General features: G+C 38.3%; 4 protein-coding genes and 1 long non-coding RNA gene across 13 annotated transcripts; 3 read left to right on the forward strand and 2 right to left on the reverse strand.

Annotated features, from left to right (window-relative positions):
- The first annotated feature begins 1,043 nt into the window (after positions 1–1,043).
- LOC127415637 (uncharacterized) lies at positions 1,044–2,739 on the forward strand. Its single transcript, XR_007892967.1, has 3 exons — positions 1,044–1,077; positions 1,531–1,609; positions 2,296–2,739. It is a non-coding gene; the product is annotated as an uncharacterized LOC127415637 (long non-coding RNA).
- Positions 2,740–6,834: 4,095 nt separating this feature from the next.
- On the forward strand, positions 6,835–18,326 carry LOC127415635 (hippocalcin-like protein 1). 2 transcript variants are annotated; one of them, XM_051654403.1, is made up of 5 exons: positions 6,835–7,194; positions 11,914–12,006; positions 13,248–13,690; positions 16,155–16,260; positions 16,423–18,326. In XM_051654403.1, the coding sequence occupies exons 3-5, from the start codon at positions 13,313–13,315 to the stop codon at positions 16,518–16,520; spliced, it is 582 nt and encodes a 193-aa protein (XP_051510363.1). In that variant the 5' UTR covers positions 6,835–7,194; positions 11,914–12,006; positions 13,248–13,312; the 3' UTR covers positions 16,521–18,326. The 2 variants fall into 2 exon arrangements, with proteins under 2 accessions (XP_051510363.1, XP_051510362.1); XM_051654402.1 differs by lacking the exon at positions 11,914–12,006 and having other exon boundaries at positions 6,839–7,194.
- LOC127415631 (protein disulfide-isomerase A6-like) lies at positions 17,712–25,492 on the reverse strand. Its single transcript, XM_051654394.1, has 13 exons — positions 25,357–25,492; positions 24,692–24,836; positions 24,244–24,301; positions 23,939–24,065; positions 22,741–22,847; positions 22,501–22,634; positions 22,194–22,308; positions 21,207–21,347; positions 20,965–21,049; positions 20,146–20,218; positions 19,812–19,970; positions 19,559–19,655; positions 17,712–19,472 (listed from the first exon to the last, which is right to left on the reverse strand). Exons 1-13 carry the CDS (start codon positions 25,370–25,372, stop codon positions 19,404–19,406), a joined length of 1,326 nt encoding a protein of 441 aa, XP_051510354.1. The 5' UTR covers positions 25,373–25,492; the 3' UTR covers positions 17,712–19,403.
- Positions 25,493–28,707: 3,215 nt separating this feature from the next.
- On the reverse strand, positions 28,708–124,223 carry LOC127415628 (otoferlin-like). Of its 7 annotated transcripts, none has more exons than XM_051654390.1 (48): positions 124,046–124,223; positions 117,499–117,557; positions 94,339–94,427; positions 87,170–87,269; positions 83,011–83,207; positions 67,097–67,170; positions 64,608–64,734; positions 63,914–63,968; positions 62,718–62,849; positions 62,349–62,411; positions 62,131–62,215; positions 61,806–61,965; positions 60,960–61,146; positions 60,195–60,381; positions 58,804–59,027; positions 55,356–55,464; positions 55,038–55,227; positions 54,341–54,461; positions 53,931–54,031; positions 53,679–53,769; positions 53,459–53,575; positions 53,218–53,370; positions 52,913–53,099; positions 52,340–52,464; positions 52,084–52,218; positions 48,519–48,680; positions 45,424–45,495; positions 45,035–45,154; positions 44,728–44,889; positions 44,482–44,644; positions 43,750–43,904; positions 43,471–43,500; positions 43,191–43,325; positions 43,028–43,103; positions 40,260–40,399; positions 39,845–39,982; positions 39,585–39,722; positions 39,381–39,508; positions 39,103–39,273; positions 38,824–38,984; positions 37,517–37,659; positions 36,599–36,687; positions 35,731–35,829; positions 33,310–33,551; positions 33,021–33,199; positions 32,800–32,900; positions 30,390–30,582; positions 29,050–29,185 (listed from the first exon to the last, which is right to left on the reverse strand). In XM_051654390.1, the coding sequence occupies exons 1-47, from the start codon at positions 124,122–124,124 to the stop codon at positions 30,402–30,404; spliced, it is 6,132 nt and encodes a 2,043-aa protein (XP_051510350.1). In that variant the 5' UTR covers positions 124,125–124,223; the 3' UTR covers positions 29,050–29,185; positions 30,390–30,401. The 7 variants fall into 7 exon arrangements, with proteins under 7 accessions (XP_051510345.1, XP_051510344.1, XP_051510350.1 ...); XM_051654389.1 differs by lacking the exons at positions 29,050–29,185; positions 35,731–35,829 and adding exons at positions 31,841–32,041; positions 35,465–35,563 and having other exon boundaries at positions 30,444–30,582; XM_051654388.1 differs by lacking the exon at positions 29,050–29,185 and adding an exon at positions 31,841–32,041 and having other exon boundaries at positions 30,444–30,582.
- A 14,503-nt stretch (positions 124,224–138,726) lies between these two features.
- LOC127415629 (fibronectin type III domain-containing protein 1-like) lies at positions 138,727–205,034 on the forward strand. 2 transcript variants are annotated; one of them, XM_051654391.1, is made up of 22 exons: positions 138,727–138,824; positions 145,176–145,370; positions 145,485–145,571; positions 148,067–148,126; positions 154,181–154,390; positions 156,646–156,744; positions 156,843–156,963; positions 157,107–157,294; positions 157,969–158,076; positions 162,926–163,114; positions 163,206–165,467; positions 168,397–168,512; positions 169,110–169,221; positions 169,324–169,695; positions 173,625–173,753; positions 187,258–187,494; positions 189,845–189,953; positions 200,136–200,215; positions 200,349–200,378; positions 200,938–201,099; positions 201,371–201,493; positions 202,784–205,034. In XM_051654391.1, the coding sequence occupies exons 1-22, from the start codon at positions 138,752–138,754 to the stop codon at positions 202,897–202,899; spliced, it is 5,178 nt and encodes a 1,725-aa protein (XP_051510351.1). In that variant the 5' UTR covers positions 138,727–138,751; the 3' UTR covers positions 202,900–205,034. The 2 variants fall into 2 exon arrangements, with proteins under 2 accessions (XP_051510351.1, XP_051510352.1); XM_051654392.1 differs by lacking the exon at positions 145,485–145,571.
- The last annotated feature ends 19,573 nt before the right edge of the window (positions 205,035–224,607 follow it).

A 224,607-nucleotide genomic window follows, 5' to 3' on the forward strand; every position in this document is an offset into this window, starting at 1 on the left:
TATACAGCGCATAGATTTTGAATTGCATAAATCTTGTTATGTTCACATAAATTTCATATTTTTGCTTTGTTTTTTTTTTAAAGGAGGGACAAGTCAAATTGATTTTTTGTGTTAATCAATATTATGCCACAAATTCTGTCGATTGAGCTTAACTTGTATTAAACCCCGAATATTCCTTTAAGGCTTTGATGGCTGAAAACATTCACTCTAAATTCAGCAATTGTAAGATACTTTAGTTTGTTCGAAAGCTGAAGTCCATAAACGATACAGTATGCCTTCTATAAGGCCTTATATAACAGGAGTAGGAAATACTCTACACATTTGCACATGGTGGACATACTAATGCTGTTAAAAAATCATGTACAGTACTTCACCCACACGCTTTGTATGCTCAAAACATGCAATCAACACCCAACCATCACTGCATCACACACACTAATGCCATTACAAACTGAATCTGACATCTGTAAATTCCCTGTACAATATGATGTTTATTAGTTTACAAATGTCAAGCCTTTGATATAAAATAAAAAAGAGCAAAGCAGGTTATTGTTTATTAATTAGCATTCAAATATTTTCCTAGGTAAGGCAGAAATTACAAAAGAAAAGCGCATTAAAAGTGAAGAGATCCTGACACTGATTTGGTCCCCACTTTAATGATAACATTTTCAGTTCAAAAAATTTTTGATCCAACTCTATTTTTATTTCTTCCTATATACAATATACTATATGGCAAACCTAAAAATATTTCATTTGAAATCTAACTTTTCATATCTTCTTCTATCAGAGTAACATTGTGTTCAAATAATGCAAGAGTTTGCCCTTTAAAGCCACTGGAAATTTCTAAAGCATGTGTGACTTTATTGCAATTTGATTGGTGGAAGCAAGATATTGGCAGCACCACTATAATGGTTGGCTGATTTTATGCCAAATAAACAGACACAAATCAATCATGTCAAACCCAAGAATCATCATCTACTGTTTGTTTTAGTTAAAGTTAAAAAAAATCTCATCTCCCCATGGTTTAGCCCCTTAAAAGCTGGGCTAAACCAACATTAAAAAGTAGGACACTGAATGGTAAAACTTTTAAAATATATAAATCTGAATAAAATTCAATTGTTAAAGTGCCATATGAAAAATTAGCTTAATTACAGCTTTATAAAAATGTACTTAGGTGTTATTTATTTATTTAATTATACTGAAAGGTGTTTGATTGTTTTGACTTGTGTTAGAATTAACTAAAAAATCTACTTTTGTTTTCCCTCTCAAATGTTTTAGAAATTAATCAGAATTTACAGCAGTTTTTACACATTGTTACTAATTGGTCATTTGTTATGCGATTTTACAGAGCCTTTTTATATAGCTTTTAATGAACTTGAAAGAATAATACGCATATTTAGCTTCTGGGGTTTGTTTTTATGTTGTTTATCAAATTTTTTTTTTTTTTCTTTTGCACAATTTATGTATACTGCATATTTGTCATATACTGTATAAAGTACACTTTGTGAAAAGGTTTTTTTTTTCCCCCAGAAGTAAAGAGTTGCTGTAAAGATATTTGCGCTCTTAGATGGAGTGACCATAAAAGATCATTGCCCCCTGTGTGTCTGAGGTACATTTATACCTGTCAATATTTGTACATCTGTATGTGCTTTTGAACTCAATCAAATTGTTCACAAGAATCATTTGTAAAAGTGGGAGGTAATTTACAGGTCTGGGGTCCATTCAGCTGTAAATTTATATAAATATTGTACAAATACTTATGTTTCGATTTCTTAAACTCAAAGCTGATTTGTGCACTTATAATACCTTGTTGTTCGAGAACATGAGCAAAGGTCATTTGTACAAACACAGATCAGAGATCATGAGTGTTTTTCTGTTTTGGTGAGGTGGGCCTCCTTTATGTTTTTCAATCATTTTAAATCAGTTTGGATGTCAACAGGACAAAATAAGGTGGAAAGCTTACGAAGAGATAAAAATTACATTGAATAGCCTTTCGAATAATTGGAGCATGATTTTTAGCAGAGTAGCTACATATTGCCTATAGAGACAAACTTCTCAGCAACTTTGTTTTAGACAGTTGGCTAGATGGTTCTATATGGGAATGTACAGTAGGCTTATATTGCAGTAAGCCTACTGTACATCAGTTTTGATGTCATTTGTAGGCAATTTACCATGTTTTACCATATTTACCATGGCTTCTCTTTGGAATTTCTTTTGGGATTTAAAAAAAAAAAAAAAAAATATTATGAGAACAATAGGTTATGTTCTAAATGCTAATTCTCTTCCTGGTTTCAGGACTACAAACTGCTTTTTCCTCAAGCCAGGATGTGTGCTTCATGTGGAATCACAGTGCAACATCTGCTGCCCCCTTGCGGAAATGCTGAAAATATTTAAAGTTGGGAATGTTGAAACTCAGTCTCAAGCCCTTGAGTACACTTTATGCAATTTTGCCACCAGACCGACAGTGCAATGAAGGCCAAAGCAGGAGTAATAATGAGTAATGGAGCAGAGTAATGCCTGGTGCACACAAGACCACAACACAATAATAAGCAACTATGCCTACACAGATTTAAGAACTAGTGACTTTGTTCCAGGACATCATTTAACCTCATGTTTTTCTATTTTTTTTTTCTTCTTCTTCTTCTGTGAAACAAAAATGTAGTCAACTGGCAGAATGTACAAGCTGCTTTTTTCAGGGAAAGTGAATAACTGTATTGTCAAGCTCCAAGCATCATAAAGGTAGTCCATATGACACATCTATTCCAAGTTTTCTAAAGTCATATAATGGATTTGTCTAAGGAACAGGCTGAGGTGGCAAATGTTGACATCCACTGACTAACTGTTTCCTATGAGACATGATGGGCCCTATTTTAAGAGCGCTAGCTCTAAGCGTATGCTATGCCATAAGTCATAAGCGCTAAGTCAGTGGGCATGGCCATGAAGTTTTGATATTTTCATTCAAGCATGCGCTAAACCTAGACGCAAGTGGGTTTGGAGAAATTGCATATGCAACATGCTAATGGGCTGGGTCAAGTGCATTTTAATTCGGAGGTTCTTCTCTGGTTATTGCAGCATCTGCGTCCTATTATATAGTCCATTCCCTCAAGCACCAGTGATATAAACAAAGACAGCACATTCATAAGAACTTGCTAGTGTAAATGGACTGTATGCAATGAATTACAACAGTAGAAATTAGGACTGTGAATAAGGCTGTAACTAATTAATCACACAGTTTTCTATGATTAATCACAATTAATCATGATTAAATTATGATGCATTACAAAAAAAATCATCATAAATATATATACTTTATACTTTGTCTGCAAAAAATTGATTAGTCATAAATATAAAATACACATAAATATAAAATATACTTAAATATGTTAAAATGTTCCCCCTTTTTTTTTTTTTTTTTTTTTTTTTTTTTTTGCAGATAGTTAATTAGACACATTTATACAGGTAGTAATCTGTGATACAAGTATATGTATACATGCCATAAAATCAGCAGTCATGTTGTTATTACGATTTGGGCAAATTCTACTGCCGTTTTCCAGTGGACTTTTTTTAATAATAGGATTAAATGGGCAGATTTAATTCATATCAAACTTTATTGGTAAGAGAAACTTAAGTGTAAATTGCCCATGCATTTATAGAAACTATACATATATTCAGATATAAAACATATTAAATTCTGAAGTTTAATTTGTTGAAGTTTAAAATCTCAAAACTATTATTTTCTCTTTATTAGTCTCTATCGGGCACACACTGGTTCTCTCTTACATGGTTTCGCTTTTGACACTGGTTCAGATGAATGAAATGAAAGTGAATGATCATTTTCGGGCGATGTGAAGAGATATAGCAACTTGCCTGTATTTCTCGCACGCTTGGTACGCCGCTTGTGGGTGAAGTCTCCATTCTCCATACAGTAAATCCGCTCCTGTGTTTATAATGCCAGGGACATGTGTCGCATGTAATGAATGACGTGCGCAAATGTACATTGTGCAAAGGTGCCTGGGTTTGTTCCTGGCAGGCAGCAGATGCCTCACTCCCTGCCAGGAACAACTTGGGACAACTTTCTCCTATCGTGTGAAGTTTCAGGAAGTAAAAATAAATGGATACTGTATTAATTGCGTAATTTTTTTTTAATTTTAGAAATTTATAGAAATGAACGTTTTATATTTCCCAGCCTTAGTAGAAATATGGACATGCTCCTTTCATATGCTTAGAAAATTGTATTCTCATTAGGATTTGGATTTATGTATGCTCTGTTAAATTACAGGGAATGTAAGTATTATTATTGCACTGAAAACAGACCTGCTTTTGAAACTTCTTAACGCAATTACCTATTTCTCAGGAAAATAGCAAATTGTACTTCAAATTGCGGCTCTTCATTAACATACAATACACCCACATTTTGCGCATATACACCCACAGATAGCGCAAACACTCCCACCCACACCCACTTGCGCTGGCATGAAAATTGCACTCACAAATAGCACTCTCATGAAAAATGGATAAGATGTAGCGCACGGTCGTTGCACATAGCGCTGTGCTTTGCACACTCACGAAAATAGAGCCCTTTGTTTTGTTTTTGTTTTGTTTTAGTTTTTTCCTTTAGGGGGGCACGTATTCTGGAAGCCCTGAACCGCAAGGTGGATAAAAAAAATTGCAGTGAAAAAAAAAAATTAAAATGGTGTCTCAGTTCCTTCCTGAGCCTAAGTCTTAATTTTTTTTCTCTCCTCCTAAAACTTTACCGCATGCATTTTTTGGAAGAGAGAAAAAAAAATTTTTTTGAAGAGAAACAAAAAATTTTTTTGAAGAGAAATTTATTTTTTAAATAAGAGTTTTCTCTCTTCAAAAACAACTTTTTTTTTCTCTCTTCAAAAAACAAATTTTTTTTCCACTTCAAAAAAATGCATGCGGTAAAAATTTTTAACAACCTTGGCCACCAAGTGCCACTATCAGTAAACAGACAAAATCAGGTTACATATGTTTTATATGGCATTCGTTGTCGTGTAACAACAGGAGTTATTTTTTTGTTTGAAATTGTTGGTCTTTCTAAACCATCTATGCCGTTTGCTCAGTGTTACATGGTGGAAGCGAAGGAATGTATTGAGGAAAACGGGAAACATGGGGAAATTATTATTATGTCTGTCCTTTTGAAGTGTTGGTACATCTGGTAATGTTAAGGCCGCGGGTGTCATGACCATTTATATGTCGATGGTCGTGACATCGTGTACAAAAGATGTCCGATTTTATTGGCTAGTCACCAAGCTTTAAAACCACTCCTTTGCGCCCTCCCCCTGCCCCGCCTTTCTCTCTCGCCTACACCGAGTTTGCAAGTGCACAAGTTAGTTATGCATCAGATATATCGCGAAAATAGTTTCAAAAGTCAAGGCGCGAAGATTTGAAATTGCAGTGACAGATTTGAGAAGTTGCAAGTGCCTAATTGAGGTTGTACTGCGAATGTGAATGTAAGAATAAGTGCAATTTGTAAAATATCCATGAGGTAATTAAAGATGACTGGAATCTTTTGTAACGAAAAATACTGTAAGGTAAAAGCTGGATGGCTACCATAAGTAAAATATTTTTCAATTGTGTAAATTATAACAGAACGCTAACGTGAAATATGTTTAAAATGCGGTAACTGGTAGCTGCAGGTTGATCCCATTAATACAAACGCCGGGGGACGAAAAATAACATTACACATAACATTCAATGAGGCCTCCCCGGAGAAAAGAAACCCACAAGCATGTAAAACAAATAACCCAACAACAAAATGTACGGCTGGCTTCCTAACCCGCTACCGGACGTGGGATACAGCATTCGTAGAACACATCAACAGCGGCCGCCTAAACCTCGAGTTCAAGATTACCCTGAAGTTGCAAATAACCCCTCCCAATTTACTCACGCAGTTTTCACAACAGCAAGCCCACGTCCCGACACGGCAGCTCCGGCAACAAAAAAAAAAAAAAAAAAAAAAAAAAAAAAAAAACAACAACAAAAAAAAAAACATTTGCAGTACCTTACTGTTTAAGTCATGTTTAGACAGACCAACAATATTTGGATATTTATTTGACATTCTTCATCTGGAACTCTTCACTTCTGCAGCAGACAGTGTGTTTCAAAAGCATAGACAACTTGTTATATTAAAATATATTATTATAATTAAATTCCACCATGAAAGTCTAAACATGACATCCCCGTTCAGTCGCGAGGATTTAATTTATAAATGAACTTTTCGTTTTGAAATTAGATTAATAATAATAATAATAATAATAATAATAATAATAATAATAATAATGATACTGGGAAACTTGAACTTGAAACTTTAAGTACTGCACTGTAAAAATAAAAACTACAATACAGGCAATTAGAATCATCATGGCGCCGCCCAGTGGTTGTTTTTTTATTTTATTTTTTATTTTATTTTTGTGTGTGTTTTATTCCCCCTTCTTTCACGTTATTTATGTATCTGATTTTTTACAGACAAATATTACGTTAAAAAAAAAAAAAAAAAAAAATCCTGAAACAATTTTACGCTCTTTCTCGGTATAGCTACACGAACTGTACTTGATGCAGAAGTTACAGTCTGCTCTACTTCAGACTCGCAGTGTTTGGACGGGTCCATACAGTGGCGTGGGTGTTTTTCCCAGTCTAGAGCGTTGTGGATGTGCAGAAATGACGTATTTGCGGAATTTTTATTCGAGTTTTGACTTCAACCATATCTTATTGGTTCTCACAAAGTGAAATCTGCGTTTATAATGTGAATGTTCTCGAATGTAATATTATCATCCCCTTTTCAACTGTAACATGAGTCTCCCCTAAAGTCGTGGACTCGCCCATCAACAACGAAGCAGGGCTGTGTGTGGTGTCAGGTCTCTCGCTCAATGATGAGGTTTCATGAGGTGCGCCTTTGAGATGTTATGGAGTCTGTAGAATATTCTACAATTTCTTACTTTTCCGATTCCTTGATGTTAAATCAACAGTTCTGTTCTTAAAATCCAAGATCATCCTGTACGTGTAAACATACCTTTTTATATAATTTTAGTTTGTGAATATAGGCTTCTTTAAGTTTTTCCATACAGCGAAAATGTTGAAAGTTGTGTGAGGACACTCCTTCTTCGGGACCCGACGGACCAAGCCAACAGCTGTCAAATTGGGGGACATATCAGCTCTTTCAGTTTCTTTAAGGTAAGTTGAGGTCTTTTTAAAAACCTTTTTATTTATTCCGTGCGTTTAAAAAACTGATAACCAATCATTTATGACGCATTTTCTCTGTGGCACAGTTATTACACTGATTTGCATGATAGCGGTCCATTCTCTCTGGAAATTAATGCACAGTTCTTTATGGGCACGAAAGAATAATCTTCAACTTCAGTCCAAATACTGCTTTAAAGAAAGAGGTCTCTCAAAATAGCAGTCTGTGGGGTTTTGCACGATGGTAGCTGTGGCGATCATTTAGAGTCCAGGTTTAAATAACATTTTGTTTATTAGTTTATGGCCAATTTACCATTGCAGACCATGCATGAACACATGGGGTGACTCTAATGCCTAGATAAACTAACCAAGATCTTACATTGAATAAGACAGCCCCCCCAATGTTAGTCATATACTTTACAATCCATCTTTTATCCGTAAAGTGAACCATATTAAAACGACTTCATTACTTCTATCTATCTATCTATCTATCTATCTATCTATCTATCTATCTATCCATCCATCCATCCATCCATCCATCCATCTGGTTTAGTTAAATCTCTCTCTGTATACAGTATATTGATATAAGTTGAGTCATAGTCATACATATATTTCGCTATGCTTATAATTAGGTATATAGAAGATATTTTTACATTTTGCAGTGCAGCATATTTTCAATACTTAGTATGGAGTCTGAAGACAGTTGTCTGCCAAAACTAGGTTATTCTTGTAATTCTGTTGCTATTTGTATTCTTAATATCCCGTTATGATCACCTCGTGGGTCACAGCATGGGCCTCACAACAGGAGCAGGAGGTCGATTTCTCACTTTTCCAATCAAGTCTCTCTGTGAAGCCTCACAATCAACTGTTTGGCATACCTGCTAAGTTGCAGTCAATGTCAGAACAAACCTATCAGGCAACCTCAACCTCTGTCAACATTCCATTTCCATCTCCAGTTCTCGTCTGGTTCCGGTCAATACAAGCAAGATGTGTAAAATTGTTTCAGTGCATTCCTCCCCTGAACAGATGATGGGAAATGTATTGGATGACCTTTTGACATCATTACATTTAGCAACAAGCTATTCGTGGAAAAATACTCAGAATTCTCAGATGAGGGTACAAACGGATTGTTTGTTTTCCTGTAATTGTATGGTCTGCTGCAGCAGCAGAAAGACTGGGTTTTCTAATTTACTGCTCTTTTGACACCTGTCATGGTTCATTTTAGTTATGTTGTATTGGGGGATAGAAGGCTTAATGAGCCACACACCAGCACACACATACACAGAGAGTTAATGGAGCTGATGTTTTATGCATGAAGGGTCAAAGATGAATACTGTACAACTGCATGTTGAATTGCACTGACGTATACTAAGACAAAGTGGGACCCACTTGTTACAGGTAATGTTTCTTTGGTTATATGTTCACCCAAAATTGTTTTCATTTACTCATCCTCATGTTGTTCCAAACCCATATTCTTGACCCATAAGACTTTCTTTCTTCTGTGGGACGATGTGGGAGTATGTTAGTATGTTTTTTTCTATACAATGAAAGTAAATGCTGGCTGTGGCTTTCATTCTACCTAACATTTTTTGTGTTCCACGAAAGAAAGAACAACATGAGGAATGATGACAAATGATGAAAGAATTTTCATTTTTGGTAACCTATCCCTTTAAGAGAAAACTGTATTTTGATGTGTTGTTAGTAAAGCATATATAAGCTCTGCATTTTGCTTATTTGTAAAATTGAGGGCAAAAGTTGAAGTGTAGTTGAAGCTTTGTAGGTAAGGGGGGAGTCTAGTTTCCCACAGACCTCAGGGAAAAATGTTGTATGAATGTGTGAAATCTGGTGGCAAGGCACAACATTCACAATTGCCAGACTGGCAGGACTGATGCTCAGAAATGGTAATATGGGCTGGTACTCTAATGAGAGGAGGGAGGGTAAAAAAGACAAGTTTGTGCTACCATGGCTACAGGGAGAGAAATTGGAAACTAGGACTTGTGGGGAAATCATAGAGGAATGTTGTTTAGTCATTAGAAGCACTGTAAGAGCTGCTTATTGTGACACAATACTGTATTCCCTTTCAAGACATGGTTTAGACAGATTGGGCAAAGGTTAGAAATACAGTGAGAAATGCAACAGGGAACAATGTAATATAAACTGGCATTTACATTAAACAGCGAAAATACAAGGACAGCTACAATAAATGAAATACCAAATTGAAATACTCTATAATGTTAGTTCACACAAAAATCTGAAAAGTCTGTCATCATTTACTCACCCTTATGTTGTTCCAAACACAAAATGAGATGTTTAAGGAGAATGGGACAGTGTCAGTTACCATTCACTTTCGTTTTATAGACCAAAAATGCAATTATATTGAATGATGACATTGATAGAGAATGATAACATTATTCCTAACATCTCCTTTTGTGTTCCACTGAAGAAAGAATGTCATACAAGTTTGGAAGAAAATTTGGTCAAGTAATGACAAAATTGTCATAATTTTTCATACACATTTTAAGTGAGTATAGGGAACATTGCAACTGCATGTCTAAACTGTACAATTTAACTTTGAGCCTTTTTCCATCACTACATTGATCAACATTTTCAGAACTATTATTACGTCATTCTTTGCGCGTGTTGACATAAGGATCTATATGGTTTTCCCGGTACCTTTATGGTGTGTGAGTGTCACTTGTATCATTTATAGAAAGACACCAGTTGTGAAACCACCTGTAGAGCATTATGGTTTGTGACTTGAGAGGCAGAGGATGCTTCTGAATCATGAGGTACTGGAGCACACAGTAATACACCATCTGCTCTCCACCCACAATTCATCCAAAGAGATGTGTCTCACACATTGGTATGTTCTGATTCAATTTTTACAAAGAGTTTTTAAAGCATTTTGAACATTAAGGCTATGTTTGACTCGTTGCTCCTTTCATCATGTCTTTCATTTTGGCTCCTCTTCAGAGAGAATATGTGGGCCTGAATCTTAGCTCTCTATGTATGTGCCACATGTGATGATGTTATTTCTGCTTGGTCAGGGACTGTGGGGACTCTTCCTTTTTCATAGTTTTTTCCATTTGACAGAAGCACATGTAGCTTACATTTTTTCCTTTAGAATGGAAAGTTCTGGGTTTCTTGTGGCTTGGTGAGTGTCTGAGGGAAAAGGGGGAGGGAGCAGAAAGCTACTACGCCCATGTTTATGTCTGTCTGCCTGTGTGCTGCCTGGCAAGTAGCTTCACCCATGTGACTCCAGCCAAGGGAGGAGCCACTCTTATGATGGCCCTGACAAACTAGCAGATTGAGCAAAACCATTTTTTGGATAGGTGGACACAACATGACTAGAAAAAATCTATAAAGTCTAAAAAGATCTATAAAATGTATTTCTAATAAGTGAAAAGGTACGTAGTAGCTCCTTAAAGGGATAGTTCACCCCAAAATGAAAATCCTGTAATCATTTACTCACACTCATATCATTCCAAACCTGTTTTACTATCTTTCTTTCTTTCATGGAACACAAAAAGAGAAGTTTTGAAGAATATTGATGCTGTGTTTTCCGCACAATGAGAATTAATGGGAACTGAGGCTCGCATCCTGCCTACCAACTCCTTTTGTGTTCCACAAAACAAAGAAAGTCAGACAGGTTTGGAATAACATGAGGGTGAGTTTTTTTCATTTTTGGATGAACAATCCCTTTAAGAAAGTACAGCTTTAACTGATAAAAATGTGCCTTTTTTACATTCATACTATTGGGCTGTCAGTTAATTCAATGATATGCTGATTACTAAATCAAATTTATTGCTTATATAAATATTTGCTGAGAAAGAAAGAAAAATATATATATAATATAATAAAAATAATTAAATATACATCAATATGTATTATATATAAATGTCCAGTGGGGGCGCCAAAAACGAGTGAAATGTTGTTGTAATCAAACAAGGTTTTTAAGGTGAATATTAAATGGAGGTGTTAATGATTAAAACTTACCTCCCTAACCTAAAACTTTAACCTAAGCCTAACCAATAGTGATCTAAAATCAGATGAGAGGTAACACAAAACAGACATCCTTACCCGTAACGAATACCTAAACCTGACCGATAGTGTCCAAAAACAAAATGAGAAATGAAAAGCACATTTTCTCGTGTCGCTTCTATGACACTGTCATTGCACGTGTCAGCTTGCATGCTTGACTGGGCTCGAATTGCGTACTTCAGAGTCCAAAGTCCAACACTCTATCAGGTTAGCAACCGCAGAAGCTCTTCACTTTGGAATATGTGTGTAAATTTAGGTGGATCTGTAATACAAGCATTAAAATATAAAGTTTTTCAAATAATGTGCTATAGTAAAAGTGTTTCGATATCATAACATAGCAGTGTGTGAGTAATAAAATGAAAAATAAGTGTTTAAAAACTTATAATCAGATGTTGCACTCGTAATTTGTGTGAAAGTGAATAACACACAGCTGTTGTAGGGCCTCTAGTTTTTATTTCACCAGAAAACGGCAGCGAAATGTAGAATTCGGCACGTAAAAATCAGTTTGTAAAAATATAGTTATTGTAACCTTCATTCTATGAGATTAGGTTGGTCAAGTTAAATGTGATTTGAAACTTTGAAAAACACGTCTTGAGACCCCTGCATTTTGTTGTGCTGCTGTCTTTGAACAGCTGTTGGTTTGTTGTCTGTAACGCTCCTTGGTCTGTACAGATGTGTGTTGCCTGTACAGCTGGAGCTGCGCTGACTGCCCACTGCAGACTGCGACTCATGAAGGTGGTACTTCAAGCTTGAACTGCTCCGTTGGTAGGAAAATTCCTTATTATGGAATTTACATATGGTCAGGGACATGACTAATTGCATTGTTTTGTTTTTATATATTATTTTTTTACACAATCACACTGAATTAAAACATGAAATCGTCAGCCATAATTCTTACATGAAAATCCAGGCGCCCAACAGATATTTATGGTATGTTTGAAAATGAAGGATTTTTTAGGTCATCCGCTAACTCAGTAACCCATGAGAGAGTTTTTATTTAGCAAAAAATGTAATCAGTCACAGTTTTGCTCTGTGGATGCAGTAAGAGATGGATGGCAGAAGGTATTTTAGTCACAGGAGCACCAATTTATTTTCATGATGAACCATGATCTCATCTACCACCGCCAAGCAGTCTTGAAACCGGGGGATCGTGGACTGAATTACGGCAAAGCAGGGCTTATTGCTCAAAGGAGTGAAAGTTGCCTACATTAAGATCGTCATTTCTTTTATGCTCATCTGTTAAAGTATAATTTAGCAAACAGAAATATATACAGAGTCTTGTTTATCCCATTATGCACTGAGTCAAAAGTTATAGCAAATGTAAACTTACACAAGTCTTATAGTACTAAAATGTAAATAAGACAGAATAGAAACAATATTAGGGACAAACTAAAGAATGGATGGAAAGACAAGTAGAATGTAGAAAGGGAGTGAGAGCATATGGCCATGTAGCAGACTTATGTAACCTAAAATTAAATTTCACCATCCATGCCACCTCATCATTTATAGTATATGGTCTTTCTATGATTTGTTTAAATAAAACTGATGGTGCCTCACACTCTGCCCCCTCTTAATGCCGCAAGCACAGGCTCATGTACAGTAAATGACACCTACCGTTCCAAATTACCCACACACATGCAAAAAAAAAAAAAAAAAAAAAAAAAAATACAAAAAACAAACATCTCTTCTTCATCTCCCTGGTAACCCACACTAACTTGATTGTTGCTAAGGTTGTGTAGTGGCAGTAATGCCTTCATATAAGCATCCCTGTCTGCCCTCCTCCCCCACTGTAAAGGAGTCAATAAATTCTCACCTTAACAAGGTATTAAATGGTTTCCATGGAGACCAGGATCCACTCCCTCGCTTTGGAAGGGTTACACATTTTCCATTATACAGAAACCCACATCTGGCAGAGGAAATGTGAATATCTTTTTTGTTGCTGGCATAGAAGGTATAAAAGAGACTAATTTAGGTTTAAAAATATCTATTTCATTGTACTTGTTTAGGGTGCTAACAGAGAACGCAGAAAATTCAGTGGAGAGGAGCAAGGATTTGGTATTACAGTTTCGTCATGGGTAAACAAAACAGCAAGTTGCGCCCTGAGGTCCTGAATGACTTGCGAGAGAACACGGAGTTCACAGACCACGAGCTGCAGGAATGGTACCGCGGTTTCCTGAAGGACTGCCCTTCCGGCCACTTAACGGTTGAGGAATTCAAGAAGATTTATGCCAATTTCTTTCCATATGGTGATGCTTCAAAGTTCGCAGAACATGTCTTTCGCACCTTTGACACCAATGGTGATGCCACTATTGACTTCCGGGAGTTCATAATTGCACTGAGTGTGACCTCGCGTGGAGGCCTGGAACAGAAGCTCCGTTGGGCCTTTAGCATGTATGACCTGGATGGCAATGGATACATCAGCCGAGCTGAAATGTTGGAGATTGTACAGGTGAGTTCAGAGCACAAGCTGTCTGGCTCTTAACCCTTATGTTCGGTTGGGCTCAGAGAGGCCATTTAAATAGCTTAAATCATATTAAAAAGGATAGTTCAGCCAAAATTGAAAAATCTGTCATCATTTAACCTCCTGAGACCCGAGTGTGACTGCTGTGTGCATTTTCCATTTCCTTTTTTGATTTGTAACTAGTAGCACCTAATAAACAAGCACAAAAAAAGAGCAAATAGTTTTCCTAAAATTTTATTTCTATGTATGTGGACAGTGGGACTAAGTTGTGAAATTTTTAATAATTCCAAACTATAGAAAGTAACTTCAGATAAGTTGATTGGATTTTAGGAGTGAATGAACTTAGCTGCATAGAAATTATAGGATGCTACCTTGCTCCCTATTTAGTGATTGACTTACCCTCCAGTGTGCTGTCTGTCTGCACTAGTCTCAGAACAGTTCAAAATGCTCCTTATTTTCATTCAATCTCCATATAAAGCCTCTGAAAGCAACATTTTTCAGCTTTTGGAAGAACCCATTGATTCTCAATGTGAAAAAGCACTGTAAAAATTGCATTTACTTTTATTATGTTAATGAATAGAACCATATTGTACAGTGATAACAAAATAAAATATAACTACATATATTTTAAAATGAAGCGAAATGACTCACAGATGTGTTAATGTTGAAAGTTATTCAAAATAACTAACATGTTTTTTTAAATTTTGAGGGGATATGGTCCCATTTTCCACAATCGTGGACATCATGTTCAGTGCGCTGACATGTGAAAAAAAAAAAAAAATTTTAAAGTGGCATATCAAATGAAACTAGAGATGCTACTCTTTACAACTAAAGAGGTTTCTTACCAGAGGCACTTTTGTCGGTGCTGCGGCCACAGAAGCGCTTCATGGAAATCAACGTTGTGCTGTTGTGTTACGTGACTCAGTGCGCCAGAAGTTTAGCCCTTAAATGACCATGTAGATTGTTGTGAACAGTATTCAGTCAGGTTAAATCAATTTAAATTATGTTTTGCAAGTAGCAAAGCCAAAATACAAAGTCCACACATGTGGACGCAGGATCGCACGAGGTTAATCACTCTAAAGATGTTAGTTGGTATGTTAGTCTTGTCACCATTCACTTTCATTGCATCTTTTTTCCATAAACTGAATGGTGATTGGGGCTAACATTCTGCCTTACATCTCATTTTGTGTTCCACCGAAGAAAGTAATATGGGTTTGGAACAATGTGAGGATGAGTATATGATGACAGAAATGTAAACTTTGGTGGGAACTATCCTATCTAAAAAGAACTGATTATAAACAAAATTTCAACTTGATAACATGCTTCAGCTGTCCTCCATGAAAAATAGTACATTACTTACATTTGGGTTATCAGAGACCCTTAGTATAAAACAATGAACAGTTGAATACAACGAGGCTAAAATTCTCTGATTAGCCTACAGCATTTATAAATCAATTACATTTAGAGATACACCTCTGCCACTTATTTAATTAGATTTTTTTATTGTGTTGTTCTACAATGTGTTTTTGCTGGGGTCCAATTGACCCCAAACAGAAACAATGCTACCAGTCATTTCTAAAAAGTCTAAACATGTAATAAAACAGAGAGATTAAAGCTTCAATAAAATATGCCTACATGGTTTTGATTAGGTCATAGGAAAAAATAAGAGGTTAATTTCAGGATTACTATTATTATTATTTTAACACGTACATCATTGGAGTCTCTGGTACCCCAAACATAAAAACACTAGAGGCAACATGAGGGTTAAACAGCTGCTGTTTCCTCTTTGTACTGTACAAATGAATTCTTATGTACAGTGTGTATTCTTAGGAAAGCTAAAAGACAAACAAGTCAAGTACTTTTTATTCGTTGTCTTCCTTTTTGTTCATTTCAAGTTCAATTTGCATTTCTGTATTTTGCTTGACGAGCCATTGGTTTCAGAGCAGCTTGTTCCATATCAATATTGGCTCAGTCTAATGTTTGGTGATACGGACATCCTGAATAAACAGATCTCCTCAATCAAGTGTTCCACAGGCCATATGGTCTTGCCACAAATGGTGGCCAAACACAAAGGCGTTGTTCACTACTTCAAAAGGACTGTTGATTCTCAATGTTAATAACGTAGATGGCTCTTTGACACCTGCAAAGAAGAGGCTTGCAATAAAATTTATCTAACAGAGAAACTGTCTGATGGACATCTGAATTGATTAACTTTGTATGACTTCAAAGGTTAATTTATGATGTGGAATTTCATGTGAGGTTTCAAGTCAGTTTTAATTGTCAGTTGTGGCATAATGGGGAAAACAGATTCAGATGGAATAGAGATAAAGGCAGAACTTGAAACAGGTTGTTTAAGACATATGAATGACAGAAAACAGAGAACTGAAAACTTTGAAGTCTTTGGATGTGATGGGAAACATATGTTTTGACACAGTTTCACAAATTTGCGTAGGCAATTTATAAAATGGTGTCATCTGTAATGAAGATGCCTGAGGATGAGTCAACTCCAGAGAAACGCACAGACAAGATATTCCGACAGATGGACACAGACAACGATGGTAAGAATTGCTCCTGAGACCTGACTCCCACTAACTGTTAATATTTTTTAATAGTCTATCATTTATTTATCTATCATTTAATTAACTGCTTGCACAAGCAATGTCTATATCACTTAACTCATGGAAATGGATCATGTAACTTTGGTTTTCTTGATTCTTTAGGCAGACTCTCTCTTGAGGAATTCATCAAAGGTGCCAAGAGCGACCCCTCTATTGTCAGACTACTACAGTCTGACCAAAGCACGTCTCGACAGTTATAAATACAGGTGTTAAAAGCAGCTGACAGGCAACCACTCACATGCGCACTCAAAAGACAGAAATATTAGGAAGTTAGTTGCTTTAGTTGCTGTCTTTAACAATGATAAACTTCTATATACTTTCCTGCTTGTTAGCATTTGTCCTTGTTAAAGGCCGTGTACCCATTTCATCAGTACTCCAGCATGTTGTTATTTTGATGTAATACTGTTTGGACCTGAATGATTTGACAATGTTGAGTTGTCTTCAATATCTAGGCATAATTGTATTTTATATTAAGGGATGACCAAAAAATATGTATAATAATTAAAATTGTTTGCATTCCTCTTAAGGAGATAAATGAACAGGTAGTGCTGCCTTCAAATACCTAGAATGGCTGTTAAGCCATTTGGGTCAAAACAGGATGTTTGTAAACATTCCATGTCTTATTCAATCCAAACATTGCTCTTAAAATAGTAAAAATTTGCCTCGAAATGAAACTGCCTAAATATGAAAGTACGGCACTGCTCATCATAGTACTTTAATTAGTTGTGTTTTGATCGGATGTCCAGCATGGGTTTTGCACTACAGGTGGTCTCGATTAATTTGAAGCACCCTGACTGAAAGTGCTGACCTGCCAATCATGATACATTTTAGGGCATCAAAATGTTTAGTTCTTTATTTAAAAAATTTAAATTACAGAATATACTGAAAATCTCTGTATGCCCACTGTTTGACTGATAGCTGCTTTGATTTACATGCATTTTTTTTTTCTTCCATAGACAGCTTTTAGATTTAATTAGTCCATAGAAATATGCTAATGCATTTCTTTTGGCAGTTTTTGTTCTCAGGAGTTAAGAAAATTATTCAAAATATAATACATTCCGTAATTATATTTTCAAGTGCAATCGAATCAGTGCACATGATTCTATTTCACTGCATTTTAACATCTGATTGAAAACCTGGTTAGCTTCAATTCTAAAGTTCAAGATTACTATGAAGTAACTCATGCGGACAGTCCTAATATATATATATATATATATATATATATATATATATATATATATATATATATATTTTTTTTTTTTTTTTTTTTTTACATCCATGCTGCCTTCAAGGTAAACACCAGCAGCCATCTGCCTTTAGGCTGCTACGGTGCTTGAATCATTAATATTTCAACACTGTTGTCCATTTGGACATATGGAGCAGATAGAATGGCAGAGAGGTGGTTAGTTTCTCCTAGTCCTTTCTCTAGTCCAGTGTCAATATAAATAGTACAGATGCTCTTGTGTATGTAGCTGCATGGAATGTAACTTAGTTTCTCCAAGTTCTTTGTGTTAATGCAGAGAATGAATTTTTTTTTACTATTAACAATCATGCTTATTAGATAATGCTCTAAATTTTCACTGTTGCATGGAAGTATTTTTGTGCTTCAAAAAGCTCTGTGTAAAATGCCTTGTTTTATGATAGTTGAAATGAAATGCCAAACCATACATTTGTACTGGATATATTAGACGAGTCATTTTTAATTTTGTATAGTAGTAATTGTGCTATAAGCAATTTGAGACAGTAATGTTGTCTTTACTGTAGCTGGGAATGGGATGTCCAGACATATCTTTGTGAAGCCAAAGCATCAGTGCAAATCTAAACGTTGGATCTTTACAACTGAACAGCGTACTTGTCTGCATGGATAATAAACCACTGATTCATAAGCCATTTAAGTCACTGGGGTCCACTTGAAAACATATGAATATTGGTAAGAACTGCTCAATAGTGTGGATAAGATTGAGTTGTAAACTGTCACAGGGCTGTAATAAAATCTAGCCAATTTATTACTTTTGTTTTATTTTCATAACAAAAAACATCTTGTTTTTCAAAACAAAGCTGTGTAAGAAAAATCTACACGATGCCCACATTACACCCTGTCCAGCACATCAAATAAATAGGCAAATTTGGATACACGTTGGCTGACTTCAGTAACACATTTAAAAACAAATAGCCAAAAAAAAAATAAAAATAAAAAAAACATTTGTCACATCAGCGGGAGAAATTGTGAAAAAAATAAATAATTCTATGCTTATTTCAACTTGGGTCAAAATGACATTTCTCCGTAGGAAAGGACATGCTGAATTTATGGAAAAGTTACATAAATCGTCACACTGCTTAGAGGTGACCGTTGTAGCCTATATTGCCAGAATCATCAGATTAAACCTAGTCAATATTGTCTATGAAACAGATATTACAGAAAACTGTGTTTCTTAAACAGTTTGCAAAAGCGTCCTATGAAGAACCTCTGTGTGACATCTGCTTTCAGCTGAGTGTGCTTGCAACAAGTGATTGGACAGAGAAAATAATCAGACAATCACATTCTGGCTCAACCTGCTGATTGAAAGATTCAATCAGTCACCAAATCAAATGTTAAAGGTATAGTTCACCTAAAAACTTGAATTCAGTATTTTACACCCCCTCACGTTGCTCCAAACCTGTGGAACACAAAAGGAGATGTTAGGGAGAATGTTAGTCTCAGTCACCATTTACTTTAATTGTATGAAAAAATTGCAATGAAAGTGAATGGTGACTACAGCTAACATTCTCCTTTTGAGTTCCACGGAAGAAAATCATATGGGTTTCGAACAATGTGAGGGCAAGTAAATGATAGAACTCTCATTTTTGGGTGAACTATCCTGAATAGCTCTACTATGATGTATCAACAATGCCTCATTTTTAAACTAATAGGAAGATGTTTTTAAAAAAAGCTGTGCAACCATTTGCTTTATTTGTATCTTTTCTGGAGTCTTAAGGAATTTTGTGTCCCAACCATCCTCTCATCCATGGGAGAGAAGACATGGGTATTGTTTGGGTATTAGTAGTCTAGAGGAGTTTAGACCAGGCTCTCCACGGTATAGGGCTCATAACTCATCCTTCCCGAAATCGTCCAGATCCACATCGCTCAGGTCAATGTCATCCTCCAAAGGCAGCTGAGGAAGGGGGGGGGGGGAACAGGGTAAGAACAGGAAAGGAAAACATCCACCCTCTCCAGCCTAACTCTGTTTTCTGTACTCACCACTCCATCTTTCCCATTCCAGGGCTCTACACTGTTGATCTTAGGCAAAGCTCCTCCTCCCACTGTAGCAGTGGAACCACGGCCAACAGAAAGTTCTCTGGATAAATAAAGACATTAAGAGTTTTAACAACACAAAGCAGGCTGACATTTGGAAGGCTCATTATAAACAACACCTTAAATTTACTGCATGTTAACAGTCTCTGTAGTGTTACTTGTTTCCCAGTAATAAAAACTCGGCGAAGCCTTCTAGTACCGGAGGAATTCATGGATGCCTGTCTCGCTGAAGGAACCCTTCAGCAGAGCGAACTTCATCTTGCGAGCATTAATGGCTGCCATGGCAGGATAGCCAAATCCTCCGATCCCAAGAGAAGCCTCCAGATCCATCTGAGCCCCTGCTTCAGTCCACAACCAACTGCAGAGTGAGAGGAAGACAGAGAGAGAGTGTGATGTGCAGGACTGTATTTCACTTTCTATTCCCTATGGTGTTGTCTTTAGCCCACAAGCTTCAACATGTACTGGTGTTATTTATGGGCAGGCCAATCTTGACTTGTACTCAATCTGAACTGGATGATACTGAAAAAACTGACCCCCACATCTTCTTCTTGTATTTCTCTGCCATTTTCATCATAACCTCTAGGTAACCATTTCTTCCGGACGCACCTGTAAGTATAAAGAAAATACAGGGATTGAGTTAAAAATCTTCCTCAAATTAACCATCCATCATTCGTAACATATAGTACATGGCCAGAAGTATTTGGACATCCAAACATCACACCGATATGTGCTTTTGATTTAATTTTAAATCCATCTGCATTAATAGGGAGTTGGTCCTCCGTTTGCTGCTATAACAGCTTCCAATCTTCTAAGGCCTTCCACAACATGTTGGAACATATTGCACGCATTTGGTCCCATTCAGACACAAGAGCATCAGTTATGTCAGGTGCTCATGTAGGGACTTGGCTCGTAGTTTGTGTTCCAATTCATCCCAAAGGTGTTCAGTGGGGTTCAGGTCTGGGCTTAGTGCAGGCCAGTAAAGTTCTTCCACACCAGACTCAGAAAACCATTTTTACGGACCTCGCTTTATGCACAGGGTATTGATTGTCAAGCTGGAAGAGAACAAGGCCCTATTCTATTGTAAATGTTTGTCTAAGGAGATTTTATGGCTGTACGCTTGATTGTATGCTATGTTATGTTAATAATGGGTGTAGCTGAAATAGTCTGTCCACAGGCAAATTACCAATGCACTGATCCCTTTTCATAATGTCAATTAAAAAAAGGCGGCATCGCTCTTTTTTACGCTTCTCCACAAATTATTATTTTTCATAAAGATCAGCACTTTTCCTAAAACACACAGCAGAGCATAACCAGCAAATTAATCTGGTTTAAAAGTTATGCTTATACTGTACCTGTGTCTAGAATGTGAGGCAGCACAGCTATAATACACAGCTGGTAGTCATCGCAGGTCTTCTTTAAGACATCTTCATTCAAAATCTGAAGAAAACAAAATGACATAAATCCAACTGAACAAATCAAATCAATTTAAAGAGAAATTAAAACACCCTTTATTTTATTCAATTTGTTTAAATAACACTGGTTTCACTACATTTTTTAAATTTTGGAGTGTGAAAATAGAGAGATAATACTTAACCTCCTGAAGATCTGGAGGAGGGACATTGTCAGAGAAGAGGTCCAGGGCACGAGCAATGATGTCAGATCGGGTACGTCCCCCCTGATAGTCCTCTGGATCCTCTCCTTTACGAAAGATCTTGATGGTGGGGAAGCCTCGAATCTACCGAAGTCAAATCAACCAAGACAGCAGAAAAGACAGTAAGTCTAGCCGATTAGTGAACTCAAAGCCCTGGGGGAAACATGGCTCCCAGAACAAGGAATTCTACCATATTGGCACTGTGACAACAGTCTTTGAACGGTCATGCTATTATTCATATATTAAGGGAATGAAAAGAGCTACAGAGTTCACACACTTTTTGGACCATTAATTTCCATCTTCTGATTCAATGAAAAGAATGATTCTCATAAATCAGACATTGTTATGCAAGTTTTATTCTACACAAGAGCAATATCTAACCAATTAAATATTTTAGAACACAGTCTAACTAGAAAAATGGAGGCCTGGAAAACTAAATCAAATTAAGTGTGCATGACATTTCCAGGTTTGTCATGACCACTGGAACCCTGGAGCTAAAATCATTTTAGTGATAGGCCAATTAAACAGACATTTCTTGGCCATTTTGCAATAATCTGCATTAACCAAAAAACATTTTCAATTGGCCGATTAACAGAAGTGTTAATTTTCCTTTGTGTCAGTTCCAAAATCTACCAATAGACCCGTCAATGGACAGTAAACACTTCCAAGGTTATTTTCTTTTCATCTGATTTGCTGTTGTTAAATTGTATTATGTTTATCACATTCACTTTGTCCATCATGTTCACTAAATATCTGTATCCACCATTGGAAAACCCATATTAGTCAACTACTAGTTAATTTAACCTGGAAGTCTTCTGGCATGTGGAACTGAGCTAGGGATAAATTGTAAATACTGGTATTTAATAGGTTTTAATAGACTAATTCTTGTACTAAACACATTAAATGTGAGTGACGATACTCAAAACATACCCCATAGCGGCTTGCCAAGCCCTGGTGGACAGTAGCATCCACAGCACCCAGTTTCACTTTCCCCTTTGTCTGCTCATTGACTTCTGTGGCAGCTGCTGTCCATTCGGGCTCAAGACTGAAAAGAGGAACGAGTCAATATGGGAAAACCCCAGCTGGCAGAGGAATTTTATTGTGTCTTTGAATCCATATGAATAATTGATTCAGCACTTAAGTAATGCATGGCACAGCATGTCAGGTACTATTTCAGTGGAATGACAAATAAACAGGTATTATGAAGTACAGGGACTTACTTCAGAAAATGACTTACTTTTTGCAGTGTCCACACCAGGGAGCAAAGAACTCTACCATCCAGACATCATCGCTGTCCAGCACAGTTCGATCAAAGTTATCATCAGTCAACTCCACCACATCTTTCTTATTGCCAGCGCTACCACCTCCGCTCTAATCGCAACATAACCAAACAGTCAAACAATCACAGACAAACATAATAATATAGTAAAGAGATCAAGCTAGAGAATAACAAAAACGTGATGGTGGGCTTCAATACCTGTCTGCCATAGTCTGAACCTCCAGTCTTCCCACCAAGTCTGTCTTTGACTAGGGAGCGGAGAGCATTCAGAGCTGCATCTACAATAGCCTGACTGCTACGCCCACCTATGACAGAGAGAACAAACCCCACTTAGCATCCCCAAGAAGGGCAAGCCATTCATTTCATTGTAATTTTTTTCAATACTTTCTCCTATCCCAGTTTCAAATGCAGAAAGTACAAGTCAGCCTAGAAGTTGGGCATTTCTAGGTTAATTTCCCTGAACAGTAGCACTATGAAAACATTGCTTAGCCTGAAACAGCAACATTGGCTCAAACACTGGTGTTTGGGACAGGACTGTCTATTTTTCGGCCAAGGGGAGTGTTCAGAAAAACTGCTTGAAAGCATTCAATACGCGTGTTCGACGGATTGCTACGTGGCTTGATGTGATGCATGGCAATTTTATCAGACTTTTGTTGTTGTAACTGCTCTGTCACCATGATGTATGCCACCAAAGTACCACGAAAGCAAGGCAAGACCAGTCACCTGGGTCAGCCACTGCAGTTAGCCCAAAGCAACTGCACAAGCTCCAGTGATGACACAGCTTATACGTAATTGTTCGAACTCTCCAACGATAATGATGATGTGTGTTTCGTGTTTATTCTTACACCTTCAGTTCAGCTAACTCTCGCAAATTTTTATAAATATCTTTCCATGTAATTAATCTTACGTAGCATGCTCTCCTATCACCAAAAACAATTCCTTGTGTATGCAAGAACACTTGGCAATAAAGCTCATTCTGATGTCAATTAAAAATAATTAAAAATGAATAAAAAAACAAAAATGTAATGTTTTACTGGTATTAAAATATAGGATTTTCTTTGACTTCTTGTACACACAGGTACTGTATTAAACAGCACGTAACCTATTCAAATGAATAGCGTTTCTGGTTATCACATGCACAATTCAATCGTCTGTCTACGTGTTTTACATCTAATGTGATCACAATACTGTTGCAAACTACGGAAAGCACAAAGTGTCTAACTTGATGGCTCTCTTTTCAGTTCCTCCCCCTAACTGTAACCAGAAAATCTAGCCAATGGGTTTTTGCAGTTCTGCAGGGAGTCAATAAATAGAGGCCAAGAAATTACTCATTTCACCTTTTAGGAAAACATTTTGTAAGTTTGCCAAGACATTTACTGAAACTGCAGTACTGAACCTTGGTATTCCTCTGGTTTGTGTTTGTTAGCTCCAAAAATTTTGATAGTTGGAAAGCCTTGGACCCCATACTGGCCTCCCAGTGAGTTGTGCTGGTTTGCATCCACAGCACCCACCTTCACAACGCCCTGTGCCATAACACAAATACTATTAGCAATAAATAAAGCACTAGAAGGTACTTTTTTTAAATCTAAATTACATCTATTTTCATTTTTAGATTCATCCAACTTGTTCATTCAAAAGATTTAAATATAACATTTACTAAAATCAAATAAATTGTGGTGTATCCATAAGTTCAGAATTTACCTTCAAAGCTGAGGCAGCTTTCTTCCATTCAGGAGCCAAGTTCTTGCAGTGACCACACCTTATAAGACAGACCATAAGATGTCAGGTATTGCGCAAAAACATTTCAAACATGAAATGCACAGCACAGCCACAGGGGTATAATGGAAATGCTCATGTTTGTATTACGTAACATATGCAAACAAAAACTAATAAGATGCAAATCATAAAGTTCAACTTTAAGAGGTCTATAGCTAAAACACAGCTTTTGGGGTGCACCTACAAAACTGTATGGAAACAGTGGCCAGTCATCATCTGCTTTCAATATTTTACCCTCCTCCCTACTGTTCAACTGCTAGGAGAGCATCAGTTTAGCTTAACATGCAGAACTGGTTCAGCACCATTATTTCAGGTAGGAAAATAACTTGACCTGTGCCTATCCATGTATCACCACCACATTTTTCAAACTTACCAAGGGGCATAAAACTCTACCAGCCAGATGCTGTCGCTCTGTATGACCTCCCTGTTAAAATTGGAGGGGGTGAGTTCAATCACATCATCACTGGCAGAGTAGAGACCATGGACAGAGAGTACAGCCAGGGAACACACCAAAACACCTGAGAGACAAAAAGATAATAGGTGAAGAAAGTGCAAATATTTTGCATCTGTGCTGGAGTACTGCATGTGATTTCATCAGTTTTATTAAAAAAATTAAATAAATAAATAAAAATAAAATCTCATAAGAATTCCCACAAGGCAAACAAGTTTCTGTAATTATAGACTGCTTTAATTCATCACAATAGAATTTGATTATTATAACTGGTGTACTGCAATATGAACGACTGATGAATGAGCTGTACAGGCCATAACCACCATTACTCACTCAACATGTCCATGCTTAACTAAAATATAATGTGTAGAAGAAACGCCTGTTTAAAATGCCCTTCAGCAGGATTACAGTATGATTCTTTTCAATTTGGGCATATTAACCTGTATTCTCCCAGATGGAATTCTACATTCCAAGATGGTGTATTGTACATAACAAAAGTTAAGCTGTATACAATACACACTTTGCTTGCAAACACATTTCAGACAGTAAAACAGTTATCTGCAGCAAAATGCATGCCTTTAACTCACCCAGTGGCGCTCGCATGGTTGTTCTTGATGCCTAATCAATATTTTGGTCAATTCTTCAGGCTGTGCAGTGACCTATACACCTATACGCCTATACTCCACTTCACCCACTCACCAATGCTGCAAGCGCATCACACTGCCGGTGTCCAACCAGCAGTGGAAAAACACAACACACAGTCATACCGTGGCCCGCGCTGATTGGCGCGCCACTACCCGGAGACGAGCTCAGCCAATAGCAGTTCGACGTGTTGTTCTGCGCCTAGGAGAAGTACGGTGACTGGGAGGTAACAACATGGTTTCAAGAAATGAACAAAAGTAACTTTTTTCAAATATGCTCAGCCTCAGACAGAAATATAGCCAACGTAGCCAAAGGTTACAAAAAAGACATCCAAAACAAATAAGGTGTCATTATTGCACAAAAATCTTGACAAATTCACAGTTTTAATAGCTTTTCTGTTAGTACCGATCATTATAGTGTATGTCCATTACTTTTGAAATAACAGAAAAAGAGCATTCTGCTTAGTAAATTTATGTTCACTAGTGTATTTGAAATTTATAATAATAAAATTAGTTATATACTGTGAGTTAACTCATCTTAATGTAAGATAAATGACATCAATTTAACAAGAAATACCTCATATTATGTTTGAGGTATTATTATTATTATTAATAATAATAATAATAATAATTGATGTATTAATAATTATCGGAGTCCAAGCACATATGGCCAGAACATGACCAAAATAATAAAAATGGACAGACTAGATCCTGTGGATGCTGTAGACACAGCTGTTTTTGTGGATAATAATAATAATAATTATCACAGTTGCACAATTAGGATTTCAATAAGGTGTAGCATCCAGCGTCCAACAGAATAATAATAGAGAAAGAAAAAGAAGAAGAAAAAGAAAATGAGAAAAAGAAGAAGAATAGATTTTGGATTGCTGGACCACTTTATTTGAGAAAAAAAAAAATAATGCAAAGTTATTGTAGTTTAATGTGTGTGTTCACGTATATCATGTCTTTTATTTTGTATTCTAGTTCCTGTTTCATGTCATGTGTTCCCTAGTCATGTGATGTCCTGTTTCCCCTCCATGTTCATGTGTCTTGTTTTCATTGGTTCATTGTCTTGTTTTTTTTTATTTTTAATTTTTAAAAAAAATTTTTTATTACAGAACAAGAACACTTACAACAAAATACACATACAAAGGATCACAATGAACTCACTGATACAATCATAGTAGCAGCAAAGAGTAAAAGTAGAAAGAAAGAAAAATCGTATCGTCCGCTAATTGGGAGCATTTTATTTCTTTCTTCAAAAGTTTAATACCGCAAAATGTATCTCTTTTAATATGTATGGCCATAGTTTGTGTTACAAGTAAAAAAAGAAAGAGTGAGATTGGACAGCCCTGTCGTATGCCTTTACTGATTTTAAACCTTGATGTTGTTCCATATGGCAACTTAATTGAACTGTTACAGTCATTATATAATGTTCGAATATCTCATTTAAAGAATTCTCCAAAACCCAAAAAAATGTAGGTCTCCAACATGAAATTATGATCAATAGTATCAAATGCTTTAAAAAAATCAACAAACAAAATAAAACAATTATCTGTAATAAAATCATTGTAATCAATTAAATCCAGAATGAGCCTTATACTGTATTATTACAAATGTGTCGACCTTTCATAAATCCCAACTGACATTCATCAATAATGGGATCAATACAATCCTTTAGTCTTTCAGCAAATATATTTGCAAAATTTTTGGCATCATTATTAATCAGTGTAATCGGGCGCCATTTTTCTAAAAGTAATACATTTTTATTGGGCTTTGGTAATAAAGTTATCAAACCTTGTCTCAATGATCTTGGTAAATAACCAAATTGTATAGCCTCTCTAGTTCATTGTCTTGTTATCTTGTTATCAGTTCTGTCTGTTCATTGGTCATTTTTGTCATGTGGTCTCCCATGTATAGTATTTAAGCCCTCATGTTTCCCCTTGTCAGGTATTGTTGAATGTAACCTTGGTTGTGAATGTAACATTGTCAGTTTATGTCAAGCCATTTGTAATTTTGGATATCACGTTTGTTAATAAAATTGCACTTGGGTTCTTCACGTCATCGTCTCTTCGTCATTGCCAGCAGCCAATTGTTAGTTATGTTGTAAATTCATGGCTGTGTATTTATGTAATGAAAGTGTTATTTATATTTCAACAAATTGCTATGAGATTGATTAACTTTTGTGTATGCATTTGATAGACATTTTTTTTTTTTTTTTTTTTTTATTAGCAGCAATAAATAGGTTAAACAGAATCCAGGATATTTAAATCAGGAAAAACTGAATTTGAGGAAACAGTAAAGCAAATTTCATAGGACCCTTCTGTTGTTACTGATAGTTGTTGTTTCCTGTTTTCTCTTTATTAGAAAATAAATAAATAATAATAATTACAATGCTATGTTGTAAATTCTTTGCTGTATGTATTTAAAGAGTTATATTTTTATGTAATTATAGAATTATATTTTTTAAAAATAGTTATGAAATTGGTCAAATGTTGTGTATGCATTTGAAAGGCACCTTTTTTTAAATTATGAAACTGAGTAAATCGCAGAATCCTGGACAATTAAATCAGGAAAAAAAACTGAATTCGAGAAAAATAAAATAAAACATTTCAAAAGGTTCTACTGTTGTTTGATAGCTGTCATTTTTTTGTCCTGCACAGATATTACATTACAAGAGCAATCATTTAAAGTCAGAAGACTCACAAGGATTTCTTATCTTTGCGCTTCATCTAGTGGTCAGAATCTGTAGTACATCCTTTTTTATTCACAGTTGAAATAAATATTTTCATTTGCTGTTGACAAACAAAAATGTATAAAAAAGTTGCACATATCCACAGACTATTCTGGTGATTATATATTCTAAGTTTTGTCATGTTCGGACCTTGTGCACACAAATAAAGACATATTAGTAGTTATAGTTCAAACCCAAAGAATTAATTTCATTTCGAAACAATGTCATCTACAGGATCTGTAGATGATGTAAACCACATTTCATTCAAATTAGAAAAATGGCCTAGGAGTTATATAGCCTAGGTCTAGGAGTTTGAAAAAAATTATGGGTTCTTGTGGAAATTTAAATCCACATGACCAAATGATTTGGGGGCACTGATGGGTTCAGAATTTGGAGTCACAAGAACACTTTTAGGGCAGAAAAATAATGATAAGGAAAACAAGAAAATCAGTACAAATACAATAGGGTTCCAGCACCTTTGGTGCTTCGACCCCTAAAACAAGACACATGTACAGAAAAATATTTTAATTTCAAACGTTATTTTATTTAGCATTATAGGGAGGAGATTATTCTGTAATTCTGGAACTTAAAAACTAATAACAGTGTAAAAATGTATAAGTTATCAACAGGTAAAAGATGCATTAAGACATTAAGTGCCAAAAAACATGATTGAATAATTTTTATGTAAAATGACCTCATACTTTCAGCTCTGAAAAACTGAATTTGTATCATATAATACTTTTGTAAATGTAAAGGCCTACTCCTTTAAAATGTTTTACATTTATTTTAAATCAATAGTCTGTTTGTGGTCTGTTGTGAACTTTTTATTGTGTGAATAGTGTGGTATCAGGTGATTATCCTGAGATGCTGAAGATCTTCTGGATGACAGCAGAAGGTAGAGAAAAGAACAGGAGGCCCAAAAAGATCAGCCCGGTTATGCTGAGCAGAGTCACCATAGTGGCCAACTTATACTGCCGCCAACCCATGATGCAGATCACCCGTATTGGACTCAACAGCCATGATAGGTTGGTAGTTGGCCAACTGTAGTATGAAAGAAGATAGGATTACAGTACATGCAGCATACACACACATGCACATGCAGTCACTAGCTCAAGCAGGCATCTTGCATAACCACACACAAGAAAAAAGACTTTTTTTTTTTTATTTCAATTAATCCAATTTATTAAGTCTTTATACTGACAAAAATAAATAAATCAGTCAGTCCATATTGCACACATGTAACCAATAATGAAAAATACACCCTTTTTATATAAACAAGCCAAAATCAGTGCAAACAAGTCCATTATCAAATGTACTATTCAATAAATAGAGCAACATTAAATACCAAGCAAACAAAAAACTGCATAAATGTGCACAGCAAGCAAAATCAACTAACAGAAGGAAGTAGGAAACAAACACACCATTGTGTTGTTTAAACTCTAAATGTCAAATTAAAACAGTTTTCTATGCTTGTCTTTGTGTGTTCCTCTAAAGGGTAAACAACATTATCTTACTAGAGTGCTGAAGACTTGTTTCATGGATTGAAAGTGCAAACATCAAGGCAAAGTGTAATCAAATTACATAAAGCTTGCAACCCTATCAGAGTATTTTTCAAACTGTAGCTACTGATGAACAAGTCATCTTTGTAAGACAAAGCTGCATGCTTATTGTGCTTTTACAAGTCTAGACAATTACAATAAAATTCAAGAATCTAAAGCAATGCATTCAGATGAACACCGGAATGAATACTGGAAATACTATTCCAGTTTATTTAATAATTTTGTACCAAAAATAGTTACTTCAGTGCTCTCCTTTTCTACTTCTGACTACTTAGTCTTGCAGAGAAGCATAACAAAAGACAACTAATCTTACCTAATGAAAAGACCAGCATAAAGCATGTTGTGTTTTAGATGCTGGTGTACCTTTGTCATCCAGCTTCAAGCAGAAAGACCATGCTGGTTGACCAGCATTTTTTGATGAGGAACAGCATGGTTACGCTGGTCCTCTAGCTAGACAAGAACCAAACCAGCATAAACTAGCCTGAACCAGCATGGAAATTCATACTGGTCTAAGCTGTGCTTTTCAGCAGGGTTTTCTGGGAAACATGCAAATTAGTACTGAAAAAGACTTAAAACAGGTTATTTGATACGTTATGCTTAGAATACAACTGTGAGGGATGGTAAACTCTTGAGGTGACGTTAAAAATAAAAGTAGCGCTTTAAAAAGGGCAAATCATCATTATCACCTTGCCCCCTCTTTAGGCCCCCAGCAGCTTCTTGACCAGATAGCCTGGCATGCTGTAGAGAAATAGGCCAACCATGATGAACAGCAGTAGAGCCAAGACGATCTTGATGATGAGCCACTTGTAGCGGTTGCATATCAGGTAGCGGATGGCCTTCAGCGGGCTCAAAAACCACAGGAAGGTGGTGTCAGGCCGGCTGTGATTGGAAGTGGTGGAGATGGGTAGGGGTTGAAGGTAAGAAGCGGTGAGTTGAGGTGAAACCATGGATAATGGATGAAGAGAGATAATAGAAATGTTAGTGTTTAGTAAGACATGATCATGATTGAAACATTGTAAATGTATTAAAGGAATAGTTAACTTAATCAAAAATGATGTCACTATTTACAGACCCTCATGCTGTTCCAACCCATATGACTTACTTAAAGGTGCTGTAAGGGATGTTTTCATGGAAAAGTATGCAAAAGAAATGTTCTACTCCCTAAAAGATATTAATGAAATAAGTGTCCTGAGATATCTCACTGGTATCTGGGACAGCTGTAGACTTTGTAAACAGCAAACAAAAATGTGTCCGTGGACCGCGGACATTGACGCTTTTCGCCTGTCAATCAGTTTGATATTTGAGGGCGCTATTGTGCCAATGTTGAATTTGACAGCCACTGTAACAAACAGTGCTGCTCTTTTGCTCGGTTTTGGTCTCAAAATAATCTTTGGAGGGTGGGGTTTTGGAATGAGGGGGCATAGCTAATTCAACAGCTCAGTCACGTGAAAGCTTCGGACAGCACCTTTAATTCCGTGAAACACAAAAGGGTATGTAAGTCAGAATGTTAGGGACTGACAGCCTCAACATTTATCAACATTTCTCTTCTCGCATTCAACAGATGAAATATAGTCATGCAGGTTTAGAACTACAGTATATACTGTATGGGTGAGTAAATTATGACAGAATTAAATTTTTTGGGTGAACAAAACATTTAAAGGCATATTTATTTATTCAAGAGCTGGTTAAAATATTTGCCAAGGACTTCCTCTTGTGTGCATGATATCATAAATCTGAATTGGACAGACACAAAAGGCAAATAAAGATAGTTCAACAAGCACAGTAGCAGACAGTGGACCACAGCTCTCATAAAATACTCAATATAAATATTGCAAGTCTTTGCCCAAATGACAACCACACAGGCCTAAGGTCAATATAGTACACAAATTTACAATAAAATATGGGATAGGAAAGACTAAATGGGAAACTGAAAAAGAGGCTGTTTGTGACTGTTTGTGTGGGCAACAATAAATCACCTACAATCCCTACATCCATGTTGTTGGTCTTGAAAAAAAAAGAATAAGTAACAAAAAGACAGAAATAAACGGTGACAGGCAACATTGAAGGGCTGTGTTGAAAGGTTGCCCAAAGAGAGACACAGAAAGCAGAGAAAACAGAGGCAGTGAGAGTGGGCTACCAGTGGTCTTCCCTCTCTCCTCACGCCCCTAGGAGTTTCTTGACCAGATATCCAGGAATAGAGTAGAGGAAGAGCCCAACGAGGAGGAGGAGGAGCAGCAGGGCCAAAGCCTTCAGGATCAGCCAGCGGTAGTTGTGCCAAACGAAGTATCGTATGGACTTCAGAGGGTTCATGAACCACATTAGACTGGTGTCCGGACGACTTTTTCCAAAACAGGAATGGGATTGGAATGAAGGAAACAAACAGGAAAGGGTAGGCGGAGAAAGGGCAGTAAGAGGAAGGAAGGACGTAAAAGAGGAGGGTGGGGGTATTAGAAAGGGAAGTGAACAGTTTCAGAGGGGCATTCTTCACTGAAGAATGCTTTTGACTTAACCCCATTTTAAGTGTCAGTTTCTGTGCTCTATACCTGTAATTATCGATTGTATTCATACTGTATGAGACCCTTTATGTCTCCTTTTTTCTAGAGATGTATAATTAGCACAGTTTCAACCCTATACCCCAAATACTCGATGTATGCCGTCTACGAAAAATATAGACCGGGACTAGTTGTAACACAGGGAAGTTGTCAAAAGGGCTAAATCTCAGTTACGATTTGGAGTCTCTAGCAGTGGTTTTGTATGTTGGTTTGTATTGTCAATTACAAGATTTGTTGGCCAAAACAATGTTTTGATATTTTATTAATTGTTTTATTAATTGTAATAAAGCCGCTTATTACCAGAGTAGATTCAAAAAGAGGTGTGGATTTTGTTTTGGTGCTGTTGGTGGTGGTGGGGTGGTTGACTTTAAAAAATAAACCTGCCTTGAGAAACATTCATTGAAGTAAAAAATATGACAACTAACCCGGTCTCCATATCGCATATTTATTAATACGTTGAAACTAAGTTTTTTGTCAGATGTGCTAGGCAACATTTGAGTGGAAGTACAGTAAGTGTATATACATGTGCAGCTATATATCTTACTTGGGTTTCTCAAGTGGCTCGGGATCATTCCGCCCAAGGCCAACTGGACTTTTCTCTGCCTCCTCTGCAGTCAATAGATGGAGCTCTGCCTCCACTTTTCCCTGTGAGCAGGACATTAGGATGTTAGTAGGGTAAACATATTCAATCATTTTGTTACAACACCACATACTGGCAAAAAATCTGAAAACTTGAATTGCCTCATTTAAATTGTTTATACTCACTGTGAGCTCAAATTCATCATTCTCATCTCGGGCCACAAAGGGCCACCAGCCCTTCACTCTCTTCTGTTTGAAGATGGAGATGGTTGGAAGCTCATGCTCTTTGAGAACCATGTTGAGAGAGCACTGCTTGGCTGATTTTGCACCACGGGGAAACTTATTTAAATCCAACTCAATTGCACCTGCAGAAGTAAACAAAGACTGCATTATTTCACTGTACACGCAAGTGCGTTAGAACTATCTAATATATAAATAAATAAATAATAAGTGTCCTTTTTTGTCTTTGCCATACCCAGGAAGTCATCTGCAGAAAAGTGGTCAGCATCCCATACTTGTAAGGTGAGTCGAGCAGGAATCTTGTACTCTGTCTCATCCCAGGAAAACATGGATTCCTTCTTGGAGATGACTATCTTCTCCTCAGCCATGAGATAGTCAAAGGGAAAGACAAAGCGCCAGTTGAAGTTTCCCTCCCCAGTCAGAGAGTGATAATGCACGTCTGTGTCCTGCTTATCCTCCTGTTGTCCTTTTAGCCAGCTGAGCAAAAATATGATTGTGGATTGTTAGACGCGATGCAACATTGCATGCCCATGTGCATATTCATTTTAATAATTGGTTTATACAAAAAATAAACAAGCACGAACCATTAAGGTACACATATAGTCATTAATAGATTCTTGTATAAGTGGCATGACAAAAACATGCAAAAATGTTCTGAGCAAAGAAGTGTTTCAAAGTTTTAAAGTGCACTTATATGTTTGTAAAATGTGTGAAATATTGACACAACACCACTGACTAGACAGCATGCATATAATATAACTGATCTATATCACATATCAAGGTGATATGTGAAGACCACCAAACACTGGAAGAGCTATTTATATAGAGGAAAAGGATGAAATAATCTAACCCATGGTCATTGCAGTCGGATGTTCTTAAAATTTTTTTATAAAGTCCAAATATTTATGCTTTTTCATTATAAGTCCAAAGTATTTGTAGATACATATATACTGTGGCCCCAAAAGTATGTTGACACATTTGGACACTTAAAGGAATACTCCAGGTTAAATACAAGTTAAGCTCAATCGACAGCATTTGTGGCATAATGTTGTTTACAACAAAAAAATTTCTTTACCAAAAAGAAAAAATCAAGATAACAGTGAGGGACAGCACAGGTACTTACAATCAAAGTTATTGTTGCAGGGTTTAAAGGCAGAAATGCGATGCTTAGAATTTTATAAAAGCACTTCCATTAATTCTCCTGTTAAAACATTTGTATTATTTGAGCTGTAAAGTTGTTTAAGTTATTGTAAGGTTCACAGGTTTACTGTTATCTTGTCATGGCAACAAAGTTTTAAAATGGCATATAACTTTAGACAGAAAAGGTTAGCGATTTTATTACACTAAAATCATGTTAACACGCATATTGTTTACGTCTTGTGGCTATACTTTTAAAACAGTGAGTATTTTAATGTTTACAGATTGGCACCTAGCTGTTCAAATAATTTTTGGGGCCACTGTATCAGAATCTAAAACCAACAACAGCCTTTTTTGTCTTTCATGACTTGGAAGTGTTATGTGCTTGCTTGTTACTGTTAGATAGTATCACTTTATAGAGATGCTTGAACTAACATCTAGTCATTTATCTACACTAATGTTGTGAAACTTGCATCTGCAGCCTCTGTTGTGGGAGAGATACTTAAGCAAAATGTAAAGCAGGAAACAGTAAATAGTCAACAGTAAAAGTGTCAGAATTTTTTTTTTTTTTGGATGCAAATGCCACGTCATTTTGTAAAAGCAGGTTTTTCCATGCAAACAAACATGTTTTCATGCAGATTTGATAAGACAATCTTTAGGCCCCCAAGACATATTAGGGCTGAAGAAAAACAAAAAAGGGCTCTAGAAACCAAGACCATACCACTTAAAAATATAGAAATGTCACTGTCACAATTTATAAGAAATTTAACTGAAAAGAAAATGTAATTACAGACTGAAATGTTTAAATAATATTACCAAATGAATACAGAGTTGATGCGTAGTTTATTATAAGGATAGTTCACCCAAAAATGAACTCACCCTCATGCCGTTCCAAATCTGTGTGACTTTTTTTCTTCCGTGGAACACAAAAGGAGATGTTAGGAAGAATGTACGAGACTGACACCCTCATTTACCATTCACTTTCATTGCATGTTTGTTCCATACAATGAAAGTAAATGGTGACTGAAGTTACCTAACATCTCCCTTCATGTTTGACGCAACAAAGAAAGTCATAACAACATAAAATAATTTTTCGGTAAACTATCACTTTACATTAGACAGTAGCATCAGTTTGAATGATATGGTCCTGTTTAACTTGCTGGATCTGTATGGAAGGCGGCATTGTTTCATTTGTTGTAAATGGTGAGGCGCAGATGCAGAGCAGTCGAGCCATGCGATCATATTGTCTTTACCCCCTGACATAGATGTCAGACATCTTCTCTCCTGTCATGAAAGCATCGTCCTCTAGAATTACGTCATCAGTGTTCCAAATAATAACACGAAGCTCAAAGCTAGATAACAGCACAGCAATGACATCGGGGCAGGGAGGGATGGACAGAATGACACCAAACGCAACATGACAAACAGACACAAAAACAAAAGGAAACAGAAACAAACAAAGGTAACCCATTAACAACAATGCCACCTGCACACTTTTCACACACCTGCCCATACCTACCCCCTTACAAAAATGTCACTGGACTTTTCCCCTGTGAAGTAATCATCGTCTTCCAGAATTACCTCGTCAGTATTCCATATTATCACCCTTAGTTCATATCTGGGAGATGGAGGTGGAGGGGAAGGAAAAGAATGGATCATCATCTCACAAATATCTCTTTCTGAAATAGGACAGTTTCACTGTACAGGCCTCGCTTAAAATTTGATTGACATGAGGAGGTAAAAGCAGATGAAAGAGATGGAGGCGTGAAACTGAGAGTTTAAGTACGGAGAAGAAGAAAAATAAATAAATCAAACCATCGGAGTGAGAGAGTTTCATCTGTTTTGTGGCACCTTTGAATCTAATCTGAAAATCACAGTAGAATCTCTGTGATGAATTGTAAATAATTAGAAAAAAGACATTTCAAAGTTTTTAACTGATAGATGCACATTTGTTATGTGCCATTCGAAGCCAACCAAAGTATCTACTTCATCCAAAGCGTTCTAATTGCAAAAACAGTCCAGATAATGAAGCAATCTGTTCCTTGCCTAAGGGTGCAATGATCTAAGAACAGAAACATTATCTCAGCATGACTGATTTATTAAAGCTTCCATTTATTTTTTGGCTCATCCTCTAATGATTCTTCAAATATTAAAGCATTAGGATATCTTGTTTCCAGCATCTAGACGTAAGTAAGGGAAAATCTTGAAAATCACATGCAAAATTTTATGTACAAATGAAATTCACACAAAACATTTGAGACTACAAGAATGTGAAAAGTGAAAAGCTACCACTGATGTCTCACTGATGCTGACCTTTTCATGTTCAAAATTGTGTACTCTATTGAGTGAAATTGATCATCCAGAGACTCTCTCTCCAAATCACCTACCTCTTTGGTTTGCGTGGTGATATGTCAATAGCTGGTCCTGGCGCTGGTACATCCATAGGAAACATGTCCACCCACATTTCAATTCTTCCCTGTGGGATTATAAACATTCAGAGGAGCTAAGCAGAGAAAATTGGTAATCACATCACATCATGACTAACTGAAACAAGCTGACATTTTGCCTTCCTCTTTCTTGATGATGATTTGTTTGAATTCCCTTGTTATTCAAGCATACATAAACTGCAAATTGTTGAAAAGTATACAGCTGTTTATTCAGAATTAATCCACCATATCCTCACCATTTTCGTTTTTAATGATGGAAATTCAGCAAGGTAAACTTAGAGCTTAGAACCTGATGTCATAGAAATTACTTGACTATGGCGACATTTATGCAAAATTACATTACGTGGTTCCTTACACGTATTGTGGAAGTTCCGAGGTGAAATGTCCACTGTGTAGCGCTAAAAGCGGATAAAATGTTCGCCAAAACAAATGAGGTTATAAAGGTTCATTCTCTATCAAGTTTTAAATCAGCAAAACCTACCTCCCTACCCTAAACCTTAAACCTAAGCCTAAACCTAACCGATAGTGTCAGTTGCTGAAGAAACCGCATCATTTTGTGGTGGTTCTACGACACTTTTGGCTCACGTGTCGGCCCACATGCTCCTCTGTAATCTGGTTCCTCACATTCCAAGAGTAATGTTCTAGCAGTTAAGCTACCACCCAATCTCAAATAAGCTTGTAAATGTAGTTGGTTACATTATGCAAGCATTAAAATGTATTGACATTGCTGTTTTAGCACTTCTAGTGTTAATTTCACCAAAAACCCGCCACGATACGTACAACGAGCCATGTAAAAATCACTTGGCAAAACTGCAGGTCCAGTAATGTGACTCAAGACCAGGTTGTTTTGTTAGTTACCTGCTCAATGCCTGGCTTGTCAGGGTGGAGAAGTGGCCTGGTTTCCACATGCTCAGGTATGAGTTTGCAACCAACACGTGGGATCTCATCCCAGTGCCTGAGAACAGTAAGAGCCAAGTGTTCTTCTGTCTGCTTCTTTAGACCTGCAAGATATAATGGCATTATAACCAAACTTTTTCCATATACTGTGTGGTATGAGAAACACAATAGCGACTTACATTACAAGATGAAACCTAAGCCCTGGAACATAATCTACGTATGTGAAAGCAAAACCTCAATTTTAGGTGTCACTGAATTCCAAAATGCATAACAAAATGCAAGTATGCATTCTCAGGTGTTCTCGTGTATTCACAAGGAACGCTATAGCAGTCATTAGGGTAAACAGTATTTTCTGACTACAGTCAGGTTTTTCAGTTAAACTAAATATGTTTATATTGTAGCTAGCCACCTGAATAATAACACATCTGGTTTAGCCCATGTGTTTTGTGAGAAAATATGTCAAACAACTTTTCTGTCCAGGTCAAATAAGACCCGGTGGAGTACAGTAGATATCTGGAAAAAGTGCCACCTATAGGTCAGTGGTGGTCATTTTTTTGTACAGTAGATACAGTAAACCAGTCATTATGAAGGAGAAAGCTAATAATTGGAATACTTACACACTGAACCTCTTTGAAGCAAATACAGAATCATGGTTTATATTCGAAAAGATTTTTGTTCCAGAATTTAAATGTCCACTCAACGGTGAAAAATAAGTGAAGACATCCCATAGACTTCCATTAAAAAGGTCCTCACACATCAAGGGATCAGGATGTCATAGAGACTTGGGACTGGTTTCTTTCGACTTTTGATCAGTAAGAAACCATTTTGTAACTATTTATTAATGCTCTAGCAACCACCTAGCAATGCCCTATAAACCACCCCAAAATACCCTGACATTGCATAAATATAAACAAGTATCATAAAAATGTAATACAGTTTTTGTTTAATTATTAATTTATTCATTGTTGAGGAGAATCTAAAGACATTTTGACCAAATACAACTTTAAGATTACTTTTTCACGGTTAATCGAACCAAAAACGACCCAAACATAACAGGACGGTTAATGACAATTACTTTTAAAGGTAACCATTTAACCCCCCTTCAGATTTTTTTTTTTTTTTACCACCACATTAATCAAAGACAGCAAGAATATCAAACGTATGGCAGAAATATACTTTACATCCTAAACATGCAAAGGAAAAAGGAAAAAGACATTTTACAGAAAGACTGAGAAAGCTTTAGAGAAAAAGCTCTGTAAATGTCTCACCACTCTCGTCTTCAATTTCTGTTGGTCCAAGAAATATGCGGTTTGCAACTTTGACTCTGCCACCCGGTCCATAGTGGGGCCCATCCAATTTGCCTTCTTTGCACAACTTAGCAAGGATCTGCGTTGGCTTCTGAGGGTCCCGCCACACATTGTAACCGTGGCTACAAGAAAATGTTTTTTACAACATTCATTTAATATTATTAATATTAAGGTTTCACATATTCAGGCTCAATATGTTCCAATCAATTAGAACAGAACATTGAGGAAGCAAGTACTTACACACTGTAGTTGGATGCAATGCCGCATGTGGCTCTGTGTTTGCTATAGTATCTGTTCTCCAGATCAATCTTAGTCTCACCAATCAGATCATCAGTTCCAAGTAAATCCCAGTCATATACAGCCACTGTCAGCATGGACTCCATGGGAAATGTGGCCTCAATATCAAATGACCTTAAGAAAGGATGGTGTTATACATATCTTGTTCTTTCCAGAAATTAATGTCCTTACTGGAGCTCAAACCAATTCAGCTATTTGTTTGCAACAATCTTATTACTCACTTGCCAAAGACAGGATTAAGCTGCTTGGAAATGTAGTTCTCTTTGTCCTTAACCTCTGACTTTCCCAGTCGGATGACTATGTAAGGATCCGCTTTGCCATTTATGTCAGCAGGGTGCAGGTCGGTGGCCTGAGAAGAGAGCCATAATACTAAAGCAGAAAGAGTGCCATAATAATAACATGCAATTAAAGGGGAGTTCACTTACTCTAATTATATAAATCCTGATGAGAACATTGATAGGGTCATTGTGAGGAATACTTTGGAACATGCCCATGTTAGGGTCAAATCCCGCCTCCCTGGTGACCTCCTCAGACAGTGGTAGCTTATACATCCAGAGGGAGCCCTGGATCATAAGGAGACAGGTTAAAAAGGAATATGCGATACTTCATGTTCATAGTCCAAATTTAAATGTTCTGTTTCATACATGTCATATTTGCAGCTATTGGGAAACAAGGGATCTCTTACCTTGAATCTGCCCACAATCCTGTCATCATCAACCACATTGTGGTCATCATCGTCTCCGGCCTTCCCTCTATACAGGTTGAAGGTGTGGAGCCAGTCTTCAAAGTTATCAAATTCACTTTCCAGCTCTTTATTATACACCTGAGATAAAGGTATTTGCATTTACAACAGGCCACTTTTTGTGGAAACTAGACTACATTGCCAATATCTATAAATAAATATATACACAACCAATCAAAAGTTTGACTCTAGACTGAAATTATGTTTCTTATGATCTTCAAAAACACTTTGATCTAAAGACTTAATCAAATGTTTGATTAACAGTATAAATTGCTTTTAAAATGAAAAGGTCATATAAAACATGAATTAAAAACACTTCTAATTGTAATATTTTCAAGCAAGGTAAAAGAGCACTGACCATGAGTTCATCCACTTTTGGTTTTGGAGGTCGTTTCTCGGTTCCATCCTGATTCTTTTTTTTGTCCTTGGAGCTCTTCTTGTCTTTGCTCTTCTCTTTAGGTTTGGTGCCTTTCATGGGAAAGTCATCAGCTTTGATCTCTGAGATCAGTGGTGAATGGTCGGTATGGATGGAAATGGAAATGGGTGAACACAACACAATGTCAGTTTGACAGGAAGTTTGTCATGAACAATGATGTGGTCAAGCCATGGCAGTTAAGGGGCCAAATAACATATGGATCTTTTAATACAGTATAAATAACTAGATTTTGCATCCCCAAAGCATGAAAAATAAAATGAATCAAATTAATCATTTGTTGAAGCAGTTACAAAAATTTGAAAACATAATTTAAATGATTGCTAAAGGTTTGTCAGAAACATTTACCTGTAAGGTTGCATTCGTTAACATTAGTTAACTGCATTAGTTAACATGAATTAACAATGAAAAACACTTTTTAATCTTGGTACAGACTATTTCTTTTTCCTGCTTTTCTGACTTTCCTTTTCTCTATCTCTTTCTCATACTTCCTGTGGTTCATTGTTAGTTCACAGTAGCAAATGAAATAATGTTAACAAATAGAACCCTATTGTAAAGTGTTAATGGTTTGTCTCTAACTTTCATGACATGAAATAAAGATACAAACAGGGTTTAAACACTTTTAATCACTTAATTTCCATATTTCCATGATTTTTCCAGTCATACAAATTGCTAGGTAAGGATTTAAAAAAATAATTTTATGGAGATTGCACTCACGAAGACCAATTTCTTGCCAATAAAATATTATAGAGCTGAGCATAACCAGAATAAAATAAAAAATAAAAATAAATAAAGAAATTTCCATGACTTTTTTAGATTCAACTAATTGCCTTGACTTTTCCAGGCCTAGAAATCCTATTTTAAAATTCCTATTTAAAACCAATACTCATCCCCCTGCTCCCTTCCTTTATCCCCTCTCTGAGGCTAAAGTCCCCAAACTTCTCCTCTCCAGCCACCCTACTACCTGCTCCCTTGATCCTCCTTCCCATCTCCTACAAGCCATTTCCCCTTTAATCCTACCTGCACTCACACACATAATAAATAACACATCTCTTCTAACTGGTATATTTCCCACAACATTTAAGCAGGCTCGAGTAACCTCACTTAAGGAACCCACACTAAATCCTGCGCTCTAAGAAAATTACAGACCAGTCTCTCTCTTCCTATTCATGGCAAAAACACTTGAACGAGCCGTGTTCAACCAAGTCTCCTCTTTTCTCTCCCAGAATAACCTGCTAGACAGCAACCAGTTTAGAAGTGAACAATTACACCATCAGGACAGTCAGAAATCTTGGGGTTGTATTTGATGATCAGTTGAACTTTACAGACTATATTGCAAGAAAAGCTCAATCATGCAGATTTGCTCTGTATAACATTAGGAAGATCAGACCCTGAGAAGAGAAGACAGATCCTATCTGAGTATGATACACAACTCTTTTCAAAGGTCTTGTAATATCTAGACTGGACTACTGCAATGCTCTTCTGGTAGGACTTCCTGCATGTCGTCAAACCTCTGCAACTGATCTAGAATGCGGCAGGATGACTGGTCTTTAACGAGCCCAAGATAGCACACGTCACGCCTCTCTTCACTGAATTGTACTGGCTGCCAATGGTTGCTCACATCAAGTTCAAGGAATTGATGCTCGCTTACAGAACAACCACCAGATCCTAAGCTTATGATCAGTGGGTGAGAGGCGTCTTGTGGTGCCATCTCACAGAAGCAACTTTCCCAGACTTTCCCTTCAACTCTTTCTCGTTGGTGGAATGACCTGCAAAACTCCACCAGAGCAGCCAAATCTCTTGCCACCTTCAAGAAATATCTTAAGACGCATCTCTTTCAAGAGCTATTGACCCAATCATACTAATGCAATAACTGTCTTCTTTCTTCTTCTTAAAAAAAAAAAAAAATCTCAATCCATTTTTTTTCCCACTGTCTCTCACCTTCCTTTTTATTTGTGCTTCTCTGAGCAATTTGCAACTTTGTATTACAGCACTTCTCTATTTACTACCTCCTTAGGATGAATAGCTTCTGATGTATTCCTCATTTGTAAGTCGCTTGGGATAAAAGCATCTGCTAAATTAATAAATGTAAATATGAAATTCCTTTATTTTTCCAGGTTTTCCATGACTGTGAGAAACCTGTACATACTGCGGACTCTAATTGTTTTATGTCATGATTACAAAAGTGATGGAATGAATATAAAATGACAGTATATTATTTAGGAACAATACACCAGGGGTCATATTACAGAAACTTCCTCTCTTCAGACTAAGCCAGAAACATACTTCACATTAGTATGCGTACGCTGATGCCAACGTGTGGTCCGGTTGAACATGCTTAAAGTTTTTGCTTGCGTTGGCGGCAACAAACCTCACAATAGAAGTGGAAGGTTCACACTAATGTCAGCTATAGCATCTTTTGCAGCAATGCTGAAGATGCAATGCACAATTGCTTTGTGTTTTGAATTATGGTCTGATTCGTTTTTTGGAACGCAACAATGCACAAAATCATGCTTGCGTAGCTAGAAGCGTCTGCGTTCACGTACTTGCATAGAGTATGCTTTTGGCCTTTTAGTTCAGTTCTGACAAGTACATTTTTAGGACCTAAATAGATAAGATAGGATACCAAAGCTGTTTCTACAGTATGGCCCCAGGTGCAAGCTAACACATACAATACAAAGATCTGTGGTTACCTCCACTCTCTGCTGCTATCTCCAAATCTTCTCTTTCCTCTGCCTCTGCCAGAGCTGCCTCCTGGGCTCTGTGATTCTGGATTCATAGAATGTATATAGGTGTAAAACAGTACAGTATGAAACATTTTATTGAAAACGTTTTATTGTAAGACAGTCCCCCAACCTCCATCATAGTCTCTATTGAGGCAAAGTATTTGGACCACCAGTCCAACATGCTCTCATCCGGCTCCTCTTCCTCCACCTCATCTCCTTTCTTTTTCTTCTTCTTCTTTTTGTTTTTCCCTTTCTCATCCTCGTTCTGTTAATACAAAGGATGCTGTGATGCTTATTTGTATTAAATGTAATGTGGTGACATTTTTAATCATGCAGCAATGTAAAAAAAAAAAGAAAAAAAAAGAAAAAGTCTAAAAATGTAAATCTCTCTAAAGCAAACCAAGACTTACCAAGTCAACTTTAACAACAGCATCAGTGGTCTACAAAGACAAGGGATCACACAAAACCAACATAAAATAAAAATGACACCTACAACAGATTGTACAATAACACACTACCAAACACATGAAAACATGTTTTTGGCTGTTTTAAGGGACACAAACATTATTAATAACATTGAAAACAAACTGTAACACAGTAGGTACAAGGCAGGCATAAACAACACATCAAGCAGAGATGACAGTTAATAGTTTTATTGTTCTCACAGCATTCATGATTAATTTACTCACAGCATCAAGCTTGACAACTGTGTCCATCTTCTTGATGTTGGGTTCAGGGTCCATATTGACAACAATGTCACCTGAGGGATGAGAAATGGGGTGGGAATGGGGGCGGGAATGAGACATCCCATTGGTGAAAGCCATGTAGCCATTGGTCAGTCTAGCTGGTGTGGGAAGGGTCATAAGGTTCAGCAACCGATGGCCCAAAACCAGCACCAGGAAAGAGAGGAGAGCACCATCAACAGATCATAGGAAGGATGAGAAAGAGATAGAGAAAAGGAAAGTCAGAAAAGCAGGAAAAAGAAATAGTCTGTACCAAGATTTGAAAATGCACATTAATCGTTTTATAGAGAAATAGTTTTTGAGGAATATCGTTGACATATCAAAGCTCTGATACCAGCCTGCAGCTAACACTGAAGCCTTGATCTAAATATCTTACTACTTTGCACTCATTGAATCCTCAACTTCAAGTGGTTAGGGAGTAATTCGTTTAGAACAGTCCGCCTTAGCAGGAGAGTTTAGGATAGACAAAACACTTACTGCACTACTGCACTCAGTAATTTTTTCATAATTAAAAAGTTTTGCCACTAAAGGAATAGTATTTTTGGAGTCCAATATGACTTCCACGAACAAAAAAACTACTGAGTGTACCTTTAGCAGTGGTAAAACATGACCCCTAGTGACAGACCTGACTAAGATTATTAACAAAAGAAGTACAAGCACTCTGCACATAACAGGTACCTGTGGAAGCCCAGTTGTTAGCAGTCTTGTCTGGGGTGCTGTAGATGAACTTGCGAAGGCTGGTCACAGCATGAGACCCCACCAAAGTGTAGCGTCCGAATGCCCGGCAGTCCACCACCCATATATTCAGTGGTGGATGGAGTAACTCATTTTCTGGCAGATCCTACAATGCAAGGTTACTTAAAGTAACTGTTTTAATCAGAATTGTGGAGGAAGATGTTTTTTAATTTATCCCATTTCACTTACCACTTCAAACCACTTCACTAACGTGCTGAAGTTTGGATTCTTCTTGTAGTTCTGAATGAGGGCTGACTGAACTCCTTTTCCTGCACACTCAATGTCCACACGAGGCCTGTCCACCAGGGTCAGGTTAACTCTTTTAAGGTCTCTTAAGCCCCAGAACAGGACCTGGAGAGACAACAAGCTTTAGCTCAACAACACCAATCAACAGAAAATTAAATGAGCTGCAAATGTACTAAAACAACCATTCTGTTTTGCTAATAATCTTTTTGTTTAATATTGTGGCTAATGATTGCTATGGCTATTCTTTCACCTCTATGCGATATCTGCTCAGAACTGGTCGAATGCCCAATGGTACTGGCAGAATAGGACCACGGTCAGAGTCAGTCGGGCCGTCAATTGGAGGGAGTGCTGCCTGACCTGCTGGACCAATCTGAGGATAAACAGGTATTTATTCATGAAAATACTGTATATCACTCATCTGCTCATAAAAGATTGTCTAGAGGTAAATCAGTACATGGTTAATAGAGAGTAAAAACATGTCCCTCCATTACATCCTCTGAATCTTTTTCAAACCAGTCTTTTGAAACATGAGAAAAGCAAAAGCATAGAAATATGGCAAAGAGGATGGAGTCAGTTACACAGGAATGGAAAGTAAAGAGAACTATTGAAGGGTGGCAAATTTTATTCTGTATATTGCACCTTGATTTGAGGCACTGCAAAGTCATGGACAGCAATGAGAGCCCTCCTGATCTCCTCATCGTCATAGGGAATCTGTCAATGGTGCCGTGAAAAAGTACAGTGGAAATATGGGACAGAGAATTAAGGAATAATGAGATGAGAAATGAGGTAAGAAGAGCAAGAATCAAAGACAAATGACAGGAAAAGAGAAAGAGTGACCCACGCTGTCACTCTTGTGTATGGAAGTGTATGGTTTGTCCTTGGTAGGGTACAACAGGGCTAAAGGCACCCCTTAAGGAAACTTTGCTTTTTTCTGGTCACAGAATGTATCAAGGTAAAAAAAATTAAATAAAAATAAAATGTATTTATTTTTATTGAATATTGATTGAGCAACATAATTTGTTTGAAAAGAAATAATAACGGAAGGTTGTTTCGATTAAAATTCAGTAAAAAAATAAAAGGTGGTGAGGGAGCTTTTACCCCAAGTGTGGGGTAAAAGGCCCCTAGGAGGTTTAAAGTGATGTCGTGTAGATACCGGGGCAATAGTTATAGCGCACAATTTGTCAACTAATGCAAATCATTTTGAGACTGTAAGATGTTTTTTTTGAGTAACAAATTATGATGATGCTTACTCAAAATAACTACTTCAGAAAAAGTCAACCATTTCCTGTTAATTAAAAAAAACATTTGGCATTTTAATACATCTCATGTTTTCTATAAACAAATAAATCTCCATTGTGATTGTTTTTCTTAAGTGGGGGAAAAGATTTGTTATGAAAAATGTTCAAAGTGGGCTCATATTGACTGACCCAATGTGTTTAATAGGGGCCTTTAGCCCCTGCAACAGGGGGACTTTTTACCCAAATGCTATCCTTTCACTTATTGGACAATAATTGAAATTATTTTTATTTTTTAAACAAAAAATGATAAATAAGTTTGGTAAAAATATACAAAACTGAAAATAATAAATACATATTTTGTCTCATCAAAAAAGAAATGTGTTAATTTCAGGGATTTTCATTAGCTACATTAATTTGCAACATTATAACCAAACTGCCTCAAAATCAACCTTTAGACACCACACACAAAGATCTCATGGAACCGGAAAATGTTCCAGTGAATAGTGAGAGATAGGTATTTAGGAAAGTGCTGTGGTAGTTTGTGTTGCTATTTAGTGTTTTGGGAGAAAATATAATCAATAGAGCCTTTTACCCCATGGAGCCTTTAGCCTCGTTTTAGCCAATATTTAACAAACCTTTGGTATATTTAAAGGAATAGTTCACCCAAAAATGAAAATTCTCTCATCATTTACTCACCGTCATGCCATCCCAGATATGTATGACTTTCTGTCTTCTGCAGAACACAAATTATGATTTTTAGAAAAATATTTCAGCTCTGTAGGTCCATACAATGCAAGTGAATGGGTACCAACATTTTGACGCTCATAAAAGCACATAAAGGCATCATAAAAGTAATCCATACGACTCCAGCATTTTAATCCATATTTTCAGAAGTGATATGATAGGTGTGGGTGAGAAACAGACCAATATTTAAGTCATTTTTTGCTTGAAATTCTTCTTCCTGCCCAGTATGAGGCGATATGCATGAACAATGTGAATCACCAAAAACACAAGAAGAAAAATGTAAAAGTAGATATTGATTTAACCACTGGAGTCTTATAGATTACTTTTTTGCTGATTTATATGCATTTTGGAACTTCAAAATGTTGGCACCCATTCACTTGCATTGTATGGACCAAAAGAGCTGAGAAATTCTTCATCTGAGTTCAGCAGATGAAAGAATGTCGGATGGCATGAGGGTGAGTAAATTATGAGAGAATTTTCATTTTTGTGTGTACTATTCTTTTAACTAAAACTATGGTATATTTAACAAATCTTTTGTTGGGGCCTGGGTAGCTCAGTGAATATTGATGCTGACTACCACCCCTGAAGTCACGAGTTCGAATCCAGGGTGTGCTGAGTGACTCCAGCCAAGTCTCCTAAGCAACCAAATTGGCCCGGTTGCTAGGGAGGGTAGAGTCATATGAGGTAACCTCCTCGTGGTCGCGATTAGTTGTTCTCGCTCTCAGTGGGGCGTGTGGTAATTTGTGCGTGGATCGCGGAGAGTAGCATGAGCCTCCACATGCGGAGTCTCTGCGGTGTCATGCACAACAAGCCACGTGATAAGATGCGGATTGACGGTCTCAGAAGCAGAGGCAACTGAGACTTGTCCTCTGCCACCCAGATTGAGGTGAGTAACCGCGCCACCACGAGGACCTACTAAGTAGTGGGAATTGGGCATTCCAAATTGGGGAGAAAAGGGGATAAAAATAAAAAAAATAAAAATAACAAATGTGTTAAGGAGTATTTCAGGTTCAATATAAGTTAACCTCAATCAACAGCATTAATGACATCAATGTTGATTACCACAAAAAATAATTTAGACTCATCCCTTGTGTAACTGTTCCCGCTCCTCTTGAAGCCAGGGGAGTGAGGTTTACACATACCGCACATCTATCACGTACCAGCCAGCTCCCATTACACTCGTTTATAAAAAAATAAAAAAACACAGATTGCGGTGACAGTAAGGCACTTACTATGAAAGTGGGGGCCAGTACATTAACATAAAAAAACCCACACTGTTTCAAAACGATAGCCACAAGACATAAACCTTATATGTGATAACATGATTTTAGTGTGATAAAATCGATTACTAACCTGATCTATGTAAATTCATATCCAAAATAACTATTTTGTTTTCATGACCCTGTTATTTACTTTTTATCTTATAAACGCCTAAACGCCAGAAAATCCTGATTTTATCGCACCAATATACAGTAATATTTACATTTTTAATGTTAAGGCTATGTCAAATGTCTTGTGGCTACACTTTTGAAACAGTGTGTATTTTTACGTTTATAGACGCCCCATTCACTTCCATTGTAAATGCCTTTTTGTAACACTGATTTTTACTTTTTTACGTTTTATTTTTTTATTTTGTGTCATAAATGTTGATGATTAAGCTTAACTTGTATTGAACATGGAACATTTAACAAGCATTGCCTGTGAGTACACTCAAAATTAGAGCATGTACAAGTTTTCACAAACACTGTGTACCTGCAATAGTTCAAAAGCAGCCAGCAGATCTCCTGCAGCACAGTTCCCTCTGTAGATCTGATAGTACTCCAGTTGGGGAGGAAATCGTGGGGGCCCATAGTGTTCATCAACCATCTTAGTTAGTGGCTTTGCAAATGTTCGCCCAATGAACTCAGCCTTCCCCTGACCACACACACACACACACACACACACACACACACACACACACACACACACACACACACACACACACACAAAACAGTTACACTTCCATCCCTAAACACCAGAGGTCAGTCTTACCACATCCCTATGACTTTGTAACATCACTAACACACCATGGCTACTTTATTGCTGGGGCTTTAAGAAATGAGAATCAGTATTTGGTTACGGATCATAAATTATATTTTCTAAATGTTGAACATATAGTTGACATTCACAACAGACAAATTCTGCTTGTATTTGTTTTTATCAAAGTTCAATGATCCTCTAAATCAGGAGTCAGCAACCTATGACGCAGGCATGCCAGCATCGGCGAGGGAGAAGTAGACTATTTTATTCATATGAAATTCCGCACCTGCATTCCAATCTACATCTTGATGTAATCCTTCCTCATGATCACACAGCGTGTTTTCATGAGCTGAATGGGAGGCTAAACAAAAAGTAAAAATGTGATGAGATTGCAATATACCCAACAGACTCGTGCAGTGCGTGCAAGCCATTCGCGCATCACAAGCCGGCAGCGCTTCACTTTCGGTTAAACGCACCCGCTTTGCTTTGGTCAGGCTGCGCGGATGACAGCCTACATTCAGTGTTTCATTTGTTTGATTTTGCTTTCAGAACAACACGTGATGTAATAAGGAAAACACCACTATTAATCCTTGAGATTTTCAAGCCAGCATACAGATACACAGTGGTGTAGCCTATAGGTGGGCAGACTGTGAATTTATGAAAGACCAAACCCCACCAAAAACTAGCAGGGTTGCAATAACATGCAGTATTTTCACAAAGTTGAATTGCGTAAGTTAAATTTAAATGTATATATCCACTATATAAATATTTACGTTTAGCAGGAAAATACATTGACAGTGCACATTTTGTTTACTCCAGAGATGCTTGTGCGTCAAATGCTGGAAATTGTCCCGCCCCTTACTGAAACAGAAAATATGATTGGTTAGCAATATCCAATTGCATCTGAAATGAACGTTCTGATTGGTGGATCAGCTTAGTCGGACTGTCTGTCTTGCCAGTGCCATCAGTTTCACTCCTGCCTTGGATATTGCTAACCAATCATATATATATATATATATATATATATATATATATATATATATATATATATATAAATACACACTGGTGGCCAAAAGTTTGGAATAATGTACAGATTTTGCTGTTTCGGAAGGAAATTGGTACTTTAATTCATCAAAGTGTCTAACTGATCACAAAGTATAGTCAGGACATTACTGATGTAAAAAAACAGCACCATCACTATTTTGAAAAAAGTCATTTTTGATCAAATCTAGACAGGCCCCATTTCCAGCAGCCATCACTCCAACACCTTATCCTTGAGTAATCATGCTAAATTGCTAATTTGGTACTAGAAAATCACTTGCCATTATATCAAACACAGTTGAAAGCTATTTGGTTTGTTAAATGAAGCTTAAAATTGTCTTTGTGTTTGTATTTGAGTTGCCACAGTATGCATTAAACTGGCATGTCTTAAGGTCAATATTAGGTCAAAAATGGCAAAAAAAAAAAAAAAAAAAAAAGAAACAGCTTTCTCTAGAAACTCGTCAGTCAATCATTGTTTTGAAGAATGAAGGCTATACAATGCTTGAAATTGCCAAAAAACTTAAGATTTCATACAAAGTTGTACACTATAGTCTTCAAAGACAAAGGACAACTGTCTCTAACAAGGACAGAAAGAGGATAAACAAGAGGATAAGTACATCAGAGTCTCTAGTTTGAGAAATAGACGCCTCACATGTCCTCAGCTGACAGCTTCATTGAATTCTACATGCTCAACACCAGTTTCATGTACAACAGTAGAGAGAAGACTCAGTGGATGCAGGCCTTATGGGAAGAATTGCAAAGAAACAGACATTGGACAACAGATAATTGGAAAAGAGTGTTACGGATCTTAACCCCATTGAGATTTTGTGGGATCAGCTAGACTGTAAGGTGTGTGAGAAGAGCCCGACAAGACAGCCACATTTATGGCAAGTGCTTCAGGAAGCGTGGGGTGAAATGTCACCTGAGAATCTGGACAACTGACAGCTAGAATGCCAAGGATCTGCAAAGCTGTCATTGCTGCACGTGGAGGATTTTTTGATGAGAACTCTTTGAAGTAGTTTAAGAAGTTCTGAATTTTTTTTCAAATTATAATAGTAATTTTTCATGTTATTAATGTCCTGACTATACATTGTGATCAGTTGATTACCACTTTGGTGAATAAAAATACCAATTTCTTTCCATAAGAGCAAAATCTGTACATTATTCCAAACTTTTGGCCGGCGGTGAATATACATAGTTCAGTCAACGGTGCTGCGGCATCACGTTAGTAGACTGAAAAAGTTCCAGGTCAAAAGACTACTTATTGTTCTGGTGTCCAGACGTATCATCACTTATTTCAGGCATTTGCAAAATCCTAAGAACTGTAGGTGGGCATACGGCGCGTGCCCCAGACTACACTACTACAGGTACACCCTCCTTAAACCATGGTCACAGTCAAAATAACATTGAACGATTAAAAGAGAAAACATAAACCCACATCGTGGGATTAAAAAATATAAATTAATCCTGGAAATAAAGTTTTAGGATTTTACAGGTGTGATTCACCAAAAAGGGTTAATAGTTTATTGGCTTGTGATGTGCGTCAGCACAGTCATTGACCAGGAAAATAAAAAATGGCACTCCATGTCAAAAAGGTTGCCGACCCCTGCTTGAAAAAAGTTTAATGGACACTACATATCAATGAATATCTGACTCTTCGGCCAATATTTCATTTATTAAAAACACTGAAATAAACCACAGCAATGAATACAACAAACTACTGTAGAGACTACAACTACAACAAAAAGCAAAATATTTGTATAAATATTTTTATGTATTTATATTTATTTAGTCACAGTTAAGTGAATGCAAGAGACAGTTAATGACAGAATGTGTTTTTTTATGATGACCAAGTAATTCTTTCAGAGAAAAATTTTGAAAACAAAGATTGGATTTATTTTTTTATTTTTTTCGGGACAGAGCCCCAGGCAATCCCACCTCTTGCATGCCTTGCTAATCTAATCAAACACAGACTGGCCAAAGTGACAAAAGTGTTGAAATTTGAAAGTTTTCACACTCTACTTAGCCAAAACGCCATCCAACAAAAGGTCAGGACCAGAAGATTTTAAACAAGAACAAACATGAAGTCAGGACAACAGGGCACATTTTCACAAACTCTTGTTGCAACACATGCAAATACAGTATATGGAGGATTATGTCAACAGATTTGTGAAATGAACTAGCAAACATTTCAATTAAATTCTGGATATTTAACTTTTATGTGTAGGTATTAATATGTTTTGCAATCTAAACTTACCACAGTGTCCTGGTCGTACAGTTCAATGACAATAATTGGAGGGTCATCACGGAGTTCACTGGCCTCACCATACAGTTCAACATTATCAAATACAAGCAACTGATCCCATGTAGGGCAGAGAGTCTCACTAAGGACCTGAAATATAAACACATACCAGCACACACTGTTTTTGTGAAGCACAGAGATCAAACTATCAAAAAGGGATTCCCTGAATTGCAATTCAGATTCATAACCAAAGACTCATACACACACTCACCTCTGTCACCTGACTGTGGGTGGAGAAGAAGACTCTGGCAAATGGGTCAGACAGACCACTATTGTCAGCAGCAAACAGACTGCGAGCCTGATACATGTGAGCCCTCAGCTGAAACACTTGCTTCACTACAGAATAAAATATTGAGGGTCAGTTATAACATCTATTCTGCATATGCTTTACCATCAGTGTTGGGTAGATTGTTTCTGAAATGTAATATGGCATACTGATTACAAATTGCACAACTAAAATTGTAATCAATTACGTAATATTTTAGATTACACTTTTAGGTAATCTAATTTGATTACTTTTGGATTACTTATTGCATGTCTTGCTAAATCTATTAATTAATTTTAAATGTAATAAGTAAAAATTAAAAGTTACTAATGAAATGTTATCCTTTGTGTGACATTGCTTTGTACAAGGGGGCATATTTCCTTGCTTCCATTCAACTTTTTTCCATTGACTTTTGGACCCCACTGCAAGTATATACAGTACAGTACGCCAAAGCAGAAAAACTGTCAAGTGTTAATTAGAGGAAAATCATTAGTGCATATTTAGTGCATAAAATCTTACTGTTATAAACTAGGCTGATGGGAGGGACAGCTTGTATGCCTATTCCCTTTGCTTTATTTTCTTCAAAGCCACTAGGCAGGCCGCTCAGGAAGTCTTTCCTCTGTTTATTTAACCCCAGCCACAAATACATCTCCAGTTTAGCCTGAACTGTCCAGCCAGCAGGCCCAAAGCCTTTCTTCCCAGGCAGCTATTGTAAACACAAACACATTTGCAGAACATTTACACCAACAGTATACAATAATGCCTTTAATTAACACATTCAGAAAGAGACCAAGATATGCAAATAGATAAAAAGAGGGAGTTACCCGTAGAAAAACAGCTTTCACTTTCTCACAGTCTTTACCCATCTCTTCATCAACAATTGAGTAAAGGATGTCTTTAGAGGGTATGCGTGCATATGCAATGCGTTTGTTGTTGCTAATCATCCATATGAACACATCAGGGATGCTGTGTTGGGGCTTAGTAAATACAAACAAGAAAAAAGTGGAGTCAAGCAATTGAAATGCCAATTGTGAATGGAATTATGGGAGTTGGGATTCTGTTTACCTCATCTGCCAGGAAACGGAGCCTTTGGAGGAAACTGAACACTAGCTTGAGTTTGTCTCGGACCGTGTTTCTCTTCACTTGTGAGCGAATAGTCTTTGCCTGCTGACCCATGCTCTCCTGCAAACAATAAAACCACACAAATTACTTTAAACATCCAATCATTAATTCTTAATGTCCAAGCTGAGACCATAAACAGTTACTGTAGGGTGTGTAGGTGTACCATCTCTCTCATACAGGACTTCAGTCTCTCCTTATCAAGTTTGGTTCTTCCGGCTTGACTCTGATCTTTGTTTGCCAGTGTAACAAAGCGGCTTACATTGTAGAAAATAGGGGGGAAAAAGTCAGTAGATTGTTGATGTGAGAAAGTTGAAAATCAATGACTCAGAGACTCTTGAATTTTGTGCTGCTGGCATTAGTATAGACTTTCACATTGATCGTCTGGATTTAAATGAGCCCTGTTAGGGTCCCTCACCTGCAACTTGTGCTGAGCTCTTCTAATACACCCCTAAGTCTGCGTTCTGGGTATGCCTTTTCTGTTTTTATGATTTCTTGAACATCATTCAGGCCCTCCTCCTGTTTACATAGATATACACACATACATAAACACAAACTGAATAGAGATATTTTTTGCCTTTTAATGACAGAGTTAGTGGAGAGGAGACAGGAAATGACAGGGGAGAAGATTGGGAATGGAATCAGGAGAGCCAGGATTTGAACTTGGGTTACCCACGATGTATCAGCACCACATGTCATGAGCGCAGCCCACTAGGCTACAGCTCTGACTGAATAAAACTGTTTGACTTTACAAGTACTTAGAAGTGCTTAGAAGGAGGTGTCTGTTAAAGGGTTAGTTCACTCAAAAATGCAAATTCTGTAATTTACCAGTTTATCTGCAATTTTGTCCATGATATTGGAATTGTAGAGACGTCTCCTCTGGTCCTGCCACCAGCTCTTGATGTAAATACAAGGTTTCTTCTCAAAGTAAGGCAAGTGGAAGTAATTTCTGTAAATGGAGCAAAATGGAAATTTCAGTTTGTAAGTCAGAGCTCAGCAGTAGCTGGCACCAATCAACAAACGCTGACTTGTGAAGTGCAATTTTGAGAAATTGTTTTGATTTAAATTGCCTGTGATAGGGATATCAGTCTTGGAATAGTTACATATATTAATAGCATAATGCTTTTGCCTGTAGCTACATGTTATAATTGCTGGATGATTATAAATGGGTGTTCACACATGTTATAAAGTTTCTGTATTGTTGGTTACTAGCTAGTTTCTTTATTGCTGCAAGTCACTGCATGTGTATATTTACATTTACATTGCATTTAGTCATTTAGCAGACGATTTTATCCAAAGCGACTTACAAATGAGGAACATAACAAGCAATTTGTCATATAAAAGTCAACAATATCTTCAGTATCGCACTGCCAAGTTCTCAATGGAATAGATGCTAGTGTAGAAGAAAGAGACAGACAACGATTTTTTGTTTTATTATTATTAAATAGTAAGCGCAGTGTATGTGTAAATGCCCCTTGAGAATCCACATTTCATTGAGATTAATCATATTCCTTTAACCTCTGACCTGTCAGTGATAACTGGTTTCATTGGAGGGGTAGACGGCACAGACATCAAATCTTCATCATCCTCTGCCTCTTCATCACTGGAGTTGTGAATGAGCTCAGCCTCCTCCTCCTCACTCTCCCCTCCACCCTCTTTCTTCTTCTTCGCTGATGTAGGCTTGCTCACTCCATCTATCTGGTTACCATAGTTACCTAAGCAGAAAATTATGTCCACATGCTGCTATGATTTGTATTATTATTATTATTATTGATGGAATTTTGAATCCATAAGTGTATTGAAATGTATACTGAGATGTCACAAATCATTGTTTATAGCTCACCGATAGTGACTTCAAAGCTGATGGGCTTATCTCCAATTTTCCTGTCTATCATTGTGGCCTCCAAAAAGGAGCCGAAAAGGAAAAACTCCTCCATGTTCCCTGTTGCGCTCTGAATTTTAAAAATTAAGATGGTGACAAAACCACTTCAAGAAGGCCATCACAGCATATAGTGACACCATTTATTTGATTAAAGGTTATGATAACTGGCTGTTGATGCTGAATTAGACATATACACTAAGGAACGTGTTATATTTTATTTACGTATATACATATTATATTATTAACTCTTTTTTTAAGCTCCCATTTTCCCACATTGCGTCCTCTCACATCTTTTCTACTTTCTGTAACCTGTAAATAGCGGTAGTCTGCAATTGTCATCTTAACGGGATAGTTCACCCCAAAATGAAAATTCTCCTATCATTTACTCACCCTCATGCCATTCTAGATGTCCTTTCTTTCTTCTGCTAAACACAAACAAAAATTCTTTTCAGCTCTGTTGGTCCTCACAATGCAAGTGAATGGGTACCAAAATTTTGAAGCTCCAAAAACATATAAAGGCAGCATAAAAGTAATCTGTACGACTCCAGTGTTTAAATCCATGTCTTCAGAAGTGATAAAAGTGTGGGTGACAAACAGATCAAAATTTTAAGTCATTGTTTTTTTTACTATCAATCTCCACTTTCACTTTCTTCTTCTTGTGTTTTTGGCACTTCACATTCTTCATCCATATCACCACTGGACAGGGAGAAAAATTTATAATAAAAAAGGACTTAAATATTGACCTGTTTCTCACCCACACCTATCATATCGCTTCTGAAGACATGGATTTACCCACTGGAGTACTTTTATGCCACCTTTATGTGCTTTGTGGAGCTTCAACGTTTTGGTACCCATTCACTTGCATTGTGTGGACCAACAGAGCTGAAATATTCTTCTAAAATAATCTTTGTTTGTGTCAGCAGAAGAAAGAAAGTAATACACGTCATATTCATTTTTGGGTGAACTATTCATTTAAGGAGCTTTTTCTACCTGGTCTTACCCTTAAAAGGGTCATGACATTTTCTTTATTTTTAATTTTTATTTTAATATGTTCCTTGACATTTGATATTTTACACAAAAAACAGTCATATAAAACATGACCATTTCCCACTCTCATTGTGACCTGTCAGAAACACTTGATTTTGGTGCTGTTAAGAGGACCAGTGCTTCAACCCTACAGGGGTTTCCTCTGAAGTGATGATCTGTTTGATCAACTAAAACTAGTTGAGACATTTTAAGCCATCCCAATCCCCATCCCACTTTTTTTCTGCTGTCCTTAGCATGAGATAAGAAATGAAATCACTCCCTCACTCCCAGACTTTTTCTGTAGTAACACTAACAGTAGTTAGCAACAGAATTTTGTTCATAAATGTTAATACTAAATAATTTATTAAGGGAGTGAGGGAATCTACAGTACTACAGTACAGTTGTAATAATAGTGTTTAGACCACTATATTTCATAACAAATAGCACAGTACGTTTTATAGAAATAATATTTCCATTAATCTAAACATGGTAATGAGTAATCTGAAAAATTTTACATGTTACAAGGACTTAAAGCTGAAGTTCGTAGGGTACAATAGGGCTAAATAAAATGGGGTCTCTTCAAACACTTTTCAACCAGAAAAAAAAAGCACATTTTCCTTAAGGGGTGCCATTAGCTCCACTGCACCCAAACCCCAAATGTTAAAATACTTTCTCTTATCACAGCTAAATATGTAGAGATAACTATTAGTAAGCCATTTGAAGGCTGATTTACACAAAAACTATAAACACTGTCTAATAACTATAAACCTGCCTAATATTGTTTAAGTCCCCCTCATGCCGCCAAAACAGCACCAACCCATATCTCAGAATAGCATTCTGAGCTGCTATTCTTCTCACCACAATTGTACAGAGTGGTTATCTCAGTTACTGTAGACTTTGTCAGTTCGAACCAGTCTGGCCGTTCTCTGTTGACCTCTCTCATCAACAAGGCGTTTCCATCCACAGAACTGCCGCTCACTGGATGTTTTTTATTTTTGGCACCATTCTGAGTAAATTCTAGAGACTGTTGTGTGTGAAAATCCCAGGAGATCAACAGTTACAGAAATACTCAAACCAGCCCATCTGACACCAACAATCATTCATGCGATTATCTAATCAGCCAATCGTGTGGCAGCAGTGCAGTGTATAAAATCATGCAGATATGGGTCAGGAGCTTCAGTTAATGTTCACATCAACCATCAGAATGGGGAAAAATGTGATCTTAGTGATTTGGACTTTGGCACGATTGTTGGTGCCAGACGGGCTGGTTTTAGTATTTCTCAAACCACCATTCTGAGTAGAATTTACTCAGAATGGTGCCAAAAACAAAAAACTTCCAGTGAGTGGCAGTTCTGAGGATGGAAACGCCTTGTTGATGAGAGAGGTCAACAGAGAATGGCCAGACTGATTCGAACTGAAGTCTACGGTAACTCAGATAACCGCTCTGTACAATTATGGTGAGAAGAACAGAATCTCAGAATGCTATTCTGAGATGTGGGTTGGCACTCTTTTGGCAGCATGAGGGGGACCCACACTATATTAGGCAGGTGATTTTAATGTTGTGGCTGATCGGTGTATGACTTTGTGCAGGTTTGCCTCCAGATCAAGTGTGATAACAAATCCTGCCCTTCAGCAAAATGCATTCTGACAACCAATATATAATGCCCCCAGGGCCAAAGAAAATCACAGACAGCTGAACTTAACTCCCACATCTGTGATGACTATTTGTCTGAAGACACAAAGCTTGGGCTTTAATTTCCCAGTGGGAAGTTGAATATTTCATAAAATGTGGTCTGAGTTGTAATCAATTTGTCTGCAGATATAGTGCAGATATAAAGATGTATGGGGGATCAGAAGGTCACAGATGAGTTATAAAAGACCAGCTGGCTTGAAAATGAATGTGTAATTCCAAGCTGTGTGACAGGTAAATGCAGAAAAATCTATCATTAATAGAGCATTTAATACTGATTTCAAAGGAAATGCCTTAATCCCTCAAGAAGGATAGTTCACCCCAAAATGAAACTTCTCTCATTGTTTACTCACTATCATGTCAAAACCTGTTTGACTTTATTTCCTCCATGGAAGACAAAAGAGGTTATTTAGCAGAATATCCAGCTGCCCTTTTCCACACAATGACCAAGGAAGGGGACCAAGTAAAGCCATGGTCACCATTCACTTTCATTATATGGAAAAGGGCAGCCTGGCCATTCAGCTAGAAAATTCCTTATGTGTTCCATGGAAAAAAGAAAGTCACGCAGGTTTGGAATGATATGAGGGTAAAAAAATTATGACAGAATTTTCATTCTGGGTGAACTAACACAGTATGCCTAACTAACACAGTCTCAAAAAAAAAAAAAAAAAAAAAGGAAATAAGGAATCTCACCTCTGAGATGTTGGACACTGGCTCCATTTGTACCTCAGTAGAGCTCATTATCTCTGTGGAGGTGGTGTCTAAGATCTCCACAGCGATACTAATGAGGAGGCGGGCCCTGAAGGACACACCCTCCCCTAGACCCTCGTTCAGGTCCTGATGCTCATCCATCAGGGTGTAGTTACGGGTGGAACCATACATATTCACCCAGGCCGGACCCATAGTGGGCAGGAACCCTGGGGAGAGATAAAAGAGAAGTAAATTCTCTTGTTCTGTTTACTTATTATCAGGGATGTGCACGGATAGTTGACATTCGGTTAACCGCTCGATGCTCCACTATTCGAATACCAAAATCTCTATCTGGTTATTCTACACGTGCTATACAGGTTTTCAACCTGACCACAATTCAACGAGTTCTGACAAACTGTCGGGCTTGGGTCAGATTTCAAGTATAGGGTGAGTAAGGGGCAGTTCAAACATGCTTTTCTGTGCATCTGTGCTGTTTTTATATGTACTGTTAACACACCCTGGACAGGCGTTTTTGACTGTTGCGCTGAATCTCACCGTTTTCTCTTTCAGCGTCTTGCACAAGATCAGCACATTTTTAGACACCAAGTAAAGTTCAAAATTCAATACGTTTTTTTATAAACGTATCATGAAACACCTGCATTGTTTCATTCGTTGCACTGTGCTGCTTTCTGAAGAAGTTTAGGTTGCAAAGAGTACTTCATGTGACTGTATATACAGTATATATATATATATATATATATATATATATATATATATATATATATATATATATACACACACACACACATGATTCCAGGTTATTTTTCACCAAGGAAAGTTTCAGCGCTTGATAAACGTTAAGAGAGTGTTCTTCCTTTTGCTCTAATGTGCATATTTATGTACAACAGTTAGACAAGTTCAATGGCATTTGATTTTAAATCATTTAAAAATCAAGACATACCGAAGAGGCTATTTAATCGCAGTAGTTTGACTCCATGCACATGACAATAATTGTGTTTGCTGCCTCACGGAAATGTCAGCCCGCCAGGGCAGAGCGCATTTACTATATGCAGTGACGACTTTATTTTTTTATTTAATGTGAGATTTTATCATTTGAAGATCTCTGTATTTTACTATCTAGGCTCATAGCTCACTGTGCACTTTATTTGCTGCTATTCTGAGTAGTGTTTGAGGAAATTTCATTGCAATAAACATTCTTTATTCCCACATCCCGACGAAAAACCAATTAACCATTCATGAAACCTTGTGGTTAACCAAATGTTAAAAGCAGTAACCATGCACATCCCTATTTACGATTTCTACTCAGTTTAATGGATGCACATATTCTACATTCATTAAACTGTTAGCATTGTGTTGGGACAGATCGTTGATACCTTTGTCTCCATCATTCGCAATCTTGCGTAGATCGATAAAATGCGTTCCTATGGCAACATCATTCACCTTGTCTGAATCACGGATCTGAACTTTCAATCGCCTACACAAAGGTGGGAACATCTCTGTGAACACTACTTGCTCATTCCAGATGGGCTCATAGCTGCTCTTCTGAACTGAGGTTTTACCCTGCATACACAAGAAGACAGTTTTTTTTTTTTTTTTTTTTTTTCAGTTAAAACAAGACAAACTTACTGAAATATTGATTTTAAAATAACACAGACAGTAATGTCACCTCATTGTCTTAAGAGTTTGGCTGGTCATATTTAAATTATTATAATTAATATAAATATAATATTCTTATAAATATGAAAGATTCTTATAAATATTAAATATATGTTATTATAATTATTCTAAAACATTCTTATACATATTTTAAATGATACAGCAGTGCCTGATTTTTAGAGAGCTTTTAACAGAGCAACACTGAGCCTGAGACTGTGCATGTTCTTGTAGTGTCATCAGCCAATCAGCATTCTCAGGACATCATTTTCTGACGGATCCAGAGTGATTAGTCACATAACAAATGTTTTCAGATCTGAGTGCCCATGAACAAAGATTCTAGCATGCTGGTTGCATACTTCCTGCCATTGAGAGTGTTACCTGATAGCTTTCTCCAGGTGTTTTAGACCTCCTTGCATTATACAATATAAAACCTGAACAAAATATTGATCTCTTTAATGAGTGTGCTATATAGCGTTTCTTACCTTTTGCCCTGCAAACTGTACCAGGACATAAGGATCCACAAGGTCTCTGTTTTCCCCAATAAAAGCTTTCTTCACATTTGCCATGATGCTGGTGTTCATTTTAGGAAGCCCCTCAGCTCTATAAATCTTAACATAGAACCGGGCCCACTGTCTCTCTGACGGAACACCCTCTGGCAATAAAAGATTCCTGTAATATATCCAACAGACATGAGAAATGGACCAACATGATGCGCACATAAATAAATAAATGCGCTAAATAAATAAAGATTAAGTAGAATGGAAATAATAGCATTATAGTGCTGTTAAGTAGCCTATATCTAAAAACACTGATTAGGCTATTTTTGTCCTTAACAAGCATTTTATAGAGTTCTAATGCATTGTTTACTGCATGACATGTAGATTATTTAATGTCACGTTACATGATGTAGAATGCAGTTTGAATTTCCTTTAATGCCCCTGCTGAAAAGACCAGCATGAATGTCCATGTTCATCCATTCTGGATTAAGATGGTTTAGTGTGGGTTTGATGCTGATATAACCAGTGGACTAGCAAAATATAGCTGGTGAAACTGGTCAACCATAAGGACCTTTCTGGAAAAACTGCTTGACCAGGGAGGTCTTGCTTGTTAAACTAAAAGGCACACCAGTATCCCATTGCTGGTAACCAGCATCTAAATCACATTATAAGTTGGTGACCAGCTAAGCTGGTCTTTTCAGCAGGGTGTATTTTGTATTACATATTTTTTGTATATAAAAATACTCTGAAATATCTAACATCAAAATATTATTTAATGTAACATTACAGGGACTATTATAATTAATCAAAGAAGAGATCTGTGTTTCTAACCCCTCTATGTCATCTTCATCTGTCTCACTGGCCTTGTGGGGAGTCTTGATGTTGTCTCCTTTTCCTACCACTGCAATGTCACACTTAACATAACCTTTGCACCCAGCAGTGATGTCATCAGGGTCAGATAGCATTGCCCACTTGTGATGGAATTGATGTTCTGGTAGAGACATGCATCAATTAATAGACAACCAATTGCTGACATTTTCAGTCTAATAAGTACACCTTTATTCTAATTGACTGCAGATTTGACATCTAAAAAAAAAATAAAAAAAATTACATTTGCAAAACAAAATTGCTTGTTATCATTTCCATGGTTACTAACCAGGTTGTGAGTAAACAGTTCCCACGTCTAGTTTGAAGGTGCCCACCAGGGTGCCACTTCGTAGAAGGTTTTTAGAATGTATTACCTTTTTTGCATGAAAGAAGAACAGAAGTAAAAATTCATTCATCATATAGCTACAGTATGTTTCCAATGGGTTTTCATTGACATTTCTTATGCTAGGCACAATCATATGCTGAAAGAGTGTGTAATCTACTCACTGAGATTTTCAAGATTTTATCAAACATGACATCTGGAGGCACATGGAAGTCAAAGACAAAGTACTGTTGGAAAAGAGAGAAAAATATTGAAATGCAATATTGTTTGAACAAAGTGTTGGTCTGCATAATAATATAAAGATTATTTAACAATGTTGTTGGACTACAGTATTTTCTTAATGTTTTAGGTGGTGATATTAGCAACTATCATGAAAAAAGTACATCTTGCTTTATCTCTCAAAGTAAAATTAGATGATTCTTGCTAGTCTAATCTGATCAGACCCTCTATAAGAAGCTGCCAAGCAGCCTTTTAGACAGCCAAGTGAAAATCCTTTGCTCAGATATTTCTGCAATTGAGGAGGTGAGTATAACCTCATTGTAGTAGGGGCAGTTTGTGGACTCTTTCATGGATGTGTACTTCTTCTCCTCCCCGATTTCCACACACACCACAGGATCCATATTCAAACCAATCAACTGACGAGCCTCAATTACTGTAACACTGATCTGCAAGACATTTTGAATTGGGACATTATCCATAAAATAATATATTTGAGAAAAAAAAAACTAATCTTAGATGCTCAGACTGATGAGGTTGTGTTACCCTGGGAACTAAAGGTGTTATGCCTTTATTAGCATTGAGGACCAATTAGATACATTTGCTTTAAGGAAATCAAATTACAAATGAGCTATTATATTTGATCTTTGAAAAGCAAAGATCTAAGGCTGCATATGGACAAATGCCAAAGCTAAACTTGGTCAACAGAGAAAAAAAATAAAGTCTTGCATTTCTGTTGTGATTTAGCTTGTGTGTACAGCTCTTAAATGCGCTGTGGCATCTAATTCAGATTTACTATTATACAGTTTAAATGAACTACCAAACTGCTCGCTCTCATTTTTGTTGTGTTGGTGATGTCTATATTACACTCCAAAGCTAAATTTCCATGCAACATTTTAAATGTAATATACTTCTCTGCACAAAATAAAAGAAACTGGGTTCCAGAAGAAAGCAGACAATAACAGGGCTTATTGCTGCAGTGATTTATTCTGTAAATGGGTCCCAAAAGTTACTGAATGAAAGAGAAAGCAAAAGGAGTTTCGAGCCTCCAGCAAAAATACGAACGGGCATACATAAAGAAAAAGAAAAACACTTACACAGCACACAGGAGAGATATGCAGTATGGATTTTCTGCATTTATAGTATAAGAATTACTCAGTCCCAGCACTGAAATGAAATTTTATTCAACTGCTCATAACAACAGCCATGCAAAAGACAATTATTTGGTAAACATCAAAGACTTCTCTGAAACACTGAAGCTTAAGGGCTAAGTTGCTTATTTGGGACAGCTCTGTACAATATATTCAGGGCATTGAGCAGAAAACACTACTCAAGGATAAACTCTACTGGTTAACATGCCAGTATGGCAATTCAAGGCAATGCAGTTACTGTCTGTGCGAAAGCTGGAAAGTTATTCAGCTATGTGAGGCTGCATGAAATAACTCCACAAACGGCAACGGAAGTTTGCACAGCACTATCGTCTCTGTCTTTCTCCATCTGCCTCTCTTCATACCTGATAATCCACTGGACGTCCTGAGCTGGGCTCCATCTTAATATCAGGCTTTGATCTAAAAAACATGAATGGAGGATCAAACTCCATGAAACACATTTAAACAGAACACAACAAATAAATTTTTTAATCAGTTTTTTTATTGATTTTATTACTTGAAAACAAGATACATTTACTTGCATAATATAATAAGACTTGTTTTCATAGAAAATATATTACATTTAATTTAATGTATTTTGCTTACTGCATTGGCAAATAGTTTGTTGTTGATCTATGCACACTACTAACAAACTATGGTATATGCTACACCAAGAAAAAACAATGTGCCAAAGGAATAAGGAAAATTATATAAAAGAAAAAAGAAACAAGTCTTAATATCCTATGCAAATTTGCTTCTCAAGTAAGTTTATGTTGTTTTAACAATGTTTAGAATTATTTTTACATTTTTTTACTTGAAAACAATATATATATATATATATATATATATATATATATATATATATATATATATATATATATATATATATATATATATATATATATATTTTTTTTTTTTTTTTCAGGGAAAAGAATCCACAAAAGAACATAAAAAAAAGCTTTCTTCACAGTGACCTTTTCAAAGGACGAAAACAGATAAACTTAGACATGTAAAAGTGTATTGCCTTAAAATGCACCAGGGACACATCAGAAATCTGACCTTTTGTTAGAGACGTTAGTGGTTACTGCAGTAACAGAGGCCAGTGAGATGGCATCAGGGTCCAGTCCACCACCCAGACGCATTGCCTTTCGATCCAGATCTTCTGCATCCAAAATGGCTGGATCATCTGTGCACAAGACTACAGCTGAGTTTAAATGCATGATACCTTCAATCTACAGTACTGACTTTCCCCTTAAGTATCAATAAGTACACCAAACTGTAGTAAAAATGGGTTGCAGGTCTATTTTGTTGGAATTTAAGGCTGCAGGGAAAAAACAATGCTGATTGCAAATAATACATTTATAAAACTAGCCATATAGAGTACTCGTAATTGTGCATAGTTAGGATGGCAAAATAAATTGGAAAATAAATGGAATACATAGACAATAAATGAATGGCAACTAAGGCCTTCCTCAGCCACATAACAAAGGGCACTGCGTCTATGTGTACATCCGTATTTAATTCAGTTTGGACTTACAATTCTTACAATTCGTACAAAATCCTTTAGTTTAAATATTGGACACCAACATCCACTCAGGTCACTATTTTAAACCATTACTTGTATTACACATACAGTTGCAATCAAAATTATTCAACCCCCCCAAGACAGTAAGGATTTACAAAGGCAAGCTTTTCCGATGACCCAGAATTTTTAAACTTTACATTTATATCAGCTGAGTGACATATTCAAAGTCATAGTGTGAATATATAACCTAATATTTGTAAATACCAGGATTTTTTAAAACACAGCCATGTCATAATTATTCACCCCCTATTGCATGTAGCTGTTTCTTAAATATGTAAGGCTACACAAGTAATTGTTTTAAAACAAAATTAAGTCACCAATCTGCAATGGCACTTATTTAAGTTTTAAAATGTAAGTTTAGCGTTGGAAGCAAAAATGTATTTCTATGCAAAAAATTCAATTAAAAATAAGCTGTCTCAAAAGCTAATAGAGGAGATTATTTCATTACTCAAGAAAGGTCATGGCTATAAGTACATTTCCAAGGCACTTCAATTTCCAGTAGACAAAGTTGGCAGCACCATTCATACATTTTTTAAATATGGTACAACAGCAATCTTCTTGGGGTGTGGAAGAAAGCAAAACTTCACCAAGGGAAATGTTGACTTGATTATTCAAGAATTAATAGGAAAGAAGTAGGAAAAACCTGTAGAGTCCTGGAAGAAGGTTTTATAGATGTATGACACTAAACTGAAAATGAATTTTAGACCCATGGGTCAGCAGTACATCTGGAGTAAGATGAAAAGGTGATGACAAGAACGACACCATCCCCACAGTCATGCATGGAGGTGGGTCAGTCCTGTTATGGGGGTGTTTTGCGGCTGCAGGAAACGGCTATCCTGACTATGTGACTGACACCATGGATTCTTTCAGATGTAAATTGAAGCTTGGTGATCACTGGACTTTCCAGCAAGACAATAACACCAAGGATACATCCAAGTTGTCCAAAATCTGGCTCAGGGATAGGTCGTGGAATGTCCTTAAATGGCCCTTTCAGTCCATCATTAAAATCCCATTGCAAACCTTTGTAGGATTTCAAGGAAGCAGTGGCAGCACAGAAACCAAAGAATGTCAATGAGCTGGAAGCTTTTGCTCATGAGAAATGTTTAAAAATTCTAATAGAGAGGTGTCCGAAGCCTGAGAACACTTACCTGAAACATTTATTTGCTGTTATTAAGGATAAAGGACGCTCCACAAATGACTGACTTTGGGGGTTGAATATTTTTGACATGACATTTGTGGAGAGAATTAGTTATCTTTTATTTTAAAATTTCTGTAAACTGAACTCTTTGTTCTCAAAATCACTCAAATGTGTATTAAAAACTTACTTTGACTGTTTACTGAGGTTTTAGTTGATGTGTTTTAATTCACATCACCAGAATGTATTGCTGGTCAGGGGGGTTGAATAATTTTGATTGCAACTGTAGATAACAAATATTGGCATTATATTCACACTGTTTAGCCAGAGGGGAACAAGCTCCCCTGGTGAGCCTGGTTTCCCCCAAGGTTATTTTTCTCCATTAACTAACATTTTATGGAGTTGTGTGATTGTGTTCCTTGCCACAGTCACCTTTGGCTTTCTCACTGGGGGCCTAAAGACAAATATTTTTAAGGTATAATCTACAATCACATTATTCAATAAAACCACACATTTAGGACTTTAAAACATTACAGCTTCTTTTTCTGTAAGTGCATGATTTTCTGTAAAGCTGCTTTGAAGAAAAAGCGCTATACAAATTAAAATGATGATTTATGTCAATGGCTTTGAGTCCAATCAAAACTCTTATGGTTTTTGGTGAAAATTCATCTCTCACTTGGTAATACAAATTCAATGTTAGCCCCAGTCTTTGATCCATTTGTAAGGCTGGTAAATCACACTTTGGCTGCTGTTTATATGTTTACAAAATTGTAAATTTGTATTCCTCTGCTTTGCAAACCCAACTCTCTAATGAGCAACAATATTTACCTCCTTTTTTGTGGTCCTCTTTCGAGCTGCGCACCTTGCCCAGTTTCATGGCTGAAAACACTGCTTTTCCTGCTCTACAATATAAAACAAACATTTAGATGAATGGGAAATGTAGTGATAACATTTGCACTGTGATTCATTGTTCATTCACCTCTACCTCTGGGGATGCCAAACACTGAATAATTTATTGAATAAATAAGTCTGAACTAAGAAATGTGGTAATGTTGCATGGATATAACAAGCAGTGATCTGTCTGGATACATTCCACAATTTCTTAATCTTTCAATGACATAATCTATTAATAATGTACATAAGGGTAGCTCAGCAAGTGAAGACGCTGACTACCACCCCTGGAGTCATGAGTTCGAATCCAGGGCGTGCTGAGTGATTCCAGCCAGGTCTGCTAAGCAACCAAATTGGCCCGGTTGCTAGGGAGGGTAGAGTCACATTAGGTAAACTCCTCGTAGTCGCTATAATGTGGTTCTCGCTCTCGGTGGGGCACATGGTGAGCTGTGCGTGGATGTTACGGAGAATAGTGTGAAGCCTCCACACGCACTATGTCTCCGCGGTAACGCGCTCAACTAGCCACGTGATGAGATGCGCGGATTGATGGTCTCAGATTCGTCCTCTGCCACCTGGATTGAGGCGAGTCACTACACCACCACGAGGACTTAGAGCGCATTGGGAATTGGGCATACCAAATTGGGGAGAAAAGGGGAGAAAAAAATAAAATAATAACGTTCATAAGGATTCCATATGCGTAGCATATCTCAATAGAAATTACTTTCAAATAAATTATCAATGGATAGATATCCAAACAGATTTCGAGTATCAAAATCATTGCCATATACTGTACATATCTTTTATCTTTAATTCACATAAAGAAGTTTTATAGACAGCACACACTGTGAAGATGGTTTATACACTGCTGGAGTACAATCGAATCATCACTACTGGAGCAAGACTGGTGTTCCCATGATGGAAAAGTCCAGTGATATTTATCATTCAGACGAGACGCTTGTTTCAACAGTGGGACCCCACTCACAATAGCTCCAATGGTATCCAATAACTCTGCACTGATATTATGGTGATTAGATATCAGTTCAACTACAAAGGCTTGATGATGTCACAGGCTGGCTGGACAAATGAGGGACCTTAATTATTTAAAAAGATGGGCACAATCCTCCAATTAGCTGTGATCCATGGATATAGATACTTACTCAGGACCAGATGAAAGAAATACAGATAATTTTGTTCTTTCATTTTCTTTGAGCATTTTAAACAGAGTGAAAATGTGTCAAGCGCGCACATAGTTCTCAATTATTTGAATGAATTATATAACCAAATAAGAAGACATTACCTCTTGAGTCAGGACTGATTATGGGAAATAGAGATACATGCAATTTTTAAAACATTATTTTGCAATTAAGTTATTTTAAGTTGCAATTAATTTATTAATACCTTAGCCTAATGGTGGATGTTTCCTTGCTTAAAGGGACAGTTCACCCCAAAATTTTAATTGATCAACAGTCATATTCATCAACAGTCAATTACTTCCTATCATGTTGTTTCACACCTGTTTGACATTATTTTCTCCATGGAATGAGGTATTTAGGCAGAATGTTGGGGATGAACAACCTCAGTCACCATTAGTTTTTCCATTCAATGTAAGTAAATAGTGACTGAGGCATTTAGTTTCCCACCTTCTGCCTAAACATCTCCTTTAGTGTTTCACAGAGGAAAGAAAGTTATACTGATTTGAAACGACATGAATATGAGAAATGTATAACAAGACTTTCATTTTTGGGTGAACTATCCCTTTAACTCTTTGAAGTTATCACAGAGTGACACTGAAGGGAATGTATTCGGAGCTTTAATCCATTAATTGAGAAATTGAATAGAGAACAACTACAAAAAAAAATTCTGAAATCCAAAAGTTCCAATTTTTTTTTTTTTTGTCTGAACCTTCCCTGACTAAAATATCCCTCTAAAAAATGTGCCCAACCCAACACAAATTAACATTTTTGGCTTGATTAAAAGCAGTACATTTTGATGTTACCACATGAAGCACATTTCTACCAGACAAAACACTTTTTATAGTGCCGAAAGACTGATGAACATACAGGGTACTCACCACACGCTGACAACCACCAAAAATTGGCCCAATAGAGAAATGTGTCTACAAAGCCCGCAGGGGCAAAAAGTTATGTATTTCTGACTGTTTGGTGTTCTATATGCCCATTTCCATTGGCTAGTTCAGATCTAAGCAACAAAACCACACAAGCAAAAAGACAATGCTCAAACTAAGTGGGACGTTCACACTAAAGAGAGAACTTGAGATGATGACCAGCTATGAGTGAAAAAGTAACAGGAGAGTAGGTGACCACACACACACACATACTGTAGACATGCACAAACACACACACTCACACACTCACTCTCACTGTTATAAACATGTATGTTGTTTTATAAATAAATGACTTATAATGCTAATTGTGAAACATCTGTGTTAACTACTCATACATACTATAAACCAATATTCAAACATTTTACAGCAATTATTAATCTTAGTTAATATTAAATTATAAATATACTATGCACTATTTATTGTTCGTTCATGATACATTTACTAATGGTAATATATACAGTACAACTTAATGTTAAAAATGTTTTAGTATATGTATACATTAACACTAACCTAACCCTAACCTTATTGGTAAGTGTTACCAGAGTGCTCATCTTGAGGCCATGACTTAATTGAAGATATAGTTCACCCAAAATATATTTAAAACAATCTGGACCACGTTTGGACTTTGACTTGGACATTAAATATAATTAATTTGGATAAAATCCAGTAAAAGAGACTATATTGTATCTAAACAAAATGATGAGGTAACTTGACACTAATTAGATGATTTTCAGAGCGTGATGAAACCAGCGCTGTTTAATTAAATGCTTCACTTCAGCAACCAAGGAGAACAAGCAAATGCCATGACTTAATTAAAAGGATAGTTCACCCCAAAATTAAAATGCCGTCATCATTTACTCACCCTCATGTTGTTCCAAACCCATATCAATTTATCTCTTCCATAGAACACAAAAGGAGATGTTAAACAGGTTTGGAACAATATGAGTAAAGGGTGAGTAAATGAGGAGCATTTAAATTTTTGGGTGAACTATCCCTTTAACAGCACAAGTAACTGCAAAGTTCTTTAGATCTTTGTAATAAACAGACCAGAGGACCTAAATAGGGCAGACTTTCAGCACTATTTTGTTTAGTCTAGAAAGGGCATTCAGGAAACCATCACTCTGACTGACAGTATTGGCACAGAGAACAAAGCCAGCATCTAAGATTGCGCTCTGAGCTGCTCAACTCACCATGCAGCAGACACTATTTTTTAATGTCTAACAGAAGGTCATTTATGCCTATATTCTTAAGAAAACTGGTTCTAAACAGCTCTTGATTAAATGGGTTATTTCACCCAAAAAGGAAAATTCTCTCATCATTTATTCACCCTCATACCATCCCAGATGTGTATGACTTTCTTTGTTCTGCTGAACACAAATGAAGATTTTTAGAAGAATATGTCAGCTCTGTAGGTCCATACAATGCAAGTGGATGTTGATTAGCACTTTAAAGCTCCAAAAAGCTCAGACAGTCATAGTAAAAGCAATCCATATGACTCCAGTGGTTAAATTAATGTCTTCTAAAGCGATTTGAATGATTTGGGTGAGAAATAGATAAATATTGAAGTCCTATTCACTATATTTGTTTACTTCCGGTCGCTCTCCGATGCCTGTCCTCAATGGGACTCGGTTCCCTCAGCCTCTCACGTGACGTAAGTACGTCGGCATGTTCACGTGAGAAATGTAAGCGTAAGTGTAGTTCTAGCAGGAAGATCTCTGGATTCATTCATCAGGCATCACATCCAATCACAGAGCCTGCCAGATGCTTCTCATTGTTTGCATACTTCTGTGTTTTCACTCACGCACATGTGAGTGAAGCATATATCATGTTACACACTATGTTCACAATCCTTTAATCATCTTAAGCTTTATAATGCATCAATATCGCTTTAAGCGGCAATATTAATTTTACTAGAGCATTCGGTTCTCAAAAAACATGTTAGGTGATTGCGTGTTTCGCAGCACGGCGGCCGCACCATTCGGGAATGGGTGCACATTTCGCAAATGTTACCACAGAGTTTGCATGCCTGTGCATTCTCCTTTTGGGGAAGCAGGTTCCAATATTCATGCATGTCCTTACGCACAAGTACTTCAGTGCATAAGGTCCGATCATCCGTCAAGATGATGCTTCTTGCATTGTGTTTTCGCTCCTATCTCACGTCAAATCACGCTGTTTTCATTTCTCATATATCCACATCAGCGTTTCCTTAAAGGGAAAGCATCATCATTGCTATGTGTCCTCTGACACCTAGCGGCAGGAATTGCTCATTACATTTCTGTATTTAATTAACAGCACACTGAAGATTGTGCTCCAATACAAGAAATTATCAAATCAAATAAAATCTAGTTATTATTTCCATATCTAGCTATGTCACATGTTTCATTTTATGAGAGTCATCTGTCGTCGTTACAGTGAAGAGATTTGTATTGCCACGGGTCACTGAAACTATTTATTATTTTATAATATAGAACAATGAAGGTTTCTAAACAAAGGGGCCTCTCTACACTATGGGGCTTTTTTCACTAACGTTTGAATTCTAAGCTTCATTACTCAAAATTCTGCATACAGTTAATTTCTGCATCTGCTGGTCAAAACATAAGCTCCCCACTCAAGCTCTCCACATTAGTTCATCAACATATGTGTTTACTACGTGTGCTCGTGGTCAGGGCAGTAACATACAGTAGCAGGTAAGTAAGGTATCTGTATGACTTTACTGGGATAAAAACAGTGCTTGCAGCGCAAATGTGCCATCCAGGAATGCAACTGAGGCTTTGTGAGGCTGCTGTGCAGAACACAAGGAGTCCCAGGACACCGCAACCATAGTGTGCTTTCTGCTGTTGGCTCAATACATCTAAGCAGCACAAATGTGCTGTCTAGGTGCTGCAACTGCAGCATGTCTCAGGTGTGCTTTTAAGCATCTTATGAAACCGCAAATGCAGTTTATATAAAAGCATTTAAATTCCCTTCACATGGCAAAGCATTGTTTATCTTTACAGGGGTATTGCACAAATAATGCTCGCCCTCATTGTAGGGCTCAAACGCAAAACGTTGTCAAATGCAAAATGTTGCTATTCTTGCAAAGGTATTGCACAAACAACGTCACCCTTATCTAGGGCTCAAACGCAAACATCGTTTGTCCTTTTACTAGGGTATTGCACGAATGACATCACCCTTATCGTAGGGCTCAAACGCAAAACGTTGTTTCGTACATTTGCAGAGGCATTGCACAACCATGCCTGCCTTTTGCAAGGGCCAATCCAAGCAAGGGCTTATTCGCAAGCATTGTTTAGCCTTCTGCAAAGATATTACACAAACAAGGCTCACCCATTCACAGGGGCTCTACATTTCTCATCTAGCCTACCTACCTTCAGGGTATGGCACAATAGTAGCATGTCGTACAGCCTACAGGCTTATGTTTGCGTCATTCATTTATTTATTTTCTTTCAGATATGTCCCTCATCCTCTGAAGACCTGGTTGTTGTCCTGAGTCTAATTATTTGGTTTTGTATTTTATTTTTGGGGCTTAGGTTAAATTAGGACCCAATTCCTTTTGAGGTAAGCTCCGCTCCCCTGCCGTCATCACCTCCGGCAGGATCTAATGGTTCAAGCAGCATCGGAGCGTTGAACCGTAGGATGGGGCTTACGCCTAATGGTAAATATCTTTTCGTTCATATTATTACAATAATCTCAAGTCTTTCTGATAGAACTGACATGATACAATCGGTAGTGCAGCTTGATTTGTTTACAAGAGAACGCTGTTCATAAGCTTCATTGGTTTTGCTTTCATTTAAACATGCCAGCGTGCAGATGACAATAGGGATACAGTTTACAGGATTTATTGACAGTAATTAGAACGCAGCAGGGATGGTGAAGCGTGAGGAACACAGCACCAACTGCAGCAGGATGGTGGTGAGTGTGTTTGTAGATGTGTGTGCATCATGGTCATGTAGAGAGCAGATCCATGAGGAATCCTTCATGAAGAGTGTGTTCGTAGGTGTATATGCATCGTGGTAGTAGGGAGCAGATCCATGAGGAATACTCCGTTGAAGAATCTATGAGCAGAAGGACAAGCGCCGCAGGAAACTGGAAGGTAACCACACTCCAGACACACAGGCAGAGATGGGCAACCAATACAGATACAAGAGACAGGACCAACTGAGGCAGAGAGAGCGAGGTGAGTTACTTTACACACAACAACAATCTAGCAAATATCATGACCCAACAAAGGGTTTAAATAGGCAGAGAATCAATGGAGAACAGGTGCTGTCAGCATGTTAATTAGTGGCATGATCAGCGTTCCCATGGAAACAATCAGTGTTCCCATGGAAATGGCGATCACACATGCCGGCAGCACCTGAGACAAACAGAAAACAAAACAAACAGAACAAACCGCCGAATTAACCGGGACCGTGACACCTTTGCTGAATCGCGTTCTTAATGGAACAGAAACCAGGTCAGATGTCCCAAGACACAAAGTTCTGCTGATCTCGCTTGTTGAGTCCACACCTGTTGTATGTCCTGTATTTCTAGCTACACACCTGCTGTATTTCCTACAGACGCTGTTTTATGAATTACATGGTAAGCAGCTAGTTAACTTCAGGCAGGAAGTGTAGACTAAGTTAGTTGTAGTCGACTATTCTGTGAAACCCCTTAAATATACACAAAAAAGAAATAAGCAAATAAACAATACATGTGTATCCCTAGTGAAATTAATTATTTTGAAGTTAGGAATTTTAAATTAGGTCATGTCATGAATAAGTGGGGGTGAGATCAGGTGACATATTTTATGAATGAAGATGAGAAACTGAGATGGGCAAAAAGTCACTGAATTCAAAAGAGTTATTTATGAACACAACTTTTATACACCTTGCTTAAGAAGAATGACCTGCACCTTTAGAGCATAAATACAACAGCTGTCAATAGAATGTGAAAGGAGAGGATATGACACCTAGGGGAGAGATCATTTGTATTTTCCTGATGCGTTCAGACATAATGAACAAACATAAATATATTCAAACCCTCTAATGTGACAGTACTCCCAAGACAGCAAGTTAGAACAAAAGCATTACATAAACACTGACAACAATTTATCTACTCTATTCTAACTTATCAATATGCTGCTATCAAAAGTCTCAAATCTAAGTGATACATTTTCATGAATATTGGAGAAACATTGTCTTTTGAATATTCTAAAACACACTGAAAACATTGCACACACTGAAATGTGTATGGTAAAACACACTGCCAATTTCTTTGTTAGAGAGGAAAATATATTATATGATTCTTTTGCCCTAACTTCTGCTGAAGGTACTTATTGTAAGAAAACTAAAACACATCGTTGTACTCAACACCACTAACTTTACATACAGTATTTTTTTGTGCTTGGACAAATAACCACTTATTTCTGTCAAATCTTGTTTTAAATGTGAAGTATGTTTGAGTGTGAGTGTTTGTCCTTAAAAACATGAGATTATTTTTTTCAAAAATTGCAATGAGAAAAGGACACGGAGAGTAAAACACTCACATCAATGAAAGGTTCCAGAGTATATCACTGGCCATTCCTCATCCATGGCATGAGCTTAATGCATAACAATACATTCAAACAGAGATAAATGGAATGCAGTATGAAGCACAAAGCACAGCCTAATGAATAATGAATGTATCACTCTGAAGCGGAATTGCATGAGAGACCTTTGTGATGGAAGCAAGTTTCACTGGCCACAAACACTGCGCAAATGACATTTCAACACTTCTGTCTGCAACACGAAACATGACCTCTGTTCTTTACTGTATTAAATGAATGATTAGAACTAATTAAAAGTTGCAGAGTAATGTAGCCTGCTTGAAACACATTGAAATTGGCACTGATTACTGTCGCCTCCATGGGTCACTCTAAAATCCAACATAAATTTGGTTCCTAAACTTCAAACAATTAAACAGCTTAAACAAACATTATTCATCAGATACATTAATACTCTAAAGTGCTTTTGGGTTACAGTAATACGAAAAGTCTCATTTGACTTTTTTACTTTTTATTTTAATTTATGGTGATGTGGAAATGACTATGAATAGGAAGCACAATTCTGTTTCATTAATGTGAAATAAATAAAATCTTAATCTTAAATAAATAAAAATTTTAAATAAAATCATTAAAGTTTGGATTGTTTGGACATTCATTTATTCAAAGGAAGAGCACAAACTCACATGTCAAACTCACACAATACAAACTTTTTTAAACAAGAAAAACTGAAGGGCTGCAAGTGCAATATGTAATTTTACAGTGTAGGGCTTTATTCAAATTCATCCAATGGGAGTGACTCACCGCACGTGCTGTACGTGGAAATGGGATGTGTACGGACTGATACTCGCAACATGATGATGGATCTCTGACTGTCGACGGAGGATATTCTCCTCAAGTTAAAAGAACCTGAAAGTCACTGAAGAATCATATAAATTCAGAGGTATGTTCAACTTTAAGTGTTGTTATAATTGGCATTTTCCTTGTATTTTGTGTATTTGTCCAATTGTTATGTGTTTGTATGTAGTAATTTTTGTTGACCGGCCGTTGGCGTGTTCGCATGCTAACCATATTTGTCTTCCCACCAAAATACTTAATAAATTACACAGGCTTGAGAAAGCCAACATATTGTTTTTCTATTTCGGAATAATTGACGAGGGACCGTTGAATTATTGACAATTATTGGACACCCCTTATTGGTAATCGTGTTGCAGCCGTTACACCTCTGGTTTGCATTCATTTTCAATAATTCGACGTTCGAGACAATATTCCACTTATACCAAAGCTACTACATCTCAAGATGTTTTTGTCATGTTTTCTTCATTTAAACACTTTAGTTTATCAAACTGATTTCTTGAACCACGTATTTAGCATGTAACGATACGTGTCCGCTAGGGCTGGGCGATATGTAAAAAATATTTTAGTGATAATTGCCTAAAAAATATTGCGATATCCGATTACATCATCAACCTACGGAAGCCCTAAACCGCAAGGTGGAAAAAAAAAAAATAGTGTCTCAGTTCCTTCCTGAGCCTAAGTCTTAAATTTTTTTCTCTCTTCCTAAAAATGTTTTTCTCTCTTAAAATTTTTTTTTTCTCTCTTCTAAAAAATGCATGCGGTACCAACCTTGGCCACCAGGTGCCACTATCAGTAAACATGTAATCTTATGATTTTAATGCTTTCTCTGTTGCTATATAGCTGAATAATTCATTTATTATTTATTTAAGGGTTTGCAAACCTTAAGACAAAATCAGGTTACATATGTTTTATATGGCATTCGTTGTCGTGTAACAACCGGAGTTATTTTTTTTGTTTGAAATTGTTGGTCTTTCTAAACCATCTATGCCGTTTGCTCAGTGTTACATGGTGGAAGCGAAGGAATGTATTGAGGAAAACGGGAAACATGGGGAAATTATTATTATGTCTGTCCTTTTGAAGTGTTGGTACATCTGGTAATGTTAAGGCCGCGGGTGTCATGACCATTTATATGTCTATGGTCGTGACATCGTGTACAAAAGAAGTCCGATTTCACTGGCTAGGCACCAACCTACAAAACGACTCCTTTGCGCCCTCCCCCTGCCCCGCCTTTCTCTCTCGCCAACACTGAGTTTGCAAGTGCACAAGTTAGTTATGCATCAGATATATCGCGAAAATAGTTGCAAAGTCAAGGCGCGAAGATTTGAAATTGCAGTGACAGATTTGAGAAGTTGCAAGTGCCTAATTGAGGTTGTACTGCAAATGTGAATGTAAAATATCCATGTATAATATCCATGTGAATGTATAATATGCAATTTGTAAAATATCCATGAGGTAATTAAAGATGACTGGAATCTTTTGTAACGAAAAATACTGTAAGGTAAAAGCTGGATGGCTACCTTAAGTAAAATATTTATCAATTGTGTAAATTCTAACAGAACGCTAACGTGAAATATGTTTAAAATGCGGTAACGCTCACTTCTGGCCGGAGATGCTGTGATGTATGGTTCCGTGGCTCGGCAGATGGAACCCCCGAGCGCAGGGGCTCACCAACAGGTCCTCCACTGGACAATAATATTTATTTGGGCTTCAAATAACCAAGGAAAACACTCAAGTACAGAACTCAGTATACTTAAGTTGTATTTTTATTCAATAATTTAAGTTTAAATTTATTTGGTTTATAGAGCACATTTAAAAACAGCTAGTGGGCTAACCAATGTGCTGAACAGACATAAAAATAAAAAGTATTTTAAGTATTAAAGAATTTAAGCTGCAGGTTGATCCCATTAATACAAGTACAATTATCCTGGCAAACATTTAATATTGCTAACAATCCACAGTAGATTGACTTTGGGACATTTAGAGCATCAACAAACGAGTCTATATATTCATTAGGGGAATTTAAAAATTATTGTACAATACACAAAATTAATTCATATTACCACCCGGTATACACAAACTCCTTAAACAGCAAATCTCTAAAACACATAAATATCCACAGAATACATAATTAAATACCACACATCATAAATACACACCATCAGTGATTAGTCAATACATGCCATTAATACCACTCAAGCTAAATACATAGTCATCGTCAATTACATTACAGAATGCATATGGAGAGATAAACAACCTGCCCTCATACCCCCACTCACACACACGCTCATGATAATAAATGCCGGGGGACGAAAAATAACATTACACATAACATTCAATGAGACCTCCCAGGAGAAAAGAAACCCACAAGCATGTAAAACAAATAACCCAACAACACAATGTACTGCTGGCTTCCTAACCCGCTACCGGACGTGGGATACAGCATTCGTAGAACACATCAACAGCGGCCACCTAAACCTCGAGTTCAAGATTACCCTGAAGTTGCAAATAACCCCTCCCAATTTACTCACGCCGTTTTCACAATAACAGTAAGCCCACGTCCCGACACGGCAACTCCGGCAAAAAAAATTAGCAGTACCAAATCCCCCCCCCCCCCAACAACAGAAATCATTATACTTTTATAGCTTCATGCCCATACTGCTAATACAAAACAGGTGTGTGTAGCCTACTATTCTTCCCCCCGGCGGAACCCGGGGAGCGATACTATAGCTGATTCCTCACCCCTCACCAATTTGTTTGGGATGAGCATTTTATATCGGCGTAACTGTCTAGCTCATGTTTAGACAGACCAACAATATTTGGATATTTATTTGACATTCTTCATCTGGAACTCTTCACTTCTGCAGCAGACAGTGTGTTTCAAAAGCATAGACAACTTGTTATATTAAAATATATTATTATAATTAAATTCCACCATGAAAGTCTAAACATGACATTCCCGTTCAGTCGCGAGGATTGAATTTATAAATGAACTTTTCATTTAGAAATTAGATTATTACAACAATATTAACATTACCAGATGTACCAACACTTCAAAAGGACAGACATAATAATAATTTCCCCATGTTTCCCGTTTTCCTCAATACATTCCTTCGCTTCCACCATGTAACACTGAGCAAACGGCATAGATGGTTTAGAAAGACCAACAATTTCAAACAAAAAAATAACTCCAGTTGTTACACGACAACGAATGCTATATCAAACATATGTAACCTGATTTTGTCCTGATTACGGTTTGCAAACCCTTAAATAAATAATAAATGTATTATTCAACTATATAGCAACAGAGAAATCATTGAAATCATAAGATTACATGTTTACTGATAGTGGCACCTGGTGGCCAAGGTTGGTACTGCATGCATTTTTTTGAAGAGAGAAAAAAAAAAAATTGAAGAGAGAAATTTTTTTGAAGAGAAATATTTTGAAGAGAGAAAAAACATTTAAGACTTAGGCTCAGGAAGGAACCGAGACACTATTTTTTTGTTTTGTTTCACTGTTATTTTTTTTCACCTTGCGGTTCAGGGCTTCCTGCCAAGGGTCGGTGAATTTTTTTTGCTTTATTGATTTTGCTTTAAAAATTTCATTCATTTATTGAAACATGAAAAACATAAACAAAAGACATTTTTAAATTCTAACTGCACTTCAAACTAAACGAAAAAAGTAATAAAATAACACAGTGATCAAAAAATCTTATTTAACCACCTCCCCAAATCCAAACATTTACCGTCTCGAATGGCTCCATTTGCCATCACGCAAGCATCCATCAACAATAACGTGGAAAATTATTAATAGCTAATATTACTAAATAAAGATTAAGAACTAAATACAATTATACATGTAAAGACAATAATAATCAAAATAAATAAGCCTAATAAATTCCCTTGTGTTCCAAAAATAATGCTGCCCAAATGTGTGTTGTTACTGAATTTGTGTTTGTATTTTGTTTTGGTAATACAGTTTATGCTGCCTATAGAAAAGAAAATAAAACTCAATTTTAGGTTCAAGGTGAACATGTCTTGTATTACTTTATGATTTAATCACTTGTCTTTTGTTTCTTTAATACAAAGATATATATTACTGAACCTGCAGAGTTGCGTTCACAATGCATGCCAACCGCGTGGAAATAAAGCAAACGGCACGCGAGCCCCTCAATCTCCATGCAATCTCCAATCTCAGTCTCCACAGCCTGGTCTCGTTCGGCAGTTCTGACGCTGGGGATGATGACTATGTCATGTCTCTTGTTGCATCAGGCAAGTGGTCAGTGGATGATTCAAGGGCAGTCGAAAAGCTCAATATCAGGTATCCAGAGGAACCTACACAATATCGCCTTGATGAATGGTTCCTGCAGTCCGGACACCATCAAGCGATCACATATCGTAGATCTGCCCCGTTCTTCCCTGAAGTTCATAACGGACTGTCAAAATCCTGGCGCGTGCCCTAATCAGCTTGCCAGCGCAGCAATTACACACTCAATGTGGATCATGGGGAACAAAACAGTTGTGCCCAACAAGCAAGATGATTAAATCCACCTCGGCCAGTTACAGTCCCAACTTGGGACCTAACTTTGGTCCTAAAAGCGCTCGCAGTGCCCCCCTTCGAACCTTTGGACTCTGTTGATTTGCGCATGCTCTCCATTAAGACCGCACTACTGCTGGCTCTGGCCTCAGTTAAACGGGTCGGTGACTTACATGCACTATCAATTGACAATTCATGTCTGGAGCTTGGCCCCAGTCTTTCAAAAGCCACTGTCAAACCCAGAAAAGGCTATGCGCCTAAGGTTCTAACCATGCCCTTCAGAACGCAGGTGGTTCACCTTCAAGATTTCTTCCCTCCTGGGGCCTGGGTAGCTCAGTGGTAAAAAGACGCTGGCTATCACCTCTGAAGTTCGCTAGTTCGAATCCCGGGGCGTGCTGAGTGACTCCAGCCAGGTCTCCTAAGCAACCGAATTGGCCCGGTTGCTAGGGAGGGTAGAGTCACATGGGGTAACCTCCTCGTGGTTGCTCTAATGTGGTTCGCTCTCGGTGGGGCGCGTGGTGAGTTGAGTGCGGATGCCGCGGTGGATGGCATGAAGCCTCCACACGTGCTATGTCTCCATGGCAATGCGCTCAACAAGCCACGTGATAAGATGCACGGGTTGATGGTCTTAGACGCGGAGGGAACTGGGATTCGTCCTCCGCCACCCGGATTGAGGCGAGACACTACGTGGCCACGAGGACTTAAAAGCGCACTGGGAATTGGGCATTCCAAATTGGGAGAAAAAAAAATATTTCTTCCCTCCTCCATTTAATTCGGATGAGGAACAATCCTTGCATTTGTTATGCCCTGTGTGGGCGCTACACGCATACGTTGAGCGCACCCACTATTTCAGACTGTCTGATCAGCTCTTTGTGTGCTATGGAGGATGCACGAAAGGAATGTCCATCTCCAAGCAAAGACTTTCTCACTGGATCGTTGATGCGATTGCCCTGGCTTACAAGTCGCAGGGTAAGATCTGCCCAATTGGTGTTAAAGCACACTCAACAATTTTAATTCATACTGTATGACTATAGTTGATATATTAATTCTGAGTGCTCCCTTACTGGCCCAACATGAGGGACACTCACTTGTGGCATACTCATGTCGGTCGCCGTCCTGCTTGACTGCGGTATCATGTTTCCTCCCTGGAAGGTTATGTCATGTAGTGAGGAGTGATGGGATTCTGTTCCCCATATGCGTTAACAAGCAATGTCAAGTATACTGATCTGTAAAGGAACGTCTCAGTTATGTACATAACCTCAGTTCCATGAGACGAAGGGAGCGAGAAATTGTGAACGCTGGCTGCACTACAAGACTCAGAGTTCTCCTGAGGTGTGAACGATGCGCTCCTTGTCCCTCAGTCAAAAAATTCTGAGAATGGTGTTTGTGCACCTGCTTTTATAGTGGACAGCTTCGCACCTAAAAGGGCGGGGCTCAAACACCATGGCCAATATTAGAATATTGCCGTTAATGTAGAGAGGTTTCAGCTAGGTTGTGTGGAAGGACAACTCCCCATATGCGTTAGCACGCAATGTCTCATTCCCTTCGTCTCAGGGAACCGAGGTTACGTACGTAACCGAGACGTTTTCTGTAGTAATATGATCACTTTGATGAATAGAACATAATTTAATTTGTTATTTACTATCAAATTAAAGCAAAGCTTTTTAAAAAAAAATTTTTTATCGTTGCTATAAATATCAAAATCTCTTGTAGCCTACACGAGTACTTTAGGAGAGCACCATTTCCTGCAATAAAAAGGACGCTAATAAAAAAGAACAATACAAGCATAACTTGTCTTGTGTGTGCACCTGAAAGCATGAATGATAAACATTAAACAGGAGAAAAAGTGAGCATTTTTACATGCACGTTCTTATACTGATTATGCTTAATAAGCTGACAACGTGTGGGATTTTGTAAATGCATTAAACGGATTTCACCAATTGATTGCTTTTTGCCCATTACCCTGATTTCATGTTATGTGTAAACACCTACACCGGCGTTCTTATTGGCTTTTCCAATGTACACAAGTGTTGTGGGCATGCCTCTTCACAGTTTGATGTCAAAAGCAGAAAATATTATGATTATTTAAAATCTCATGTAAACACGTTTGTCTTGCATTGTCTTTTTTTTTATTTATTTTTTTTTATAAATAAGCTGATTTTGGTAGTTATTTGCATATTGGTGTGCATGCTCATTAACTTATGGTAAAGTTTACGTTTATTTATACAACAATCTAAAAAAAACTCTCTTGTGGCAGCTCTAATTTTCCTAATCATTACTTCAATTAACTTTTTAACAATTAACAATTTTCTATACCAGCAAACATTCATTAGTATGTAAACACATCCACACAAAAAACTCTAATGGCACCCACGCACAAACTACCATGGATAATGTTGTGTATGTATATGGTTATCATATATGGATCAGATGCCCTATGGAGACTGAAAGGCTTAGTGGAAATCAATACATCCCACACATTATTCAGAGTAAAGTCGCCCTGGCCCCATTACGCAGCAAAAATGCCCTCATAGAGAAAATATTTGGTAATAAATGTGTATCCTTAACAACATGCTATTACCAGTCACTAAATACACTGATATAAGTCTCCCAAGCCTTCAGTATATAACAAAGTAATATTTCTCGGTTCATTTTGAGTTGAACATAACTGAAAATAATGATTTAAACAGTGAGTCAGTCAAGTGCTGATTCAGTAACCATCCACGACTCAGTGAATCACTAGACTGATTCAGAACCAGTTCATAAGGGTAATTTATTTCGTAAATCAAATTTAGATGACCAGAATGGCCCACTCACTTGCGGAACGTGGGAATACCATGGAGTGAGTGTCCAGGTGAGGTTCCTGAGCTCTGGCTGCGTCCAGAGAACAGACTGTCTGTCTCAAACTGAAAAGTTCCATCACAGTCATCTGGAATATCAAGGAATTCCCCATCACTCCACACCTTCACACTACCATCCATGGTCTGATATTTGATCTCAATGGAAATACTTGTCTGAAATAAAAAATAAAAAAAAGACAAAAATGATTTATGTATATTTATGTCAAATTAATGTTCTATAAAAAGAAAAAAGATAAAACTTGAAATAAGGCTATGCTCTATTGTGCAAAATGTATTTAATTTAAATATAATTAATATAAAAAGAGTTTTGTGGCTTTAGTCCATGTCTGTTAGCTTTGAGGCCAGCTATATGCTGGTGTACACTTAATAGTTGACAAAATTAACTTTTTGCAGCTATACATTTCAAATTTACAGTATTTCTCTTCCGGGAAAACAGACCAAAAATATTGCGTACCTTAACCAAACCTTAACTTAAGGCTATTAGCAATTTTTTTTAAAAGAGGGACCCTCTCTCTGTTTGAATAGGAAATATGTCAACACAGGAATTAAAACTGTGTTCTTCAAAGCCATTTCATGTTTTTTTTTTATAAGGATTTACAGTATAATAATGTATGCACAGATAGTAAACTAAGATGCTCCCAGGTTTCAAAAGGAGTAAATAAACTTGTTAGACTGGACAAAATATTTAGCCTGAACAGAGGTTGAATGATAAGGTTTAGGATTAGATGTTAGAGTTAAGCTTAAGTGTTAGGGTTAGGGTCATTCATGAGGCAGTATCAGTCTGTCAGCATCAATTACCATTTCCTCCTCATGTTTACGAACTCATTAAAGGAGGTACAAGAAACAGTTTAGCCTTAGTCCAACTTATCTCTGTCAACTAATCTCTGATGGTCACTTCTCCCAGATGAACATGACGTACAAAAATGGGAACCTGAGCCCTGCTGAAGATTTATCCCCCTGTCTTAATTAACCAAGATGATTCAAGCTATTCTGATGTCTCACCTTAAAAAACACTGCATTTTTATACAATATTAGAAATTACAAGTACAAGGTTGCATGAAAGTATGTATTTTCTTGGTAATAAACAACGTTAAACTATGTTGGTACAGGTAAAATATAGCTCCTCTCATTTTTTAATAAAAAAAAATAAAAAAATGCATTCCAAGGTACTGTATACTTTAAAGACTCAATGAAATCAGGCTTTAGACACATAAAATGAAGTGCAATAATTTTGATCAAATTAACTTTGTATTTGTAAAGCAAGTAACAGAACAGAAGTTATAATTGTATAGCTATAAAGAGTAATTCCTTGCATCACTTCATAACAGGAAAATGTAATCTGATTCTGATTATTGTGATGGTTCACACTCAACACTTAGAGCAGCTCTGTATGTGCTTTGCAGTGCCACTGCATGGATGTCAAAAAAGATAAAAAATATGGATAAATGAGTATAATATTTTGAATAAGATGCATCACTATTCCATTATAATTGTTCTTTGTGAGTGAAATACATATCCTTTATTTACATGTAGGGCCTTCAAAAGCATACCATAGGGCAGAAATTATGATTAAAACTTGCAAAATATTAAGCATACAATATAAAGATTATGCATAGTGGCAATATAGTAGCTTATAGCCATTTTTGTAATTATTACAGAGATGCGGCACGCGACACCTTATTTTTTTCTGCATTTGGCCCCCGACCGAAAAAGTTTGGACACCACTGCTTTAGACCATATGTATTTTTGTAGCTTTGAGGCCAAAATGCTTATGTTCTCTTGAACATTGACAAAAGTCACTTTTAGCAGATATGTACATTTACTGTAAAATGTACAGTCTTTCTCCTCTGGGAAAATGGAGCAAAAATATCGATGACTCATTTTGCACTACACAGAATTTTGTCCACTGCACTTTATAGCACCATCAAGCCCTCTATGCATGCATCAAGCACTAGAAAGTGTAATCGAACTTGAAATCATGATTGTGCCTGAGACTGCAATGACAAGATTTACAGTGAAAAAGGGGTTTTAATTTGGTCTGTTCTCACCCAAAATCAATTAGATCACTTCAGAAGACATGGATTAAATCACCAGAGTCGTATGGATTATTTTTATGCTGCCTTTATGTGCTTTTTGGAGCTTCAAACTTTTGGTTACAATTCACTTGCATTGCATGAACCTACAGGGCTGATATCTTTTTTGAAAAATCTTCTATTGTGTTTTGCAGAAGAAAGAAAGTCACACATCTGGGATGGCATGAGGGTGAGTAAATGATGAGAGAATTTAAAACCACAAGTTCAATCTGACTTTTCTTGGGAAAAAATTCCATCTAACTGGATTTTTACAGGTAAAACATGGCTCCTCTCATTTTGTGGAAAAGTTTTAGTTTTCCTAGGCATACTTTAATTTACACCTTCACCAAATTTAAGGAAGGTTTTACTCAGTATGGAAAAGGTGCACATCTCATTGATGTAGAAATGCTTTTACTTTACATTTGTGCAGACACTTTTATTCAAAGGGAATTGCAGTGCATTCAAGCTAAAAAGTTTACCATTATGCGTATTCCCTGGGAACTAAACTCCTGACCTTGGCATTGTTAGCACCATGCACCATTCTGTAGAATGTTTTGTTTGGAAAATTCAGCAGCATAGGAGAACAAATCTGTAGGAGTCAAAGGAGGCTTAAGGGAGAAAATTTGTTTAAAAGAACAGTTCACCCAAAAATGAAAATTCTTTCAGTATTTATTTACCCTGACCCCATCCCAGTTGTGTATGACTGTCTTTCTTCAGCAGAACACAAATTAAAATTTTTAGAAAAATGTCAAGCTCTGTAGGTCCTTATAATGTAAGTAAATGGGTGCCATCAGGCTGCTGGCTATTTGATGGTCCAAAAGGCATATTTAGGCAGCATAAAAGTAATCCTCACGAATCCAGTCAAACAATTAATGTCTTTTGAAGCAAATCAAAAGGTTGGTGTAAGAAACAATTCGATAATTAAAATGTTTATAACTTTAAATTGCTTCCGGCCAGTGCTGGGATGCTGTTTGAAATGAACTAACTCTCACGTGACGCGAAAGCATGCGACTCTGACTTCTCACGTGAACGCGGCATAGAGCTTACGTCACGGATTCGTCGACTGCTGGCAAGAAGCGATTTTTTTAAAGTTAACAATGTTTTAATTATCTATTTGTTTCTTCCGCAAACCTATCGATTCGATTCAGAAGACATTAATTGATCATCTGGAGTCGTGTGGATTACTTTAATGCTGCCTAAATATGCCTTTTGGACCGACATATAGCCAGCAGCCTGATGGCACCCGTTTACTTACATTATAAGGACCTACAGAGCTTCAACATTTTTCTAAAAATCTTAATTTGAGTTCTTCTGAAGAAAGACAGTCATACATATCTGGGATGGCAACAGGGTAAGTAAATACTGAAAGAATCTTCATTTTTGGGTGAACTATTCATTTAATGCAACAACTCCACTGTTACATTTCCTTTACTATGGAGCTGCTATTTATTATTGTAAAACACAGAGATGAGGGTAAACCATACTGAAATAACACTGCACATGATGGTATATATCAGAAGAGAGAAATAAAAAGGAAGAATTTTAATAGTACCTACAGCCTATGAGTAGACATGTAACCATGACAACAGCAGTTTTTGTGCAAGTTGTGCAAAACTAGACTCTTTGATGAAATACATGAATGGGAGTATTTGTCATGTGTGGGTTGTGTGGTTATTACACACACACAATATGTAAGTACTTTTGCAATTACAGTTGCATACCCTCATGTTGTCCCAGTCTGTATGACTTCCATGGAACCTAAAAGGAGATGTTAGGGAGCATGTTTTTCTCAGTCACCTTTCACTTTTATCTTTTTTCTATACAATGATAGTAAATAGTACTGATGCTGTCATTCCACCTAACATCTCCTTTTGTGTTACTCAGAAAAAAAGAAAGATGTAGGTTTGGAAAAAAGTGGTGGAGGTGGGGTAAATGATAACAGAATTTTCATTTTCATTTACTAAAGAACATTCCTGAAATGACAGACCAGAAACACATATACAGACAAAAGTACACAAACTGCTTGCAATCCATATGTCTCACCAGTATGGCTGTGTTGTTGTCGTCAGTAAGAGTGTCAGACACCTCCAGATGACCCTCCTCTACCACTTTCTGCAGAACCATCCGGAAAGTGCCAATCAACCTGTAAAAAAATAAATAAAATGGCATCAGTGTATATATACTGTATATATATATATATACACACACTATATCTGTCAAACAGTTAATCTGGTGAGTGGTGGTCACAGTGAGGTGGATACACAGTAATAGCTAAAAAGTGAAAAGTGCAGTAAAAATCATGCACACAACCAGGCCCTATATTAGAAGTATATACAATATATGCAAAATGCATGAAAACATAATGTATGCAAAGGTATCACCTAAGAATATCATGGAGTTCTACATGTACAACAAAATCTTTTTAAAGGTGAGCTGTGTCATTTCTCTGCCTCTAGCATCAAAAATAGAATTGCTAAAATTAAATGTGTATATACTGTATAGGCTAAACTTGGAAATTATAGATTATATATATATATTTTTTTTATATTATATTATTATTGCTTAATCACTGCTCTGTATATAAACTCAAGCATTCTGAATACTGCCCTAAGTAATTATACACTATGAATTATTTAGATATTTTCCAATTACCAATAAAAAGAGCAATTCACTCTCTTTATTAAAACAAGATAGATTCAATCATTCCCAGACACACAAAAACATTCTTTTTCATGTAACCATAATGTCTTTCCTGAGTTTAAAAGCACACCAGACACACAAATCAAGAGTATTGTCTCAAATATTCATAAGCTGATCAACAAACATGTAGTAAATAGTGATATGTCTTTGTTCTGTCATTATTGGTTCAACATACAATCCAGATTGTATGAAAAGTCCCTAAATTCTCTGTTTATGCACCTTTTAAACCGCTAACAGATTTAGCACCTGCCTCTAAGCCACATCTTTATCAGGATGTGAAATTACGGACAGAGACTGGATGCAGGTTTCGATAAAGGTAAAGAGGTCTCATTGTGATTGATACAGCCCAATTCTGTGGTGAAATGGTGGCTTTATGACTGACTGCTGACCGGCACAAGGTGTGCATGCTTCCACGGGTGAATAATTCGCTGATCCTGGATCAGGTTCTGGCTCCCGATCAACTTTTCTAAAGACTGTACATATATTATTGATCCTCTGAACAAAAAACAGACAATTGACTTTCATCTGCTCCATAATTTACTGCGGCCTGCCTTGTCAAGTCACTTTTGTTAGGGAGGTCAAAACCTGAGAATTCATGCCCTTTGTCTGAGTGTGTGTATGTTTAGAGAGACAGAGGGAAAGAAAGACATGATGTAGCCCCCTATAAACAAACTTTGGCTAAATCATCTAACCATATGCAGAAGGCTACTGTAACAAATCTCAAGTTTTCTTCTCAAGGAGGAAGCAAGGGCTGGGTAAATATTTAATGCAAGTCTTTTATTTTACACACTTTTCAGTCTAGCACAACAAGGTTTGCTTTCCAGCACAACACAAAAACAAACAGAACAACTCTGATGAATCTCTCCCCACCCCGGTTTGGACTGCCCTTTTATCCCTCTCCAGCTCTCACGGCAACACAAAACAGCTGTTAGAGGTGATTTCCCACAGGTGTCAATCATTACCGCTCTTCCTCTCCTGGCCACACTCTCCACAGACGTCGCTTGACCACGGCCACATCACCACAGTAAACCAGTATAGTAGTAAGAAAACATGTTCTCTATTACCTCATAGTTTGGAAAATTAGTTTCCAACTGAAAGCACTGCAGTCCATATCATCTGACAGAAGAATTTAATGTCAGCTATCCACTAACATGCTTGTCTGTTGTCTTCTTTGCCTATCGGGACACTACCATTGTGTCAGTATCCCAAGAGATACTGTGAAAAAGTTGAGTAGTCATCTACAAGATCACCACCTTGTGGTCAGTTGGTCATGAAACAACAATAGCAATGAATCCACTTTATTTCTGAATTCCATTCCATTCCATTTTACTCCATTCGTGCCAGGATCAAACATGGACATCTGCTGGATGATCTTCCCAGGTATATTCATCTCTAATGTATAAGCTTGTGACACCACATCAGGGTTCGGGTGTGGAAAATAGGAGGCGGGGAGCAGTGATATGCTTCAGGTCAGGCTTTATTCTCGTCTCTTTTGTGTACAGCGTAGGTACTTTTTGCTGCTTTTCATTCAGTCAATAATCACTCTCAACATAAACATAAATTTCTTCAGAACAATCATCAGATCATAGACACTCAGTAGATCACACGGCAACGCTGTTCACTCATTCCCTCTCTTCCTCTCTAGCGTATTTTGGCCGCTTTTGAGGCCTCTCCACGCTATCACCGTAACAAAAACAGCTGTTAGAAATCATGTCGACGAGCCACACCACTCCCTCTCTCCCGCAAACAGACACATGACCACGCCCCCATCACCACAAACCTCAAAAGTTGACATAAAGCAGACACAGGTTTTGAGCTACACATCATTGGTCTGCACAACAACGTGTCTCACACCTGGCGAACAGTTTGCAAACATTAGGATATCAAATGGTGTCTGTTGCTGTGATCAGCTACGTCATGGATATAAATTACATCAGTAACTAACAAACAAATAGTTAATGAGCTGCACGGGTGACATATGTTACAGTGGCATCTCAATTATTCAACAGATACCTCTTTCTACATAGCAGTCTATTCACAGGTGTCAAAAGATGTGTGTGAACTCAATGTCACATACATCGGATCTCTGTTTGGCATAACAAAAAAACAAAGCACCAATCATTGATTGTGCATGGCAATTAAATTACTTGGTTATAAAAAAAAAATTAAAAAAAAGTCAAGGTAGATTTTTCTACTGCTGCTCAACAAAACTGTCTATTTACTTAATCATCCCATATAGTCAGACAAGTTGAACTGGAACTGATTTAGATTAGAAGAGACATCAGACCCATTCTGAAGCGACAGCAACAGAGAATCCTTAAACAGCCATGGCAATCAGAAATCTCGCTCAATTTAAAATTGGACTCATCGTGAAAATGACATGAAGTTAGCCATATATACACAGGCCTACACCCACGCACACTGATGCCTGCGTCGGCAGGCATTTCACACCTTGTCAGGACACAGAACTTACATGTCACTAGAACAGCTGATAATCTTCTAAAAAATGCCCTAAAAAATAACCCAGGTAAAGGTGGCCCACTGCGAATTGACATGCTGGTAAAAGCCAGTGAATTTGTGCTGTCTGTGAGCACTTTAATTATTGTTGTTTCTGAAATTCTCTGTGTCTAAAGTCATTGGTCAAAGACACCAGAAAATGAAAAGACGTGCTTCACATCCTCAAATATGTCAAGATAAACATGCATCAATCCATATACCCAACAGCCAGCGTTAACTATTTAAAGAGAAAGAAAGAATCATATTTTCTTTTGGTTAGGAAACGTTTAGAATTTTTTAATTCAAGAGAGTAATAGAGCATTGCAATCTGTTGTAATTTGTCAAATATTCCAATACATATCTTCCAATAATCCCATTATGCTCAAGTTTAATATTTTCTCCATAATTAATCAGCACAGCTAAGTACATTTCCTCATAGATCAATAATATGAAACGGTAGTGTAAAAGCAGTATACACAGCTATAGAAATTGCTTATCCTGTGCATATTGACAATAAGAGACGTTCGCTATAAAATATCATGAAAACTAATCTAATAATTTTAGCCATAGTTAAATATAATTTTATTATGCATCTTTAATTGCATAATAATTAATTGATATTGTAACGTTTTATGCGCATGCTCTTTTAAATCACCCACAGTGATTGGTAGAACCATAGATACGTAGCTAGATGGATGGATGGATGGATAGATTTTCTAAAGCTCAAATGTCAATATTATAATATGTATAATATTAAAATACATGAACTTAATTGCAATTTAGGCAATACCTTTTTAAAAGGTCAATGCCATAATAATATTCTCATATATTGTTTTTACTGTGGATTCACAACAGCAATAATGCTTGGAATCATTTGTGATTCACTCTTATGGGTTTAGGAGTCCTCAGGATGACTTCTAAGCTGTCATGGTTAGGAGCGACTTTTAGCATTAAAATGCTCCATGAATTACTCTTAGATAAAAAATTTACAAGTCCTACAATTATAAATGAAACGCCCCTGATTTTTAAGAGTTGCTCCTATATTTCCGAGTTAGGAGCTAAGTTTAGCCTTAAGATTTTCTGTGAATACGGGCCCAGGTTGGGAGTAACTGACTAAAAGTAGATACTAACTAACTAAAAGACACTGCTATCTACTCTGCTGTCCATGTGTTAATAGTATAAGATGGGTCATTCTTGGGATTTGGTAATATTTCAGTCCCAAAGACTTTTTAAAGTGGTGGTTCACTAAAATAAAATGTTAAAAGGTTTTTAAAAGATGTTGAAATGTTCATTATAATGAATTAAAAATGTTATTGCATTAAGACCATCTTTATCATGAAAGAATGTCTTCTTTCTATCTTACCAAGCATTTTGTCATGTCCCTGAGGCACTTCGCTGAATTTGTCCCAAGAAAATAATTAGTAATAATTAGTGTGCACTGTCTTTAATTTTTGTCATGAATTAAAAAACTTTATTTCTGTTCCTATGATGAGAAAGATATTTTACCAAAATAAATAAAATAATGCATTATTTTTTTTATCAAAACCAGGCTATTAAATAGTGTCCCTCGGTCTGAACTCAACCCCTTCTCACCAACCATTTTCAGCCCATAACATTTTTGGTTCCACACATATGTGACATTATTAACCAGAAGTGACATAGCTTTCTTCAACAGTGTGGTGCAGAAACAAGTAAGAAATATCATAAATTGTATTCATATTTTGAAATGTATTATAGTCAGATTGGTATGGTCAAGCTCAACAACTCAACCCCATCACATGAAATTAAGATAATAAATCAGTACTTTTCAAAATGATATTTGAACCCATAAATATATATAGAATTTATTAATTTAATGCATGCTATGTGGCCTTTTGTCCCACACCATATGAGGAGCAATGACCATTTTGAGCAAAAAACCACAACTCCAGAGTGGAGGTTGCTAATGGCTGTTCAATAGTCTGATAGCTTGTAGGTAGAAACTGTTTTTTAATCTAGTTGTTCGTGACTGAATACTCCTAAAGCGTCTGCCAGATGGCTGTGTCTCGAACAAATTATGAGCTGGGTGGATGCAGTCCTTGATGATTTTATTGACTTTCTTCAGACAGCGTGAATGGTAAGTGTTCTGTAAAGCTGGGAGTTTGCTGCCTATGATGAGCGCTGCTGTTCTCACCACTCTCTGCAGCGCTTTGCGGTCAAGTGCAGAGCAGCTGCCGTACCAGACCGTGATACAGCTAGTCATGATGCTCTCTATGGTGCAGCGGTAGAATTTTATCAGGGTGTCTGAGGCAATGCCAAACTTCTTTAGCATCTGCAGAAAGGCGTTGACAGGCTGATCTCACTACCTTCTCTGTATAAAAGGACTAGGAGAGGTCATCGGAGATGTGCACGCCGAGAATGTCATAGCTTTTGACCCTTTCAACCTCCGCTCCATTGATGTGAATAGGAGCGTGTGTCCCTCGAGACTTCCTGTAATCCACAATCATCTTCTTTGTTTTGCTGACATTCAGGGAGAGGTTATTGTCGCCACACCATGTTGAAAGTGCTCTGACCTCTTCCCTGTAGGACGTTTCGTCTCCATTGGAGATATGGCCTAAGATGGTCATGTCATCAGCAAACTTGAAGATGATATTAGGGCTGTGTTTTGCAACACAGTACAGAAGGGGACTGAGCACATATCCCTGTGGGGCACCAGTGCTGAGTGTGAGCATAGAGGATGTGCAGCTGCCAATCCTCACCACCTGGGGTCTGCACATCAGAAAGTCCAGAATCCAGTAACACAGGTGGCTGCTAAGCCCCATATCTTTTAGCTTGGCTGCCAGTTTTGTGGGGATGATTGTGTTAAATGCAGAGCTGTAGTCGATAAACAACATCCGCACATAGGTGTCTCTTTTCACCAGGTGTGTAAGGGCAGAGTGCATAGCCATTGCTACGGAGTCATCTGTGGATCTATTAGTCCGGTATGCAAACTGAAAGGGGTCCAAGGTGTTTGGCAGGGAAGAGCAGATATGGGTTTTAACAAGCCGCTCGATGCACTTCATTATAACTGAGGTCAGTGCTACTGGGCAGTAGTCGTTCAGGAATGATGGTGACAGGGATGGGGATGATGGTGGTCTTCTTGAAGCATTTGGGGATCACTGTCAAACTTAGGGAGATTGTTAAGATGTTGGTAAAAACACCCGCTAACTGGTCAGCACAAATCCTCAGGACATGGCCGAGAATGTCATCAGGACCTGGTGCCTTACCACATGTTAAGGGCTAGCACAAAAACGTTGGGGTTTTTGTAAAAAAAAAAATCTGAATTTATTATTTATTATTTTTTAAATAATGAGACAAGAGGCACAATTAGCCTATTTTTAGCTCCATCACAAAAAAAAAAAAAAAAAAAAAAAAAAAACAATTTAAATCTGTAATAAATGTTTTATTTACCAGTACAACAAAAGTTGAAAAAAGTTGAAAATGATAAAATGGCTTTGATGCCTGAGGTGGAAAAATATGATTTGTTGGAGGTTTAATATGTGCCTAATGTTGTGGAGTATTCAGACAATAAATCAAATATAGTAATAATAAAAAATCAAATAAAAAAGTGACTGTTTGCACTAAGTGAAAATAGCATTGCCCATACAGCCAAGCTATTTGCACTCCAATGTGTGTAGCATTGTAATTTCTGATTTATTTTAGCGAATTGGTTCCTTTGTAGAGTTCATGTCAATGACCAGGTACAAAAAACGATTAACAGATTCATTTACCCAATGCAGCATTTTACAGTCCGTATTTAAGCATTATTTATAGACTTGCTTCACTTAATGCCTTGTTGAGATTCATTTAGGACTGTGCATACAATTATCCCCAACTCAGTACTTCAAAGCATATGTACTGAATATTTACAGTAGTTGTTTTTAAACACTCTCTCATAAATATTAAACCGTCTAAAGACAAATACTTCAATAGTTCTCTTTTTGAAGGCGTTTGAAGGCAATTTGAGTTCATGTAGCATATGTATTGATTTCACATACCTGTTAGTGAAGACTTTGCTGTAATTAAATACTTGGATTTCTAGCATCTCGTCACCGTCCACTTGACTCCCGATTGGCCATCGAAACGCCTGGAAAACAAACCAAACGAAGCAAAAATCTATTTGTTCAATTTATTTAAACAGAATTGACAATCTGCAGACCTTTCTAGGCTCATTATTCATGCTACAGTATATCATGCCATGAGCAATATAACAAAACAAGTCTACTGTCATAGACTGTGACTTCATATATCAAACCCAAACAAGCCTGGTACCGGAATAATTATTGATAATCCTATAAACCCCAAATTAGAATCTCTAAAAATAAACAACATTAATGACACAGCTGGAAATGAACACAGATAAAGGCAGCATAAAGAAATCCATACTCTGTCATGCATGGGAATTTACAGTAGCAACAGAATTATTTTTGAGATGTCAGATGATTTTATCATTATTTACACACCATATAAAACAACAGACGCAGCGTTTAGCTGAATTATTATAGTGTTTAACTGTTACTTATTATTAATGTACCTGCTATCTGTATTGTAATCAATGATAGCAGTACAGAGAAATCTAAATACAATACTCTAAGTACATTTACAGATTCATCACTTGCCTTCAACATCCAATTCAATCATTAAATGGTAATTCAGGGGGTAACTTTGGTAGGCATTTCAGTGAAAAGATTATATAGGATACTGAAGGACAACCGTTGTCCATTTACTGTTAAATTAACTGGTGCAATCTAAGAATCTGTGGGAGTCTTTTCTGGTGCTGGGCACCTATCAGTGGGATGATCCATTAGCTTGCTCCTGACCCCAGAACATGGACTACCATCTGGCACACTGATCTATACAGACAAATCGGCTGCCCTCAGGGCTGCTGAGCCATTCTGTTTTTCTCTGATTATAGAGATCAGCGGTACTCCACCACCAGACTATGGGACCACCACAATGTTTCTTGCCAAGTCAATCAGTGCAGAACTGAGACTGGGCAGGATGCTCTGACTAGGGGAATGGGATGGCATATTATGTTGTTGTTTTTTGTTTGAAAGTCACAGAGACACTAGAGAAAAAGTTACAGTGGATTCCCCATGTTTTTCCTCTGTGAAAGGCAAAGTCTGTAGTAACTCTCTAATAAAAACCACTGAGCAGTAAAAAGGAAATAACCACATAATGAGCCACTAAATTCATCAGTATGCTGATATGCTCTGATTAACAGGGGAAGATGGTGAAGAACACATTCTAATACACTCATCGTCTAAAGGGCTGATGTTGAAATTACACCTTATGTCCAGAGACACATAAATGTACATCTACAAGAAGATCAAGTTTTGGCTGGTTAGCCTGGGGTCATTTAGCTCTTGTTGGTAAATGCTGTAATGTATACCATTATGTGGGCAAAAAGCATGTTTCTCTATTGATGGCCATTTAAAAGTAGCCATCAGTTCTGATGAAATCAACAGTAAATTGCTAAATTTCACTATATTACAGTAGATATGTCACCAGTGAACAGTTTCTTTTGGAGGGCTGCAAGGAGTACTAATTTAAGAGGATCAGTCACATGGTATTAATGGCTCTAGTGATTTGCTCAAAAAATTGTCTGTGATTGCTGTTGGATAGATTTCTAGGTATTATAGCCCTATTTGGGGAAAAATAACATACACATACAAACACATACACTGGCAGCCAAAAGTTTGGAATAATGTACAGATTTTGCTTTTATGGAAAGAAGTTGGTACTTTTATTCACCAAAGTGACATTCAACTGATCACAATGTATAGTCAGGACATTAATAACTTGAAAAATTACTATTACAATTTGAAAAAAACAAATCAGAACTTCTTAAACTACTTCAAAGAGTTCTCATCAAAACATCCTCCACATGCAGCAATGACAGCTTTGCAGATCCTTGGCATTCTAGCTGACAGTTTGTCCAGATACTCAGGTGACATTTCACCCCACGCTTCCTGTAGCACTTGCCATAGATGTGGTTGTCTTGTCGGGCACTTCTCACGCACCTTACAGTCTAGCTGATCCCACAAAAGCTCAATGGGTTTAAGATTCATAACACTCTTTTCCAATTATCTGTTGACCAATGTCTGTGTTTCTTTGCCCACTCTAACATTTTCTTTTTGTATTTCTGTTTCAAAAGTGGCCTTTTCTTTGCAATTCTTTCCATAAGGCCTGCACCCCTGAGTCTTCTCTTTACTGTTGTCCGTGAAACTGGTGTTGAGCGGGTAGAATTCAATGAAGCTGTCAGCTGAGGAAATGTGAGTCATCTATTTCTCAAACTAGAGACTCTAAAAAAAAAGTTTTAGCGCATCAAAATAAAGCTGATGGAAACGCAAATTATCCCTAAAATTTCACAAGTGTCGACATAATATTTTTCCGTTTAACTCTAGCGCATAAACTCTATGTCGATACTTCAAATGTCGCGAAAAACCGGTTTGGAAAAAATTTTGTCGAGAAAATTGGCATTAACGCAAAAGTATAGTGTCACAATGACAGAATTTGCCCCAATCGTTAGCCTGTGTGAATCATGATGACAGTATACATCCTTGAAAGCCAATTTATTGTACGTGATTATGGATTGATCTTAACGGCATCTAGATCAAACATGACACTTCTAGGAGTGCCAACACAAATATCTCGTATCATGCACATGGACAAGTGAACGGAGAACAAATTAATGGCCACTGTTTGTGATTAATTTAATAGCGGTAGCCATCCGTTTATTTATTAAAGTTGCTTTTCCACACCATTCAAAATAATAGACGGCAGTCACGGAATTAGCCTACAATACAAAAAACATATAATTTCTGTGCACAAAGATGTTTTAAGTAAAAAATAAATACACATTACTAGGAGAAAAGCATCAGTGTGCTTTTTTGGAACACTAACATACAGCCCAATTCTATAAAATGATTGTTTAGCTTACTTTTGAAAAAATGCCGGCAAATTTCCTGTATTAAATAAAATAAATTACCAAAAGAAAAAAGCATTAAATTAAAAAGATAAATTACCAAATGAAAAAAATTATATTTTTAGACCTACATATACCTTTTCTTTACACAAACTTAAATTAGCTTTACCCTGTTCTGTAGATGAAAAAAATGACATTCTCAGAATGTTCTACACTTTTTTTCAGGACTATAAACTATCAGAACTATTTGTCCAATGCTGAGTTCACTTTCAGAAAACCAGCTTTTGAACGTTTTAAAACGTTTAAATATTTTAAATCTAACCCTCTTTATCTTGGATCGCATTTGCTGAGCTTCTTCAGAAAATGTAAATTGCATTATGACATTAAATAAATTTTAGATGACATTCAAGTTCAGTTGGTCGTTAAAAGTTGCTGGACAACTATGCGGGACATAATGCAGTTGTGATGGCAATGCTTTAGATTAGATGATTGTTCAAAATAGCCTATTGAATATCAGGAATGTATCATATATCTAAACCCTCATATTACACCACATCAGTTTTTCTTTAATAGCTGTGCACACAGCATATACACATCAATGGATGGGCCTTATACTAAAACCGAAAGATCCCCCACTACTTGGTGCAGGTTGCCAGCTTGAACAGGGCCATGATTATTTGCTTTCGGGTCGGAACCGGTGGCAACCTGCAATAGGCGCAACATCAGGACCAATATTACAGTCCTATCAGAAGGGCAACTGCTCCCTTTTGATTGCAATTCCTCGTCTTCTGATTGCATTTATTTGTGAAAATAAAATGACAGTAGCTGTCTAATTTCAATGAATTGTCTCAATACTCTCCCCATTTTACCAAAACTTCAGAGGAAAAAAATTAGGGACATCTGGGAGGCGAATTAGCGATAAACACACATTTCTGTATGGAAATGGCTTAAGGACAGACTTCTTTTGCGCTAAACCAAAACTTATGCGACAAAATATTTTTTTAAGCATGACGTCATCACACACACCATTTTTATCAATAAAAGGCCATTTTTTTTAAAACAAATTTACGCATTTTCACTTTGTCGATAACAAAGTAGCGCGAAAAGTGGATGGAAACTAGGCTAATGAGACTTACAAAAGGAAATAACACATTTAAAGATCTAAGTGAAACTTAATGAAAAAACATTTGTTGATTTTGCGGGTAATGGCATGATGTTATTAACCACACAAACATTCAGCAAACTTCTGTGAACAGCACACCCACGGTCTTTCATTCCAAACACATTAGGATCATTTGTCTATTTGAATGTTATGGGTTCTCTTCACAGTTTGAGCTGTTAATGTGATGAGAGACATGATTTGCACGAGAGAGGGCGAGATGGATGCCAGATGCATGTTTAGGACTAGAGCTGGATATTTTATAAAACTAAAGGGAAAAAAACAGGGACACAGGAGACCCTCAAAAGGAAACAAATGCCATGTATGGAAACTGTGAATTCATGCAGAACACTACAGACTGAAGGGATAAGAGGTTTGGTGCGATTCACCAGTTCTTTTCAATACAATACCAAATACTATAAAGGCCAATTTTACTGATATCGATCTCAATACCAATACCGATACCTATACCTCTATTAAATGGAAACTTTTTGTAATTCCTGGGGATAAAATAAGTAGGTATAATTTAAATAAAATTAAATCATTAACATTTAAATAGGCAGAATTTACAAACTGTCCCAACCCCTTTTTTTTTTTTTACATTAATTAATGACAATTAAAGAACATATATTCTATTTACAGTATATTGATTCTATAGTGCCGTTCTATATGAATTTCTATTCATGTACAGTATAGAAGAGTGGATGGAGAAATTTCCTATCCAACACAACTATTTGCTAACAAGATAATTTTTTTCACATTTGAAGGTTATGATACACATTCATTTTCATGCTAAATACATAATTACATCATAAATATTGCAAAAATGTATAGGCTCAATATTGTTATGTAAGGATTGATCCTCTTGATACAACATCAGTATCGAAAGTATCAATATTTCAAGATCAATCTACACATTCCTAGTGAATGTTTCAAACCCTAAACCCCTCTATTCTTACTGCAACAGCTTCAAAGACTGCAGCAAAACTCTATGTGCTCGATCAACAGCAAAAAGCTATTGTGTGTTTGCATCAATGGAGTACTGTAGGAACTGTGCGGACTTCTCTGCTTCACGGTCTGAACCAAATACCCATGGGGTAAAGTCCAGACAGGCACAGTAAGGATCTTCCCTCAAATCCCTGAGCTCCAGAATCTACGTATATTCACTCCCACAGACAGTGCAGAAAATATGAGGAAGGATAAACAAAAGGAGTTGGAGCAGCTCATTAGAGAGGAAGGAATAACTTGCAGTGGCAGTGAGGGCTTATTATAAACTCGTCTCTACAATCCCCCATGTACGTTTAGTCTTTAATTTGTTTATTACAAAGCTAGGTGAGAGGCAGTGCTGAGAGTATGCACAAGAATTAAAAAGAATATGAAGAGCAGAGACAGCGGTCATCTCCTTAACCGGCTTTATGCTCCCTGTGGATTTTGAAAAAATCTGCTGGCTATTACAGGATGCTATGAGTACCACTCACATTTAGGACTACACTAATGGCTTGGCTACAAGCCAACATGAAATCCAAATGGACCCTTTTTACTTTCTTAATACATGTTTCTGACCTTATTGTGAATGATTAATCGGTGCATGTTATTCCAAAGAAAATTGTCTTCATGATCTTAAATTAAAATGTAATAACTTGCTCTGCCTCTGAAACGACTTTTCTTTTTGGCTGAAGTCAACAAAACCTTTTTTCACGAAAAATGCCTGGTGCAATTTAGATAGCACTATTACCACCAAAGTAAATAGGCAGTAAAATTAATTTTATTTAAAAAAGAGATGTTTGTGAACATTTTTAACCGATTATATCAGCAGTAATTATTCAAATTATCATCAAATGATTATTATCATTATGTTATAACCTGGCATATATCCAGATGAGCGGTGTCGTCAAGCACATGTTCTGCGTGTTTAAGAGATCATCCAGGTGTCTGGATCACATTGATGTTATACAGTTCTGGCAGGGTGTGTCAAATACGGTGGTCTGCGGCATCCTCCAAAATATAGCACCCAGAATCGCACCACAAGATCAGAATTGCGCGTGAAAAATACGTTCAGCAGCGATTTTTGTGGGCACGTTTGCGCCATTGCCTTATCTGAATAATATCATTAGTGAAAAGGGCGCTAAACCAGCGCAGAGATCGTGTGCAAAAAATGGTGCTTTTACCGGCCGCAGTTAATTCTTAGTGAATCTGAAATACAGTCGTAATCATACTTAAAATAAATAAATAAATAAATAAATAAAAATTTAACAATAAAAAAAAAAGCAAGGCATTACACATGTATTAAAGCCACATATTCCAACCTTAAGGGCTTTTGCTGAGAAACTGTGTGTAATCATTGTTTCACAGGGTGTCTTATTGTGTTATTGATTATTGTTAAATATATCAGAATATTGTGTGAAAATGTAATCATCTGTGCATTATTCAGTTTGTTGCCAACAATTACGAACAATATTGTAACAATCAGGACCAGGCTATCAACAGAACAGATTAAATCAAATTAGATTAACTGTGCTCAGAGAGGCAGATGAAATTTGGTAGATCCTTTTAAATGATCTTTGTAGATGATAAAGCTATTGACCAGACCAAGAAAAAACGTATATGCAACCTAAAGATAGTTTTGTAACATAGCATTTGTAAGAAGTCAAAGATGTACTTCGGGGTCACAGTTACTCACCATGACTAATTAACTGATGGAATATAAATTAAATGGACCAAAATAGCATGACATGTGCGCACATAGTCTTGCCATATGTACATAGCAGCAAAAGAAAAAATAAATAAATAAAAATAGAAATTAATCTGAGAATATTTAATGAACTGATGTACAGCAGAATTACAGACATAATTGACAAGCAAGGGAAATTCACAGAAGTCCTTCTACAAATGCAAAGTTCTTCTAAGTGGATACTACAAAGAAATGCCTGTAATGCACAGTCATATTATATCTATATGAAAAATATTAAGGATTTCAGGACAGGTATTTGAAAAATCTTGTGTGAAACATCTGAAAACATCTGTCTGTCAAAAAAAGACTTCTCTCTCCAGTCTAGTGTCAAGAGGTTTAAGCTCAGAAAGCTGCGGCATTACAGATTAATTCAGTGTCTTGTTTGACTTCATCTTATTTCACTGGAGATACAATAACCGCAGAGTGAAATAGAGTTCTTTGTCTTGCTCCTTACTGTGCATTTCTCTCTCTCTCTCTCTCTCTCTCTTTTTTTTTTCTACTGGCATACACACTGATACACTGATGGTTTTTTTTTTCTTCTTATCAACATGTTTTCCATACCCCAATTTGTTTATATAATGCAGTGTTTATATTGTGGATAGAAATCATATTCCACTTTATAAATAATGGTTAAAATGGCAAAATATCTGTCCTTAAAATTACCTCTCCCTTGTAATCTTTCATTCTTTTTCTCTTACACTTACACGCTCACCCTTTCAATTTTACAGCAAACATGGAGTCACAGTATTGAAGATGCATTTTTAACTAATATCCTATACTAACTTTGCAGTTACTGTGTCGCACAAATCTTAAACTGGCACCCTGGTTTACTCACCAAACTCAAAATTAAAAAAATTTTAAACAAAAATTTCAATATTGTTTTTAAAGTTTCCCCAAACACTCCCTCCATCTGCCTTTGTTCAAACAAACAGGTAGCTTCTGTTGTGTCAGGATGCTCAAACATCATGAGGTTTTGCACCTCAGAGTTACCCACTTTTTGAGGGCAGTAAAGCTGCATATTCAGATGGGATAACGGAAAGTATTTTAACAGTGAAGAAATTACACACATCACCTTTAAAATACTTGCATTTTAATTGACTGTTTTATCACTGACAATTCAGCCCCTTCTTAAATGAATAGATGAAAAGCTCTGAATAGATGAGTTCTCTGCTCCAGTTCTGAAGATAACGTGAAGTGATTTTAGGTCAAAACTCCTCTCATCTTTTTCTGAGCTGCAGCTCTAAGACACTAAGAAAAGTCTAAGAGCCTTGCCACCATTTAATTTCATGGAGAGTGAATTATTCAATGGTAAAGGATCACACACTCTGATGTGCCCCGTCTCCCTCCCCCTCTCTTCTTCTTTCCCTGGAGACTTTTCTTTCTTTTTTTTTGTCTTTTTTTTTTGTCTGTGATTCAGATAATGGGAAGATACATGAACACTCAACACGTTCAGAGAAATCAATGGCTCACCATCAGTTACAAAATGTGCACTGATCCTGACATCAAACTGCATGTCTAATCAGCCTGCTCTGCTGAGCCCCCTGGTGATTTTCTTCTCGCTCTCTCTTGCCCCTTCACTTTTCCTTCTCCTCCTCTACCAGTGGCGGATTTAGGCATTGGCGACAAGGGCAGCCACCCAGGGTGGCATCTTACCGGTGGCAGCACGAGGCACCTGCACTGACAAGTGGGTGCCCTGAACTCCACCAGCCATCTCATTTACAATCACCAGTGTGATGCCAACTCTCAGAACATTAAGCTTATTAAGAACAGATTGTTTTGTTTTACCGCAGTAATTTAGGATGATGTAATGTGGCCATTACTTCAGCTCTCTTTCCTCTCCAGACCATATGGCCTCACAGTGTGTAATTTCTCCTGAAGCATCTCAAACATCTCACCCTCAGCAGATCTCTTCTGTAAGTGACCTTGCTAACTTCTGAGTCACAAACGGAATTTCGGGAGTTTATCTAATCCTGCCAATCACAATGTTTTCTTCAATTCTTCATTTCCCCACCACCCCCGTTCCACCTGTATTTCTATTCATTTCTATAATGTAATAAATATTATACAGTATAATAACATAATATTTATATAATAAGTTGCACAAGAAAACTTTACATAAAATGTCTTCTCTCCTCCTCAATCCATTTATATCAGCCTTCACAGGTGTGTTCAAACAGCTCTGAATTGATTGCATTCATAGGCGTGGGAACACAGTTTTTGCAAGGGGTGCTGCAGTTTAGGTGGATGATATACACATCATACACGCACAACGAGGGCATCAGAGAACCACGTGTCTCTCTGGGGATCATTTCTATCACCGTAAACACACACAAAACGCAATGGAACGTTAAGCCAGCCAGTGCATTAGTTACATTCTACCTTCCAGTATTGTATTCAGCCATAGCGAAAGTGTCAAGTGTTGCATCAAACTACTCTTCTTTCTTAATTAAGACAACTGATCACAACAAACGTCATATTATTTAGTAAAAGTATAAAAATGATCTCAGTAATGAGCTCCAATAAGTTTAAATACATACGATATGGGGGGCCTGGGTAACTCAGTGAGTATTGATGCTGATTACCACCCCTTGAGTCATGAGTTCAAATCCAGGGTGTGCTGAGTGACTCCAGCCAGGTCTCCTAAGCAACCAAATTGGCCCGGGTACAGTCACATGGGGTAACCTCCTCGTGGTTGTGATTAGGGGTTCTCGCTCTCAATGGGGTGTGTGGTAAGTTGTGTGTGGATTGCGGAGAGTAGCATGAGCCTCCACGTGCTGGGAGTCTCTGCGGTTTAATGCACAACGAGCCACATGATAAGATGCGTTGATTGACTGTCTCAGAAGCGGAGGTAACTGAGACTTGTCCTCCACCACCCAGATTGAGGTGAGTAACTGCGCCACCACGAGGACCAACTAAGTAGTGGGAATTGGGCATGCCAAATTGGGGAGAAAATGGGATACAATTTTTTTTTTTAAATACATACAATATAAAGCTTGCAGAACGGACCAGCACTGCTGTCCCATTGTGTGCAAAGTGTTTTAGTTACAGTTACATCCAGCGGTTGAACAGGGATTAATATGTGAGGAATACGAAACACAAACAAACACCAGAAGATGAAGTTAGTGAGACAGTCCATTGCTTAGAACACTAGCGCTCATGAGTACACATGAGTAAAGCACAATATTCTTCTGAAGTAAAAAACTTAAGATTGAGGATTGATTAATTTGTTATTCATGTAAACAGTTATATTGCTCTACAATATTTATTATTAAACAACAGTAATTATAAAACAACACAATTTAATCATAATTTATAGTCAAATTACTGTTTAATTGTTAACAATCACTTTTCGCGTGTGTGTGTGTGTGTGTGTGTTTGTGTTTGTGTGTGTGCTTTTGTGCAAATAAAAGGAATAAAAAGGGAGAATAAAAAGTTCACTAGTATCCATCACAAGGGCTCTCTTCAGTTCAGCAGAGCCCTGCCCACAAGCATGACAAATCTCTCTGAAATGGGATGGGATTTTTACAATAAGTTCGCATCTTCGCGAAGGTCGCAGAGGCAGCCCTTGCCCCGCTAAGGGAAGTGGGCATCCGCATCCTCACTATCTTGACGACTGGCTAATTCTAGCTCACTCTCGAGAGTTGCTGTGCGCACACAGGGACCTCGTACTCCGGCACCTCTGCCGACTGGGGCTTCGGGTCAACTGGGAAAAGAGCAGGCTCTCCCCGGTTCAGAGCATCTCTTTTCTCGGTTTGGAGTTGGACTCAGTCTCGATGACAGCGCACCTCACGAACAAGTGCGCACAGTCGGTGCTGAACTGTCTGAAGGCATTCAGACGGAGGACAGTTCTTCCACTGAAACTTTTTCAGAGGCTCCTGGGTCATATGGCATCCTCAGCGGCGGCCACACTGCTCGGGTTGATGCATATGAGACAGCTCCAGCACTGGCTTCAGACTCGAGTCCCGAGATTGGCATGGCACCGTGGGACACATTACGTGGCCATCACGCCGATCTGTCACCGCCTCTTCAGTCCTTGGACCGACCTTGAATTTCTATGGGCAGGGGTTCCCCTAGAGCAGGTCTCCAGGCACATCGTGGTTACAACAGATGCCTCCAAGACGGGCAGGGGCGCCGTATGCAATGGGCACACAGCCACTGGCTCCTGGACTGGCCCGCGGCTGCATTGGCACATCAACTGCCTGGAGTTGTTGGCAGTTGTTGGCAGTTCTGCTCGCCCTGCGGAGGTTTCGGCCGTTGATCCAGGGCAAGCACGTATTGGTCCGGACGGACAACACAGCGACGGTAGCATACATCAACTGTCAAGGCAGTCTACGCTCCCGTTGCATGTCACAACTCGCCCGCCGTCTCCTTCTCTGGAGTCAGCAGCGCCTCAAGTCGCTACGAGCCACTCACATCCCGGGCGACCTCAACACCGCAGCGGATTCGCTGTCACATCAGGTTACCCTCAGGGGAGAGTGGAGACTCCACCTTCAGGTGGTCCAGCTGATTTGGAGTCGATTCGGTCGAGCACAGGTAGACCTGTTTGCTTCCTGGGAATCCTCCCACTGCCCGCTTTGGTACGCCCTGACCGAGGCACCCCTCGGTATAGATGCACTGGCACACAGCTGGCCCCCTGGACTACGCAAATACGCATTTCCCCCAGTGAGCCTACTTGCACAGACCCTGTGCAAGGTCAGGGAGGACGAGGAGCAGATCGTCCTAGTAGCATCGTACTGGCCCACCCAGACATGGTTCTCGGATCTCACGGCACCCACGACCAGTCCTCTGGAATCGCCATGTCTGGCCCTTGGACGGGACGCGGAAGACCTAAGTGGCCTACCACCCGCGGTGGTAGACATGATCACTCAGGCTAGGGCCCCCTCTACGAGGCGCCTGTATGCCTTGAAGTGGCATCTGTTCGCTAAGTGGTGTTCTTCCCGACGCGAAGACCCCCAGAGATGCGCAGTCAGATCGGTGCTTTCCTTCCTGCAGGAGAGGCTGGAGGGGTGGCTGTCCCCCTCCACCTTGAAGATGTATGTAGCCGCTATTTTGGCTCATCACGAAGCAGTAGATGGTAATTACTTGGGGAAGCATGACTTGATCATCAGGTTCCTGAGAGGCGCTAGGAGGTTGAATCCCTCCAGACCGTGCCTCGTCTCCTTGTGGGACCTCTCTGTAGTCCTTCGGGGTCTACAGGGAGCTCCCTTTGAGCCCTTGGAGTCAGCTGAGCTTAAGGCACTCCTGACTGCGCTCACTTCCATCAAAATGGTAAGGGATCTGCAGGCGTTCTCTGTCAGCAAATCGTGCCTGGAGTTCGGTCCGGGTTACTCTCACGTGATCCTGAGGCCCTGACCGGGCTATATGACCAAGGTTCCCACAACCCTTTTTGGGATCAGGTGGTAAACCTGCAAGCGCTGCCCCTGGAGGAGGCAGACCTAGCCTTGGCGTTGCTGTGTCCGGTGCGAGCTTTACGCATCTATTTGGATCACACGCAGAGCTTTAGAAGCTCCGAGCAGCTCTTTGTCTGCTTTGGTGGACAGCGGAAAGGAAGCGCTGTCTCCAAACAGAGGATCGCCCACTGGGTCATTGACGCCATCGCGATAGCATATCAGGCTCAGGACGTGCCATTCCCTGCGGGGTTATGAGCCCACTCTACCAGGAATGTGGCGACCTCCTGGGCCCTGGCCAGTGGCGCCTCTTTGGCAGACATCTGCAGAGCAGCGGGCTGGGCAGCACCCAACACCTTTGCGAGGTTCTACAATCTCCGGGTTGAGCCGGTCTCGTCCCGTGTATTGACAGGCACGAGCAGGTAAGTTCCGGGACAGCTGGTCGGGTGTACCGCTTGCGCATAGCGCCTTTCTCCTCCCTTGAGGCAAAGACGTGCACGCTTGACTCCCAGTCGTGTTCACAGACTGTGATCCCTGGATGACTTTCCTCATTAGCCCTCTGGCAGTTGAGTTTGCGGAGAAACTCGCTGCCAGCCCAGTATGTGCGCTAATGAGACCCTGTACTGAGGTAGGTGCTCCACATGTGCTGGTTCCCCTAAGGCGATCCCATGTGATATCTTCCGCAAAATCGTTTCCCTGTCAGTAAACTGCATCTTCCTTGGGCAGAGGCCCCTCTGCCCCCGGTCGCCATGCTCTGTAGAAACTCCTCCCCCTTCAGTTAGAACCTACCATGGGACCTCTCCACATGAGATACTTCCGACAAGACTCAGTAAGACCATCTGACGTATTCCACCCAAAATACCCCCCCCCCCTTGGGCGGGGTGTGGTCTCCGTGGTGTCTTCCCCTTGGGAGGGACATCCCCCGACGTAGACACTTATGGCTCCCAATCGGTTAACAAATTCCACTCTTTTTGGGGAGAAAAGAGAGGAAAAGAGGCCTCAGCTGGGCTAGCCTGTCCCTATTGTTGGGCAGTCAACTTGTTCCCGTAGGACTATTCAACGCTCATAAGAGTGTTGGGGGAGGTTATGTGACGGCCTGGTGTGCTGGCTACGAGGCACACAGCAGTCTGCCCGTCACACACCGCCAGTTCACGTAACAGTTCAGATAGTTGTGGTGTTTTGTATAGGGACCCCTAGTGTCACTACATCAACACAACATCGAGTGAGTGACAGATAGGGAACATCATGGTTACTTTCGTAACCTCCGTTCCCTGATGGAGGGAATGAGACGTTGTGTCCCTCTTGCCACAATGCTGAACTACCCACTGAAATGACCGGGACTTGGTCTCGGCTCCTCCGCACAAAACCTGAATGAGTGGTTGCATACCAGCTCCTTTTATACCCGTATGTCCGGGGGAGTGGCATGCAAATTCCACTCGCCAATTCTCATTGGCCTTTTTCAAAAAAGCAGAGGTGTTTGGGGCTCCCAAGAGTGACCCCTAGTGTCACTACATCGACACAACATCTCATTCGCTCCATCAGGGAACGGAGGTTACGAAAGTAACCATAACGTTTTGCACCATGACTTTATTACTATTATTGCCATTATTTTTATTGTTATTGCATTGTTTGTGCACTGAAAGCTTCTGTCACAAAGACAAATTCCTTGTATGTGTAAGAATACTTGGCAATAAAGCTTATTCTGATTCTGATTCTGATTCTGATGAGCACCTCGTTTTTACTGTAAGATGTCATATGAAGTTGAAAGTAGGTCAGCGTTGAAAAATGAATTCTGGAAGTCGAAGAAGATTGGAACGAGAGCTCTGACATGACATCGGCTGATGTAATTGCCGAAGAGGAATAGGAGGTGAGATTTTGTGTCTGAGAGAACTGGGAGGAGACCTCTCATGTTGAAGAGGACTGGGAGAAGAGCTCAAAGAAGATTGGGAAGAGAGCTCTGATGTGACGTTGCATGACGTCATCGTCAAAGAAGACTATGAGGAGAGCTCCGACGTCAAAGAGGACTGGGAAAAGAACTCTGATGTGACATCGGCTGATGTCATCGTAAAAGAGAATTCAACACCCACACAGACTTCTACCCACTGTCCGACCATCAAGCCACCATATTCCCAGGAGCTCCAGTAGTTTGCCTCATTGCACAGGGTATCTTGGACCCTGGCCGATTCTGACAATGGAGTGGCCAGTTACCTTCTATGGAAGAAAACCCAGAGAAGATGGATAATGGCTCAAGTGAATGGTCATCATTGTGGGGACTCTGGCTCAAAAACACAGTTGGAACACTTGTGAGCAGCTCCATAATCTGGTCAGTTATTGGGCTATAGGCCCTGACTCTCCTGAAGCGATGAAGGAAAACTGGCTGTGTTCTTGTGCAATGTGTGCAACAGAAAAAAAAAAAAAAAGAAATTGGATGCAGCTGTGCAAATGAAATAAAATTACAAGGTGCAACAAAGTTTGTTTGCAATAAATAAATAAATAAAATGTTACATGAAATTGTTTAAATTAAAGGTGCAATAGTAAAGTTAGCCACTGTGGAAATCCCACCAGACTTAGCTATTGACTTTTTTATTTTATTTTATTTGTTCATAATTTTATTATCTTTAACTTATTTAAATAAATTAGTGTGTTCAATTTCATGTTAGTTTTTGATGTGGTATTGAAATTGGTATGAATCGTGAACTTTTATCGGCACTGGTGCAGTGATGGGCAGTGTCAGCTATGTTGGACCCATCAGCAAATACACAACACACAAGTAATACATATCATGCTAATGTTTCATCTGTTAATGACTGTTTGAAATGTATGGATTATGTGGAGCACACGCTACCTGGGCAAGGATAAAAGGCCTGATACCGATTTATAATCCCTTCACATTTGTAGCTGAGGTGGGTTTGGATTATTTTCACTCTTGTCAGTTTACAATGAATTAACACAACTAAGTCACACTCTTGATGATTAAGGAGAATATGTTTCAAAACACTGACAACTGATTGTGACTTTCAAGCTGAAAAAAGGACACAAAAATTTAATAAAAGTAGTCCATGCAGCTCAATTTGATTAGATTCTGATTCACAAGCTCTCGATTTAGATTTTTTTATTTGTAGTATATTTCAGTTATTATGTCCATTGTGCGGACATATGAAAGACATTCTCAGTTAATGCTGTAAATTTTACAGGGAACACTGGTACATTATGAGAATATTAATTAAAAAAATTAACAACAGGGCCCAAACTATGCAGTTGAATTATTATTTATATATCAGATATAATAATCAACAAAACCCAAGCTGAAATAGACTTTAAAGTAAGATTGATTTTGGGAATTTATTAATCGAGACCAGGATTGTTTACATGAAGATCAATATACAGATAGAATCAATATTTTTACCAAGCCCTATTAATCATATTTAAAGGGAAAATTCGCCCCCCCCAAAAAAAAACTTCAATCATCATTCACTTATCCTCATGTTGTTTCAAACCAATATAATTTTTTTCTTGCGTGGAACACAAAAGTTGCATCTTCTTTTTTTCATACAATGAAAGTGAATGGTGATCGAGGCTAACATTCTTCCCAATATCTCCTTTTGTTTTCTGCATAAGAAAGAAATATTCATACAGGTTTGGAAAGACATGAGGGTGAGCGAATTATGAAATAATTTTTATTTTGGGGTGAATTTTCCTTTTTATTTTAAATATAAAGATGAACTTACTGTTTACAAATGAATGCTCGCCTCCAGAACTTCCGGTTCTCTTAACACTGCAGAAAAGAACTGCTTTCAATGGGCACGTTGCTCGAATTGAGCTGGTAATGTAAGTAAAAATAGTACTGTTTGTGTTTGAAAACCCCATTTCCTTGAGGCTTTTTAATGTAATTACAGTGCCATGTTTTTGTTTTTGTTTTTTTGGGCTAATTTGAACCATAGAGCACCTTAACTTTATTCCCCACTTTTGTAGCACTCTTGTTCAAATTAGTTATGCATATGTTTCACATGATTTTTACATCCATAACATGGCTACTTCATTACACCTGGGCCGGACATTTTTGCTGACCAAGTTATAATGTCTTTGAAGTCTAACTGTACTTCACAGTACTAGAGTACAGTACAGTGGCATAACAACAGGTAGTGCAGGGTGTGCAGCAGCACTGAGGCCCGGGATGAAAAGACGGCCACCTGAAAGGGAATGCTGAAAACAACCATAGTTGTTTGAGTCCTCTTAAGATACCCCAAGATTCATGATTCATTAGGTGATTGAAGAGAATGAAGAGATCAGATGAGATGTTGGTCTTGATATGTCTATTCCCCATCAGAATAATGAGTAGGCAACTCCTATTTCTTAACTGAGTTACTGATGCAGTGTTTGCAGTTTATAGTCATGGCTCACTCAAAAGAACTTTATTTATTTATTTATTTATTTTCAGTTTTAATAGTTGTATTTCGTGTGCACCCTAATTGTGATCCTGTATGTTCTTGATAGAAATATTCCTCTTTAAAATTATATAATCTAATAATTTTCTAAACATATTGCTCCCTTACATACTGTAGCTTCAATGTAGTCAGCCAAGGGTATAGATTTGGCTTGACCATGGGGGGGGGGGGGTTGCAGTGTGAAGAATTTACATGTTTCCATTGATCATGGTATAAATAATGGGGGGGTTGTACTTTCTTGTTTTGATTACTGGGGGGTAACACCCCCCTGGAATCTATGCCCCTGTAGTTAGCTAACTTTTGTTAGTAGCTTGTAGTGTAGTTTCTTTTTTTTTCAAGTATAGCTTTACTGTGTTTAACTACTTCAAATTAAGCTACAGCTTAAAAGTAACTTTCCCAAAATTTGTTCCCACATATGCATCTTTTCATAGATATGCAAGAATTTACAGTATATAGACAGCTGCAATATGTAAATGGTTGGCATGCAGTAATTCCAAATAAACAGTCTTTATGATCTCTTTCCTTGCTGCCACAACTGTAATCAGAAAAGTTTTGAGAAAATGCATATACTTTTTTAAATATAAAAAAATGTCCTTTTTTGGTTATATTATTTTTTCTTATGAAACCACGTCATTTCTCCTGTTTGCACCTTATATAGCAGGGGGGAAAACACCAGGCCACCTCAAGTTTTATATAATATTGCATTTTAAACTGTCCATTAAACTCCCCAAAATTTTTATGTGATTTTTCATTATGTGATTGTACAGCAGAACAGCCTGCTCCAAAGCATTTGGTGTTTTTAAGCAAAGTTGAAAGTTGCTGACATTCGACAGTAATAGTCTGCTATATGACCTGAGCACAACGGGACCCAGGAAAACCTATACAGTTTTTGTGTTCAACTTCAGATTTGTGCAAGGATTGGGTTTGTGCTTAATTAAAAAATCAATTATTAAAATAAAAACTTTTTGTTAGAAAGTAATTTATTTTAATTAATTAAATACAATTAATATTAAGTAATCAATATTTGAATGTTTGGTCCCCCCCAAGGATCATACATTCACATCAGAAGCCATTATCAGCAGAGTTTCTTGCTGGACTCCTACAGATAAAATCAATGTGCGAAAGACAGGTACTCCTGCAGAGCTGATGTAAAGGAAGGCAATTTAGCACATAGCTGCAGCAAGCCTCTGCATTATGTCCATAGCAATCAACATTAGGTTGCAGGCCTAAAGCTGTGTGCAATATCCCTGCAATAATAAGCCCTAATAATAAACTGCAATAATGCAGCAGAATTGAGAGCAGAGGTTGCACTACAAAGAATCATTATCCATCACTTTGATGCACTGGGTTGTACATTTTCTGTTATGCTCTATTTTTATCTGTCAGTATATTATTTAAAATCTTGGTCTTTTCAATGTGATATAAAATGATCACTAAGATCTTTTGTGACGAGCTCTTTCAGTTTTACCAAACTGTGTTGCGGCATTTCATTTTGCTCTTGCGAAATAAAAAGGCAACAGGCAATGCAGTCTTGCACTCTGGTTACATGATTTAATGAACTATATCCCATGAATTACTCCACTTGACTAGACTACATGGAATTTCTCATTTAACTCCTAAAATCTTCACTCTTGTCTCTGTCCTAGTCTATTTTCGTGTGGTGCTTTAAAACTTTATTTTCTCCCCTTAACTTCCCACTTATCTGCATACTTTACTGTGAGAATATTTCTAAGTAGGGAAACACAGTAAACCAGATACCTAATTTTTCATCTGTCAAAATGACAGACAGAATTTGGAATTATCCATCAAAGCTTTTAAGATTCCATAAATGACAGAATATTTCCAGTAAATGCAACCTCTCATTGAGAGTACTTAAATTTAATTTATATTACATAAAATGTGGATGCACATAATCTGTGGAGGCTTTTTAAATGTGTATTTTTTTCCTTAAAAAATACATCATTCTACTATAACAGGTATGTTAAGAGCAGGAACCATTTTAAATGTATCCGGTTAAATTATGTACATGCTTTGTCTATGCTAGCATTTGTGAGCTTGTTGAAGACAAAATAATAATTGCTCATGCATAAACAATTGCTGGGTCCATTCTGATGCAAATGAATAGCTATTTGAGAGTGTGCAATGAGTACAGCTGGTGAAATACATGAAAGGTGTACTCAGCTGCAGTAGGATTAAAGAGCAAGGACAGGGCTGTGTACAGCTGTTTTTAGTTGGTAACACTGATACGCCTGCTATGAGTTAACAAGTAGTGGAATACATCATGATGGAATAATACAATTTAAAGAAGGATTTCTAAAGTTTTAATGGGAAGCTGCAGCAAGCCTCTGCACTGAACATAATATGTCCATAGCAATCAACATTAGGTTGCAGGCTTAAAGCTGTGTGCAATATCCCTGCATTGTGTCACCGCAAACATTTGAAAAATAAAATCTACTTTCATGTTTCTAGCATTCTAATTTTGATGAAACCCCAGGGGACCCCCCAAGTTACATTACTTTGGCCATTTCCTAATGGGAGTCAGAGTGAAGAAAGTGTTGTCTGAACTGTCTTATGTGGTTTGGTGTGAGGTCTGTGATGTAACTGTAAGTAGTGAGTGGGCCAAGTGGATTTGAAGTTTGTACTGACCTTTTAGCCACTAAGCCTGGCTAACTACCAAGTAATGACTAAACAATTACCACAACACTATGAGAGAGGGAAAGAGAGGAAATCAAGAGGCTGGAGATAAACCAGAAGTTTAGAAGAAAGCACAATAAAATGTTGTCAGGTCATCCTGTCAACATGTTTATAACTTTTCTTATTCAAGCAAGAACTACTGTAATTGTGTCACTTCTTGCCAGAAAAGCATGCAGTTAATCTGAAATTTCGTAATTTCGTGTTAACTGCCTTACTGGCGATGCGTCATCCTCACTCTTTCCTTATCTTACTGTACATAGACACACAGCCTTCCTAATTAACTTAGACAAAAGACCACTCAGCGAAAAAGGAAACTGCATTTTGCCTTTAACTGTTCTCAAAAGAGAAATGATTTGATTCTTGCCATTTGCAACACTGAATGATAAACAATCCCCACCAAAGAGAGGCAAGGCTCACACGCTGAGACCAAAACAAAACTGAATTTCATTAATTTCATTACTGCCTACTATTAAGGAAACATGATGATTTTGACATACAGTAGGGTTCATAAGTCTAAAACATTTTTTTAACCTGGATATGTAAACAGAAAGTTTTAGAATAATATATATATATATATATATATATATATATATATATATATATATATATATATATATATATATATATATATACACTACCGGTCAAAAGTTTTGAAACACTTGACTGAAATGTTTCTCATGATCTTAAAAATCTTTTGATCTGAAGGCATATGCTTAAATGTTTGAAAATAGTTTTGTAGACAAAAAATATAATTGTGCCACCATATTAATTTCATTATTAAACTGAAATGTAATTAAAAAAAAAAATTTTTTTTAAATTGATGACCAAATTGATGACCAAATAATAAAGAAAAGCAGCCAATAAGTGCCCAACATAGATGGGAACTCCTTCAATACTGTTTAAAAAGCATCCCAGGGTGATACCTCAAGAAGTTGGTTGAGAAAATGTCAAGAGTACATGTCTGCAAATTCTAGGCAAAGGGTGACTACTTTGAAGATGCTAAAATATAACACAGTTTTGATTTATTTTGGATTTTGTTTAGTCACAACATAATTCCCATAGTTCCATTTATGTTATTCCATAGTTTTGATGACTTTACTATTATTCTAAAATGTGAAAACAATTATAATAAAGAATGAGTAAGTGTTTCAAAATTTTTGACCGGTAGTGTGTATGTATATATATATATATATATATATATATATATATAAATATACAGTATCTCACAGAAGTGAGTACACCCCTCACATTTTAGTAAATATTTTATTATATCTTTTCATGTGACAACACTGAAGAAATGACACTTTGTTACAATGTAAAGTAGTGAGTGTACAGCTTGTATAACAGTGTAAATTTGCTGTCCCCTCAAAATAACTCAACACACAGCCATTAATGTCTAAACCGCTGGCAAAAAAAATGAGTACACCCCTAAGTGAAAATGTCCAAATTGGGCCCAAAGTGTCAATATTTTGTGTGGCCACCATTATTTTCCAGCACTGCCTTAACCCTCTTGGTCATGGAGTTCACCAGAGCTTCACAGGTTGCCACTGGAGTCCTCTTCCACTCCTCCATGACGACATCACAGAGCTGGTGGATGTTAGAGACCTTGCGCTCCTCCACCTTCCATTTGAGGATGCCCCACAGATGCTCAATAGGGTTTAAGTCTGGAGACATGCTTGGCCAGTCCATCACCTTTACCCTCAGCTTCTTTAGCAAGGCAGTTGTCGTCTTGGAGGTGTGTTTGGGGTCGTTATCATGTTGGAATACTGCCCTGCGGCCCAGTCTCCAAAGGGAGGGGATCATGCTCTGCTTCAGTATGTCACAGTACATGTTGGCATTCATGGTTCCCTTAATGAACTGTAGCTCCCCAGTGCCGGCAGCACTCATGCAGCCCCAGACCATGACACTCCCACCACCATGCTTGACTGTAGGCAAGACACACTTGTCTTTGTGCTCCTCACCTGGTTGCCGCCATACATGCTTGACACCATCTGAACCAAATAAGTTATCTTGGTCTCATCAGACCATAGGACATGGTTCCAGTAATCCATGTCCTTAGTCTGCTTGTCTTCAGCAAACTGTTTGCGGGCTTTCTTGTGCATCATCTTTAGAAGAGGCTTCCTTCTGGGATGACAGCCATGCAGACCAATTTGATGCAGTGTGCGGCGTATGGTCTGAGCACTGACAGGCTGACCCCCCACCCCTTCAACCTCTGCAGCAATGCTGGCAGCACTCATACGTCTATTTCCCAAAGACAACCTCTGGATATGACGCTGAGCACGTGCACTCAACTTCTTTGGTTGACCATGGCAAGGCCTGTTCTGAGTGGAACCTGTCCTGTTAAACCGCTGTATGGTCTTGGCCACCGTGCTGCAGCTCAGTTTCAGGGTCTTGGCAATCTTCTTATAGCCTAGGCCATATTTATGTAGAGCAACAATTATTTTCTTCAGATCCTCAGAGAGTTCTTTGCCATGAGGTGCCATGTTGAACTTCCAGTGACCAGTATGAGAGAGTGAGAGTGATAACACCAAATTTAACACACCTGCTCCCCATTCACACCTGAGACCTTGTAACACTAACGAATCACATGACACCGGGGAGGGAAAATGGCTAATTGTGCCCAATTTGGACATTTTCACTTAGGGGTGTACTCACTTTTGTTGCCAGCGGTTTAGACATTAATGGCTGTGTGTTGAGTTATTTTGAGGGGACAGCAAATTTACACTGTTATACAAGCTGTACACTCACTACTTTACATTGTAGCAAAGCGTCATTTCTTCAGTGTTGTCACATGAAAAGATATAATAAAATATTTACTAAAATGAGAGGGGTGTACTCACTTCTGTGAGATACTGTATATATATGTAAAACGCAAAAAAAAAAAAAGAGGCCATATACTCTAAGAGTCTGCACTATTTCTAGGTCACTAAATTAAGCCATTTTGTGGCACTGACCATGTTAACTCCTTTGTTCAAAAGGTCAGATTTCCTTGCTTTCATTGAAGCACACAATATGCTCTTTGGAGATTCTCAACTCATGCTCAGATAGCATGGATCATCAGGCTTTGCATAACCTTGTAGAGTTCATGGCAGCTTGAGTGCATGCGTTCTTTAAAGCAAAGAGGTACACATACTGAGAAACTTTTCACTTAAATTGTTATGCTTATAATATAATTTGTAAATGTAAATTAGAAAAATACAATATTTAAAGTATTTAAACGGGTAGGCAGACGTTTGGACCCCACTGTATATTAAAAAAGAAGAAGAATTTCCGTTATCATCAATGCAACACAGTGTATGGACATTATGTATGGTTGTGGAGATAAAGATTGCACAATATGCTCATGTCCTCAAGTCATTTTATTTATTTTTTTTAGAATGAGAGCTTTTCCTGCAATTCATCTACCACATGCAATGATAAGATGAGGACCAGCATGGATATTTAGGAGTAAAGAGAGAAATCATCCAAAGGGTTATTTGAGTGAGTCTAGTTGTCGGCCAAATTTAGTTGGTTTATTCACAGTCTTATTGCCACTTCATCCTGCTGCGTTGCTTGCCTGAGGCTCACTGCAAATGGCATTAATAGGAATCAGTGGGGCTAAATGTGATGTGTTTGTCCACAGTTGAGCAGTTCAATTCCCCTTATGATTCCTTCACTCCAACCTCTCTTGGGGGAGAGGAATCAAATTGAAAAAAAAATAATAAAATAAATTGTTTTGGTGCTCTAAGGTCCGAAGTGCAAGATAAAGTGTCAGTTCACATTTGAACAAGCTCAAGTAGAGGAAGCTGAAGAGATAGTGAGGAATGCAACTGACCTGCTCAAATCGGGCCTCATCCTCACAGTTTTCCAGCACCCGTGAGAAGAAGGAGAGACCTACAGAGAGAAAAACAAGGTTAAAGATCGAAGTTGTGGTTAAGCAAAATATCAAATTTAGGATTATTGAGCTAATTTTGGTCTTCATATTAATTGTGCCATTTTCATACAGTTACTCCACTGTACCTGTTTTTTTTTTTACAACACAAATAAGACATGAATACCAGGAAAGTAATAAACTTCTAGACTAGTGTCCAAAAATTTGAGACTACATTGAAAATCTGGGATCCAAAATTAAATATAAATCTAGCAATAAACAAATATCATGCTTAGATAACAAGGATCATCAAGTTTTGCACGATGCCATGCCATCTTATCATGTCAGCTATAGTGCATGCTGTTATTACAGCAAAAGTGGGACATTCCAAATACTATGTTCTAAGATGTTCTAAATCGACAGTATTTGTAGCATAATGGTGATTACTACAAAAAGTAATTTTGACTCGTCTCTAATTTATAAAAAAATAAAAAAATTTAAAAAAAGCAAAAAACACAGTTACAGTTAGGCACTTACAATGGAAGTAAAGGGGTCCTGTGCATAAATATTAAAATGCACACTGTTTCAAAAGTATAGCATCAAGACATAAACATTATATATGTTAATATAATTTTAGTGTGATAAAGTTGCTTACAGGGTTTACCAGCAGTGTCCACAAACTAACTTGTAATATTGGATATAACTTTACTCAGATAAAGTTAGTAAGTGATTTTATCCCACTACAAGTATAATGTTTACATCTTGTGGATATACTTTTGAAACAATGTGTATTTTATGCTTATGGACTGGCCCTATTCACTTCCATGGTGAATGCCTGGCTGCAACCACCAAACCATGGATGAGTCACAATTATTTATCAACAGTATGCCACAAATGAAGCTGGAACATTCCTTTAATTTTTCACTTCAACTTTCACTCATATTTTTAAGCTGATAATAAAGTTAAATAGAAGCATTTTTCACTAGCTTAGTGGTTTCAGACTGTATGTTTATAATACAATAATATGAGCTCACCATAGTCAGGTGGCGGTCTGCGTGCACCTAATATCTATATGAAAGATATTAACCAATCAACACAACCAATTCACCACTCATTTATCTAGGCTTAAATATAAAACCCTTTGTGTAAACCAAACTACAATGGTACCGCTGAAATAATTGGTCATTTAAGCTGTCACCAGTAGTGTAAACAAACAGTGTGGACAACGACAGCTAAATTAGGATTATACATAAAAGGATATCAAGCCCACAGGTCAACACAGACCTGTCATATTTTGTCAATCGAGGTTACAGTAAAGCACTTACAATGGAAGTGAATATGGTCAATTTTTGGAGGGTTTAAAGGCAGAATTTGAAGCTTATAATTTTATAAAAGCACTTACATTAATATTGTTTATGTCTTATGACCATACTTTTGAAACACTGAATATTTTAACGTTCAAAAATTGTCCCCCATTCACCTTCATTGAAAGTGCCTCACAGTTACCCAGATTTTTGCTTTTTTTAAAGAAAAGGAGGGATGAGTCAAAATACATTTTTGTGGTAATCAACATTATGACACAAATGCTGTCGATTGAGCTTAACTTGAATTGAATTCAGAATATTCCTTTAATAATAGTGCCTGTGTGCCAAATCACACACACATACATCCTGTATCCTCACAATAAAACATTATACGAACTGATATTTCATTCAGACAATTAATTAATATTTATGACTGAAGCACAGATATCTCGCAATGCTTAAGAAAGGTAAACACATTAATCACTATTAACTCTGGCCTAGACCACTAAAATAAACCCACAGTACAATATAATTGCTGCTTGTACTTTTCCTCTGGTATCTGTAAGGTTCACAAATGTTTATTTTTTTAAATAAAATATGCAAATTAAGCAACAACACACAAGCAAGAGAGCTGCTGTACTGAAAAATAACAGATGATCATATTTAGTACAACAGAATAATTGCAAGCGTGATATTGGTTTTATGTCACAGTTTTATACAATAAGTGAATATTGAGTAACTTATATTTGTACGCAACATAGCCAGTTATTTTGTCTATTTTTGCTACGTTAACTGAAATAGTTCCAAACGAAGCCGAAGCAGGAACAAGTGTTGCGTATCGCCGAGCAACGCACAAACTGACAGCCTGCCATTTACAGGCCTACAATACAGACAAACGGAGTGATATAAACAGTAAAATGTCCCAGTGCTGTTTTATACTTAATTTCAGCACTCTTGGAATGCAGCTTGTCCAATCAGATTAGAGGACAGGAATTAACTGTTGTATAATTGACCACATACAGTGGACAGAAAACCATTTTGTGTTCTTTTGTGCTATTTTCATGCAGTAATCCCATTGTCTACAGTCTTTGAGTTTCCTCGATTCTTTGTAAAACAATGCAGCTGATAAATATCATCTGTTAAAAGCTTTATAAAAGACCAAACTTAGATCCAGATCAATTAAAAACCAGATCAGCTTAAAGGGATATCCCCATTCAATACAAGTTAAGCTCAGTCGACAGCATTTGTGGCATAATTTTGATTACCATTTAAATAAATTTCAACTTTTCCCTCCTCTTTAAAAGAAGCAAATATCTGTGTTCCAGTGAGTCACTTGCAATGGAACTGAATGGGGACAATCCGTAAATGTTAAAATACTCAGTTTCAAAAGTATAGCCACAAGATGTAAAACAATATGTGTGTTAACATGATTTTAGTGTGATAAAATCACTGACTAACCTTTTCTGTGAAAAGTCATATCCAATTTTACAACTTCGTTGCCATGACGACGTAACGCCCTAAACCATAAAACCTTAAAACGACTGTAAAAAAGACAATTTAAACAACTTTACAGCTCAAATAATACAAAAGTTTTTAACAGAAGAATTCATGTAAGTGCTTTTATAAAATTATAAGCATCATAAGCTTCATAAATGTGCCCCATTCACTTCCATTGTAAGTGCCTCACTGTAGCCCAGATTTTGACTTTTTTTTTAAAGAGGAGAGACAAGTTAAAACTATTTTTGTGGTATTCAACAGTATGCCACAAATGCTGTCGATTGAGCTTAATTTGTAATAAACCCAGAATATTCCTTTAAGTTCATTGCTTACTGTAAAGCACTTTTTCCCCAGGTAAACATCTACATCTTTGAACCTCTGCAATAGTTTTAGAATAGTTTTAAACTTCTAAGTTTCATCCCAGGTCAGAGTAGATGAACAAGAATCATAAGACAAAGTAATGTGGTGGGAAAGATTTTGCTAATTGCAAATTTACTTAAGTAACTTAAGTACATTATACTTCAGCCTGATTGAAACTAAACTGCAATACAATGAAAAACAAGTATCACCAAGCTTACAGCCTAGATTTAAAGAATATATTGCTTGGTAACCATAATGAGAACGAAGGGATAAAAAGTGGTTATGTAACCTGCGTAAATAAGGCCTATAAGACTAAATTAAAATTGATGGACAACCTTTAAAGCTACAGAACTATCTTGATTGTTCTTGTTATTAAAGAACTATCTTTAATTACACGGTGTTTTCAAGGAATTTGAAGATGTCCAAATGGAAGTGATGATAAAATTCTACTCTTAATTTTAATTAGCATTTTCTTTTTATTGCCTTCCATTTGTATGGATTGGATCTGAATATAACTACTTTCCAACCACTAATCTTATGCTATCCCTGCAGAAAGCTTTATGGTGGAATATCACATGGATTTTTCATTGTGCTAAGATCCATTAAGAGGTATTCAATCTAAATTATGCAACTCACAGTGAAACAGAGAAACAGGACACAGTAGCTGTTTTTTCCTAAAAAACAAAAAAAACAAACCCCTTCCGTACCAGACAGCCTGGAACACTGTAAGATGATGGTGGTGGAGATAAGGGGGAGGCCAAAAAGCAAGGGAAGGAAAGGGTGGCAAGGGTGCTAATAGTCATACTACTGGCATCAAAATCGCTTACATTAGTTGCTTAAGGTTCTCATAATACTGAGACATGGCTACTCTTTTGAAATGTACTGAAACCTTTGAGCAGAGGTCTAGAACCTTCTTAATATAATTGTGTTCATCCTCGCTCATCTCTGCTTCATTTAACTCTTAGAACATTCTGTGATTTCTCAATTATCTAAGCAAAAAAAAATAAAAATAAAAATAAAGATTTGCATGCACACCCCATTTTATACAGAACACTAGGCAACTGTCCAAGGTGCTGAAATACAAGTGTGGCAGAAAAAATACAGAGAGAGAGAGAGAGAGAGAGAGAGAGAGAGAGAGAGAGAGAGAGAGAGAGAGAGAGAGAAAATTAATCTTCTGATCAGAAAATTACATTGTATTCCCTCCCCACCAAATTTATGTGGAAAAATGGCAGTCCTGCACAGTATGAAGCTGAGCTCCACAGAATTCATGTTCAGAAAATGATAGACACATTTTTCTACACCAAATTGGGACTAGACAAGAAAAGTGTCAATTTGGCAACAGAACAGTTAACTAAAATATTTTATACAGTGGCCAGCAAAGCCCTGAAAAAAAGAAAAATATACAGAAGTAAAAAATAAAGCCGATTGGTTTGACAAAGATTGTCAAACATCAAGAAATGAATTATGATCATTATCAAATGAAAAGCACAGAGATCCTGCAAACCAGCACACACAAACCCAATATCATCAAACCCTTAAAATGTACAAGTCACTACTGAGAAGGAAAAGAGCTGAACATATGACAGCAAAGCTCAACAAGAACGAAAATTATTTTTGGGATTTATGGAACAATTTAGATAAATCAAAAAAGTCAAATCCATTCCCATCTGTAACCCAAAACTCTGGACAGAACATTTCGGAAACCTCTATTCACAAAATGAACCAAACCTCAGCCAACAACATTTGACCTCCCAACTACATAATCTGGAACACACAATAAAAGATCAGTTAAACCATTTGGACAACCCCATATCATTAACTGAACTGACTGAAAAGTTCAATTTTTGAAATCCCTAAAAAATCTAAAATCTTGTGGCTTGGATAGAATATATATTGAGATGCTGAAACATAGCAGACCCAAAATGAAAGATGCTATTCTTAAATGATTTAATTTGCTTTCCTGAAAATTGGAAGGAAAATCAAATCACTCCAATTTTCAAAGAAGGGAACAAGTACAGCCCAAATATTTACAGGCGCACATTTGCATGTGATGAAGTCGTACGTGTTTATGCGAGCAACATCGTGCAAGACCATACGAAATTGCTAACTCGTAAATTATGTACGACTTTTCATGAGATCGGGTTGACAGAATCAAGACTGATTATAAATTCGCACCATATTTGATCTATATTAAAGACTATCGACAAAGAAAGATACTGTCAATGTATCGTCACAGTCTGTCCGTAGTGACGGGTCGACACAGACAGAACTGGAGACCCAGAGAGGACAGACTGTGTTTACACTGAGCTGAAGGAGTCGTGGAGGACGAGCTGCACTTCCTCACTCACTGCAGTAAATATGAGACAATTAGAAACACTTTCTTTACACAAATAGCTCTATCTGAATTCCAGGACATAAATTATTTAGACAAACTCTTGTATCTTATGGCAGAGAAAGTAAGTGTATTCAGCTGACAGTGCAGTATGTGTTATCATATGAGGGAGAGAGGTGAACCCCTCATGATATTAGAGCTCTATTGAAACTGCTATTTCAATTTCCTTTTTCCTTCAATTTCTCATTGCTCTCTGTATTATACTTTGTCATTTGTTTGTATTTTATTATCATTATTATTTATTATTTAGAGCGACAGAGAGGGAGAGAGAGAGAGAGACACACACAGAGAGAGAGAGAGAGAGAGAGAGAGAGAGTCTTATATACTTTTTTATGTTCAACTTTGCCAAACTATATTTCATTTCACAGATGGATTTGTAATTTAGTCAAACGTTTTAGGGAGATAACAACCCAAAGATTAAATAAATGTGGGTCATTCTCCTCAGTATACAGCATTCGGCATTTTTTGTTTTTTGGAGATCTTAAAAATGTCAGATCAGTAACCATTTTATTTAAATACCTTACTAGACTACAACTTGACAAATTACTTAATGAACTACATATTAGTCTGCCACATGTAATGCAGAGAAAATTAAGAGCCCTGATTTAAGAGTCTTAAGGGTAACTGAACTCAGCCACAAAAGTAGCGCGAGCTGGGATCTCATATTGGTCTATAACCAACATGGGAGTTTCGTCAGTTAAAGAGATATTAAAAAGCCCACGTTTTTGTTTAATAAAGACAATCGCTTTAGAATTAAATGGATTTAAGCGACTTTTCAGCATATCCACCTCGTGCGCCACTACAGAGGGTGCACATTCACATTCTTCAAAAGAATATGGAACATACGTATGTATATTACGTCAAGATCATTTGCAAGATTCATAGTGTAGAGATGCATACATACAAACCCACTCACTAAAAAAAAAAAAAAAAAAAAAAAAAAAAAAGTATTCTTTACCTCTGAAAGTCACTTTGGCGATTCGGTCCCCTTTCCCACGAAGCTCCGTGACCGTCTTCAGGTACACAACTAAAGCCATTTCAACAACAAACCAAAAAATCTAGTAAAAATCAACAGATGAATAGAAAATGTTTCTCATCATAAAGATCACTGGTGTATCTAACCCAGTATTGCGCAACTTGTTACAAAATCATGTCTAATTGCTTATATCCGCTGTATACCACCGGGCAAAAATACACTCATTGCACGGACAGCTTCCTCTGTGCGCAATAACACTAAAAGCAGATATTAATAATTAAAGAGCTTTCATTTTCTCCCGCTTTACTCTGCGCACAGGCACATTCGTCAGATCCGCTCCAAGAGTCTCTCGCACACTGCTGTGCGCTTCACCTCTCAACATGAAGCGCAATGTGCTGAGGGATTACGCCAGCAGAGGGCGCTCGCACACGGGAATGTTCAAGGATTCCAGCAGAAATTATCTACGTCTCACAAGCTTCTACAGTGATTAATTATTCCAGGCAATGAGAACTGAATTTTAAAATATGTTATAAAAATTATTAGTGCAATATTTAATTTCCAGCAAGTAATAAAAAACGGATTATGTTAGGATTTACTGAAAAAAACATTTGTTGTCTTATCAGGTGTTGTGCAGGTCAGCTTTTTTCAGACGCAGACCTAAAATTAACAGCTTGTGATTGGATTTTTTCCGTATTATCCTTGTGTATTCAGCCATGGCTTTACGTGGAAATGGGACCCTCATTACGCATAACAACAAAACCTACATTCCACCGTCTCTGATACCTGGGTAAAAAACCGAGTTGTGAGAAAATAGATGTGATCTAGAGACTGTAAGGCTACACTGTAAAACATTTTAGTGTGAGTTTACAGTAAATTCCTGGTTACTAGTTGCAAGACTTTCACAGTATATTTTACAGCAGTACCTCAGTACTACAATATATTACATTAAAAGACAATTGTGTACTGTGACTTTGCAGTGCAGGGCCAGGAAGTTATATTTTTTAACCTGCAATGTTTGTTAATTGTCACCATTGTTGAGTTTTGCATGCTAAATATTTAAATCTGTGCTTGCCAACTCATACTCAAAGTTTACAGTATGTGCAATAACAGGCCAATCATTTCACAGCCTAGCATTGCAGGCATCACCACTGTACCTCATTGTATAATTACACCTTTTTTTTCTTTTACTTTCAAATGCACCACATAGTGTGGACTATATCTCTTGATCAGACTTAGTCAAGCAGTTCTGCGGATGGAAATGCCTTGTTGATGAGAGAGGTCAACAGAGAATGACCAGGCTGGTTCGAACTGACAAAGTCTACTGTAACTCAGATAACCGCTCTGTACAATTGTGGTGAGAAGAATATCATCTCAGAATGCTATTCTGAGATGCGGGTTGGCACTGTTTTGGTGCCACGAGGGGGACCTACACAATATTAGGCAGGTGGTTTTAATATTGTGGCTGATCGGTGTATTTCTTTATTGTGCAAACAATATGACATCACATCTTTTTGTTTAATGGTATTTTATGTTAATTGTGCAATTGTTTAGTAATTTAAAGATACTGTGGACATGTCCCAACTATAAAATTCCTGTATGGGGAGACCTTTGGTAATTCATCTCTAAAGTACTTTTTTAAAACATCCCGTCTGCCAACATGGCCTCTGGCAAAGCACTTACAATAGTGATGGCATATCTGTGACGACCCTGTGCTCCCATATGCAAGAAAATGGCATCATTATGCCCTACTGGGTCAGGTACAACCTGTTTTGGGTGAAAACAAAGTGGGAGAACTGGTAAAGTGGGACACTTAAGCCTAAACATCTATCATTACGCGGATATTCTTCAATTGCTGAAATCAGCATTAAGTTAATCATGAACATGGGATGCCACTGATGTCGCCATTTCAATCATATTTTTAAAACAAAGCAAATTACAAATTATCAGAAAGTGTCCTACTTTGAGTGGTTAAATCCATTTCTTCTGAAGCGCTATGATGGGTGTGGATGAGAAAGATCAATAATTAAGTCCTTTTTTACTATCAATCTCCACCTTTGACAAGCCTAAACCAGTAGGTAGCTGAATATGAAAGTGCAGATTTTCAGTAAAAAAAATAAATAAATAAAAAGTCTTAAATATTGATCTGTTTCTCACCCACACCTATCGTATAGTTTCTGAAGATATGGATTTAACCACTGGAGTCTTATGGATTACTTGTATACTGCTTTTATGCCCTTTTTGGGCCTTCTGAGTTCTGGTCACCATTCACTTGCATTGTTAGGACCAACAGAGCTGAGATATTGTTCTAAAAATCTTCATTTGTTTTCTGCAGTAGAAAGTCATACACATCTGGGATGGCATGAGGGTGAGTAAATGATGAGAACATTTTCATTTTTGTGTAAAATCTCCCTTTAATCCTCCATCTCAAGGCCAGCCCTAGTATTTTGGCAGCCCTAAGCAGTCTTTCAAAATGGGGCCCCCCTACCTTCAAGTACACCTATAAATTGTGCAAATAAACAAGTCTATTTATTGAAAAGCGTAACGCTTAAAAATACAAAACTATCAACTGTAGTATATCAGAACAGGTGTAACTACTTCAGAATAGGGATGCTCCGATACCAAAATTTTGGCTTCGGTACGATACCAGCCCTGGTACCTCGGTACTGATACTAACTCGATACTTAGTCAACAAATAAATGAAAAAACCCTCAGATTTTTTATGAAATTACACAGAAAATTACTTGACTAAAAGAACTGCATAAAGTCTTATAGATACAAATTATGCCTTTCCTTTTTTAATTTAATTCCATGTTAAATGTTTTAATTGAATGATATGATCACATTGTTTAATCAAATACATACTGTACAGCTATAATCAAATTAAAAAAATATATAGCCAATAATAATATTTCAGCACTAATAATATATATTATTTTTGGTAAAAAATAAAATAAAAATGCACAACAGAGCTTTACAGTATTAATGAAAACAATAAATGAAAACAATCTGATTACCTGAGGCAAAAGGCTGCCATGGCTGAATCACAACATAATGATATTCAGTACACTTGCTTTTGTGATATTGCTTACAGATAATAATATACATACACATATACCTACATACATACATACATACATACACACATACACACATACATACATATACATACATATACACACACACATTCATACACACACACACACACACATACACACATACATATACATATTCATATACATACATATACACATACACACATATATTAATATATATACAGTATACAAACATATACATACATACATACATACACACACACATACACATACGTAGTGCAAATCTAAATACAAATCGGTTATGTACAGTGCAAGGGAATGTAATGGCAGAAGAGGTAGGATGTGTTGGATAATAGAAAAAGACTAAGCTGTGTATTGCACATTAATTATTGCTCAAAGGGGCAGTTTTAACTGTTCATGAGATGGATAGCCTGGGGGAAAAACTGTTCCTGTGCCTGATGGTTCTGATGTTCAGAGCTATGAAGCGTCGGCCAGAAGGCAACAGTTCAAAAAGGTAGTGGGCAGGGTGAGTGGGGTCTAGAGTGATTTTTCCAGCCTTTTTCCTCACTCTGGAAGTGTATAGTTCTTGAAGAGGTGGCAGGGGGCAACCAATAATACTCTCAGCAGTCCAAACTGTCCTTTGTAATCTTCTGATGTCTGATTTTGTAGCTGAACCAAATCAGACAGTTATTGAAGTGCAGAGGACAGACTCAATGACCGCTGAGTAGAACTGTATCAGCAGCATCTGTGGCAGGTTGAACTTCCTCAGCTGGCAAATGAAGTACAACCTCTGCTGGGCCTTTTTCACAATTGAGTCAATGTGGGTCTCTCACTTCAGGTCCTGTGAGATGGTAGTGCCCAGGAACCTGAATGACTCAACTGCTGCCACAGTGCTGTTTAGAATGGTGAGGGGGGACAGTTTTGGGGGGTTCCTCCTAACGTCCACAATCATTTCCACCGTTTTGAGCGTGTTCAGCTCAAGGTTGTTTTGACTGCACCAGACAGCCAGCTGTTTAACCTCCCTTCTGTATGAAGACTCATCGTCATCTCGGATGAGGCCGATGACAGTGGTGTCATCTGCAAACTTCAGGATCTTGACAGAGGGGTCCTTGGCGATGCAGTCGTTGGTGTAGAGGGAGAAGAGTAGTGGGGAGAGCACACATCCCTGGGGGGCACCAGTGCTGATTGTACAGGTGCTGGAAGTGAATTTCCTCTGTCTCACAAGCTGCTGCCTGTTTGTCAGAAAGCTGGTAATCCACTGACAGATAGACATGGGAACAGAGAGTTGGTGTAATTTAGTCTGGAGTATAGCTGGGATGATGGTGTTGAAAGCCAAACTGAAGTCCACAAAAAGGATCCTTTCATATGTCCCTGGTCTGTCCAGCTGTTGCAGGATATGATGCAATCCCATGTTGACTGTATCATCCACAGACCTATTTGCTCAATAAGCAAATTGAAGGGGATCTAGAAAGGGTCCAGTGATGTCCTTCAGGTGGGCCAACACCAGTCTCTCAAATGACTTCATGACCACAGACGTCAGAGCGACAGGTCTGTAGTCATCAAGTCCTGTGATTTTTGGTTTCTTTGGGATGGGGATGATAGTGGAACATTTGAAGCAGCATGGGACTTCACACTGCTCCAGTGATCTATTGAAGATCTGTGTGAAGATGGGGGCCAGCTGGTTAGCACAGGATATAAGACATGCAGGTGAAACGCCATCTGGGCCCTGTGCTTTCCTTATCCTTTGTTTTCGAAAGGCGTGGCTCACATCATCTTCACAGATCTTAAGTGCAGGTTAAGTAGCAGGAGGGGGGAGAAGGGGGGTTGCAGGAGGTGTTGGTGTTTGTGATAAGTGAAGGTCAGAGTGGGTGTGGGGTGTGAGATTGGGCCTTTCAAATCTACAGTAGAACACATTCAGGTCGTTAGCCAGTTGTTGGTCCACCACAGGGTTGGGGGTGGGAGTCCTGTAATTTGTAAGTTGTTTCATGCCACTCCATACTGATGCAGGGTCGTTAGCTGAAAACTTGTTTTTCAGCTTCTCAGAGTATCTTCTTTTAGCCTTATTCAGTGTGTTCCTGGCCTGATTGTACAAGACTTTATCCCCAACTCTGTAAGCATCCTCTTTGGCCTGACGAAGCTGCCTGAGTTCCGCTGTAAACCATGGTTTGTCGTTGTTAAATGTTAAATAAGTCCTAGTAGGAATGCACATATCCTCACAGAAAATGATATATGATGTAACAGTATCTATGAGCTCATCCAGGTCTGTGGCTGCAGCCTCAAAAACATTCCAATCCATGCAGTCAAAGCAGGCTTGTAGTTCCAGCTCTGCTTCGTTGGTCCATCTCTTTACAATCCTTACTACAGGCTTAGCAGATTTTAATTTCTGTCTGTAGGTTGGAAGATGAACCAGAGAGTGATCAGATAGTCCCAAAGCTGATCTAGGGACAGAGCGATATGCATCCTTTATTGTAGTGTAGCAGTGATCCAGTATATTTCTGTCTTTGGTTGGGCATGTGATGTGCTGTTTGTATTTGGGCAGTTCACGTGTGAGGTTTTCTTTGTTAAAATCCCCAAGAATAATAATAACTGAGTCTAGGTATTGTTGTTCTGTGTCTGTGATTTGATCAGCCAGCTGTTGCAGCACCGCATTCAAACACGCATTTGGCGCAATATACACACTCACCAGAATAAACAAGGAAAACTCCCACGGCGAGTAGAAAGGCTTACAGTTAATAAAGAGCGCTTCCAAATTAGGACAGCACATCTTCTTTAACGTTGTTACATCTGTACACCAACTTTCATTGATGTAAAAGCATGTTCCAACGCCTCTCGTTTTCCCCGTTAACTCCGTGATGCAATCTGCTTTGAACAGTTGGAAGCCCGGCAGATGTAACATGCTGTCCAGAATGGCTTCACTCAGCCAGGTTTCTGTGAAGCACAAGGCAGCAGAGTTTGAAAAGTCCTTGTTTGTGCGGGTGAGGAGATGTAGTTCGTCCATTTTGTTAGGGAGAGAGCAGAGATTCGCTAGATGAATGCTCGGCAGTGTAGGGATTTACTGGTTGTTTAGATCAGTGTTACTGTCAGAAATAATTGGTAATTATTCTAGGTATTGAAATAATTGGTAATTATTTCTTTAGTTCTTAATTAATATTTAAATTAATTAATTGAATCTAACTCATTAAAACTTCATATGGGGCTCCAGTAAATGTAGTGCGCTATGTTTAGGAGCGGGTTTGGTTATTAGCAATAATTAATAATTATCAAAGACAATTATTAATTATTAAAATCAATAGAACATTGATGAGAATCAATGTTAGCTTTTTATAATCCTTTAAATCAACAATTATCAAAGATAATATTTAATTGTTAACATTGATGAAACATTGATTAAAATTAACACTAGCTTATTGATCATTCAAATTCAAGAATCATCAAAGATAATTATCAATTATCAAAAATCAATAGAATATTAATAAGGATTAACATTGACTGGGCACCACCCTGGAATCAGGGACTAATAACCAGATAGTAAAACAGTCTCAATATTAGATTGTTTTCTTAGGAAAATCGACATCCAAAGAATATCGATTTTCGGGAAAAAAACAATGAATGAAGGCTTGAATCCGAGCACTGACATCCCGTCAGCATGACACAGGCGTATGCAAAACAAACCAAAACACTTCTCTTTGTAATATAAACAAAGTTTATTTATGCAGTAATATCAATTAATAATTAATACAATGCAGTCAATAAACTTCCGACTTACAACTACAAACTAAACAGCGATATGATTAGATATGGAAATCAGAATAATCCTATAACCCATGAGGGTGTGTGTGTGTGTGTGTGTGTGAGAGAGAGAGCATGTTTGTGGTTAGTACGAGAGAGGATTAAACGACAGCCCCAAAGCCGATTTCGCGATCGTGGGAGAGAAAGCAGCTGTTAGTTTATCACTCAGAGACGCGGTGGACGGCTCATAAACAGTCCCGCGTTCTTTGATTCTTTAATGGTTAAACTCAGTTTGCCGGTCTCACCCGTGATGGCGGAAATGCACAACAGCCCATTGTGGTTGGACCACAATACAACAAATCTCATTTGTGATAATTAATACCCTGAGTATTAATAATGAGCGGACATGGCGGTCCGTAAACTGTACAAGCAAAAACCTTGAAACACAAGAATAACACACTATAATATTATATCCCTGCCCAGACGTAAACCTCTTACTTGAATTGTATGAGGACGTAGAATGTGTGTTCATCCGTCCTTTAACTCCGACCCGGTTCCTTGAGGCTTGTGTGCTGACGGGAGGCTGTTTACTTGCTCTGTTGGTGGGCACAGCTGCTGATTCTCGGCGGGCTGGCGGAGAACTCAGAAATGTCAACTTGATTGAAGTTGAAAGAGAAATCTTTAATCTCTTCACTTCTGCAGGCAAATGGACGAAGATGCGGATTGCTCAGCAGTCTCCTCCTCATCCAGCGAGATGGAGATTGTATGGCCACAGTTTCAAGTTGGACCTTACTTCCTTGTGCCACGAAGCTGCACCTCAGAGCAGCGATGCGCTGCGTCTACACCCGGCAAGCAAAGTTGCTGGAAGCAAATCCCGGAAGCATTTCAGAGGTATTTCTACTCCTGATGATGTCATGTTTGAGGGACGTTCTGTTGTGTGCCTCATCCAATAGGAGTTGAGAGTTTGATCCTTTAGTGAGCAAGGCTTTCATGGGATTTGTAGTCTGTTTTGGACTCCCTTTTTTGATTTTGGTGCGGTTTTTATCAGTAAGATTTACGACTTGGTATGTGGGGGCTGAGTCAGGTTTTACGACTGTGTTAGGCCTGCCTTTGTCTTCTATCTGAATACATGAGGCCCAACAGCAGCGTTGTTCAAAAGCCCCGCCAACGAAGTTTGACCAGCGCTCCTGCTCGTCTCCCTCGCCTGCATCTCATAGCACATTTAAATAACACAGCAGCGCCTCTGACTAAAATGTCAAACAAAACATCCGAATATTCAAAATCCAGGAAAAGATTGACTGGTATATGCTGTCGAATGTTCAGCAGTTCGTCTCTGGTAAAACTGACTGGAAAAAGATTACTAAACACAGGACAAACAAACAATAACAACAAAACAATAGAAGCGCTCCACACCGAGGTGGCCATCCGTGGCGCCATCATGATGTAAAAAAAAACGACCGCCGTGTGGAACGACCTCCGTGGTCATGGACACAGGCAGTGATAGGGGACCGAACTCCGTGGCCGTGGACACAGGCAGTGATAGGGGAACGACCTCTGTGGCCGTGGACACAGGCAGAGATAGGGGAACGACCTCCATGGCCGTGGACACAGGCAGTGATAGGGGAATGACCTCCGTGGCCGTGGACACAGGCAGTGATAGGGGAAACGACCTCCGTGGCCGTGAACACGGGCAGTGATAGGGGAACGACCTCCGTGGCCGTGGACACAGGCAGTGATAGGGGAACGACCTCCGTGTTCGTGGACACAGGCAGTGATAGGGGAACAACCTCCGTGGTCATGGACACAGGCAGTGATAGGGGAGTAGGAGCCTTCATCTCTTCCGCTTCCAGACGGCTGTGAGCACAGCTTTTGGAGACTCGGAAGGCGGAGCCGTGGGAGGCCCGAAGGGCGGAGCCATGGGAGGCTCAATGAAGGAAGGCTCCACTGGGGAGAAAGTGGTCTCCATTGATGGGAGCTCAGAGACCTCTGGAACCATAGTGACCTCACAAACTCACAACCATACAAACAAGAACCAACAAGAGGAAGGAGAACAATAGGACTATATATACACACATGAGAACTACAGACATAACAAGGAACAGCTGGGAACCATGATCAGAGGGAATTGGGAACAGGTGTGTGTGATGAGGATGTCTGGAAGATGCATGATGAAAAATGTAGTTCAGAAGGTAAATTCAAAATAAGAGTCTAGAAGACAGGGGAAAGCACAGAAAAGTTTGTGACAGACGGAACTTAACTACATCGCTGGCAACACCTGATGTGTCACATAATGGTAGCTCGTCACTGTTGTCTCCAAATGCCAAGAGCGGCTTTAGAGAGAGTGGTCTCTTCAGGTCCAGGAAATGTGTTACCGCGACCCTCGTTCTGCTGATCCGTGAGATGCCAAGCCACTATAAAAAGCCACCAAGCACATATTTCATACTGGGAAAGGCGTGCTCACAACAAAAATGCCACGTTTATTTTCAGTGATATAACAGTCCCATTAGACACTTTATTTAGACCTTTTGTGTTCATTTTTATTTAAAATAAACGACTTTCCGATGGCGTGTACTGTATGTCTTCGTTTACACAGATCGATAAGGGGAAATACTGAAATCGGCAAAAGTTGGACTCAAACCCTGATTGCCCACTCTACTAACCAGCTGTCTTACTAATTTCACCACATCAGATCTTGGGCTGAAAGTGGTCAAATTCACATCCTTATCTCACCATGTCTTTTCCCCAAAGTGTAAGCAATATTTTTAATAGTTTTGACAGGTTCCATCAGACTATTGTCATGCATATAGCTGGTCTGTGTGTCCAGTGCTATTTTCACTTATTGCAAGTAATTATATGGCTATACTGAACCAGTGGTAGGGGGGCCCTGGTGGCAGCGGGGGCCCTATGCAGCCGCATATGTCGCTTACTAGGGAGGGCCGGCTCTGCCCCATCTAATTGCCTTTTTCTCATGCCCCCTGAGACTGTAAGAGACCATGGCTTTCCAGCGATTATTTGTGATGGAGACTTATATGCTGATTCATTACTCAGGGTTAACTGTGCATGGGGCTCTGCTGTCTGTGGGGGTTTATGTTCAGTTACGTACACATTGAGCTGCTGGTTTGTGTCTGGAGTCATCAAGAATTTATGTTCAAGTCAAGTAAAACCACATTTATTTTTAACAATATATGTTCCTAATTTTTCCCTCTCGTCATTTAATATGAGATTATATCATGTCTGCAGTATGGCAGCCTGCCTCAAAAGAAGAATACGAAGTCTCAGAGAGTCTGCCACAGCTAGAATTGCCTGCCACCATACAAACTTATTACAATAAATAAATAAACACATAAGTAATGATGAGGAAAAATCTGTTGGTCCCTTCTCTAATTTGTGCTTCTTGAACAAACACAATGGTTACATGCTTCAAGAAGACATAAATGTCTAACTATTACTATCAACAATTTTTCCATGAGCAATTAGATTAACCTGATATTGGTCCTTAGTTGGTCTTTTTCCGAGCATGGGTAACCTACACTATAAAAGTAGAGTGTTGGACTATGGCCTACATTAGCACTATAAATAATTTATTTTAGAGGAATGTGCAGAGGGAGTAGCTGGGATACATTAAAGGACTGAATGTATTTTGGCATGTATTTTGGCCTAAATGTATTGCCATACAGCAGTAGCAGATCCTAGCATAGGCGATATAGGCAGCTGCCTAGGGCAGCAACGCTCTCTGGGGTGGCATGACAGGGTATCTTCCTGGCCACTCCGAGCAGAGCTTGCAAGATCGTGATGGGAGAAAGGTGCCCCGAATTATGCCGGCCCGCCCCTGGCTCGCAAGATTGCGATGGGAGAACGGTGCCCCAAATCATGCCACCCCACCCCTGGCTCGCAAGATCGCGATGGGAGAAAGGTGCCCCAAATCGTACCACCCTGCCCCCACACAGAGCTGGCAATGAGAGAATTATACAAAGGTAAATCAGTAGCAAAACTCGAGAGCTTGCATATTTGTATTTGAGAACTTTTACAATAAATATTTGTACTCGTAAGTTGAAATTTACACTCATAGCACCGATGTGAAAACTTGTAAAATAAAAATTTGAAGTTGAATGTTGCAATCTGCACTCACAGACAATAATTCAAAGCTTGGGTTCTAAATTCACAATTGCAGACAATTAGTCACAAATGTGTAAAATGACATTCACATAAATACAACTACAGACACAAACTTGTACTACACATTAACTTTTGTACTTTAATTCATTTTCGCAGTACAACCACAAATTGGCACTTACAACATCTCAAATATGGCACTGCAACTTTAAATCTTCATGCCTTGACTTTGGCAACTATTTTTGCGAAAAACCTGTAGCAAAACTCACTTGTGCTCTTGTAAATACAGATGCGAGAGAGCAAGACCAGTGTTTGCCAGGGGAGGGGCAATGAAGTCTATTTATTGGTTGATGCCTAGCCAATGAAATGTGACGTTTTTGTACACAATGACATTTACATTTTTTTACATTTTACATTTGCATTTGGCTGACGCTTTTATCCAAAGCGACTTACAGTGCACTTATTACAGGGACAATCCCTCTGGAGCAACCTGGAGTTAAGTGCCTTGCTCAAGGACACAATGGCATCATGTGCCTTTGCTGCCTTCATGTGCTATCAGAATTTTCCTACTTCCACTTCTGAAGTGGTAATTACAAATACGTAGTGTTCAAGTGCTTTGTTGTCGGAAAGAACAGGAAACATGGTTGGCGCCAGATTCATTCATACATATTTCTTCAAGGAGCTTTTATTTTTACAGCATAATACATATTACTCAGTTAGCTTGCTGACGATAATGGAATTTTGGTCAAATACAAGCTCTTTTCACGGTGTAAAAATTTACAACATGCGTAGAATGGTTGCTGATATACATAAATGAATATGACCAAGATGGTAGGCACTAACAATTAACTGTATTTAGAAAAATGAATAAAACCTGTCATTCACTACAGAAACTGTACTCTCCTCCGCCATGTTGAAAGTTTATGACTCCTCCCATCTTGGCAACTTGTGTATCATCTAGAATTCCGAGTTTCCCACTTGAACTTCCAACTTCGTTGGGTCATTCATGTGCTTGGAACTCGTAATTACGATATTTCTGAGTCCACTTGAAGGGCACATTTTTGTTAAGGCAAAGCAGAGCCGGTCATCACGATGAGGGATCTAACAATCCGAGGGTACGTTTTTTTAAATAATTAATTAAATAGTATATAAAAAAAGGTTTGTAAAACTCCCACACTTATCAATACATTTTCCTTCACTGATATACTAACATATATTATTGATGAAGACTACTTTACGCTCGACAATGTAAAGTTTTACCAGGTATCCAAGTATTGTACAGGTAGTTGTCCATAAGTGTGATGTCTAAATAACCAACATTCATTATTCTTTTAGCTTAAGCAAGTTCGCTAATGATGATCAATTATTAAGGGAAATGTACAGTCAGCCTGTCATTTTCTTAAAATAAACCAAGACAAGGTGATCAGGGTCCCAACGCGAAGCGGTCTTTTATTATCACACTGAATGAGGTTTATTTTAAGATAATGACGCGCTGACTGTACATTTTCCCTTAATTATTGATCATCATCAGCGAACTTGCTTCAGCTAAAAGAAGTGAATGTTGGCTATTTAGACATCACACTAATGGACATCTACCTGTACAATACTTGGATACCTGGTACATTAGTTAATTACATCAGAATACTTACAGTAGATACAAGTAGGTTACAAGGGGAAATTTTGTGCAAGATTTAAAAAATGCACTTCTTTGATCTTATAGTTTTGCAATATTTATAAGGTAACAACCGTGCGTGGGTTGTCGCTGTCCTTTTCTGCAACCCCCTTCAGTATATTGTGGCGCCGTTTTGTGGCCCTCTTCAGCCAGTTGCGGCCCGTTCGGGATAACACGGCAGCCCGTTTCAGCTTATTGCCACCCGTTCGCCCCATTTAGCAGCCAGCCCACCGAGAAAACTCCCGGTTCTCCCTATGTCCAGTCCGCCTCTGGATGCAGTGTTTTCAGACCTCGAAAAATGCAGTTCATATTCATTTTTAAACAACACAATACTAATGTTTTAACTTAGGAAGAGTTCAGAAATCAATATTTGGTGGAATAACCCTGATTTTCAATCACAGCTTTCATGCGTCTTGGTATGCTCTCTACCAGTCTTTCACAATGCTGTTGGGTGAATTTATGCCACTCCTGGTGCAAAAATTCAAGCAGCTCGGCTTTGTTTGATGGCTTGTGGTCAACCATCTTCCTCTTGATCACATTACAGAGGTTTTCAATGGGGTTCAGGTCTGGAGATTGGGCTGGCCATGACAGGGTCTTGATCCGGTGGTCCTTCATCCACAGGTTGATTGACCTGGCTGTGTGGCATCGAGCATTATCCTGCTGGAAAAAACAAACCTCAGAGTTGTTAACTGTTAGTGCGTACCATCTTGGTCATATTCATTTATGTATATCAGCAACCATTCTATGCATGTTGTACATTTTTACACCGTGAAAATAGCTTGTATTTGACCAAAATTCCATTATTAGTAATGTGTATTATGGAGTAAAAATAAAAGATCCTTTAAGAAATATGTATGAACGAACCTGGCATGTCCATGTTTCCTGTTCTTTCCGACAACAAAGCACTTGAACAATACATATTCGTAATTACCACTTCAGAAGCGGAAGTAGGAAAATTCTGATATTTTAGTATATAGAAGTAATGGCATCCTCCACAATAAGCATTATCACTTTTTCCACTACTTGAGTACCCTAGCAAGGAATAATGAATAATTTCATATTTGCCTTTTTTTAAATTGATAAAAATTGTCACAGGTTGTCATTTTCTGCAAATAAATGCTCTAAATGACAATATTTTTATTTGGAATTTGGGAGAAATGTTGTCAGTACTTTATGGAATAAAAAAAAATAATTTCATTTTACTCAACCCATACCTAAATCCAGAGAAACTGATAATTTTGCAGTGGTCTCTCAATTTTTTTCTGGAGGTGTGTGTGTGTGTGTGTGTGTGTGTGTGTGTGCATATATATATATATATATATATATATATATATATATATATATATATATATATATATATATATATATATATATATACATACACGTCGGATCTCGCCTAGGGCACCAAGTAAGCCAGAACCGCCACTGCCATACAGTCAAAATTAAGGATTAAAAACAAAATATCTTTGCTGACCAGAACTGCTATTGTCGTGGTTCTCTTAAAACTTAGCGAGTCCTCTTTCCCCAACTTCTTGAGGGAAATTATGAAAAAAGGAGTCCTTTCTCGGAATATGAACGCTAAGAACGCCACCTGCATTCATTTTCGTGTGCCTTTCTTCAGTTCGTAAAGTATTGCCGCGTAATTCTGCAAATTACGTGCGATCACTTCAGCGTTGCGCCTTAACAAAGATTCTTGTCTCTGACACTAATTGTCCATTAGTTAACACATTTTCGCAGTGTTCTTGTGTTTTTATGTGTATGTGTCACTACAATGGTAGAGAATGTATATCGTTTTTATTATCGATCATTTTACCATGGACTGATATGTATTGTATTACCCAGAAGCGCATAACGAGGTTTGAGAAAACATACTATAAAAATTAAAAGGACATGATAGACGAGCTCCACTTCAGAACGAGTAAATTTTCAAACACTTTCCATCGTCTTGGTCTGCAAATATTTGGGTAGCCCAAAGTCCCGTTCATCCCCGGAAGAGGGAGACAACGTCTGGGTAAGAGCGCACAGACTGACGGTGTGAACGCGCACTGAAACTTCCGAGCATCCCACATACCTACTTGCTTCAGAGTAGTGGATCACGGTAATACTGAAGCACTATTTGCAATGTCTCCTGCACGGGCACGGACTCTTCTCGGGCTCCTGGTCACACTGTGTACCCAGAGCGCACTATTGTCGGGTAAGTGAATATTCATATCTCGTTTAATTACAGTACATATCAATGAACAAAAGCCAGCTTCGTGTCTGTGATTTAGAATAGTTTGAACATTTTTTTTTTTTTTTTAAATGTATTTATTTAGTATTATTTCAAACTTAACGTTATTTAAGTACACTTTTTTTGTCTAGTAAAATGGCCAGGGATTTCTCTATATGGCGGCATCTTGCTGGTGAAACTGTACTGCAACGATTAGCTATTATTTAATAAGCATTTATGACAGGTAGCTTACAAGATTAAACACCTGTGCATTTCTAAATTTTGTGGTCTGATTCCTGTTTATTTTATCATTGCGTTGGGTATGCTTGGAGACCATGTGCCAAACTTTTATCAAAACAATTGCTAACTACAAATCACTTTAGAGGGGAGGCAGTGGTTGGACAGCTGAGTCATTGGCAGGTGCACAAGATTCTAAATCTTTATTGGCTTTTATTGAAGTTTTTAAAGAAAACAGTCATTTTTGTGTTAATTTTTTCAATTTCAAAAAGGCAAATATGAAATTATTCATTATTCCTTGCTAGGGCACTCAAGTAGTGTAAAAAGTGATAATGCTTATCGTGGAGGATGCCATTACTTCATAGGTAGAGACTAAATTAGATTTGCTCCCAATTGATTAAAAGTTGCCAGTAGCAGATTGTATGCTCTTTGGTTAAAATCATCTCCTTTAACATCAGTACTGAGAATTGATATCCAACTGTCAACACTGTGCCAGAAGAATGATCTTATCTGACTGAGACAAACATATCCTTAGTGGCCAGAATCATGAACCTCGATTGCCAATGACATTGGGGTGTAAGGAGGTATTTTCTTGTGACAGATGCTCTGGCTCACACAATAGTCCTGAAGAAATGTACTTTTCAATCATTGAAACAGGTTGTTTTTTTTTTTTTGTTTTTTTTGGAACACATTTGGCAACCAACATTTTTTTTCTTTTCAAAATGTGTTAAGTGGAAATGAGAGTGACCAGACGGCCCATTTATCATATTTGCCAACACATGGGGTAATTACTGTATTTAAAGGGTCTCTAATCAGTCCCTTTTAATGAATGGTAATTATTAGTCCAGCTTCTGGTTAGTGTCATGATAACAGTTCATGAACATGTCTTGACATTTATGTGAGTTATAGAATTTGTGGTCAGCCTTATGTACACTCAAAAAATACTGTAGCCTATTTTTTTTTTTAAAGATTTATGCATTTCAATTTCATAACAAAATTCCATACAATTGAATTGTCTAATGTTTAACAAAATTAAATGTATAAAACTTAAAATATTTGTTTTTTATTTTATTTAGTTAAAGATATTTGTTCAATTTCATGGAATTTTGTTATGAAATTGAAACGTATAAATATTTATTATTTTTTGAGTGAACTTAAGTCCTCAGCTTCTAGCCATTACTAAGTGTTATAAAAGTGTAGATGGATGGATGGGCAGACAGATGATAGATAGATAGAAGACCTTTTTCTAAAATATCCACAGCACAGATGTTTTAGACATCCTTTTGCTTTCAGTTCTTGAAAGAAATTTCAGTCACGTTTTCTTCTCCTTCTCTCTCACTGACTCACTTTCACTCTCCCTGTACCTCTTAAATTTGGGGTGAATGTAATGGAGCAAAGGAATCTTGGATGAGAAAAGTAGTAGCTAAGTCGTTCTGAGCTGTGTTAGCTGCCACGTTACAATGGCCTTTTTTCTTTCTTTTCTGCTCTAGTTTGCTTTTTCTGTGTTTTGCAAATGTTCTTTATATGAGGTCACCAAGTGCAGCCTGGGACTGCCATCAGCAGCTGCATATTATCCAGTCCTTTCCTCTCCTTTTACAAAACAAAATACATTCAACACAACTAAAACTTAGAGATTGTTCACCCCAAATTTAAAATTATACCATTATTTACTCCACCTTATGCCCAGATCTTTATGGCTTTCTTTCTTCCAGGGAACAAAAAAGGATATGTTAGCCTCAGTCACCATTCACTTTAATTTTATGAAGAAAAAAAAAAGATGCATTGACATTCTGCCTAACATCTCCTTTTGTGTTCCACAGAAGAAAGTCATGCAGGTTCAGAATATCATGAGAGTGATGATCACAAATGTTGAAGTTTTATTTTTAAAGCAACCAGCCCCTTGTGTGGTTCCTTATACAGTATGAAGTTCTGGAGACAGTATAGAATGGTTTGATGTTAAAGGACAAAACACTTATGTGAAATGCTAGAACTCTTAACAGTGCCCAACTGCTTCTTCCAAATCATTCCAGACATCTGCTTGACAGATAAAAGATATACTGGAAAGAATGAGGCTCAGGGTTTTGTTCCACAACCCTGCACTTTAACATCACGTTTGTTGATATTCCGGTAAGGATAAGGCTGTGTTTAGTTCTGCCAGAGAGGGAGAGAGAGAGAGGATGAGAAGAAAAGTCATGCCCTGACCAGCTACTGAAATATAATCTTGCTCTGATTTTCACCTAGGAAATTGCAGAAAGTCTTTGATTGGCATGCGCAAGGTTTTAAGCTAGCCGGAGGGTATAGAAACTCAGTCTGACGATAAGTATGTGCATTACGGTACAAGATGTCGACATGCAGTTGACACAAAGCACACACTCAACCTACCATTCAGGTGTTTGAGCGCAGTCCATCATCAGCTGCACCTAGTGAACACCTGGGCATTTTGTAGCTCAGGTTGAAAAGTAAAAAGCTGTACCCTATGTGTAGACCTTCTGAAGATCATTAAATAAACTGCATTGGGGCATCATATATATATATATATATATATATATATATATATATATATATATATATATATATACATAATGTGGTGGAATAACCCGCCCCTCCCTCTCGTCAAATGACACAAGAGTGTCTGACATTGGAAACAAAAAGTAGAACTCTAGAAACTTAAACAGCACTGCATTTATTTTGTTTGTTTTTCTTTGTCAACACTCAAGTCATATATATTTGTATAGCACTTTTCATAATACACATGGTTTCAAAGCAGCTTTATAGAAAATCATGCTTTAAAGTCTTCAAGCCCCCAGAAAGCAAGCTAAAGTGACTGTAGCAAGGTAAAACTCCTTTCAATGTTATTTAGTGGTGAAAAAAAAAAAAACTAGAGAGGAACCTGACCTCTGTTTTTATAATATATGTACATAATCAAATATTATTTAGCGGCTTGAGCAAAAACCGATCGGCACATGTAATTTTTTTACCTTCTTCCCCTGGTTTAACTATGCATGTAAACTTTACTGGTGGTATTACCTGCTCATAACATGAGTGCAAGTGCTGTACTCATACTTGTTTACATTTCGACAAGAAAACCAGAGAATAATAAGTCTCATGTAATTGTGGGTTTCTTACATTGTCAGATTTTTGAGTAAGCTTTTTTTTTTTTTTTTTGTTACTTATGAGCATCTTGCTTAGTGTCAGTGTCATCTGGGAGAGGTGCAACTGGGCTGTTGTTGTGTTTCGGCATCGCAAATCCACATCCACCAATTTGTGCGGTGATGTCGGCATAAATAAAACATGTTTGCTATAGTGCCCGGACATGACGATGTTGTTTGGAAAATTCGACAAGCTGTAATGCTACAATCTACTTGCTGTTTGCCATCGATCTTCTTGCCTATGTATTGTAGATCCGCCTCTCCAGGGAGGAGGCTGATTCTGCAGCTCTCAACGTTGCGCTGCTTGGTTTTAATTACATTATAACGTGTTTGTTTATTTATCTGTGGTGATGGGGGCACGGCTGATCGACGTTTGCAGAGTGCGAGGCCGGGAGAGACAACGGTAAGCATTGACACCTGTGGGAAATCACCTCTAACAGCTGTTTTGTGTTTGCAGTGAGAGTGGAGAGGGATAAAAGCGCAATCCAGACCGCCGGAGGGAAGAGAGAGCGACATACAAGTGGACTGTGTGTGTGTTGAATGTTCGGCTGAAAAGCCAGTCGTATGTGTGTAAGACTGAGAACGTGTGGGAAATAAAGACTGACATTAAATTGTTTATCCGGCTCCCGCTTCCTCCTTCAGCAAGAGAGCTTGTAAACTGTCACAGTATTGTACGATACATATGGTATTGTATCTGTAACGTTGGGTGTCTAGGAGTGGAAGAGAGGAGACGCAGGAGTAGATTCTTTCAATCCTTTAATTATAAATGCTGGAGTGGAACAAACGCTGGAGTGGAACAAATGCTGGAGCTAACATCACAAAATAGCAAACCAAGGAACACAATGTAGCACTTCAAGGACTGACAAATGACTGAAAAAAACTAGAGGGTATTTATACACAGGAAACTAATGAAGGAATGGAAGGCAGGTGGGGATGATGATGAACAGATGGAAGTGATTAGGGCAGTGAACTATGGGAAATGTAGTGCAGGGGAAAACTTCAAAATAAGAGTCCTTAAAGAAAATGAGGGAGAAGACTGTGACAGTATCGTGGACGTCGTATCGTACAATACAATTTTTTTTTTTACACCACCAATATCGAGAGAGAAAAAGAGATGGACAGACAGACAGACAGACAGACAGACAGATAGATAAATAGATAGATAGATAGACTTACTAGTTGTCACTTACTAAATATTTCTACTCTAGAGTAGAAATATCTAGTAAGTGACAACAATAACTCTAGATATCTCTTGCATTTGTCTGACTGAAAATAAGCAGAGAAAGAGAGTTTGTTTACAATTTGTTGATGTCTTTCACTGACAAAGTGGTGTCAGAGCAGCAGGTGCTTGCCCTGCAGGTCTTTCCATGGGTCCTTATACAAACATTATAATATAATTGACAAAATTACCCAGGGACATTTACTTTCACAATTCAAATAAACACATCATCATAGGGAAGGTCTTGGCCTGATGTTTAGCAGAAAATTTTGTTTTTCTTAGAAATACCTTTCCCTTCTATCAGGGTTTCAATGCAAATTTATTCTAACCCTCTACACAAAAGTGTGCAAATTCACTAGAGATAAAATCAGTTGTGCTTGCTGTATGCTGTTGTATAATTTAAATAGCAACAACAGAATTATCACTCTCTATTGCAGCTTTGTGTAGGTGATGTTCACGCATCTAGATCATGATGTTAAAGCCTCGGTTAGTTTCCTGCAGGATAAACTGTTTATTTTAGGGGTAAAATCTAATTCTTGTGTTTTACAAGGCTTGATTTAATAAAAATGTGATCCCACCCTACATCATAAATTTTAATATGGGCCAAGTCACACACTGAGGATTGACATTTTTGTGGTGTGTGTGTGTGTGTGTGTGTGTGTGTGTGTGTGTTCGTGTGTAGTTGCGGTTATTCCACTGACATGTGTGATGTGGTTCCAGATTATGTGACGGGATGTGTTTATTGCCAATATGACATTATAAAGCAGTGAACGAGAGACCTGCGTCTGTGTGTACACTTACATAAATACTAAAGAAAATGATCTTTCTCACAGGGCTTGAAGCCAGAATCATGCTGTTGTACAGTAAACAGACACAGTGATGAGAGATTTGCTCACTTCAACTCTAAGCAGGGTTTGAAAAACAGTCTGAGCACACTACAGAACTCCAGACTGAGTTCCCAGTTTAATAAATTGATGGAGCTTTAGGAGTCCTAATAACACTGGTTCAAGTTCTTGATTCATACTAATTTACAATAAATAGTGGGCATGCACTTTCATGTCCAGGCACCACAGGCATACTGTAAAATGTTCCCTAACCTGGTTTACTCAGAAGACTACCACTAAGGTAACAATCATGCTGGGTTTATGTACCCTTTTCTTTATTACACGGCTCTTTGTAAAACTTGATTCTGATTCAAATATTTCTATATGATGACTGCGAAACTGTATAATCGACCATTGTTCCAGGCAACTGATTTCCTAGATAGGTGCTCCTGTCTCATGTCTCTCATATCACTCTGAGTCTGCGGTATTTCTTCACACATACTAAAATAATTTCAGCTTAAATCAATAAATCATGTCAAAAAATATATTTTTTTTTTGTAATAAACTCTATAGTAAACTCCTTTAAAGTGATCAGGACCTCAACACAAACTGTAACTCACTGTTATTGCCCACTGTGAAAATATTTTCTTCATTATAACAACATCTTTTTTTTCCCATCCATTTAACTAGTTGCAAAAATTTCTGTCATATTCGAGTTAATCAGGAAGTAAATTCAAAGGTGTTGAAAAAGTACAATAAATGTATTACTCCAAGTTGCAATTGTATTTGATTTTATTTAAAACTTTTAAGGCAGGAATTTATCTGGACTTTCAATTATGAATTGCGGAATTGAATAATTTTATAGTGAAATGTTACTGACAGACAACTTTGCTTCACTCTCTCTCAGGTTCTAAGCCATTGCCGCCACGTAATGTGAAGCTGACATCGGTGAATAAGGGCTTAAAGGTCACATGGGATCCACCCAGTGAGCTGGATGGACGGCCAGTAGACAGCTACAGCATCGGCTATGGGAAGTCCATGAAGTCATTACGCTTTGTCACTGTGGACAAGGACAGACGGTCCGAGATACTAGACGACGTAGGTAAGAGTGCAAATCATTCATTCTATAGATAAATAGCTAGAGACTCACATTGAGTATTTGACCACTATGTCAGGCTTCTCAGCATAGTTCTCTCATGTGCATGTTGTGTTTTAGAGCCTGGAGTCCTGCATTTTCTCAAGATGAATGCAGAGAATAAGGATGGGATGAGTAAACCTGTCTACAGGGCAGAGACTCCAGGAGGTGTGTGCTTGCTTGTGTATAGAGAGAACTGCATGATTCTGTATGACTATTTGTGACTTTCTTTTCACCATTTTGCACTGGTGCATGGATACATATGGCCATAAAACACATAAAAGGCATGTATGCAAGGTGAAGTGTGTATATTTTTTGGATGGTAAAATACTTGCTACTCTCTCAGCTTAATATGCAGAGACAACCATGACCGTAACCAGCTATGAGGTCACTGAGGTCCGGACCTCTGTAAATTTATCATATTCCTAAAATAAAATATGAAGCTATATACAACTAAATGAAAAATTCAGCTGTTGAAAATTTCTCCTTTTGAGTGTCTGCATGTATAAATAAGTTTAGACAGTGGGCTAGATTGTTTAGTGTCCACTCTGTGCAAGAGAGTTGTGAGTGAGGGCGCGGGTGCTGCTCCTCCCACTCAATACTTTGCGTAGGGATAGTTCACACAAAAAAGAAAATTCTCTCAACATTTACTCACCGTCATGATATCCCAGGTGTGTATGACTTTCTTTCTTCAGCAGAACACATTTGAAGAAAAACAGAAAAATATCTTAGCTCAGTAGGTCCTTAAAATGCAAGTGGATGGTGATTACACTTTTGAAGCTCCAAAAAGAACAGACAGTCAGCATAAATGTCATCAATACGACTCCAGCGGTTAATGTCTTCTAAAGTGACATGATTGATGGTTTATAGTTAAAAAGTACTTAAATACTGAACTTTTTCACACCAAAAGTGATCATGTCACTTTAAAAGACATTAATTTAACCACTGGAGTCGTATGGATGATGTTTATGCTGACTGTCTGTTATTTTAATCACCATCCACTTGCATTTTAAGGACCTACTGAGCTAAGATATTTTTCTATTTTTCTTCAAATGTGTTCTGCTGAAGAAAGAAAGTCATACACACCTGGGATATCATGAGGGTGAGTAAATGATAAGAGAATTTTCATTTTTGGGTGAACTATCTCTTTAAACTGACAGTAAAAGACACACAAAGACTGTGGGCAGATTTTCGAGAAGGATATATCTATTGGCAGAGCTCCAAAAAGGGGTGGAAGCTCCAAACTGCCAGCAAAAGTATAGAGAGCCCCCAGTCTAACCCGTTCCCTAACCCTAACCATGTGTGGAGGTGTCGCCACCTTCTGGAGTTGACCCAGACTCCTTTTGGAGTAACAACGCCCCTTCTTGAGTAGCCCCGCCCTCTTTTGGAGACCCCACCCCCATTTGGAGATCTCCGGCCTGCAGCTATACCTGCTTGGGATTTGCTGGCAGGTTACCGCATTTGGTAAGACAAAAGCAATGGTCATCATTATCTGTAAGAATCGTTAAAAAAACAAAAGCACACTCAGGGGCATGCAAAGGGAGGTAGCTAGTGGCCTAATTGCCCCTTTGCCCTCCTGTGCTGAGGTGCCCTTTTGGAGAAAGTAAATTAACTTTATTATTTATTTTTTTGCACTTCTGTTTGCTGCTAGAGTTACTGAAATTTCACACTTCACATTTAAAGCTAAATGTGTCATTTTTGTGCCACCAAATGAGTAATATTTTAAAGCGACACAGTGTTTACAGTTTTCAACTATAATATTATAGTTGTCTCTGCAATATTAAGTTGGGGTATGAGAATGTATTTTAACATCGAAAAAGCTTCACACTTCAGCTTTAATTTTCACAAAACAAGAGTTATTCAGCGTCTTCAACACACATGAATGTCACTGAATGTCTTTTACACTTCTATGAGCTTCATTATTTAGACAAGTTATACAGATCCTAGAGGAGCTAACAGGGATTGTTTTAGGCCTTTTTCAAGGAAAATTATTTATAACTTTAAAGGCTCTTTCTGCTCATTGTTTATGGGACAATATTAAACCAGACTGGATAACTAACACACACTCATGCGTAGACTGAGGGTGTAAGAATATATAGTCGTTTCTGTTTTTCAAATAACTCCATTCACTGTTGGCATCTGGTGAGATTGACCTCCCCAGAGATAGAGTATTTATGTGGCCAATCTTTTTTATTTTTGTATCCAGCCCAAAGCTCAAATCAAAAACCTTAAACCTTGTGTTGTGGTTGCCAGTCACTCGTCCAACGCACGCCACATAAATTCTTTTCACATAATTTTTGTTCATGTTCATGTCCGTCTCCAACAAAGAGGATTTGGGCATATTGCTTGAAGTCCCACAGCCCTTTCCCAAAACATCTGTCATAATAGAAGCATCAATTAATAATCCTGCAAACAGATCATAAATATGTTTGGCTGAGGAAGTGTTTAGCAATAGTAAACATATTTGGTGTTTCAGCTCACTGTTTTAAGGATTAACTGGTTGTTTAATTGCGTTATGTGACATTTCAACATTTTAGTGTAACAATTCAAATTTTGTCCATTAATTCATTCAAAAAAGTGCCTGTAAAGGAAATGTTGTATGAGGTGAGATGGTCCCATGTATTTAACGTTTGTGTAACCACATTATTATTTTATTTCTGCAGGGGGAGAGTGGGTGAAATTGGATGGCTTTGCTGTCGAGCCTTTTAACAGATCCTCTCCAGGTAGGCCCTCTTTTCATCTTTGTTGTAGTCTATGACTGATGTACAACAATTTAAGAAGGAGTATCACAAAGCAGGTCGCAGATGAACATAAAATCATATTCCCATTGCAGTTGAGATATGAGATATGCAAGCTTATGGAAAATATCTACTGCAAGAGTTACTCTCTTGAGAAGGTTGTAAGTTTGGTGTCACGTTTGGATGTAGGAGAGAAAGACCTCTTATTCCCCAATTTCCAGGTAAGACGGGGAGTTTGACAGTTGTAAATTTGTTAAACCAAAGCTTTTATTTATCCACTGAGCAAAGGGGATAAAATGGAGAATCCAACAGACAGAATTACATTTGGATATGCTAGGCCAGTATACAGTAGCCTACATAACATTACACTTGCCAAACCTAACTCTGTACATAATGCATCAAAGACCTGGGGACAGACATTATGTGGGTATTTTGATTATTTTGAATACAAAAACTGCAATAATTTCTGATTGACGCTTCCTTGCCATGGATAGAGTTTCATAAATGTTATTCCTTGGCTTTCCCATAATGTTGTCCAGGCAATGTTTGTGCTTTGCTAGCTATTGTGATGGTGTTGCCATAGTGTTGTTCTAATTTTTATCTGGCTTTGCCACTGGATTAACAAAAGACATATGCTTCATGTCATTATGTCTTGGTGCGGCAAGTATATGGCAGGAAGAGCACAATTCTGTTTCACAGCCACCATTGTTGTGCTATCATCTCTTTGTCATCACTTTGGCAGTATAAATAAAAAAAAGCAGGACCACATGTAGCCTAGCTGAGTCCACACATGGACTCTTGTAACTCTGCTGATCTCTGGAACCTGGAGCTTGTTATCACATCCAAAACCTCTCAATGAGAAAGAAATTGAGGTAATATGTATGATCAGCAAACAGCGAGGGGGTGGAAGAAGTGGCAGAAATGGACATAGCAAGTTGAACCAGTGAAAACAGTGGGTGTCATTCACTAATAATTTCATGCAAGTGTTCTTGTTATGTGCATAGAGAAGGGTTTAAAATTTCTGCTGGATTCACAACAGGTGCAAAGGCACATCAATTTGTTCTACTTTGACAATTCTAGATTATTTTAATAAGGAAGCGCATACCCACAGTTTAAAATTAAGTGTAATGCATTTACTTGAAATTTTTGAAATTTGAAATTACTATAAAAAAGCTAGAAATGTTTTTCAAAAATGTTTGAAACCATCATGGACACAATGATTACATTTGTACGAACTTGACACATGCATTTTAAACAAGATTTTGTTTTTTAAGATTTCTCCTTTTTATCACCTTGGACAACCTTATTTGTCAGTGACCCATCTTGTGTCACCCATGTGTGGTTTGAGTAGGTTCTGAATTTGATCCTAAATTTAAGGAAAATGTACACTGGCGGCCAAAAGTTTGGAATAATGTACAGATTTTGCTGTTTCGGAAGGAAATTGGTACTTTAATTCACCAAAGTGGCATTCAACTGATCACAAAGTATAGTCAGGACATTACTGATGTAAAAGAACAGCACCATCACTATTTGAAAAAAGTAATTTTTGATCAAACCTAGACAGGCCCCATTTCCAGCAGCCATCACTCCAACACCTTATCCTTGAGTAATCATGCTAAATTGCTAATTTGGTACTAGAAAATCACTTGCCATTATGTCAAACACAGTTGAAAGCTGTATGTTTTTTTAAATGAAGCTTAACATTGTCTTTGTGTTTGTTTCTGAGCTGCCACAGTATGCAATAGACTGGCGTGTCTTAAGGTCAATATTAGGTCAAAAATGGCAAAAAAGAAACCACTTTCTCTTGAAACTCATCAGTTAATCATTGTTTTGAGGAAAGAAGGCTCTACAATGCTTGAAATTGCCAAAAAACTGAAGACTTCATACAAAGGTGTACACTACAGTCTTCAAAGACAAAGGACAACTGGCTCTAACAAGGACAGAAAGAGATGTGGAAGGCCAGATGTACAACTAAACAAGAGGATAAGTACTTCAGAGTCTCTAGTTTGAGAAACAGACGCCTCACATGTCCTCAGCTGACAGCTTCATTGAATTCTTCTCGCTCAACACCAGTTTCATGTACAACATTAATTGAAGACTCAGGGGTGCAGGCCTTATAGGAAGAATTGCAAAGAAAAAGCCACTTTTGAAACAGAAAAACAAAAAGAAAAGGTTAGAGTGTGCAAAGAAACAGAGACATTGGACAACAGATAATTGGAAAAGAGTGTTATGGATCTTAACCCCATTGAGCTTTTGTGGGATCAGCTAGACTGTAAGGTGCGTGAGAAGTGCCCGACAAGACCACATCTATGGCAAGTGCTACAGGAAGCGTGAAATGTCACCTGAGTACCTGGACAAACTGACAGCTAGAATGCCAAGGATCTGCAAAGCTGTCATTGCTGCACGTGGAGGATTTTTGAAGTAGTTTAAGAAGTTCTGAACATTTGTTTTTAATTTTTTAAAATTGTAATAGTAATTTTTCACGCTATTAATGTCCTGACTATACATTGTGATCAGTTGAATGCCAATTTGGTGAATAAAAGTACCAATTTCTTTCCATAAGAGCAAAATCTGTACATTATTCCAAACTTTTGGCTGCCATTGTCAGTTGGAACCTATTTATAAATCATGATTTTTGCATGAAAACATTCACACACATTTTTTTACTCACAAATACTTGAGTGCTAGTGTATGTTAGCATACAGTAGCGTACGGTTAGTGAATGAGACCCGATGACAGAGAGAAAATGTTACAGGGACAACTATGTCTCACCCCTGTTGCAAGGCCAGTGATATGTGAGCCTGGCTAAACTGTGTTGGCTGGACTCCTTAAATAGGAAGTGGGAATAAGTGTCTTTTTTTATATGTACAAAAGAAAAGGAGTTGCTGTTACTGTCATTTCGATTCATTTTGAGACCTGACACTTCGAATGAATTTCAGCATTCATTTTGTTGGCAGTGTTCGAGTAAAGTGAGTGAGTGATGCCAGAACAGTCAAAAATTAATCCTGAAGCATGCAGGGATTGTGATTAACCAAAACACTCATAAAAGGCTGAACAGCTAGTATGAAGAATAACTTCTACACCCTATTACTTCCATTTTCTCCCTTTAACTCTCATTCTTCAGACACCACAATGACCCACAGTGACATATTTAATCAATACTTATTTAAAACCAATGTTTATTTATAATCAGTATTTCAGCACCCTTCAATCAATTGCTAATGGTTAAACATGCCATTCAATCAATAATACTATTCATACCGTTCAACCGTAATCTCTGAATGAGACATATTGTTGACAGAAAAATAAACTACCACTGATTCTTAACTGGTAATCCATTGTAAATATGGAGGGTCTTTACATTATTTTATCATCTAGCTGTTCATCCCAGTTATATTGAAAATACAGCACTGCTTAAGGTAAAGTGTGTAATTGTTTTTCTATGTTAAAATACTTTATCTTATCCCATTTTAATATGCAGAGACGGCTATAAGTTAGCCATTCTTAGGCAGATTTCCCCCAAAAGAGTAAACACCATGACACTAAAGCATCCCAACAAGTCTGAAATAGCAGCATTGTCTCAAATAATGGTGTGAGTTTGGGGTGGGACTACCTGTTTGACGACCATTGGAAAACAGGGAGACTGTTACAGGAACCTGTTTGAAACAATCCCTTCTTATTTTTGCATTTCCGTTAGATTTAATGCCACTCTTGTTGAATTGTCACAATCAACCTTGGAAATATACACAAAGTCTAATGAGGATGTGAGGACAACTGATCATCTGAGAATGATTAAAGGAGAAAAAAGAGGGAGGGATGGAGAAAGAGAGGGAAAGTTTTTCATTATCCTCTCAGGGATATTACCCTGCAATTCAGAGAGAAGGGAGGAAGAGACAGAGGAATGAAGTGAGCGAGAGAGAGATAGATAGATAGATAGAGAGAGAGAGAGAGAGAGAGAGAGAGAGACAGAGAGAGAGAGGGAGATGCGAGTAAAACAGAATGTGAAGGATAGAGAGGAAGACTGTCTGACTGTCTAATTTGCCTGCTAAGTGCTGTCAGATGGGAATTACAGTAAAGAAATAAGAGGGATGATGACAGAGCACATGACACTGTGTGGTCCTGTCAGAGTAGCTGTCCTCCGATTAGCAAATCTCCAAATGTTCATTAAATACTAGCACAAACTTGTTGTAGATTAAGTGCCTTTGTTATGTTTCAGTGTTTCCTATTGTTTGGTGAGAAATTGCAATCACTATCCCTTCTCAGTTAAACATGTAAAGTATAATCAAATTGAATAAACACGGTATTATCATGATGAGGTCACTAACTGTAAACACTCTAGCATTTATATTAAGATCAATATGGAATCAAAATGGACCCTTACACTTCCTTTTTTTTTTTTTTTTTTTTTGCACCTGGTCTCATAGAATGAATGTCACTCTATATACATTTTGGCAAACTGACTTGTACATGCCACTTTCTAAGTTTCGCTGCAGTTTCCTTGTGAAAAGAACACTAGAGGCACTACAACAAATCACGAGTACAACTGCTGATTTGATTTTTCACTCTATTACTCACCCCTGCTATGTTATGATATCAAAACACTTTTACTTTAATGCATGATTTGAGAAACAAAACATTTTAACACTTGTATTACAGACCCACCTTGCTTGGTAGCTCACCTAATAGCGTGGTGGACTCTGAGCTTGGTGGCCATGGTTCAAATCCAGCCAAAGATGCACTAAAGTGAAAGTTTCAAAGAAACGACTCAAAATGATGTGATTGCTTCAGTTAATGTGAGTTTTCTTTTCTTTTTTCGAATTGACATTTTAAAACACCATCAGTTAGGCTTAGGTGTTGGTTAAGGGTAAGGATGTCTGTTTTGTTAAACTCTCATTTATCTTTTCGTCACTGTTGGTTAGGTTTAGCGTAAAGTTTTAGGTTAGGGAGGTAAGTTTTATCTCCATCTAAAATTCACCTTAAAAACCTCGTCTGATTACACCCTCATTTCGCTCTGTTTTGGCACCCCCCACTGGACATTTAACTTGAAAACTGCAGCCATACGTGTAATGAAGCACGTAATTTCAGTTTTGCAAAAACATTGTAATGCTCATGTAAATTTCATGAGACCAGGCTGTTATTTTCTTAACTTGTTCCTGGTCAAGTTATTTGAAAAAAAAAAAATGTCTTTGTAATCTTAAATCAGAAATAACTAGGCCATGTGGTCCATGGCATGTTAAAGGAATAGTTCACCCAAAAAAGGATAATTCTCTCATAATTTACACATCCTCTTGCCGTTTCAGGTTTGTATGACTTTTTTCTTCTGCGGAACACAATGTTAGTCAATGGGATACAATAATGTCAAGCTCCAAAAGAAGGCAGCATAAAAATAATCCATTAGACTCTAGTGTTTTAATCCATGTCCTCTGAAGCTATATGACTGCTTTGGGTGAGAAACAGATCAAAATTGAAGTCCTTATTCTCTATTAATCTTAAAGGCTTCTAAAGTGATCGTATTGCTTCAGAAGACATGAATAAACCATTCAAGTCGAATTGATTACTTTTATGCTGCCTTTATGTCCTTATTGGAGCTTGAAAGTTTTGAACTCCATTGAATTACATTGTTAGGACATAAACCCATCATGCATCATTCAAATTATCTTCATTTGAGTTCTGCAGAAGAAACTCATATGAGTTTGAGATGGCATGAGGGTGAGTAAATGATAAGACAGTTATCATATTAGGGTGAACTATCCCTTTAACCAGTAGACAAATTGCTATTTATGCATTGTTTTAGTGATCTAACATTTCGATCTGGCTCCATTCTGGTATGGAACCACTTTTTTATGATTGAATCAATTCCAGATGGATAGAATCAAGTCCTTCTCTTTTATTCTCATTGAATATCCTAGGTCACTCAGAAATCTGTCACATTACAGAAGTAAAATGGGTTGCGAACGGGCTTTTACAGATTGTAGGCCAGATTTTTTTGATGAAAATATCAGTGTCAACTCTATTTTTTCAATGTTTCCATTTCATTAGGCAGAATGGTGTCTATAACTTCATCACAAATCAATTCACGGCCCCTAGCTCAGAGGACAGCTCTAGGACAACAGAGGGCCCCACAGTCATCCTCTGGACCAGAACCCCCTCATCAAGGAGGACACTTCCCTCTCCGAGGCCAGAACAAACACAGAGTGGACCTCAGCCAGCACCAAGCAGACCAGCGCAATGCTAACAAACCAAAACTGGGTGAGGACATCAAGTTGATGTCTTAAGGAGGCTAATTATTAGAAATACAACAAATCCATTAATTTGCGTTTGATATTTAAATTGCTTGATTACTTGCACTACATGGCCAAAGGTATGTGGACACCCAGATACCACACACCTACTGTATATGTGCTTGTCAAACATTTAATTTCAAAACCATATGCATTAATAATAAAGTTCATCCTCCCTAACAGCTTCCACTCTTCTGGGAAGGCTTTCAACTAGATCTTGGAACATGGCTGTGGGAATTTGCTCCCATTCAGACACAATAGCATCAGTGAGTTAAGGCACTGATGTTGAGCAATGGGGCCTGGCTTGAAGTCTGCGTTCTGATTCATCCCAAAAGGTCTTCAGTCTAGGCTTTGTGCAGGCCAGTCAAGTTGTTTTACATCAGACTCAGAAAAATATAATCAGGGACATGCTAGAACAGAAAAGGTTCCTCCCCAACCTGTTGCCACAAAGTTGGAAGCACTTAGATGTCTAGAATATCATTGTATGCTGTAGCATTAAGATTTGTCTTCACTGGAGTTAATGGGCCCAACCAAACCTATTAATTTGAGGGTGGAGTCCACATTCTTTTGGCTATGTAGTGTACTGTATATACAGTATATATGCACTTTAAATCTAAAGCCGGTGTCACACTAGCAGGCTCATAAGATCTGATTTGCTGGGATCTCGATCTCTTCAGTCGGAGAGATGACACACTTGCCGATAAGTGATGGGAAGTCTGATTCTTTTCCGCGAACAGGTTCTTTCAGGCAGTTCGTTTCAATGAACCAGTTCAAAAAACAATTAATCAGTTCTTTTACGTCATCATGTAATGACGTCACTACATAATGCTTATTCTCCGCCATCGTAGAATATATGCTCAAACACATTCAGTAAAGATATATGTGCATTTGGCTGATTATTACATTTTTTTAATTAAGTTATATAATAAGGGTGTCTACTGTCATCAGTGTTGCATTCAGTGATCTTACAATACATCCTACATTAAAGTTTTGCACCTAAAGCACGCAATACTGACACTGATATACAAATATGGATGTTCTATGTGTCTAAAGCGTATATAGTGATTAAACTATTCTTTAAATTTTTTATAGAAATCATGATCCAGCTCATAACAACTTAATTAAGATTAAAATTAATTTACATCTTTTGACAGAAATGTTTCGCCCTCTCATTCAAGTCTTCGTTTCATGCATGCTCATCAGCTGCTCACTGATCAGCAGTTCTCAGTATTATGTCCAAAAGAGGCAATTCTCAGTTCAGTGTACTGGTGACTCGCAGACTGCTGTGATCAACTCAATGTACTGTTGATGCGAGAGCTGCTGTCCTCGGATCAGTGTACTGTTGACTCGAGAACTGTTGCGACCAGATCATCTTAATACGCTGATAAAACGGTAATATAATCAAGTCATAAACATATTTCCAGCATGTTTTATTTGTTATACTTTCTGCTGTTCAGCAAAATACACCAGAAACATACATTTTGACCCTTAATCACACGCATGCTCACTATCAGCAACTCATCAGTTCTCAGTATGTCAGACATTTTCGAAAGAGGTGATTCTCAGTTCAGTGTACTGTTGACTTGAGAACTGTTGCGACCAGAGCATTTAGTCTGATTTGTGAAATAGTTGGAGCGGTTCATTACAAAGAAGGAAAAGTAGAACACCAGTTCTAGGATCATATTACAGAGTGTCAGGCACATCCGGGAGACAGGTTAAGAGTAACTTGTGGATCAGTGTTCATTCGAAATGCTAATTGTTTCAAAAGATTCAGTCAGATTTGGTGAACTGGTTCAAATCGTTCACTAAAAAGAACTGGATCAAAAGAACGATTCGTTCATGAACTGGACATCACTATTGCCGATTAAGAATGGTGGAGGAGTGACAGACATACCAACTCACCGCAACAATCGCCGATAAAAAAAAAAATCTGTCATGATGTATACTGCACTTTTTTCCCCATTGCTGTAACCATTAACTCAGCAGGGAGTCTCAACGGTCAAGTCATTAACAACCTCCGGCTGGCATATGCTAATACTATGAAAGTATACTACTTTAATGAAGCTCACACCTGAAAATCTGGAAAAATCGGCTAGTGTGGCGCTGGCTTAAGGTGAAATATTTACAAATAGCAGCACTCAGATTGCGTGTCTTCAATATGTCCCTTAGTAGGTAATATATAATGATACGTGGCCATTTCTGGTATCCCCCCTCTGTTCGTAGCCTCTGAGTCCGTCTATGTGGTATCACTGCAGGCACCCAGAGCCCAGGGGAGGAGTGCACCCATTAACACGGCTGTCATGAGTAAAAAAGTCACCACAGGTATATGACAGATAATAATGTTCAGTATTTTACCTCAAACAGCTGAAACCTTATATTCATTAATTTCTAACTCTTTTTTTTTTTTTTATGCCTGTCAGAGCCAGAGGTTCTGGATGAAGTAAAGGACATAACAGTTAGAGTTTTGTCCCCTCAGTCTGTCGTTATCACATGGATTGATCCACTTGTTGAGGAGAAGAAAGAAAGTCCAGGGGGATCAAGGTAAAAATTAATTCAACCATTTCTAGAATGGAATGTTTAGAGATTGATTGTTACAGTTCGATCTGATGCATTAGTGGCACAGAAATTACACATTTCAGCTAATTTATATAACATTTACATACATTTTTTATTTTTTTATGGAGGCATTACACAGTGAAATACAGAGAGAAAGGAGAATCTGCTCGATGGGAATACATGGACACTCCTCAGAGACGTCTAATGATTGAAACACTCTCCGCAGACAGCATGTATGAGTTCTCTATTCGAATCTCACAAGGAGACCAGCAGGGAAAATGGAGTGCATCTGTGTTCCAGAGAACTCCTGAATCAGGTTTGTTTATGCTGCCTGTGCACAATTTTGACTAGAATCTGTAAGTAACCGAAACCCAGATGTTTTGCTTAGTTTGTATTGCTGAGCAACTACATCCTATTAGTATCTATTATTTATGATGGATATCATTCAATGCAAATTAAAAGGTCATGTCAGATTGTTAAATAAAAGTGTTCTGGAGTGCACAATAGTATACCATTACATTATATTACATTATAAATACTAGAATATAATTCTAAAATTGCTATTCTACTAAATTAGTTTTAGAATGAAGTCAATGTAATTCCAGTTTGCTCTCTTATTTCTTATCTAATATCTAACAATATACTAGGTAGTTACTGAAGCAAAGGATAAACACAATGCAAACAGACAAAGATATACACACCTGTACAAATGCACATACATTTTTTAAGCCATAAGCATAATATAACTGCCTCTGTGTTATGGTTCAGTACAATGTCGTCGTTTACTGTCTGTTTGGAATTAACTAAGAGATCACAATGACCTCATTACTCATATTCCTGGAAAACATAAAGCTGTATTTGTTTCCATCTGAAAATCTCCAGGCTGAAGAAAAAATACGTTCAAGAGTATGCATAGTGCTTCAAGCTTCATTTTTATTTTATTTATTTTTTGTCAGTCATGTGCTTATTTTGGCCTGTGTTTACATGCAGCTCCCTCTGGCCCTCCAGAAAATTTTCAGCTGAAACCACTTAGAGGGAAAGGAACTGCTGTTACAGCAACCTGGGATCCACCTGAGCAAACCAATGGACGAATAAGAGGTAAGACCACAGAGTAGGTAAGATATCAAATAAGTACAAGATCTCTCATATATTGTAGAGCAAGCAATATACTTAATACTTGATTCCAAAGCTACTCACATACTGTAGCTTCAACAAGCTTTATATGTTTTCATATTGTATACTTATATTTTGCTCTTTCATTGTGGGTGCACTGCACAGTTAAGCAACTGTTTTTGTTTTGTGAAAACAACACAGACCACAGATTGTAGAAGATCGAAAAGATCCACCTACTTATGGTTTCAAAGAACACAGTTGCCAAATATTACTGGATACACATAAGAACCACTGATATATAATATAGAACTGGATTGCTCATGATGTCATATCAGTGAAGCCACTGCGCCGCCATATTGCTATGCCCAAACAGTCCAATGTCCCTATTGACTTAATCGTAAGTCATCTAATTTCAGCGAGTAAACATTAATCATTCAATCACCGATTTTATATCTGAAATCTGCATGTACATCCCTACAACACAAACGCAATTCTCGCACTCATGGTTCTCGGTCAAGGATGCGAAATGAAGATTCTTCCAGCTCATTGACCATCCAAGAGTCTGTAGCTACAAGAAAGGACTTAACTGCAGTCTCCTATCCTGAGGGAAAGGACTCATACAACCAGATAAGTGTCACTGACAAGGAGACACGCAAAGCAAAGCTGGTTAAAATTAAACTGATATGCTAGGTTTAAATTACAAATGAACACGTATTTATGACATGTATCCATGTATGACTATAGAGAGCATATCTCTATAAAAACAGGAAAATCCCAGGCAATTAAGGCGATTTCGAAATCCTGGTCTGAATTTTTTAAAGTCCTTTTCGGGGGTAAGGATGTATTGTCACACTAAACAAGCAGATATTACAGCTTTTCCTACTTACATTAAAACTTGTGGACAGTGGGGGCCTGGGTAGCTCAGCGAGTAAAGATGCTGACTACCACCCCTGGAGTCACAAATTCAAATCCAGGGTGTGCTGAGTGACTCCAGTCAGGTCTCCCAAGCAACCCAATTGGCCCAGTTGCTAGGGAGTGTAGAGTCACATAGGGTAACCTCCTCGTGGTCGCCATAATGTGGTTCTCGCTCTCAGTGGGGCGCGTGGTGTGTTGTGCGTAGACGCCACGGGGAATAGCATGAAGCCTCCACACGCGCTATGTCTCCGTGATAATGCGCTCAACAAACCATGAGATAAGATAAGCGGATTGACAGTCTCAGACGCGGAGGCAACTGAGATTCATCCTCTGCCACCCGGATTGAGGCGAGTCACTATGCCACCACGAGGACTTAGAGCGCATTGGGAATTGGGCATTCCAAACTGGGGCAAAATGAATGCCCAATGAATGCCTAAAAAAATGAATTAAAAAAAAAATAAAAAAAATAAACAACTTGTGGACAGTTTTGCGGCTTCCTTTGGTGATCGTTGCTGCACTGAGAGACTGAACACCTGGCCGGGTGAATGCTCTGACATCGCAATCCTCGTATATTCAATATTCAATAATTTATTGCCATGCCAACAAAGTTGTTTGGAATTTTTTGTGGTGAGCTCACAAAAATAATAACATACATCACACATACAGCAACAAGAGCAACAATGATTTCACAGTAGTGCCTGTAAGAATTAGCTGGTACCACTGAGTACAGCACAAAAACAGAGACCCACAATACCAAGTGTAAGAATCTGAACAATCTTATAATATGTACTATTTAAGAGATGTGTGGACTTGGATTTAATTTCCCTAAGACGCCTTCCTGAGGGCAGGGGAGTTAAGAAATGATTGACAGGATGTGTGGATCATTCAAGATTTTCACGCCTTTACCCTTCATTCGTGACACATAAATGTCATTTATGACTGTAAGATTACACCCCAAAAAATTTAGAGGCAGTTCGTACTATGGCTCTATTTCGTTTCCTCTGCTGAATTGTGGAGTAACCAAACCACACTGTAATTAAGAAAGTTAGGACGCTCTCAATCACTGCCCTATAGAAGTAGAACAAACCGTTCTTTTAAACTGCCTTAGAAAGAAATGCCTTTGGTGTACTTTTTTAATAATCCTAGTTAAATTATCATCCCATTTCAGAGATGCATAAATAGTAGTCCCGAGAAACTTGAAACTAGGCATCCTTTTGACTTTTAGACCATTGATGGTAAATGGCAGAAGAACATTCTGTCACCATCAGAAGTCGAACACAATTTCCTTCGTTTTTAAAACATTTAGCACAAGATTATTAGCACCGCACCAGTCAATCAGGGAATATACCTCACTCCTATAAGCAGATTTGTTGTTATCTGTAATCAAGCCAATCATTGTTGTATCATCCGCGAACTTAAAGATTTTTACAGAATCACAATGGGAAATACAATCATTTGTGTACATAGAATAAAGGTGACAATACACAAACCCAAACAGAGTTTTCGAAAAGTTATTATTTATTTTCACCACTTGAGTTCTGTTTTGCAAGAAGTCCAGAATCCAGTGAACCCTCAATTTCCCTAACTTCTCAAATAACTTGACTTGAGATGATTGTATTTAACGCTGAACTATAGTCCACAAAAAGAACCCTCACATAAGTGGCCGGAGTTTCTAGATGTTTTAGAATAGAGTGAAGACACAGAGACCCAGCATCATCTACAGATCTATTAATCTTATAGTCAAACTGGTAGGTGTCCAGAGTGACTGAGGCAATTAATTGTCTGAGGACCATTCGCTCAAAAATCTTTACTACCACCGATGTTAAGGCAACAGGTCTGTAATCATTTAGGCAGCTGATACTAGATTTCTTTGATACCGGAATGATAACCGCCACTTTAAAGCATGCAGGAACTCTGCATTCCTTTAGGGACCAATTAAAGATGTCTGTAAGAACTGGGGCAAGGGATTGTGTGCACCCCTTTAGGGTTGCAGATGATATGCAGTCTGGACCTGATGCTTTCCTACTGTTCTGACTAAGCAGTAGTTTTCTGACTTCATGCTCCTCTATCACAAAGGGAGGGGAAGGAGGACTGGGCAGCGTTGGCTGACCAACCAAGCCACAGGACTTATTGTCAAATCGGCCATAAAATATGTTAAGTTCATCAGGCAGTGACAAGTTATCACAGATAGCTGAAGCCGTTGACTTCTTGTAGCCTGTGATCTTTTGCAGGCCTTTCCATACCCCATGAGTGTCATTGGCTTTGAGTTTATTTTCCATGTTGGTCTTGTAGTCAATTTTTGATTTTTTGACAGCTCTTTCAAAGTTATATTTCACAGATTTGTACAGTTTCTTGTCTCCACTCCTGAAAGCTGTATGCTTGTTTCTCCATAAGCATTTTGTCTCTTTACTAAACTATGGCTTATTGTTGCTGTATATGATTACTGTCTTAGAAGGGATACACACAGTCTCCACAAAGTTTATGTAAGAAGTGACCACATCAGTATACTCATCCAGATCATAACAAGACTCCTTAAAAACAGACCAGTCATTACTCTCTTGGCGGTCTGTTAGCAGTTGCCTGTGGAGACCATCGTTTGACATTTTTCCTGATTGGTTTAGATTTCAGTTTCTACCGGTAGACTGGAATGAGGAAGATTATGTTATGATCTAATAGCCCTAATGGCACCCATGATACAGCATGGAAAGTATGTATATCTTCTTCCTCATAATTAATATTATCCATAATGAGCAAATTAAACATGATTGTCACTAAAGGGCGAAATGTAACTGTCATATCCGCAGGTCGGAGATGGTGAAACGGGTGTTTTCATTGCTGCTCTATGACAGTTTGAGCATACCAAGATGGCCACTCAAATACTTCCGGTGGCTTCACCTCCTGCTGGCAGTTTAGCGTTGCGTCAGCGATCAAGTTCTATATATATATATATATATATATATATATATATATATATATATATATATATATATATATATCAGTGATAAGAACACATTACACATAACACAGTATCAAACCATCACAAGAATCCATATACTGTACCCTCATTTTCATATCTAATCAGCTGAAAATAAAACAATCCATTTCCTAGATTTACTCTCAATAAAAAAAATTTAAAGAGCTGTGTCATTTCTCAACAAAAGGAATTGCAAAAATAAATGCCCCCTTTTTCCATTGGTCACACAAACAGATAAACAGCAAACAAACAAACAGCCTGCCCCAAACTCACACCATTGGTTGAGCCAGTGTTGCTATGCCGGGCTGGTGGGGATGCTCAATGTTTTTTATAGTGCCACGATGTTTACACTTTTTGGGGAAATGATACCACAAATGGCTTTCTTGCAAGAAAGTATTTTAACATAAAAAAAACTTTGATAAATCATCTTTAAGCATTTCCATTTCTTGAACTTCTGCTACTATATGAAACTATTGGTCTAGTAGATCGATCTTCTTGGCACCAATTTTGGGTTTCTGATTTTTTTACGTGTTGCCAAAAATATTTTAAACAGATATGTCAGCTTTTTCTTTTTCTTTTGGAACATCCTTTAAATAAAGAACAGAAAAAGACTTTGGCATTCATAAAGTAACATTATTACTAATAGTTGACCATACATCTTCCAGAAACAACTAATATTTGGGCATTGCCACAATATGGGAATGATAAGCCTCTTCAACACAAAATTTCTCCAAAAATGTCTGTAAAGCTTGACTAATACAAATGTACATTTGGAAAAAAAAACTAAAGTTTCCTCATGTTGAGGGAGTTTTCCTCTTCACTGTGGTTTACTTGGCTTAGATTTATTGGTTCAAACTTGGGTATTCCAAGTGTTCATTGGAAAATATTCAGCAATGGTATCCAAGTGAAATTGACCACACTGACTGATTTGACATCTACTTCCAGAATACATCCTCTCGTATGCTCCTGCTATGAAACCATTTGGCGCAAAGTCAATTACATACCGTGGCACCACCACTTCTGCTACTATAGATGGACTTACACCAGGTGACCGCTACATCTTCAAAATCCGTGGAGTCAATAGGAAGGGGCAAGGACCACAAACTAAAGCCATTATCGTTGCAATGCCTGCATGTAGGTATTCCCCAACACAATTTTTTTTTTTTATCATGCTAGCAGCTTTGCAGGAACTTGGTTAAGACTTGTATCTTAATTTTGTCTCTAGCCAGCAGCCACAAGACCAGTCAAAGCATCTCCAAGACATCATCATACAATGAATCAGACAATCAGGAGTCAGAAAATCAGGATGAGATGGAGTCAGATACTCAGACTACAACTCCTGCCCCACCCACGAATCGACGGACACGCCCTCTTTCCCAAACAAGGTCCTATCACAGCATCTTCTCAAGGGGTTCTGCCAGAAATGGAGGTTCTAACTCAAGGCCAAACTCACAATCATCCTCCTCTCATATCAAAGAGGAAAATACAGATGAGGAACATAGGCCAACAGAGAGTCCAACAGATGAGGAAATAGGAACAAATGAGGCTATTGAGGACACAAAACCAGAGAGCAGTAATAATGTTTCTCCACAAAATGTTGAAAATATGAAATCAAACCTCAAAATATCCATCCAGTCATCAAGCACTACACCATCACTTTTAAAACCATCCTCACATGACTCTGTCCATAAAGCATCAGAGGATCTACGGCCTTCTTGGACACCTCGCATTTCTTCAATTGTTGATATCAGCCGATTAAGAAGGCCTAATTCTCGCACTCATGGTTCTCGATCAAGGACGCGAAATGAAGATTCTTCCAGCTCATTGACCATCCAAGAGTCTGTAGCTACAAGAAAGGAATTAACTGCAGTCTCCTATCCTGAGGGAAAGGACTCATACAACCAGATAAGTGTCACTGACAAGAATACTTCGGTGCCCTCACCTCAGGAAACCAGACCTGAACCAGAGAAAGATTCAGTATTATCTTCCTCCAGCTCTAATTCCTCTTCCTCCTCATCGGCATCATCATCTTCTTCTTCCTCCTCATTATCATTACCATCATCGTCAACATCTTCATCATCATTATCATCATCATCATCATCTTCAGGTACAAGAAGGATTTCCTCCCCATCAAGTCGAGTCACAAGTTTAGGATCTGGTTCCACGTACCCTAATAGCAGAAGAGTTGGAATTTCAACTAGAGCTCACAGACTTCAAACAGGACAGCGCAAACCTGATTCATCAATATCTTCATCATCATCATCATCATCATCTGCTTCTTCACAATCCACACTGCCAACAAGAAATGGGACTTCTGACAGTAGTAATAGCCACTCAACACCTCTCCACGATAAAACAGAGGAGTATGAGAGCCATCATTCCAACCAAAAGAACACAGAGATAGACACAACAAAGGATGAAGAACCAGCTGCCTCTGAACAAACTAAAAAACCCCATTCTGATACAACTAAAGAGGAACAAAAGGAAAATTATGATAAAAGAGAAGAGAAAAGTGACAGTTATGGTTCTACTTCCCAGACTTCTTCAAGTACTAGCCCCTCTCTAACAGGGCAAAGTTCATCCTTTCCAATACCAAACCGAAATTCTAGGGTAGTTACAGGGAGTCGCAGACAAGATGGCAGGATATCATGGAGTAGGACTGCTTCTTCTGTAGGTGCAGGAAGACCAGTTATTAATAGAACTCCTTCACATACTTCTGCTTTGAGAACTCAAGACATTAATGATAAGGCCAAAGCTTCACCCACAACATATCCCTCAAAGCATGGGGTTGTTCCAGTCTCAAATAAACCTAATATGCTAAACAGAGAAACTGTTTCAACAAATGTTGCAATAAGCTTCAACAATCCCAGTAATAATGGAAATGTAAAAAATAGCAATGATCATAAAGATGATTATCTTTATGAAGAAAGAAAGGAGATATTTGAGAGGAAAAGTAAAGATGTTGTCCCTACTGTAACATCTAAAACTACTACAACAGCTGTGAGTGAAACTCACAAACCTGTCCACAACTTTGAAAATGAAAGTTTGGATAGGGAGCCAAGTTCAGAAATCACCAGTTCAAAGTCACTTCCTTCAGTTCCCCAAAGAGTTCCTCTATTGGGTTCTAATGGAAGAGTGCGGTCACCTGTAGTAGCAAGTCGGCTGAAAGGGTCAAGGCTTCCTAGTCGGGTGTACCCAGTACAACACAGAAGACTGGGCTCTGCTTCCACACCTATTACTACATCATCATCTTCTTCCTTCTCTCAGAACAGTCCAGTGGAATCACCCCATTTTTCAGATCGAAACACAAGTGTCAGTAGTAATACTAATGTTAGGTTGACCCCAGGTTCAGTTTCTCGCTCTATTGGTGAAAGCTCTACTGGGAATATATCATCTTCATCACGGAATCCAGTAGTGGGATCGAGGCTGCGATCAGTTTCAAAGGAAAACGCCCCAGTCAATGGCTACAAACCCAGTTATGGAAAAGGTAAATATTTTTGCTTTCCTCACCGTGCTATGTATTCTATAAGTATAGAAACATTTTCACAGCCTGATCTCATGAAAATTACATGACTGTAGTGAGCACTAAAAGTTAAATTTTCTCCAAAACAGATGAGGTGTAATGCTCTTTTGAGTTTTACATGAACATATCCTACTTCCCTATAAACCTTATCCTAACTATTAGAGTCATAAAAGCAAATGTGAGATGAAAAACAAATGAAGTTTTTAAGGTTAATGCTTTATCGAGTTTTAAATCAACAAAATTGACCTCCCTACCCTAAATTTTAATCCTATACCTAACCAATAGTTTCATGAAAGCAAATGTGGGATGAAAAATGCAAATCCTGAAGCAACCACGATATTTTGTGATTTTTCTCCAACCCCTTTGACTCATGTGTTGACTAGCATGCTCTTCAGGACTTGTATGCCGGTTCTTTGCATCTCAAGTGCAATCATTTGAAAAAGTGCAGTTAGTTGAGCTACCAAGCAATTTGGTCATGTTCGAACAAGCTTGTAAATGCAGCTGGTTATGTAATGCAAACATTAAAAAGTATCGCCTTATGCACTATTATAAAAGTGTTTTGGTGTCATAATATAGCATTGTGTGAGGAACAGGGTAAAAAGTAAGTGTTTATGAAAAGGCAATCTGCGGATTGTTGTTGTTTGGCCTCTTGTGATCATTTCACCAGAAAACTGTTGCAACACATACAACGAGCCACTTAAAAACATTTAGCAAATTTGTAGGTATTAAGGCTGCACAATTAATCATATTTTAATCACGATCACAATTTCTCCCTCTCACGGTTAAATAAGCTTAACAGTCTGCGATATTAGTGAGCTAGCAAACAGAAATTATCAGCCAGGTAAAGTTGCAAATTGTTGTTCATTTTAATTTTAGACTGTGTCTATGGATGATAGACTAAATCACAAGCTCTTTTCTCTTCACCTGACCAATCACGCTCACTTCAGAAGTTCGCCACTGACCAATTACTGTTTCACTTTCAAGCACGTGCAAAAATACAGAACTGCTGATGTTTACGAGTATCGTATGTCCGTCGCTCTGATCTGTAATATTACACATAATCGGAGCACACATGAGGATAACGATAAGTGTTATAGCATTCTCAAAGCGGTTCTATGCTCAGTGTACATTAAATTAATTCCATCTTGTGCTTTGATAATGTATGTAATATACAGAACAGCTGTGCTCTGAGTTTGGTTTGTGCGTGTTGCTAACATGCGCTGATAGCATTATACAGTATATAAAGCGCTCCAGATTTACTTCAGTTGCACATTTGCGTAATTCCAAGTATATTTGGCCATTACAGGTATGTAAACAATTCTAAAGTAACCCCATGGCACTGGGTTTGTGTGGAGCGAGTAGGAGATAAGAGTATTTCACTATGTATGGAAGGAGCACAAAGCTGGTGTCACTGTCTCCTCTGCTGGTAACACACAGAAACAGCACACTATCTTCCTTCAAAATGAAAGGTTTGATAAAATAACTAGGCTTCCTTCAAAATAAGGGCTTGAGGTTGTAAGCAATTCTGCGTGCTCAATTATTACAGAAATATATTACTATTATAAATTACTGTAAGGTATGGGAATATAGTAATGTTAATAATAATTACTAATAATAATTTAAAGAATGGATCTTAAAAGAGCATGCAAGTGCAAACACCCTACAGAGTAACTGTTTCTATTAGCAGTAAAGAATGGGGAAAACATTTATTTAATTTTGGTCAAAAGAAATCATTTACTAGTTTATAGTTCTAACAACTTGTTCAACATGAAAGCAAATGTTTTATGTAATTTTATGTTTTTCGTTCTTTTAGAATCAATATCTAAGCACTGGCAAAAACATTTTTTTTTAAATGTGCAGCCCTTTAATAATATATATAAAAAAAAGTTTTCAAATGACAGAATAATCGTGATTAAAATTTTGAGCAAAATAATCTGGATTATCATTTCACCATTATCGTGCAGCCCTAGTAGGTATGGTAACATGATTCTATGGCTTTGTTCACACAGATTTGTTCTCAAATCCATTTTTTTAGACTGACTGTTCAAATTGCAAGTTATATGTGGCCAGATCTAATTTTGTATGTTCAGACTGCAGTCGCTTTTGCTAGCACGTCCATATTAGTTGTCATAGTAATGAAGCAAACTTGCGAAGGTTCATCATACGTGAGAGTTTAGCAATGGATGTTTTGCTATTGGTTATGTTTTTCATAAGGGCAGTGTCCTAATATGAACACATTTGTCACAGACAGTGGCATAAAAAAACAGGAAAGGTGGCATATGCAATATTTGTTGCTGCTAGGGTTGACAATGGGCTGCTGCAGGCTGCCGTTTTAGCTGGGATGTCCCATATATTGGCAGAAATTACAACATCCTCTACAGGATGTCTGTTGTCCTATATTTTAGCAGGCAGCGAAAGGTCCCGTATTGAAGGCTTTGTGTCCCAAATTGAAGTGTTAAAATATACTCAAGTGTTGGATGGTGAAATGCTTGAAGGGCACCCCCATCCCATATTGAAGTGCTCAATGCACGTGAGACATTCTATACCTTATCGTGTTGTGGTGGCTTGCAGCCTGTGTGTTACTGCACCTTAACGCTGTATTATTGCAAAAGAGGTTTACACTGCTTTGGGTGCATTCCATTCAGAAGTGATCGTCCCTATGGTCAATTCCCCTTAAAGACTTAACCTTCCACTGTCAGAGTTTCAGAGAGCCGAAAGGTGTAATAAAACAATTATTATGAACAGACTACAAAACACTAAACAGATTGGAGTTGGATAGGCAAAAAAATACAAATTTTATGCCTGTGTGAACATAGCATAGAAGACCACGCTGCATTTTGATATTGTGCGTAAGTATGATTTTCATGTTTATTTTCTCTATTTCTGTGTTCAGGCAAAAATGGACGGCCGAATCTGACAGCTGCAAATGGAAAAGTATCCTCAACAGCTGATGACAATGCTAAACCAGAAGGAGTCCGACATATCACAGGTCCTGATGGAACAAAATGGGTGTGTTTAAATATTGCTAATTTTGGCCAGCCTGTTTGAGATTAATTTCTATTCAGATCCACTGATTTATTTTTACTGCTAGCAAACTTTTATAAATGCTGTGCCAGTTCTTCTTTGTTTTTCAATGTATAAACTATAAAGATTTAGCATGAACTTTTTAGTCATGAAAATTTCACTTTATAGTGTTCACCCCTTTGGTTTCATCAGGAAGTTTAAATTAATTAAGAAAAATGATAAAATTGTCATTTAGATCTATTTCTATTAATACAGGCTAATACAGGCTATTTTTACCATACTGCTCATATTCATAACTTCAGTTACTCTCTCCTTCACTGGCTACCCTTTCAATAAAGCAGATGGTACCACAGCCATCAAAATCATCTTTAAGTAAGCAAAGCCAGTCATGTGAATATGACTGTTCTCTTGGCATGGAACCTTCACAAGCAGTGACCTTATAAGACACTTTTTCAAGCAGGAGTGTTTGACTGTTCTCTAATTTTGTTGTGGAATTGATTCTACTTTATAGTTAACTCTCTATTTGTAGTCATAGGTTTACAGAGTTTGTAACATTGTGATGGTGAGTGTTCACTCTTTTAGGTTGTAGATCTGGACAAGGGTGTCTTAATGAATGAAAATGGAAGGGTTCTTCAAGATTCAAGGGGAAGACCGAGAAAAGTGATCCTTGGAGAAGATGGCAAGACTATTTTTGGTGAGTTACTTACACTTTGCTTTCTTTAATTTTTTATAGTATGTATAAATACTTAGTAGAAGCAATGTTATTATATCTCTGTATTCTTTTTTTATATCTTAGATGACCAGGGCAGCCCACTGGTCAACCAGGAAGGATTAGCATTATTTGGTCACGGAAGGCACAGTCGGCCTGTTGTTAATCCCAGTGAAAAGTACCTAACTGTGGGAGGAAAGACTGTTGTAGGCTTGGACCGCCCTAAACCTAGGACTACTACCACAACAACCACTACAACGACAACTTCAACAACCACTACAGCCACAACCACATCAGAACCCACAACTGAACCCACAACAACAGAAATGGTAACAGAAACTTTGGAGCCAACAACATTAGCTGCTGAGCCTACATGTCCACCTGGACTGTACACACGATTGGATACGAATGGTTTCCCAATAATGGAGGCTGATGGAATACTTAACTGCTACTCTGAAGGTGAGATGATCCTTTTGGAGCAATAGTAAACTGAAATATGTTTCTAACAATACAAATTCGTGAGCTTCAACACATGTGGACTTAAAGGGATAGTTAACCACTGTTTATTCATCCTCATGATGTTCCAAACCCATATGACTTTCTTTATTTCTTCCATACAACACAAAATGAGATGTTATGCAGAATGACAGCTTCAGCCACCAATCACTTTCATTGGATCTTTTTCCCCATACAGTGAAAGTTAAAGGGATAGTTCACCCAAAAATGAAAATTCTCTTATAATTTGCTCACCCTTGTGCCATCCCAGATGTGTATTTGTTTTCTTCTGCAGCACACAAATAAAGATTTTTAGAAGAATATCTCAGCTCTGTAGTTCCATACAATGCAAGTGCATGATGGCCAGAACTCTGAAGGTCTAAATATCACATAAAGGCATCATAAAATTAATCCATATGACTCCAGTGGTTTAGTAAATGTCTTCTGAAGTGATCCAATCATTTTTTGGTGAGAACAACTCCTTTTTCACTACACATCATGCCTTTGCAGCCTCTAGGCATGATCATGATTTCAGGCTCGATTACACTTCCTAGTGCTTGACGCATGCGCAGAGCGCTAGATGGCGTTATAGGAAGTATAATCGAGCTTTAAATCATGATCGTGTCTAGAGACTGCTGTCAAGATTTATAGTAAAAAAGGAATTACATTTTGGCCTGTTCTCACCCAGAACCGTTTGGATCGCTTCAGAAGACATTTATTAAACCACTGGAGTCATATGGATTACTTTTATGATTCTTTTATGTGATTTTTGGACATTCAGAGTTCTGGCCACCATTCACTTACATTGTATGGACCTACAGAGCTGGGATATTCTGTAAAAGTCTTTGTTTGTGTTCTGCAGAAGAAAAAAGGTCATACACATCTGGAATGGCATATGGGTGAGTAAATTATGAGAGAATTTTCATTTTTATATGAACTAACCCTTTAATGGTGGCTGAGGTTGTCAGTCATCTTCTGTCAACATGTTTTGTGTGTGTTCCACACTGGTCATACTGGTTTGGAATGACATGAGGGTGAATACAATTTTGACAGAATTTCAACAAGTTTTGGTAATGTATGGCAATGCTAATACAAAATTATGAATGAAGGAAAAACATGGTTAAAATGAGCCTGAAATGTATTGGCCAAGTTTGTTTTTACTACTGTTGGCTTTGTATGACGATTCTTGTCACAGTCAAGTAGTTAGTGCCCACAAGACCTGATCCTCTGTAATTTAGAATCAGTTTTCCATTTGAATTTCTGTTACACGCCAGTAGCACAGTCAAAATTGTTGCTGATATCTTTCTAATGAATCACAAACAATGAATCAGTCACAACGTTGTCCCAGATGTAGTTAGAAAAAGCATAAATTTTAGCACAGATTTGAAGTGTACATTTTTGTAAATACATTAGATAAATTTTATATACAGTCAAAAATAAAAATTAAGTCATCTGTTTATATCTGTTAAAGATATAGTTCACCCAAAAATGATAATTCTCTCATCATACCTCAGCCTTATGCCGTCTCAAACTTGTATGACTTTCGATCTTCTGTAAAACACAAACAAAGATATTTTCATAGATGTACAATGTGTTTATATCCATAGTCACTGGGGACCAAAACTTAAGAAGTCATGGATTAAACTACTTAAATTGTATGGATTACCTTTTTGCTGCCTTTATGTCCTTTTTGGAGCTTAGAAATATTGGTCCCCATTGACTTGCATTGCATGGATATATTCACATCATATCTCCTTTAAAACATCTTTGTGTTCCGCAAAAGAAAGAAATGTATACGAGTTTGAGACTGCATAAGGGTGAGTAAATTATAAGAGAATTATAATTTTTAGGTGAACTATTCCTTTAATGTGTCAATTGTTTGTTTAACATTTTTCTAAGCTGCATGTAAGCTACAAAGTGAAGATCTTTATAATTCAGTGTGCACAAACTTACAAACTTGGATGACCTTCCTGGAATAACAACTTGTTCTGTCTAATAACCAGACTTTGTTGTGTAATCATTTGTTATGTTTGCTGGTTTGAACAAAGGTCAGTTAATGTAGCCAAGTCGCATTTAGGGAAAAGCTTGCTTAGATAGAGGTTTTTATAGTTACTTGGCTTGTCCAAAATTATAATTTCCTTGGTGTGACATGAATTCCTTTCCAAGTTAAAGTATATACAGGTGCATCTCAATAAATTAGAATGTCGTGGAAAAGTTCATTTATTTCAGTAATTCAACTCAAATTGTGAAACTCGTGTATTAAATAAATTCAGTGCACACAGACTGAAGTAGTTTAAGTCTTTGGTTCTTTTAATTGTGATGATTTTGGCTCACATTTAACAAAAACCCACCAATTCACTATCTCAAAAAATTAGAATACATCATAAGACCAATAAAAAAACATTTTTAGTGAATTGTTGGCCTTCTGGAAAGTATGTTCATTTACTGTATATGTACTCAATACTTGGTAGGGGCTCCTTTTGCTTTAATTACTGCCTCAATTCGACGTGGCATGGAGGTGATCAGTTTGTGGCACTGCTGTGGTGGTATGGAAGCCCAGGTTTCTTTGACAGTGGCCTTCAGCTCATCTGCATTTTTTGGTCTCTTGTTTCTCATTTTCCTCTTGACAATACCCCATAGATTCTCTATGGGGTTCAGGTCTGGTGAGTTTGCTGGCCAGTCAAGCACACCAACACCATGGTCATTTAACCAACTTTTGGTGCTTTTGGCAGTGTGGGCAGGTGCCAAATCCTGCTGGAAAATGAAATCAGCATCTTTAAAAAGCTGGTCAGCAGAAGGAAGCATGAAGTGCTCCAAAATTTCTTGGTAAACGGGTGCAGTGACTTTGCTTTTCAAAAAACACAATGGACCAACACCAGCAGATGACATTGCACCCCAAATCATCACAGACTGTGGAAACTTGACTTCAAGCAACTTGGGCTATGAGCTTCTCCACCCTTCCTCCAGACTCTAGGACCTTGGTTTCCAAATGAAATACAAAACTTGCTCTCTTCTGAAAAGAGGACTTTGGAACACTGGGCAACAGTCCAGTTCTTCTTCTCCTTAGCCCAGGTAAGACGCCTCTGATGTTGTCTGTGGTTCAGGAGTGGCTTAACAAGAGGAATACGACAACTGTAGCCAAATTCCTTGACATGTCTGTGTGTGGTGGCTCTTGATGCCTTGACCCCAGCCTCAGTCCATTTCTTGTGAAGTTCACCCAAATTCTTGAATCGATTTTGCTGGACAATCATAAGGCTGCGGTTCTCTCGGTTGGTTGTGCATCTTTTTCTTCAACACTTTTTCCTTCCACTCAACTTTCTGTTAATATGCTTGGATACAGCACTCTGTGAACAGCCAGCTTCTTTGGCAATGAATGTTTGTGGCTTACCCTCCTTATGATCAATGATTGTCTTCTGGACAACTGTCAGATCAGCAGTCTTCCCCATGATTGTGTAGCCTAGTGAACCAAACTGAGAGACCATTTTGAAGGCTCAGGAAACCTTTGCAGGTGTTTTGAGTTGATTAGCTGATTGGCATGTCAAAATATTCTAATTTTTTGAGATAGTGAATTGGTGGGTTTTTGTTAAATGTGAGCCAAAATCATCACAATTAAAAGAACCAAAGACTTAAACTACTTCAGTCTGTGTGCATTGAATTTATTTAATACACGAGTTTCACAATTTGAGTTGAATTACTGAAATAAATGAACTTTTCCACGACATTGTAATTTACTGAGATGCACCTGTATTAACCAAAATGGAAACTTTACATTTCATTTCAAATTCACATTATTACACAACTTTAACATAGCAATAACATTGTAATAACAACATTAATACAACAAATGCTGTGTTAAATAATTAAGGTAGGATACAATATTCTCTGTCTTACAGAAGAGTTTTTTGTGGAGACCACCACCATTCAAATCCCTACAACAACACAAGCTCCCACTCCTGAGACACGGCCATTCAACAACACCCCTTCCTCTGAGTTTGACATTGCTGGCAAGAAACGCTTCACAGGTAGTACATTTTTTTTTGTGTGTGTGTTTGTTTATATTTGCGTTAGCATAGTAGGCTACAACAGACTGTATGAAAAAATGCTATTCTATCTCTATGCTCATCCATTCATGGTGCTCATGGGTGTTCCTGTAGCTGGTGGAGCATGAAACTATCAACATCAAGATCAAATTCATAAATATAAATGTAATGTTTCCCAACAAAGCGATACCATGCTGAGATTAAACCTCTCAGGAAACACAACTGGCCGCTCGCAGATAATTTTCTTTTGATGCAAGGCACTTGAGAGTTGAATGGTGAATGCGAAGGAAAATGATTTGGCCTACATCTGTTGCTCATTCCCTTGGTGATGCTTGTAAGCAGCAAATAAAATGGAGCATACAGCTGACCTTATGTAGGATTTATATGCAAATTATTTTTGTCCCTCAGTAGTAGAATGATCCTCCAAACTCCACCCAATTATCTTCATTCATTATAATTTTCAAAAAAACACTGCAGACACTGGAGACTCTGTGAGCTATTGAATAACTCATTTCGAACTATAACTTCAACTATAACAACTTTATATTACACTCTTTTTTTTTTTCTTTTTTTTTTTTTAAGGTCACATTACAACTGTGTTTGAAACATTTTACCATCATTTATTTTTACTAGGGCTGTCAATTAATAAAAATTAGAATAAAATGTATTACAATTTATTTGCTTATATCAATAATTATTAAGAAAGGCCCCTAAATAAAGGATTTAGTAGGCTAAATGATAATTAAAATAGTTATAAACATAATATAATAAATTATATTAATTAATTTAAATACATTATATCAGAATAGGAGCACACAGGTAAAGCATTGATTAGATAATAAGGGTTAGGATTAAAAAAAGTGGCTGTAGGAGTCTATTTTTTGTTTCTTTTATTTCCATGTAATTGAACATAAGCATATTATTGGCCTACTCTAAATAGCAATCATTGTGCAATTGAGTTTGTCAGTCTCTTTTACAGGATATGTTTCTTCTGTGCTATTTTAAATGTTTGTCTATGTACAGATGCGTCAGATGGATGCTCTTGAACCCAACTAACTTTGGGTTGCAGTGCATTTCAGCACCCCGCACCATAAACGGCACATATTGGGGCACATTTAATTGCTTTAATTTTTTAGACGTGTTATTTTTCGTATAATTAATTCATATAAAAGTTAACCTGGTTTTTGCTAATTTTCAAATGCCTTTTATGTATATTATAGATTTAAGTGTTTTGCCTTGTCCCAGACACTTAATCACAATCCATCATAAATATATTAATTATGGTGATGCTTGTAATGTTGGAAATTGTTAGTATAACTAGTGAGAATGTAAAAAGTATGTTATAAGAGAGTTTCTAGATGTCCACAGGACTAAAAGTGGCCATAGATTAAGTAACACCTTATTTTATACTGTTTTGCGTTTTGTTTTAGCTTGGACTCTTCTGGTCAACTTCCAACATTTTGTATTACAGCACTGCTAAAACGGTTTGGTTGTAATGTGTAATCTCTTGTATTTGTGTTTTCCTAACTTGTAGGTTGCTTAAGATAAAAATGTCTGCTTAATGAACTTTGAATGGATTTGACTTCCAGGATAGTTGTTAAAATTTTGCCATAACAAGAGGTTTCTTGTAAATGTGTAATTGTAAATAAAGAGGTAAGGAGGGATAAGACAAAAGACAAGAACTTGGATATTGTTACTATAAATATCCCTTCTACTTTTAAAAGGTCATATCATGGTCTCTGGTCTCTTACATATCCTTGTGCGACCCCGCGTACACATGCGTGGACGTTGTATTTTAGCTTCGCTTTATGCAACGCATAATTTAAATTAATTTAAACCGATCTCAGTTCAGAACACTATGTGAGAAATGCCAACAAAACTAAGAAACCTAATTAAGTTTTTACATTGAAAAGTGTTTGAGTCATATGATTAGAGTGTGTAGTTTCATCCAAAATGCCATTTTTTATATTTTAGCGATTTATTGCGAAACGCCACACTACTAAAAACAATGTACACTATAATGTACAATAGCGCTATTTTTCCTTAGAAATCCTATATTTACTGTGCATTATCATAATGAGAATCAATAGGTTAATACAAAAGCTGAACATTTTTGCTTTCAGAGGCATTATATGGAGTTAGGATGAAAATAAGGTGAATTTCGAATTGTTCTGGGACCAGTGCAGAGAGACAGCACACTGGCGGTTAAGTCATTCACTAAATAGAGAGCAAGGGAGCATCCTATAGCTTTCCTATGCAGCTAAGTGCATTCACTCATAATATCTGACCAAAAGTTAAGTTTCAGGCTGCAGATGATGTTTGGACTACTCAACATGTTTGGCAGACATGGGACAATGATAATCAGTACATAGATTCAGAGTTTATAATATATCATTTTATTTTAACATGGTTGGCAGTGATTGGATGATGCTGGAATTATTATTATTTTATTTTTTTGATTTTATTGCAAATGTATTAGGTGCTACTAGTTATAAATCAAAATGGGCAATGGAAAATGCACACAGGAATCACGCTCGGGTCTCAGGAAGTTAAGTGCAAATAACCTTGTCTACTCTCAGGTCTGCAATTAAGACAACTTAACATTTGTTGGTTGAGGCGATTTAAGAGGCCATTGACTTTACAGGCTTTAAAGACTAAGGTTCTTTCATGTGGGCAGATTCTGTAGGAAATTCTTCAGAATGCCTGAGAGAAAGTATTTAAACTTGGCTCTTTAAATAATGCCTGAATGTCTGTGGCTTTGGGCTTCGTTCCCGAATAGCCTACTGTCAGACTCTGTGTGTGTGTGTGTGTGTGTGTGTGTGTGTGCATGTTTATCCTACATTGTGGGGACCAAATGTCCAAATGTTTAAGTGGTTTACGAGGTTACAAACTGGTAATTACAAGGGTATTATGCTATAAATGTGGTTTATGAGGACATTTCTAGTATCCCCATAATTCAAATCACTTAAAAAACATACTAAATGATGTTTTATTGAAAATGTAAAAATTCAGAAAGTTTTTTGTGAGGGTTAGGTTTAGGGGTAGGGTTAGGGGATAGAATCTATAGGTCGTACAGTATAAAAATCATTATGTCTATGGAGAGTCCTCATAACGATAGCTGCACCAACGTGTGTGTGTGTGTGTGTGTGTGTGTGTGTGTGTGTGTGTGTGTGTGTGTATGTGTGTGTGCTTTGACACCCTGCTTAATCAGGACTCAGATGCAGACTCCACCATCCTGGACAAACTGCCTGAACACCCTTCCACCCATGACCTCAGTCTAACACCAACCTTCCAGGAGGTTCTGTCAGCTGTCCGTTCCCTTAAGAACAACAAGTCCCCTGGCGCAGATAATATCCCTGCTGAGCTACTAAAGGAGGAAGGGTACATGTGTATGTGCACCCTCTACCAGTACATTACTAAGGCCTGGACTGATGAGAACATCCCACAACAATGGAGAGATGCAAACATTGTTGTCATTTATAAGAACAAGTAGGGACATATCACTTCTTTCTGTTGCTGGTAAGGTCCTGGCTAGGGTGTTGCTTCAGAGACTCATCAGTAACATCACTGAGTCAATGTTGCCTGAATCACAGTGTGGATTTCGGAGGAACAGGAGTACGGTCGACATGATTTTCACAGCCCGGCAGCTTCAGGAAAAGTGCCGGGAGCAACATCAGGACCTTTTTATGGCCTTTGTCGACCTCTCCAAAGATTATGACATTGTGCAAAGAGAGCTCTTATGGGATGTCCTCCTCAGGTTTGGCTATCCCAATAAATTTGTTAACATCCTCCGCCAGTTCCACGATGGGATGACTGCTCGGGTGACCATCAGTGGACAAAACTCTGAGCCCTTCCTTGTACGCACAGGGGTGAGGCAGGGGTGTGTGCTAGCGCCAGTGCTCTTTAACATCTTCCTCTTGTGTGTTACCAAGGTTCTCCACAACAAGATTGAGAACAGCAGTGGTGTGGCAATGGACTTCAGACTAGATGGCAATCTCTTTAACATTAGAAGGCTCCACACAACCACTAAACTCTGTAGAGAGCGAGTCCTGGAGCTGCAGTATGCAGACAACTGTGCTTTTGTGGCCCATACTCCGGAAAATCTCCAGTCCATCCTTGCTGTGGTGGTGAGAGCGTACAGCAGGATGGGGCTGACTGTCAGCACCACCAAGACAGAAGTGGTTTGCCAATGGAGTACCAGTGTCCCATCCACTCTAACTCCCTTCACTGTTGGCGGTGAACAGCTGTCAGTAGTGCCATCCTTAAAATATCTGGGGAGTATTCTCGCAGAGGATAGCAGCATCGACAACGATATCCAGAGCTGGATTAAACAGGCCTCATCTGCCTTTGGGAGATTTTGGCAGAGAGTATTTGAGAACAACAGCCTTCATCCATCCACAAAGGTCATTGTATACCAAGCGGTCTGTGTCACCACCCTCCTCTATAGCTGTGAAGCTTGGGTAACCTACAGCTGTCACGTTAAGTCCTTAGAGCACTTCCACATCAGATGCCTTCTGCGCATTCTGGGAATTACATGGCGTGAGCGTATGCCTCACACTGTAATACTTGTAAAGACCAACTGCAGAAGTATTGAGGCCATGATCACCCAGCGCCAGCTGCAGTGGCTGGGCCATGTGATAAGGATGCCCCCATGTCGGCTACCCCGCAGAGTGCTATATGGCCAGCTACATCATGGTCGACGCTCAGCTGGAGGGCCGAAGAAGTGCTATAAGGATCAAATGAAGACTGCCTTGAGGAAGTGTAAGATCAGACCCAAGGACCTGGAGTATGTTGCTGCTGATCATACCATCTGGCGACAGCTTTGTAGGGATGGGGCTCATATGCTGGAGATGGAGAGGACAACCAGAAGACAACAGGAGAGAGCTTGGAGACACACAGCCATGGTTGCCATCACTACCACCACTACTACCACATATATATGCCCCACCTGCAATAAAGCTTGTGGGTCCAGTATAGGACTGTTCAGCCATCAAAGATCTCACCGTTAAATGAGTGGACATCATCATCGGATTTCGATGGTCAACCGAAGAAGTGTGTGTGTGTGTGTGTGTGTGTGTGTGTGTGAGTGAGTGAGTGAGATAAAGGTGTGTGCATGAATAAGAAAAATGAGACAGAAAGAATCCCAGATTTATTTCATTCCACATCTATTTGGATGTTGCTCCAGCCTATTCACAAATATTGCAAGTGTGTTCCACTCAGCAGTGTGAATCACAACGTAAGCTTTAGGATTAGCGTAGTCACGACATGATACTATGCTACCATCCAAGGCAGAATTGGAGTGTTAGGCAACAGCATATAAATCAGTTTTGGCCACTTCAATAAAGAACGTCTTCCCTTGTACAAGTAGGCATACTACAGCAATGAACATGTCACATATTATAATATGTGAAAAATAAACCTTCCATTTTGCTTCACTGTGTGCTAGCTGACTCTAGTAAAACTTTTTCAAGTTCAGTATGAATTCATTTACATCAAGTTTAGCTGAGTCCATCTTTACAAACCCAAATCCCCAAAAGTTTTACACCTTGCTTTGGAACTTTGTTTCTTGTCCAGTTTGTGTGCAAAGCCTTTGCCAGTAGCACAATTTGATTTTCTGAGATTCAGAATTGGTTATGCTGAGCTGGAGCATTACACATTACACATTTATTTCTGCCCCTTACTGACTCTTTAAAGTACTGCATATGCAGTAGAGAAGTATGGTTTGCTATTGTCATAAGATCTCAGTATCTGCTCAGCTTATCTACCACAACTAAGCACAGGCTTCTTGACTGATGTCAGAGGCATGTAACAAAAGAATAATGGACTTGGATATTCATCTTTCCTTTTTTTCTCTTCACTTCTCCCTTCTCCTCTAGGTTTGGTTAAGCTTTGACTCAGAGACAGCTTGTTCACAGACCGCCCACAGTCTGTTAATTGACCATCTGATGCATATTTTACACAAAAATGCTAAATGCTATCTGAACTTGCCAGTTCTAATCTGACTGAATAACTTTTTTACCACAGAATTTACACAGGGAGTATGAGGGAGTAGGAGGTGGTCTGAGTTCAGTTGCAATGGAACTGTGGCACGGTTCACATGAGTGAGACTTCGGTCCACACTTGTTCAGGAAGTAAAATAACTAGCGCATGTGTTTTTGCCGATTTAAGCATGATTGATGACATCATCAACTGCACAGAAACACGTGCACTATGAGTGGCAGGGGAATGTTGTGGGACACTGAAGGGGTGAGCTGATATGTGCCTGAGTGAGCATGCAACATAAGCAGGACTGCAAATGCACTGCTTGCAACACACATCTGCTGAATTACAGCATGCGATAAACAGAGACGCAAACATCGTTCACATGCTGGTGCGCATAATGGCACAGAATTAAGAAAAAACACACAAATATAGCCACCTGCATTGTGTTCTCCATCATGTGCATGTTTGTGAGGATGCAAGTTTATGTCGGAAAAGCACAGGGGTTCGATAGAATCATGGGTGAGTCTGAAACCAGACCTTTGCTGCGGTGGGTGGCAGAAACAATCTCACTCGGATTCGCAGCATACAGTTGAAGTCAGAAGTTTACATACACCTTAGCCAAATACATTTAAACTCAGTTTTTCACAATTCCTAACATTTAATCGTAGAAAACATTCCCTGTCTTAGGTCAGTTAGGATCACTACTTTATTTTAAGAATGTGAAATGTCAGAATAATAGTAGAGAGAATGATTTATTTCAGCTTTTATTTCTTTCATCACATTCCCAGTGGGTAAGAAGTTTACATACATTTTGATAGTATTTGGTAGTATTGCCTTTAAATTGTTTAACTTTGGTCAATCTTTTTGGGTAGCCTTCCCCAAGTTTCTCACAAGAAGTTGTTGGAATTTTGGCCCATTTCTTCAGACAGAACTGGTGTAACTGAGTCAGGCTCGTAGGTCTCCTTGCTCGCACATGCTTTTTCAGATCTGCCCACAAATTTTCTTTCGGATTGAGGTCAGGGCTTTGTGATGGCCACTCCAATACCTTGACTTTTTTGTCCTTAAGCCATTTTGCCACAACTTTGGAGGTATGCTTGTGGTCATTGTCCATTTGGAAGACCCATTTGTGACCGGTCTCTAACTTCCTGGCTGATATATTGAGATGTTGATTCAATATATCCACATCATTTTCCTTCCTCATGATGCCATCTATTTTGTGAAGTGCACCAGTCTCTCCTGCAACAAAGCACCCCCACAACATGATGCTGCCACCCCCATGCTTCACGGTTGGGATGGTGTTCTTCTGCTTGCAAGCCTCACCCTTTTTCCTCCAAACATAACAATGGTCATTATGGCCAAACAGTTCAATTTTTTTCATTAGACCAGAGGACATTTCCCCAAAAAATAAGATCTTTTTACCCATGTGCACTTGCAAACTATAGTCAGGATTTTTTATGCTGGTTTTGGAGCAGTGGTTTCTTCCTTACTGAGCAGCCTTTCATGTTATGTCGATATAGGACTTGTTTTACTGTGGATATAGATACTTGTCTACCTGTTTCCTCCAGCATCTTCGCAAGGTCCATTGCTGTTGTTCTGGGATTTATTTGCACTTGTTGCACCAAACTACGTTCATCTCTAGGAGACAGAATGCATCTCCTTCCGAGCGGTATGATGGCTATGTGGTCCCATGGTGTTTATACTTGCGTACTATTGTTTGTACAGATGAACGTCGTACCTTGAGGCATTTGGAAATTGCTCCCAAGGATGAACTAGACTTGTGGAGGTCCACAATTGTTTTTGATTTTCACATGATGTCAAGCAAAGAGGCACTAAGTTTCACAGGTACACCTCCACTTCAGTACACCTCCTATCAGAAGCTAATTGTCTAATTGTTTAAAGGCTTGACATAATTTTCAGAATTTTCCAAGCTGCTTAAAAGCACAGTTAACTTATTGCATATAAACTTCTGACCCACTGGAATTGTGATATAGTCAATTAAAAGTGAAACAATCTGTCTGTAAAAAAATTATTGGAAAAATTACTCGTGTCATGCACAAAGTAGATTTCCATAACAACTAGTTTGCTAATATTAAATATGTGGATTGGTTAAAAAATGTGTTTTAATGACTTCAAACTAAGTGCATGTAAACTTCTGACATCAACTGTATGTGCCCAGTATGAAAAACAACTGTCAGGTTTCACTGATTTAGTTATTTGTTTCACGTATTACTAGGATTCTTTTATACTTATGACAAGACAGGGTTTGTACTGACCTGAGTTCTGTTTTTTGACAATTAGCCAACAATCCAAGAGCTCCTACTGTTTCATGGTTCCTCTAATGTGCTTGTTTTGGCAGAGCCGTGACATCAGCCGCTCTGGCTGGAAACATAGGAAAACACCATAAGAATGAAAAAAATAGTATAAGCCAACTCTTCATTGTTTAATGAGGGAGGCCCTCAATGATCACAAGGTTGTTGATTGTAATGCATTTATTCAGCGGTATTAGAAAATGGCTATGCCCAGCAGGGCTATGTAAGGAAATGGAGATATCAGCACCACTGAGACCACTGGAGCCAGAAGCACCACCAAACTTTTCAAATATTCCAGTATGATTGAAAGAGCCTAGAAACCAAGCTGTACATGCCTGCCTTTATAGAAATACTACATGTTACATTCAGTGCTACAGGATTTGGCACAGTAAAGCTGATATCTGTGGAAGAAGATGTGGTTAAAACCACAGTAACAGTGGGTTGAGGGAGCTGGCAAGCACCATCTCTGCAGTCCTCTGAAGTATTAGCAAGATGGAGCCAGTGGAGCTGTGCTAAGAGGGAAGACAAGCATTTCAAGCAATCATAAGTACTGAGGGAATCATTATCACTGGGTCTAGAGTACTGTAGAGGTAGGATAAAATTATATAGATATTTCAAAGTATCGTGATATTTTATCTCATGAAATTGTGTCAATAGGCTAACACCAAGAATCATTAAATTTTTCATATTAATGTTCTTGGGATTGACCACTAGACTGCAAGAGTTTTTGTGTATTGAGAAACACACTGCAACCAAGGTACACTATTCTCAAATGTCATTTTTTACTCACACTGACATGCCTGTGCTCTTCACTACTTCTATGGATCTATGATAAAGTAAAGCAGGAAGTTCAGCTCTTGTTGTGCAAAGCACCAAAGTCAGCCTGATCTCATTAACATGATGTGACTGTGGCAAAATTTTTGCAAAATGAAATTACATGGTTCATTACATATCGTGGCTGTTTCGAGGTGAAATGTCAACTGTGTGGCACTAAAGAGAGTTAAATGTGTTCCCAAACAGAGGTTTTTAAGGTTAGTGCTCTATCGAGCTTTAAGTCAAGAAAACCAACTCCCTAACCTAAACCTAACCGATAGTGTTATGAAAGCAAATGTAAGATGAAAAACAAATGAGGTTTATTATGTTAATGCTCTATCAGGTTTTAAATAAACAAAACTGACATCCCTACCCTAAATCATAAACTTAAACCTAACCGATAGTGTCATGAAAGCAAATGTGAGAGGAAAAACAGATGAGGTTTTTTTAGGGTAACGCTCTATAAATTTTTTAAATAAACAAAATTGATATCCCTTCCCTAAACCTTAAATCTAAACCTAGTGTCTTAGGGTGTTTTCACACTTGGTCTATTTCAGGGGTCTGAGCATGGTTCGTGGGATTTTTGGCCCATATGTGAACACTCCAAACGATCTCAGACCCCTTAAAAGAGAAACAAGCCGAGACCAACTCGAGAGGTGGTCTGAGTACTGCTCGCTTGCAGCCTTTGGTTCGGTTCACTAATAATGTGAACAAAAAGCACTCCGGGCTCACTAGATTTTCCCATTTGCGTAATGCCAAACCTGTTTGGCCCTGACAGGTTCCCGTACTCAGAAAATGGCAATTCGAGCACGGGAGAGACGCGAGGAGCTACTTGCTCTGTTTCTATGAATATGACAGCATGAGAAGCATAGTAAAACTATTGTAAACTGCACACAAAACAAACTTTCTTTAGTGTTCTGTGCAAATGAAGATTCGAGGGTTTAACCGGATGCCTTGAAAGCCGCATGAAAGTTAAGAAATTACGACAGGAATATTTATTGTATTCTATTAATGGAAGTAACCTGAGGCTGTCAGTAGATTAAACATAAATTGTGATTTATCTTTTTGTTTGTCATTAATAAGAATAATCTACCATGGTTGCATGTTGGATTTTGTTCTTATGCTGCTTATTAATTTTGAGAGCATTAAACATGTTTATATTATCTTTTAAGTTAGTACGTAGAGATATTTGTACTCTTAACATTAAATATAGCCCTAATAATAATAGTGTAAAAGGTTCTAGGAATAAGAAACGGAGCGGGAAGCGGGATGGCAGTCCAGTAAGTCAAGTTTTAATGGTTTTTCAGTCTAACAAACACAGTCTTTGGCTTTTCAGCTTCACAAGAGAGCACTGGCATTTCAACTTCACGACAGAATATAAACTTTAGCTTCATGACAGAATATACACGTTAGCTTCACAATGGAATATACACTTTAGCTTCACAACTTCAGGTTTCTTTGTCCCTGACTCTCTCTCTCTTCAGTTGTCACTGAAACGAGACACAGGTGTTTAGTGTTAACAGTCACCAGGTGATGGTCCTTACCGTTTCCTCTCTCCCCAGTGACAGACACATGACCACGTCCCGCTCTACATATAATTATAATAAATAAAAAAATTTTTTAAATAGGCTCGGTCCCACAAATGACACAGAGTGTGAATGGAAAAAGGACTGAGACCCCGTAACTGGTAAAGTGGACCAAAAAGAGATCTGAGCCACTTACAAGGTCTTAGACAGTGTGAATGCAAAGAGAACCGGGTCCGTTTTCACTCTGTCCACTTTTTGGTCCACATAAAGGGGTCTTAGTTTGGTTCTTTTAAAGAGTTCTCAAGTGTGAAAACACCCTTAAATGTGAGATGAAAAACGCAATTGCCGAAGCAACTATGTCATTTCATGGTGCTTCTAGTTTCAAGTTTCAAATTTTATTGGTCACATACATAACCGTACACAGTACAACATGTAGTGAAATTTTTGGTACGACTTTTCTCCCCACAGTTTTACAGTTTACGATAAAATTATATATATATATAGATATAGATAGATAGATAGATAAGGAGTAGAAATATAAGTAAAAAAACACAATTAAAAACCACAATAAAATACACAATAAAATAGGAGAAAGAATATATAAAATATACTGTATGTACAAAGTATGCATATGAATATGAAATAGTGCATAACGACAAATGTAGAGGTGGTAGCAACAACAGTTGACTGGCAATATGTACATGCAAGGTAAAGTGCAATTGTGCAGTATGTTGACCTGCAACAGGCTAATGTTATAGAGGTGATGTTGTAGATGTATAATAATGATATATAATAATATGATAATGTAGAGTGTATATTGCTTCAAGTGTGTGGTGTTGTCCTTGGTTCAGGACACGGATGGCCTGTGGAAAGAAGCTCCTTCTCGTTCTCTCTGTTTTTGCCATCAGGGAGCGGAAGCGTTTCTACGACCCTTTCGGCTCACCTGTCAACTCACGTGCTCTGCTGAACTTGGTCTAACAGTTCAGCTACCATGCAAGTTGATCACACTTGAATACGCTTGTAAATGTAGTTATGTAATGCAAATGTTAAAATGTATTGCCTTACAAGGCATGCGCTATACTAAAAGTGTTTTGATATAAGATTGCATTTGTGAGGAACAGAGCAAGAAGTACGTGTTCATGAACTGATGATCAGCCTGATGATTAACTCATGATTTGTGGGAAAGAGAATAAAAGTTTATGTTGTAGTGCCTAGTGTTTATTTCACCAGGAAAACTTATATTATCATTACGTTATCCAGATATCAATATAAAATAACAGATTCCCCCATATTCAAACCACTGACTGGTTAAGAGAAGAGGGGCAATTTTGTTAAAAAAAAAAAAAAAGCAGCACCAAAACAAGCTTCATATCAAAAAAGACCTTCTGCTGGTACACCAAGAACACAGCTCTACAGTAAAACCTCTCATCCTCAATGCATGCAGTGATAAATCCTGACACTTCAGACTTTGGACTGCACAACAGACACACACTTACACATATGAAAGCTATTTCTACAGAGAAACACATGAAGAAAGAAATGCTAGATAAAACGACATGAGATAAATGTGCTGAAATCAGTTGAGAGCTGCTTCCTCCTGGCCCGAACCTCAGATGTCTCCTTGCATATTTATGGATTTAATATGTTAGAGTGTTTTCTGCTCTCCAGATCCCCACCGTCTTTGTTGTATTTGCTCCCACCTTGGCATACGACTCTCTTTGGGTGTGTGAATGCAGTAGCTGTTGCTTTGTGATTTGCCATTGTATTTAAGAACCTCTAAATTCAGCCCTGAGCAATATGTTTAAGTATGTTGAAACCTGCATCTTGTCTCTTCTTATTGTTCACTATTCAGTTTTTCTCCCCTCCAATGCTTTCTTCTTCCAGATTCATCTCACACATATTGTATTGAATCTTTTAGGTTATCACTCGTAATCGAGTGCAGTGTAACTCTTGGTTGAGGCACATGATCAGAAGTGTGTTTTTTGTTCTGTGTCATGGTCAGCATCACATGGAGCTTTTGATTAGCTCCAGGTGTGAATCTTGTGCCCCAATCGGGAAGTGTTCACAGCTGTGGATCCAGCTGGCACTATGTAGGATGACAGAAATAACAGGATTTCATCGAGCCAACAGGAAAAAGCTACAGTCTACAGCAAAGTATCAACAATTGTAGCTTAATTCCCCAGCAGAGATTGTGTACATTCTTAGAATAGAACAACATGCAAAATGAAAAACAACAGAAATGTACTGTTTATTGAATAGTAATTGAAGTTATTTGTCGTCAATTTGAATGAAAGTCCATGTTTTCCAATCCTCGTAGTACAAGTTGTAATACAATTGACAGATGTGAAAGCAATTTTGATATAAATATAGTAGTATTTTCGGACAAAGGTGTCCTAGCTGAGTAAACACAGGTGTAGGTTATCAAATTAACTATATGGGCATGTTCCACTAATGTTTCAAAATCACAAAGTGTCCAAATACTTTTTGGGGCCACTGTACATATAACACTGTATGTATGTTAAAAAATACCTTTACAAAAAATAAAATCTGCAAATTTGCTACAAATTTCCCACTCATTATTTTCACATGCAAATGAGCTTGCGATTCGCCGCAGATGTTTGCCAGAAGTTTGCAGCTCTTCACCAGAAGTGTTGAACCTGCAGCAAATTTTTGGTGACAATGAATAGTTTGCCACAAAGCTCATTTGCCTGAGAAAATAATGAGTTGTGGTGAATTTGCAGGCAAGTTTGCCAGAACTCTTGATTTTTGTAAGGGCAAGAAACTTTCTATTTTTTTTAACTGACATCTTTTCCCTTTCTCCTCTTCCCCTTTAAACTCACAACCTCCTGCTCTCAGCTCCGTATGTAAACTATGTCCGTAAGGACCCTGGAGCTCCCTGCTCTCTGACTGAGGCTCTAGAGTACCTGCAAGTGGATGTCTTGGCAGACTTGTTGGACAAGGACCAGCAGTCATCCAATCAAAAGCAGCCACCCAAGAACAAGCCCCATAATGTCACTGTGGTTGCCATGGAGGGCTGTCACTCCTTTGTTATTTTGGACTGGGCACGCCCATTGAAAGATGACATGGTGTCAGGTGAGTGAGGTGTATAAAAGACCTACTGTATACTGCAATCAACAGAACAGAACAAGTTATAAGGTACAACGGGGCTAAAGGCTCCCTGGGGTAAAAGACTCCTTTGATTTTATTTTCTCCCAAAACACTAAATAGCAACAAAAAATCCCATAGCATTTTCCTAAACACCTGTTTGTCACTATACACTGCAAAACTTTTCCTGATCCATGAGATCATTGCATGTAATGTCTAAAGGTTGATTTTGAGGCAATTTTATCTAATATTAAATCATTTTTAAAATGTTGTAAATATAATGAATATCCTGGAAATTATCACATTTATTTAGAGACATAATACTTATTTCAATCCAATTCTGTTTAAGGTGATTATATAAAAAAAATAAACAACTGTCCAATAAGTGGGTAGTATTTGGCTAGGACACCTAGGTTACACCCCTAGTCTTCTACGATAAGTGCCCTGGGATTTATAATGACCACAGAGAGTCAGGACCTTGGTTTAACGTCTAATCCAAAAGACGGTGCCTTTTTAAATATAATGTCCCCATCAATATACTGGGGTATTAGGATTTGCATAGACTACAGGGTGAGCACTCCTGCTGGCCTTACTAAAAGCTCTTCCAGCAGCAACCTTAGTTTTCCTCAGGAGGTCACCCATCCAGGTACTGACCGGGCTGCAGGTGATATGACTATTATCAGATTAGAATTGACTTTTATGCTCTGTAGCCATACTGCAAACTGCTTACTACACAGGACATACCGTGTATACTGTATTGTGTTATTTTTAAAAGAACTATACAATACAGTGCACAACATACAGCTATTTAAAATTAAGTATGCTGAATTGTTATCAGATGTCCAACTACCTGCCTTGTTTCAGTAAAAATTAAATCAGGGTTTCATTTTAATGTGCACTTTTTTAAACACAAAACTACATCTAACACTGTTCCCAATTTATATATACAGGGAGGCAATTCCCACAGCCGTTGTTAGTGTCATGACGTGATGTTAGGATGTTTAAATGCAGGGAATCCCTGCCAACAGACAACTGACAAAGACCTCATGAAAAATAATGTTCATGATAAATAAAGTCCAGATGCTCATGAATAAATTTTACTAGACATTCCCAAATAACTGCAGTTTTTTAAAAATGTAATAGAAGTTCAGGAGCGAATGCACACTGGGCAGTAGTAGCTGAGCTAGTAAGCTCAGGCTCTTACAAGTTTTTCTGGATGTAATAGGCCTACACTGTATAAAGTGGTAAATTGATAACCTGCAATTACCTCAAGGAGCTATTTATACCTATCTAATCTTTAAAATTAATTTTATTGGTGTAACCTAATGTATTCAGGTTGAAGTAATATTTTTGATTTGAAGCACATTTTTTTAGGTTACCATTTTTTTGTGTCTGTCATTAGGATATCACATGCAGCATATGTGTATACTATGAAATGCATGCCTACTGAATAGAGAATTACTTTCAAATCTGAATAAGTATGGTGCTGACTTATTATTAGTACTAGTATCTATATTTCTAGTAGAAATGTATTTATAATTTATGAAGTTAGACTTTGAGGCCTAAATCCGAATTTCTGATTTGATTTAAGGAGCCATGTTTTGGCACCTTAAGGACTTTAAGTTTTGTCTATTCTTTGTTTTGTTTTTTTAATTACTTATCATGTCATTTCTATACAATCATACCAAACAGCTGAATATTGCAGGTTTACAACTTAAAGTGCTGTCACTTTAAGTTTTTTTTTTTTATAAAAACCACTCGGGAATGGCCCATGCTTTTTTAGCCAGTCAGAAAAATGGCCAATTAAAAACTCTGTCTGCTTGTGAAACATTTTGCATGTTGTGGTTTGATGAGTGAAGGGTGGGGTTTTGGTGAGAGGGTGTGTGATTCAAGTTTGCAAAATGACAGAAGTTAGCAAAACAGAAATCGCTTATAGAGGCCCTATTATGTTATGTAATAGATAGGCTGCATGTGATAGCAGGCTTACTCTCTCATGTTCTTGTAATAATTTATCTTTTTTCCTCCCTACTTCACTCTTTTTCAGTCATCCTCCCTTTATTTTTCATATACTGTAGATCTGTTTCTGCACTGCCTTTCTCTTTTATGTTATATTAAATGATGGAAAATACATGTACATGCTGAACAGTTTATACATCCCACTGTCTTGGCATAAGTTTAACCTTTCCATGACATGAATTTGGAACTTGGATTATATTGAGGTATCCCTGCAAAGGAACATCATCTGTAACCATTTTTTGCTTATACATACACCAGAATGCATCATTTATTTAAGTCTCACATTTAGTGTATTCTTCTCTGTTACTCTGCTCTTTTATAGGCTACATGGTGCACAGTGCATCCTATGATGACGTCCTGAATAACAGGTGGTCAAGCAGACCCTCAAGTGGAACACACCTTCCTGTTGAGAACCTCAAGCCCAATTCCAGGTGCGATCCAGCACATTCTCCTATAGGATGCACATGCACACGGATACAAAAATCTACCAAACTGTTTTCATCATCAAATAATCTAATGTAACTTTAATGTGATTTTAACATGCTGGGATTGAGTGGTGGCTTTGATTGCTTGTTTGTACTTGCACACCTATACACCGATCAGCCACAACAGTAAAACCACTTGTCTAATATTTTGTAGGTCCCCCTCGTACCACCAAAACAGTGCCAACCCGCATCTCAGAATAGCATTCTGAGATGCTATTCTTCTCATCACAATTGTACAGAGCGGTTTTCTGAGTTACTGTAGACTTTGTCAGTTCGAACCAGTCTGGCCATTCTCTGTTGACCTCTCTCATCAACAAATAATTTCTGTCCACAGAACTGCAGCTCACTGGATGTTTTTTGTTTTTGGCACCATTCAAAGTAAATAGAGACTGTTTAGAGACTGTTGTGCGTGAAAATCCCAGGAGATTAGCAGTTACAGAAATACTCAAACCAGCCTTGTCTGGCACCAACAATCATGCCATGGTCCAAATCACTGAGATCACATTTTTTCCCCATTCTGATGGTTGATGTGAACATTAACTTAACATTAACTCCTGACCCATATCTGCATGATTTTATGCACTGCACTGCTGCCACACGATTGGCTGATTAGATAATCGCATGGATGATTGTTGGTGCCAGATGGGCTGGTTTGTGTATTTCTGTAACTGCTGATCTCCTGGGATTTTCACACACAACAGTCTCTAGAATTTACTCAGAATGGTGCCAAAAACAAAAAATTATATAGTGAACAGCAGTTCTGTGGACGGAAACGCCTTGTTGATGAGAGAGGTCAACAGAGAATGGCCAGACTGGTTAAAACTGACAAAGTCTAGTAACTCAGATAACCGCTCTGTACAATTGTTGTGAGAATATCATCTCAGAATGCTATTCTGAGATGCGGGTTGGTGCTGTTTTTGCGGTACGAGGTGGACCTACACAATATTAGGCAGGTGGTTTTAATATTGCGGCTGATCGGTGTACATCTGTAGTCCACAGTGACTGATCAAACTGACTACAAAAAAGTTGTGCTCTTAGATTTTTATGTATAAGCTCAGTTACAAAGTCATCAATGGAAAGAGTGCTCAATAGAGATCTTTTGGGATCACTTCTAAATCATGCTTAATCCAAGAAATTACATGCTAGGAAGCTATGTGTGAGGGTTTCTTGTATGCAAAACCATAAAATCCTGGAAGACTTACATCTCTATGCACATACACGCATCATTTGCAGTTTGTTTAGATGACATACTGTACATTTATATGAATGCATCATTTATCTTTCTATGTCAAGTTGTGCAACATTGTCTTGGAGTAGTTACAGTAAGTGCAATGATGTAAAGTAAATTTTCCCAAAGATCTTTTGCAAAGTCTCAAACTTTCTCTGACATGATAAGTTATCAGATGTGCTTTAATTTGTCAAACATGTAACAGGTTAAGTCATGGGAGCTGTGGGCTATTATATAATTAGTCTTGACTATTTGGTGTCATGAACTTTAGAAGTTCCATATACAGTATAAGAGTAAGATGTATAAATCTACTGGTAAAATTTTAATTTGGCATGTAAAGGACCCGGTTCTAATTCTGACCTAAAATAAACATCATTTTTCAATAATCCAAGCAAAATTGCAACTGAAGTTGCAATTAAAATGAGCTTTGACATTTTGATAATAATGTGTTCTGTGTTGCAACCTGGTCTCATTGTGAAAACGTGACTTTATATACTGTACATTTTTGCAAAACTTGTTATACGTGTCTCCAGATACAATTACATGCAGTTTCCAGGTGAAATGAACACTAGAGGCACTACTACAACTGTGTGTTTTATTCACTTTCACTCAAATCATGACTTTAATGGCTGATAATGACTTTATAAATACTTATTTTTTTCTCTGTTACTCAGACCCTGCTATTTTATGATATCGACACACTTTTATTCAAACACATCTTTTGAAAAACAATACATTTTAATGCTTGTATTACAGACCCAACTGCATATATACACTTATTCCAGAATGAATAGCTTGCACGGTAGCTCACCTGATAGAGCATTGTACTTGAAGGACTGTGGTTCAAGTCCAGCCATGAACTCAAGCTGACACATGACACAACAGAGTCATAGAAGCAGCATGAAGTGAGGTGGTCGCATCAGAGAATGTGATTTTTCATATCGCTTCTGCATTTTAAAACAATAATGTTTAGGTTTAGGTTTTGATTTGGTAAAGATGTCTTTTTAAATGTCTAATTTATATTTTAAAACACTATTGGTTAAGTTCAGGCAAAAGTTTTAGTGAGGTATGTTTTAAAAACATCCATCTAAAATTCACCTTAAAACCTCATCTGAATACAACACCATTTTACTCACTTTTGGCACTCCCAGCTGAACATTTCACTGGAAACCTGCAGCCAAACGTAATATAGGTCAATTTCATTTGCTAGTTCTGTGACACTTCACAATAAGGTTCTGTTTGTTAACATTAGAGAATACATTAGGTATCATGAACTTACAATGAACAATATTTTAAAACATAATTTATTAACTGTGGTTAATGTTAATTTAGAAAAAGGCGGAGGTTACGTGACATCATGCGAGGGTCAGACGTGTAAACGATGAGCTCTGCGCACTTTGCTAGTTTTTAATTATTTTATGTCATAAACCGTTAAGATTTGATACACCCTGCTACATATCTGTTCTTTGAAGTCAACATGGCAAAGAATTCAAAATTCTCAGGCTCTGGAGATATTAAAAGACACTTAGTGCTCAAGCTGTTACCTCAGATAGGCCCGCAACCAGGGACTCGATTTGGACGGTGCGGCGGGAGAAATCCAGCGGCAACTGACAAGCATGTCTGTGATGCTGATGAAAGTTGTTGCTAACTTAGAGGATCTTGCTGTAATACGTTGAACAAATACGGCGATGGAAACAAAATTCTCTGAGTTGGTTACAAGAATCGGGGAAATCGAGAGACGTATAGATTATCTGGAGTCATCGGAGAGGGAATTAGCTGCTAATCTGCTAGCGACCAAGGCAGATTTACAACACGTTTGGGAAAAACTGGAGGATTTGGAGAATCGTAGCTGGCGAAATAACATCCGAATTGCTAAAATTCCTGATCATGAAGAAGGCAGAGATATGGTGAAATTCCTAGACGAGCTCTTCCCGAGTCGGAACGATCGGGTTACATCCGCTACAGAGACGGAGAGTGAACTAACCTCTGTAGCTTCGGCCGTGAGAGCTCTCTCTGCGAGGGCGGTGTTATTTCCCTCTAACCGTGCATAAAAAGTATTTAGCTCATCCGGGAGAGAGGCAGCGGTGTTCACGGTGGAGTTTTTATTCCCTTTAAAGTCTGTGATGATATTAATTTCCTGCCACATGCTTATAGAGTTGGTGGTGTTAAACTGTCCTTCAATCTTGTTCCTGTACTGGCGTTTTGCTGCTCTCATAGATTTTCAGAGGGCATAACTGGCTTGTTTATGCTCCTCCGCATTCCCAGAATTAAAAGCGGAGGGCCGTGCATTAAGTGCCGCGTGAACGTCGCTATTAATCCATGGTTTTTGGTTCAGGTAGATCCGTATTGTTTTGGATGGAACAACATCCTCTATGTACTTTTTGATGAAACACATTACGCTATCAGCGTAAACCTCGATTTCGTCATCAGAGACGGACCGGAACATCTCCCAGTCCATGTGATCAAAACAGTCTTTTAGCATAGAGTCTGAATGGTGCGACCAGTACTGGATCATTCTGAGGGTGGGTGCTTCCTGTTTCAGTTTCTGCCTGTAAGCGGCAGAAGCAGTATGGAAGAGTGGTCCGATTTGCCAAACGGTGGGTGGGGGAGGGATTTGTAGCCATCCCAGAAGGGAGAGTAGCAATGGTCCAAAACCCGGTCCCCTCATGTGTTGAAACTGATGTGTTGGTGGTATTTTGGTGCGATTGATTTGAGATTGGCTTTGTTAAAGTCCCAATGAACATGGCCTCAGGGTGCATGGTTTCCTGCTTGCTTATAATCTCATACAGTTACTTGAGTGCCCAGTCTGTGTCGGCTTGTGGCGGGATGTACACAGCAGTGCTAATGACCGCTGTAAATTCCTTCGGTAGCCAGAATGGTTGACACAGAAGCATGAGAAATTCCAGATCAGGAGAGCAGAAAGACTTGATAGAATGTACGTTCCTCTGATCACACCAGGATTTGTTGATCATAAAACATACACCACCACCTCTGCTTTTACCTGAGAGGTCTTTTGCTGGTTCCTGGGCTCGCGGCGCCACTAAAAGCAGCCGCGCCCCTCTCCAGTGCCTTTCTTCCAGGAAGTGCACGAGGAGCTGACAAAATCGTGGAAGGCATCTTTTACTGCCCGGTCCCGATTTCTCAGTTCCCCCGCCCTCACTACACTCGATGGCGGGGCGGCCAGGGGCTATACGGCAATTCCCCCGGTGGATAAGATGCTCGCGGTGCACCTATGCCCGCAGAGCGCTGCCACCTGGCACGGACGGCCAAAGCTCCCGTCCAAGCCCTGTAGGTTCATGTCGTCCCTGACAGCCAAAGCCTACAGCGCTGCTGGACAAGCCGCCTCTGCCCTGCACGCCATGGCTCTCCTGCAGGTCCACCAAGCCAAGGCGCTAAAAGAACTGCACGAGGGTAGTTCCGCCCCAGAAAACGCTGCTACCTTGTGTGCGGAGATCGCCACCCTCCTACGGTAGAGTGCGACAGAACCTGTCCCTCTGGCCGAGATGAAGAAGGGGTTTTACAGCCCCTACTTCATCATACCAAAAAAAGGCGGTGGGTTGAGGCCAATCTTGGACCTGCGAGTACTGAACTGGGCTTTACACAGACTCCCGTTCAAGATGCTGATGCAAAAACACATTCTAGCAAGCGTCCGGCATCAAGATTAGTTCGCGGCGGTAGACCTGAAGGACGTGTACTTACATGTCTCTATTCTACCTCGACACAGACCCTTCCTGCGGTCTGCATTCGAGGGTCAGGCATATCAGTACAAGGTCCTCCCTTTTGGCCTGACCTTGTCCCCTCGCGTCTTCGCGAAGGTCACAGAGGCAGCTCTTGCCCCGTTAAGGGAAGTGGGCATTCGCATTCTTAACTATCTCGACGATTGGCTAATCCTAGCTCACTCTTGAGACATGTTGTGTGCACACAGCGACTTGGTGCTCTCGCACCTCAGCCGATTAGGGCTTTGGGTCAACTGGGAAAAGAGCAAGCTCCTTCCGGTTCAGAGCATCTCTTTTCTCGGTTTGGAGTTGGACTCATTGACAGCGCGCCTCACGAACGAGCGTGCACAGTCGGTGCTGACCTGTTTGAAGGCTTTCAAACAGAAAACAGCGGTTCCACTGAAACTCTTTCAGAGGCTCCTGGGGCATATGGCATCCTCAGCGGTGGCCACCCCGCTCGGGTTGATGCATATGAGACCACTTCAGCACTGGCTTCATACTCAAGTCCCGAGATGGGCATGGCGCCGCGGGACACTTCGCGTGGCCATCACGCCGGTCTATCACTGTCTCTTCAGCCCTTGGACCGACCTCTCATTTCTACGGACAGGTGTTCCCCTAGAGCAGGTCTTCAGGCGCGTCGTGGTCATGACAGACACCTCCAAAACGGGCTGGGGCACTGTTTGCAATGGGCACAAAGCCGCCAGCTTAAGGACGGGCCCGCGGCTGCGTTGGCACATCAACTGCCTCAAGTTGTTGGCAATTCTGCTCGCCCTGCGGAGGTTCCGGCCGTTGATCCAGGGCAAGCACGTTAGTTTGGATAGACAACACAGCAACAGTAGCATATGTCAACTGCCAAGACGGTCTGCGCTCTCGTTGTATTTCACAACTCGCCCGCCGTCTCCTCCTCTGGAGTCAGCAGCACTTCAAGTCGCTGCGAGCCACTCACATCCCGGGCGACCTCAACACTGCAGCAGACGCACTGTCATGGCAGGTTACCCTCAGGGGAGAGTGGAGACTCCACCCTCAGGTGGTCCAGCTGATTTGGAGTCGATTCGGACAGGCACAGGTAGACCTGTTCGCCCCCCAAGAATCCTCCCCTGCCCGCTCTGGTACGCCCTGACCGAGGCACATGATCACTCAGGCTATGGCCCCCTCTATGAGGCGCCTGTATGCCTTTAAGTGGCGTCTGTTTGCTAAGTGCTGTTCTTCCCGACGGGAGGACCCACAGAGATGCGCAGTCGGATCGGTGCTTTCCTTCCTGCAGGAGAGGTTGTAAGGGCGACTGTCCCCTTCCACCTTGAAGGTGCACGTTGCTGCTATAGCAGCACACCACGACACAGTGGACGGTAAGTCCTTAGGGAAGCACGACCTGATCATCTGGTTCCTAGAGAGCACCTCTCTATAGTTCTTCAGGGTCTACAGAGAGCCCCCTTTGAGCCTTTGCAGTCAGCTAAGCTTAAGGCACTCTCCTTGAAGACTGCCCTCCTGACTGCACTCACTTCCTTCAAGAGTGTAGGAGACCTGCAAGCGTTCTCTGTCAGAGAAACATGCCTGGTTTTCGGTCCGGGCTACTCTCACGTGATCTTGAGACCCCGACCCCGACCGGGCTATGTGCCCAAGGTTCCCACGACCCCTTTTAGGGACCAGGTGGTGAACCTGCAAGCGCTGCCCCAGGAGGAGGCAGACCCAGCCCTGTCGTTGCTGTGTCTGGTGCATGCTTTACGCATCTATTTGGATTGCACACAGAGCTTTAGGATCTCTGAGCAGCTCTTTGTCTGATTTGGTGCACAGCGGAAAGGAAGTGCTGTCTCCAAGCAGAGGCTGGCATAGCTATGGCATATCACGCCCAGGACGTGCTGCCCCAGGTAGGGCTACGAGCCTATTCTACCAGGGGTGTAGCGGCCTCCTGGGCCCTAGCCAGGGGTGCCTCTCTAACAGACATTTGCAGAGCAGCGGGCTGGGCAACACCCAACACCTTTGCAAGGTTCTACAACCTCTGGGTGGAACCGGTTTCCACCCAGAGGTTGTTATCCCCCCTTAAATATCCCCCCTCTCTTTGGGCGAGGTTTGATCTCCGTAGTGTCCTCCCCTTGGGAGGGACACCCCCCGACTAGACTTGGTGGCCCAGTCAGATAATCCCCCTTGTTTTTTAGGGAGTGGAAAAAAAGAAGGGGAAAAGAGGCCACAACTGGGTTAGCCTGTCTCTATCTTTTGGGTAGTCGACTTGTCCCCAAAGGGCCGTTCGACACTCATAACTATGTTGGGGGAGGTTACGTGTCGGCCTGGTGTGCTGGCTATGAGGCACACAGTTGTCTGCCCATCACACACCGCCAGTTCACGTAACACAGTTCAGCCAGTTGCGGCGTTTTGTATAGGAACCCCTAGTGTCACTACATCGACACAACGTCGAGTGAGTGACAGATAGGGAATGTCCTGGTTACTTGCGTAACCTCCGTTCCCTGATGGAGGGAACGAGACGTTGTGTCCCTCCTGCCACAACGCTGAACTACCCGCTGAAATGGCCGGACCTTGTCTCGGCTCCTCAGCATAAAACCTGAATGAGTGGTTGCATACCAGCTCCTTTTATACCCGTATGTCCGGGGGAGTGGCATGCAAATTAAACTCGCCAATTTTCATTGGCCTTTTATCAAAGATCAGAGGTGTCTCGGGCTTCCAAGAGTGACCCCTAGTGTCACTACATCAACACAACGTCTCGTTCCCTCCATCAGGGAATGGAGGTTACGCAAGTAACCAGGACGATTACTATGTGCTGTGCTAAGTGCTAATATTGCTCATTATAAGTTCATGTTAACTAATGTAGTAAACAAATGTTAGTGAATGCAACCTTATTCAAAAGTGTTACCGTGTGTTGTTTTGTGTTACACGGGTAGTTGATAAAACATTTTTTTTAGTTTAAAGCAAACGACCTTCGGAAGGTGCAACTCAATTTGACTGACCAAATTTAGACATCTTATTATGTGATGTCTGCCATAGCATTTTATACAAACACTTTTTACCTACAATTATCGAAAACGCAATTATTTCTTTTGGAAGTTGCATTCAAAATCCACATGGCTCAAAAATCGGCATCTGCATGGGCATGGTGCTTCTGGCTTTGACCATGCAAAATTATATTACTGAAGAATTATTCAACTGTGTAAAAGGTTTGTCTTTGCTCCCTTTCTAGTTATTTCTCCTTCTGTCACCTTCTAAAAATTACAGAGGCACCAGCAAGTTTGCTTTTCATTTACTAAGGAATAAGATCGCTTTCACAAGAGCTTTAGAAACTGCTATTTCACGCTGTGGAAACTGGCTCATGTGGAACATGTGTTCGAAAAAAGGGACTCAGTAGGCTCATCTGAGCCTGCCAGCCTTTGATCCAGACAGAAATACTGTTGACCACTGCTCTCATGAACCACTATAAAACGTTGCTTACCAAGACAACCCCTACCAACAAATCTTTGCCATAGTAGATAAGTATTTATGGGCTGTCTAGACTTTTCCAATAGATGTGGAGTATCCTCTGCCTATCAAACCGACCAGGGTTGTCTTTCTTCAATAGGCAGCATTCCCTCTTAGGTGCTTTACGGCACATATGCGTGCATAAACACATGCAGATGTGTGCAACGGTCCATGTTTGATTGACATTTGTTGTGTTCGCTTTCCTAGAAAGGCAGAAGCACTCCATTACTTTTAAAAAACACTTGAATGCATATGCACTCATTAGAGATGTCAGATTTTGGTTAGTTCATAAGAGTGGAATGTGAGGATGAAGTTATTTTCATTGTCTTCTGGAATTCATTTAGAAGACTCTGTTATTATAGACTCTGCTGAGCACAGTGACTGACATTTAATAATTCACACATAAAGTGCTAATGACATTTTATGAATAATTTTTTATCTCTTTCAGGTATCTTTAGATCTTGGCTAGGTAAAAAGTCTTCCCCTTTTCTGATAAATATGGGGAACAGTTCCTTGTAAGTCAAAGCAACAATAACAAACCACTTGAATGCCATGTCAAGACTGAAACTTTCATCCATTTCACAATTTTGTGGAAAAGAATTATGATCAACAGGACAAGGAAAACAACACACACATAAACATAAGCAAACTTGCACACACACACACACACACACACACACATACCCAACCTCCCTCTGCTGGTAATTTTTTCTTTATTTTGGTCAGAGTTTCCACGTGGCTGTGCTAATTTGATCCAGCAGTGCTGAATTTATGTCATTAAATGGGTCCTAAGTTAAACCAAGTGAAGTGTGAGCTTACTGAACAGTCTCTCAGTGGGGAAACAGAAGGCTGCGATCAATCACTTAGTAATTACTTAACCCTTTGAACTTTATCAGAGTTCTCTTTTTAATTTCTTAACTTGTCTAATTTATTCTCTGAGGCAAAGTACATGTCAGAGTCAAATTTAAGTGGCTGCAGTAGGGTATTGGTCTCAGCGAGGTTTTGTCCGATTGAAAATTCCTTTTTGATGCGTTATGCTCATGCTCACGCTCTCTGACACGCAACCTCTTCTAGTCATTACTCTTTTTTAGCCTTTTCTTTTCACCAGAGGGTGACTGTACCATCTTGCAACTCTGTGTCCTTTTACTCCCTTTTTCTTTCTTTTCCTTTCCTTTTCCTTCCATTTTCCTTTTCCTTTCCTTCCTTTCCTTTCCTTTACTTTACTTCTCCTTTTCCTTTTTCTTTCCCTTTCCCATTCCGCTTCCCCTTCTCCTTTTCCGTTTCATTTCCTTTTCCTTTCCTTTCCTTTCCTTTCATTTCCTTTCCTCTACTTTCCATTCCTTTCCTTTCCATTTCCATTTAATTTTCCTTTTCTCTTTCCTTTCCTTTCCTTTCCTTTTCCCTTTCATTTTCCTTTCTTTTTCTTTACTTCTCTTTTTCCTTTTCCTTCCCCATTCCCCTTTTCCTTTTCCTTTCCTTTCTTTTCCCTTTCCCTTTCATTTCCTTTCCCTTTCCTATTCTCTCCTTTCCTTTTCCATTTAATTTTCCTTTCCTTTCTTTCCTTTTTTCCTTTCATTTCCTTTCCCTTCACTTCCCTTTCCCTTTACTTTACTTTAATGTTCCCTACTGTAATATTTAGTCATAAAATCCTAACTTGAATTAACTATTATATAATTAAAATAATAGATTTTATACTTCTATGTTTTCACTTTTTGTGTCTAGGTATTACTTCAAAGTTCAAGCAAAAAACATCTTTGGTTTGGGGCCACTTAGTGAAACTTTAACGTATGTCACAGAGTCAGGTGAGTCTTCTTTTATTTGAACCCTCATTAAGGTTGGATTTGCAAAAATCTCATACCTCAAATTGTAAATGTTTTTTTTTTTTTGTTTTTTTTATATATATATATATATATATATATATATATATATATATAGATGACCCTCTTCTCATAGAGAGACCCCCAGGTATGAGATTTTTTTTCCATTTAAAAATGAATATTTGTATAGTGCTTTTCACAATACACATTGTTTCATAGCAGCTTTACAGAAAATCATACTGTAATGTCTGTAATTTTTTCATACATAGTTACTTAATACTTAGACAAATTGCATGACATGCAATGTTCCTGTATGTCTAGAGCCCCTTACAAAGTAACATCTAAAAAGTTCCATCTGCATTTCCAACATGTGATGCTAATATATTGGTTTTCAGTTTTCCTAACTAGCTAAACTCGCAAGACTGCCCTTGGTCAACAAGCTTCATAAGAAACATACTGATTGCCCTGCTTTTCCAGCTTGGTTTAGCAAGTGAGCAGCATGGCTTTGCTTGTCCTCCAGCTTGACTAGCAACAAATCAGCACTAACCATCAAAAACCAGCCTCGACTAGCATGAAAATTCATGTTGGTCTAAGATAGTCTTTTTTTTTTTTAGCAGAATAATGGTTCTGATATTTACCTACTGAATTGCCAGTTATTGTAATCAAAATGCATTTTTAAACCTCATTGACTTTCATCCCCTCTTTAGGTGGGGAGCCTATCTGGATCCCATTCTCATTTAGGTATAACCCTGCCCACAGTTCCTGTAAAGGAAGTCAGTTTGTCAAGCGCACCTGGTATAGAAAGTTTGTAGGTGTTGTCCTCTGCAACTCATTGCGCTATAAGATCTTCATGGGAGATGGACTGAGAGGTATTGACCCTTCTCTTTATATTGAGTGATACTATTTATCCCTATCAGTGCTATTTGTTTATTGCCTCCATCAAAATGCAGTTACAACTTCAAATCTAATGCAGTTATTCCACTGTGTATGTAATCTGGAGCAACCTATTTTTGAAGTGCTGGTGTTAAGCCTTGGGAAGTTTCCATCCAAACCACAGTTTCCCTTAGCTAAATACAATGCACTGTCTGTGGTTTGGGTCCTGGGGAATAGTCAAGCTAGAACTGTTTTCCACCATTTCAGAAACATTCTTCAGCATTGCTGATTCATTTGGCCATGGAGAGGACCACTGCCAGTTTGTGGACTCCCATCTAGATGGAAGGACAGGACCACACAATCTCTCCCTCCACCTATCCACAGCTCAAGGTACTGCAATGATTTGCGAATGTGATACTGCCACGATTTGATACTTGCTAGTTGGTTGCAGGTGGTATTAGAAGGCAGGACATTTTCATTCTAGAGAACATTTGATTGGGCAAAAATCTGTGTAGTGGAAGATGAGCCATTGGCTACATTTATGTGGACACCAGAAAGCGGCTTATTGCAAGAAAGCAGGTTACTGTGAGAAAAGAGCTTTTCTGTTTACATATACTGTATAAGCGGCATACTATTTACTCAGGTATACATGCGGCTCAGTCAGTAAACAGCTTTCTCCACAGCAACATAATTTTCCTGTGACACTTGTGTAAATAACAAACATGGGATACGATGCTATTTTATTCTCTGTTGCTTCGCTGTAATGTACCAGCGCATGTATGCAGACGTGAGGGACAGTCAGTATTTTACATTGGTGTGTGTAAATGGGTATAGTTTATAGTGTATGTTATTTTCTCACTGTGCTCCCAGAAATGTTGAATTCTTTCTGCTGTGTTGACTTGTTGTTGGTCTCCATCCTATGACGTTTGTTATCCCGGTCTGTTCCATGCAATGCACTCTTCAAACACCTATGAGAACACCGCTTATGCGTTTAAATGGCCACAATAGGCCACATTTTCTGAGAGAAACCTAGGTTTGTTAAACCGCTTTCTTTTAATCCCTTAAACGGCGTAAGGAAATCAGCATTCTTGTTTAAATGACGTTGCAGAACAGTGCTTTCTGCTTAAACCCTGGAATAAACCATTTTCTTAAGTGCATGCAAACGTGGTCATTGTACATTTTAAATGTGTATATCTGCTAAAGGTTAATTTAGTCAAATTGTAACACTATAATGATGGCTTCAAAGCTAGACATGGACTAAAAGCCACAGAACTCCAGTTATGATTACATGACATCAAGGTCTAAAGAGTGTAAAGTGAAGGTGTAAATATGCCCACCTGAGCTTTAATTTATGAGCAAGTTGGCAAAAAAAAAAAAAAAAAAATGTCAGAAAGTATAGTTTCTTCTAGATTTGGATAGAACATTTTGTCTTTCCAGTTTTCACATGCAATCAAAATTTGCCAATTGCCCCTTTTTTCAAATTGAGACCACGGTGTAACTTGCACATTCATTAAATTCTCTTCCCCTTCATAATTTAAAGTGGATGTCAACTATTATTTTGACAGATACTGTAAACAAAAGGCGCTAAGTGGAAGAAAACTGGGTTGGACACCTTTAAAAAGCAAGATATACATTTTGGCATTCAATCATTGTAACAAAATGTATTTTTGTGTATTTCAGGTTATTATCGTTCAGATAGACAACAGCCAGTGAATTTTGGTGCTATCGGCAGGCGCACACCAAATCCTTTCGTGGGCTGGTATGAGTGTGGAGTTCCAATCCCCGGGAAGTGGTAACGAGGAAAATCCAAAAGGACATTTCCACAGGCAATATGTTCTTCCCTTTATTTATCAGCCATTCAAAGAGGTGAACTATTGCTCACCATGGCAACAAAACCTAAATCATATAACAACTGCTTCTGATGGAAGGAATATAGTACTTTGAATAACACTAATTTTTACATATTCGAAATCAAGCACTTTTTTTTTTAAATCAGTCTGTATATGAGGATATTGCAGCATGTGTATTGAGTTTAATAACAGTGGTTTCTTATTTTATTTCATGTGTTCAGTGATCTAATTGTTTCAGATTCAATTCCACCTGGAACCTTACAGTAACTTCAAAGAAACACTAGTAGGCTACTTAAAATATCAAAGCACAAAATCAAATGACAAAAAAATGTGTGAATCGCTGATTCGCAAATGATGTAACAAATTTTCTGTGAGTGATGTGTGTTGTTTTTATAACTTTTTTTTTTTTTTCTTACCAAAGGTTGGTATGGAAGTATTGCCCATATTAGGCAATATAAAATATGTTTTATTTTGCTCAGGAATGGTTAAAAATTGAATAAAGGTGCTATAGAGAAAATCAAACTTTTACCTCTTCCTCTGCTATTAAAACTGGTTCTACAGACATTTTTTCAAAGTTTATTGCTGTTTAAACTTCATTTTCATGTAGGTTGAGCCAGGACTGTGATATTATCATATAATATATCATATCATATCATATCTCATATATCATATAAACGTTAGAGCTGTCAATCTATCTGTCAATTTTTAATCAGCAGGGAGTGAAGCCAAACTGGAGCCTGAGGTTAAAGAGAGCCCATGATGGCTGACCGAAAGAGAACCTTGAAAACGACCGCGGGCCCAGTGGGCAATGAAAACAACTAAGGGGGAAAGGGGGAACACCCCGCCCCCGTTAGGCGAATATATTGTTCATTTCCATAATATTGAACATTTGCCTACAGCCTACAGCCATTCATTTAGCAATTGCATTTGTCAGTCTGTCCGAGAGAGATTTATTATAGGGCTTTTCTAAGGACTCGTCAATGTACATATGCATCAGACAGATATTTTTGGAGCGTCTCACTTTGGTTGAGTTGTGTCATAAACACAACATTTTTAGGTTGCTGTATCAAGTTAAAAGTAGCTTGAAACTTAGAAAAACACGTCTCGAAATTCCTGTGTTCAGAATTGTGCTCTGTCCAGCTGTGTTTCAATGAAAGAATGTGTTCTAGTCTTGTGCTGTCAAACAAGACTGTGGGTGGTTTGTATGTACTGCTGTGCATTGCCTATACAGTTGCAGTTCCGCTTACTGCTCCCTGCTGAAAACAGGTTGTACTTTAAGCTTGAATTTCCTTAATACGGCCCATATACGATTAATTGTGTAATTTTTTTTACACTTTATTTTTTATATAATTAATCGCACCGAAGTAACACTTTGAATCAACAGCCCTAATTATATTATACCATGGTCTGTTCTAATACTCGATTCTTATTGGCTGGAATGCGTGCATTTCAAACCGTTGAATGCAAAGGTAGTTCCAATCAGTTTGAATCACCGTTTGATATCAATGCACTGTTTGTAACCATAGCAACATAACATTACAGAGCAAGCAGAGTGAATTATTGCAACTGAAAACATTTTCTAACCACTTTCATCAGCATAGCTAATATAATGGAATACAGTTTGTTTTGCACAGAGGGTGAGAGAATGAAATCAGGGCCTATTAAATGTGTCCTGCAAATCGATGCAAGACGATTTATACTGTAATGTGTTGTTTATGTTAAGTTGCTGTGCTGAAGTGCCACCTATAGCCACTAGATGCCCCCCTGCGATCACACATCTCTGACTCAAACGCTGAAGGAGAAGTGCTGTTTGTTTGCAAAATGCAGGCAGCATTTTGCGGTGAAGTGCTACCATGCAAGGACAAATTGTGATTTCATTTATTCAGTCAATCGTGCAGCCTTGATGGATACCATACCAATGTCTCAGAGGTCAAAATCTGCAGGTTCCAGAATGTTTTGAATGGTTTTCCGCTTATTATACAGTAAGTGCTACTTTTACTGTCACTGTTTGTAATGTCGGTTTTTCCACATTAATGTGAAAATGACAATTAATAAAAATTAAATAATACATGTTCTCTGGAGTGCCAACCCCTCTACATTCTGTGGATATTACTATTTCTGTATCGTGCATTTATTTGACCAAGTGTGTGGTCGCTTCGCATTGGGTGGATCTTCGCCTCCACGTCGTGCATTTAATGCACACCTAGCCATGGATTATCCCTTACTTATATTATATTATTAATCAGTATTAATGCTAATCACTTTTGTGCCATTTCTGAAGACTCACATTGCTACAAAATCTTTATAAATACATTATACTTTTCACACACACACACACACACACACACACACAAAAAAAGTATAAAAAGGGAAGAATTATAGTCAATGTATTAATACATCTATGATGGAAATATGTCTATATTTCCATCAACTCTGCTAATGCTGAATGCACATAGTGAAGAATGGTTGGATTCTTTCCGATTGAAATGTATGTGTTTGTGGTTATGCAGCTGTTGTGGGTTTTCCACATTATAATAGGTGGTTATAACTGATCCTTCTCATCTAAATCTTTTTATCCATTTCGGATGAGGTGCTTTAGTATAACCCTTTATTATGACATATTTAAAAGGCTATAATTTTAAAATGACAAAATCTTAGACGGCAGTCCTTCCTCCTACACATTATGCAATAAATATTATAGTTTATATCCCTTTTTTACATTAATCAATTTGATTATTCCCATCATTTGTCTAAGAAGGCAGAACGCTTTCCCCACTGTTTCAAATAATCAAATGATGATTCTGGCATGTCAATTCAACGACTGGCATGTAGTCATGTAATTATGTGTCATCATTTGGCATGCCTGCTATAATGAGTCTTACTTTGGCATAAACTGGATATAAATCAGAGAGACAAAAGGCAAGGTTTCTTATCTCTGAGTACAGCAGTTCCTTATCATGAAATAAAACACACTGATGTTTTATTTGGCATCCGGTCACAATCCACATGCCTGAGGGTTCTCTTATTTGGTTTTCCAGTGTTTGGTGGTGTAATGGTTATTTTTCAAGAAGAGATAATAACTAAAGTTATGAGAACATCTATTCATTTTGACCCCAAGATGCAGAGTTTACAACAATTGTTCTCAGCTTGCCTTCATTCAATCAACCGATGAATTGTATGTCTGTGGAAGCCAAATCACAAATCAATCTGAAACACAGTAAGAATCTAAAACTTCCTGTCATTTAATAGAAATTTAGAATGGATCCACTTCTGAGTCTTTAAAGATAATGAGTTTGATGTGGGTTTGTTGCCAGTTCCCTAAGAGAGTACAGAGTGGAGAAAAAACAGAACACTGTTAAGGCAAATAAAAAAGGACAAACACATCTGCTTAAGATGTTGAAAGAGGAAGAGAGAGAGACTGCATTGAAGTCAAGGAGATCTATTTTAGAAATTTTAATAAGTCATAGAAAATAAAACTCATTTTTAAAGTTAGTTGGTTCCTTTTCCATAATTTCACTGATCATTCTGAACATGACCACACATGGTGGCTCTGCTGTCTATGCCAGAGCTCATTAGACAGAACTAATTTGCCAAAACTACAAAATCATATCAATCATTGCAATGTCGATTGTCATGTCAATATTTAATCACGTTCGATTTGATCAGATTTTATGATGAAGTGATTTTATACATATCATACAGTGGTTGTCTTCTTAGTATGTTCTCATGTGAAAATACATCATTTTTTAACAGACTTGTAAAAAGTATTAATTTCTTTAGGAGTATTTTTATTCTCTTTTTTTTCTATTCTTATTCTATACTATTTTAAAAAAATGTTTTTACTTAGTGCACTTTTAAATTTTATGCCTGTAAAATACTGTAAGGCATCACTTTTGATCATTTAAATGAATTTAATGATTGATTTGCAATTTGGAGGCTACTAAAAGATCTTTATTTAATCTTTCTGCTGATATGGTCTGCAGCGTGTATGTGTGAAATCATAATGTATAATAATTTTGGCCTATATGTGTGTCTGTTATAGTTTAAGTTTCTGTGGCATAAAAGTACTTCAGACATCAAAGGTCATATGCTAACCAAATTTACAGAGATCTGAATTTTGTTCAATGTTTAATTTGGTCGTATTGTAAATGTAGTGTACTGCTTATTTTCCAAACAGTTTTGAAAATTATGAAAAAGTCTAATAAATGAAGCCTTAATAGGAATTTCTTGTCATAAAAAAGGAATCATTACCTTTTCACTATTGTAAAGAACCACATATTTGAGGCAGTTAACTCTGTTAAACAATCCCATTAAAGGAATAGTTCACCCAAAAATGAAAATTTGCTGATAATTTACAGAATTTAAGATTTTTAGGATTTCATTTCAGGCCTCCTCCTTTAAACTATGCAAGTGAACTTACTCCATTTTTTGACGGTTCAAAATGCATATTTAGGGTGCATCAAAATAATCCACACGACTCCAGTCGACAAATAAAGTCCTTCTGAACCCAAACGATTGATTATTTTTAGAAACAAAACAATGCTTGTATACTTTTAAACTACAAATGTTCACTTCTGTACATCTCTGTGACACGTGCTCATGGGAGAGATGATGTAAGCTTGTTGTTAAGGTCACGCGTCACGTGGAGCAGGAGACAGGAAGCGCGTCATTGTTTACAAGAGAAACTTGCACAGACCACAGACCAAGCACTGTTCACAAACCAAAACAGTCAAAAACAATTTCAAAACAATATAAAATAAAAAAACATTTCCAAATAATAATAAAAAAACATTACTACAGTAAATAACCATCCTTTATTTCAGAGCAATGTCGTTGCGTTATCTCTTTAGTAGAAATATATAGGCTATATGACTGTCAGGAATTCAAGCCATGCAAGTCATAGTTATTGAAACCATGTGCGAGAGCGTTTACTGAGATTCTGAGGGTTTACACAGTGAGATCAATGGTACAGGTGATATCACACAGAAGAGAAGCTTCACAAACTTATTTAAGCAGGCAGTGATGAGCGAGTGAATTGAGTACAGGTGCGGTGAATTAGAAATCGGGTTTAATTAGAAATGCGGTGAATTAGAAATCTCGCTGAGGGAGGTGCAGAGCCCGAGGGAGGCGTGACAATGACAACATTTTCACACATACCTGCGTTTGCTGGAAAAACAGCACGGGCACAGCCGATGAATTCAGATATCGACCCTTTGTTTCTTTCAGTGGTCTGAAATCCTCATGTTCACTGCACACCCTCCAATATTTGAATGTAGGGGTGTACTGATATCCAGCTTCAGCGTGATAAGCCAGAGCTTCAATCGCTCATGATCATGTTTAGGCAATTGACGAAAAGTTAATATTTTTCCCGGCGTGCATTTTCTTTTGTGTTTCTGAAGGTTGAAGCATCCAAGATACACACAACAAAGGACCATTTTGAACAATACACTTATACAAATACAAATCTACAGCAAAGACAATTAAACTTTTGTACAGCGCTCATCTTGTAAACAATGACGCGCTTCCTGTCTCCTCCTCCACGTGACGCATGACCTTACCAACGTCATCTCTCTCATGAGCATGCGTCACAGAGATGTACGGAAGCGAACATTTGTAGTTTAAAAGTATACAAGCATTGTTTTGTTTCTAAAAATAATCGTTTGGATTCAGAAGAACTATATTTGTCGACTGGAGTCGTGTGGATTATTTTGATGCACCCTAAATATGCATTTTGGCCTGTCAAAAAATGGAGTAAGTTCACTTGCATTGTTTAAAGGAGGAGGCCTGAAATGAAATCCTAAAAATCTTAAATTCTGTTTTGATGAAGAAAGAAACTCGGATACATCTTGGATGGCCTGAGGGTGAGTAAATTATCAGCAAATTTTCATTTTTGTGTGAATTAATCCTTTAATGTCTACACACATAGTGTTCTTATTTTGGCCAAATGCTTTTGTGAACCTGTAGGCAAAACCAAGGTAGTTGCCCAAGCAATTACAGCTGCCTTGTAATTTGGTTCATTTCAACAATCACAAAGAATTACTGAGTTACTGAAGTTTGTTAATCTGGATTTTCTCTGTTCCCATTTTGGATGTGGAATATAAACTCAGCAAAAAAAACAACGACTTTCAACTGCTTTTATTTTCCGCCAACTTAACATGTGTAAATATTTGTATGAACATATAAAGATTCAACAACTAAGACATAAACTGAACAAGTTTCACAGACATGTGACTAACAGAAATGGAATAATGTGTCCCTGAGTACAGTCAGTATCTGGTGTGGCCACCAGCTGCATTAAGTACTGCAGTGCATCTCCTCCTCATGGACTGCACCAGATTTGCCAGTTCTTGCTGTGAGATGTTACCCCACTCTTCCACCAAGGCACTTGCAAGTTCCCAGACATTTCTGGGGGGATTGGCCCTAGCCCTCACCATCCGATCCAACAGGTCCCAAACGTGCTCAATGGGATTGAAATCCAGGCTCTTCACTGGCCATGGCAGAAGACTGACATTCCTGTCTTGCAGGAAATCATGCACAGAATGAGCAGTATGGCTGGTGGCACTGTCATGCTGGAGGGTCATGTCAGGATGAGCCTGCAGGAAAGGTACCACATGAGGGAGGATGATGTCTTCCCTGTAACGCACAGCGTTGATATTGCCTGCAATGACAACAAGCTCAGTCCGATGATGCTGTAACACACTGCCCCAGACCATGACGGACCCTCCACCTCCAAATCGATCCCGCTCCAGAGTACAGGCCTCGGTGTAACGCTTATTCCTTCGACGATAATCGCGAGTCCGACCATCACCCCTAGTGAGACAAAACTGCAACTCATCAGTGAAGACCACTTTTTGCCAGTCCTGTCTGGTCCAGCGAAAGTGGGTTTGTGCCCATAGGCGATGTTGTTGCTGGTGATATCTGGTAAGGACCTGCCTTACAACAGGCCTACAAGCCCTCAGTCCAGGCTCTCTCAGCCAATTGCAGACAGTCTGAGCACTGATGGAGGGATTGTGCGTTCCTGGTGTAACTCAGGCAGTTGTTGTTGCCATCCTGTACCTGTCCCGCAGGTGTGATATTCGGATGTACCGATCCTGTGCAGGTGTTGTTACAAGAGGTCTGCCACTGCAAGGACGATCAGCTGTTCTTCCTGTCTCCCTGTAGCACTGTCTTAGGCGTCTCACAGTACGGACATTGCAATTTATTGCCCTGGCCACATCTGCAGTCCTCATGCCAAAGGCACGTTCACGCAGATGAGCAGGGACCCTGGGCATCTTTCTTTTGGTGTTTTTCGGAGTCATTAGAAAGGTCTCTTTAGTGTCCTAAGTTTTTATAACTGTGACCTTAATTGACTACCGTCTGTAAGCTGTTAGTGTCTTAACGACCATTCCACAGGTGCATGTTCATTAATTGTTTATGGTTCATTAAACAAGCATGGAAAACATTGTTTAAACCCTTTACAATAAAGATCTGTAAAGTTATTTGGATTTTTACAAAACTATCTTTAAAATGCAGTGTCCTGAAAAAGTTTATAAATATATATATATATATACTGGCAGCCAAAAGTTTGGAATTATGTACAGATTTTGCTGTTTCGGAAGGAAATTGGTACTTTAATTCACCAAAGTGGCATTCAGCTGATCACAAAGTATAGTCAGGACACTACTGATGTAAAAACAGCACCATCACTATTTGAAAAAAGTCATTTTTGATCAAATCTAGACAAGCCCCATTTCCAGCAGCCATCACTCCAACATCTTATCCTTGAGTAATCATGCTAAATTGCTAATTTGGTACAAGAAAATCACTTGCCATTATATCAAACACAGTTGAAAGCTATTTGGTTCATTAAATGAAGCTTAACATTGTCTTTGTGTTTGTTTTTGAGTTGCCACAGTATGCAATAGACTGGCTTGTCTTAAGGTCAATATTATGTCAAAAATGGCAAAAAAATAAATATATAAATAAACAGCTTTCTCTAGAAACTCATCAGTCAATCATTGTTTTGAGGAATGAAGGCTATACAATGCTTGAAATTGCGAAAGATTTGTGAATTTGTGAATTGTGAAAAAGATTTCATACAAAGTTGTACACTATAGTCTTCAAAGACAAAGGACAACTGGCTCTAACAAGGACAGAAAGAGATGTGGAAGGCCAGATGTACAACTAAACAAGAGGATAGTACATCAGAGTCTCTAGTTTGAGAAATAGACGCATCACATGTCCTCAGCTGACAGCTTCATTGAATTCTTCTCGCTCAACACCAGTTTCATGTACAACAGTAAAGAGAAGACTCGTGTTAAGAGTGGTCAAAGAAACACAGACATTGGACAACAGATAACTGAAAAGGTGTTATAGATGTTAACCCCATTAAGCTTTTGTGGGATCAACTAGACTGTAAGGTGCATGAGAAGACAGTCACATCTATTGCAAGTGCTACAGGAAGCGTGGGGTGAAATGTCACCTGAGTATCTGGACAGACTGACAGCTAGAATGCCAAGGATCTGCAAAGCTGTCATTGCTGCATGTGGAGGATTTTTTGATGAGAACTCTGAAGTAGTTTAAGTTCTGAACATTTTTTTCAAATTGTGATAGTAATTTTTCACATTATGAATGTCCTGACTATACATTGTGATCAGCTGAATGCCACTTTGGTGAATAAAAGTAACAATTTCTTTCCATAAGAGCAAAATCTGTACATTATTCCAAACTTTTGGCTGCCAGTGTGTGTGTGTGTGTGTGTGTGTGTGTGTATATATATATATATATATATATATATATATATATATATATATATATATATATATATATATATATATGTATGTATGTATGTATGTATGTATGTATGTATGTATATATATATATATATATATATATATATATATATTTTTTTTTTTTTTTTTTATCAAACATTAAACTGGTTAAATTATTTTCATTAGAGGAGACCTAGTTTTCTTAGATTTGTATATCAGACATAATTACCTAAAATGTTGTTTGTATGTGAAGTATAGCCAATTTAAAGTAAAGCAGGATCTAAACTGTTTTCCACATGCTATTTGTGTGTCTCCCTTAAAAGTAGGTCACGCGCTACTTGGGCTGGAAAATGTTACCACTCATTCTAAAAGGATTAAATCACCAAACGAAAATTTGGAGTCAAGATTGAAAAAACAAGGAAAAAAGGAGAGAAATATGATTTACCTGCTCAAGAAATGCTATAAAGCTTTCCAACCATAGATCCATGTTGGTGTTTCTCTTTTTAATTGTAAAATAAAATTTTGGGAACTTATTTATTATTTCTGAATTCTCTAAAATAAATGTACAGTAATAAGTGTTCCATGGAATAAAGGAAGTCATGCGAATATGGACAGCATAAGTAAATAATGACAGAATTTGTATTTTTCAGTGAACTACTCCTTTAATGCACTTATAAAGAGCATTGCAAAGCAGTGTAACCCAAAATGAACACAGTATCTTCATACTAAATGAAGAAATCACTACCTTTTTTCCTCAAGAAAATCAAATCTCAATAATGTTTTGCTGAGGAAAACTTCTGTATATCTCGATATGACCTACATATGTCCTGATATCTCTTTGCTTTCTCGTTCTGAGAGCATCTGCACAAGATTACCAGCCTGCCACAGACTACAGCAGGCTATGCTAAGGGCCAGCAGATCTTGGTCTCCATTGTATTCAGTTTGAATTTTATGTCCACACTATACAATCCAGAACATGACAGAATTACTTTGGCATTTCTTTACAGTGCCAATCAATAATGCTACTAGCATGGGACTGTGTGCCGATCATGAACTCATTGACTGCCCTGAGAACACATGAAGAAAGATTCTGGCTTTCTGTAATTCTCACACTATCTTGAACAGGAAAGATAAGTCACTTGTATCTCAGCTGGTGTTTTTAAGATCTCTGAGGTTTAATATATTCTCTGTGTACTTTTAACCTAGATTTACTTCGACATGGTTTTGCCTGCCAAACTGGCAGAGCCTTTAGTTCTACCACCAGACCCAATCTGTTATTGATCATTTAAAAATAAGCTCTGTAATGCCTGGTTTGGCACCTTAAACCACTATTCATGTGTGTTCAAATTTATAAGAAGTACTGGCCTCTATGGTAAAGGGCAAAAGGCCAACCACTGTAAAAATCGTTTAAAAGCAGTCAAATATTGTGCAGTAATGTGTACAAGTTTGTACACAGTTAAAACACAGAAGAATATGTAAGGGCAGTACATTAAAGCATTATTGACAAGACAGCTTGGCTCAAGCGAAAACCCTCATAAGATGAACTTATAACTCTATTACATCAAAGATCAGGTGTGTTTTAACATGTACAAGAGACACCATGAGAATAATACAAGTCTTTAAGACTGAAGCAACAAGATGGCGCATAATACTTTGTATAAATGTTTGAAATATCCCAAGATTTTTATATTTTCTGAAGAAGTGGTGCTTGTCCCAGCAAAACAAACAACCACAATGCTAGGGTCTTCTGGGTGGTTGCCAGGGCATTGCAATGTGTTTGGTAAGGAGTTCTGGGTTATTTCTAGGTGGTAGCTAGGGGGTTCTGGAAGGTCACAAGTCTTTTTTTAATTTTTTTTATTATTAGTAGTAGTAGTACATTTCTACCCAAATGCTGCTGTTTTAGTTTTGATATTTTAATTGGAATAAAATACCAAAAATATGTTTTGATTGTCTATTTAGTTTTCCCCCCTCGCTTCCCTCCATTAACACTGTGACATTCCTGAATTCCATGCATTAGGTATCACAAACTAATACTGATTAGCATTTATTAATTTTTGTTAATGTTCATTTATAAAGAACAGTTATTCTTTTTAGTTCATGTTAGTTAATTGTGCATTAACTAATCCTAAGAGATAAAACTTGTGTTGAAATTAAATTGAACCAACAGCAATAAGTGCTGGAAGAGTATTGTTTGTCATTAGGTTATGTTAACTAATGTAGTAAACTTATGTTAACGAAAAGTGTAAAGTGTTACCAATTTTTCTACTTCTTTTAAAACTGTGTTGTTCAGGTCTTTGTGTAATCCAAGCTTTGGTTATTGATGTAAATACGTCTGTTTTTCAGAGCTGGTGACACATATTATGAGCTATTTCTGTTATCCATTTTCACCATGTTTCATTACCCTATGATTTTTGCTACCTGTATCAAACTCCTCTCTCAAAGGAAAATTAATCACAGGTTATGCACCTCCTAGAATACCTGAGACATGATGTAGTGTGTTTTTAGAGTTTTTTGTGGTTACTCCCTCTTGCATTGCAGTTATTTCCCAGAATTTTTTCTAATTCCTGCAAGGAACAAACCTGGCAAACGCAGACTCACCTCACCTCCACGTGGAAAACCTGTCATTACTCTCCAGAACAGATGTAAACATGCACCAGATAGAGTTCAGAGTCCAGCCTGTTGCTCCAAGCCAACTAGTCTTAAAGGGTTAGTTCACTGAAAAATGAAAACTCTCGTCATTTACTCACCCATCCCAGATATGTATGACTATCTTTCTTCTGCTGAACACAAAGATTTTTTAGAAAAAAATCTCAGCTCTGTATGTTCATACAAGTGGAAGTGAATAGTGACCAAAATTTTGAAGCACCAAAATGCACATAAAAGCAGTTTAAGACTCCAGTGGTTAAATGTATTTCTTCAAAAGTGATATGATAGGTGTGGGTGAGAAACAGATAAAGATTTAAATCCTTTTTTACTATAAATGCTCAGTAGGTGGTGATCTGCACAAAGAATGTGAAAATGAAAGAGGAGAATTGATATTAAAAAAGGACTTAAATATTGATCTGTTTCTCACCTATCATATCGCTTCTGAAGACATCGATTTAACCACTGAAGTCGTATGGATACATTTTATGCTGCCTTTATGTAATGTTTGGAGCTTCAAAAGTCTGGTCACCATTCACTTGCATTGTATGGACCTACAGAGCTGAGATACTCTTCTAAAAATCTTCTGTGAACAAAAATTCAGCAGAAGGAAGAAAGTCATACATATCTGGAATGGCATGAGGGTGAGTAAATGAGAGAATTTTCATTTTTTGATTAACTATCCATTTAATTGTGCCATTGAGGGGGTGATGCATTTTTGGGTCTCTGGAAATCACAATAATCAGATAAATAGTGTCAAAATTCAATATACATTTATATAATCGGCATTAGCATAAATGTTGTACAATAAGAAAACAGTCTGAAAGTTTTGATAATTACTCCAGCAACACAAGGACTGAAAGACACTAATATTATATGCTGCTGTATTACATAATCAGCTATCCGCTGTGCACATTATGGCTGTTAAGACACATGAGGACAAAAACGTAGTGCTCCACCCGTCTGCAGACAGAGCTCCATTTGTTATTGTGTTTGGATGTAACCATGGACAGCTCCACGTGACGGGGGCCTGCTGTGTGTGCAGAAGTATGCTTTTTATTTTAAATAATCCATTTCAATATCTGGTTACACACACAATGTGATTTCCTTTTCCCAAGTTGAGGAAGTGACATCCATGTGAATGTTTTGTCTGGATCAAGATGAATGATTTGAATAATGCTTTTCCAGTGTGTCGGCTGGGGAATAAACCAAGATTAACACCTGCACTGAGCAAAAAGTCACAAGAACACAATGCTGGCCATATATAACACCTCTCAGAGCCAAACGGGTACTATGGCTTTATTGTGTTGTGAATCACTTCAGCTTCTGCTTTATCTTTGTAATGCAATGTTTTGGGAGAAGGTTTTTGCAACCCGGTGTAGATGATAACACATAATCTTTGCACCCAAATTGCAAGTCTAAATACTAATTACTAAATGCTACTATTTGCATTTTGTCTAGTAACATCAGATTGGTCTCACTGTGAATTCATCGACAGTATGTTGAAAGTTTTTATGCTGAAATCGGTTTGTAGCTCCAGTTTCTGGGTGAAATGTCCACAGGGTGGTGCAAAAAGCGAGTCCTTAAGCAAGTTGTTTTTAGTTGTAAATGATGTAATACAGTCAACAGTAATGCATATTTTATTTACTATATGCCCTAAACCAAACCTCAACCCTAAACCTAACCAACAGTAGAGTAAATGTGTAATCTCAGATGGAAAATACAACCTCTGAATCATGCTCATTGATCATGCAAACATGATTACTTCCTGGTTTCTACGGGACCAGAGCCAATGTCTCTGTGGCTGCTTGCACAAGGCGCTATCAGTAGTGCCACAGAAAAAGTTAAACACATTTGAATTGATGCTAAGATGTCTGATGGGAGATGCCACTTGTCAGTAACTCAGCAGAATGAGGTAAATGTCAGAGTAACTAAACATTTGGTAGCAACATGTCGAATTCCTATGTGATCATGTAACATATACTATTATAAAAGTGTATGTAATAACATAAAAACAACCAGAGAGCCTAAGCAAACTTGCAATTTTTTCAAATAATTTATACGTTAATAAAACGGCAAAATAACATTCTAACTTGCTATAATAAATCTGAAAATGCTAGAAACCTCTAAAATCAAGATCCCTACTACAATTTTACAGTTCTTGAAAAATGGAGTAAGAAAGGTTGAGAACCACAGATCTAGACTACCTTTCCATTATCCAATCTGCATTTTTGTCTAATTTGTCTGGTTCCACCAGACTACTGGGGTGTAAATTGTCATGCTATGTGGCCAGTGATACTTACACATGGGTGCAAATGGTCACTGAGTAATAATACACTTTGCTTGCATTATACTTTGTTAAATTAGCTTCAGAAAAAAAAGCCTTTAGTGACTGTTACATTTGCATTATAATGTCACGGTACAGCAGCTTCTAACGGGGCACGCTATATGTCAATTGATGAGATTTGATGCAGATAAGAAAAAAAATTATTAAAACATGGAGGACTTTATTGTTTATAGAGAGACTTTATAGCTTCTGGGTGTCCCTCTATACAAAACACACAAATACACACACTCAAAAGAAAAGAAAAAAAAGGAGTGGGTGGTAATCATGGGAAGCTCATTTTTCGTCTCAGGGGAATCCATTTCCTCTTCTGTCACTTCCTCTTACCTTTGATCACAAGATCTAAAGCTCAGTTTTACATCTCCTTAACGACGGTTATAAATCAGAAATGACACCGTCACAATAACAGTCTTTCACCTTCCTTCCCCAGCGAGTTTTACTATGCACTGGACTACCTCAAAAAAGTGACATTGAAATTGTATTCTTTCGATTATTATGGTTTGTATGTATCCCTTTACTATTTTTTCATGGAAATGCCTAATCAAAAAATAATTAAATAGTATAGAATAAAGGATAATTTTGGGATTATGTAATTTCCCCTTCACAATATTAAAGGAATTTTGGTTTGGCTTTGTTTATATTATATAATTGTATCTTCTAATGTATTTCACCATGTGCCACTAATTTTTTTAATTTAATTTTCAATTTCTAGATTTGGCAGTGATTGACTGATAAAATAATGGGATCTCACATTGCATTACAAGACTTTTGAGTATCTTATTGTATTTGAATACAGAATTGTTCGCTTTCAGTTGACATCAGAACTAAACCCTGTGCCAAAATAATCAGTTGTCTTTACCTCCGCATTTAACTTTGCATGTCAAGTGAACTGGCTGACATTTTCAGATCAAGTCAAGTTTATTATTTTTGGATGAAAAGCTATTAGTCAGATGTCCCTCAAAAAGCAAATCAACAGACTGATATTACTATAGGGATAATACTGTAATGAATGGAGTTCTATTGTTTATGTCTGCTTGACAGACCTCTTTGAGAGTGTGTGAGTTTGATCATAGTCTGTCCTTTATTCCTTAGTTTCCTTTGTATACAAATCCCAACATGGCTGAATTTCCATGGTAACATCATCAAGAGGTAAACACTTAGAGAAAGATGAAGTCACACATTTAGAACCAAGTCAAAACAGAGTGGTATTGGCGACACCTCCTTTTAGCATTTAACCACTATAAGACACACTCAGAGAGCTGGTCAACCTTAAACACTCAACAACAACATACAATACACACAACTTAAAAAATTAAAAACAAACATGGTCTTGGAGTTATAAATAAACTTTTTCCTGAAATAAATGTGTCTTTGTGCAGCAGGAATGGATAACTTGTCAATTCAGCAGAGATACTGTAAATAATTAATTTGGGGCTCTGTGTGGCACAAGGGAAGTGTGAGTAATGTTTTAATGACATTTTAAGGCTTTCTCAAAATTTGTTGCATGTGATGGCTTTTGTATGGACTTCACCAAGGCATTCAGTAATTTAAGTATGTACATTAAAATAAGTTCTTTTTTCTGTTTTTCCCTTTCAATCTACAGCAAGGTTGAGAGAGACCATAAAACAGAGAAAGTGGGGGAATGGTACAGGACAGGTCATATGTACATGCCATGTATTACCAAACCACACGAAAAAAAAGAAAATCTAAATTTCACCAGTGTGGAAAATGTATTTAAAGGATGTCAGAACCAACTAGATCCCACATGGATCTGGATACAGAATGTGTGTTTTTTTTTTTTGTTTGTTTTTTGCAATTCACTCTGATGAGCTCTTTGCTTTACCGTGATATATAACAAAAACCATTTTGTCTCAAAAGACATTGCTGTTATGCTACTGGGAAGGACGAGATGAGAGAGAGGGGATCCAAATGTAGAAGTATTTATTATGGAACTCAGAAGATGATGAAGAACCACCAATGATGAAAATAAAGCACTGGAGCAAAAGGGAAATCAAACATAACAGCAGTTTCCCTTCTGTCACTCAATCGACGTTGTGTCGATGTAGTGACACTAGGGGTCGCCCTTGGGAGCCCTAAACACCTCTGATCTTTGAGAAAAGGCCAATGGGAATTGGCGAGTGGAATTTGCATGCCACTCCCCCGGACATACGGGTATAAAAGGAGCTGGCTTGCAACCACTCATTCAGATTTTTTCTTCGGAGCCGAGTGGCTGTGTTCAGCAAGCTGAATTACCTCTATATCGATTTACGGCACATTACAGCGGTTTCTCCCCCTCTTGCACCGCCGTTGTGCAGAGAACGCCCCTGGGCGCTTCAGCAGCTAAAAAAGTATATTCTTTCCTCATAAAGAGTATATTTTCTACTAAATGAGTGGCACTTACGAAAGCGTCTTTTTCAAGATGGCTTTTCATTTGTGTATTATTCCTGGTTGCGGTCGCTATCTCTCCACTTGTGACGGCCATGATCACTGTCTCACGTCTTTGGGTGCTTCCTATGTGGAGACATCTTTCGTGGATGGTTCGTGTCCTCATTGCGAGAACATGACCATGGCAACGTTGCGGTCGTGGCTTTCTTTCGTCAGAGGGAACGCCATCCCAGTGGCTCCCCACCTCAGTCCTTCTTCCTACGGGTATGAGGCAGAGACGGTTAGCACTGGGGGCGATCTGGGGAACTCAACGGGAGCTTCTCCACCGGTAAACCCCCCTGTGGACCTCCCATTCCCCAGCATGCTCGTGTGCCCCATTCGGGTTCTGGGATGAGACCGCGGGCTCCTCTCAGGGCGAGTTCGCGATCTCATTCGGAGCTCGCGAAGAGGATGAGTTATCGATAGCAGCATCGGAGAGCGGGTTCGACAAGTCCGGCGTGGAGGACTTGGCTGGGCTCCAACCCTCGGGTGCGGTAGCTCAGTCGCAGGCTCGTCACATGTCGCAACTCGCCTGCCGTCTCCTCTTCTGGAGTCAGCAGCAACTGAAGTCGTTGCGAGACACTCACATCCCGGGCAACCTCAACAGCACAGCGGACGTGCTATCGCAGCAGGTCACGCTCAGGGGAGAGTGGAGACCCCCCCCCAGGTGGTCCAGCTGATTTGGAGTCGATTCAGTCAAGCACTGGTGGACCTGTTCGCTTCCCGGGAATCCTCCCACTGCCCGCTCTGGTATGTCCTGACCGAGGCTCCCCTCGGCACAGATGTGCTGGCACACAGCTGGCCCCCGGGGCTATGCAAGTATGTGTTCCCCCCAGTGAGCCTACTTGCACAGACATTGTGCAAGGTCAGGGAGGACAAGGAGCAGGTCATTCTAGTAGCACTTTACTGGCCCACCCAGACTTGGTTCTTGGACCTCACGCTCCTCGTGACAGGCCCTCCCCCTCCCCCAGCAAATTCCCCTGAAGAAGGACCTTTTTTCTGAGGGACGGGGCACCATCTGGCACCTGCGACCAGACCTCTGGAACCTCCATGTCTGGCCCTTGGACGGAAGACCTAAGTGGCCTACCACCTGCAGTGGTAGACACAATCACTCAGGCCAGGGCTCCCTCTATGAGGTGCCTGTATGCCCTGAAGTGGCATCTGTTCGCTAAGTGGTGTTCTTCCCAACGCGAAGACCCCCAGAGATGCGCAGTCGGATCAATGCTTTCCTTCCTGCAGGAGAGGCTGGAGAGGTAGCTGTCCCCCTGCACCTTGAAGGTGTATGTAGCCGCTATATCACGATGCGGTAGACGGTAAGTATTTAGTGAAGCACGACTTGATCGTCAGGTTCCTGAGAGGCGCTAGGAGGTTAAACCCCCCCAGATCGCTTCTCATCCCCTCATGGGACCTCTCGGTGGTCCTTCAGGGCCTACTGCGCTCACTTCCATCAAGAGGGTAGGGGACCTGCAGGCGTTCTCTGTCAGATCCCGTTTAAGGATCAGGTGGTGAACCTGCAAGTGCTGCCCCAGGACGAGGCAGACCCAGCCTTGGCATTGCTGTGTCCGATGCGTGCTTTGCGCATCTATTTGGCACGCAGAGCTTTAGGAGCTCTGAGCAGCTCTTTGTCTGCTTTTGTGGACAGCGAAAAGGGAGCGCTGTCTCCAAACAGAGGATCATCCACTGGGTCATTGACGCCATCACTATGGCATATCACACCCAGGATGTGCCGCCCCCCTTGGGGCTATGAGCCCACTCTACTAGGAGTGTGGCGGCCTCCTGGGCTCTGACCAATGGCGCCTCTTTAGCAGACATCTGCAGAGCAGCGGGCTGGGCAACACCCAACACCTTTGCAATATTCTATAATCTCCGGGTTGAGCCGGACTCGTCCCGTGTGTTGTCAGGTACGAACAGGTAAGTTCCGGGACAGCTGGCTGGGTGTACCACTTGCGCATAGCGCCTTTCCCCTCCCCTGAGGTGAAGACATGTGCTTTTTCCCCCTAGTCATGTTCACGAAGTTGTGGACCCTGGATGTCCTTCCTCCTTAGCCCTGTGGCAGGCGAGTTTACGGAGAAACTCGCTGCCAGCCCAGTATGTGTACTAACTAGGCCCTGTACTGGGGTAGGTGCTCCACATGCACTGGTTGCCCATACGTAACCCCGTGTGATGTATCTTCCGCAAAAATGTTTCCCTGTTGGTAAACTGTGTCTTCCTTGGGCAGAGGTTTCTCTGCCCCCGGTCACCATGTTTGTAGAACTCCTCCCCCCTCAGGTAGGGCTTACCACGGGACTTCTCCACATGAGATGCTTCTGACAAGACTCGGTAAGACCATATGATGTATTTCCACTCAAATGCCCCCCCCCTCCTCCGGGCAGGGTGTGGTCTCCGCGATCCCTTGGGAGGGACACCCCCCAACGAACGGACCCTATATGGCCCCCAGCTGAACGATTTAATTCCTTTTGGGGAGAAAAAAAGAGAAGAGGCCACGGCTGGGTCAGCCGGTCCCTAATTTTGGGTAGTTGACTTGTCCCCGAGGTACAGGGGACCATTTGACGCCTGTAAGAGCCTTGGGGGAGGTTACGTGATGGCTGGTTGCGCTGGCTACGAGGCACTCAGAGGTCTGCCCATCTCGCACCACCAGTCCACGTAACACAGTTCAGTTAGTTGTGGCATTTTGAATAGGGTCCCCTAACGTCAAGTGATTGACAAAAGGGGAATGTCTCGGTTACTGTCGTAACCTCCATTCCCTGATGGAGGGAACGAGACGTTGTGTCCCTCCTGCCACAACACTGAACTAACCGCTGAAATGGCCGGGACCTTGTCTCTGCTCCTCAGCACAAAACCTGAATGAGTGGTTGCAAGCCAGCTCCTTTTATACACGTATGTCCGGAGGAGTGGCATGCAAATTCCACTCGACAATTCCCATTGGCCTTTTCTCAAAGATCAGAGGTGTTTGGGGCTCCCAAGGGCGACCCCTAGTGTCACTACATCGACACAACGTCTCGTTCCCTCCATCAAGGAACAATACACACACACACACACACACACACAGAAAGAGATGAATCATGAGGGAACAGGGAACAGCTGTGGAAGATGGAGGGCAGGTGAGTGTTGTCAAAAAGGTGCATACTGGGAAATGTAGTTCATGAACAAGGGGAAAACTAAACAGTCACTGAAACTGAACTGAAGGTGAGGGAAAAAACACAAGGCAGTTTGACAATCGCTCTACCTGAAATAGGTTCTGAAACCCCACACCAAGGAAATGTTTTGCTGCTCCTTGTTTTCTCAACTTTTTCCCACTATACTAGGTCAAAACAGAATAGCCTTATTTAATTGCTTACACAGTCATACATTTTTTACACAGCAAAAAAAATAATTTTCTTACTCAATATTTTTGTCTTATTTTCCAGTAAAATATTTATACATCCTCAAAACAAGATACATTTACTTGAGAAGGAAAATTATTTCAAATATTAAGCCATGTTTAATTCTTCTCAAGTAAATGTATCCCCAACTAACAAGTTTTGGTTCCCAGAATATTCCGGGAACATTAGTTTTTGGTTCTTAGAATGTTCCCAGAACAGAACTTTAAGGTTATTTTTTGGATGAAAAGGAAAGTTTTGTTTTGTTTTTAAATGGAATAGAAAGTTTGTTTTAGTTGCACATAATGCTTTCCCTAATGTTCCCATAAACTCTAAATTCCGGGAACATTTCAATAACCAAACTGCAACATTCCATCAATAATGCAAGCCATGTCTTGTTTTGATCCATTATATGTTCTTTTTAAGTTCTTAATAAGTTGTCACAAATACCTTTGAGCAACATTCAGGTAGGGTTTGTTAATGGTTTTAAAAAATAAACGTTCCATTTGTTAACATTATTTAATGCATAAGGTATCATGAACTAACAATTAACAATATTTTTAAACAGCATTTATTAATCTCAATGTTAATTGATAAAAACACATTGTTAGGTAATGTTAGTTCATATTGCATTAACCAATGTTAATATGTACCAGTTTTAAATAAAAATATATACTGGTAAAAGTTGAAATTAACATTAACCAAGATTAATAAATTCTGTAAAAGTATTGTTCATTGTTATTCATGTAAAAAAAAATAAAAAAAAAAATAAAAGCAGTTGTATCCTTATTGTAAAGTGATACCAATAAAACCCAAAAACGCTAGGAAAAGGCTCCCCAAAAAAACAATAACAAATGAGAACCATACATGAATGTTGGGGGAACATTCTGTGTTTACTTGATCTTGTTTTAAGACTTAAGATATTGTTAGAAAACAAGGCAAAAATACTGAGAAAGATTTTTTTATTTTTTTTTTGGAGGCAACATAAAACAGTTGTTTTAAAGCCATAAAGCAGAAAGCACTAAAACAAACGTGATACTGAAACAAATACGTTGCAGTAAAGAGCATAAATATGGTGGTAGTTGATACAAATATGTTGCAATAAAGAGCCATTTTTAATTGCCACCTCCCTGGCTTTGATGAGCTGTGACAGATTAGTTTTTCCACTCTTTTGATTGATACATCCCCTGGTAAGTCTCAGTTTAATGGAATGACAGGCGGTTGCAGAACACAGAACTGTGGTTCCTTGGATGGGGTTATGGAAAAATCCACAGGTCTCCTCTTGCTCTTAGCCTCCTTTATTGTCTGAGAAATGAAACATATGAGGGGCTGATGGTGGGCCTGGCCATGGCTCAAATGCAACGCAGGTGGAATATCTGTGTTATTGTGGAGGAATTAATGGCAGGCTCTGAAGTTGTTATTTATTCCTGACTAGATGTTTTCACTTGCATTGGTGAAATTCTGGAGTGCAAAGAACTGACAATTACAGCAATATTCATATTCCATATCATGTTGATATGAACTCATTCAAAGTGGTTTAAGGTGTTGAGTGAAAGGAGGTATTCGCTGTGATTGAGGCCAAGAAGATTGCCTTTCTCATGCATGTTTGAAATACAGACATTGGAGCAAGTATAAGTCAAATCATGACGTAAGGAAATTAAGACACACTGATAGAGTTCTGAACTTTTTTCAAAGGCAACGCCTTTATCTAATATTATATTGGATAGCTATGTTGAAGCATTCCAGATGTTTTTTTATTTTTTTTTATTTTAAGGTTTTTTATTTAAAAGTACGATGAAAAGCTGTAATAAGGAATAATCAGAGAATGTGAGAATAACCTCTGGATAAGGGAAATAAGAATGTAGTTACCTCTTTCTTTTTATGCTTGTGGTAGAGACTAAACATAAGTTTTGTTAGGTAAACTAAAAATAAAATGTGCTTACTATGGTAAAATCTAAATAAACTAGATGTATTCAATAAAAAAATGGCAGACTTATTTACTAATTAGCCACGCCCCCTCTTTCCAAAAACCCGTTGGTCAAAGACACCATTGAAATCAGACATGGTGCAGGAGAGCAGCCGTACATCAACTCAGTGTTGTCAAAAGCAACTGTTAGCAGCCGTCCAGGTTACC

Source organism: Myxocyprinus asiaticus, chromosome 25, assembly GCF_019703515.2.
Source record: "Myxocyprinus asiaticus isolate MX2 ecotype Aquarium Trade chromosome 25, UBuf_Myxa_2, whole genome shotgun sequence".
In the NCBI taxonomy this organism is placed as follows: Eukaryota; Metazoa; Chordata; class Actinopteri; order Cypriniformes; family Catostomidae; genus Myxocyprinus; species Myxocyprinus asiaticus.

What these genes read in the sequence shown, in the direction of transcription:
- LOC127415635 (XM_051654403.1), top strand. Translation starts at nt 13,313, where the DNA reads ATGGGTAAACAAAACAGCAAGTTGCGCCCTGAGGTCCTGAATGACTTG. An exon ending in AAATGTTGGAGATTGTACAG is followed by an intron (nt 13,691 to 16,154) that starts GTGAGTTCAGAG and finishes AAATTTGCGTAG; the next exon opens with GCAATTTATAAAATGGTGTC. An exon ending in GATGGACACAGACAACGATG is followed by an intron (nt 16,261 to 16,422) that starts GTAAGAATTGCT and finishes TTGATTCTTTAG; the next exon opens with GCAGACTCTCTCTTGAGGAA.
- LOC127415629 (XM_051654391.1), top strand. Translation starts at nt 138,752, where the DNA reads ATGTCTCCTGCACGGGCACGGACTCTTCTCGGGCTCCTGGTCACACTG. An exon ending in TGCTAACAAACCAAAACTGG is followed by an intron (nt 154,391 to 156,645) that starts GTGAGGACATCA and finishes CTCTGTTCGTAG; the next exon opens with CCTCTGAGTCCGTCTATGTG. An exon ending in TATCGTTGCAATGCCTGCAT is followed by an intron (nt 163,115 to 163,205) that starts GTAGGTATTCCC and finishes TTTTGTCTCTAG; the next exon opens with CCAGCAGCCACAAGACCAGT.
- LOC127415631 (XM_051654394.1), bottom strand. An exon ending in GCCTCACATTCTAGACACAG is followed by an intron (nt 20,219 to 20,964) that starts GTACAGTATAAG and finishes TTATACTTACAG; the next exon opens with GTGCGTCCGGAAGAAATGGT. An exon ending in TACAAGAAGAAGATGTGGGG is followed by an intron (nt 19,971 to 20,145) that starts GTCAGTTTTTTC and finishes CTCACTCTGCAG; the next exon opens with TTGGTTGTGGACTGAAGCAG.
- LOC127415628 (XM_051654383.1), bottom strand. Translation starts at nt 124,124, where the DNA reads ATGGCTTTAGTTGTGTACCTGAAGACGGTCACGGAGCTTCGTGGGAAA. An exon ending in TGAGCAGATATCGCATAGAG is followed by an intron (nt 44,890 to 45,034) that starts GTGAAAGAATAG and finishes TTGTCTCTCCAG; the next exon opens with GTCCTGTTCTGGGGCTTAAG. An exon ending in GAGCCACTTGAGAAACCCAA is followed by an intron (nt 32,042 to 32,799) that starts GTAAGATATATA and finishes TTTTGGAAAAAG; the next exon opens with TCGTCCGGACACCAGTCTAA.